This window comes from Osmerus mordax, chromosome 1, assembly GCF_038355195.1.
Source record: "Osmerus mordax isolate fOsmMor3 chromosome 1, fOsmMor3.pri, whole genome shotgun sequence".
In the NCBI taxonomy this organism is placed as follows: Eukaryota; Metazoa; Chordata; class Actinopteri; order Osmeriformes; family Osmeridae; genus Osmerus; species Osmerus mordax.
The window spans coordinates 21,913,850-22,138,849 of NC_090050.1; the positions used below are offsets into that span (position 1 = coordinate 21,913,850).

Here is a 225,000-nt window from a genome sequence, read left to right on the forward strand (position 1 = left end):
TATATATACACATAATACTGTGTGTAATATTACCTTTTATAAGGTTGTTAGATCTTTTTATTGACAATGATATTAAATGAAAAAAAGTTTCAGGGAGTAAAAAGTTTCATTCGACTCGAACACAACAGGAGGGTTAAAACGCTTGTTGCACGTTTTGAGGATGTTCTAGAAGAACAACAGATGATATGCTCCTAAATGGAGACAAGGTGCAGACAGTTTGTCTTTGGGAGTTTATACATGGCTTTGGATTAAGACTGTTGTATTACTGTAATTTTTTTCCACTAATCAGACCAAGCTATGCTCAACCTCTGTGTGTGTGTGTGTGTGTATGTTTGGGTGTAAGTGGTGCATGTGTGTGGGTGTGTCTGTGTGTGTATGTGTGAATGTATGTACATACTGAATACAGTATGTGTGTGTGTGTGTGTGTGTGTGTGTGTGTGTGTGTCTGGAGCAGTGATGTGTTCTGCTAAAGTACAGGCCAGGAGCTATGGTCATACTTCCCTAATAACAAGATTAAAACACTGATTTCAAATAAGGAAATTACTACGATCAAAACAGCCAAACGAGAAGCATGTGTGCCAGGCCCCAGCCTCGCCCCCAGCCTCCCCCCCAGCCCCAGCCTCACCCCAGCCTCCCCCAGCCCAGCTTCAGTCCAGTCTCTCTACACACGTTAATTCAAGATCATATCTCATTTTTGTGAGCTGTGAAGCAATCCAGTGTGTAGAATGCTGAGATCTCCTGTGTTTATGATGCAGATGAACTCTGCCAGTGCTGCTGTGATTGGTGGATCACCAGGGAGGGAAATACTGTAGATTAGAATGACTGGCGCAATGGGATGGTCAGAATCAATCTCTATAAAAAGTCTGTAGTGAGCTAAAGTTGCACAGTCATTCTATTTCCTATAACATCTGTACATTTATGTAGAAAAGCAGAACATTTACCTTGCCAAAAAACGGAATGACCCCGCCGAAACCTAACTTCAAGCCTAAGGCTGTGTGTGTATGTGTGTACTTGTGTGTGTGTGTGTGTGTGATGTACAGTACAAGTGTTGTGTCTTTGTGGTCAGGAGCATTATGAGGAGGTTTTTTTTTAAAGTTGTGCTTAATTCAGTTATGGAGACATGAAGATGGTTCTCTTTCATGACACATACCACAGACTTGGCCCTCAAGTTTGTTTGTGTGTGTGTGTGTGTGTGTGTGACTGTGTGTGTGTGTGTGTGTCTGTCTGTGTGTGTGTGTGACTGTGTGTGTGTGTGTGTGTGACTGTGTGTGTGTGTGTCTGTCTGTGTGTGTGTGTGTGTGTGTCTGTCTGTGTGTGTGTGTGTGTGTGTGTGACTGTGTGTGTGTGTGTGTGTGTGTCTGTCTGTGTGTGTGTGTGTGTGTGTGTGTGTCTGTCTGTGTGTGTGTGTGTGTGTGTGTGACTGTGTGTGTCTGTCTGTGTGTGTGTGTGTGTGTGTGTGTGTGACTGTGTGTGTCTGTCTGTCTGTGTGTGTGTGTGTGTGTGTGTGTGTGACTGTGTGTGTCTGTCTGTGTGTGTGTGTGTGTGTCTGTCTGTGTGTGTGTGTGTGTGACTGTGTGTGTGTGTGTGTGTGTGTGTGACTGTGTGTGTGTGTGTGTGTGTGTGTGTGTGTCTGTCTGTGTGTGTGTGTGTGACTGTGTGTGTGTGTGTGTGTGTGTGTGTGTGTGTGTGTGTGACTGTGTGTGTGTGTGTGTGTGTGTCTGTCTGTGTGTGTGTGTGTGTGTGTGTGTCTGTCTGTGTGTGTGTGTGTGTGTGTGTGACTGTGTGTGTCTGTCTGTCTGTGTGTGTGTGTGTGTGTGTGTGTGTGTGTGTGTGTGTGTGTGTGACTGTGTGTGTCTGTCTGTCTGTCTGTCTGTGTGTGTGTGTGTGTGTGTGACTGTGTGTGTCTGTCTGTGTGTGTGTGTGTGTGTGTGTGTGTGTGTGTGTGTGTGTGTGTGTGTGTGTGACTGTGTGTGTTTACTCTTATGGCATGTCCCAGGCTCTAGGCAGGAACACACCAGCTCTGTCCCTCCAGGATAATTAAATTACCTCTGATCTGTAACAGACACAGATATTGGTTTGCACTCTTCCCTAGATGTCCCTCTCTCTCTCTTTCTCTCCCACACACACACACACACACACACATTCACATGCTCACCTATACTACAATCTCATACGATATCATGAACATGTACATTAAGATTCCGATTGTGGCAAATTAAAATCATTACAGGACATGTACACTGTCATCTGGAAATGTGTCTCCAATCTGGACTTGTGTCCATACATCCTCAGAATCAGCTTTATTCGACAAGTAAGTTTACACAAACAAGGAATTTACTGTGGCAGGAAGGTTCATACGATAAACATATAAGAATCTCCGATATAAAAAGTAGAGAATGTACAACAGTCTAAATAATTCTAAACATCCACCGTCTTCTAACACAGGCCAGATGAGATGGTGGGACCCTGTCCGGACCACAATACCCAGAACACACCACACTGCCCAGCACGCTGCACACTGGCACAGACAGAACAGCCACAGCACAGGGCTGGGTTAAGAGCATGGATGAAGATTAAAAAGAGAGAGGGAGAGCGAGAGAGAACGAGAGAGAGACAGAGAGAGAGAGAGAGAGAGAGAGAGAGAGAGAGAGAGAGAGAGGGAGAGAGAGAGAGAGAGAGAGCGAGAGAGGGAGACAGAGAGAGGGAGAGAGTAAGAGAGGGAGAGAGAAGACTAGGAAGACAAACACAGCAGAGATGACTGTGTATGTCAGGGGGAGAGGGAAGAGAGAGGAGATGGAAGTATGGGAGAGAGAAAGATAAGGGTGAGCTGTCATAAGACTGAGCTCTTTTAGCACTAGGCTGTACAACTCTGTGATTATGTTGTACATCTCAATTACACTGAAAATCTACATTCTAGAAATACTTTCCAATATTCAAGCTGCGCTTGATTGAGTTACTCTACAACAAGGGTTCCAAAAGATTCGACCACAAAACGACAGACTCCGCTTAAAGGAGAAGGAGGCAGACAATCAAATAGTTTTTTTTAAAGATTTGTGAAAATAGTATGCGGTCTTCTGATTTAGTGGTCTTCAATATATATAGTGCTCATTCTAACCCTGTCTCTGTTTCCCTTGATAGAAAGAAGAAAGAAGGAGAGAGGAGGAGGGAGGAAGACAGGGAGGAAACAGATGCAGCAGCTTCTGAATGAGACTGGAACGGAGCCACCAGGGGGACCCTAATAAAAGACGCACCCATTGACATCGCGTGGCGTGACAAGAGTCGCTGAGGGGATCACGATAAGTGCGGCACACGTTAGCATAGCATGGAGACACCTGGATATGCTATTGAATGCTGAGTCATGTTCAGTGACAACTTCACATTGGAACCATACAACCGAATCCCATATTTATTCCATACATATCACAGGACCCTTGCTGTGGCAGGCTGGACCCCTCTCCTCCCCATCAAGGCACCATATTTACCATCCAACTCGAAGAGCGATCAGAGAAAGTCGTTTAAACCTTGCAAGACAGCGCACCTCCGTCGAGAGGAACAACTTGTATTCCTGCAATGGACCGTCAGCCAGTGTATTGTTGATGTCTCTGTCTTATCTTCTGTCTGTTCATAGCCAGCCCGTCGTGACACGTGATCTTCCTTCCTCACTCCTGGAGTAAATCACGGATCTGACGTGAATGGATGGGTAGCAGCTGTTCAGAAGTGAACAGGATGTTTACCTATCCAGCCATGTTAAGATCAGGGATTTCCTGGTGGAGAGAGGAAGGTGAAACCCAGACATGACCCCAGCTCAGTCCTGTCTGAGATCTGCTCAGTGCAGATGGAACCTTCTTGCCAGCTCTGTTGCCAAGGCAACACAGTAGCAGGACCTTCCTGGTGGTCCTACTGTACATGCTGTCATGCAACACAGGAAGTAAATTTAACAGAAAATGGTTCTGGACTTCTAAGATCTTACAGGAATATCTTCCAGAATGTTCTACTATGGTTACAAATATTTGTATAAACTGTTACTCAACCTTTTGTTTTTAGAGTGTTTAAAAGGTTCCTTTGGGTTCCTCTGCTTGAATGGATTGCTGACGAAAATGCAACTTAACACCCAACGCTTCACTTGGCTTGACACAAGCTCAGACATGTTTGAGGCAGAAGTTTGTTAAAAAGACGTCTTTGACTTGTAAAATAGACAGATATGGGAACTTTTTGTTCATTGTTTATAAGATGATATGGAGTCAATGTATTAATATTACTCTTCCCACCAATCTCTGCTTGCAGATAATATTGAAAAGATATTTATTAAAATTTTTGAATTTCTTTTCCAAAGAACAAACTGTTAAATGGACCTCATGTTAGTGTTGTCTTCCATTATCAGTTGTTATAATAAAGCTGGTGTTTTTTTGTTGTTGAAGTGTTGTCATTGTAAGTAATAATTGATGAGGCTTGAAGAGATGGATGAGAATCAACGTCTTCTTGAAGGCTCACACGCCACGCAGAGAATCCTCAGAAACAGGAAGACACCGTGGCTGCCATGACAGGACTCCACCACTAGAGGGTGGCGTCTTGCCTCTGAACACTGCTTCAGAAGTGAAACATTTATCAAAATGTCACATACTGGTCAACCAATCCAGTCTTTTGTCTGACGTAAGAATGTTTGACTTGCAGGCGAGGTTTACTCAGGTGTAGGGGTTAGGTCAGGGCTATGAATAACACACACGCGCACACACACACACACACACACACACAGCCCCAGGATGAATAACTAGACCCATGCACCACTCCATGGCTAACTCAAACAAACAGTCCTCCACACAGGAAGGTCTATTAATACATGAGACACATGGATGAACCAGGCCCACTGTGAAGACAACAGAGGAAGGCTTAGGGTCTGTGTCTCTTCACCCTGCGTTTCTGCATGTTTTTCTGTGATCATTCAATTCAGTGTATATTAAAAGCATATCAAAGCTGATTCCAAAACAAATATAAATTCAAGAGAAAGAACGCTGTTTCATTCTACACTTCACTCTTAGTATTTTGAAGTGTAAATGAGCAGCAACAAATGTGTGTTGTATGCTTTTTAATCTATGCAATGTTCATAAATAATAAGTATGTATACTTATTTAAAATATATTGAAATAAAAATGGTTTAAAAAAAAGTACACATGAACATTTTCCAAATATTTGGATGTTTGATATTGGTTTAAACAACAGGTTTGGAGATGATATAGTAAAAAAAAACGGGTTCAACTGCAACCGATGCAAGCACACCTCACAATTTTCCCAGAAATTGTACCCTCTCTAGTTAAAAGATTCAATTGTTCTCTCTCGCTCTCTCTCTCTCCCCCTATCTCTCTCTCCCTCTCTCTGTCTCTGTCTTTCTCTGTCTCTCTGTCCGAAAAGTTGAAGATGTAACCTTTATCCTGTACAAGAATGATACTTTGTTCAACATTCCATGTGTACTCTCCCCCTCCCCCTTTTCCCCCTCTCCCTCTCCCTTCCCCTCTCCCCCTCCCTCCCCTTCTCCCCGTCCCCCTCCCTCCCCCTCTCCCCCTCCCTCTCCCCCTCCCTCTCCCTCTCTCCCTCCCCCTCTCCCCCTCTCCCCCTCCCTCCCCCTCTCCCCCTCCCTCTCCCTCTCCCTCTCTCCCTCCCCCTCTCCCCCTCTCCCCCTCCCTCCCCCTCTCCCCCTCCCTCCCCCTCTCCCCCTCCCTCTCCCTCTCTTCCCCTCATCCATTCCTGATCCCATCTCTCAGACCAGGGTATCTCATTGCTCCATCACTCCATCAGGCCTGCTGTTTGCTAAGCAGCCTCTGGGGACCCACTCCATCCATCTCTCTCCAGTTCCCAAACCCTGACGGCTCCTGGCAGGATCTGCGGTGTTGAAGTCATAAACGTGCGTCAGGAGCTCCTACAGAAACAAAGAGCCACAGTTGTGTGTGTTAAGCAGCGTGTGTGACAGGAGATACGTTTGGCCCTCGTTAGTGTAAGAGCACCTTTGGGTCACATTGACAACATGTTGATTGCTGCCCTAATGATGCTGGCTGTGATTGGTCATCAAGTACCATCAGTGAGATAATGGAACAGGGCGGAAAGGTCATCTGAATTAAAAATCTTAGTGGTGATCTTTGTGGTGAAAGAGCAACGACCTAAGGTAATTTTTCTTGCAGAAAAGAGAGCTGCTTTTGTTTATTTGTTTTTAAAAGGAGTGATATTTAACGTAATTATCTTTTAACCAACCACCCTGAAATTATTACCATTTCATGCACGTACAGTGTGGTCAGATTTACAACCACATTTAAAAAATGTTATCAGGGAAGGGAAATTAAAGCGAATTTCATAATAAAAAAAGTGTTTTACACCTGCCTGCCTTCCGGTGATAACAGCACGGATTCTTATTAAAACTTTATAGGTTTTTGTAGAAACTTTTAGATCTGATGACGTATATTTTTGTCCATGTGCTTTCATTTTCTTTTAGTTTTGTCCTGAAAGACTCTTGTATACCTAACAATGTTGTTTAAAAAACAATAATTTGTAATTTGACATGTGAAAACACAATGTGTTGTGTTTGCTTTGAATAGAACCTTTTATCCTGACCGCAAGCGTGATTGGTTGGATTAGGATTCCAGTTGGAAGTTGTTTAGAAAATGTCTGTTTACATTACAACTTTAAAGCTGTCAGTTACCACTGGCAACCGCCTGACCTTCTGTGGCTTGTTCTGTTAAACTGTCAGGAACATGCTCAGTCACCCCTACTCCCAGCTCTCAATCTGATTGGTTGTTCTCTATTATTGGCCAGATACACGGTGGGTGGGTTTCCAACAGACCAGGGAAAGATCAGGCTGATCAAAGCTGCACTTCAGGATGCAGATCAGATACAATAGCAAGCATTCCTGAGGTGTGTTCTGGAAGATCTGCCACATCCTCCACCTATCTCCACCTGTGTGTGTGTATGTGTGTGAGTGTGTGACAATTACACAAAGATCTGCCACTCAGATAGCCAAGGTATGTGGATAGGTTGACCACCTTTAGCCCCAGAAAGTTTAGACAGCACACCAAACGGAACCTTCCAGAAGCTGCATCACCAGGCTGCTGACCAGTTCCCATGAGAATGGTCTGATTAAGGGTCGAAGGTCACTCCTCAAGACCCATCTCCTCCCCCCTCGCTGTCCGTCTCTGCACATCTTCTACCTCCCCCTCTCCTCCCCCTCTCCTCCCCCTCTCCTCCTCCCCCTCTCCTTCCCCTCTCCTCCTCCCCCTTTCCTCCCCCTCTCCTCCTCCTCCTCTCCTCCTCCTCTCCTCCCCCTCTGCTCCCCCTTCTTCCATGCCCACTTCCTTTCATTCATCCTGGCAGTAATATTAGAATCAGGACACACCACCCCATAAATAAGACAAAGAAATAAACAAATTCTTTTAGATGAGGCTGACCAGAGGACTGGATTTCAGAGGCCAGATGGTCAGTTCAGAGGTTTGGGAACTGAGCCTGTGTTTTGCCCTGTCTCCTGTCATGACGACACTCTTTCCCTGAACTGGGAAATGGTATCTAACATGTTATTAAGCACATGGATGTGTCATGTCTGTGGTCTAAGTGAAGAGGAAGAGACATGTTGCTCAAATCCACTGTTCCTGCTACGTAATTCCTATTGAAGCTGAGCATCATGGTCTTTGTAGTTCCTACTGAACTTCAATAGTCCTCATGTTCCTCTTTTACATGTCTTGCCCCTCTGTCCCTTTTTATAGCCTGCTCCCTCGACTCTCTCCCCCCCCCCCACCTACTCGCTACTTCCCCCCTCTTCACCCTCTTTTCTCCTCCCTCCTCTCTTCTTTTCCTTTTCTCGCACAGATCAAGATAACTGTTTTAATAGACCTCCCAAAGCTTGGCCTCCCCCCCCCCCCCCCCCCTCTCTCTCTCTCTCTCTCTCTCTCTCTCTCTCTCTCTCTCTCTCTCTCTCTCTCTCTCTCTCCTCCCACTCTCCCTCCTCCCTTTTCTCCCTCCTCCCTGTACCCCCCAGCCTCCCGATAAGAGCAAGCTTAGCTGTTTCACTCTGGCCACTTCTGAAACTCAACCCTTTGCAGAAGGATGGGAGAAAAAAAACAACTCTCTCTCTCGCTCTTACCCTCTACTGAAGATTGAGATATTTAGAAAAAGCTCATTCGGCCCCTATCTCTGTCAGTCTCCACAGGGTCAGTGTGTGTGTCTGTTCTCTTCTATTCCACTGGACTCCAAGGAGAACAGGCAGGAAGTTATGGACTGTGGCCGAGAGGGAAAAGAAGGAAACATCGTTAAAAATTAGAAGACCTAAACCTTGGAGCTATCAGTCAACAACAACAAGAGGAGGACAGGAACCCAAACTCCTGTCTGACTACAGGTGGAACCATGAGCATCACCACCTATGAGTGAGTGAGGGAGGAGGGGGGAAACATTACACTGCGACACCACTGTGCAGGCTCCTGTCACCTGGGCTTTGAGGTGAGAAGAAAGGAGAATATTGGAAATCAAAGGAGAGGAAACCGAGGAGCACTATGAGGTGTTTGCTGCTGGGCTGGGGCCTGGTGCTGTGGGCCGCGGTGCTGTGGGCCGCGGTGCTGATGCCAGGCACGAGGGCAGCAAGTGCTCCCGGAGGAGGTGGAGGAAGGAACCAGAGGCGAGGAGGAGGGAGAGGAGGAGAAGGAGCAGCAGGCGACAAACAGAGAAGGCTTCACCGCGTGCAGCACGGTCGCTGCAGCTACACCTTCGTGCTGCCGGAGATGGAGAGCTGCCAGGGCAGCCACGTCCAGCAGGGCGGCGCCAGCGTGCTCCAGAAGGATGGACCCCCGACCCCCGGCCAGAAGGACTGGCTGAAGGAGAGACTGCAGCACCTGGAGACGTCCATGGAGAACAACACACACTGGATCCAGAAGGTAGGAGTTGCAGCCTGAGGTGCAGACACACAGAAGGAGGGTCATTCTTCCATTCAACCTCTTTCTTTAATTCTTTATTGTGACTTCTCGGCGCGCAGCCTACAAGTCTTACGGTGAATATTCCCAGGAAGGAGGAGGAGAGAGAGGGAGTAGAGGACTAAAGTGTGTGTGTGTGTGTGTGCTGCCACCCAGGTGGTTTTTGCCAGTTGTGTTTCCAGAGCAGTAGTCAACCTCCATTCCTTAGGAGATAGGTCATGACCCCTGACCTATGCAATCTCTTGGGGGTCAGCTCAACCTACAATGGTTACGGAACATCTCCATTAGCAAAGGTATTCAACCACATCTTCTACGTGCCCAGACCTCCCCACACTGTGAGCAGCAGGAAGGGGTAATCAACAGATGCTTGTTTTGCTTGATGCTAAATTACTTCTAATGGTCTCCTCACTGCATGGACTAACCTAGCCTCAACTCTGGTCTAGACCATAACCTGTAGCGATTCGTACTGCCAGGCAGGCAGGCAGGCAGGCAGGCAGGCAGGCAGGCAGGCAGGCAGGCATACTTACACACAGAGAGAGTTCCAGTTCAACAAACACATAGTTGGACAGACATTGTGCTTAGAGAAACCACCTTAGACTCCCAGCATGCTCTCTGGTAGAGCTATCTACCAGCATTCTCTCTTGTATAGTTATTTCCCAGCATGCTCACTCATAGAGCTATCTCCCAGCATTCTCTCTTGCATAGTTATTTCCCAGCATGCTCACTCATTGAGCTATCTCCCAGAATGTTCTCTGGTAGAGTTATCTCCCAGTATTCTCTCCTGTAGAGTTCTTCCCAGCAGGGTTATCTAATCCAGGGATCTGGGGCTGATACGAGCCATTAAGAAAACCCTGATACAAATGTAACCTTGCCAACTCAAAGAAAGAAATGGAGAGAAGTAGATAGTGAAAGACAAAGCAAGAGAGCGAGAAAGGAATAAAGAAAGGTAAAGAGACAGAAGTGCCTCTTGCCAAAGCAGGGAAATCTTTTTTACGATCCTAAGGCTCCCAGTTTGATGTGCCACTTCAAACAAACACAGGAGTTTTCCCCCTGACTTGGTGGAGCCCTAAAGCTCCTACCTGAACACTAACACTCACACAGCACAACCACCGTTTATTTCTATGGGTCTCATTATAACTCATTACACTATCTATAAGTCATGCCCTCATCTATTTATTGGTCATATATTTTGAACATAGACCTCTGGCTTAGTTAAGCGGGCTCACAGCCAGCAGTTGGTATTTAACAAGGGATTGTGCTCTTTAGTAAAGCATTATATAATCTAATACTATATGTTAGTCATACACACTGAGGACTTCCAGATGGACTGTATTTATGAAGCTCAGTCGAAGCTGTGAGAAACAACAGCTGTGTTTCAACTCAGCACACTCAACGCTTGCCTAACAACTGCACAGTGTGATTTACATGGATTTAAACTCATCCACTGATCAGCGTCTCATCAGTAGACCACGAGATGCTTCTTTGTTGACATTTGGTCTCAATCATTTTCAGCAAATACATGAGTTGTCATTGAACCACCCCCACTACCATTGATGTGTAAGAGCACCAGACACCTGCCTTTCTCATCAAACACATAGGTCTCAGGGTTAGGGTTAGAGTTCTGACAGCGTAAACCACTTAAACTAGGACCGCTAACCCAGCCTCAAAACCTTCACCTTTTCACAAGACTGGCCAAGCACAGCAGCTAGCCTCCCTGCTCAGCTCTACCTGGGCTGTATAAGCGACGTTAAAGTACTCTTGTGTAAGACTGCAGAGTTAAAGTCCAGGTCTGAGATTGTGCGGTATAACAGAACAGCTCCTCGTAACGTCGCGTCCCCAAAGGCTCGATTAACCGAGTCTCAGAGAGTGAGCAGGATTCATATCCCAACAGGGAACCTTTGGGAACCGCTCTTCTGGGAGGGAGGAAGTGTTGGGAAGTGTTGGGAAGGTTCCTCCCAGCGGGCGGTGCTGTTTATGGAGAGCAGGGAGTGTGTATGCAGCGTGTTTAACGAGCCTGTGTAAACCCCCAGCCCGGAGGGATGCCTGGCCAACGGCAGATCAGATGGTGCTGATTACCGGCTTATCAACCGGGATGATCTGACCTCGGATGAAACGGCTCAAACCCGTGTCACACCTCCACCCAGCCCGGTCTGGTCTAGTCTGGCCCAGCCTGGCCCGGCCTGGCCTGGCCTGGCACAAGTCAGTTCAGCTTCAGAGCATCTTGGCTCTGCCCTGTCTTTATAGTGGTGACCGTGGTAACAATGAAGTTAAAACCCCAATGCTCTGCTCTCTTCCCTGACATATTGGACCCATTGTGGCCCAGTAGACACCTGGGCCACATAGACTGGTCCTCTCCGCTGTCTCATGACCATAACTTACTGGAACATTCTTCTGGATTTCTTCTCTCTTCTTTTTCTCAAAGTTTTGCAGTGAACCGTCTTTCAACAAATCCATGAGCCACCCTGCCAAATGTTAGTTTACTAATCATCCAGTGTGGTTCCCATCGGACTGGCAGGGTTACAGTAGTCCTTAATCACTCAGTCTTTCCCAGAGAGATCCCCCCCCCCCCCCCCCCACAGGCCTCAGCTGGCACTCGCACAAACCCACACTCTGCTGCACAGGAACAGCCACCATGTTCCCACTGTGTCCTCCAGAGGAGCCGCTGGAGGGGAGCAGCGGGGCTGGAGGGGAGCAGCGGGGCTGGAGGGGAGCAGCGGGGCTGGAGGGGAGCAGCGGGGCTGGAGGGGAGCAGCGGGGCTGGAGGGGAGCAGCGGGGCTGGAGGGGAGCAATGGGGCTGGAGGGGAGCAGCGGGGCTGGAGGGGAGCAGCGGGGCTGGAGGGGAGCAGCGGGGCTGGGCTCCCCTCCAGAGGAGCCGCTGGAGGGGAGCAGCCCCGCTTCCCAGCTCCGCTTCCCAGATCTGCTCCGCAAAACTGGGTCGGTATCAGATGGATTAGTAGCTAATCAAGCATGTAATCTGCAGAGTGTGCGTGTAGATCCCATGTTATTAACACACACCCAGCCTGAGTCTGTGCAGGACAACCATCCCAGAGCCCCTGGGGCAGCAGAGCAGATAAGAGGGCCAATCGCAGAGCTCTAGTTGCATGTGGGATCACGTCATTGCTCAGTACGAAGACCAGAGCTGAAGTTTTCTACGGTGCTGATTGCTTGGTGCTCTTTAGGAACTGGTGTTGTCTTCACAATATTCTGATACAGCAGTGGAACTACAGCCATCCTGAACTGGGCTGCTTCCAAAATAATAGAATTGGAATCCGTGTTCACTGTGGACATCACCCAAACCCTTTTCTAGTTCACCTGTTTTTGATACTTACCTCGACGCTTGATTAAGTGAGTCAGCTTGTTTGACAACTGGGCTCGGACCTAAGACACAGCGGAGGGAACGCTATCTTTCCGTGAACCTGGCTGAACAGTCTTGGTTGTGAGTGACCCGGCCTCGCTCTGACTCCCAGAGGCAGAGAAGAGGCCAGAGTTCTCCACTCAGCCCGCAGTAAAACAGCCTGCCTGCCAGATGGTATGTTTCTGGCGCCCTATCACACCCCAGCAATGAAACTGATATTTCACCCTTCATCAGTATGTAGCGAGTGCACTTGTTGTTGGAGCGAGACTTGTTTTGTCTTTCTCACAGACACCGTCTGTCCTTACACACACACACACCCCTCTGACCCAGCAGAGCCTGAGTCAGCAGTTTCATGGTGTCTTTTTCTTGTTTAATCAAAGCCCCCTCCTAGCCCTCGAACAGGATCACGTTCCCTTGTGTCCAGCTCCATCGCAAGAATCTATTTGAAAAACCCATCTCTCTGAAAACCCTGCCACCTTGGAGACCTCATCACGCTGGAAACCCTGTCACCCCGGGCACCCTGTCACCCCGGAGACCCTGTCACCCCGGGCACCCTGTCACCCCGGGCACCCTGTCACCCCGGGCACCCTGTCACCCCGGAGACCCTGTCACCCCGGGCACCCTGTCACCCCGGAGACCCTGTCACCCCGGGCACCCTGTCACCCCGGAGATCCTGTCACCCCGGGCACCCTGTCACCCCGGAGACCCTGTCACCCCGGAGACCCTGTCACCCCGGGCACCCTGTCACCCCGGGAACCTTGTCACCCTGGAGACCTCATCACCTTCATCACACTATCTTCCTCAGAGAATCTCTGGATTCGGAGGAACATCTCTGAAGCCTAGAGGGATTATTTTCCAAACGCATGTGGAAGCATCTAAATGACCATGGATGAGATTCAAATGATTATGTGTCGACTGATCTCCTCAACACCAACCCACCAGCCTCCAGCATCAAGCCAGACTGACATGTTTGAGGTCTGGAAGTGACCCAGAATGTACAAGGCTCAGGAGGACTCTGGTTCATAAGAAGATAATTGCATGGCGTTTTTAGAAATCCATTCAGTCAGACAGCACTGTGAAGTAACACTGAGAGGTGGGTGTGAATATCCCTCGATGTGGCTCTCTGGGGAGGGTGAGGAGAAGAGAGGGTACTCACAGTTTGGTCAGAGGGACATCATTTCAACATCCCTGCAGCAGCACATTCTCTCTGGAGTTCAGATAATAAACATTTTATGACTCCCTCCTCTGCGTCCAAAGAAAACGAAGAGTGTTGGTTTGACACGGAGGCAACAGAACTGCAGCATCTCCACGAGGTTCAAGCTCACATTTGTAACGATGATTTGAGTTTAACATCTGCTCTTCATGGTCAATCATCAAACTAATGAGTTTCTAACCACCTCTACTACATTGTAAAATGCTTCAATTATCCAAAATAGGGCCGTGAGCCAAATTCAACCTTATGTCTAGCTAGCTATGTATATTAGCCATGGTATGTTTGTTTACAGAGAGAAGAATCTCTGCTCTTAACTGGGTCTGGCCTCTCCTTCAGCTCAAGGGTTTGCGACTCAGCTCTGCCTCAACTACTAAATAAACACAGCCCTGCTTCCAGCTGGATGGTTGCTGGTTTGATAATGATAATTATTGCTGGAATCTGGCTCAATCAAATGCAGTCCTGAGTCTGCCCCTTCGGTGTAATTACAAGACTGTTTTTCTTTAGCTTTGTCGTCCAAGCAAACACACAGCTAGTGGCGTTCTGGTCAGTTGTGAGTCGGAGGTGGGGATGTTGACTTGGCGTGGAGTTTGTTGGTTTCTTAGTTGCTGTGGTTGTCATAAGCACATATGCTCTCAGAGCAACAAGCACTGGGTGAGGAAGTGAAATGTTGCATCTGAGTGTGTCTGAAGATGTTTGATTTTCGCTGAAGTAGTGACAGAACAGAGAGCCCTTGTGGGTGTGTAACGCCAGCGAGAGATCAAATCAACATCCTGTGTCAGCTTGATGAAAGAAATCCTATCAAATTGCTGTACAGTACATAGAGTGTGTGTACTACATACAGTGTGCGTCTACACACGTCGCGAATGTGCTTTTGCGACGTGTTTCTCCGATGTCATCCCGAGTTCAGCTTCAGTGTTCGCAGCCCGGCCCAGGGGCAGCTGATCTCCACAGCGGCATCTGCGGTCGTACGGCATGACAAAGGAGACGTCTGTCTGAGAGGGATGTCCATCAATCAGCTGGATCCGTATCACATCCTCACCAGATGTTCCAAACACCTCCAATTCCTCGGGGAGCCCACAGATGACAGGGACATCGATCACCACGGCGATGTACCCGGGATCTGTAAAGCAGCACTCCGACATTGTGTACAGTAAATAAGCAACAGAGCGTCACCAGACATCTGGAGGTTGGATTGTTCAGAGAGACTGGATCACATTCCCCAGACCGATCAGAGGAAGTCCACGGAGGCTTCCTCCTGCTTTCTCATTGGCTGGAGTGGGGATTTCAATTCGCCTGGATTAATCATGCAGGTGGCTTCCAAACCATGACAAACACATGGCGGCCATGTGGGCTGTATCAGATGCTGCATCAGATGTGCTGTCCCATCAGATCCCAGTAGGAGCCAGCGGGGCACGGAGGGAGATTTATGTTCTCCAGGAGGCCCAGCGCTGATCAGAGCAGCTGAACCCGGGACGCAGCCTGGGTCCAGCAGCTGGACATGGTGTAGTCTGAGCTTCGGCCGGCCAGGAACTCCCCCTTAGCCATGGAGATACCAGACGGCAGCAGATGGATTATGTCGCTGGCGTGGCAACGATGGGGTCAGAGTAGGAGATGGAGAGGACGGGGGGCGGGGGGGGGTGGAGGGATGTGATGTGGGGCGATCGAGGGTGGAGGACGTAGTGGAGAGGGGAAGGAGAAGGAATGGAGAGAGGGAGGGACATGGTGGAGATGGGAACAGGGGGATATTCCCAGTGAAAGTGGCTGAGCGCCAAGCTGACCACAACCTCAGTGTTCCCCTGAGACCCCCCCCTCCCCTGTTCAACCCTCCCCCACCACACCTCGACCTCCCCCCCATCCCTCCAACCCCTGGAGTCAGGCCAAGCAACACAGTCATCAAGGGCCTCCAACATTCCATTTTTTTATCACCCTCCAACCAGCCAGGCCAAACGGTTTCTTTCGCCTCTCTTGTCTCTCCTTTCTCCTCAGCAGAAGCCTTCCCTCTCCCTCTTCAATCTCCATCATCAACCTCTCCATCTCTATTTCCACCTATCCACCTTTATCTTCACTTCTCCACCTTTATCTCCACCTCTCCACCTTTATCTCCACCTCTCCATCTCTATCTCCACCTCTCCACCTTTATCTCCACCTCTCCATCTCTATCTCCACCACCCCATCTCCACCTCCAACTCCACCTCTGTCTCCCCACTACAACTCCACCTCCCTCTTTCCCCTCCACATCCCCATATCCACCACTCCCTCTCTCCCAAGTGCAGTCAAGGGTAGTGAGCAGTGTAGTAAAGTGCACATGCACACCCAGTGAGTTCACATTTTGTACGATTAACATTTCAAACCTTCTGTGAGCAAAAAAAACCCTGAATCTCCTCAGGAGCCCTCTCTTCCAGGCTAACGGCCTGGTTCAGGTTCTGCTCCACGTCCCTCAGAGAGCTGCTGATCTCCACCTGTTTGATGTCAAAGGGAACGGAGGAGCAGAGGGCCCTCAGAACCATGTCTCCCGGCAGTGACATCATCCCGCTCTCCCAGGACACGGGCGCTCTCTCTCCGACCTGCACACCGTCATGTGTGACTCAGAGACAGGATCGGGTGAAGGTATCCATGCACCCTGCCTCCGGGGGTCACGCCAGACCTTTTACTTCCCCCTCCAGGTCAAAGCCACACCTCCCGCGTCAGCAGACTGTAACGGCCGCGAGTCGTGGAAAATACTTTTTGTTCGAGCACACCGTCACCTTCTCCCACTGAGGTGAGATGGGCTAAGGATTCCATTGATCTGATTTTCTGTCTCTGCAGAGTGAGGGGAGATTGAGAAGAACAGCAAGCCTGTGTGTGTGTACGTTTGTGTGTGTGTGTGTGTGTGTGTGTACGTGTGTGTGTGTTATATACTCCCCTTGCTCAGTGACGCGGGCCGGCAGAGACAGAGACATAGTGGTCACAGGGGAGTGGGACAGAACAAATAAACCTCCCTGTTAGCGGCAGGGAGATGAAACACTGGCTTTAGCTCGGCTGCACCACGCGCTGTTGACTCAACCCATCTGGGCCTGATTTAGGGACAGGGGGAGGGAGATGTTTGCTGCAGCTCCTGGGCAGGGGGGCAAGTGAACCCCCCCGCCCTCCCCCCGCCATTCCCCGTATGTCGCACACTCCTAGACGCAGCCCCCACGTCTGGGGGGAAGAGGGGGGGGTCATTAGACCAAGGTGGCTGGGTTAAAGACACAGATGCTGGGAGAAGCCGTGGTGAGACTCTCCTGCTCTCCTATCGGATGGGTGCAGAGCTGTTTAATTTCTGTTTCAGGTTCATCTGGAGCATTTGTTTGTTAGCTGGGTTTGGACACCTGACTTCTGATGGGTCAACACCAGGATGATAAGAGCAAGAGGGAATCCTCAATGTGTGTGGAAGGCGAGAGGTTGGAAGGAGCACAGTCAATGTTCTTTGGAGGAGGAGGACAAGAACTAGATTAGCTATCTTGTGTTCCCCCAGTCTGCGTCTGCCAATCATAAGACAAAATTAACCAACTACATTAGAGCAACCGTTAGACATAACAACAACATTTATATGATCCTGTCAAGGAACGGCTCAAGGAGGCAGGTTGGGGAGAGGGCCATGTTTTGGGCGGACATGATAAACAGAGTTGGTTTATGGTGAGGCTAATCTGGGGCCAGAATAGCCCACCACCCTGACCCCTCTGACATGAGGAGGTCTGGGGTGGAGGAGTGGATCAAGTTAGAGTCACCACAGTTAGAGTCTCTAAAGTTGGCATCACTGTTCTGTTGTTATGACTGCAGGAACGTCACTGAAGGGTTCTCAAACCCACACAGAAGTCTACTGGGCTTATTGTCATGAATGTCTCTCTGTCAATCTCTCTGTCCCTCTCGCCCTCTCTCTCTCTCCCTCTTTCTCTCTCTCTCTCTCTCTCCCTCTCTCTCTCTCTCTCTCTCTCTCTCTATCTATCTCTCCCTCTCCGTCTCTCTCTCTCTCTATTTCTCCCTCCCTCCCTCTCTCTCTCTCTCTCTCTCTCTCTCTTTCTCTCTCTGGACTTCTGTCTCTTCGTTGTCTTTCCTCTGTGCCCCTCTTCTGTAACTACACAGAACTAAGAGCATTAGAAACAAGGACCACTTGTTTCTAAACCAACAGTTTTACAAGTATTGGAGGTCAGCAAACTGTGTAACATCCTGTTGGATAAGCATGCCTGCCTGCCTGCTTGCCTGTCTTAGTCCACCCAGAGTCCTACTACTTTGAAAGGCAGCCTCTGGCAGTGTCTTATCATGGTGAATCTGAGCTTTGAGGAAACTCCTTCATCCAACCATGTTGTCCTTATTAGAGAGGGAGTTAATCTGACTGACCCAGGCATTCCTCCAGGGCATAGTGTGGGTTCAGAAACAGAGCTATGATACTGTAGGGCAGCCCACGCCTGGTGGATGTGTGTGTGTGTGTGTGAGTGTGTGTGTGTGTGTGTACTGTATGTATGAAGGCTTCACACATGTTCTAGTGCAGCCAGTTGTCAGTGGTCCCACTCAGTCCTGTTTGGGCCTGTTTGGTCCTACTTGGTCCTGCTTGGTCCAGTTAATTCCCTCAGATTCTCACAGCTTTCATTATTAGATCAGAGAGAAGCAGACATCTGGTTCAGCTTAGCAGCGGAGCAGTGTATGTGTACGTGTGTGTGTGTACATGTGTGTGTGTGATTGTGTGTGTCTCACATTGTGTTTAATTTTAATCTGAAGTCCGGAAGCATGGGTCAATTAAGCAGTCAAGGCACATTGTGTCTTGGGGGAAGCAACAAGAAAACAGAGAGAACCAGCGGACCTTTTTATTTTGTGTTTATGTCCCTTTAATCCCCCTTCTAGTCCCCCATCCGACAGGGGTTTCAATGATGCAAGGAAGCAGGTGGAGGCAGGTGGAGGTCAGGCCAGGGCACGGGGGCAGCGTGGAGGCAGGTGGAGGTCAGGCCAGGGCACGGGGGCAGCGTGGAGGCAGGTGGAGGTCAGGCCAGGGCACGGGGGCAGCGTGGAGGCAGGTGGAGGCAGGCATGGGCAGGAGGCAGCATGGAGGCAGGTGTGGGCAGTTGAAGGACAGGCCAGGGCAATGGATGCAGGGAAACTGCTTATCAGAGTCTTCAAAAATTCCTTTCGCTGACCACTTCAAAGCCAAACCCTCCCACCCTTTCTCTGCCTCTCTGGTTCCTAAGCAACCACAGACCACGAAACTCCCATACTGCGGCTCCAGTCACATCAGCAGCCTGCTGCCTCCGGGGACTTCCTGTTTATTGGTGTAGGGGTATATTTATCAGCTGCCCTGGTATCACATGAGCATCCTGTGGGCAGTCTCTCCATATGAGTGTGCTGAGTAAGGGAATCCTTGGTCAGGGGTCAGGGGTCAGGGGTCAGAGCACAGTAGAGGTCACCGGGCTCTGGCTGGTGGCTGGTTTGGTTCCCAGACGAGTAGCCCTTGTTCCCTCCCTCCATGGATTCAAGGACACGTCTCATTCCAGCTATTCACCCTCCTTCACATCCCTAAAGTCTAAAGAACCCACGATGTGTTTAATACTTGCTGTCAGCGATTTCTGCAATCTTCTGTCTCTGTGTGTGTGTGGCTCTCTGTGTGTGTGTGTGTGTGTGTGTGTACAGTTGGACAGCTACCTCCAGGAGAAGAGCAGGCTTGAGAGGGCCCACATCCAGAGTCATGCTGTCCACAACCAGACAGCCAGCATGCTGGAGCTGGGTAGCAGCCTGCTCACACACACCGCAGAGCAGACACGCAACCTCAACACTGTCGAGGCCAAGGTAACAGCACCGACCGGGGACCCAACCCGGTTTCCCAGCGTAAAATGTGGGAAACGGGTGTTAAGCCAGTGTTAAATGTGTATCATGAGACCAAAATGACATAATGGGGGTTTGAAAGGGCAGCATCTAAAGTGGGAAGCACCTCTGTTACATCTAAACATCTGGTGACTGAGATAACCTTGGTGACTGCTCTCACGTCAGGACTTACTGGGTGTTGTTGTGTGTGTATGTATGTGTGTGTGGGTGTACAGGTGCTAAACCGGACGTCCAGGATAGAGATGCAGCTCCTTGAGAGCTCCCTGTCCACCAGAAAGCTGGAGAAGGACCTGATGGTGCAGACCTCTGAGCTGAGCAGACTGCTGAACAGGAACAGGTACACCACACTCAATCTGAGAGAGAGTAACAGGCTTTAGCTTAGTGAGTCAGGCTCCTTCCCTAGCCACAGTGAACCTGGAGACCTGCTAAAGTAAGAGACCCAACACCCGTATGAACACAAGCATGGTCGGTTTTGATAGCTCCGCGTTTCTGCAGATTGATGATTTCAGATTGCTGCTGAGAAAAGTACACGAAGGAAACCCAAACGCTCAGCTCAACCACTTCCTCTTCAATCAACACACTCCAACTGCAGATGATTCACCACCTCGGGGAGAGAGGAGGGGGGGGGGGGTAGCTCAGTTTTCATAGGAGACGGTGGAGACACATGTTCTCCAGTGGCTCCTGACAGAAACACAGAGGAAACTTGGACATCCCTCTGTGGAGTTAAACAATGTCTGAAGAGAAATAAACGAAGTCGCTCAAGATAATCCAAGGTTTATAAAACAAAGAATCGTAAACGTACGCAGTCCCTAAGACAAACATGACTTATGAAGAGCGTATCTCATGTAAATAGGATGCTTACGGTGAATATGAATGTAAAATAAAATGTGAAATCTAAACAGCAGTTTGCAGAGGGAAAATCCGATCTTATCTGCCCGTTAGGTCTCCTCTGTGAGATGGATTACATACAAGTGCTAGATGAAACTGATATTCGTCCTCTGTTGAGACCTGTAGCGCCCTATTACATCTCTCTCCCTCCCTCTCCCCCTTCCTTCCTACTCTCCCCCTCTTCTTTTCCTCCCCTCCACCCCCCCCCCCCCCCCCCCCCCAGTCGCCTGGAGAGCCAGGTGCAGGTGTTGGAGACTCAGCAGAGAGGCGACCTGGAGAACATGAGACAGGACAAGGGGAAGCTGCAGGTAGAGTTCACCTCAGATATGGACATGTGTGCAGACTAGGGTCAAACATGAAGGGTTTACAAGATCGATCTAAACCAGTGAAGTGATACAAATGGACCCGTCTAGTAGGAGCCAAACATACCTTCATCATGTCTGGTGTGCTGTCAACTCAGTTGAGTCAGTTGGCTGAGCGGTGAGGGAGTCGGGCTAGTAATCCGAAGGTTGCCAGTTCGATTCCCGGTCATACCAACTGACGTTGTGTCCTTGGGCAAGGCACTTCACCCTACTTGCCTCGGGGGGAATGTCCCTGTACTTACTGTAAGTCGCTCTGGATAAGAGCGTCTGCTAAATGACTAAATGTAAATGTAAAATGTAACTCATCAGGTGCTGGTTCAGACGCAGACAGCAGCCATTCAGGCCCTGCAGAAACAGCTGCGGGTTGCAAGTAGCAACAACACCGCCATGCAGAGGCAACAGCAGCAACTCATGGAGTCTGTCCACAAACTTATTGCCATGGTGACCACAGAAACAGGTATTTTACTGAAATCACATGTACACGACTTCAACTGTCCAGCATAGAAACACAGGCGTGACATAACTTTCTGGGTGTTTCATGCGTGCGTGTGTTTGGTGCGCGCTCCTGCCCGCGCGCTGGTGCAGTGCCATTTCTCAGTGGGCAGAGACACAGGGACTGTGCGGACGTCTACAGAGCAGGTTACAGCACCAGCGGTCTGTACCACGTCTACATAGGCAACATGACGGAGCCCACCAGGGTGAGTGAACTGCTCGTCAGGACGGGGAAGGTGCACCCTGACCTCCAGGACGCCACACTTCCTGACAGCCTTGTTCCCCCTCAGGTGTTCTGTGACATGGAGACCAGCGGAGGGGGCTGGACCGTGTTCCAGCGCCGGGTCAACGGCAGCTTGGACTTTCAGAGGAGCTGGGAGGAGTACAAACTGGTGGGTAACACTTTAGATCTATGTGTTTGTGATGAGCGTTTGATTCAAGGTAATAAGGTCTTGGTGAGTTAGCAAGTCTTATTGACACATGTAAACGTTGGTAAGCATGTGTGTGTGATCGTGTGTGTGTCTGTGTTTCTTTATAGGGCTTTGGGGACCCCTCTGGTGAGCACTGGCTGGGTAACGAATTAGTGTACCAGCTGACTACCCACGCCCAGTACGCCATGAGAGTTGTGCTACAGGACTGGGAGGGTCACGCCCCTTACTCTCACTACGACAAGTTCCAGCTGGGCAGCGAGAAGCAGCACTACAGGTAGAGAGGATACAGGAGGTGGCTATAGATACAGGATGGTTCAGTTCACAGGAAGTATCTATAGATGGAGGATGGTTCAGTTCACAGGAAGTAGCTACAGATGCAGGATGGTTCAGTTCACAGGAAGTAGCTACAGATTGAGGATGGTTCAGTTCACAAGAAGTACCGTAGCTACATACAGTCTAGAGGATGGTCTGGCAGGAAGTAGCTACAGGTCTGTGCTATGATGGAAACTACTCAGGAAATGGCCTGGGGTGGCATGTGCCCCCCTGGAATGTTTTTGGGCACCTCAGGTGCCCGGGGTGGTTATCGTTGAATAAACGCTGCCAATAAATCAACAGTATCCTACTCCAGTGTGACTGTCAGGACGTTCCTTCAGTCTTACTCGACCCGTCTCCTTCCCTGTGTGGCTGGACCCATGGCAGGTTGTTTCTGAGGGGCTACAGTGGCACTGCGGGGGAGCAGAGCAGCCTAGCCTCCCACGGCAGCAGCTTCAGCACCAGGGACCAGGACAACGACAACTGCCTCTGCAAGTGTGCCCTGATGCTGACCGGAGGTGAGGACCATGTAGCAGAGGTGGTTAGAGACCGAGTCCTAGTGTCGAATCTTGTAAATCCCTACTTTAAAGCGCATGAAAACGGTTCGCCGTTTTAGTGAACCTGATATTGAAACCCTCATTTGAATCGACGACTTAATAAGTGACCTGTTTGAATCACCAGTTTGAATCACCTGTTTGAATCACCTGATGTTGAATTGCATGTTCGTCCACGTCCTCCCCTCCTCCTGCAGGGTGGTGGTTTGACGCGTGCGGTCTGTCCAACCTGAACGGTATCTACTACACCATGGGCCGCAACATACGCAAGCTCAACGGCATCAAGTGGCACCATTTCAGAGGGCCCAGTTACTCCCTCCGCTTCACAGCCATGATGCTCCGCCCTGCCACGTTCTAGACCCCACCCACTTCACCTTAAACCTCTGGAGGAGGGGAGAGGGGAGGGGAGGGGGAACAGTTAATAGACGGTTAATAGGTCAAATTTGTGCTATGCATTTCAAATGAATTAGACTCGTCTGCGGTGCATATTATATTGCACATAACCGTGTAGCATTTATGCTTTAAATGTGCTGATGTTTTTCTAATATTTTTTTAATGCCATGCCGGGAGTCAGATGGCTGAGCGGTGAGGGAATCGGGCTAGTAATCCGAAGATTGCCAGTTCGATTCCCGGTCATGCAAACTGACGTTGTGTCCTTGGGCAAGGCACTTCACCCTACTTGCCTCGGGGGAATGTCCCTGTACTTACTGTAAGTCGCTCTGGATAAGAGCGTCTGCTAAATGACTAAATGTAAATGTAAATGTTTTGAGATTCAACTTCTTTTTTCACCCTCAAATGATGCACTTTAAGACGTGAGGTGAATTGGGAATGCAACATGCCTGGCTGGCAGCAGCATTCGCTGAGAAACTATTTTACCGGCTGTTCAAGGCGGGAAGGATGGTATGAACACAGAACGGGCGTGATTGTTGTACCTGGGCCGACAGCGGAGGCCGAATCCACATCCAAATGCCGTAGAAGATTGTGAACAGAAAGTATTTCCTTTCAGCTCCTCTCTGTGCTTGAGACGAGTTGTTTATTTTTATGTTTAATTTTCTATGTATGAATGTATTTTTTTTTTTGAGGTTTGGCGTAACAAAAACACTTTGATTTCACAATATAATGTTTTAGGCAGGTTTGGGAAAACACGTTGTTCAGGAGGATCCTTCCCAAAATCAGCTTCCCCATAAATAAAACCAGGACTCTGCTCACTCACTGACCTCAAATTCTTGCAAATAGCTTTCTGAGTCAGTTCATGAAAGTAATGTGACCACTGGGGACTGTACCCAGGAAGTCACATGACCACTGGGGACTGTACCCAGGAAGTCACATGACCACTGGGGACTGTACCCAGGAAGTCACATGACCACTGGGGACCGTATCCAGGAAGTCACATGACCACTGGGGACTGTACCCAGGAAGTCACATGACCACTGGGGACCGTACCCAGGAAGTCACATGACCACTGGGGACTGTACCCAGGAAGTCATGTGACCACTGGGGACTGTACCCAGGAAGTCATGTGACCACTTGAGATGGTCCATGATGACTAGTCAGGGTACATCAGCACACTGCAGCTACAAAAGAATGGCCTAATGGACACTCTGAAGGACAACGACCGTGAAGGTCATCTGTTGGCATAGTTTATGCTGGTCATGTAATTTCCCGGTGTTGTGCGCATATGAGTGTGATAAGAACTTTTTACATGTTGATGAAGTTAATAACCTCCATATGGTAGTTCAAACTCTCTCTTGGATGCTGATGCTATCACAGTCTGTCCACTGGTCCAATCCAGCTAGTGAACTTACCCGAAGACTTGTGACTAAGGACAAGGGGTTGGCCTGGATTTTGAAAGGTCGGCCTTGTTACCATTACTCTTGTTTCTTTTTCAGAGAGCTGGAGAACTCCAACTGAGACAGAGCCAAAGACTGGTTTCTTCTTTTTCCCGGAAGAAGAAACCAGTAAAAAAAAAAAACACATTAAAATCCAATCACGTTAATGTAGATTGAACAACAGCTTTTATTAACAATTGAATATGATAGCCCAACAATCATCCATTATAGAGAAGTGAACGGTACTATAATTTAATCATGTTTGCCAAACTTAGCCACAAGGAGGCAGTATTATGTTGCTTCTACTTCTTTGCCAGACAGCAGAGCCTGAGAGTCTGCTGAACAGGGTACTGATGCTGTGGTAACTGAGGCCGGAACACATTATCAGCCTGTCACAAACAGCAGGGGGAAAACGTCTTGGCTCTGGAGTGAACTCAATCTTCACTCTCATTTTATTCTTTGGCCGTTTTTTTTGTTTTTGTTTTTATTTACGTCATTCCTGACAATCACACCATGGCAACAGGTCTTTCCAGGAGCTTCGGCTTAATGTTATGTATCATGTAACCAATGTATAACAAACTATCAGGTCAAAATCACCACGAGTGTTTGTGTGTGTTCCTAGGTGTCTGTGTGTGTGTGTGTGTGTGTGTGTGTGTGTGTGTGTGTGTGTGTGTGTGTGTGTGTACCTCAGATAGAGAAACCCAGCTATGTTGGTCTCTCAACCTTTTTTCCAAGACACGTCAGAAGAGGGGGGGGGGGTTGAAATGCAGCTGGCCAGACTTGTCAACTCAAAGCACGTGCGCACACAAACACGCATACACACATACAATATTTTTACTGTAACTTAAACTTGGTGATTTTCAGTGTAATTGTGAGATGTAGACAGTGTCAGTAATCATGAAGTGGACATATATTTGGTTAAATGATTTCCTTTATAGGAAGCAGCCTTGTCGAGGATGGATATTGAACGTAGCTGAGGTTTGCAGTACAGTTGTATAGGAACACAATTCCTGCAAGATTGTGTTGCATCCCCCTGACCTTCTAGCTGGCGAGGGGATCATAAAAGAGGTTGAGATTTACATTTAGTCATTTAGCAGACGCTCTTATCCAGAGCGACTGGATTTATATGTGTAGGTCTCTGTTCCTGGGAAATATGCCTGATCTACCTCCCTGCTTATCTGTGTATACCTGTCTGCCTGTCTGTTCACCAGTCTGACTGTATATATGCCTGTCTGTCTGCTTGCCTGTCTGACAGTCTGTCTATATGCTTGGCTGTCTGTCTGTCTGCTTTCCTGTCTGTCTGCCTGTCTTTCTGCTTGGCTGTGTGCCTGCCTGTCTGTCTGCTTGGCTGTGTGCCTGCCTGTCTGTCTGCTTGGCTGTCTGTCTGCCTGTCTGCTTTCCTGTCTGTCTGCCTGTCTTTCTGCTTGGCTGTCTGCCTGCCTGTCTGTCTGCTTTGCTTTCTTCCTGCCTGTGTGTCTGCTTGGCTGTGTGCCTCCTGTCTGTCTGCTTGGCTGTGTGCCTGCCTGTCTGTCTGTGTGCCAGCTTAAAGAGTGTCTGCTCTTGTTTCACCTCCCACATCCCCCTGCTCTGGTACAAAAATACCCCCCCGTTTTCACAGTGCTTGTTCAAGGCTCTTTGAGCTGTAGCAAAACAGTATACGGTTTTAGCAGCCCAATAACAACTGTAAAACCAACTCTCATGTTTACTGTTATCCACTTGAAAATGAAGATCAGATGTTTCTTTTTCTGTTGACTGGATCTTTGATAAGGATGTTGTTTCTTTAGTTTGCCTTGACTCTCCATCTGTTACTCTTTGTCTCACTTACATTTACATTTAATCATTTAGCAGACACTTTCATCCAAAGCAACATACAAGTGTTTATAGTAAGTGCAGTAGATAATCAAAAGGAACAAGGAACAGTCTGTAATAGACTGTCCAACAATAGCATCATGTACAGTTTCTGTATGGTTAACCCAGAACTAACACTTGAGTATGCGTCCTTGAATCTTTTTCTCCTTGACAGATAAACGCACATCTTATAAACTATTTACAGTACAAAATAGGTCAGCTCTTGGGTATACCTCTTATCTGTCGCAGCTTATCTCTTTGAGGAACCAAGCCTGGGCCCAATATAGGAAAACAGATTCTGTTTCAGACTGGCTGTCTTTCACACAACTTGTCCTCTCTTAATCAACAAAGCTAATCCATGTCTTTTATATCTTTATCTCCGACTCTGCTGGGGCTTTTCCTCATTGGATTCCCTGAAGCAGGCAGATTCCTCTCCTTCCATGGCTGTTGGATAAAGTACTTTGTTGTTCCTTGTGTTGTGTTTTTTCAATCCAGAACATCCAGAAGTGTGGAATTGAGTGACTTGGACTACATCTTTCCATAATAGTTTTGAGTGATTAGGCATTACTAAAGGACCCTGTAATAAAGCTTCAGTGGAATGTTCGAGATCTAAAACTGCTTCATAACTTGTTACGTAGGTGAATGCGTTCAACAGATTATAGCGGCTTCATCGTGAATCAAACAAGCCTCCTCACTCTTCCAGACCATAAGATCCTCACACACGGCACCTTTGGAAAGGAGAGACAAGAGGAACCAGGAATGCTTCAGATGAGGAACACAGAGCTGTCTTGCATTCCTGACTGCTCTCATCTTCTCTGATATTAAACACTGGTCACCTACACACTTATCAGCTCTGTGGGTGTGTAAGAGTCAGATGTCAAGTGTTTCTAGGTGAACCAGAATAGACCATGAGGGTTGGGGATGTGGGGGGGGAGCGGAGGGGGGTTGTGTACATACCTCAACTGTATGTCAGTCTCTCTGCATTACACACAGATCAGCTCTACATCATAGGCGATTATAAGCACAAAAAAAGCTGAATGGAAATCAGACCGTATGAATGTGTTGACAACAGAGCTCAAGGCTGTCCGTTCTCCAGCGCCATGAGAGAGGGAAACTGCAGTGTGAAGATGTAGAAAAGAGCAGCACGCTAAGGAGAGATGAGGGAGCCACACACACATCATCCCTGCTAGTAACGTTGATGTCATTGTCAGGCTGGTGGTGGAGGAGTATGCTGGCATAGAGAGACCAATCTGTTCACTCACAGCATGGCTTTACCTTGGCATTAGTGTGTGAGAGAGTGTGTGTGTGTGTGTGCGTGTGTGTGTTCGTGCCTGCGCATGTGTGTGTGTGCGCAAGTGTATGTAAGCGTGTGTGTGTGTGTTTGCGTGTCTGCGTGTGTGTGTAAGTGTGTGTGTGTGTAAGCATGTGTGTGTATGTGCGTGTTACTCCTAGTTCACCCCCCCCCCCCTCTGTGGGGGGTATTTTTACAGACCCTCCGCAGTCACTCTCAGTGTGTCTGATAAAAAAAACAATAAATGCCTCTCAGTCGTGGCTTTGTGAGAGCAGCTATGGCGTCAGTGTCAGTAGAATGCTGCATTCACAACAACATCGTGTGTCACCGGCTGTGCTGAAGAACAAATAGAACTGTGAAAGATGTTCCAAAGGAAGGAGTCAGGCTTGGAATGAAAATGTACCAAACATGACGAACATTGATTGGTTCAGCCTAAAATACAGGCTAAGAAACTTGTACTGACACCCTTGTCTATGGATGGATAGAGAGAGAGAGAGAGAGAGAGAGAGAGAGAGAGAGAGAGAGAGAGAGAGAGAGAGAGAGAGAGAGAGAGAGAGATGGAAGGAAGGATGTAGGTAGTCAGTCAGACAGACAAACAGACAGAATTGTCTTTACTGACAGCTTCCTCTTGGACTGTCCTTCAAGGCTGAAACTGGAGTCCCTTGTCCCCATGGGCCCTCTGAGAAGGGAGGCATCTGAACACCTGTCAGCCTAGGGTCAGCTGTTCTAGTCCTGGTCCATGGTTCTCTCTTTCACTTTGGTTCGGTGTCTTGTGTTCATTTTTTATTTTGGTTTCAAAAGCGAGTTTATTATATGTCTGTTTTATGTCTGTTTGTTATATTGTACTTTGCTCTGTATGTGCACTCTTCTACTGGGGCTGTAAGAAAAGGGTTTCCTGGTCTTAAAAAATGAAGATAGGGTCAATGAAAGTATGAAGGCCTCTGACCTTAGGACTGTTGTTGTTCATTATGCCTGCCTGTGTGCACACACTGAAGAACTTAGGCATTTTGCACTCCCCTCCCCCCTGGTTGAGCACTGGAATCCCCCCCTCTCACACATACCCCCCCCCCCCCCCCCCCCCCGGGGAAGGAACAGGTGGTCACTCTGCTCTGTGGTGACAGGCAAGCCCTCTCCTATCTTCCAATACTCCAATGTCACACCCTGGGACCTCCCTGACTCATGTAGGGGTTTGTGACAACGCTTCCTGTGCCACCCTCTTTATTTAAGCTCCAGAGATGGTCCTGAGGGCTCACTGCTTCTACCCTCCACTCACTCATCACAGCTTCGCTCCTCTGTCACAGCACCCTCCCTCGTACCAACCCGTGGCCTCTCCTCTCCTCCCTACCCCTCTTCGCTGTCGCCTCGAGAGGACATGAGTGGCATCGCGGCTCCGCAGGATCCCAAGCCAGAAGCCCGGCCCTTCGTCAGGGCTGTCAGGAAGATCAAATGTGCAGCCATGGTCCACAGCCTGGCTCGGAGCTGGCAGGGCTGGGCGACCGAACACTCTGACCGCCAGGAGACCATACCCTCCGGCTGGATGCCCAGCTCCGTCACCGAGGGCGAGGAGGGCAGCGAGACCAATAGCAAAGTCAAATTGACGGTGAAACCGCGCATGGTGGCGACGAACGAGGATGGAGGAAGCCAAATCAGGACGAGCGCCGTGACGAAGCGGGCGGCGACCAAACCCAGCGAGGGGGGCGGCAACTTGATCAGCGCTCTGAAGGAACGCATCATGGCGCCTGAGGACCCCGGAGCCAAGGACTTCCTGGGTGGCGGTTCACCCACTCGCCGGCGGCAGGTACGGGCCCTGGCCCTGCAGAGCCAGAACCAGGACCAGGACCAGGATAGGAAGCTGGGCTCGCGTAGCAGTAGTGTGGACACAGAGGACAGCGGCCTGGGAGACGAGGCATTGTTGGCTGGCAACAGCAGTGACAGCAGGCCAGCGCTGCTGAAGAAACAGCCCAGCAGACCCAAGGTAACCATGGGGACCAGCGGGTGTGGGGACAGCCACAGGACGCTACGGTACATGGTACCCACCCTGGCGTGGGCTCCTCTCACGAACCTCTTTTTATTCAGAGGATTCTCATCTCGTACAATCTGAGAACTCATTTTTAGTTTGGCGGTACAGCATCCTTCAAGCTGTGAATGTGTTGCTAGGTTTATGTGACATGCAGTTTAAAAGTACAGCCCGTTTGGACGGCAGTGAATAACTTCAAAGAGTGAGGCCCCCACAACATCAGTGTTTGTGACTTGGTGGACAATTAGGCATCATCCACTTGGATTTAAGGTTGCTTGTGGGTTCAACAAACATGCAGTGCCTCATCAGACAGATTCAGACATGCTGTCATGACTCAGGATACTGACAGGTCTGCTTACTTCATATCTGCAGATGTTAGGGAAGGTTATGGAGTCTTTCCTGCCCTGACAACAGCGCTAGGTTGAGCAGCCTTGTTCAGACATTTAAGTCTTTTATGTTTGCTGAGAAAGTACAGTGCATCCTAAAGGTTTTATTTAGACGGAACGTGATTTGTGCTGTGCTCGCTGCTGTGTTCAGCACAAAGGCGTTCGGTGAAGTCGTAGAGGACACTGCTAAATATCAGAAACAACTTTCCGGTTATTTGTCGGCGGACGCTGGCCGTTGGAGATCCGGTGTTCCGGAGCACAGTGGTGCCGTTGTCGTGTTCTGTCTGAAAAGGCATTAACTCACTCTTCCACAGCCTGGAGGGAAAATAATCTGACCTCCTCCAAGCAATACTATATATATAAACATGGTGGAACCAGGCCAGAGTCATGCAGGGATAAATGTATAGAAGTCAGAGGTTTGTACTGTCTGTGCTATCCTTGTAGCTATGGAAACTTGCCAGTCATGTGACCCAACTTTCCATCTGATCACTAGAATATTAGGAAACTATCTGAACCATGGAATATATTGGGGAATGGAATATATCTGCGCTGTGAGCAAACAGAGTCACCCACTGCTATGCCCAACACCTGATCTTTCAGCTAATCATGGGTCATAAAAGTGACGGAGATTTATGTTTAATGGGCCTCTGGTCTTGGAAGACCCGTCTCTCCACCTACCTGTCTACTTGAAGGACTTCTTACCAGTCAGCTTTTCTGTCTGAAAACCTGTCTGTCTGACTACCTATCTGTCTGTCTGTCTGACTACCTATCTGTCTGTCTGACTACCTGTCTGTCTGTCAGTCTGTCTGTGGTCTGCATGCCAGACCACCTCCTCTGATTTCACTCCCACATCCCCCTGCTCTCCCAAGTACAAAAATACACCAAGTTCTCAGAGTCGTTGTTCATGGTTCCTTCTGCCCAAGAGAAAGGACACACCAGTTCATACACAACACATCAACGTTTGAATGGAATATCATTTGGCACACTGAATGATATTCATATTCTTAAATGTTGTTTGGAATAATATCGCTCCATCGTTTTAAAATTCTGTTTTGAAAACACACCTGATTCAAATGAATGGGTCGTTATCCAGCTCTGCAGAAGCCTGCTTATGACCATTCATGAATGGTCATAAGCAGGAATCAGGTGGGTTGGAGCAGGGAAACATCTAAAACATGCAGGACAGGGTTGCCCTGAGGACCAGGGTTGGGAACCACTGGTCTAAACTGACTTGTGTCCCCCCCCCCCAGATTAAGGTGACCAACATGAATGACATCAAGAGTCGCTGGCAGCAGTGGTCACAGCAGCACGTGGAGGGCCAGAAGCTCAACCCCTTCAGCGAGGACTTCGACTATGAGCATGCCATGTCCCAGCGCCTGCAGAAGGGCGACGCCGGCTACGGCAAGCCCAAAGAGGGCACCCGGACGGCGGAGCGCGGGGACCGGGCGCAGAAACACGTCCAACGCGAGATGGAAGAGATGTGCTTCATCATCAGGGACATGGGCCTGACAGACAAACAGGGGCGCGTCTACATCACCTTCGGACGCCTGTTTGACCGCTACGTTAAGATCTCGGACAAGGTGGTGGGAATCGCGCTGCGCTGCAGGAAACACAAGATGCTGGATTTTGAGGGGGAGATGCTGTGGAAGGGCCAGGATGATCATGTGATTATTACACTGAAGGACTGAATACACACTCACAGCCACAAACACACTATTTCTGAAGTGTGTGTGCAGTGTATGCACACACTCACAGACACATATGTACAGTAGATATTTATCGGCTCAAACACACACACTTAACACAAAGACATATTTACATTTAGAAATTCAAATACCTCCACCACTCCTCGCTCCAGAGACTTTCCGTGTTAGAAGAACTACAATATGATGGAAGCTGAAACTGAATTATCACTTATTTCCAGCGACAGATGCACTTTATGTGAACATTTCTTTCAAAGTGAAAGTGTCTAAGTCTTCTCACAGAAGGACTTTTTGTAAATGTTTACATCATCTATAAGTAGATGCCCATCAAACTCAGGAGTTGACATATATAGGCAGCTGTAAAGCTCTGGCATAAAGGGCTTTACAGATAAGATTTAATTTGATCTATGCAGAGCCACACAGACTCCTGCGAATCCCAGCTGCATAACTCTCAACACTCACAAACAGATTCCTGAAGTCAATGTGTTCCTCACACCTAAACAACATGCTGCCCTGATAGCTTTTGGACAGCCAAGTTATCCTTCAGTCTGTGAATGCCAATCTAAAGAATATTTTGACTTTACTCAACTATTATTTATTTGAAGTGAAGTTAGGGTGTGTTGCAATAGTTGTTGTTATTGTTGTAAAATTCTTGAAATGACTTTCTATTTATTCTGTTTTGGTAAATACTGTTTAAAGATTTTGGAGTGCTGCTAGCCTTGATACTGCAAAGTTGTAGTATTATAAAATGTTTCATGTTTTTGAAAAGTATGTTTATAATGCTTTTACAATGCTTCTTTGATTATTTCTTTCAAATAGTCAGTTATTGCCATTCTAGTGAGGAATTTGAATTCCTGTTTTCTGATCTAGAATATTTGTCATATGGTTGTGTTTTAACCCCCAAAAACATTATTTGATAAAATAAGGTACTGTCATCAATATATTATTTGGAATGTGTATCTCTTGTGCTGTGGGTCATTGAGACCCACCGTTGTGGTGCAAAAGGTTGGTAACAATGACCCGAAGGCAGCACAAGTGGTATTCATTGAAAATCAACAATGTCCTCAACAACTGGGCAACAATGAAGCAGTAGAAAACTGTGGAAAAAAATATCTTACAGCAGGTGAACATTTTAAATTAGAGTAAAACTGTTTTATTGACAGTTTAAATAGGTTAACAACACACCAAATTGTGCAGTACTCAACAATAACATTTTTGAAAGAACCTCAATTAGAAATGATAAGTGGGATGGCATGCCAAGTCTGGTTGTTCAACTATACCTGCCTATAACGTCCAACATTTCTCTGTCGAATGAAACAAAAAAGCAAATTCTACCCAGACTACCCAGTATCTTCAAAGCTCTAAAAATCTGTTGGATGTGGTAGAAGACTGACACACTAAGAACTGAATGGCAGCGTGGACGGGGAGTCTAAGCAGTGTTCTTATATCTTGCTCAAACTCTTAGAAAGGCTCACGCTAGGCTCGTGCAGAGCGTCCGGATGGACAGGTTGATCCACCCGTCGGTCAGAGCCTTGCAGGTCAAAAAGAACCAATTTCCCATCAGAAGCAGTTGGTTGCGGTGAGGTTGGTGTTCTCCCAGCCTTCAGTATTTATAAGGCCTCCGTTTTGTGCCACAGTTGATAGCGCTGAGCATTGCTGAGCACGACAGAGCAGAGACAGGAGAGGAGCGGGATTAAGTTCAATGGCAAAAACTCGTGCCGTATCGTATGCATCGGTTTCAAATACAATTAGACAGCGGGAATTGTTAAAAAGAAAAGAAAAAAGAAAAGTAATGAAAAATACAGTGTTGGTCTATTATCTCTATCCATAACCAACTACGATTCAAAGTTCTTGGACATTGAGACAAAATCGTCCCTTAGTGGTGGGATTAGAGAGAGGCTGGTGGTTCAGACTTGGCTTTTCAGTATTACTGTACTTCGGGGCACATGAATGCTATTAAATAAATGTGTTTATAGACTTGTTTTCTACTCGATAATCAAAAATTTAACAATTTGGCACATACACATGACAGCTATAAAGAACATTCTGGAGGTCGGTGCACGATGAGCTGGCTGATTTCATCGTCTCTACGTTCAATAATTAAAAAAAAATCATTTACAATTTAATTTTACAAAAATACAATAACATTGCACAATAACTTATTTTTTTTACTGTTTTTGAATAACCAAAAAGTAATCCCTATCTTTTGAAATGGTATGTTTCTTTTCGTACTCCCTTTTGTTGCTCACACTTTAAACAACGTTTTTCCCCCATGCTATCTGTTAGCAACATCATTACCTACTAACTCAGCACCGTTTATCCATACCTGCATTGCTCTATACTTTGTAAAACCAGTAGGGGATGAACCTGTGTGTTTTATTACCACGCCTAAGGTCAAAATGGCATTATTATCTAGGCCTCCAGTTATCAGAGGGGGTCGGAATCATCCAACCATGCTACGATGGTGTCGGCCATGTTTGATCATGTGATTGGATTGAACCCAAGGCCGTGGTCACAAATCATCCAGCAAAACTACTAAAAAGGTAGACGAAGTTTCGCATTCAAACATATATGCTGCCACATTGTAATGAGCGGTGGTCAAACGATTCAGAATTTCATTTCTATTTATTTACTACTTGAGAGCTCTGCACGAAATACAAAGTATTTCTTTAATATTTTTTACTTAAAAAGGACAGTGTGGGTAAAGTTTTTTTTGTCGTTGAGGCAGCCATTTTTATTGACTTGTGGCTTCTCTCCATTGATAACAATTGTAAAAAGGTGGATGTTAAATATTTTTTTAAATGTTAAACAGTGTGACCACAGCCTCCCCTCAGCAGTATGACGTCTGAACATGGTGCTGCTACTTATTGCTTCGTAATATCAAGTTATTCAGTTAACAGATTTAAACTAGTTAAACATTTTAAACAAGTTAACAGACTTAAACATCAACATTCCTGCAACATTGCTACTTGCTCAACTAGGATTCATCGACCGTCACACGGTATTTTACCTAAAAGTCTTAAATCCTAAATGGTGTTAAAACCAACACAATGTGAGGAACACTTACAGTACTTCAGAATGTACTACAGTGTCTCGAGAGTGGCCTGTTGGCAGTTTCCGATGATAATACTAAGTGGTCCTTAACATGCAACATGTTTTACAGTTTATTTGACAGATTATGACTCGCGTATCCATGGTGACCAGAAATGGAACACAGCAGCACACAGTCAATATCAACACTACAGTAGCAGTAATACAAATTTTCATAAAATCAAAATAAACTGCTACATTTTCTAGTCCTCAACCCATGTTGTGTTTTATACCAACACCATAAATCTTCAGCTCTTTCAACCTTTCTTAATATCTCATGCTAAATCTTATCATGGCCTATAAATCAAGAGAGTTCTCTGGCAAGCGAAGGGCCTCAACTAAAGCTACAACGAGCCACTTCTCTCCTTCCATGGCGCAGGGAATTGTTCCGACCGCAAATAAAAACACGAAGAAGTGCCCAAAACAAAGATGTGATGGTGTGTTGATCCCGGCTACATCTCTACAGTGTGTACACAGCCTTCCCCTCCCCTCTGGCTCTGTTAAATGTATCCACACCCCTCCCATCTTATCCAGCTTCGTTCTCCTCCTTCACTCCTCCTTCACTTCTCTTCCACTTCCTCCTACTCTTCCTCCCCCTCTTCCTCCCCCTCCTCCCCCTCTTCCTCCTCCTCCTCTTCCTCCCCCTCTTCCTCCTCCTCTTCCCAGATTGCGTTGTTAATCACTGGCTCTGCTGACAGTCCCGGGAGAAAGGCGGTAATTTTACAAGGACCGTGTCAATTGTGGCCCATCAACAGCCTCCCACACCCCCCGCGTTCTTCCTCATTCAACAACTCTGTTACCAGCTACACATTAAAGACACTGCTGGTAGATTGGCACAGTAGAACTCTTCAAACAATAGCCAAGCTTCTAAGACGATAGGTTTCTACAAAACAACAGTTAGAAGATCAAAACCACTCCTGTGTAGAAATATCTTACTGTTCCTTTAACCGTTTAAAAGATTTCTCCTGATTCTGTTATTATTCTGATGTCTGGGTCGTTTAATTGGCCAGGCCTACCTTTGCCCAAATGTCGTGGCAACAGTTACCATTGTTACAGATGGAACTATCAAAATAACACATAATCAAATAGAACCTTCCAGAAGTCATAATGATAGAACCCTTCAGCTTCCCATTATTCCAACCTTCAGTGCTGCCCCCTACTGTCAGACCTAAGCACTGCACCTGATGCGGCAGGAAAACAATCCCAACAGTGTGGAGTTGAAACCAGGAAGTCCTTATATGGGTCCAGGAAGTGTTGTCATCCTTGAACGCCCCTGCCCCTTCACACCTGCTGCTCTAGAAAAGGTCACAATCAGTTATGTCTCCCCCAGGCTCAAAGCAATGCATTATGGGAGAGGGGCAGGTGGGGCACAAAGAGAAGGTTAGAGAACTCCAGTTCCCAAGATCCTCAGGAGCGGTCACAGCAAGGGCCCACAGTGCTCTCCAAGGACAGCTGGGAGGAGTGGCGAATCAGAGGAGCCATCCCAGGTTCCACCATGGAGGAGGTGGGAAACAGCTTGTACCAGCCAATCACCATGCTGCTCAGTTCCAGCTCCTCCAATAGGATGCGGGCCACTCCCATGAAGCACTTGCGGTCCATGCGTCCATAGTTTCCCCAGACGATCACCTGCCAAAGACACATCAAAGAAATGGCTGCAGCGATGGTTGTCATGGAGACAACTGATCTGGAATGGTTGTTATGTTGGCAACTGCGTGTGATTGTCATCATTGAAACGTTCACGTCTACATGTTACAGCTAGCCTTCTTTCTAAGTTACATCAGGATGAAGGTGATACTGGACTGGAGAAAAGATGAAAGGACAGAGAAAGAAATGGTGAGATGAGGAGGAGGGGGTGGAGTAGGTCTCAAAAGGCTGCTGCTAGTGTGTGTGTGTGTGTGTGTGTGTGTGTGTGTGTGTAGTTACCTGCACCACCTTCCCCTGAGGGCTCTCTGAGAAGATGAGCAGTTGGTTGTAGAGCGGGTCCAGAGACTTCCTGACCGACTTTGTCTTCTTCTTGGCCACACACACCCCGTTCTCAAGGAGATACACCTTTATATAGGCAGCTAGAGAAGAGGAGAGGAGAGAGGAGAGGAGGAGAGAGGGAGAGAGGAGAGGAGTGGAGGAGAGAGGATAGGAGGAGAGGAGAGGACAGAGGAGGAGAGGAGAGGAGAGGAGAGAAGAGGAGAGGTGAGGAGGAGAGAGGAGAGGAGGAGAGGAGAGGAGGAGAGAGAAGGAGCGTAGAGGAAAAGAGAGAAGGAGGTGAAGGAGAGGTTTTATTGCTTGGGGGGCAGCCACACATCTACACATCCAACCACCTTCGCCTCATGCTCTCCCTTTACCTGGGGGTCCCTTGGAGCCAGGTTTCATGGTGAGTCCGCGGGCCTGAACGATCTCCACCTCCAGGCCGCCGTTCCTCTCCACCAGGCCCAGCTCGACGTCACCCAGCGACGTGGTCGCCAACGTCTGCCTGCCCACAAACTGGGCAGGACCCATCCCATCCAGGAAGTCACTGAACTGGGTGTCTGAAGCCAGGCACATGCCACTGTAGTTCAGACTGGGAGACGAGACAAGGTGACGTCGTTAGGACACGCTCCAGTGTAGATGTGAGCAGTAGAGAGCAAAGTGAATGAAAGACGACTAGAGGGAAGTAGAGGGAAGTAGAGAGGGTGAAAGCAGAGAAGCACCTGGCAGAGTCAGATTGGGGAGTCTGGTGCATAAACATCTCATCCTGGTGCTCTCAAGGTTTGACAAGGAATCTTTCTTTATATTTAACAGTACCGATAGAAGGGCAAACCTGGACTATTACCGCTGAAGGTCCCTGAAGTGTGCTGTTCCAATGCTTCACACATACACACACACATTTTTGTCCAGTTGGTAGGTGTTGATTGGGTGAAATGGATTTCTTCTTCTCCGTGTTCAATTCACTGAGCTAAATTGCTCCTTTCTGTGTTCTACTATATCTGTACACACATCCCCCCCTCCTCACCTGCCCCCTCCCTTCTTCTCTTCACCTCTTCCCTTGTTTTCTTCTCCTCTCCAGGTTCTGGTCTATTTTTATAGTCTTGCTGGGACGGACCGAGCAGCACCAGCTGTCACCCGTTGGCCAGCCAAAGTCTCCGGAGAGTTCTCTTTCCCTTTTCGCACTCTCTTTTTTCTCTGTCCATTCTCTCGATCTCCATCTCTCCCTGTCCTCTTCCCTTCCTGTCCTGCTCCCCTCTCTTGTGTTTTTCTGCTGAGGTGTCAAAACAGGCCTGGGAGAATTGTGTCAACGCCACACCACACACTCTACAACCCCACCACAGTCACACCACATACACGCCATGTGTGGCTCCACATGCATGCAGTTTTTGTTTATCACATGACTCAATGTCATCGGGCCAAATCATCAAGCGACTGTGATTTGACATGAGTTCTGGCAACTGTTCCTGTCAGTATTATGACATGTATCCTTCCCCAGACCTGTGAGCAGGACACAACTTTAGACGACAATGTGTCTGTAGTGTATATCAGAGTAAAGAAATATCCCCAGTTGATCTTATATAGGTGAACAGGGTAAACAGTTTGTAGTGAGAGAGTTGCAGTAAGATCCAGCTCTTCCTACAGTACGTCAGACAGAGCTACATTTTGTGATTATCGACATATTTCTGAGAAGCATCAGCGCAGCACACACACACACACATTACATTACATATACACACAAACACAGACATACACACACCAAAAACACACACTTACCGTGAACGACACATTATAGATCAGAATATACCCATATATATTTTATGTTCTACAGTCAGTCTGGAGCATTCTGCAGCCTTGTTTACGTAAAGAAGCATTATCTGTTATGTATTCATGAGTTCATAAGATGCAGTAGACCCATGGGGCATGGCGGAGTGCCATGGTGCCAGCAATGTAATCCCAGGGATGACTGGATTATAATCCACACTCAATGAGCCTGATTCCCTTCTGATGCTGTGTGTGTGTGTGTGTGTGTGTGTGTATATGTGTGTGTGGCTTTGTGTATGTGAGCATGTGTGTGTATTTGGCTAGCTCCGACACCATAAAATATGAGTTTTCATTTCATAGTAAAATGGCTCCAATGGTGCGTTTGGTTCCAGTTCATACACAGTTGTACAGGTTTAACACATGGGGTAGTATCCACGTATGCAGGGTGGTATGAAGGTACACATGGGTGGTTGAGGGCAGGCCAGTACGTACTTGCCCTCAGAGCCGTAGCTGTTCATGCTGTCCTCAATGCTCTCGTGGCTGGCCTGCCGGACAGTCCTACTGGGCATGTCCACCGCCAGCCCTGTCTCCGTGCTGCGCTGGATCCCCTTCAGTCTGCGGCCCTCCGCCTCTGCAGGGCGGCACAGGCACACAGTCACGAGGAGGACACAGGTAGATAGAGGACACAGGTAGATAGAGGACACAGGTAGATAGAAGGCACAGGTAGATAGAGGGCACAGGTAGATAGAGGACACAGGTAGATAGAGGACACAGGTAGATAGAGGGCACAGGTAGATAGAGGGCACAGGTAGATAGAGGACACAGGTAGATAGAGGGCACAGGTAGATAGAGGACACAGGTACATAGAGGACACAGGTAGATAGAGGACACAGGTAGATAGAGGACACAGGTAGATAGAGGACACAGGTAGATAGAGGACACAGGTAGATAGAGGACACAGGTACATAGAGGACACAGGTAGATAGAGGACACAGGTAGATAGAGGACACAGGTAGATAGAGGACACAGGTAGATAGAGGACACAGGTAGATAGAGGACACAGGTAGATAGAGGGCACAGGTAGATAGAGGACACAGGTAGATAGAGGGCACAGGTAGATAGAGGACACAGGTACATAGAGGACACAGGTAGATAGAGGACACAGGTAGATAGAGGACACAGGTAGATAGAGGACACAGGTAGATAGAGGACACAGGTAGATAGAGGACACAGGTACATAGAGGACACAGGTAGATAGAGGACACAGGTAGATAGAGGACACAGGTAGATAGAGGACACAGGTACATAGAGGGACACTGTCACACAGTCACACTGAGGACACAGCCACAGTTTGTGTTTTGATTGAACACTGTTTCTGATGTCCTCAATTAGTCATTAAGGACACTCACACTAATTTAGTGTCATTTCTATGCTGTAGCCTCTGGATGTGACTTCAGTGTAAGCGGGCAGATCCAGCAGAGGGCGTCAGGGTTTGGGTTTTTCAAGGTCCTCCGTAAAACATGACCCAGAATATTTCTATTTCCATCCCCTTCACTAGGGACTGAAGCACCGGTAGATCTGGGCTAGCAAAGCTCCACTACTGGACTCATCTAGCTGGTCTGCTGCTGTCTGGAGTTGATCTCTATCCCCCACACCCTCTCTCTCTTCCATGGTCTGTGAGGGAGCAACGTTTGAATAATCAAATAATAAAAAAGTGTCTTTGTTTTTGTGGGAATAACATGCACCTAACCAACCTATGTGTTCTCTCTCTTCTCTTTCCTTCTCTCTCTTTTTTTTGTCTCCACCTTTGCCTCTCTCCCTCTTCATCTTTTCTCTATTCTCTTTTCTCTCTCTCTCCCTTGTTAGTGTCTGGCTGTCGTTCTCCTGCTCAGTCTTGTTTACATTTACATTTAGTCATTTAGCAGACTCTCTTATCCAGAGCGACTTACAGTAAGTACAGGGACATTCCCCCCGAGGCAAGTAGGGTGAAGTGCCTTGCCCAAGGACACAACGTCATTTTGCACTGCCGGGGAATCGAACTGGCAACCTTCTGATTACTAGTCCGCTTCCCTCACCGCTCAGCCACCTGACTCCCCTCTCTTTCTGTTCCTATGTCTTTTTCTTTGTCTTCCCCTCTCTCCACCACTGTCTCCCTCCCTCGTTCTCTCTCTCCTTTTCTCTGTTATACAGTTGGTTATTTATGATCTGTTTGGATGTTTTATAAACCCACGTGTCACGTGATGTCACCCTGGCAGGCAAGAGGCCTCGTTGTCACCATCACAACGACAGCGACTGGAAAAGAACACTCTGTCAACAGCAACTCTGATGAGGATGCTGTTGCCATGGGAGACCAGGCCAAAGCATCCTGTGTCTCTGAGAGTGCTTGGGAGCTTTTTAACATTTCAGAGAGGGATGGTTATCTTCAAAGTGTGTGTCTGCTCTCACTCAGAGCACAGCCGACTACAGGGACTGTTGAGGCAGACACAGTACTAAATCAACTGTATATATAAAGACTCAAACAGGAAGTAGACCCCTTCACAGGAAGTAGACCCAAGCCTGGACTAATGGGGGTAATGTAGCACCTCCGTTACCAGGGGGCAGTATCGACCCCAGCTGCGGCCATCAGAGCTTGTGGTTATTTTGATTGATTGCCTGCCCTGTGTTTCCCACACACAAACCTCACCGAGGCTGCCTCACAACACGCCTCGCCCAGCACGGTGCCTGAGATCGAGCCTGTCCTCTCCCAAAACATAACATTTGGATTTGACTTTGAGCTTTGCGTCTCTCCAGCCCGCACCTTGTCCCACTCTCCTCTACCTCCTCCAGTCAGCAGCACTGACCCACACAGTTACAGCAGCTTGGCAAAGAGTCAATCGGTTAACTGTCAATAACAGTCAAATCACAGTGTATTTCTTTAAATAGTCATGTACACTATATTTACATAAAATACAACATAGGACATCTCCTAAATGCCAGAGAACGTTAGGAGAAACATGCGACTACTCAATAAGTTACATAGTGTTCTCCTTTACATCAAAACGGATTTCCCAAAATATATATCCGGATAAAGAAACAGATTGAAAAGCGAAATTAAAGAAAGAGCACATTCCTATGTGTGCTGCCCAATGCTAGAGTTGGATATTGTTGCTACGTGAAGGTGCCTTACACCTCTCTCTGACATGGCACGCCTCAATGGCTACCATGTGCTCTTATCACATCCCATAATTTCTAACAGGAGTAAAAAAAAATTGTATTGGTCCAGTGGCCCTAGCAACATACGTTCAGATGAAAGGTGATTGCTTGTGTTTGTGTGTGAGTGTGTATGCGTGCATGCATACTTGTATTTGTGTGCGGGTATGTATGCGTGCATGATGCTAGTCATTGTGTTAAGCCCTAAGTAGTCCCATTTTGCAAAGCTGATAAGAGCATGTTATGTAAATGGATGAATCTAAACAAATAATGTCCTGATACAACTCACATGGGTGTAGTAAACAGATCAAGTCTAGGGAGATGCTACACAGAAGAGAAACATGCACACACACTCACACACACTCACACACACTCACACACACACTCACACACACTCACACACACACTCACACACACGCACAAACGGACAGGCACACAGCTGTATTCTATCATAGTAGCAGTGTGTGTCTGAAAAGGTCAGAGCTGTCCATGTAGCTGTTAGACCTTACCCTGACACAACAGGTTACCCAGCGTGTTACTGTTTATGTTACAGTTAGCCTTCATGCTACATCAGTGTGCATATAAAGAATGACATCCAGAGATGTAGCAGAGATGTAGCTGAGCAGTAACGGTAGAGATGTAGGTGAGCAGTAACGGTACTGATGTAGGTGAGCAGTAACAGTACTGATGTAGGTGAGCAGTAACGGTACTGATGTAGGTGAGCAGTAACGGTAGAGATGTAGGTGAGCAGTAACGGTAGAGATGTAGGTGAGCAGTAACGGTACTGATGTAGGTGAGCAGTAACGGTAGAGATGTAGGTGAGCAGTAACGGTAGAGATGTAGGTGAGCAGTAACGGTAGAGATGTAGGTGAGCAGTAACGCTACTGATGTAGGTGAGCAGTAACGGTAGAGATGTAGGTGAGCAGTAACGGTAGAGATGTAGGTGAGCAGTAACGGTAGAGATGTAGGTGAGCAGTAACGCTACTGATGTAGGTGAGCAGTAACGGTAGAGATGTAGGTGAGCAGTAACGGTAGAGATGTAGGTGAGCAGTAACGGTAGAGATGTAGGTGAGCAGTAACGGTAGAGATGTAGGTGAGCAGTAACGGTAGAGATGTAGGTGAGCAGTAACGGTAGAGATGTAGGTGAGCAGTAACGGTACTGATGTAGGTGAGCAGTAACAGTACTGATGTAGGTGAGCAGTAACGGTACTGATGTAGGTGAGCAGTAACGGTAGAGATGTAGGTGAGCAGTAACGGTAGAGATGTAGGTGAGCAGTAACGGTAGAGATGTAGGTGAGCAGTAACGGTAGAGATGTAGGTGAGCAGTAACGGTAGAGATGTAGGTGAGCAGTAACGCTACTGATGTAGGTGAGCAGTAACGGTAGAGATGTAGGTGAGCAGTAACGCTACTGATGTAGGTGAGCAGTAACGGTAGAGATGTAGAGTAAGGAAGCAAGTGAGAAGACCGACTGCTCGGTGCGATGGATGATGTTTCCCTCCTTCTCCCCTAGGAGCAGACCTGCTTTTCTCTTCTCCTCTTTTGTGCTGACTTTTCTAGGTCATCATTCTGAAACCGTTTCTTGCCCTCCCCTTTGCATTTTTCCACATCTATCCATCGCTTCCTCCCTCCCTGCTTCTGTCCTTGCCTCCGTTCATTTCAGTCCCTCTCCTGTGTTTGCATCCTCTACTTTCCCACTCACTCCCCCCGTCTCTCACATCCCAACGCCATCCATCACTCGACCCCCCCTTCGACGTCCCTCATCCTTTCACCCTCCCTGCCACCCCTCCATCCCCACACCCACTGACCCCTCACCCCAGCAGCCAGCTACCTGACCAGTAGAAGACTAATGGTTCATTTCCTGTTAGAATGAATGGCAGGTCATTACTTCCTCATTACCTGGAGTTCCATTCATCACAAGCTGTACCAGGCCTAAAACACAGAGCACTGTGAATGTGTGTGTGTGTGCCTGTGTGTGTCTCTGTGTGTGAGAGCGTGTGCGTGGCCCGTGTGTGACCCTGGTGTTTCTATATCTGAGCCCAGCTCCATCTTGCTGGTTGAAGCTGATGAATGGCAGGGCAGGCAGAGGGTTGCCAGGGGCGTTGTTGATTAGCTCAGGGTTGTTTCTTCTGTATTTCTTTCGGGAAAATAAACTCTGAATAAGCTGGTTCTCCTTTCATCCATCCCTCATTCCCCTCCTTCATAAATCCCTCACTATCCGTGTGGAAGTGTGGGTGCTGTTTGATGTATTCCTGTCGGAGAGGAGCTGCTCACCTCAGGCTCTCAGTTCTCACAGAGAGAGGAAGAGAGAGAGAGAGAGAGAGAGAGAGAGAGAGAGAGAGAGAGAGAGAGAGAGAGAGAGAGAGAGAGAGAGAGAGAGAGCGAGAGAGAGAGAGAGAGAGAGAGAGAGAGAGGAAGAGAGAGAGAGAGAGAGAGGTAGAATGATAGAGATTTTGCGAAGAAACCAAGAATCACATTCCATATTAAATTGTTAGGTTAGGAAGGTGAAGTTGTGAGATAATTATGCTTCAAACAGCCATTTAGAGACATTCAATTTCAAGACAGTGTGACAGGTCTATTGTCTCTTTCCAGCTTTCTCCCTTGACAACTTGAAGAGGCACATTAACCATCATCATCAGGATTCTAGCAGCAGCACTAACAAAGCAACGCCCCCAAAAAACTGTACAAACAGGCTGGACTAACACAGCATGGCTGGGATAAAAGCAATGCCAAACTGCATATTACCAATGCTAGTACCCCAATATATCATCTAGAAAGATACTTTGAGGGAAACAGACAGAGAAGCACTAGTACATGCTGAGAGAGAGAGAGTCAGAGAGAGAGAGAGAGAGAGAGAGAGAGAGAGAGAGAGAGAGAGAGAGAGAGAGAGAGAGTCAGAGAGAGAGAGAGAGAGAGAGAGAGAGAGAGAGAGAGAGGAGGGGGGGTGAGAAAAGCCAGTGAAAGAGAGAAACTGTAGACATGGAGAGATCCAGACAGCACCAGACAGACAGTGTCTCAGTGCCAGCAGTGGGTCTGCGTGTGCATGTCTGCGTGTGCATGTCTGAGTGTGCACTCATGTGTACGTCTGTGGAGGACGTGGATGTGATGCGTGTGTGTGAGATGAGCTAAAGTCAGCCATCTCTCCCAGGAGACAGGACAGGAGGAGACAGACCTGTAGCTCCCTCTGCTCTGCCTCACCAGCGCCCCACCATCCCTCCCCCTCCACCTCCCTCTTCCTGTCCATGTGTATGTGTGTCTGCGTGCGTATGCTGATGCGTACGTGTGTCTGTGTGTGTGTGTGTGATTCCTGGCAGCAGCTCTGAGAGCAGCGCTGCTTAGCTCCAGCGGAGGGTAATGAGATTGGTCTGTCTGGATGAAGCTCCTCTCTGTGGGGCGGCTGCCTCTGTTTTCACCCACCCCAGAGAGCCCTGCCTGCAGGTGACACCTACCCCCCCCCCCCCCCCCCCCCAGCAGTCAACCGATCACCTCTTACACAACCACACACACTGTAGGGAGCACTACTGGATGTGAGACATCCTGGTGCTTAACAACAACCTGCAGCACACACAAACTCATTCACACGCGTACACACTAGTGGTACAGCAAAGCAGATTAAGGGAAGATGACAGAGGTGTTGTAAGCCTGTTCACCATGTTCTGGTAGCTAACAAAAGCCCCCACTATGGTACTCTGGTGATTGCTGCTGTTGTGATCAAACTAGCCAGGCAGCTAATGATTTTAGCGCATTACCTAAAAAGAGGCAACTTACCAGCCGACACACACAGATCCACGTTGGCGAGACACAACCAGTGAGGATGGTACAGGTGGTGTTTTATGAGGTCATCAGTGTGTGTGTGTGTGTGTGTGGGTGTGCATGCTTGCTTGCCAGCTCACCTCCATCATCCTCATCAAATGAGTTCATGCAGGGGAAGTAGATGGCGAGAGCCTCGAAGGATGCTGATAGGCTGACGCGGCTCTGAGAGCGCTCCATGTACAGGCCGGGCGTGGGCGCCGGCTCGGCCGGCTTGGCCAGGCGTGTCTGGGCATTCTTCACGCGGAGCACGGCACGCGGCGTCTTGGCAGAACTTCACAGCCCCCGGAGCAAACAGAAACACACACTCCACGTCTCCCTGCTCCCTCTCTCTCTCTCCACCGTCTCCTCTCCTCTTTCCTCAGTCTCTTCTCTTCCTCCTCTCCTCTCTTCCTCGTGTCTTCTTCTATCTCCCGCTCCTCTCCCCTCAGGGCTGGGAGGCTGTCTTCAATCCAGCTCCTCCAGACTGGACCAGCTTCCGCAACTTTAGTTGAGGAGAGGCAAAGCAACCAGTCAGCTAACTAGTAAACCAGCCAGCCAGCAAGTTATACAGCCAGTGAGACAGTCAGGTAGTCAGTTAGACACTCAGCCATTCAGCCAGACATCCAGCCGGAGTTGAATAAAAAATTAAAAAGGTCTCTGAATAAACAAAATTTGAAATGTAAGGAGAAAAAAAGCTTACAGTTGAACAGAGAGGGCTGTTTCTGTTGTTGTTGTCGTTGCTGTGTTGACGTGAATGTCAGCTCCAGGTTGCATGGTTGATGTAGATGCTGGTTCCCCCTCCAGCTCTCCTTCCTCTGCCCTGCTCTGCCTGTGTCGGTCTGGTCGCTGGGGTGATGGCAGACAGTGGCTGCTACTCTTTTTCTCACACTCTCTCTCTCTCTCTCGATCTGCTCTTCAGCTCAAGCCTGACTCACTTCATTCACTGGCAAACCTCTTTGTGGAGAAAGGGAGGGAGGAAGAGAGGGAGGGAGAGAGGTGAGTGACGGCAGACTGTTGCTGGGATTCTGCAGTTCCACCAATTGGAGAGGGGATGTGGGGAAACTGGGTGTGGCTTAGATCTGCCGGCAGCCTTTCGGGCTAGGCAAGTTTATTACATCCATCTCCTCTCCTCCCTCCCAATCCCTTTGTTTTTCTTTCTTCTCTTTACATCGGTCCATCTCTCTATCAAGACATCTCTCTGTCTATAATCTCTAATTATCTTGTCACACTCATTCTTTCCCACCGGTATCATCTCTCACTATCTCAGTCTCTCTCACCATCTCCACCCAATCCTTCTCGCTTTCTAATCTGCAGCCTCTTCTAAGAGATGATCTGTCTCTTCTAGGGAGCTCTCACATCGGTCTGTGTGTGAATGTGTGTGGTGTGTGATTACAGTTAAATGGATCTGTCCGCTGGGCATTAGTGCAGGCTCCTAGTGCTGCTATGTGGTGGCCCGGGGCATGTCCGGGGCATGTCCACAAGCTGACTATACCGTGTCAGAAAGTTGCCAGCTTGGTGTGTAGGCAATGTATAGCATAGGGAAAGGTGTTGATCTACACATTTCTAAAGTAAAATGCAAACATGTGACAGTGTACATGGCATGCTGGACATCAGTGTGGCTAATCTGAGTGAGAGACTTTGCAGAAAAGACACGGGAACAAGCCACCAAATCTATTACTAACCAAAAACCGCTGGTCTGGTGGGGTCATTAGACCTGATTCAGCATTGTCACGGTAACCCTGTACACTCGGTCTGGGGGCAGAGATTGGTTCCATCAAGGTCTTGAAGGGGCGGTTTTGCGTCCCGCTGACAGGTAGCAATCTCTCCAGGAGAATCTGGCTCGAGAAGCCAAGCCATGTGACCAGGATGAAGGAAAGAGCACGCTCCACAAAGAGCACGCTCCACAAGGCGTCTATAAAATGACTGACACTGAGAGGGTGAATCAAACAGCTGTTCACAGGTGCTTCTCCTGTTTAACGCAACTCGAGCTAGGACTGCTTGTAAATCAGTAGGCAAGCAATCAGTGTTGTTTGTAGCATTCCGCCACAAAAATACATGTCTACACGAACACACACAAACACACACGCAGCATGTCGCTCGTGGGGATTATGTAAGGAAATGTGTTTTACTCCTATAATCCTTGCCTGTTCTGTAGTAATAGTACAGCCTTACTAAGCCAAGTTGAGACATTCAACAGATTTCTGTCTGCTACACACACTGAAAACACACACTAAAGTTCACAAACTGGTACTGTACTGAACACCGACTCAACACATGCACGGAACTCAACACACTGAAAACTCGCATGAAACACACACTAAGCTCCGCACAGTAAACACCACAAACTCATATACTGTGATGAACTTCACTGGTATAGCACGCAAACTAAACTCCACACACTAAACACCAACTAAATGCACATACTGTACTGAACTCCAGTCTCAACACACAACTGTTCTACACACCACACATCTGGGATGGGTCTGTGCACAACACAAGATCTGGGCTCAGACTGTACATGTGTTTGCATTAGAATAACCAGTTGAATCACCCTCAGTAGAATCATATCAGTGATCAGAGGAGATTAGATTAAATGTATACAGAAGATTAGAAAGGAGATCAGACATCAATTGGGAATGTGGGGAGAATATCCTAGCCAGTCAAAACAAGCAAAGACGCTGTGTTATTTTTGAGTGTGCTGCATCTTCACCTGTGTGTGTGTGTGTGTGTGTGTGTTGGCAGCACTGTTATATAAGCCCATCAGGACATATCAGCAGGTGTCTGTGTGTCTCTATCACTGTGTGTGTGTGTGTGTGTGTGTGTGTGTGTGTGTGTGTGTGTGTGTGTGTGTGTGTGTGTGTGTGTGTGTGTGTGTGTGTGTGTGTGTGTGTGTGTGTGTGTGTGGCAACTTCTAGCTCCCCTTGGGAGAGCAGTCAGAGGAGATCTGGCTCACCTTCATCCTTTCACAGTGGTACCTCAACTCTACTCTCTCTCTCCATCTGTCATCCTCCCTCACCTCTCCCTCTTTCTTTCCTTCTTCCTCTCTCACCTTTCTTTCTCTTTCTCTCTTCCCTCTTCCCTTATCTTCCCTTGCCTCCTCACCTCTCTATTTCTTTCTATTCCTCTTGTAACTTTTACACACACACACAGCCAGCCATTACTGTAGCTAGCAGGTCAGTGGCATCACTCAGAGGGTCTGTGTATCGACAGCCTGGTGGAGTGGTGAGAGGGAGCATGCTCCATCGATCACTCCCTCCTCCATCACACACACACTCACACACTCACACACACACACACACACTCACACACACTAACAAACCACAAGCTTTTCCAAGCATCACAAACACAGCACACTCTAGCACAGCCAAAGAGGAGAAAGAAATTATGAATTCAACTGCTTGACTACAGTCAACTACAGAGACACAGTGTTTGACAACCCTGCGAGTGTTTAATAGAAATGTTCTTGTTACTAGTATATCACTGTGGCACCCTAAGTGTTTCTGCTCTAAACGGTCTGTTGGGGGTGATTCTATTCCATTGATTCTGGTCTTGGTGTTTCTTCTAATGTTTCCTCTAGGTGTTACTCCATGAGTCTACTATAGGTGGGTGTTTCTACTAAAGGCTAGATTTCTACTCTAAAACAGCAACTGCTGGCATTTCCATTGAAGAGCTTACAGTTAGCATTGCTAATGTAAATAGCCTACTATTGGTATAGTAGGAGTACTGTGGATGTTTTGCCTTGGTCTTGGTTCTCAGTGATAGTTTCCTGCTGAGGCGAGGACGTTGGCTGGTAACCGTCCCATCCATCACCACCGGCTACAGTAGCAGTGCTCATTAGCCAGCCATGCTGCAACCTCTGTGGTTGACGGTAGTCAGCCAGTACGGGGAAAGGGGTAGTGTTGCACTGCACGTGATTGGACCAGAAGCTCTCTGCCCCTGTGTTCAATGGCAGGCCTGAGGTGACATTGAGTTGTCTTTGAAAGGTGCTCTCTCCAGATTAATCCCCTCCTCTCCCATCTTTCTCTCTTTCTTTCTCTCTCTGTCTCTCTCTCTTTCTTTTTATCACGCTTCCCACTCCACCCACACATCTCTTGTTTCTTCTTCTGTACCTCTTATGTTTCCTCCTTTTCCACTACCCCAATGTCCTCCCAACACTCTCCCACTCTCTCTCCTCTTCCCTCTCTCTCTCCTCTTCCCTCTCTCTCTCCTCTTCCCTCTCTCCCTCCTCTTCCCTCTCTCTCTCCTCTTCCCTCTCTCCCTCCTCTTCCCTCTCTCTCTCCTCTTCCCTCTCTCCCTCCTCTTCCCTCTCTCTCTCCTCTTCCCTCTCTCTCTCCTCTTCCCTCTCTCCCTCCTCTTCCCTCTCTCCCTCCTCTTCCCTCTCTCTCTCCTCTTCCCTCTCTCCCTCCTCTTCCCTCTCTCCCTCCTCTTCCCTCTCTCCCTCCTCTTCCCTCTCTCTCTCCTTCATTCCAGGGAGGTAGCCGCTTGAACAGAGCGGACAAAGAATAATTAGAATCTCCTTCTCTCCACATCCCCTCTCTCATTCTATTTCCCTCCATTCTCTCTCCCTCACTCCACTCCTCTCTCTTTTCCCCACATTCCCATTCTCCTCTGCCCGCCCTCTCTCTCTCTCTCTCTCTCTCTCTCTCTCTCTCTCTCTCTCCCTACAACATACTGTGTCACCCTGACCTAGAAATGAGCAGAATGAGGACGTCTTCCTGCAATATCGCAAAACCTCATAGGCTACTCAAACATCCCTGTCTCTGCTCATGGACACATCTTACACCCAGATGTCAAGTAGTAGGTGGATCGAGCTAACATAGCTGATGAACCTAGCTAATGTTGCAGATAAAGCTAGCTAACATAGCAGGTAAACACAGTTAACATAGAAGATGAACCTAGCTAATACAGCAGGTGAACACAGCTAACATAGCAGATGAACACAGGTTCACAGGTTTGAGGAAACATAGTGACGTAACCCAGGTTAAATTACAAAATTGTGAGAAAACATCGGGTTAGAATTTGGAAATTCTGGTTGCTCAAATTCGAACAGTAAAATTCAGATCCCAAACATAAAAAAAATTAAATAAATGTGCTTCAGAAATTCTATTAGAACTAAATTCAGTCGGGCGAAAATTTGAGCTGAAAAGATTTGAGCGGAAAAGATTTGAGCGGAAAAGATTTGATCGGAAAAGATTTGACCCGAAAACATTTGAGCCAAAAACATTTGAACCAAAAACATTTGAGCCGAAAACATTTGAGCCGAAAACATTTGAGCCGAAAACATTTGAGCCGAAAACATTTGAGCCGAAGACAATTCTGATCGCACATCCGGGATACCAAGGATAGGTAAGGCAATCGTATGCAAGCAAATCAGTGATAGAATGTTTTTAATTTTGAAAGGCATTGAATACTTAATATTGAAATGTAAACAACACCAAATTTGTTGGTTTTGAATTCACCTCTTTAAAATTTAAAAAACGGATCAAAAAATTCATACAGGTTGCTCAAATTCTAAAAGTAATATTCAGATCCCCCCAACAAATAAAAAAGAATCAAGCTTCAGAAATCCAAATAGAACCAAATTCAGGCAAAATCTGAGACGTAAAAATTTGAGGTAAAAAATTGAGGCCCAAAAAGTTGAGGCGAAACAAATTGAGGCTAAAATATTGGAGACTAATAATTGGAGACGAAAAAATATGAGCCAAAAAAGATTTGACACGAAAAAAAACTATTGACATTTATTAGCCCAGTTCTAGGCTGGTAGGCTTTAGTACCGAGTGGGCTATACACAATTTTTGTGTTGGAATCTGTGTAGTCCAAGACCCAACCTTGGATGTTGTATAGGCCTAGCCTAGATTTGTGATGTTGTACAGTGTACGGACCTTGTCCCAACATAGGGCAGAGGCCAGGCTTGACTATATGAGAGTGATAGCAGGCAGGCATGCAGGGAGTGCCAACTGAATAATTCAGGAATATAATCAACACCATAAATCCAACATGTCCTCCATGTCTGCAACATTAGCCAGCTTTGACAGCAAGTTCCAACACAGGGAAAGCTCTCTCTAAGCCGGCACTACGACTGCTTAGAGAAAAGTAAAGATCCTCCTAATGCCGAGCATGCTCACTAAAGGATATTTTAGTTCTGCAACATTTTTATATCGTTTTGACCGTCAAGAAAGAAGGCTCACAAGCTGATTCAACCAGTCAGTCAGTAACACACATCAAAACCAATTCAAATATAATTTTTTTCTCTTAACTTCAGTTTCATTTTGAGTCAGAGTTCTCTTGAATAAATGTAAATAGATGGTTTAGAAGCCTGGCTTGCCACTTGAATCCTTCCCAGTCATTGAGGCAGCAGCTGTGAGATCCACCGACCACAGAGCTGTACTGTCTCACATGTTGCTGGTTCAACTCCACTCCTCATGCAGTCTGAACTCTGTGTCAAGTTGGACTAATTAAAAAACCACAATGCACGGTCCCAATCTACCTGGTTTAGGACTCTGCCAGCTGCTCTTATAACTAAAACTGCCGAACAGTGGTACTTGTCGAAGCGTAAAGTGTAGTGCATTCATTTAGCAGATGCTTTTAACCAAAGCGATACACCGGGCAGGAAATTAAACCTGGGACCTCTTGATCTACAATCAATTGCTGTACTCCTGAGCTGTGCCCATCCCCTACCCCAGACTGGGGGGGTCAGGTGCTGTGAGGGGCAGTCAACTGACGGTGGAGGTGGGTGCATGTTTTCTGCCCAGCGATCAGGAACGACAGGATACAGCTCCAGCTGCTGCCGTCCTCCCGTAGAGTCACGTGAACATTTCCACTCCAGGACACGAATGCTACCTGCTGTTCTGTTGACTCAAAAGCTGCACCCCCCCCACCCACCCACACACACACACACCCCTCGCCCCCTTCGATGTTAATTCAAACAGGGTACTGCACATCCCAGCACACTCGCCATAATGTGATTGTTGGACAAGGCGCTGCTGGTAAGCTAATCACCTCGGCCCGTTACACTGCTCTGCCCGCTCTATTCTAGAGATGTGTGGGGGATGGAGGGGCGGGCGGTTGGAGTAAATATTAGGACTGTAATGCAGTGACATGCAGGAAAACAAACTCGAGAATATTGTATTTAGCTGACGTCAGATAGATCTTTGTCCCCATATGGGGGCAGTGGAATTGAATTGGATATGAGGCTGCATGAGATATGAGCGGACACACACAGTATGTGATGGTGGGGCTCTGGGTGCTGAGATGGGGGGACAGCTGGAGTTATGTACCAGTGTCTAGTGATCAATGGCTTCTGGAAACTGATTAGCATTTTGATAAGCCCTCCAGATCTTCCAGTGCCAGAATTGCAAGCAGCGCCCTCTCTGCAGGAGACCATACTTAAAAACGGAATGCTGTTCTGGACGGAATGCATTTTTTTCACAAGGCAGTTCCATGCTTGTGTCTCACTTTAGTAAAAGTGAGGCTCCACAGATTTCCTTCACCCAGCATTCTTCTCATACCTGAGTCCAGGCCAGTTCTCTATCTGCACACTCTGCAGCTAATCACAATGTTCATTGGCCGATTCCAAACAATGATGATGCGTTTGAGGAGCCGCCTGTAATCATTTTACTGAAGCACATTTATTCGGGGGGGTAGTGCATCTTTTTTGCACTACCCCCCCGTAATGAAATGATCAAACAGGACAACACACACACAGGGACAGGAGGGTGTGTTAGGCTGTGGGATCAGGTGACAGGCAGCAAAGGTCATACCAATGTCATACATTCAGCAATCATAAACAATGTTGAGAGTCCACACTCTATGGTGGTCTATGACCACTAAACCATAATCTGTTCATCACGTTCAATTGCTCTTCTGTACACTGTGGTTGTCTCTTACATGGGCTTCTGATCCTTCCAGCCATGCGAGGGTTAACGCTGGGCGTGCCAACCCTTGCGCCACCGGTGCCCGTTTCCAGACTGGGACCTGAGATTCGTTCCTTCAGAACATGTCAACCCAGATTTACTGAAAAATAGAGCACGGCCAGTTTAGAAATAAACTGGAGCTCCAGTCTGTTATAGCCTGCTTCTCGTACACAAACCTGCTCTATCTCTTTATTCTCTCTCTCTCTATTCTATCTTTCTATTCTATCTTTTTATTATATCTTTCTATTCTCTCTATTCTCCCCCCCCTCTTTTCTCTCTGTCCCTCATCTCTCTCTTCCTATCTTTCTCTCTCTCTCTCTTATTTCCCTCTGCCCCGTCTCTTTGTTTTATTGAGGTATGATGGGGGACATACAGGGTGTCCGTCCAAGATGTGTGTGTCTGTGTGTGTGTGTGTGTGTGTGTGAGAGAGAGAGAGACAGAGAGAGAGAGAGAGAGAGAGAGAGAGTTAGAAGTAGCAAAACATCAAATAGTTGCTAAGACCCGAGTCAATACCTTAATACCCCAAAAGTCCTACAACTAGACCCACACAAATATATTTTGAGCACACACAGAGCTTCACTCCCTTGATGGTGAGACAACAGTAGCAGGTGTGTTGGTTATGTTTCAGTGGTGACCATAAGGCCCTCCTGAAACCTGCTGGGGTTTTAGTTCAGCTAGGATTCTGTCGAAGCTAAAATGACCAAAATCCTGACAATTGAATGAAGCAAGTGTGTCCACGTTAAAGAAGATAACAATTTCAATAGTCTATTTCGGAAAGTATCTGGTCAGCTGACTGTGAATTCAGTGTACCATCATAACGTCCTCGTTCACATCATATTACATGACAAAAAATGACTAAATGTAAATATTAATGACATGATTTCATTGGTATACAACTACATCTTGGTTACCGTAGTCATGGACTAAATTCGTAACCACGTTCAGATCTTTTCAGCAACAAGTTACTAAGGCATGATTCTGAAGGAGGGAGGGAAAGAGGATGGAAATGAAGAAGGGATGGAAGGAGGAGATGAAAGAGGGAGTGAAGGTATGCAGCTGCAGGACAGAGGATGTTCCAGAAGCTTCAGTCAGGTCGCTATGTAGGACTTGGCTCTGAGATGCAGCTTTCAAATCAAGCTTTGTTGTCAACAAGGCAGTGAGTTTACAACCAAAGGCACAGACATCAAAGGTTAAAAACAGAAACTCCATATCGTGTTATTATCTCAACCTTTCCGTCTGCCAAATTAGGAAACGCTGCAAATGATCAGTCTGGCTGTACAGCAAACCCGTTTAAGGTTATCATACAAATCCTCCGCATTCCAGAGAACATCCACCTTCTGTCCAATCATCTGACGTCTCAAAATAGCTTAGTCCCATTGTGCGATGACGTGTGTTTGTGTGTATATGTATGTGTGTGTGTGTGTGTGTGTAAGTGTGTGTGCTTGTGTGTGTGTGTGTGTGTGTTGACTCATGCTGAAAAGTGAACAAGAGGAGACAGGCCGGAATCACATTAAATACACTGCAGCTCAACAAACACATACAGCATAGCGTATACACACACCAGCCACGTGAACAAATCCAAACCACACCATTTCTGACCCTAACCATAATTTCATGATGATTGTGACAGAATATTAAGTAAACAAAAACTGAAAATTTTACTTTGACTAAACTGTCTTTACAAATGATGTACACATACAGTATGTTAATCATAATCAATGCATGCGTGTGTGGATGTTCTGGATGTATGCGGGCATGTGTGCACGCCGCTTACTGTAATATCAGTAAGGGCTGAGTTATAATCCCCTCGGTTATTGATCAGGCTCAGAGAGAAAGGTGGACCACCGTGAATCATAACAGTGAAGGCCTTTCAATAACATTGGCTGCAGACAGAGAGATGGATGGCTTTGTTTAGCTAGGTTGTAGGGAGTTGAACCACCAGATTCAACAGGGGAATCATCGTGGGCTATGCGTCTTCCATGTACACTTCAAAGTCACATTAATGGAACCTACAATAACTCTAAAATCATCATTCACTACTGACAGGTGTATAAATAGGAGGTAATATAGATTCCTGCATTATGCACAAGCAGCCCCCATCTCTTTAAATATCCCTGGTATAATAATACCTGGTAATGATGTCACTGGTACGGGGGGCAGGGAGGGGGGTTCTCCTTTCCCCTCTTCTTCCTTCTCAGCTCCTCTCCTTTGCTTTCTTCTCCTAGTCCCCTCTCCTTTTCCTCCCTTTCTTGGCTGTAGAGATGTCTGTCAGTTTGAGAAGTTAATGACAACATTTATAACTGCTCTCCTTCCATCTATATCCTCCTTTGGGACCAAAATAATGAGACCGAGATGTGTGTGTGTGTGTGTGTGTCCTAGATAATGCAGGACTAGAATACTTAAACTATTTGTTAAACTATTTGGTTCATGAACAAGGTAAAGTTATTCTACCATTCTAATTCATATCATACCAAAACATACAGAGAATGGTACAAGTACCAAATAACTAGTCTTAAGCTGAGGGTGCTAACTGACTTTCAGTGCTGGGTCTTTGTGACTGACTGACTGACTGACTGACTGACTGACTGACTGATTGACTGACTGATGCTGCAGTACAGCATCTGTCTGTTCAAACATCAATCCCCCTCCACTGAGGGGGCACACACCTGGAGATAACCATCCTTCTCTGAAATGTTAAACATTCTCATTCTCATGCTTTGGTCTGGTCTCCAATGGCAACAACATCCCTTTCAGAGTTTCTGTTGACATAGTTATTTTCCAGTCGTTACCTTGGTGATGGTAATAACTAAGCCTGCTGTGGTGACATCACATGTTACACTGATGTACCTTATCATTACATATAGTTTGAGGGGGTGGGAGGGGGGAGGGGTGGGGAGAGGGGGGTCAACTCCAGACAGCAGCAGACCAGCTAGATGAGTCCAGTAGTGGAGCTTTGCTAGCCCAGATCTACCGGTGCTTCAGTCCCTAGTGAAGGGGATAGAAATAGAAATATTCTGGGTCATGTTTTAACGAGGACCTTGAAAAACCCAAACCCTGACGCCCTCTGCTGGATCTGCCCGCTTACACTGAAGTCACATCCAGAGGCTACAGATAAGATGTTGTACTCAAATGCAATATATTTGAGAAAAATATATACAACAGAACAGTTTTTTATGTTAGACAAACACTAACCCAGTCATGCCCAGGATAAACCCCCTTTTCCCTTTAAAATGTTACATTTTACATCTAGCCAACATGCCGTGACTCACTTTTGTGCCTACAGTGCCATCTGCTGGTATTTTCTTAGCGTAACTCACAATCATGATCTTGTAGCAATAATAATCGGGGCACAGAGACCCTGAGTTTAGTTTAGCTTGGCACTGTGAAGATGGACGGTCTCAAGTTAAGTAGTTAAAGTTGAAAAACTGTAGATGTGTTTTTAGACAACAAGCTGAAAGAGTTTACAATGTACAAACCCCAGTGACATTAATCACATAGACAATTACACTTTGCTAACTTATTTTCATTAAATTAAAGGCCACGTAACTTATAGCTACCGAAACTAATTGTATGAGTGAACTTGACATTCCACACATTCTCACAGCTATGAGGTGGTGTTATGTGTTAATCACAGCATGCCATCACACATTGACCTGGTTTTCATAACTGACTAGAAAAACCAGAGGTGCAGGATGTGACTGCAAGGGCCCCATGCCACAATGAGCTGAGAATGTTGTGTGTGTGTGTGAGTGTGTGTGTGTCTGTGGTGGGGGTAGCTGTTTGGTAGGCTTGGTGTACACCTTAGTTAAACACACCTGGGTGTCCAGTTGTGTCAATAAGTTTGAGGTGAGACGGCAGCTCCCCGACCCTCCTTCTCTCTTTCCCTTCTATCCACCCCCACCTCCCCTCACACACACACACACACACTCACACCTCTCTCTCTTCCTCTGTCTTTCATCTCTTTCACACTGACTGCCCCCTCTCGATAAATCAAGGGTGTTTACTAAACACAGCTCAGAATGTCATCTTAAGGGACAGGTTAAGTATGGGAGTATTTGAGTTGCATGCCACAAATGTGTCACTGCTTTGTATTGTGAACTTACAGAGATCTGTCAGCACAGCAGCCTCTGGGAAACAGTAACTATGGCGGCGCTCACTTACGTCATTCTATAGTGGTTGCCATGGTCCTCCTGACGTCAAAGTCCCTGTAAAATGCTTCAGAAACCCCGGAGTACAGTTGTCATAGATACTGGCGGGGGGAGGGGTGGGGTTTAGAGGAAGCGGAAGTGTCAGACTAGGCGGAAGTGGTACTGCCCTGAATATCCCGAGCAGCGAACGGAGGACAGCTTGATACTCCCATCGTTCAAAGAAAAAAGCAGGCTTCTAAATACATTCTAAATGTGAGTTAATATGCATAAGGTCGATAATAGTGTTACCCCCTTGTCAAGACAGTTCTTTTCGGGCTAACAACAACTGAATGGTGGCCCTATTCCCTGCCTATAACGGAAGGTGCCTATTGTGGTTTGGGGCTGGGTACAAGGACTTAGGCCGAGACGTGTGATTGAATAGCGAGCTAGAGCTCACGAGCTGTTGTCTAGATAATTCTTATTAATCAGATGAGGTATATTTTATTGGTAGACTAACGCCAACCCGTTTACTGCACACAGTAGCCAGGCTATATTAGCAGTAGACAGTGGGGTACCCGTCGGTTTGGCCATTTTGACAGGTGAACAATCTCTGCTTCAGACAGTGCCTGCTTGGGTCGTCGTGAAAATCCAGATATGTTAGCCTCTACTGCTCAATCTAGCTGTACATGCTAATACTCGGTTCCTTATTCTCACCGGGTATTTCGAACTTGTCTTTGTGATTCGTCATCGATAATGTGTATCTTACTGAATTCCTATGCATGTGTTTCAATTTTGTGTAGGTTGTTTTAAACGAAACTGCACTATTTATGCGGCTAACGGAACCAGCTAGCCTGCTATCCTAACTAACGGTATCTCTCCATCTTAAAATTCCGCAAGGGAATGCGACAGAGAGGGCGTAGCTAGCCAAGTACCTATATCTTCAATGGCCTGGAATCTAGCATGCTAGCGCGCGTTAGCGACGCTGCCCGCTGATAAAGAAGCGCAGTGCTGCAGTAATTTGATCTTTAGTCAACTAGCAACCACTGGCTAGCTTCGCTGAGAGTGGTAATGTTAACCAATTAAGTAGGCGACCTAGCTAGCTGAATTAAATGTAGCGTTGAAGGATTCGATCAGGTCATATTAGCTGTCAGGCTAAATAGCCAAGTTAGCCAGCTAGCTAACGCGTTAGCGCCCGCTCTATTGACTCGAGCTCTGCCAATAATACTGCTTTACTGTCCTTTTATTTTTGACTATCTCGGCCTTAAACATGATTTGCGCGATTTAAAATGGGACCAAATGACCGATCAACCACGACATTTATTTAAATTATATCGCAGACTAACAGTATGAATGATGAAGTTAACGATGCTTCGCTAGCAAGATACCCTAACCTCAAGCGCCATACATTGCAAACATGTTTGAGCAAGCTATTATATATACAACACGTATTGCCATAAGACAGCATGGCTTCGTAAACATTAATAGTGGCCTAATATTTAGTCTAGCTTCCAACTAAATTGTATTGGGGCGTTGTCGCTCACTTTCCAGTTTAATACATTGTTTTCAGATTCGTTTTTTGCGGACCAGTTTTATGAAAACATGCTTTGACCTCACTGAATAAATGCCTAGCTGCAAATTTTTCATGAAAGTGTTGCGAATATGATTACTGTACGGTGATGTGACATCCATGGATTACTTGAGGACTGCCTTGAAGTTAAGCATCACAAGCAAGCTACCACTACTACTAGGGTTTTGAGAACCCTCAAGTGCTCCATTTCTATTGTCCTTTGATTTGGGAGGAGAACCCATAGGTTCTGCTTACCCCACCTATCTCCCTCCATTGAAGGAAGAAGTAGTGCAGGAGAGAGGGCAGAGGGGAATCGGAATCTTCTCAGTTGTAATGTTAGCTATACCCCCCAGCCTCGAGATGGATAAGAACGACCTGGTCCAGAAGGCTAAGCTGGCCGAGCAGGCGGAGCGCTATGACGACATGGCGGCGGACATGAAGGCTGTGACGGAGCAGGGCATGGAGCTGTCCAACGAGGAGCGCAACCTGCTGTCGGTGGCCTACAAGAACGTGGTGGGGGCTCGCCGCTCCTCCTGGCGAGTCATCTCCAGCATCGAGCAGAAGTCCGACGGCAACGACAAGAAGCTGCAGATGGCCCGCGAGTACCGTCAGAAGATCGAGAAGGAGCTGCAGGACATCTGCAACGACGTGCTGGTGAGTAGGGCCCGGGGCGGAGGGCTGGTGAGTAGGGCCTGGGGCGGAGGGCTGGTGAGTAGGGCCCGGGGCGGAGGGCTGGTGAGTAGGGCCCGGGGCGGAGGGCTGGTGAGTAGGGCCCGGGGCGGAGGTCTGGTGAGTAGGGCCCGGGGCGGAGGGCTGGTGAGTAGGGCCCGGGGCGGAGGGCTGGTGAGTAAGGCCTGGGGCGGAGGGCTGGTGAGTAGGGCCTGGGGCGGAGGGCTGGTGAGTAGGGCCTGGGGCGGAGGGCTGGTGAGTAGGGCCCGGGGCGGAGGGCTGGTGAGTAGGGCCCGGGGCGGAGGGCTGGTGAGTAAGGCAGTGGGGAGATCAGGTGAGAAGGAGGGGTGGGTAGAAGGGGTTGGGTGAGTTACAGGGGCAAATAGGGTGGTACGCACGGTTGCAGGTGCGGGCAGGGACATGTAAAGGGGGGGACAGTAGCAGATGGGAGCCTGGACGTTTTAGCACAGAGCTGTTCCCCTGCAGCCCCTGGTCTCCCTCTGGGCCAGGGTGTCAGCTCAGCAGCGCTGACAGTCTCCCTCTATCCCCAGCGCCTGCTTGACAACTTCCTCATCGCCAACGCGTCCCATCCAGAGAGCCGGGTGTTCTACCTCAAGATGAAGGGAGACTACTACAGATACCTGTCTGAAGTCGCCTCCGGAGAGTCCAAGCAAGGTAAGCTCGGGCTCTTTTCCCTTCTCTTCGCCCTCTCTTTCTCCCTCCCTCCCCCTTCTCTTCCTCTCTCCTACACCCTCCCCTTTTTTTCTTCTTCTCCTCTCACATCCTGTCTTTCTCCCTCCCCGCTCCTAGTTTTCCTTATAGCCTCCCCCTAGTGCTGCAGGTCATATCTGGGTCTGCTCGTCAGGGGTGGGTGAGGGTGCGATATGCGGCCAAGGGTGGAAATTGACTTTTCAGTTCACTAGCTGTAAGACAAATCATTTTCCACTAGCATTAAAATGCTCAAGGTGTCTCCTAAAATGTGTCTGTAGTTGTTCATCTAGTCACTTTACTTGTTATGAATACTTAAACATTTTGGCAAAGATGCATAGAAATGCTTTGGTCGTAGGGCTACGTGCCACTTGGCAGATACGCTTAGCAAATCAGTATTCCAAAATGAAGACTGCATCGTGCTTGTGCGCCCACTTTTAGTTAGATCAGTGAGTCGAAAGTCGAAAATTAGGAAACAGCCCAACTCAACCCCGTTTCCATGGGGCACTTGACTACCAGCCGTGCCCATGTCACAACACCCAAAAACATAGTCAGGGAGTTGATGAGGACATCCGCTGGAAGGTTCTGCTCTGTGCTGTAAGGATAGAGCTATGCATAGTATCATCATCATCACAGCAGCATCTGATGCTCACATGATGCTCCCTCACTGTTCCTACTGTAGCTGGGCTGTGAAGGCATTCAGGGCTCTCGCTGACTATCACACTACCAGCCCCCCCGATTAGCTGGGCTGGGCTTTGTCAACTGCTTCTCGTTGGTCCTTTAACCTTGTTCCCTTGCATGGAGCTCATTTATGGCTGGTGTTCATAGCTCCCTGTGTTGTGATTGGTTTGCAGCCACAGTGGAGAACTCCCAGCAGGCCTATCAGGAGGCGTTTGACATCAGTAAGAAGGACATGCAGCCCACACACCCAATCAGGCTGGGCCTGGCTCTCAACTTTTCTGTCTTCTACTACGAGATCCTCAACTCCCCCGACCAGGCCTGCACTCTCGCCAAGGCTGTACGTAAATACACACACACACACACATACTCTCCTCTCTTAATTACTCATAATTCTTCTTTCACACATAAATACAAGCACTCCCTCTCTCCTCCCCCTCATCCAGGCTTTCGACGAGGCGATTGCAGAGCTTGACACCTTGAACGAGGACTCCTACAAAGACAGCACCCTGATCATGCAGCTACTAAGGGACAACCTGACTGTGAGTCTGACCTCACAAACACACACATACACAAACAATACCCCTGCCCTCGGGCACAGTCTCTACTGCACTACACATGGCACTACTGCAGCCATACTACAGTCCAGCCCATGGTTGTACACTACCACACTGCTGCACGACATCAGCTCCTCTGCTGAGGTGTTCTCTTACATTTACATTAAGTCATTTAGCAGACACTCTTATTCAGAGCGACTTACAGTAAGTACATTCCCCCGAGGCAAGTACGGTGAAGTGCCTTGCCCAAGGACACAACGTTATTCGACAGAGCCGGGGATCGAACCAGCAACCTTCTGGTTACTAGCCCGATTCCCTCATCGCTCAGCCACCTGACTCCGCTTGATGATGACCAGCAGGATTGTATGCCTCAGGTGTGTGAAGCCTCTAATGTGTCTTCTCCCCCCCCCTCCCCGCACAGCTGTGGACATCAGAAAACCAGGGTGACGAGGCGGATGCAGGCGAAGGAGAGAACTAAAGGCGTTGCACTTCACTGTTAATCCACCCACCATCCCCCCCCTCCCCACCCCCACCCCCCCACACACACACCTTTCTTCTTCTTCTCTGGTTTCTCTCTCTCTTCCTCCTCTCGTACACATATACAGCCCATAACCCTGCTCCGCTCAGCCCCCCTGCCCTTCTGTATGACCTGCAGCAGAAATTGTACCTGTCCCAGCAGACTGACAGACCGGGAGGCTCACAGGACCAGTCACCATAGGGAGCATTTAAACCAGACAACTTGCCCTCCTCCCCCGGGTTGACTAGTTGAGACCAATCCCTCCGCCTCCCTCCTTTATCCCCCTCCACCCTTCCCTCTACACCTTTCCCTCCCCTTCCCGCCATTTCAAAAGATATATGTTCTCTCACCTAGCGAGTTTGCATTAATAGAAGCCCTCTTTTTTGCTTTCTTAGTGTACTGGCCCTGGCTGGTTTTATTCATAAAAGGTTATTAAACTGTACCTTTATTTTCAACCAACACTGTGATGCTTAGTTTTTCTCCACATTATCACGGAAAAATAAAACAATCTGGTCGTTAAAAGAAAATGGAGGACTGTTTGGTTGTAGTGGCAGTGCGGTCCTGCTGTGAGATCATACAGAATGGTAATACAAGGCTGTATTGTGACACTGACAAATGCAAACACACTGCTCTGCTGCTCCTTCCTGCGTCGTGCTGCTTTCTGCATCGAGGTTAAATGAAGAAAGGTGACCCTCAAGGTTAACCCCTTTCTTAACTGTCCAGGGTCTGAATTTAAAAAACGAAAGACTGAAATAAACTTTTAAAAGAAAAACGAAAAAAAAAAAACACATTCCACAGGAAGTTTTAATAGCAGTAAGAAGATTCTAGACCTTTACAGACCAAGCAGGTGTGTGCTCCTAGGTCCAGACCTCCTCCATCAGCATTGTGAGCCCAGCTTGGTCTTTAATGTTAACCTGCTATCCCATTTTATTGCTTTATGTAACAATGACTCACACTTTTTTTGGTTTCCAAAACTGTAAAATTGTAAACATTTTTAGAGGTAATTGTAAATCTGTCTTTAAAAACAAAAACAATCTTTAAATAGTTAATGTTGTTAACCTGCTTGCAAAGTAAAACACCTTAAAGCCGTTACGTTAAACTTCTTGTTTGTGTTTGTAGATGTTGGTTTTTCAAGCTTATCTTGAAGGCCTGACGCTGACTGTCCTGGGTGCATCTCCTCCTGGGTGCATCTCCTCCTGGGTGCATCCCCTCCTGGGTGCATGCAGTAGCCCCTCCAGGGTGCATGCAGTAGTCCCTCCCGAGGCCAGCACAGCGGGCCCCTCCTGGGTAGCTGGAGGTGACAGGAAGGGGGTCCAGCGTGAGGTGGTGGAGGAGGCAGGCTGTCAGACCAGTCAGAGGACATCATCTGCTAGTGAGGTCTGGGGCAGGGCAGGGCTGGCCACACGGTTAGCTAGCTAGCTGGAGCCACTCAGTGTCACAATACCCTGCCAGCGCCATCACATTCCTGCTAGGTGTAGAACCCATGGGTCTCAGTCCCACTCTGCTGAGGACAATGTTTCATGCACTGAAGAAAACTAAATACATCCCCTCCCTCTCTTTTAGCTGAACAAATGCCGGTTATTCTACGCTTGATTAAAAAAAAACAAATGCAGTAGTGAATGTGGAACCGAGCCTGTCTGTATATCTGGTATCTCCAATTGCTTTGTTTTTACTGACCAGTATTCTGCCTAAAGCTTGCTTCTGTGACGGTTTTCTTGCTTAGCGCGCACGTGGTTGTGAAAATTTAGACTAGCTTAAAATAAAATTATAAAATGACAAAAAAATACAACCTTCCCAGGTTATTGACGTAATATTAGATTTGTGTATGTCTTTTAAAAACAGTTCTAGTTTCACCTTACATGTTATAATCAGGAAAGTGTAAAAGACAATTTAAAGTGAAATAAAGGTTTTATCAGTTCCAAATTTTCCTGTTCTGTTTTTTTGATCCACTGGTATTAGCTTGTCTGGCAGATACACTGTTTCAAATAATAAATAATATTGATATCAATAACACGAACAATGAAGACATTTTATTGATCATAGACATGTCACATGTTCTAGAAAACGACATATCAATTCTACATCCTCTGGTTCAAGCTGAGATTCGTTACAGATTCCCAGTCCTGTGCACACTGGCAGGGGTCTCATGCAGTTGAGGGTCACACGGTGGTTGGACAAGGCCTGAGGCCGCTCTTACAATTCACCCCATCAGACCCCCCCTTCCCGCCCCAGAGAAAAAAAGTTCACGCATAATAAAATAACACGAAAAGGAAATATTTCTCGGATGGGTGTTCCCCCCCCTTGACTCATGTTAGCCAACCCCAGTCCTGGTGTGTGTAAGAAGAACCAAATACATGAATATACGGTACGTGTTTAAATAAGCAGGAGGTTGACGGTGGCCTGCTGCCTCAGTCTATGTGGAGCAGGCTGCACAGAAGGAGGACAGTCCACAGGAGACCCCCCCCCTCCCTCCATACACACACACAGGCACTTCAGGCTTAGACACCATGGGACCCACCCCAACACTCTACACCGGCTTCTTTAGGAGGACAGGAAAAACAAGAGGGAAGGAGAAGAAGCCTCTGCACAATATTGAGACAGGCCCCAAACCCCCAAGTGACGGTCACGTGATCACTTCCTCTTCTGAACTTCCTGGAGCAGGTTGAGAGCGGCTGTGTTCTGTGGTTCCACTCTCAGAAGTCTGCTCAGGTCTTCCACACACGATTGGTGTTCCTGGAGGGGCCACAGATGATCACACATCGAAACTAAAACAAGTATCTATTTTGAACTCACTCGGAACCCTAATATCACTTCAGCATTTAAGATATGGAGCCGTGCGAAAATAGAAAACACACCTATCAGAAATGGGTTGTTTTGTGTCTGCATAAACTCATTTCGATACGTATGCAGTCCTTATATAAATGATCCTGCAGTTTTCCAACAGATGCTCTACATGGACCAAGTGGTCTGAAGTCTAAGGCTTCTCAACCGACCATACACTCATCAATTACTAACCCTCCCCCTTTCTTCACCTACGTCTATGGCAGAGAAAGCACAACAAACTTGCTAATCAAACTGAACGCATGTTCATAGCGTCACAGCTCTTACCTTGAGCTCCTTGTAAGCTTGCGCCCTCCTGTACAGAGCCTTAATGTTGCTGCTGTCCAGACCAAGGGCCTCATCACAGTCCCTCACCGCCTCTTTATACTGCTTCACTGAGATGTAGCAGAGTGCCCTGAGGGGAGGAACACACACACACCAGGGAGGAGCCGTGAGGTGAGGCGTCACACAGACAACGACGCAGTGGGGAACTTGGCGGGTCTCTCCCTGTACCCCTACTCCCTCGGCTCCTACCTGTTGGTGTAGGTGGTGATCTCGGTAGGATTGTGTTTCAGGCTCTGGGTGTATTTCTCGATGGCTTTCTTGTGCTCTCCCTTCTTCACAAAGGCATTGCCCTCCTCCTTCAGAGCCAGAGCCTTCTTCACAGCCTCCTGGCTCGGGGCTGAGGGGGACAAGAGACGCATTATCACAGGGGGCTGACAGGAGAGGTATTGTCAGGCTGGAGTGGGGGGGGGGGAGCCCACCTGGTTTGCTGGTGGCTCTGGTGCCATTCTGCTGCACCGCTGCAGCTACAGGGCTGGAGGCCTGGGCCTGGGCTTGTCGTTCTCTGACTGCCAGAGGGACCGTGGGGAGGGGAGGCAGCTTCTCTCTCCATGACGGGCCATCCACCTCTGTCAGAACCTTGGTCATCCTGGACAGACACACAATCGTCAATACTACTACCATCGTCGTCCTCATGACCATCACCATCCGCCTAATCATCATAGACTTCATCTCCACCATCAGCCTCCATGGTGGCAGGGTTAGTGTGGTACCAAACCATCTCTGCTACCAGTAGGACGTGGACCCAGGTCTGGAGGTCTGTATGTCATCATACTGATGGATCATACTGTATCAGTATGATGTAACATACCTGTTAGTTCCATCAACAGCCGCAGGGATGTTGTTGTCAACCAGCAGGGCAGTCTTGTAGTCGACGTAGGCCAGCCTGTACCTCTCCAGAGCCTCGTAAGCAGCAGCTCTCCTCAGCAGTGGCTTAATGCCAAAAGGAACCAGTTCCAGGGACCTGCAACATGCACGCGTTTAGGACCTCTTAACATTTGGGCTCCTACACTGAGTAAGAATAAGCAGCCAGTCTAGGGAGGCAGGGAGACACAGGAAGGACTTAGGAGGGAGGGGGGCCTACAGAGGCAGGAAGTACTCACACTGTACAATCCTTCACACAGTCGGCACAGTTACCATCCTTCAGGTAACTGGCAGCACGATTGGAATACAGAATACTCAGGTCATCAGAATTCTTCTTCCCTAGAAGATATGGTTGGAGTTAAATTAGACACCATACTCACTTCACACTCATACCTTAACTATTGTTAGCTCATTCATGTCAAAATGATGTAAAATATGGAATATGATTAGTCATTTCTACACGCAGACACCTGCCCGACAGGTGTGGTTCTCTTACCGGATTTCTCCACCTCTTTTATGGCTTGGCTGTAGAGGGCGGCAGCCTCCCCGTACTGGCCAGTCTTAAAATATTCGTTTCCTGCCTGTTTCAGGTCAGTCCACGATTGAGAACGGCGCTTCTGAGGCATCCTCGGCTTGATTAAGGCTTTTGTTGAGTCTTTGTAGTTGCTGAGGTTGAAAAGACACACCATAATTTAGATAAATGTCGTCTGACCAAAATGCCGGGATAAGCATGACTGGACCAAGAAAATGTAGCTAGAAATCATGTTGATAAGCAAAATCATGTTCCTTTGCCAAAATTCACCACAATCTAATCATTCAGTTTACAAGAATGTTGTATAGCTAGAACTAGCTAGATAATCTAGCCAGTTACACGCATTGTGTTGGAAGTGAGCTAGCAAGTTACCTGCCCGGCTAAGTAGCTTGCTAGCTGCAGCTGTCCTTTTCGTTTCGTTTGTCAACCGGCTACAGAATTACTGCGAGCTAGCTAGGTCTAGGCTAACTAGCCTAGCACGTATACTTACCGGTTCCTGTGTCTGTGTGGACGGTGTTAACAGCCAAGTTGCAGTTACAGCTATCAGTTGTCTCTAATCAATCACAACAGGGCAGAATGTCTATGAAAATATTACTGTTAAGGTTTGTCCGTTGTTAGCTAGTAAATGTTTTTTTTCTATATAACCACCTAGGAACATCTCGGGCTTACGTTCACTGCCTGGACAAGACGCACGTTCAGAAGCGGACTCAGGCGGGCTCTAGCAAATTCTCCAAGCAGCCAGAAGGAAGTCAGAAGAGGGTGTTGTGTTTCACTTTTCAGTTTCGCTTCTTCCCGGCTGGGGCAGTGGTGTTTCCGATTTGCAGTTCGCAGCTGAATTCCGGTGCACCTTAAATCCATCGCATTTTGAAAGCTTTAAAACGAATTGTTAATAATATATTGAATAGTAGCTATCTATCTCTGTCATAGTCATGCGGTATTATTTTCTATATATGTATCCAAAAACAGCTATGACCTTTGCCTATGGTTAATACGCCTCGGAAGTGTAACTGTAAAATAGTATCAAGAACAATCATTGAATATGGAGGTTGTGTAATATGCCTTACAATATGAATAATACTCTGCCTTTCAAGTCATTATGAAGAAGTAGTTTGCAGTTACATGGTAGACATATACTGTAGGAAACACCACACACATAAATAGTGTGGATGGGCCCTTAAATGACATTATGTTACATAAACCCTACACACTTCGCTCATTTCTAGTCTTTCTTGCCTTGCCTATCCTGCGAAAAAGACGAATCTGCGAGCTCATGTTTTATTTGCGAATTGGTCTGACGCCGCCAGGATAGTGGCACCATAGATATATATAAATACTTTTTATACCCTTTATATATGTGTGAGTGGAACCACGCAGTAAATGTAACCTCGAAATCCAATTGGTTTATATTATAAACTTCCGGGAAAACTGGCTCAGACTACGCCCCTAAATTCACCAAAACACTGAGAATGGACCAATGAAATGACCGACTGAGCCGCGTTTAGCGAAACCCTGCGTGTCCTTCTCCCATCTTGTATAAGCGTTTACCAGGCGGTTACGACAGATACGATCCAGTCGATAACAAACCATGCTGTGGCATTGCACAGTCTAGCTGAAGCTCACACTTTTAAGGATTTAACTGTCTGATCCAGGCAGACTGCACTTTTAAGAAATAGATACGTTGGTACATTGGAAATCTATCCATATACATCCAGTTTTCTGGGTCTTGGGCTAACGTTAACTTTTCTCGCTGTGTGAATCCAGCGTGCGCGTCACTGCATTTGAGCAGGTTAAAGATAGCTAACCAAAATAAATCAATTGAAGATGATGAGCAACACAGTTACCTCCAAGCTCCTTGGGTCGTTCCGAGGATTTGTATGTCACCGAATGAGCTATGCTCAGAGTGCTGCCACTTCTGCTGAGAGGGGTAAGATATGTTTATGGGTAGCTAGTCTAGCAAATTTGTAATCCCATGATGGCGCAGTTAGCTCGATGTTTAGCTGGTGCTGCCTTCCTAATTATGTAGAAACTGTATGACTTATTGCTGACAGTAGGTTCACTATTACAGTTATTTTGTATCGTTTTGGAAAGTTTTGAGCATTGTTCTTTCTTTGGTAGAGATCATTAAAAGCCGTGAGTTGGAGAAGGATGAACTTCGACCACTCTACATGGACTTCCAAGCCACAACACCTATGGTAGGCTATGAGTTTCTCTCATAACTAGCGTTAGCTATCTAAATAATGACCTTGAAGCATGTATTCATCTGTCTGTTTTGTAACCCTAGCATTGCAACTAATGCGATGCAAAGATGTGTGGGTCTGTTATGTAGTTATGGTTCTGTTTCCTCTCAAAGGACCCCAGAGTTCTGGACGCCATGCTTCCCTACCAGGTCAACTACTATGGCAACCCTCACTCCCGAACACACGCTTACGGGTGGGAAAGTGAGAGTGCTATGGAGAAAGCCAGAAAGGTGAGCAGAGTCTCGAGTGGAGATCCCATCTTTGAACCCATGTTATCAGCTTTGCCCTGTTAGCATAGGTTGAGCTAAACTGTTGTGTGATGTCATCTCCCTCGTAGCAAGTAGCAGACCTGATTGCTGCAGATCCCAGAGAGATCATATTCACCAGTGGAGCCACTGAGTCAAACAACATGTCAATCAAGGTAGGTCTGCTCCTTGCCTACTCTTCCTCTCCTCCTCCCCCTTTCTATCTTCCTGTCTCCCCGTTCCAACTTTGCTCTCTCCAGGCTAAGAAGAGGTAAGAAGGATGAGGCCTTAGAGCAGAGTGGGGAGGGTAAGCTAACGCAGACACTGCCTGCCATGTGATCAGATTTGGTGACGGTGACCAGCTGATAACCTTATTGTTCTCTGCTCTGGTTTGTAAACCAGTTCCAGTTAGAAAGATCTGGAAAAGAAAAGGCTGCTGGATGGTTGTTTATTTTCTCTCCCATCATGCTTTGTTCCCAGGGCGTGGCTCGTTTCTACAAAGCCAAGAAGAAGCATGTGATCACTACTCAGACGGAACATAAGTGTGTTCTAGACTCTTGCCGTGTCCTGGAGTCGGAGGGATTCAGCATCACCTATCTCCCAGTCAAGACCAACGGACTGGTTGACCTTGAGGTGAGGTTTGACTGACTCTTGCCCCTAGCCCTGGCCTTTACAGCTTGGTTTTACACCATGAGTGGGTAGTGTAACTGTACTGTGTGTTTGTGTCTGTGTTCAAAGTATGAGTTGCTTATGTATGTGCCTGCTGTTGTGTGCTGTAGCTGCTGGAGGAGAGCATCCGTCCAGACACCAGCCTGGTTTCAGTCATGACTATCAACAATGAGATTGGAGTGATGCAGCCAGTGCGGGAGATAGGTGAGTTCTCGCCCTACAGTCGTGCAACCTTCTTCACTCTACTGTGCCTGGCCAGGGTCACATGCACCTTTTGTAAAAATTCTTTTGAAAGCACATTCTATCAAATTCTTGGATCATTTCTCACATGTGGCCACATCCTCTCCAGGTCACATCTGTCGCTCCAAGAATGTGTTCTTCCACACGGACGCCGCGCAGGCCGTTGGCAAGATCCCCATCAATGTCTCTGACTGGAAGGTGGACCTCATGTCCATCAGTGGACACAAAATCTATGGACCCAAAGGTGCAAACCGGGCTCAGCCCAAACCCAAAGCTAACCACCCATCTCCACTTGTAGCTATCTCACCCTGCTTCAACCCCAACTAGTCCACCAAGCCCTATTCATAAGGACAATTTTAACTTCTGTGCTGTTCGTTAATGACAGTTCCCACTCTCCACACTGTGTGCGAATGTTGGGCCACACCAGGTGTGGGAGCTCTGTACGTGCGGAGGCGTCCGCGTGTGAGGATGGAGCCGCTGCAGAGTGGGGGGGGTCAGGAGAGGGGGCTGCGCTCTGGAACCGTGCCCACTCCTCTGGCTGTTGGCCTGGGTGCTGCCTGTGAGATCTCCCAGCATGAGATGGAGGTAAGGACCACAACCTTCCCATAAACCACCACAACTCACCACTTTTGTCTCCGGCCTTTATTCAGATTGTCAGTTGATGAAGAAAGTGTTTTGTCCGTCTCTTCATAAACGGAGTGACTAAGTTCAGTTGAGTTCTGGATTTTAATAAGTATTATCAATCTGCAGATTGGGAGAGAAAACCAGACCTCTGACAATACATGACAACACAACACCAGGCTTAGGTCTCAATCATGTCTCTCTCCGCTCTGAAGGCCGGAGGACCATCTTTTATAGGGCACAAGAATGTAAACATAGATACTGACAGTCAGGCAGTAATGACGTTACAACAGTCTGACACATAGACACAATCTACTCTTATAAATAGCAAGCTTACATGAGAACATACTAACTAGTATCCAATGACTATTTCTATTGATTAGTGAATACTTTAAGCACACTGGAAATCCCCATTTCTTCCACAGTGTACTCGTGTGTACTCGTGACCATGTAGGCTGTCCATTGGTTATTTGTGTGGAAGACTCCATGTGTTTGGGAGTCAAGCAGGACAGGATGTTGAGTTCAAGCTCCAAATGTTTGTTTTCATATCTCCTGTTGACAGGGGGGAAAGTAAACCATATCTTGAGTTCCCAGGCAGAGTAACTCAGGGTTCCACAGCCTACATGATTTTGTTTTATCCCTCCTAGTACGACCACCGACGTGTGTCCATGCTGGCTAACCGACTAATCAAGAAAATTATGTCCGAGATCCCAGATGTGGTGATGAACGGAGACCCTGACCACAGATACCCAGGTAACGCACATACGCTAGATTGGCACACACATACAGTATATACTATATACACACACCAGGTAAAACAAAATAATAAAAAGCGATATAATATGGAGCTGCAAGTACTGGAGTCATGAGCTAACCCTGTGTGTTGGTTGTCTCTCAGGCTGTGTTAACCTGTCATTTGCCTACGTGGAGGGAGAGAGTCTTCTGATGGCCCTGAAAGACATAGCTCTGTCATCTGGGAGGTAAAACGGCATGCACACACACACACACTCAAACACACAGTCTGTGTACTAGCCCATGATGATGTGTGTGTCTGTGGTTCCTCTGCAGTGCCTGCACCTCTGCATCTCTAGAACCTTCCTATGTTCTGAGGGCCATTGGCACAGAGGAGGACCTAGCCCACTCTTCCATCCGGTAAGCTACCACCAGGGTTCGAATTACAGGGGGGCTTGGGGGGGTTGACCCCTCTAATTAAGACTTGGACCCCCCCCAAAATAAATAAAAACAACAGGTTGGGCGGGGGGGGGGGGGGGGGGGGGGGGGGGGGTTGAGGCGACATTCGTTCTTGCCTGTAATCGTAAATATTACTTTACGCCCTGGAGAAGAAGTTGACCCCCCCCGATTGTCATTGTATAATTCGCACTCTGGCTGCCACGCAACACAAACACACCAGTGTCAGTGAGACATCCATAGGAGCAGGAAGAACTGCGGTGCTCATGTGACGGTTTGTGTGCAGGTTTGGGCTTGGTCGCTTTAGCACAGAGGAGGAAGTGGACTACACAGCAGACAAATGCATCCAGCAGGTCAGAAGGCTCAGGGATATGAGGTGAGACACACAGACCGAATGACTGTCCATCCCTCCAATCTCTGTATCAGCTATCCCTTCATACCTATTCTATATGTAAATCTTCATGTTTTTTATACATTAATCTATACATAAATTGATTACAGTATAGATTTAGAGGAACTACTGTGAAACTCAGCCCAGCCTGACAAGTACAGATGAACTAATTCATTGCAAATGTGCCTCTCCCTTCTTCAGCCCTCTGTGGGAGATGGTTCAGGAGGGTATTGACATAAAGAGCATCAAGTGGACCCAGCACTAGAGCTTCTAGACAGCAGCCTACTAGAACCTCCTCATATCTAGTTGGCCAGGACCATCTCCCTTAGGAGCTCCTTAACACACACGCCCTCCTGTCAAGAAACACGCACAAGATTCCAACCCCTCAATACCTCTCCTCACCCCCCAGGTGTGAGAGCACACCAGGCTGTGGGGGGGGGGGGATTTTCATTTTCTATCAACATTGTTGTTTTTTTTGTTCCTTCACGTTCAGCAAAGTTTTATTGATACTTAAATGATGTGCTCTTAAGTAAAGTGGAGAATGGAATATATTTTTCTGGCTTGGCTATAGGGCCTGTCTTCTCAGTTGTGTGTGCGCACGTGTGTATGGAAGTGATTGAGTGAGAGTTGCCAGGTTAATCAGATACAAATCTTTTTACTGTTCATTTATAGCCTCTGTCAGCCATGATGGAATTGTCTCCGTAAATAAGACAGGTATAATATTCACACGGACGCTGCTCTGTTCAACCCAGTTGAAGACATCTTCTCACACCTGATGTATTTGTTTACCAATTATCCTATTACCTTCAGGACTTTCATTGCAAACAGGACAACATAATGTACACTTGCTTGTGTCCAGTAAATGTAAACCTGCATAGTTACATGTAACCCATTTCGTCTCCAAGCACTGTTTCTGGTTCCATTATTACCAATAAATAGCTTCATGCTTATTAATGTTTCATGTTTATTAATTTGTATGTCACTAAATTAAAGATAATGCAACTGTTATACTGAACATATGTTTAGAATTATATTGAAAACGTGCTTAGAATTATAAGGTAATATCTGTGTTCAGAGATGTTTTGAAATATTGAGGATACAATATATCTAAATCCTGGGACATTAGGAATCTGATTTTAGATGGTCCTGCCCAGAATTATATGGTTCCATCTCCCCTTCACAATGTAAAACATTTTGTAGTTTAGGTTTTGTAGACAATGACTTTTAAATATTTTTTTGGCTAACACCCAACAACAAATAATCAAGTATATAACAAAAATGTCAGATAGAACCCTAATTCTACGGTAGCGTTTGATATAAGCTTAGTGAACTCAGAGTACTGTAAATTCCACGAACTGAAACGGTCATAACTTATATCGATTGATATAATAAATAGACTAACCCGGATGTTACAACGGTTGTTACAAACAATATTTGGCCTTCTACCTATGGAAGTACAACGGTAGGCACACGTTGAATTCGCGTTTCCATTTTAGTCCAGCAGAGTGCGCTTTTACAGTGAACCAACAGCACGCACAGACTTCTGCGTCACTGGCTCCCCTGCCTCGCTCTACCGACATTTCGTGCACAAGCGAGAAGAACACGGGGTGGAGAGGACGTACGAGAGCGTCTCAGTTATTTAAATAAGATCTGTTAATTGACAGATATTTCGGTAAGGAACACAAAACAGCACAGCAGTTTACACATATGCCAAGAGAAGCAGATTTATGTAGATGTTCTATGTGCAAGTTAACTAGAGCTAGCTAGCTTGAGTTGCTGGATAGCTAGGGCAGCTTGTTTTGGTGGTTGGATGGATGGGCTATTTTGTCTTGAGCTAGCAAGTAAACGGTAGCTTATAAGGTAGTGGTATTGCTTGTAGCTGTCGACCATAATGGTAGCTATGATAATATTGCAGGAAGTAATGCAGTTGTGTCTGCTTGGTGGAGTTTTAAATTGTGGTTGGAAATATTGCTGACTATGTAGGAAGGTTCACTCAAAGCTAGCTAGCTAGTTAGCCGTCGCTCATCCTGCTGGGTAGAGCCGTTTTCATTGTGAAAGTCTCAGCGCCATTTTGTCCCTTGGATTCATGTCTACTAATAATCTATTAGGTTAGGAAACTATTGGTCCAGTTGGTGGGGTGTCCATAAACCTTCAGATTTTATTGAGAACATAAGGTGCGTGTTTTTCTCAACTCTTCCCTGCACTGCGGCTTTGTTGTGTTAAAGCTGAGAGCCTAGATGGCGTATTTCCTGCAGTTCCAAACATATTTCACTGCCTTTTCTTGTGATGTTTCCAGTGTTGTGATAAACCGAATCCGCTGCAGCTGTTTTATTGAGTTTTTATGGATAAAGTAGGCCTATAGATGATGGAAATTATTATGGCCAGCTTAGATAGTCTAAACGAAAGATCACGCATTGAAAACTGAAGTGTCCTACTATACAGACGTGTTTTTGTAAACTGACTTTCAGTTTACAAATTGCAATAGGAAACCATTCTCTATAAAGAACACTGGTTAAATTAACCGTTTGTGATGGAATCCCTTGCGGAAGGCTTCAGGTATTGTGCTGTTGTCTGCTCTGGTTAAGGTTGACTAGTGTTGCTACTTTTGGGGCTTCGCTGCTGCTGCTTAAACAGTAAAGTCTTGCTTTTGAAGGGCTTTATTTTTTTTACTGCTATTAAGGGTATGACTTGGGTCCCTGTTGTCTAAATCTTACATGGTGCTGGTTGTGTTTTTCTGGCCTTGCTGAGAAATAGGGCTATTCACATTGTGCTTTTGGAAGCTATGGTATGTTTGTGAAATTGAACTTTACTACACTTGTATGTTTCAGCTGAACAAATTTCAGTTGGAATGTGTTGAGCTGGTCGGTAGAGATCTGGTGCCTTCCCACAGCTGTGGACCAGAGCTGTGACCGTGTTGACAGCTGTGCTGAGGTGTTGAGACTTTACCTTGGAACTGGGTCTCTGGTGCTGCTTACCTGAGTAACAGAGAGGACAACATGGATGCTGTGTTCTGTGGCACTGCTGAAACCCAGTCCACAACACAAAAAGTATTTGTGCCATTCGACTGGGAAGGGAATCAGTTTGTAGCCTCAGAAGTGAGTGGGAGTGGTTGACAAAGCCCACAAACTGGGAGGAAGAGGGCCAGTTGTGCTAGTATCGCCCATATCCTGTGTGAGAGGATGGTTAAGTTTCAGCTTTTTGTTGTTCTCCTTTATCCTCAGCATTGCATTCATTGGCCAATGTTCTCGACCTCTCATCTGACAGCTTGTAAGATGGTAGGGTTAGCACAGATGTTTTCTCATCATGACATGTGCATTTGTTTTTATTGCCTTGGTTTCTATTGCCCGGATGGATAAATCTGAATGAATCTGACGGTTATTTTGTTGCCTAGGTCCGAGCATGGCTTTGCTGTCACGGGTTTGGTGAAGGAATTTGTTAGGTTTTAATGCTGGAGAGCAGGCAAAAAATTCACATTCACAGATCTTAATCCTGTAGGCTAGATCAGGTTTGACCCTGTTTAATCTCAGAATTCCAATATGCTGTGTTTAACTGAAATCCTCCGTCAAGAATGATTGGTCCAGAAAGTTTCTATTTAAGACCTCTACCTGACCTTTCACTACCTTCCTGTGTTTCTGAATGTTTGCCATGTCTTCCAACCACCACAGACAACCAACAAAATGAAAACCCTTGAACACGACAATGCGATTAAAGTTTGGGGATGGGGGGGGGGGGGGGGGGTTCCTGTTTTTCACTGCACACGGTTGTTGCCTTCAGTGGCTTGCATGATTCTTCTTCTTCTGCTGTTGTAGTAGTGATCGATTTGCTGTGATGACATGCTTTGTTTCAACACGAATACGAATGATATGTTTTTGTCTCAACACATAGCCTCTGAGATGCATGACGTGTGTGTGTGAATTGTCGGCTGTGTTTGGCTTGATGGCAAAGCAGCCACTCAAGACGTCCCCCCTCCTCCCACTCCTTTCCCCCAGCCGTTGATGCACTGGTAGACACTGTCCTGTATTTCTCCCAGCTCCGGCAAGCTACCGCAGGCTACTGCCTCAAACTGTGACACACTGGGGCTGAGGCCAGTGTTTCTGTGAGGAGCTCTCTATCTCTCTCTGCCTGCTGTCAGCTGATGTCCCTGTCTCCCATCTCCTGTTCTTTTGTTGCAGTCTTGAGTTGATGATAATAATTGCTTGGCGTCAGGATTGGCTTGGATATCCTGCTGTGTGACTGTGTATCGAAGCACGTCTTGTTACCCAAGGTAAGCGTGTTGCTATGCCCGCAGAGTGGTAGTCGGCCGCCTACCTAGTCGCACACACCTCACCGTTAGATGCCACTGGGGAGGGCCAGTACATCTCAGGTCATGCCCACTGGGCCTGATAAGGCTCCGTAACCTGCTGCTTGCTAGCTGACCTCACTCAGTTTTTCAGACCTTACTCATTTTAACAGACTTCAGGTTACTAGGGTCAAATTACATTTTACCTAAAGGCCTATTTTGAAGGGGGCTTGCTTAACCTTAAAGTTTGGATTCAGGGAAAGTTCCTTTGGTTTCATTGCAAGAAGTGGCTAACTCAAGTACTCCCAAGTATAAACATGTTTAGGCCTAACAGATTCATAGACGGTATTGATTCGGTATCCATGACAGTTCTGTGGTGTTTTTTTCTGGTCTAGCCCATAAACACCCTCCTTGTAGACAAAGCCCAGGTCTACATTTAAGCTCAACTAATGAGAACAACTCATAGTATTGGAAAAACTGATTTCAAGCACTGGATTCAAACTGATGTTATGAATTCATATTAAAAGTAGATAGTTGGTTGCTATATTCGTGTTTATGGTCTCTTGTCTGCTGTGTTTGTATCCCCCCCCCCATATCTCTCCACTGCGTCATTCTTTTCATCTTCAGCCATCTCTTTCTCCTTCCCTTTCTCTTTGAACAGTCTATCCTACCTCCCAGTAGCTCCCCCCCCCTCTCTCTCTCTCTCTCTCTTTCACTCTCTATTCCGTCCTCCATGGTCTGATGGTCCCTACCCTTTCTCTACAGGTGTGTAAAGGCCAGGGCCAGCTGACAGGTGTGTAGTGGTGATGGCGGTGGTTATCCGCCTGCAAGGCCTGCCCATCGTGGCGGGCACCATGGACATACGGCACTTCTTCTCCGGCCTCACCATACCGGATGGGGGGGTTCACATAGTGGGGGGGGAGCATGGCGAGGCCTTTATGGTGTTTGCGACGGACGAGGATGCCAGGCTAGGTATGATGCGTACAGGTGGGGCCATCAAGGGCTCCAAGGTGTCCCTCCTGCTCAGCAGCAAGACTGAGATGCACAACATGATCGAACTGAGCCGCCGCCGTTTCGAGACAGGTAGCGGCGAGACCGCCGCCGGTAACGGCAGCCGGCCGGGAGGACCCCCCGCCAGCACTGCTGGGAGTGGGAGGGGCTTTAGCAACACCACCACCGCCACCACTGCACCCTCTGGCCATGACAGCGGTGGCAACAAGAACCCATCCACTTATGCCTCCTCCTCTGCCAGCATGCCGCCAAGCTTCAGCAACAACTACAGCAGCCCCGCCATCACCACTCTGGCCTCCCACAACTCCGGCCCCCCTCCCATCCCCTCCCTGCCCCCCATGCCTACCATCCCTCCCATGCCAGTCCCTCCTCCCGTTTCCTCCCTCCCACCTGTCCCGACCGTTTCCCCCCTCACCCAGGGGCCACCTGTGCCCCCTATGTCCCATCTTGCCCACATGTCAGCCATGCCTCCCTTCAACCCCGGCGTGCCACCCCCTGGTGGCATGGCCCAAGGCCTGCCCTTGGGGACGCCAAACCATATGTTCCTTGGCCATATGAACCCCCTGGCCTCCCTCAATCTGCAAGCACACATGAAAGCTGCTGTAGGGGGTGCTGCAGGTCTTGGCGGGCCACCTGTAGGTCTTGGACCAGATGATCTGTATGCCCATCTCCAAGGACTTCCCTTCACAGCCACAGAGATGGACATTCGAGATATGTTCCAGGGCCTGGGGCTCGACTCGATCCGCCTACTGAGAGACAACATGGGCCGCAGCAGTGGTCGAGCCCTGGTCAAGTTCTTCTCCCCCCAGGACACGTTCGAGGCGGTAAAACGCGGTGGCGCCCTCATGGGCCAGCGATTTGTGGAGATCAGCCCCGCTTCTGAGCGACAGTGGGCAAGCGTTGGTGGGCCAGCCCACTCCAAACCCAACAACAACAACCAGCAGGAGTCCCAGGACCAACATCGACGTGGCAGCATGACGTCGGCGTCTCCCGGGGGCCGGGGGGAGCGTGGGCGGTCCCGCTCTCCACAAAAGCCGGAGTTCTGTGTTTACCTAAAAGGCCTGCCTTACGAAGCAGACAAGAAGCAGATATTCGACTTCTTTAAGAACCTGGAGATGGTAGAGGACAGCCTGTATATTGCCTACGGTCCTACCGGCCGTGCCACGGGGGAAGGCTTTGTTGAATTCAAGAATGAGATGGACTACAAGGCAGCCCTCGGTTCACACATGCAGTACATGGGCAGTAGGTTCATTCAGGTCCATCCCATCAGCAAGAAAGGAATGTTCGAGAAGATTGACTCCATCCGTAAACGCATGCAGGGCTCCCAGGGTGAACAGAAGAACAGCTCCGACCCGGCCAAAGGTGCCAGGAACTGCGGCCACATATCCAACATCCCCTACAATGTGTCAAAGAAGGACGTACGCCTGTTTCTGGAGGGGGTCGGGGTGTTTGAGGACAGCCTGAAGGTTCTAGTGGACGGGAACGGTAACGGATTGGGCCAGGCTGTGGTGCAGTTCCGTTCCGAAGACGACGCTCACAACGCCGAACGGCTCCACCGGCAGAAACTGAACGGCAGGGACGCCTTCGTGCACCTGGTCACCTTCGAGCAGATGAAGGAGATCGAGAGAAACCCTCCACCCCAGGTCAAGAGGGGGCAGGGTAAGGTTCAGGGTCAGGGCAGCTCCCAGGTTCAGGTTCACGCACAGGCCCATGCACAGGCCCACGTTCAGGCCCAAGCGAACCCCTTCGGCATGACAGGAGAAGAGTTCAACTTCCTCAGAAACACAGTAGGGAACCTAAACAATGGGCCATTCGTAGGCCCGTTTCCAGGCCCAGGTAATGGCCTAGCGGGGCCCCCTCCACTGCCCCCCCTGGCAGCAGGTCTGGGGGACGTGGGTCTAGGCCTTCCCCCTCCCCTGGTGGGACACATGCCAGGCCCTATTCTGGAACCTCCAGGGTTCCGGCCCGGCAATTCTAGTGGACCTCCAGGTTTTGGTCAGCCGCCATTCGACAACAATTCTAGAAAGAATGGAGGCCAGGGGCGAGGGGGTGGGAGTGGAGGGGGGGGAGGAGGAGGACAGGGTCGGGGTGGGGGAGGAGTACCGGGAGCTGACCCCCTCAGAGGACAGGGGGCCGCAGGGCCAGGAAACCCCCGCGGTGGGGGACCCACCATTGTCAAGATCCAGAACATGCCGTTCACAGTGACTGTTGATGAAATCATGGACTTCTTCTACGGATACCAGGTGCTCCCTGGGTCTGTATGCCTACAATTCAGTGAAAAGGGCCTGCCCACTGGGGAGGCGATGGTGGCTTTTGAGTCCCACGACGAGGCCATGTCCGCCGTCATGGACCTCAATGACCGCCCGATAGGCGCCCGCAAGGTCAAAATCAGTCTAGGCTAACTGACTCTCTCCCAGTGGTAAGAGCCTCTTGTTGAAATGCTGAGGTATCTCACAATCTCTCTCTCCTTTTTCCCTTTGTTGAAATTCTTTACAAAAGTACAATTATTTAGTAGCAAAATATGAAATGACAAAAAAAAAAAAAAAGTGCTGCATCACTTTGATGTATGAAGATGCTTTACTGTAGCGGTTCTGCGTGGATTCCCTGTTGGTTTTCAGCTGGCCATGACATGGTGATGATGTAGGAGCTGGAATCCAATCATGTCCAGAGGTGAAGCATGCGATATGAGTGTTTCTCTCAAACAGACTTGATGATAGACACAGGTCTGGATGCAGGAGTGTGGGTGGAGATAACTGAAGGGTGGTGCTTACTCCATCCTATTCTTGAGGCATGTTAGATGAGTTTCTCATAATGACGATGTGACTCCTAACCCTAACCTGTGTCTGCTGTAGGTTGAACTTTAGCTCTTCCTCTCAACTTTCATAAAAGGGGTTTCCTCTACACCTGCTGCCATGCAAGGTGCCACAGAGGTCACAATTTTGCTCAAAGCTGTTTTCCCACCCACTGTCAATAAATGCAAATGTCAATGTTGTTGCTCTCTTGTGTGAAAGAAACTGTAGTGCTTGTTTCTTCAATGTTAGATATGACTGAATTTTTTTAATCTTCAGAGTTATTGCAGCCTGACCCATGAAAGCTCTCTCTGCCTCCGTTTTCTTTGAACCTATAAGCTGCTGTTTCCCAGATGTAGATTGTGTAGCGTTGTAGTGTCATCTCATCAGAACAACTGTTAAGTTTCATTCATTCGACGTGGCAGCAAATTAACTCATTGGGTGTGTGTATATAGCCTCCTGTCCTACACTTTTGTCAATAAAATGGCATTCCTGATATCATTTATCTAACAGGTATTTTATGTTAATTCTCTGCTCACTGCTTGCTAAAATCATTGGGAATAATAAAGTTATGTGTTGGCAGAGTTTCACCAGGTAGTAGGTTTACACACAGCCTGTGTTGCTATGGTTACAGAAAGCAGTGCATTGCCATGGTAACTCAAAGCTTAAAGAGTTGGGGACCTACAGTGGTGTGATGCTATGGTAATGCACAGCTAAAAGTGTTGTGATGCTGACACATACCCCGGTCTCGTGCTGCTATGGTAACGCACCGCTGGGTGTATGTTTCTTTGTTACAACAGCAGAAGTTTCTGTTCCTGCCCAGGGGATGCATATTTACCTACTGATGCTGCATTCAGAGATGAAATGGATTAACCAGGACAATGTCAAACTGACGTTTGAAGGCCGCAAACCGATGAGACCAAATGAGCGTGTGTGTGTGTGAGAGTCATTGTTGTATGCATGTACACCTGCAGCGCTCGTGAGCGAATGACGATTTCTGGATAACAGGTCAGAGTTCAAAGGAGCCATAATCCATTCAATTAAACACATTAAAATCAGTGGTGCCTGACTGCAGCAGTAGAATCTGTGCAGCACATACCTAGTCATGAATGTGACAGCTGGTAAACACATTCTTTTTGTGTGTTTGGAAGAAGTTGAAGGATATACATTTATCAGTGTTTTTTCTACAAGGCTTTCTAAGCCTACAGAGTGGTCCAGATACCTCTTTAAAACTCTGTATAAATCCATACCTGGACAGATCTAGCCTTCTATAATCCAGGATGGAGATACTGTAGCTGGTCTGTTTGTGTCCTTGTGTGTGTGTCTGTTTGTCCCTCTGGTTCTGCCCTCAGCCCTGGGGAGAGGTCTGGCAAAAGCACAGCCATGAGTAAACTTAAACTAATAGAGGTTATGAATGTTCATTTCTTAGTTTGTGTAAGTAAGGCAGAGAAGAATAATACATTATTTAAACACAGTATTGTGCTAGTTGTTAGAATGTGTGTGTTTTACAGTCACAAGTAATGACTTCAGGAAAGAATGAGAGGGCTGGGAGATGTGTGTGTGTGTGCGCGTCTATGCAAAAAAACAGGTTGCTACCCTTACGATCCTGATCATGTGACCTCACTGCTTGCTTGTTTGCTGCTGGTTATAAAGCACATGTTGGATGTGGACTGTGAGGACTGAGTTCCTACCTAGATCCTAGTTCCTAGACACTAGAACCTGCTGCTACTGCCGCCGTGCTCTGCTGTGAAAGAGGTAGGTACATTCCTGGTCATACCTGTAGGGGGCGCTGGCACCATGGATTCTGGCAAAAAGGTTCTGTGTGTAATATGGATACTCGTAATTGATAAAGGCCTCTATATAGAGCTTTCACACTTCTGGAAGTAAAATTATGGATCTGTGAGGCTAGAACAATGCAGACAAGACCCGGATTTAATTCCATGAAGTATTCCAATATCCCGTTCTGTTCTTCGCCGACACTCATCCTTCCAGAGCTGTGTTAATCGGGATGCTTTGAAAATAAGGCTGTGGCAAAAAGGTTATTTTATAACGGTCAAAGTTTTACCTGTGGTTAGTGCCTCAATCTGTGGGTCAATTTTCAGAGTCCAACAAGGTGATGTGAAGCTGTGCTGATCGGAGACCTGAGGGATGAGCTAACTAGCTTGGTGGGGTGATATGTTGGTGGGAGATGTAAACATTAGAAGGGAGCTGTCGGCCCAGAGATGAGGGAGGGTGTAGGAAGGACCGCGAAAGGAGAATAGGGGCGTATGTGTTCTTTTTCACCAACTTTGTTTTATCTTGAATAAGCTTGTCTCTTGTCCTGGTGGTTTCTATAAACAAGACATTCCTAACCGGTTTATGGCAGGGATGGACTGAGCTGAGCAATGTGAACAAGAAAAAATTATAGGCTATATTTTGTTTCTATTCACTGAGGAGAGGACTATTCATATAGTCCACACAATGCGAGTGTGTAGTCGGTATTTCTCTATAGGCGAGACAGTGGAGGGAATATTGGCTCACATTGAAGTTAGTTACCCTAGATTAGCAAATTATTTTAGGCAGGAAGCAGCACGAGTGTGTTGCCTATTTAAACCACTTACTAGCAAACCCGCCCAATTTAGTTCGATAGCTGCAACCAGGCTGTGCGGGAGAGAAGCACAGCATAGCAGACATAGGTTAGCGAACGTTGCATAGTTACCCCTGATAACAATATGTAACTGATTATTAGTCTGCTCCTTTAGTGGTCTTTTCACAGTGGCCGAACACCGTTTTGTATTTACTTTGCATACCTTCATGTTTATGTTCTAAAGTGGAAACTCACGTCATAACGTGCAGCCAGTCGTATTACTGCGGCTCTATTAATAACAGACCTGATTGTGCACTTGTGTTTAGGATATGACTGGCTATAAAGCTATTTTCATGCGTGTGTAAAACTGCAAGGCCGCTATGAAATCTAAATGAACTGCAGGGATTGTGTAACATCTTTATTAAACGAGCATGGGCGCACTTCCGCAAATTCCCCCTCTACTGCCAGAAGAACATGAGTGATGTATCAGCTGGCCAATAACACCGCTTGCAGAAAGGCAGTTTATCCAATGGTAGGGCTGTTACGTAGCTGTTCATTTGCCACACCTTTTGTGAACGTCGAAAGTCAAATCATCCATTCAGTGACAGTTACTTGTACTCAGTTCGACGTGGTGGGTCAACATAGCATCGTTGTACGTTGTTGTTGGGTGAAACAAGGTAACTTGCTTTAATCGGAGTTTAATCGTTACCCTTTGATGGTGTTGCGAAACGTATAGTTGCTTTTGGTTAATCCACTTGATACAAGACTCCTTGAGAGGCCTTGACTGTATCAAAGTTGCTTCGACGAAACGGATGCATTTTTTGTTTAAATGAACTGGGTGTGGTGTGGCCAAGTCCATCGCTGTGATCGAATCGTTCTGTTATTTTCCAATTGCAATACTTGAAGACTTTTGCTGAAGTTCATGGTTGTGAAACAGAAAAGCCGTATTTTTTTACCGTGATCTTGTGGGACTTACAAGTTAACCCTATTAACCCGTCTAACTGGTCTATTTCTTTTTCAGATGGCGACTGATTGCGTGTCGAAGATCGAGCTCTCCATCTCGTGCAGCAACCTTCTAGACAAGGATGTTGGTTCGAAGTCTGATCCGCTGTGTGTGCTTTTGCAGAGCATTGGTGACGACAAGTGGGCAGAGGTAAGAATGAAGAGGGGGGGGGGGGGGGGGCGGTGCGGCCGCGTTTGGGTAGACCCATGAGAAGAGATGAGGAGTAGACGGGCGTGGGAGAAGAAATTGAACGGCTGAAGATATGATGCGTGTGTGTCTATGTGTGTTTGTATGTGTAGCTGGACCGTACAGAACGTGTGAACAACTGCCAGGACCCCTCCTTCAGCACGCGTCTGCGTGTGGACTACTACTTTGAGAAGGTCCAGAAGTTGAAGCTGGGCGTCTACGACATCGATAACAAGTCTGTGGACCTGACCGATGACGACTTCCTGGGAGGGCTTGAGTGCACTCTGGGACAGGTGGGAGTCACTCATCAGTACTTCCATCACAGCCTGGACCGATTGTATGGTCATCAAAATGATCTTACTACTAACCCAGTCAGTCAGCTGAAACAGGGTGATGCTAGTTGTGGGAATGTTTCTAAAGCAGCTTTGCCCCGACAAACGCCACAATTCTACAACAAACGCCAACAAACACCAACAGTCGGGTCAGTGTGGGCCAGCAGTTTGTTTGTGTGTGCAGAATGTTGGAGTTCGTTGGAAAACGCTCTACATTGGTCAGACCTTCTGCAACTTTACCCGATCCGACTGTTGAACATGTTGAACTCTTCCGACAGTACCCGACAATGACCAACAAACACAAACTGCTGGCGGACACTGACCCGACTGTTGGTGTTTGTTGGCGTTTGTTGTAGAATGTTGGCGTTTGTTGTAGAATGTTGGCGTTTGTTGTAGAATGTTGGCGTTTGTTGGGGAAGTGTGCAAGCTGCATATGGAACTTTCATTCTGTTGAAATCCCTAGAAAGAGTCCAGGTGATGTTGTCATAGACGTTCAGTGAATATCCCTAGACTAGAGTATCATGCTAATGTCCTTTAACCACTGTAGCTACTGGATAGATGATTCCATCAAACAGATAAAGATCCCATCCGTTATCTTCCCTTATTCACCCTAATCAGTGTTTCCCAACCCTTTTTCAGTCATGGCACCCATAGAAAAGTTTCTAGATTTTGTGGCACCCCCCCCCCCCCCCCCCCCCCCCCACGCCACCCCCAAAATCAAAAGGAATTAACTCTGCATATACTGAATTCTCCTGATTGAGGAACGTTTTTAACTCTTCCCTCAGTTCGTAGAGTCGTGCCAAAACCTTGCCGCATGATAGCCATCGAACGGCCGTATGTAAGCTCTGACGTTCCGCTCCCATTTCCTCGCATAAAATTGAACTATATCTAATGCTCTGTCCAGTACATCAGAGAGTTCCTTCAGGAGCGTCTTAGCTATCAGTGCCTCCCTGTGTAAAAAGCAGTGAGTGGCTTTCACATGTGGGTTTTGCGCTCTGACTCTGCTAATGAAGCCCTTCGTACTCCCCGTCATGGCAGCGGCCCCATCAGTACATAAACTGTAACAGTCCTTCCAATTCAACCCCCCCCCCTGTTCAAGATAGGGTCTGTTGTCACACAATATTTCTTCTCCCGTTGTTTTGTCAGGCATTGATTTACAAAATAAAAAAAAGTTTCTTTCATGCTGTCGCCATCTACGAATCAAACATTTGCCATGAGCTGAGCGTGCGTGCCTACTAATGTCAGTCGACTCATCCAGCTGCAAGGAACATTTGTTGAAGGATTTTACACGGCACCCCTGCTCTCGTCAGACGGTACCCCAGGGTGCCGCAGCACCCCGGTTGGGAAACACTGGAGTAGACAACCCACTGTAGTTCAGTCCTGTGGGGGCTGTTTTAGCTAACACCCATGTATGTATGTGTGCCCCAAGATTGTCTCCAGTAAGAAGCTCACCAGACCGTTACAGCTGAAGAAGGGCAAGCCTGCTGGCAAAGGAACCATCACTGTGAGTGAAACTTTGTGTGTGTGTGTGTGTGTGTGTGTGTGTGTGTGTGTGTGTGTGTGTGTGTGTGTCACTTGTGGCCAGCATGAACTGGCTTCCTCTGTAGATGTCTGAAGGCACCTTTAAAATTTACATTTCGGCATGCATAGTATTCTATGTAAATAACTCTAATTTGTGTCCGTTATGGAAATCTTCTGATAGTGTCTGTGTGTGTGTCGTGTGTGTGTGTGTGTGTTCCAGATCACAGCAGAGGAGATTAAAGACAACAGATCCATAGTTTTGGAGGCGGCAGCTAAAAGCCTGGATAAGAAGGTAAGCAGAGATGAAGGACAGTAGAGATTTGATCAAGCCTCTCGTCATTCCGACTCAGCACTTACAGAGGTGTGTGTGTCTCAGGATCTTTTTGGGAAATCGGACCCATTTCTGGAGTTCTTCAAGCAGGGAGACGATGGCCAGTGGCAGCTGGTGCACAGAACAGAGGTAAACAACACAACGCTACACACACACTCCAACACAATACACACACTCTACACAAAACAACGACACACACTCAACGTTTGACACACGCCAAAGGTACCTCACGTATACATTGGCAACACTGATGCGCTCCACACAAGACACACTTAGAATGCAAGACATTTTCTCGTATGTGGAACATGGAAGACCATTGTGTGTTCCTCTGTCAGGTGGTGAAGAACAACCTGAACCCATCCTGGAAGACCTTCACCGTGCCGCTGCAGACCTTCTGCAGCTGTGACTTGGAGAAGAGCATTAAGGTGAGTGCCGTCTGGAGGACAGGACCATGACACTAACTTATACACCCACAGCCACACACACACATGCATACACACACACACACACACACACACATACCATAAAGAAATGCTCACTTGCTCTGGAAAATTAGTGTCTAACATATGTGTTTGTATTCCCCCCCACACACACACCTTTTTCCCCCTCATTGTTTTGCTTTCTGGTATGAAATTCGCTATATAAAGTTTGATTTGATTTACACCCTCCACCCACGCAGGGCCTAGCATGCTCTATAGGACCCGTAGTCGTATTGTCTGAAAGGAAAAGCTGTTGGTTTGTGTTGATTCCCTGCAGGTTTGTTTCACTGTGAAGCTGTTTCCAAAGCCTGTTCTAATGGATAGACTATCAGTCCTGATCTGTGTGTGTATTACTGGCAGGTTGTGTGTTACGATAAGGACGAGGACACCAGCTCTGACATGATTGGCCAGTTCACTTGTACGGCTGCCAAGCTGTTGGAGGGCAAAGACAGAGTGGTGAGCCCCTCTCTCGCCCCTCCTTCTCCTTCTCACCTCTGCTCTCCTCCTCTCCTCTAGGTTCACTGCTCTGACTATGATAACGATGGCTCGCATGACCTCATTGGTGTTTTCCAAACTAGTGTTGCACAGCTGCAGAAAGCTGCCCATGGTTCACCGGTGAGACCATGCTTTTCCTTTCTATCTACAGTACATCAGTGTTCACTCCTTCCGTCTCTCTCTGTAGTAACATTCACTCCATCCTTCTCTCTGTCTGTAGTATTCTTCACTCCATCCTTCTCTCTGTCTGTAGTATTCTTCACTCCATCCTTCTCTCTCTGTAGTATTCTTCAACACTTTTGTCTATCCTCCTTCTCTATCATTTACTCTGTCTTTATTTAACCCCACTTTTTCCCTATAGGGCTTTTAGAAACTGTATCTATCTACAGTGGGTAGTAACTTTTCCTTCAGGTAGAAATGTTGTACTTGGTCCCTCTGACTTTTCCATCTTTATGTCAGTATGACATCCTTTAGTTTCTGAAATATATTGAAGTGTGCTTTACAGTGTAGAGGATCTGGTGATTACGATGTGATCAGGTATCATTATTTGACCACTAGTGTGCGCTGTGTCCCCAGGTGGAGTTCGACTGTATCCACCCTGAGAAACAAAAGAAGAAGAAGAGTTATAAGAACTCTGGAGTGGTCATTTTCAAGTCCTGCCAGGTAGGTCTATAATATTAGTATTTCCACAGACGTTGACTTGAGTTTACCAAGACTACAGTACCCATAACTCAACAGCAACCCTGTCCTGGTAGCATGTGGCTGTCCATCATGGGACCCTGTGAATATATGTGTCCATGGTAACAAGTGGTTGTGTCCATGTCCATGGTAACAAGTGGTTGTGTCCGTGTCCATGGTAACAAGTGGTTGTGTCCGTGCCCATGGTAACCAGTGGGTGTGTTCTCCCTGCAGCTGGCGGCTCAGTACTCGTTCCTGGACTATGTGATGGGTGGTTGCCAGATCAACTTCACGGTATGCCACTCTCCCTCCCCAGCATGGCGATGATGAGGGTGGGGATAGCTCACCTGAGTCTCTCATCGTAGCTGGACATGATAACCAGACATGACATCCACATTTCCTGGATGAATAACTCATCTTCTTACTGGGCTACACCTGATAAAGGACATGTAGGCCATATAAGGACATAACACCATAGGAAGTTATCATCCCCAGAGCACAGTTGAAGTAAAAACATGGTCTGGCCAGTATTTGCGACCATATAAAGCTCACAATCCTGTACACCCTAATATGAGCTGTAATTAAATTCCCATATCCGTATCTGAATATTCTACTGTTCTGAATATTCTACTGTCTTGAATATTCCGAACATTCTACGGTCCTGAAGATTCTAAGTGTTCTGCTGTCCAGGTGGGAATAGACTTCACTGGGTCCAACGGAGACCCTCGTTCCCCCAGCTCTCTGCATTACCTGAGCCCCGACGGGCAGAACCAGTACCTGATGGCCACCTGGTCTGTGGGTCAGGTGGTGCAGGACTACGATACGTAAGAGCCTACATTCTACATTCTACACCTTATATTCTACACCCTACATTCTACACCCCACATTCTACACCTTATATTCTACACCCTACATTCTACACCCCACATTCTACACCTTATATTCTACACCCTACATTCTATGTGCACTCCTGATTCAAATTCATAGGTCATTATCAAGTTCTTCAGAAGCCTGATAACGACCCATTCATTTGAATCAGGTGTGTTAGAGCAGGGATACATAGAAAACATGCAGGGCAGGGTCTCCCAAGGACCAGGATTTAGGAAGGCTGCTATACATTACACCCTAAACACAACACACTAAATTCTTCAAACTTAAACACTATACTTACGCCCTGATCTTCTGCCCTCCTCTCGTCTTCTCCTCAGTGATAAACTCTTCCCGGCTTTTGGCTTCGGAGCCAAGGTTCCTCCAGACTGGCAGGTCTCCCATGAGTTTGCACTGAACTTCAACCCCAGTAACCCCTACTGCCAAGGTATACACCACCTGATCCTGACCCCAGCCCCTAGAACTCCTAGTCCAGCAGTATAAACACCCTAGCCCAAGCTGATATAAGCCCTAGGGGCAAGCTGCACAGATACAGTACTGAGTCCTCAACTACACTGCTGTTTTGTTTGTGTGTGTGTGTGTAGGTGTCCAGGGCATCATAGAGGCTTACCGTTTGGCTCTACCCCAAGTAAAACTGCACGGTCCCACCAACTTCTCTCCCATCATCAACCATGTCGCCCGTCTCGCTGTTGGGGGAGCACAACAGAACAACGCATCTGTAAGCTTACACACACGCACACACACACATGCAAACACACACACACACGTACAGAAAGTTACAATACACACACAAAGGCAGACACACTGCTGTGTTAAACACGTTTAACTCGCCGTATTATCATCTGTCAGTGACTCGTGTCTTTTTCTCTCTTCCTCCTCGTTTTCCTCTTTCTTAGCAATACTTTGTACTGCTGATCCTGACTGATGGAGAGATCACAGACCTGGACCAGACCCGTGACGCCATCGTAGCCGCCTCCCGCCTCCCCATGTCAATCATCATCATCGGAGTGGGCGAGGCCGACTTCAAGGTGCGAGTGATGATCACCTACTGGAGCTAAAGACATTTACATAATTTGCCATTCACTTATAATATGTAACCTTTATATAGTATATTATTTTATGACACAAGAAACATTCCATCTAAGATGACTTTTGATTCACAAATGCATTCATTCATATAAACACTCACTTGTTGGTTGGTTGGTTCCCAGGCCATGGAAATGCTGGATGGAGACGATGGTATCCTCAAGTCCCTGAGCGGGGAGCCAGTGGCCCGAGACATCGTCCAGTTTGTCCCCTTCAGGCAGTTCAGCAATGTACGTCTCTGGAACCCTCTGGTCTCTTTCACAGACACGTACCTGTAGGATAGTACCTTAAGGATAGTACATTGATACACTTATATTGTTACACCTGAACATTCATGCCAATGAAGCATATTGAATTTAATTGAATAGTACCTGTAGGATCGTACCTTAATGACGTGGTCGCTGCAAAATAATATAGAACAGTACTGAAGCTGTTGGTAACAGCAGCATGTTGCAGTACAGTCCCTGAGTTTTCTGGTCCGTGTTGGAGACTAGCATATCCTGACCAGGACACACCAGTCTATCTTAGTAGCATGAGGTACCTACACTGTAACATATCCTCGCAACACTCTCATTGTTTTCTCTCTTTGTTTTCCCTCCCAAGGCACCTAAAGAGGCTCTGGCCCAGAGTGTTCTGGCTGAGGTACCCAATCAGCTGGTGTCTTATTTCAAGATGAGGAAGCTTGACCCTATCAGTCTTCCTGGTGCTAAAGCATAGATCTACCTCTGGAGCCACATCTCTTTGCCACTGCATCTCCTTACCACAGGGGGCACCAGAGGTCTATGCTGTCATTTTATCAGACTGTAGAACCACTTTCTGGAATCATCCATGGTTGACTATATAGAGGTTTAGACAACACTCCTTACAATGTGGAAGTTTAGCAACAGAACCTACTAGTAGCTAAATCTCTCCCCTAAAAACAAAGTTCCACAATTTGTTACATAAAGTCCTTACGTCCAGTGAAATTCTACATAATGATAACCAAGAAAGTACACGTAAATTAATTTCAGGAGCCAATGTTTAGCTTTTCTTGCCAATCTTGTTTCAGTTACCACAAACTTGTCCCATGTCTGTCCCATATCCATAATGAATGTAGTTTTACAAAAGGCTCATGGGTAATCAATTGACTTTGTCCAAACCTTGATATATTCAACCTCGGAATCATCTCCAACTGTGATCTTCTAACAGTGCCTTGAAGACCACTGTTTTACCTTGTAATCCCCCTCTTAAGTATTCCTCTCTTGTCTAGATATTCATCTATAGTGTATGTGCTGTCTGTCATGCTAGCAAGGAGGAGACTGGTCTTCTGACAAACATTATTACATTTACATTTTTACGTATTATTAATCTTTTTATGAGTTTTATCTAGAATGTTACCATAGACACACCCTATGTGTCATGTGTTCCACACTTTTCTCCCTCAGAACCTAATGTGAGCTTGGGCCTAGCACCCTCTTAGCTAGCTGTTACTATTACTAGCTAAACTGTGCTGTCTAATGCTTTAACTGCAAACCAACTTATATGCAAACTAAAACGCCTTAAATGCTGCATGATAGTTGCAGATTTTATACTATAATCACTTTGCACTTCCTGTCTGATGCTGGACACGTTGTGACTCAACAAGGCACGGCAAATGTATTTGTTGGAATACACGCTGCGATAGAATATGCATGTGCTGCAATGGGAAAAGAGTTCAATACCTTTTTCAATTCAAAACATTAGGAATTTATTAAAAACTATTCAATGAAAAGAAAATCGATAGATGGATTGAAATGCCATAGGATTTCTGATATTCTGTACCAAAGACCAAAAATATATACAGTATATGCCTTAGAGTAGTTCTGAAGTTGCCATAGAGTCATGTAACATTAGAGAATTCTTTAACAATCAGGTTGTTGGTAGTTAATAATCATGATATTCAATTATGTTTTACTTTTTTACCTAAAGGAGTTGTGGAGAAGTGTCAAATGTATGTTTGGTTTTAACCCGTATATTTTTGTAAAGTGCCAACATTGATTTGGGTCCAGAGAGTGTGTTTAGTCTACCAATGCTGTTACTTTCATGGTAGCAACTAGGTTTACAAACAAGTAGTAGTACCCAAGACTGACCCCGAGCTAGACGCTCTCCCAGCACACCTGGACAGGAGACATGGCTAGGATACAATTGCTTGGTATCTGTTTACTCTGTAAAGGGAATTTTTATTTCTTATTGAATATGGGAACTATCTTATCTCGTTATATGGAAATTCTACACTAAATTGGGTGTTTGTTATTGTATCTTTCTTGGTTGTAGTCAGTTCTATCATTGTTAAAATAATTGTAACAATTCCAAAATACAGTTTGTTCATTATTCCAGATGCTTTCATATATTTTTATTTACATTTTATTTCATATATATATATATATATATATATATATCTGAATAATGGATTGTTACTCTGGCCAGGACCATATCAGGTTTGTTATGTATCTGATGAGACTTGAGATATTATGTCACTTTAAGGAACCTGTTCAATATTATGAATCATAATATTAAAAGATTATGAAATGCCAATCACCAGACATATTTGAAGACTGATTTGTGCCTTGCTTATTTGATTCATTAAATCAAAATAAATTACATTAATGAGAAAACCATTACAGGAATTCTTCAAGTGTCTGTTTTGTGATCTGTTCACCTGAAATGAACTGTGCCGTATTCCACTCAGTCCCTGAACGTATGATAGAAGTGTGTCTAAGGTGTGCGTGTGTGTGCATAAATGCAAACATGCGTGTGAGTGTGTGTGTGCTCTGATAGTGACTGAACAGGCTGGGCCACTCAGTTAGTTCCCTCACACAGCAGGACGTCGCCTCACCACCTCCTGAACAGCACAGCCGAAGAGAAGGACAAGAGGAGAGGATAACCAGGGAAAAAGGAATGCGAGGAGAAGTGGTGGAGAAGTTCAGTGAACAAGGCGAACAAGAGAAAACAGAACAAGAAGATAGAACGTTGGGACGTTCGGAACTGTGGTGGCAGCATGTGATTCTGCCTGTCTGTCGACGGCTGTGTGAAAACAAAAGTTAAGAAAAAAATAGTTTCACAAGGTAGTAGGTTTACACACAGCCTGTGTTGCTATGGTTACAGAAAGCAGTGCACTGCCATGGTAACTCAAAGCTTAAAGAGTTGGGGACCTACAGTGGTGTGATGCTATGGTAATACACAGCTGGGTGTTGTTGTGGCAATGCACAGCTAAAAGTGTTGTGATGCTGACACATACCCCGGTCTCGTGCTGCTATGGTAACGCACCGCTGGGTGTATGTTTCTTTGCTACAACAGCAGAAGTTTCTGTTCCATATTGCATATTTGCCTACTGATGCTGCATTCAGAGATGAAATGGATTAACCAGGACAATGTCAAACTGACGTTTGAAGGCCGCAAACCGATGCGACCAAATGAGCGTGTGTGTGAGAGTCATTGTTGTATGCATGTACACCTGCAGCGCTCGTGAGCGAATGTCGATTTCTGGATAACAGGTCAGAGTTCACAGGAGCCATAATCCATTCAATTAAACACATTAAAATCAGTGGTGCCTGACTGCAGCAGTATAATCTGTGCAGCGCATGTCTAGTCATGAATGTGACAGCTGGTAAACACGTTCTTTTTGTGTGTGTGGAAGAAGTTGAAGGATATACATTTATCAGTGTTTTTTCTACAAGGCTTTTTAAGCCTACAGAGTGGTCCAGATACCTCTTTAAAACTCTGTATAAATCCATACCTGGACTAACCTTCTATAATCCAGTATGGAGATACTTTAGCTGGTCTGTTTGTGTCCTTGTGTGTGTGTCTGTTTGTCCCTCTGGTTCTGCCCTCAGCCCTGGGGAGAGGTCTGGCAAAAGCACAGCCATGAGTAAACTTAAACTAATAGAGGTTACGAATGTTCATTTCTTAGTTTGTGTAAGTAAGGCAGAGAAGAATAATACATTATTTAAACACAGTATTGTGCTAGTTGTTAAAAGGTGTGTGTGTTACAGTCACAACTAATGACTTCATGAAAGAATGAGAGGGATGGGAGGTGTGTGTGTGTGAGTGTGTGTGTGTGTGTGTGTGTGTGTGTGTGTGTGTGTGTGTGTGTGTGTGTGTGTGTGTGTGTGTGTGTGTGTGTGTGTGTGTGTGTGTGTGTGTGTGTGTGTGTGTGTGCGCAGGTTGCTACCCTTACGATCCTGATCATGTGACCTCTGCTTGCTCTTGCTGCTGGTTATAAAGCACATGTTGGATGTGGACTGTGAGGACTGAGTTCCTACCTAGAACCTAATTCCTAGACACTAGATCCTGCTGCTACTTCCGCCGTGCTCTGCTGTGAAAGAGGTACATTCCTGGCACCATGGATTCTAGCAAAAAGAGGTTCTGTGTGTAATATGGATACTCGTAATTGATAAAGGCCTCTATATAGAGCTTTCACACTTCTGGAAGTAAAATGATGGATCTGTGAGGCTAGAACAATGCAGACAGGACACGGATTTAATACCATTAAGTATTAGAATATCCCGTTCTGTTCTTCGCCGACACTCATCCTTTCAGAGCTGTGTGAATAGGGATGGTTTGAAAATAAGGCTGTGGCCAAAAAGTTTTACCTGTGGTCAGTGCCTCAATCTGTGGTTCAATTTTCAGAGTACAACCAGGTGATGTGAAGCTGTGCTGATCGGAGACCTGAGTGATGAGCTAACTAGCTTGGTGGGGTGATATGTTGGTGGGAGATGTAAACATTAGAAGGGAGCTGTCGGCCCAGAGATGAGGGAGGGTGTAGGAAGGACCACGAAAGGAGAATAGGGGCGTATGTGTACTTTTTCACCAACTTTGTTTTATCTTGAATAAGCATGTCTCTTGTCCTGGTGTAATCACATGGTTTCTTTATACATGCTTAACCTGATAACGGTTTATGGCTGGGCTGGGACGGACTGAGCTGAGCAATGTGAAGAAAAAATGCAATCGACTATATTTTGTTTCTATTCACTAAGAGGACTTTTTGAGTCCACACAATGCGTGTGTAGCCGGTATTTCCCTATATAGGTGAGACCGTGGAGGGAATATTGGCTCACATTGAAGTTAGTTACGCCCTATCCTAGATTACCAAATTATTTTAGGCAGGCAGCAGCACGAGTGTGTTGCCTATTTAAACCACTTAAGCACAGCATAGCAGACATAGGTTAGCGAACGTTGCATAGTTACCCCTGATAACGATATGTAACTGATTATTAGTCTGCTCCTTTAGTGGTGTTTTCACAGGGGCCGAACACCGCTTTGCATACCTCCATATATTTATGTTTTAAAGTGGAAACTTACATCATAACGTGCAGCCAGTCGTATAACTGCGGCTCTCTTAACAGACTTGATTGTGCACTTGTGTTTAGGATATGACTGGCTATAAAGCTATATTCATGCGTGTATAAAACTGCAAGGCCACTGTGAAATCTAAATTCTGTTGGGATTGTGTAACATCTTTAAACTAGTATGGGCGCACTTCCGCAAATTCCCCTTGCCAGAAGAGCGTGAGTGATGTATCAGATGGCCAATAACACCGCTTTCAGAAAGGCAGTTTATCCAATGGTAGGGCTGTTACGTAGGTGATCATGTGCCACACCTTTTGTGAACGTCGAAAGTCAAATAATCCATTCAGTGACAGTTACTTGTACTCAGTTCGACTTGGTGGGTCAACATAGCGTCTGTTTATATCCTGTACGTTGTTGTTGGGTGAAACAAGGTAACTTGCTTTGATCGGAGTTTATTCGTTACCCTTTGATGGTGTTGCGAAACATATAGTTGCTTTTGGTTAGTCCTGATCTGTGTGGGCTACGCCACCCCAGATTTCTGCCGCGCCCCCCTTAGCTCCTTCTGACATCCAAAAAGGTTACATGTTGAAGCTATGAAAAAGTCTGTTAGTGCTTTCAGTAATATGCATTTGTGTGGCCAAGTCCATCGCTGTGATCGAATCGTTCTGTTATTTTCCAATTGCAATACTTGAAGACTTTTGCTGAAGTTATGGTTGTGAAACATTGTAGTTCTATCTCTCAAAAAGAAACAAAAAGACACATACGTATTTTTCTACCGTGATCTTGTGGGACTTACAAGTGAACCCGTCGAACTGGTCTGTCTTTCAGATGGCGACTGATTGCGTGTCGAAGATCGAGCTCTCCATCTCGTGCAGCAACCTTCTAGACAAGGATGTTGGTTCGAAGTCTGATCCGCTGTGTGTGCTTTTGCAGAGCATTGGTGACGACAAGTGGGCAGAGGTAAGAATGAAGAGGGGGGCCGCGTTTGGGCAGACCCTTGAGAAGAGATGAGGACTAGACGGGCGTGGGAGAAGAAATTGAGCGGCTGAAGATATGATGCGTGTGTGTTTGTATGTGTAGCTGGGCCGTACAGAACGTGTGAACAACTGCCAGGACCCCTCCTTCAGCACGCGCCTGCGTGTGGACTACTACTTTGAGAAGGTCCAGAAGTTGAAGCTGGACGTCTACGACATCGATAACAAGTCTGTGGACCTGAGCGATGACGACTTCCTGGGAGGGCTTGAGTGCACTCTGGGACAGGTGGGTGTCACTCATCAGTACTTCCATCACAGCCTGGACCGATTGTATGGGATATATGGGAGTCAGGTGGCTGAGCGGTTAGGGAAGCGGGCTTGTAATCAGAAGGTTGCCAGTTCGATTCCCGGCCGTGCCAGATGACGTTGTGTCCTTGGGCAAGGCACTTCACCCTACTTGCCTCGGGGAGAATGTCCCTGTACTTACTGTAAGTCGCTCTGGATAAGAGCGTCTGCTAAATGACTAAATGTAATGTAAATGTATGGTCATCAAAATGATCTTACTACTAACCCAGTCAGGGTCAGCTAAAACCGGGTGATGCTAGTTGTGGGAATTTTTTTAAGGAACTTTCATTCTGTTGAAATCCCTATAAAGAATCCAGGTGATGTTGTCATAGACGTTCAGTGAAAATCCCTAGACTAGAGTATCATGATAATGTCCTTTAACCACTGTAGATACTGGATAGATGATTCCATCAAACAGATAAAGATCCCATCCACTATCTTCCCTTATTCACCCTAATCTATAATAATTTAATTGTGTAGACCAGTGTTTCCCAACCCTTTTTCAGTCCTGGCACCCTTAGAAACGTTTCTAAATTTTTTCGAACATTTGCCAGGAGCTGAGCGTGCGTGCCCACTCATGTCAGTCGACTCATCCAGCTGCAAGGAACATTTGTTGAAGGATTTTACACAGCACCCCTGCTCTCTTCAGACATCACTAACACCTATGTGTGTGTTTGTGTGTCCCAAGATTGTCTCCAGTAAGAAGCTCACCAGACCGTTACAGCTGAAGAAGGGCAAGCCTGCTGGCAAAGGAACCATCACTGTGAGTGAAACTGTGTGTGTGTGTGTGTGTGTGTGTGTGTGTGTGTGTGTGTGTGTGTGTGTGTGTGTGTGTGTGTGTGTGTGTGTGTGTGTGTGTGTGTGTGTGTGTGTGTGTGTGTGTGTGTGTGTGTGTGTGTGTGTGTGTGTGTGTGTGTGTGTGTGTGTGTGTGTGTGTGTGTGTGTGTGTGTGTGTGTGTGTGTGTCACTTGTGGCCAGCATGAACTGGCTTCCTCTGTAGATGTCTGAAGGCACCTTTAAAATTTACATTTCGGCATGCATAGTATTCTATGTAAATAACTCTAATTTGTGTCCGTTATGGAAATCTTCTGATAGTGTCTGTGTGTGTGTCGTGTGTGTGTGTGTGTGTTCCAGATCACAGCAGAGGAGATTAAAGACAACAGATCCATAGTTTTGGAGGCGGCAGCTAAAAGCCTGGATAAGAAGGTAAGCAGAGATGAAGGACAGTAGAGATTTGATCAAGCCTCTCGTCATTCCGACTCAGCACTTACAGAGGTGTGTGTGTGTCAGGATCTTTTTGGGAAATCGGACCCATTTCTGGAGTTCTTCAAGCAGGGAGACGATGGCCAGTGGCAGCTGGTGCACAGAACAGAGGTAAACAGCACAATGCTACACACACACTCCAACACAATACACACACTCTACACAAAACAACGACACACACTCAACGTTTGACACACGCCAAAGGTACCTCACGTACACATCGGCAACACTGATGCGCTCCACACAAGACACACTTAGAATGCAAGAAATGTTCTCGTCTGTGGAACATGGAAGACCATTGTGTGTTCCTCTGTCAGGTGGTGAAGAACAACCTGAACCCATCCTGGAAGACCTTCACCGTGCCGCTGCAGACCTTCTGCAGCTGTGACTTGGAGAAGAGCATTAAGGTGAGTGCCGTCTGGAGGACAGGACCATGACACTAACTTATACACCCACAGCCACACACACACATGCATACACACACACACACACACACACATACCATAAAGAAATGCTCACTTGCTCTGGAAAATTAGTGTCTAACATACGTGTTTGTATTCCCCCCATTTTCCCCTCATTGTGTTGCTTTCCGGTATGAAATTCGCTATTTAAAGTTTGATTTGATTTACACCCTCCACCCACGCAGGGCCTAGCATGCTCTATAGGACCCGTAGTCGTATTGTCTGAAAGGAAAAGCTATTTCTTTGTGTTGACTCCCTGCAGGTTTGTTTCACTGTGAAGCTGTGTTTCCAAAGCCTGTCCTAATGGATAGTAGGGCTGGGCGGTATGGCCTAAAATGTTTATCACGGTATAATTCGTAAGCACTGACGGTAACGGTATATATCATGATATATTAGTTATTCTTAAAATGTCATGACAATCCGCACCGCAGCAGCTAATCTACCGCACTCGAACGGATTTGGATTGGGTAACTCCGGTGTGTCGCATGAGTTGAATGTTCCAAATGTTGCAATGTTTAATTGCCATGCAGACCGACTTCTCAGTAGCCGACGTGTTCAACAGTAGCCTACGTTTATGGGATCGCAAGAAAACTCTGTAAAATATTTGTTGTGAGTTAGCTCGAGCTATAAACAATCATTACATGGCTGAAGAGGACACTTCGTCGCGTCGCCGGGTGGGGGGGGGGGGGGGGGGGGGCTGGTCATGTAATGCATGCCGCACTATCTGATCAAAATGACATTTCTCTCTACAGTCAGTGTTCGCGCAAGAAGGTGGAACGTAAGGGAGATAACCTTTCCAAAACCTGTAAGGGCGTAATAGTTTGTGAAAGACCCAGAGAAACACAAATATCTGACGAGGCAAAATCCCGGACAGTTTTGGAATTCCCTGCCGGACGCATTTTTTAGGTCTCGAAAAGAGGACATGTCCGGTTAAAAGAGGACGTCTGGTCACCCTAGCTGAATGGCTACAATAAACATTTCACGATTCTAACCAACCTGGCATTGGATTTGTCAAATGGATTCTGGTAGATTGTTCATATTCGCGCACATGCATGGCTTTGAGGTAGTGAAAAAGATAGTGTTTCCACCTTTGGCTAGCACAATTTGACGACACAAATTACAGAGCCTATAGGCTACTGTTTGTTGGTCGATGTCGGATAACCGGTGAGAACTATCACTTCACTTATATTTTATACCAAACAGAAACACTTAACTTAATACATTTATTAATATATCGTGATATCCATGATATGGCAAAATCCACATCAACGCAATACCGGTATTCGCGTTCATACCGGTATACCGCCCACCCCTAATGGATAGACTATCAGTCCTGATCTGTGTGTGTACTACTGGCAGGTTGTGTGTTATGATAAGGACGAGGACACCAGCTCTGACATGATTGGCCAGTTCACTTGTACGGCTGCCAAGCTATTGGAGGGCAAAGAGCGGTGAGCCCCTCTCTCGCCCCCCCCCCTCCTTCTCCTTCTCACCTCTGCTCTCCTCCTCTCCTCTAGGTTCACTGCTCTGACTATGATAACGATGGCTCGCATGACCTCATTGGTGTTTTCCAAACTAGTGTTGCACAGCTGCAGAAAGCTGCCCATGGTTCACCGGTGAGACCATGCTTTTCCTTTCTATCTACAGTACATCAGTGTTCACTCCTTCCGTCTCTCTCTGTAGTAACATTCACTCCATCCTTCTCTCTCTGTAGTATTCTTCAACACTTGTCTATCCTCCTTCTCTATCCTCTACTCTGTCTTTATTTAGCCCCACTTTTTCCCAATAGGGCTTATTAGAAACTGTGTATCTATCTACAGTGGGTAGTAACTTCTTTTAGGTAGAAATGTTGTTGGTCCCTCTGACTTCAATCTTTATGTCAGTATGACATGCTTTAGTTTCTGAAATATATTAGTGTGCTTTACAGTGTAGAGGATCTGGTGATTACGATGTGATCAGGTATCAATGTTTGACCACTAGTGTGCGCTGTGTCCCCAGGTGGAGTTCGACTGTATCCACCCTGAGAAACAAAAGAAGAAGAAAAAGAGCTATAAGAACTCTGGAGTGGTCATTTTCAAGTCCTGCCAGGTAGGTCTATAATATTGATATTTCCACAGACGTTGACTTGAGTTTACCAAGACTACAGTACCCATAACTTAACAGCAACCCTGTCCTGGTAGCATGTGGCTGTCCATCATGGGACCCTGTGAATATATGTGTCCATGGTAACAAGTGGATGTGTCCATGGTAACAAGTGGTTGTGTTCGTGTCCATGGTAACAAGTGGATGTGTCCGTGCCCATGGTAACCAGTGGGTGTGTTCTCCCTGCAGCTGGTGGCTCAGTACTCGTTCCTGGACTATGTGATGGGTGGTTGCCAGATCAACTTCACGGTATGCCACTCTCCCTCCCCAGCATGGCGATGATGAGGGTGGGGATAGCTCACCTGAGTCTCTCATCGTAGCTGGACATTACATTCTACTCTCTTGAATATTCCAAGACCATTCTATGGTCCTGAAGGTTCTAAGTGTTCTGCTGTCCTTGTGTCCAGGTGGGAATAGACTTCACGGGGTCCAACGGAGACCCTCGTTCCCCCAGCTCTCTGCATTACCTGAGCCCCGACGGGCAGAACCAGTACCTGCTGGCCACCTGGTCTGTGGGTCAGGTGGTGCAGGACTACGATACGTAAGAGCCTACATTCTACATTCTACACCTTATATTCTACACCCCACATTCTACACCCCACATTCTACACCTTATATTCTACACCCCACATTCTACACCCCACATTCTACACCCCACATTCTACACCCCATATTCTACACCCCACATTCTACACCCCACATTCTACACCCCACATTCTACACCCCACATTCTACACCCCATATTCTACACCCTACATTCTACACCCCACATTCTACACCTTATATTCTACACCCTACATTCTATGTGCACTCCTGATTCAAATTCATAGGTCATTATCAAGTTCTTCAGAAGCCTGATAACGACCGATTCATTTGAATCAGGTGTGTTAGAGCAGGGATACATAGAAAACATGCAGGACAGGGTCTCCCAAGGACCAGGATTTAGGAAGGCTGCTATGCATTACACCCTAAACACAACACACTAAATTCTTCAAACTTAAACACTATACTTACGCCCTGATCTTCTGCCCTCCTCTCGTCTTCTCCTCAGTGATAAACTCTTCCCGGCTTTTGGCTTCGGAGCCAAGGTTCCTCCAGACTGGCAGGTCTCCCATGAGTTTGCACTGAACTTCAACCCCAGTAACCCCTACTGCCAAGGTATACACCACCTGATCCTGACCCCAGCCCCTAGAACTCCTAGTCCAGCAGTATAAACACCCTAGCCAAAGCTGATATAAGCCCTAGGGGCAAGCTGCACAGATACAGTACTGAGTCCTCAACTACACTGCTGTTTTGTTTGTGTGTGTGTGTGTGTGTGTGTAGGTGTCCAGGGCATCATAGAGGCTTACCGTTTGGCTCTACCCCAAGTAAAACTGCATGGTCCCACCAACTTCTCTCCCATCATCAACCATGTCGCCCGTCTCGCTGTTGGGGGAGCACAACAGAACAACGCATCTGTAAGCTTACACACACGCACACACACACATGCAAACACACACACACACGTACAGAAAGTTACAATACACACACAAAGGCAGACACACTGCTGTGTTAAACACGTTTAACTAGCCGTATTATCATCTGTCAGTGACTCGTGTCTTTTTCTCTCTTCCTCCTCGTTTTCCTCTTTCTTAGCAATACTTTGTACTGCTGATCCTGACTGATGGAGAGATCACAGACCTGGACCAGACCCGTGACGCCATCGTAGCCGCCTCCCGCCTCCCCATGTCAATCATCATCATCGGAGTGGGCGAGGCCGACTTCAAGGTGCGAGTGACGATCACCTACTGGAGCTAAAGAAATATAATATATTAGTGCTGTCAAACGATAAAAATATTTAATCGCGATTTATCGCATTAATGTCTTAGTTAACTTGCGATTAATCACAATTAATCGCACGTTTTGACATTTGACGAGGGGGCGGAGAATTTGCATCAGCTGTGTGCTTGGCCATCAAGTGGTATTTCAGACTGGACGTGCTGCGATGATAGCTCAGTTCACAATGACAAAACACACAGATCACTTTGGTATTGTCAATGGAAGCATTTGGAAACTTTTTAAAAGTAAACTTTCCATTCAGAATCTTATTGGCATCCATTTGGCGTCTCGCGCTCGCCATCCACTCAAAACGTAACGTTAGCCTACTACTCTTTAGCTGGCTCGCAAGCCCAAACAAGTGTGCGCGGCGTGCCTGTTGTTTTGTTTCCGGTCTAGCTAGATCTGGTGTGATGTTGTAGTTTTTCTAACGTCAAATGATTTTGCGTTAACGCCATTAATAACGCGTTTAACTGAGCACTATAATATATATTCAATAAATATAATTTGCCATTCATCTAAGATGACTTTTGATTCACAAATGCATTAATTCATATAAACACTCACTTGTTGGTTGGTTGGTTCCCAGGCCATGGAAATGCTGGATGGAGACGATAGCGTCCTCAAGTCCCTGAGCGGGGAGCCAGTGGCCCGAGACATCGTCCAGTTTGTTCCCTTCAGGCAGTTCATCAATGTACGTCTCTGGAACCCTCTGGTCTCTTTCACAGACACGTACCTGTAGGATAGTACCTTAAGGATATTACATTGATACACTTATATTGTTACACCTGAACATTCATGCCAATGAAGCATATTGAATTGAATAGTACCTGTAGGATCGTACCTGAATGACGTGGTCGCAGCAAAATAATGTAGAACAGTACTGAAGCTGTTGGTAACAGCAGCATGTTGCAGTACAGTCCCTGAGTTTTCTGGTCCGTGTTGGAGACTAGCATATCCTGATCAGGACACACCAGTCTATCTTAGTTGCATGAGGTACCTACACTGTAACATGTCCTCGCAACACTCTCATTGTTTTCTCTCTTTGTTTTCCCTCCCAAGGCACCTAAAGAGGCTCTGGCCCAGAGTGTTCTGGCTGAGGTACCCAATCAGCTGGTGTCTTATTTCAAGATGAGGAAGCTTGACCCTATCAGCCTTCCTGGTGCTAAAGCATAGACCCGCCTCCGGGCCATAGATCTACCTCTGGAGCCACATCTCCTTGCCACTCCATCTCCTTACCACAGGGGGCGCCAGAGGTCTATGCAGTCACTTGATCAGACTGTAGAACCACTTTCTGGAATCATCCATGGTTGACTATATAGAGGTTTAGACAACACTCGTCACAATGTGGAAGTTTAGCAACAGAACCTACTAGTAGCTAAATCTCTCCCCTAAAAACAAAGTTACACAATTCGTTGCAGAAAGTGAAATTCTACATAATGATAACCAAGAAAGTACACGTAAATACTTTTAGGAGCCAATGTTTGACTTTTCTTGCCAATCTTGTTTTAGTTACCACAAACTTGTCCCATGTCTGTCCCATATCCATAATGAATCTAGTTTTACAAAAGGCTCATGGGTAATTAATTGACTTTGTCCAAACCTTGATATATTCAACCTCGGAATCATCTCCAACTGTGATCTTCTAACAGTGCCTTGAAGACCACTGTTTTACCTTGTAATCCCCCTCTTAACTATTCCTCCCTTGTCTACATATTCATCTATAGTGTATGTGCTGTCTGTCATGCTAGCAAGGAGGAGACTGGTCTTCTGACAAATATTATTACATTTACATTTTTACATATTATTAATCTTTTTATATGAGTTTTATCTAGAATGTTACCATAGACACACCCTATGTGTCATGTGTTCCACACTTTTCTCCCTCAGAACCTAATGAGCTTGGGCCTAGCACCCTCCTAGCTAGCTGTTACTATTACTAGCTAAACTGTGCTGTCTAATGCTTTAGCTGCAAACCAACTTCTATGCAAACTAAAACGCCTTAAATGCTGCAATGGGAAAAGAGTTCAATACCTTTTTCAATTCAAAACATTAGGAATTTATTAAAAACTATTCAATGAAAAGAAAATCGATAGATGGATTGAAATGCCATAGGATTTCTGATATTCTGTACCAAAGACTAAAAATATATACAGTATATGCCTTAGAGTAGTCCTGAAGTTGCCATAGAATCATGTGACAATACAGAAATCTTTAACAATCAGGTTGTTGCTAGTTAATTATCATGATATTCAATAATGGTTTACTTTTTTACATAAAGGAGAGTTTAGAAGTGTCAAATGTATGTTTGGTTTTAACCCATATATTTTTGTAAAGTGCCAACATTGATTTGGGTCTAGAGAGTGTGTTTAGTTTACCAATGCTGTGTTACTTTCATGGTAGCAACTAGGTTTACAAACATGTCAAGCTCAGAGCTAGACGCTCTCCCAGCACACCTGGACAGGAGACATGGCTAGGATACAATTGCTTGCTATCTGTTTACTCTGTAAAGGGAATTTTTATTTCTTATTGAATATGGGAACTATCTTATCTCGTTATATGTAAATTCTCCACTAAATTGGGTGTTTGCTATTGTATCTTTAAAAAAAAATGTGTGTAGATGACAAAAACATGTTGCTGTTGATAACAAATGATGTTTGTGCCACGGTCTCGGTTGTGGTCAGTACTATCATTGTTAAAATAATTGTAACAATTCCAAAATACAGTTTGTTCATTATTCCAGATGCTTTCATATATTTTTCTTTACATTTTATTTCATATATATATATATATATATATATATATATAGCTGAATAATGGATTGTTACTCTGGCCAGGACCATATCAGGGTTGTTATGTATCTGATGAGACTTGAGATATTATGTCACTTTAAGGAACATGTTAAATATTATGAATCATAATATAAAAAAATTATGAAATGCCAATCACCAGACATATTTGAAGACTGCTTTGTGCTTATTTGATTCATTAAATCAAAATAAATTACATTCATGCCAGACATATTTGAAGACTGCTTTGTGCTTATTTGATTCATTAAATCAAAATAAATTACATTCATGAGAAAACCATTACAGGAATTCTTCAAGCATCTCTTTTGTGATCTGTTCCCCTGAAATGAGCTGGGCCGTATTGTCATGTGCCAGGGCTGGACCTGCCCTTATAGTTTTCAGTTTTTATCTGTCTGTTCTTTCTGTCGGTCCCTTTTGATTTTCAATTACAGGCCGTCTGATTTATCTTAGTCAGTCTTGCGTCGTATTCTGTCAATAACTCAGTTTCTCTGTCTGTTTCTTAGACCCGGTTCATACCCCTGCCTGCTCCAGTCTCATCTCGTCAGTCCAACATTCCCCCCGGATTCTTCGCTACCGCAGCCCTGCCTTTTCTCCGACTTCTCCGATAAATCTTTAATTTACTTCCTGGGTCTGAGTCTTCCAATTGGGTCTACCTGCCAGCCAGCCATCATGACACGTATTCCACTCAGTCCCTGAACGTATGAGAGAAGTGTGTTTAAGCTGTGCGTGTAAATGCAAACATGAGTGTGTGTGTGCTCTGATAGTGACTGAACAGGCTAGGCCACTCGGTTAGTTCCCTCACACAGCAGGACGTCGCCTCACCACCTCCTGAACAGCACAGCCGAAGAGAAAGACGGAGGAGAGGATAACCAGGGGAAAAGGAACGCGAGGAGAAGTGGTGGAGAAGTTCAGTGTTCTGAGAAAACAGAACAAGAGGATATAACGTTGGGACGTTCGGAACTGTGGTGGCAGCATGTGAATCTGACGGAACTGAGACCGAGGGAACAGAGTACGATGTGAGAGCGCTGGGACTCTGTAGAACCAGGGTGTGAGAGCGCTAGTAGACTGCCAGGACTCGGACATGTCGATCACTGTCAGCCTGAAGAGGATCACCAACCTCCCAGGGAGGTACGATCGCAAGGTGGAACTCTCTTTCAGAGGTCAGTATTACCAGTCTGTCTGACTCCCTGTGTTTGTCAGTTACATGGTCAGTACAACTTCATTCTACCTGTCTGTCTATCTGCCTCTCTGATTTGTACTTGTCTGCCTACCTGTCTTTGCTTGTCACTTACATGGTCAATACTACTTGTCTTTCTGCCTGTCTATCTACCTGTCAGTTTTTTGCCTGTCTGTCTAACTGTGTTTGTCTGTATTTGGTACTACTCATTTTTCTGCCTGTCTGTCTCCCTGTTTCACTGCCTTTCTGTCTGCTGATCAGTAACATTGGCAGTGCTGGCTGATCAGTAGTTATCTTGATTCCTTAGTCACTCATCTTGTAGTGTGAGAGATTCTACTGTACAGGGTTAAGTTTTGTTTCGAGCAAGTCTGATCTCTCTCCAGGATCTGGGATTAAGAGAGGAGCATATCATTTTCATCATTATCGTCATCATCTTGTTCAAACAATCGCTGTAGACAGTCTTCTTTAGTCTCCAGCTGTTAGTATTCTCCAGACAGAACTATATTCTAGGAGTAGAGATGGGAAGTAACAAAGTACAAATACTTCATTACTGTACTTTTTTGTACAAAGTTGCACCATTGATGAGGACTCTACTATTCTCTACTGTACTCTATTGTACTCCGCTCTGCTCTGATTTACTGTGTTTTAGGCTTCTCTGTTCTCCTCTCCCATGTCTTCCTCTCTTCTCCTATGTGTATGAAAAAAAGTTTGAAAGTTAAAAAAAAAACTTGTTGAAAAAACTTGTTTGTTGTGTCGACTGGTGTGTAAAAACAAAAGTTTTGAGAGGTTGAATAATTATTTTGAAAAAAAGTGTTGAAAGGTTGAAGGAATATTTTCTCCTAAAAGTTTGAACAAATATTTTCTCAAAAAAGGTTTGAAAAAAAGGTTTTGAAAAGTGGAAAAAAAATATTTTCTCTCAAAAAGTTTAGAAAGGCTGATTATTTTTTAAGGTTAGAAAAAAAGGTTGTAAAGGTTGAAATAATATTTTCGAACTATGTTATGTTTGGGTGAAACCAAGCGTTTGTTGGACCTGTATGTGGATGATGATGTTTATGATGGGGCTTCTGATATTCATTCCACAGGGTTCACACACAAAACCAAGATCCTTCAGTGTGAAAACCTGGCCATCTTCAATGAGGTAACATCTGCTGTATGCAGGGAGGGGTGATATATAAGAAAGAGAGAAAGAGAGAGAAAGAGACAGAAAGAGACAGGAAGAGAGAGAAGGGAGGTAAGTGTGCTAGTCAGAGTAAAACTATTTTAATAGAGCTGATAAATTTCCTCCAGCCCTCTGAGCCAACACTGGCCCCTCCATTCTGGAACACCCCTGACCAATCACTGATTGATGAGGAGAACACTTCTTGGTTGAGCCCTGATAGCTGAGCTTTAGCCTCTCTAAAGCGCAGCCTGCAGATTGTTTGTGAACTTTTAGGAGCTTGGCTGTACTTGTGTTTGACTACTGTGGCTGCCAAACCACATCAAGGCTCTCTGTACTTAGTGAGTCAGACTCCTACAGACTTAAGGGGGTAACAAGCTTCTGAAACTGTAAACACATATGCTGGGTTTAGCCTTTGACAAACAGTGCTGTGGAATCTATTGAGGTGGTGAATCAGAAGCTTGATTGTTCTTTGTGATACAGTGTGTGTGTGTGTGTGTGTGTGGTAGAGTGGGGGCATGGAGGGAGGGGGGGGGGGGGGGAGGGCTAGGATACTGCTGTTAACTTTGTCTCCACAAATCCCGAAACTGTAACGGTGTGTGCGTGTGTGCCTTTGCGTCTGCCTGTGTGTGTGTGTCTGTAGCAATTCCGATGGCCTCATTATGGGAAAGGGATCGGAAACGAGGTTCTGACTATCAGTGTCTACAACTGCAGCAAAGTCTTCAGCAACAGGTGAGTCCCTGGCATATCTGCTGACGGGTACAGATATTGGTCAGGGGAAGTAGCAATAACACCATGAATTTCAGATGAGATGATTTTTTAGGGAAATTGTACACGTAAGCACTTAGTGCTAATAAATGTTAGACCAAGTGTTTCATCTTTTAAAGGCTGTGCTACTTTTCAGACTTGGAATCATCTATGACTGGGAGACATCATACATGAAACATTTTGCCCTGATCCTAAGGTGCTCTGTGTGTGTGTGTGTGTGTGTGTGTGTGTCCAGGCTGCTAGGGAAGCTGGTGGTCGGCCTGCAACACGTGGTGACGTCAGGACGAATGGTGCTGAGAGAATGTCTGACTGCAGCCAACTACAGCCTGACTGATGTACAAACACACACCTGTCATTCACACACACACCTGTCATTCACACACACACACCTGTCGTTCACACACACACCTGTCATTCACACACACACACCTGTCGTTCACACACACACCTGTCATTCACACACACACACACACACACACACACACACACACACACCTGTCGTTCACACACACACCTGTCATTCACACACACACACACCTGTCATTCACACACACACACCTGTCATTCACACACACACCTGTCATTCACACACACACACACACACACACACACACACCTGTCATTCACACACACACACTTGTCGTTCACACACACACCTGTCATTCACACACAACTGTCATTCACAAATACACGATCCAGGGCTCACATGAAGATTCTGTGAGGATTCAAAACCTTGTTTTTTTTCTGAAATGTAGTTTGCTTTGTGATTCCGTATGTGTGTGTCTCAGATGTATGTGGAGCTGGATATTCGATACCAGCCCATCCAGGGATCAGCTGGAGGCTGGGAGGGAGACGAGTTCCTGGACTTGGAGGACGGAGACGAGTGAGACACACACAAATACACACACACACACACACACATACAGTACCAGTCAAAAATTGGAAAATGTTTCCAAACTTTTGACTGGTACTGTACACACATACATACACATATAGACACACACACATACACATATAGACACACACACATACACATATAGACACACACACACATACACACACATTCACTTTGATGTAGCATGTGATTGATGACTCCGACACCTTGCTCCCCCTCCAGGTCAGGGCTGGTGATCCTGAACACAGCGTTTGCAGATGCAGGGTGAGTCTGTCTGACGAGAATCAGCTTCTGGTTCTAAGATAATGGGTTCTTGCTCCTAGATGACAGGTTCTGGTTCTAAGATGAAAGGTTTTGTCTCTAAGGTGACAGGCTTATGGTTCTAAGATGATGGGTATTGGTTCTAAGATGAAGGATACAGGTTCTAAGATGACAGGAGATGGTTCTTTGATGACAGGGTCTGGTTCGAAGAGATAATTACATGATTGTAGGTTCTGGTTCTAAGAGATGATTCTGTGATGATGGGCTGTGGTTCTCAGGCCCAGGCAGGCTCTGCGACCTGAGCATCTGGACCGGGCTGCCCGGAGGATCGGCCGGGAGCTGCTTCGCACTGGAGACGAGGATGACGAAGATGATGATGATGATGACGATGACTTTGACATGGATAGTATGGAGACTTCCAACATGACATTCACACCCATACTGAGGTAACTTCCTGTCAGTCTCCAAGGGAGGTGTACAGGAGGAACAACTTCTCTGTATCCACTTTAGATCCAAGCTGTAGATCACAGACAGAACAGTAGTGGTCTGGATATTGGGGTCAGGTGGGGTCAGGTGGCTGAGCGGTTAGGGAAGCGGGCTAGTAATCTGAAGGTTGCCAGTTCGATTCCCGGTCGTGTCAAATGACGTTGTGTCCTTGGGCAAGGCACTTTACCCTACTTGCCTCGGGGGAATGTCCCTGTACTTACTGTAAGTCGCTCTGGATAAGAGCGTCTGCTAAATGACTAAATGTAAATGTAAATATTGGTTCTAGTCTTCTCCAGGGCCATGTTCTTGGGTGTTGATGTCTAAGGTCTATAGATCTTGGTGTAGTGACATATACAAATGTCTAGACACAAAACTTATAACAGGACATATTTGATGCTTTTCATTGCATTCTCTCATTTCTCTTTGTATGTGTGTGGCTGTGTGTGTGTTTGTGTGTGTGTGTGTGTGTGTGTTTGTGTGTGTGTGTGTGTGTGTGTGTGTGCGTGTAGTCGTTGCAGGGCTCTGTCCAGACATGGCCAGACTGCCATTCCCAGAGTCCAGAGCTTCCAGGTGGGTGATGTCAAACAGAACAGAGGCTGACACTAGCTGTATCATGTCATACACAACCCCATTAGCTGCATGAATACAAACATGGCTGCTGGGTCTATACACAGTTCATGTTGATCCTGTTTGATCTATAACTGCATATTGTACCTAAATGTACTCAGTTACCTGGCACTTTCATCCAAAGCAACATACAGCTGGATTTGAACCTGCAACCTCTTGATCTGCAGTCAATTGATGTACTGTACCTTATTATTTCCAGTGAGATACATTAGCTTTATAAGTACACTCTTTGTGATACATTAGCTTACGATTATTTCCAGTGAGATACATTAGCTTTATAAGTACACACTTTGTGATACATTAGCTTACGATTATTTCCAGTGAGATACATTAGCTTTATAAGTACACACTTTGTGATACATAAGCTTACTATTATTTTGAGTGAGATACATTAGCTTTATAAGTACACACTTTGTGATACATTAGCTTTATAAGTACACACTTTGTGTGTGTTGTGTGTGTGTGTGTGTGTCCAGGTGAATGTTAGCATCCTGGAGGCTCAGAAACTGCAGGGAGTGAACATTAACCCTGCAGTGTTCCTCCGTGTGGAGAAGGAGAAGAGACACACCGCTACTCAGAAGTCCACCAACTGTCCCTTCTACAATGAGGTGACGACTGGGAGTGGGAGAAACCGAACCAAATTCAAGTCAGTTACATTGAATTGAGCTGAATTTGAACAGTTAACTTCACCCTACCATCTTGTCCTTCCCTTTCTGTCTCCCTAAGAACTTTGTGTTTGAGTTCCATGAGACTCAGGATGTCTTGTTTGATAAAGTCATCGAAATGACGGTGAGTATCTGTCTGTTATGGTGCTGGATGGATGTGTGTGTGGGGGGTCAGATGGCTGAGCGGTTAGGGAGTCGGGCTATTAATAAAAAGGTTGTTGGTTCGATTCCTCGTCCGTGCCAAATGACGTTGTGTCCTTGGGCAAGGCACTTCACCCTACTTGCCTCGGGGAGAATGTCCCTGTACTTACTGTAAGTCGCTCTGGATAAGAGCGTCTGCTAAATGACTAAATGTAATGTAAATGTAAATGTGTTTGCTGGATGGGTCACCTCTGGTAAAGGAGAACATGTGAGGTGATCATGTGACCGGTTGTCTACTACCTGTCCAGGTGGTCAACAAGAAGTTGCTGGGACTCCTGATGAAACGCATCGGAATGTTCAAGATCGACATCAGCACCGTCTACAGCCAGCCAGGTAAACAAGGATGTGTGACACCATCACAGAATACCTCCAAACAAGCACACAGAATGTGACATCATCACAGATTAGAGCCAACCAAGTGAACATAATGTGACATCATCACAGATTAGAGACAAAACAAGTAGACATAACGTGACATCATCACACTCAAACCACCCCTTCCAGACCACAGTTTCCACAAGAAGTGGGCTCCTCTGACCGACCCATCCGACACCCGCTCAGGGATCCGGGGATACGTCAAGGCCAGCATCACCGTGGTGAGGAAGGGAGACGACCTCAGCATACCGTCAACCGGCGCCAAGAACGACGAGATCGACAAGTGAGCCCCTGTGCAACATTTGATATTCCACAGGACTGTCCGAGTGTGAGTGTGTGGTGTGTGTATTTTTATTTGTGTGTATTTTTATTTGTGTGAATGTGTATGTGTGGTGTGTGTGTGTGGTGTGTGCGTGCGTGTGTGTGTATGTGTGGTGTGTGTGTATGTGTGGTGTGTGCGTGTGTGTGTGTGTATGTGTGGTGTGTGCGTGTGTGTGTATGTGTGGTGTGTGTGTACGTGTGGTGTGTGTGTGTACGTGTGGTGTGTGCGTGTATGTGTGGTGTGTGCGTGTATGTGTGGTGTGTGCGTGTATGTGTGGTGTGTGTGTATGTGTGGTGTGTGTGTGTACGTGTATGTGTGGTGTGTGCGTGTATGTGTGGTGTGTGTGTGTGTGTGTGTGTATGTGTGCGTGTGGTGTGTGTGTGTATGTGTGTGCGTGTATGTGTGGTGTGTGTGTGTGTGTGTGTATGTGTGTGTGTGTGTGTGTGTGTGTGTGTGTGCAGGAACCTGCTGCTGCCCAGGGGGATGCCAGCGGAGCGGCCCTGGGCCCAGTTCCTGGTGAGGGTGTACCGGGCCGAGGGTCTGCCCAGCATGAGTGCTGGCTTCCTGGGGAACTTCTCCAAGATGATGGACAGGAACGTCTTCATAGACCCCTACGTCCAGGTCACCTTCGCTGGGCAACAGGTACCAGCACACACAAACATAGTCACATACAAGCATGTATGCACACACACACATTCCATCTCTTTCCCCTTTGCCCTTTTCCCAGAACACAGCTACTATTTGTTCAATGGGCTGTGGTCCCTCTATTTACACTGCTATTAATGGTAACGCACACACTGACACACACAAATACACGTCTTATCAGCTCCGATCAGGTCCTTTAGCTCAGCTGGTCCCTTTCAGCAAGAAACTGGGGGAGGAGAGCATCGGAGAGGAGAAGAGAGGAAAGCGGAGTAGAGCAGCGATTCCCAACCTGTGGGCCGCGGCCCACTAGTGGTACGCTAGGGTAATACAGGTTGGCCGCAAAAATATTTGAGCTGTGCAAGTGGGGCGCAAAGTGGAAAAGGTGGGGAATGGCTGGAGTAGAGGATAGAGGAGGAAAGGAGAGGGGAGAGTGCAAAGGAGTTCCTAATTTCAGTCCTGTTTACTCCAGTCTTATCAACCTCATCTGCAGGAGCGGCGCCAGAGAATGCAGGTGCTAAGGGGGTGCTAGATCATTGACAGGGGGAGCTGCGCAATTCTATATATTATATATAAATACTATCAGGGCCGCCTGGGACGGAGTGGGACCCATTTTCAGCCCGGCAGTGTAATGGCCAAAGCCAGCCCATCCCCCGTCAGTGGCCGAGCCATACGTTGAACAATCGGGGCTTAACCCGAACCTAGAACCTAGTCAAGGTTCTGATGCGAGGTGCATTGCGCGCGAGCGCAATTTTTTGCATTAATTTCTGTGCAAAATAGTTTTTTGAGCTTTCTGTAGAGATTTTCAAACAGAGCAATTGAGCCTTCATTTTCTCAAAGGCGGAGAAGAACAGGGCTTGGTTTACACCTATCTATAAATTCTAGTCACTGCGCATTGCGCGCGAGCGCAGTTTTTTGCATTAATTTCTGTGCAAAATAGTTTTTGAGCTTTCTGTAGGCTAATATAAATATTTCGTTGGACTCAAATTGTAATATTTTCTGGAAATTACAACCCAAATTTGTACCTGAAACATTCAGGGCTTTTGAGAAAACTCCCACCCTTGCAGGAACCTAGATTTATGAAGTGACAGATCTTTCTTTTTTTACCTGTCTTTTTCAGTTCCTCCTGGCATCTTTCCCCCATCCATTTTATTATTTTTGCATCAGCTTAATCTTGCTAACTCCACAACAATAAATGATTGTTTAGGCTTGTCTCCGCTTATTTAGATTAAAACCTAGTGTAGCCTATTAGCTTACTTATCAGTCACAGTAACTTAACACATGGTTTTATTCGGTGTGTGAAAAAAACGAAGAGAAAGCAGGCGATCTGCTGGGCCAATTTATGAGCGGGCAGAGCGGCCCACCGTGAATTCTCCTGATTCTCCCGATGGCCACTCCGGGCCTGAATACTATTAATAAATTAGCAATATTTTTGGGGGTGCTATTGGGGTGCTTTGGACTTTCTTGGGGGTGCTGAAGCACCTGCTAGCCCCTCCCTAGCGCCGCCCATGCTCATCTGGTGTGTCTCTTTCAGGGAGAGACTTCCGTGGTGTCAGGCACCAACAGTCCCACGTGGAACGAGCAGATCTCCTTCATCGAGCAGTTCCCACCCCTTGCTCGACGAATCAAAATCCAGATCCTTGATGATGCTAATATTGGCGATGTCGCTGTGGCAACACACTTCCTGGACCTTCAACAGATCTCTGACCCAACCAGAAATGGTACAGTTCCTAACATATATCTCACCCTAACAGAAGTTGTCAAGTCCAACCTGACCTGACCTGAATTCACCTCACAGCACGTTTTGCAGTCAAGAAACTTTGATACTCTGATGATAATCTCTGATACTGACATTCTCCATCTTGCTGTCTATCCTTCATCCTCTTTCTCTCCATCTCTCCATCTTTCTCTCTGTCTCCCTCCCGTCCGTCCTCCAGGGTTTGACCCAACCTTCGGCCCTTCCTGGATCAACCTGTACGGTTCTCCCAGGAACTCAGCCCTGAGGGACGTCCACCAGGCCATGAACGAGGGGCTGAGCGAAGGCATCTTCTACCGCGGACGGCTCCTGTTGGGCCTCAGCGTGGAGGTCTACTCCACGCCCAACTCTGCTGCCGCGGACACCCAACCCTCCCCCGGCGTGAAGGGGGCGCTGGGCCACCTGAAGAGGAAGAGCAAGAAAACCAAGGAGAGGAAGCAGGATGGTGAGGGGCATGCTGGGAATTTCGGTTCTGCAATTGAACAGCTTGTATTGCATTGTGGGTCTGTGGGGCCCACATCCAAAACAACAACACTGATGTTGTTGTTTTTGATATTGTCAGAAACTAAATAGTTGTTGAGGCTTATGTAGATGTCGATGTTTTATGTATTTGTGTGTAGCTGGATCTGCAGTGGAGTCAGAAGAGGCAGGCATGGAGGTACCAGAGGCAGTCACTGTGGAAGTGAAGGAGGTCCACCCCATGCCTGAGGTCAGTCTGAACTACATCACCCACAATTCTTAGCACCGCTCTCCCCTGCATCCTGATTGTTCTGTAACCAGTTGTGCCCTGCAGGGTTTGGTGGGAGAGAAGGAGGAGTTTCTGCTGTTCGCCTCCTTTTTTGAAATCACCATGATGGACCCTGTCATAGGGAGCAAGTCAATCACCTTCGAACTGTCTATAGGTAAGATGTGAATGCAGCTGTTTTGTCAAGTCTGAGAAAAACACACTGACCTTTGGAAGTATCTCCAAAACCCAATTTGACAATTTTCCCTGGAGAGATTCTAATCTCTAAAGCACAATTTACCACCAAAGAAAATACAGGTCCCCGTTTGAGTATCACATTATGTTTTGTTCCATCAAACTGTTTTTTCTGTTGTCCACAGGGAACTATGGGAAGGTGGTGGAGGTGGCGAAGTCCAAAAAAAGTGGCAGCAAGGAGGAGCTTAGCAGGAGCAGAGATGATCTTTCCAGGAGCAGGGATGACCTACGCAGGAGCAGAGATGATCTTTCCAGGAGCAGGGATGACCTACGCAGGAGCAGGGAAGATCTTTCCAGGAGCAGGGATGACGTGAGCATAGGCATGGATGATCTGAGCGATGACGGCCAGCCTCTGTTGGGGTCTGAAGACGAGCTGGAGAGGGGGCAGCTCTTGGACCCTGGGCCTTTGGACAGGTCTGTATCCAAGCCGAGAAAACCACAGCCCACTGAGTTTGACAGGTAAGACGGCTACCAGCTATCCTCAAGACGTTTCCTCTCTACGTACATCCACCCTGACTGGCTTGGATCCCATCTAATCCTGGACGAACATTTGCAGGTCGTTCCGCTGTGTTCCCCTCAGGGGAGAGAAGCCCTGTCTTTACCTCTGGTGCTGCTTCGAGGACCACAGCTTCCGCTATTACAGTTCTAATTGGTTACACAAGATTGCTGACAGGCTGGTAAATCTGTCTGGACGTCCGTCGAAAACCTCGCTCTCAAATACTTTTTTTTGCCTGAACATGAAAGTGTGTGTGTGTGTAGCTGACGTAGGTGTGTACTCTTTAGGAGATAGGTTTGGAGGAGGTGGAGGGTCTTCTGAAGAGGCCGAGGAACAGGGTCAAGGACCGCCTGGGGGAGGTTCTCACAGAGTTTGTGGCCAGCTGCAAGTGAGTCACTCTTGACTGAATGTAAACATTCACTCGTCTGAATCTGCAGATGTACTTTAATGTACGTGTGATACCTAAACTGCTACGGAATGAATGTGAAAATGTGTCTGGTTGTGAATGTGAGCCTGGGAAAGTGAATAAAAAATAAGTGAATAAAAGTGAATCAAAAACAAATACGGTTGCATATTTCTGAGCCTGAAAGTGAATCAAAACGAATCATCGGAGTGTGATTCTCCAGACAGTACTGCTCCAATGCATTCAAGAAGGGAGCTTACAAACCCAACAACCTGGACAAACGCAGACGAGAGTTCCTCCGGAAGAGAATCGTGAGTCACCCCCTGACTGAGCCTCTCTGCTCACAGCCTCACCACAAACACCTTGGTCATCAGCTCCTTCATCACCACAGAAAGTCAACAAGCTATGAATCTAACTTGTGTGTGTGTGTGTGGGTTCTGTGAATGTGTGTGTGAATCCAGCTGTTGCTGGCCAAGGCAGCGCTGCGTGCCAGGAGGAGAGTGACCAGGAGAACAGCTCCAGAGAAGCTGTCAGAAGCAAACAAGATCCTCAAGAAGCTCCTACAGCTCGCCAAAGAGGTGGGATGGACCGATCACTTCTCAGTTGCCCTTTGACGGTTCCTGTCATACTTATGTCTTCCTCTCCCCTCCACCCCTCCATCCCTCCACCCCTCCATCCCTCCACCCCTCTCCCTCCACCCCTCGACGCCTCCACCCCTCTCCTTCCACCCTTCCACCCCTCCACCCCTCTCCCTCCACCCCTCTACCCCTGTCCCCTCCACCCCTCCACCGCTCTCCCCTCCACCCCTCTCCCCTCCACCCATCTCCCCTCCACCCCTCCAGCCCCAGAGCACCCTGCCAGATGTGTTTCTGTGGATGCTGAGTGCAGGGCGGAGGCTGGCCTACTGCCGGATCCCCTCACACTCCATCCTGTTCTCTCTGGTGGAGGAGCAGAGAGGCAAGGACTGTGGCAAGCTGTCCACCGTCTACATGAAGGTACCACACGGATACTGCATGGAAACACTCTCACATACAGACACACACACACACAAACTCACACTAAATATTTTCTCTACCGCAGGTACGACATATTAAATTCTATATTACTGTGTGTGTGTGTGTGTGTGTGTGTGCAGACCCCTGGTGGCCCTGTGGGAGAGATCTTCGCCAAGCTCGAGGTGTATCTGTGGCTGGGCATCACCAAGTATGCCAAAAACTGCACCATCAGCCTGCCTGGAGAGTTCCTGCCTGTCTGTGAGCCGATGCCAGCTGGGGTGCCCATGCCCACCAACATGCCCCCCATCTCCCTGACCTGCCAGGGTGAGCCGGCACTCCCTGAGCCTCCAGCTGTCTCTTCCTCCCCTGTGTTCCTCTCTACTGTTGCCCCACAGGTTTCCATTGTGTGTCTACTGTACATCTACTGTGTCTACTTTTTCTGACTGGTCTTTGCTATATCTCTACGATGTCAGTACTCAGTACTCAATACTCAGTACTGTGTTTCCTGTGTGTTTAATTTTATTTTTTCACCATGTCTCTATTGGGCGTCTATCGTGTCTCTACTGTCTTGGGTGTGTGTATCCTCAGACAGTCGTTACTTCCAGCTGCGTTGCCATATGTACCAGGCACGTGGGATCATTGCTTCAGATGACACCGGTCTGTCGGACCCCTTCACCAAGGTGCTGTTCTCCACGCAGTGCCAGGTCTCACGGGTGAGTCTCTCCCACCACTCTCTCCTCCCTGTGTGTGTGTTTATGTTATAGGGTTGCTCATATTATGTGTGTGTGTGTGTTAATGTAATGTGGGAGTCCACAGTGTGCATGTGTGTAAATTTAATGTTTGTGTGTGTGTGTTAATATACTGGGGGTGTGTGTGTTAATAAACGGTGTGTGTAGATCCTGAACCAGACCCTGTCCCCTACCTGGTGTGAGCTGCTGCTGTTTGACAGGATCTTGATTGAGGGCACCAAGGAGGACCTGAGGGATGACCCTCCAATCATCGTCATCAGCCTCTACGACTTCGATGTCATGGTAACCCCCCCCGTTATAGTAACTCAATCAAATGAAACACAGACCCTGACCCTGAGACTACATAAAACCTGTGTTTGTGTGTGTGTGTCTCTTTGTGTGTGTGTCTCTTTGTGTGTGTGTACATGCAGGGAAAAAATGACTCTCTGGGCCGGGCATTTGCAGAGCCAGAGTTGAAGTTTGTGGAGGAGCCTTACAAGAAGCCTGGACTGAAGTTCTTCAACATCACCAGGGGGCGTTCCCATGCTGGCCAGCTTCTGGCAGCGTTTGAGCTGATAGAACTGGACTACTCCTGCTTTGGAGAGGTCAGTAGCTGGACTAGTGGTTAACTTCTGGTTCTGATTGGCTGTAATTGGGAGTCAGTTGGCTGAGCGGTGAGGGAGTCGGGATAGTAATCCGAAGGTTTCCAGTTCGATTCCCGGTCATGCCAACTGACATTGTGTCCTTGGGCAAGGCACTTCACCCTACTTGCCTCGGGGGGATGTCCCTGTACTTACTGTAAGTCGCTCTGGATAAGAGCGTCTGCTAAATGACTAAATGTAAATGTAAATGTAAAAAGGGAAATGGACCACTCCTGTTATTGTCAGTTAGTAGGTCCATCTACAGAGTTCTCATGTTGAAAAGCAACCAGCACCTGCCTATACGGTAAAACAAAACTTAAACAGCACATGTACAGACCTCAACTTTTAACATGTGACCCCTGGCCCTCACAGCCGTCCCTCAATGCAGATGTGGACCCTCAGGAGCCCCAGTTCCTGGACGAGGAGAGGTGCTACGTCATACCTGAGGGTGTCCGGCCAGTCCTCAAGACCTTCAGGATAGAGGTGAGGGGTGGGTTTGGCTCTGTGAGGGTATATTATGCATGTGTCTTATCACGTGATGGCATAGTGTTCGTGTGTGTGAATATGTTCATACATGTGTGCGTGTGTAAAGGTGTGTGTATGTTTATCAATGTGTGTGCGTCTGTGACCTTGCGCGTGTGTGTGTCCAGGTGTTGTTCTGGGGCCTGAGGGACCTGTGCAGGGTGAACCTGTTCGAGGTCGAGCGGCCCCAGGTGAGGATAGAGTGTGCGGGCCACTGTCTGGAGTCGGAGGAGATGGAGAACTATAAAGTCACACCCAACTTCAAGGAGATCGTCAGACACTTCCATGTGGTGAGAACCCTCCGGACTCAACATCAAAACGGAAGATAGAGTCTGTAGAATCCACCACCAGGAGACACCAGTGTTACAGCTGTAAAAGTGTAGCCACCCAGAGGTGTTTGATGGAAGGGTAGTGTACACTATCCCTGACCAATCAAGACTCCTAACCTGTAGTTCACTCTGTGATGTAAGATGATGACTCATTTCCTGTTCCTGCCCCATATCCAATCAGGACCTTCCAGAGCAGGTATACCTGCACCCGCCCCTCACCATCTTCGTTCTGGAGCAGCGTGCGTTCGGGCGCATGGTGCTGGTCGGCACACACGTGGTCCAGAGCCTGATGGCCTTCGGGCCCCAGAACCTGGGAGACTGGGATGAGGAGGAGGAGGAGCCTAAGAGGCCAGGTAGGACCCCCAAATGGACCCTCGTCTGATAGGACTCAAACTGCTGGTGGCTGTAGCAGATAAGAGTTCTGATCATACTGCACCCCTCCTCCTCCCTCATCCAAAGTGAAGCCCTCCATCCGGAAGACCACCCCTCTGGTCACAATGAAGACCATGCAGCTGGGAAACCTGCCCATCAAAATGTCCAAGATCCCAAAAAACCTGGTCAGAATCTCCTTTTATCACCGTTTCTTTCACTTTCCTCCCATTCTTCTCTTCTGTCCACTCCTCCCTCCTCCCCTCCTCCCCTCCTCCTCTCCCCTCCTCTCCTCCTCTCCTCCTCTCCTCCTCTCCTCCCCTCCTCCCCTCCTCCCCTCCCCTCCCCTCCCCTCCCCTCCCCTCCCCTCCCCTCCCCTCCTCCTCCTCTCCCCCTCTCCCCTCCTCCCCTTCCCTTCTGTCCACTCCTCCCCTCTCCTCCTCTCCTCCTCTCCTCCTCTCTTCCTCTCCCCTCCTCCCCTTCCCTTCTGTCCACTCCTCCCCTCCTCCTCCCGTCCTCCCCTCCTACACTCCTCTCCTACACTCCTCTCCTCTGACCATCCCATCCTCACACACTTCCCTTCCATTTCCCAAGATTCCGTTTCAGAAGCAGAAGAAGAAGGAGGAGCTTGAGGAGGATGTCCCAGAGAAGGAAGAACTGGATTGGTGGTCAAAATACTATGCATCACTGGATGAGCTGGCGAAACTGCAGGTTGAGCCAATCAGACTCTCTTTTTTTATTGTCAATGGATCAGACATATCTCCATAGGCTGGTTTACACCATACCATACTATGTGTGAGCATTCTGATTGGATGTTTTGATGTTGCTGTTTCTTGTGTTCAGGCGGAGAATGAGGAAGACCTTGAAGATCAACAGGAAACAGGTAGTTCATCCTAGACAGGTTTTCCATAACACATTATACACTACTAACATTAAAGCTTCGTTAAATAACTCAACCTTACTCTGTAGATGTAGCCAATATGACATTGGAAGGTTTGGAGGAGGAGATAGAAGAGGAGGTAAAGGAGATCGAACTACCCAAACCCAAGCGCAAAAAAATATCTACTATCCAGGTTTGTGTTTGCCAGAGAGGATGACGATGGGATGAATGTAAGTTTATGAGCCAAGTTTTTAACCGGGATTGTGTATGTCTCTCTCTGTCTCTCTCTCTGTGTGTCTCTGTCTCTGTCTCTCTCTCTCTCTCTGTGTCTCTCACTGTCTCTCTCTCTCTCTGTATCTCTCTCTCTCTGTATATGTCTCTGTCTGTCTCTCTCTCTGTCTCTCTCTCTCTCTGTATCTATCTCTCTCTCTGTGTATCTCTCTCTCTCTCTGTATCTCTCTCTCTCTCTCTCTCTCTGTTGTCTCTTTCTTTCTCCAGCTGTACCACACAGAGCTAGAGAATGAGTTCAGCCAGTTTATGGACTGGCTCCACATCTTTCCCCTCCAGAGTGGAAAGGCACGTGGTGAGGATGAGGAGGAAGATGAAGATGATAGGATTGTGGGCAAATACAAGGTGAGATCTTGGGACCTGGACCTTGGAGCCAGCTGGGGCAGGCATGTCGCTCGTGTTGTGGGCTTCTCTGACAGTGTGATGTGACACTGTCTCTGGGTTCTAAATTCAAAGTAGTTTTTTCTTGGTTTTGCGAGTGTTAAGGAACAATGAATAGTTTTTCTTACCGCTGATTGAACTGTACTTTTCGGACTTTATTGTCCCCATGGTGCAAGGTACTGTATGTTACAAAACAAACATATGATCAGCATGATGTGTTTTGGTTTCCTCAGGGCTCCTTCCTCATCTACCCCATCTCTCCTGAGGACGAGGAGGCTGAGTGTCAGATCACCAATGGACTTCCACGCAACGCCCCCGTCAAGGTTCTGATCAGGGTGTACATGGTGAAGGTACGTGTGTGTGTGTGTGTGTATGGTGAAGGTACGTACGTGTGTGTGTGTGTGTGTGTGTGTGTGTGTGGTTATTTAAGTGCATGTGCGTTTATCTCAATGGATGTGTCCAAAAGTCACATTCCAGATTCTCTGTGACTGATGTCCTTCCCCGTTTCCCCCCAGGCCACCAACCTGGCCCCCATGGATCCCAACGGGAAGGCTGACCCCTACTTGGTTCTGAAGGTGGGTCAGCAGAAACAGGACACCAAGGACCGCTACCTGCCAAAACAGCTCAACCCCGTGTTTGGAGAGTACGTGGTCTTACCTCACACTACACAGCATAGCATCGCATAGCATGCTAGCATAGCATACTAGCATAGCATGCTAGCATAGCATACCAGCATATCATGCTAGCATAGCATCGCATAGCATCGCATAGCATCGCATAGCATCGCATTGGCATTGCAATGCATAGAAAATCATAGCATAACATAACACATCACAGGACACTATAGTAGATCACTAGGGACGTCTGATCCTTACTGCCCTTCTATTGTGTGTGTGTGGGTTCATGTGCGTGTATATTTATAAATGTGTGTGTGTTCCTGCAGGGTTTTTGAGATTAGCGTGTCGTTCCCCCTGGAGACAGTGCTGACAGTGTCTGTGTATGACCACAACACCCTGGGATCTGATGACATCATTGGCGAAACAAGCATTGACCTGGAGAACCGCTTCTACAGCCGCCATTACGCAGGCTGTGGCATTGCACTGTACTACGACCGGTAGGCTTCGGGCACTCACCCTCAGATACTGTACCGAGATGACGTCAGTACACTGACCGCAAGTGACCTCACTCCCTCAGCTTGTGTGTGTGTGTGTGTTTGTTTGTGTTTCCAGGGATGGTTATAACATGTGGAGGGATTCCAAGAAGCCCACTGTCATCCTGGCAGAATTCTGCCTGAAGAACGGCATTCCCTCTCCGGAATACCGCGAGTCGGAGGTCAAAGTCCTGAACAAGATCTTCAAGGTTCCACCTGAAGCCTTTCCTGAAGGTCTGATTCATCTACAGTCTCCTCTTCTCACCATGTCCTCCTGTTCTCCTCCCTTCTCCCTGTTCTCACCTCCTCCTGATCTGACCTTCTCCTGTCCTCATCACCTCTCCCTGTCCTCCTCTCCTCCTCACCTCCTGTCCTCCTCCCTTCTGCCTGTTCTCCTCTCCTCCTCACCTCCTGTTCTACTCCCATCTCCCTGTCTTCCTCTCCTCCTCGCTTCCTGTATTCCTCACCTTCTCATTGTTCTCTTCTATTTTTCTCTCCTGTCTTCTGACCACATCGGCACAGGATGTTATGGCGCATTAATGTTCACCGATAATGATGATTCTGATGACAAACTCTCTCCAGAGCTGCTGAAGAAGAACAACCGTTCCCCCGAGGAGGAGGCAGAGCTGGATGAACACAAGGCCCTGAGTGTGCTGCAGCGCTGGGGGGAGATGAGGGAGTTCTGCCTGGGCGCCTGCCCCCTGGTGCCCGAGCACGTGGAGATGCGCTCGCTGTGGAATGCGGACAAGCCAGGACTTCCCCGGGTCAGACGGAGCAAACACACCTGTGTACACACACACAACACACACATACGTGGAAAGTACACACCCACACACACAAACCTGTGTCTGAATCAAGTTTTCAGTCTTTGAGCTTCTGACACCTTCAAAAACAGGAACATGCACACACACCCGCACATTTAATGTATTAAAAGTATCTGGATAAAGTTTTCCTCAACAGAAGTCTGAATAATGTTGATGTTGTCACAGGGTTTTGCCCACATGTGGATAGACATGTTTCCTGTTGACATTCCACCACCTCCACCAATCGACATCAAGCCACGCCTACCAATACAGTAAATACCACTATAAACACATCATCGTCTTGTAAAAAAACATGCGTTTGAAAAGGCAACATGTTTGTCGCCGAGTTGAGAAGCCCTGTTAAATCAAATACAAATCCCAGCATCACAGCAGTGTCTGACTGATGTGATGATGAGGGGGGTCTTCTGTGTCAAAGCTCGGCATCTCCTTGACGACAGGTATGAGCTGCGGGTGATCATCTGGAACACGGATGACGTGGTGCTGGGTGTCAACCCCTTCACAGGCACCGCCTCCAGCGACATCTACGTCAAAGGGTCAGTCGCCGTGGGAACACACACACATAATCAGGTGATAGTTCTGCCGACTCATCAGTTTGTGTGTGTGTGTGATCTAGCTGGATCAAAGGGCTTGAGAAGGAGAAGCAGGAGACGGATGTCCACTTCCACTCTCTGACCGGCGAGGGGAACTTCAACTGGCGTTTTGTCTTTCGCTTCGACTTCCTGCCCACAGAGAAGGAGATCATCTACAAAAAGAAGGAGACCATCTTCTCCCTGGACGAGGTGGAGTTTCGCCAGCCTGCTGTTCTGATGCTGCAGGTCTGGGACTATGACCTCATCGGATCCAACGACTTCCTGGGTGAGGCTTGTGTCATCGCCTTGTTTAACCTCTGTGGATTCAGGCTTGTCAGATCAGACCCAGTTCTTGTTTTCCTAACCATGTCTGACTTACGGGAAAAAGAGTGGAGCCCAGACAACCAGAGGCAGGGGGAATACAGTACTTTGACACTCTGACCCTCACTGTCCAGAATAAAAACAGGAAGTTTCAAGAATGTGTGTGTTTGTTTGTGTGTGTGTGTGCTCCTGTGTCCCAGGCTCCATCGAGATGTGTCTGCCTGACATGGTGAGGGGAGCCAAGTCCTCAAGCCAGTGCAGCATCAAGATGGCCAAGGACCGAGCCACACCACGCTTTCTCCTCTTCCGCAGCAAGAGGATCAAGGGCTGGTGGCCACTGGTCAAGCCCAAGAGCCAGGAGGACATAGAGAGGGAGAAGAAGGAGGAGGCCGAGGACATGAAGAAAGGAGGAAAGAAGAAGAAGAAGAGCAAACGCAGCAAGATGAACGTTGAGGACCTGGAGTTCACAGAGAGCGGCGTCACCTACCTCCTCATGGTATGTGATGAACAATTGATCAGTCTTTCAGTCCATCAGTCAGTTCATCCAAGCATCCATCTGTTCATCTAGCTATCAATCCATTTAACAATGTTCACAATAAGGACTCTCAACAACTCCCTTCTGCCCTGTAGGTTGTGTAAATTATGTTAGAGATGTGTATGTATTGCTTTTAAGTGTTTCCTGTTTGAGTTGGAAGTGCTTCCTGTTTCCTGTATGTGTTTGTTGTCGCTCTGGATAAGAGTGTCTGCTAAATCACTAAATGTTTTCCGGTGCAGGGGAAGGTGGAGGCAGAGATCCAACTGGTGATTCTTGAGGAAGCAGAAAAAGCTCCTGTTGGGAAGGCCCGGAAGGAACCGGAACCTCTGGACAAACCAGAGTAAGACTCCCACCGCTCTCTTTACCAGCCCCCTCTCCAGCCCCATTACCAGCACCCCTCCAACCCCATAACCAGCCCCCCCTCCAGCCCCATTACCAGCCCCCCCTCCAGCCCCATTACCAGCACCCCCTCCAGCCCCATTACCAGCCCCCCCTCCAGCCCCTATTACCAGCCCCCCCTCCATCCCCATTACCAGCCCCACCTCCAGCCCCATTACCAGCCCCACCTCCAGCCCCATTACCAGCCCCACCTCCAGCCCCATTACTAGACTCCAACCTGCTAAATAATTTTGCTTTCTTTCTCTTTCTCATTCAATTTATCTGTCCCTATTTCTCTCTGTCTTCCCCTCTCCCCTCTCTCCATGTCCCTCTCCCTCTTCCTCTCTCTCTTCCTCTCTCTCTCTCTCTCTCTCTCTCTCCTCTTCCTCTCTCTCTCTCTCTCTCTCTCTCTCTCTCTCTCTCTCCTCTCTCCCCTCTCTCTCTCTCTCTCTCTCTCTCTCTCTCCAGTCGACCAAACATGACGTTCAGCTGGTTCATCAATCCACTGAAGACGTTTGTGTACTTCATCTGGAGGAACTATAAGAAGTACATCATCGCCCTGGTGGTCCTGGTGGTGCTGGCGCTCTTTCTCGGCCTCGTCCTCTACACCATCCCCGGACAGATCAGCCAGGCCATGTTCAACGGCTGACGTCCACAAGCGTGTCAGAGATCACAATCAAAACACTGTCTTCCAATTCCGAGGGCTTAATCTGCAGTTCACGCCAATTTTTCGTTCATTTTGTACGGCAGGAAAGGGAGCGTTGAACGACTACAACGCTCGTTCCCAAAGGTTTGTTAGTAAACAAGGCTGATTGAGAGTTTAACTTTGACGACTGAGGTTTAGAATAGAAGTTTCAGTTTATGATGTGGAGGGGGTACTCTTCAGCTGGGAGAGAAATTTGACTTTCTTCCTATCTGAAAAAATACAACACAAACTTCTTTAGATTCTGATTTCTCTTAAAGATGGAGCAATGAACTGTGATGAAACACAGAACAATGATACATACTTACTGATGATGTGTTTACTGATTTATATATATTTGAAATGTTTAATCTGTGCCATTTTTGTATTTCAATACACAAGAAAACACTGTTAAATGAACTGTATCATTTAAAAATAATATTTAAAGCGCAAGCTCCAACGGAAATTGGATTCTAAAAAGTAGGTGTTCAATAAGTGTAATGAGTTTAGTACCAGCTGGGATTCATTTGAAAAACGCAATGAGCATGGTGGCAATGTCAACGTTGATCTGAGTTTGGATGTTCAATTTAAATAAACCTCATATCCAGCACTGCTTCCACATTTAGATTGGACCTTGATTTCCACGGTGATAGCAGGCATAGCCAGGTGTTATCTAGGCCATTTGGCTGTTTGTGTACTAGGACTAGTCAGTGTGGACTGTACTTGAAGACCAAGCTACAGTGTAAGACTCATGGAATAAGAGAGAAACCAACTGATCATCACTGGAGTGTGGTGGGTGTGTGTCATGCTGAGGCAGGGGGCGGCATGGGGGAAGGAGGGGGGGCTCTCGGCCCACGGGAAGTGTGTGTTTTGTGTGTTTCTGATTGAGTGGAGTGTTAACCAGAGTTGACAGCTGGAGAGGTGACTTCCAGACTTTATTACCAAATCTGTGTCACTCTAGTCGTTTCCCCGACATGCACACACACGCACACCAACGCCTATAATACTCTAAATCCTGTTAATCATGCTGGGCCGCTTCCCTCCCTCATCTTTACCAGGGTGAAGAAGTAACCATGAATATCGGTTGTTTATGCGAGAACAAAGTAACACAGGAACCTGCGAAGTTCCCGGAGATGGTTGTGGCTACAACTACATGAGAATGTTTTTGTTTCACTTGTATTTGGCCTTGAAGATCCTGTCAGTGTCCTGTGATGAGCGCGTGCTCGATTCCAGCCACAAATGAACCGTGAAAGCGCGTGGGACATGCGCGCTTCCTTTCTATCAGCGCGAGACTGCTGACGAGGCACGCGCAACCAGCGGAGCATCAGTTCCTCCTTTTAGCGTGCTTTGTGAAATTCTGATGTTTCCCTGAAAGGAATAAACCTAGACCTAGACAACTGCTCCAGTTTTTTAAATGCATTTAACAAACCGTCATCTGCCGTTATAGAACTATATCCGTGCGTGCATTTCATCCAGTTGGAAATTATCTCGTTTTTCTATTTCCGAATGAATAGTTCTCTCTTACAATCAAAATGCCTGAGCTCATATCTGTGGACGATTTTATTGCGGAGACCTTGGAGGACTACAGCTCACCCACAACCTCGTCTTTCACCACCAAGATGTCAAGTTGTAGAAACACCGCAAACAATTTGGAAGAGGTAGGCTACACAACAAAACACGTTTACATCGTTTCATTCTGTTACAGGTGACAATGGATTTGTGTTCCGTGTGTGTAGCCTACTGTAGCTTTGCCTCGCAGTGAGTTGTGTGGAGGGTGACTTGCCATTACCAAGGCAACGTTAGGAGCCCAGTGTGGATCCAGTAGGTGTGCCAGAGCATTTGGTATCGACGCACTGTCGCTCCATCTAGCTGCGGGAACATAGGACACCTTCCTTTGTGTCCGTAGCTTGTTTTGCGTGGTTTTTCTTTGTGTTTCTTTTACTCTCCATTGTAGCTAATGGATGGAGCTCCTCTAGTAGCCAGTGTAGTCTATTGCTCTGCCGCCCCGAGGCAGCGGCAGGGAGAGGACTAATCACGGTAAACGGGTGCTAATTATCGTGAGGTTCTTTGTTTGACTGTCCATTCCTCCGGACGCTCGTGCTCTCTGTCATCTTGTCACCGAGACACGCGAGAAAATGCATGTGCTTGAATTTTATATTAAGAACCATGAATTAAACCACACTATATGTTGGATTAAAAATAGAATTTCATATTTGTGTTGCAGTTTAAAACCGCAGTCGCTATTTTAAGATGTGCGTTTTTGATGCCCATTATCAGTAGGCAGGAGCGTTATCGCTTAGTTGCTCTTGGTTATATGAGGCAGTCTGTAGGTAGGCAACATCGCTTCCATCCATAGCAAGGACGGATGTCAGGGTCCAGGAGAAATGCCCTAGAGATCTACAGCATCTTCATTTAAGACATATTTTGTTTGTTAGTTTTTGCAACAGTGTTTTCAACAGATCCACTCAGACAGGTAAAACATCGATCATCCTTATCATCCTCATGGAGTGAATCTCTCAGCGGTCACCTGTTCCAGTGGAGCTGCTATAAGTCTGGCAGTATAGGTTTATCTGATTGAAGCAACCGTTGGAGGTCATGGCAACCCCTGACACAAACTGGCAGGTTACCATGGTGACGACCCGACCGGGGAGTGGGGGGGGTGCTGGTAGGGTGGGTGGGGGTGGGGTTCCCCACCCTGACTGGCCGGGTCATTAGATTAATGATTCTAGAAAGTAACTGAAACCAATAACGAAACCCCACACAAATACTAACACACACACACCAGACAGATTTAGAGGACAGGGTGAGGAGGATTGAGATCAAGTATCATGGTGGTTAGGAACCAGGACAGAGCAACACTGTGGTTTGAGAGAAAGAGTGTTTGAGTGTTTTACAGCAGCTGTTGTTGTTCCTGTGTGTGTGTGTTTGTATGTGCGTGTGTGTGTGTGTTGTGACTGGCTTCAGAGCATCTTCTGTCAGGATGAACATATGTTCCCTGCGGGGCTGAGCATTGATGAATTTCAGAGAGGATTAGGATTAACTGGGCCAATGAGCGGGAATAAAAATCACATACCCCCAAACTCCCCCCCCCCTTAATTAATAGGAGCATAATCCTGAAAATATGAATATGGAACCACATCTAACATCAATCACAATAATTTAAAACTATCCAATATCAAATGTGTTATTATGTTAATAATAATCCATAACATAATTAACATCACGTATGCTGTTGATGGAGCAATGGCCTATCTCTATACTGGGGATGTTACTGTAATGACCATCAAATTGCTGACCAATACTGCTTCACAGAGACCATGACTAGGGAAGAGGAGAGGGGAAGAGAGAGGGCAAGAGATAGAGCGAGAGGGGAGGTGAGAAAGGTATTAGGCAGGAGAGAGAGAGAGAGAGAGCGGGGGACTGAGGGAAAGGGAGTGTGATTAAGAGGTTGTGTGACGGTGAGAGAGCAAGAGTCAAGAGAAAGAGAAAGTGGGGGAGAGAACAAGGGGGGGGGGGCGGGGTGGAGTGTGAGTGTGAGTGTGAGTGTGAGTGAGAGAGAGAGAGAGAGAGACTGGACTGCTAATGAACAACATATTGCAGATCAGTACAGAATGTTAGATACAGTGACTAGAGAGGTGTGAGGAAGAGAGAGGGAACACGGAAGAGAGAGCAGCATGGGAGGGAGGGAGGGAGGAGGAGAGGGAGGAGAGAGAGAGAGAGAGAGAGAGAGAGAGAGAGAGAGAGAGAGAGAGATGAGAGAGAGAGAGAAGAGAGAGAGAGAGAGAGAGAGAGAGAGAGAGAGAGAGAGAGAGAGAGAGAGAGAGGAGAGAGAGAGAGAGAGAGAGAGAGAGAGAGAGAGAGAGGAGAGAAGAGAGAGAGAGAGAGAGAGAGAGAGAGAGAGAGAGAGAGAGAGAGACCGTTGGGGAATTCAAAAGAGAAAGAGAAGTAGCTATGACAGGAAGTGCAAAACAACTTGAAAGCATTGGTCCTCCTTGACTCCATCTCCAAGTAAAGTTGTGTCCTCCATCTCCTGTGAGAAAGTGAGTCTGTGTGAGTGTGCCTGCGCTGCCCCAGGGGGGTTCAGTGTGCAGGGCTACACACATCTGGCCTCGTCCAGTACAGTGGTCATTCCAGGCTCAGAGATCTCTGGGCTGGTAAACAGTGAGATGTGGAGAGTCCATTGAAGTGGAAGTGATGTTGATGATTGTTCGGTTGAGTGTGTTTGGATGACTGAGCACCTCTCCTGTTTGGATACTGTTCTACACGGCCCCTTGCATCTACCGCTCTCCATACATCCCCTCCTCATCTCCTCCATCTCTCCATACATCCCCTCCTCATCTCCTCCAGCTCTCCATACATCCCCTCCTCATCTCCTCCATCTCTCCATACATCCCCTCCTCATCTCCTCCAGCTCTCCATACATCCCCTCCTCATCTCCTCCATCTCTCCATACATCCCCTCCTCATCTCCTCCATCTCTCCATACATCCCCTCCTCATCTCCTCCATCTCTCCATACATCCCCTCCTCATCTCCTCCAGCTCTCCATACATCCCCTCCTCATCTCCTCCATCTCTCCATACATCCCCTCCTCATCTCCTCCATCTCTCCATACATCCCCTCCTCATCTCCTCCATCTCTCCATACATCCCCTCCTCATCTCCTCCATCTCTCCATACATCCCCTCCTCATCTCCTCCATCTCTCCACTGCTTCTCTTGTTCCTTCTCTTCTTCTCAACTTCGCTTTCTTTTCTCTTCATCACTTCCATCTCTCCTTTCCTTTTCCCTTCTTTATCTACTGTATCCCCCTCCTCCCCACTCCTCCCCTCCTCTGCTCCCCCCTGGTGTGGGTACAGAGTGGGGCCACATCAGCAGGATAGTATCTCCTTATAGAATCACATTATTATAGGGTAGGCCTCCAATTACCAAGAGCACATTCCTCCTAATATGTGGGTGTGTGTGGGTGTTTGTTATCTGAGGTCCAGGTTTAGTCAACAAGCTCTTTCAGCTACATACCGTGGACTGACGGAAAACAAAGGCTGAAAGAATGGCAGAATTAAAGTGCGTGTGTGGGTGTTTGTGTATGGGGTGTGTGAATGTGTTTGTGTGTATGTGTTTGTGTGTATGGGTGTGTTTGTGGGTGTGTTTGTGTATGGGTGTGTGTATGTGTCTGTGTGTGTGTGTTTGTGTATGGGTGTGTTTGTGTGTATGTGTTTGTGTATGTGTCTGTGTGCTGAGTATGTAGTCCCTGCCACCCAGTCTGCATTGTCAGGGGATTTTGCAGCTCAACAGCAGAGATCAACACCCTCTAGCAGCTCTCACCATGTGCTACTTACATGAGGAGAATGCCTATTCATTCAGTACATCAAGAATAATTTTATATTAAGTTTACATAGGATACAAAAAACAATAGTTTCACTATAGATCAACCATTGAAATCTGCCATTTCAACATTCAGATCCTCTTGCCTGTTGATGTTTGCTGTGTGTGTGTGTGTGTGTGTGCCTGTGTGTGCTCGTGCACGGATATTTGAATATATATTGAGTCTTGCGGATGACCAAAATGCCGGTGTCCATTGTATATATCTTTTATAGTCTTTCTGTAAGGCAATAGTCATGGTCCCACTTTCCTAGTGAGGATTATTTAACATCCTGCCGGTTGTGAGTGTTTGTGTGTGTGCTTGCATGTGTGTGTGTGTGTGTGTGTGTGTGTTGCTTCCGCGTGACCAGTTCTATGCAGGGCCACAGAGTTTTCACAGTCCCCCAGACCTGAAGCAGATACATTATCTAACGTTGGAGTTGGAACATTTAGTTGTTAGAGATGTTAGTGTGTGTTATTGTCAGAGGTGACAGGTCCGAACACTAAAGCAGGGCCTGGGGGAACCAGTAAAAAGAGGGAGGAGGGAGTGAAAGAGGAAGGAAGAGAAATGAACTGGAAGAGATCATCAGTTTCGAAACAGGAAGACGTTTCCATGGAAACGGGCTCTTGGAGGGAAGTAGATTTTGAGGACAAAGAGATACGGGCTCTTGGAGGGAAGTAGATTTTGAGGACAAAGAGATTAATTTAGGAGTTGGTGAGATAGAGCGATGGAGGGAGAGGGGGGGAGGATCTGTTGAAGTGGAGAGGGGGAGGGACTGATGGGAGAGTGATTGAGAGGTGCGGAGTGGCTGTAGTCAGCAGGAGGGAGGGAGGGAAGGATAGAGGGGTGTAGAGCAGGGTCTTAATTACGCCATCATTACGGCTTATGGATGTTTAACACAGACGTTATCAGGCCATCGGATTGAATGGCAGGATGATGGCTGAACCCTCCTCACCATGAACAGTATCTGTGATCTGGCTGCTGGCTGCTGACTCAGAGAGCGAGACCTAGCGACATAGCCTAGCCCCTGGGGACTGGGAGGGAAACCCCATCTCAGACGATTCAAGTGAGGAAGCTGGGGACTGCTGTGTGGCGGGGGTATGCAGCGGTACGGATGATTCTAATTGGATAGTGAGATAAAAGAGGAAGTTGAGTTCCTGTGTAGTCAGCAGTTGGGGGGGGGGGGGGGGGGGGGGAGTGCAAACCAGGAACAGAAAAGGGTTTTTGAGGAGAGATCCCTGAATTGAACCACTTTTTTCTCTAGATGAACTCTCCTCTTCCTCTACTCTTCTCTGATTGTGTTACTGGTTTGTGTCACGCCTGGTTAACTCCAGGATCACATTCATGTCCTGAGCCAGTCAGCTGAACACCCTCCCTTCTTCTTTGTGTGTCTTCTCCTTCCCTGCTCACTACCCCGTCAGAGACCTCCTAGGTCACCAGCCATGTCCTACAAACCCTCGTAACCCCTGTCCATAATGTCTGTGTGTATTGCTCTGTAAGGTTTGTGCATGTTTGTGTGTGTGTGTGTGCTTGTTTCCATCTGAGAGCAGATGTTGAGGTATACGTTAGGCCATGCAGTGATGCGTAAATAGGCCAGAGAGTGTGTGTGTGATTAGGTAACATCAGCCTGGAGCCTGGGTACCACCATCTGGAACCACAGCAAGACCAAAGCCAGTCCACTACGCATGGAGGGATGAGGAGAAGGAGAGACACTGACAGAAACAGGATTGGTTTTAGCTTGATTAGTATGGCCTGACTTGTGTAGAAATGTACCTGTATTTATTGAGAGAGAGAGAGAGAGAGAGAGAGAGAGGGAGAGAGAGAGGGAGAGAGAGAGAGAGAGAGAGAGAGAGAGAGAGAGAGAGAGAGAGAGAGAGAGAGAGAGAGAGAGAGAGAGGAGAGAGGGAGAGAGAGGGAGAGAGAGGGAGAGAGAGGGAGGGAGAGAGAGAGAGAGAGGGAGAGAGAGGGAGAGAGAGGGAGAGAGAGGGAGAGGGAGGGAGAGGGAGGGAGAGGGAGAGGGAGAGGGAGAGGGAGAGGAAGACGGAGAGGAAGAGGGAGAGGGAGGGGGAGGGAGGGGGAGGGGGAGAGGGGGAGTGTAACACAGCTTCTAGAATGTGTTGTCAGTAGGCCTCAGCTGTTGGAACACTGCCATGGCCTTGTATGAGACTGTTGTTGATTAAGAGCAGGTTATGCATTGAAAGGTAGTTTACACAGGCCAAGACTCCATTCTAAAACATGCTGGCAGAGTGTGAATTATACAATGACAATCGGGGGGGTCAACTTCTTATCCAGTGCGTGTATCGACCCCCCCGACCTGTTGGTTTTACCTCTTTTGGGGGGGTCCAAGTCTTAATTAGGGGGGTCAGACCCTCCCCAAACCCCCCCGTAATTCTCACCCTGCATGCTGGAAAATGTAGTACACAATGTTAACTCATTATTATTTGTATTTTTACTGCTGCACTAGTTTTACTGTTCATGTGCTGGAGGCATGTTTATGTTAGATGCTGTGAGTTTGTGTGAATGTTAGCTTGTCCCTCACTATGTTCTGTTCAGTTGGCCATGTAGGATTGATTTGATTTGCTGTAACCCAAGATACGATTTTTTAACAACTTGTCAGTTGTACTTACTCTCTATTGCTTTCTCTTCCTCTGTGTGTGTGTGTGTGTGTGTGTGTGTACAGGCTCTGGACAGCGACAGGACAGTGTTACAGAAGATGAAGAAAGCAGCCAAGGCCAAACATTTGTCAGGACAAGGTAACACACAAACAGTCTTGATCCCTGCCCCACCCTGCTTTGCTCTTTCCTGCCTTGCCCTAATCTTACCTGCCTTACCTTAACCTGGGTTCCTGCCGTCCGTAGACCACATCTCCCACCTCGAGCACTACATCAGCTCTATGGAGAAGCTGTCGGCCAACTGCCACTCCAACGGCGAGGAGGAGGTGGCCTCGGCCTTCACGCGCTTTGCCGAGTTCTCCAGGGAGCTTCTCACCCCCATGAAGAACCTGGTGAGGAGGAGGGGGAGGGAGGGAGGGAGGGTGGGAGAGCGAGGGGCTGCCGGGGTGAATGACAGGTCAGAGGATGGAGGGGAAGGAGAGCTGGTGAGGGATGGAGGGATGAATGATGGATGAAGAGAGGGCTGGGGGAAAGGGTGATGGTCGTTAACGATGCTGTTCTCCTCCCTGCAGCTGAAGAGCATGCTCCACAACATCAACTTCTTCCTGGAGTCCCTGGTGAAGGGAGACCTGAAGGAGGTGAAGGGGGTGAGTCGACTGGCTGCCTACCACACACACACACACACACACACACACACACACACACACACACACACACACACAGTGCTTCAACGTCTGCCTCCTGCTTCACACAATCCCATATTGAATAGCTGGCCTCCATCTCTCTCCCTTTTATCTGTCCTTCTCAGGATCTGAAGAAGCCATTTGACAGAGCCTGGAGAGACTATGAGAGCAGATTGTGAGTTTTTGCGCATCTGTGTGTGTGTGTGTGTGTGTGTGTGTTTGTGTATGTGTGTTCATAAGCGTGTGACAGTCAGAACCCCCTCCCTCCCTGATGTCCAGACAGTCAGGACTCCCACACACCAAACCCTCTCCAAATTCACACAGCCATGGCACCAGCCCCTCCCCTCTACATCCAGACAGTCAGGACATTCATGTTTACCATGGTCCCTCAGGCCTTGCTCGCTCACATGAGTAACCGCTATCAGATGAGCACATCACCACCAAGGATCTGTTTGAATGCCCTCCCTTATTGTCGCCCTGCTGCCTTCCCTCCCTCCCTCCCTCCCTCCCTCCCTCCCTCCCTCCCTCCCTCCCTCCCTCCCTCCCTCCCTCCCTCCCTCCCTCCCTTCCTCCCTCCTCCCTCCCTCCCTCCCTCCCTCCCTCCCTCCCTCCCTCCCTCCCTCCCTCCCTCCCTCCCTCCCTCCTTCCTTCCTTCCTTCCTTCCTTCCTTCCCTCCCTCCCTCCCTCCCTCCTTTCCTTGTATGGTTCCATCTGAGAAATCCCAGATCAGAGGTGCGTTGCTATGACAGCTGTGTCGATGACCCCATGTTTCGTCCTATCCAGTCAAACAGGCTCGAAAGCAGTTTGAGCTAATAGGCTGGTTCTAAATGATAATAACTCTACCTCTTTTTACCTTAGTTCTCTCTTCAGCTTTCTTCTTTCAGTAACAGTCCCTCTCTCTCTCTCTCCATTTTTTTGTAATCACCCACTCTTCCTACCCCTTCATTATCCATTCTTCACCTCCCCTTCTCTTCCCTGTCTCTGCTCCTTCCCTCTTCTTCTAAATAGAGACAATTTCAGTGTCATAGCAACCAGCCCTCAGTGAATTAATTTCCTGAGGAGGGTTGTGATTGGTCAATGCGTCTGTTTCCATACAAACTGCCACAGTCGGTTGACCTTTAACCTTTAAAAAAGGAGGATTTGCTGTTGTGTTAGTCACTGACTTACTCTTATTGTTGGGATGTTTAGTCACTCAATATGTCCCTTCACAAATGTTATGAACAGTGTTATCTTGGCCTTGTACCTGGAATGAGTATTGTCCCCTGCCCCAGTGACCTCTGGGATCTGGAGTTTTTCTACAACCCAGTGCTTGTAGTCCTGAGATTATCTTTCTTGATGGTGCTAACACAAGACACCCAAAGACGAGTTACACTGCAAACCAAACATGAGAGCTCATAAACAAATAACTGAAATACATGTATAAGCTCTGAAGATCTCCTGTGTGTGTGTGTGTGTGTGTCAGTACTAAGATAGAGAAGGAGAAGCGGGAGCTGGCTAAGCAGTACGGTATGGTGAGGACGGAGGTGAGCGGAGGAGAGATCGCTGAGGATCTGGAGAAAGAGCGAAGGATGTTCCAACTGCACATGTGTGAGGTGAGGGGCAACGCGTCAAAACATGCTGCATGCTACATGCTACAACTGCTTTATTCATTAATTCTTTATTAGGTTTTTTGGAAGCTATGACTGCTAATACCACTCTGTGTGTGTGTGTGTGTGTGTGTGTGCTTTTTAGTATCTGATCAAAGTGAACGAGATCAGACCAAGAGAGGAGTAGACCTGCTCCAAAACCTCATCAAACACTACCACTCCCAGTACAAGTACGGGCATGGCTCAGTCACACACACACACACTCTCTCTCTCTCTCTCTCTCTCTCTCTCTCTCTCTCTCTCTCTCTCTCTCTCTCTCTCTCTCTCTCTCTCACTCTCACTCTCACTCTCACACACACACATACACAAAAACTTGTGTTTAATACTTTAAAAGCAACATCTTGTGTTAGTGAGGAGTCGTGTGTGTGTGTTAGTTTCCTGCAGGAGTGTGTGTCAGCTACAGAGCGTCTGAAGCAGTACATGGAGGAGCTGACAGGAGGGCTGGGCACTGTGAGTGCTGCTCTTACTGTTATACACTCTTACTGTTATACACTCTTACTGTTATACACTCTTACTGTTTTACACTCTTACTGTTATACACTCTTACTGTTATACACTCTTACTGTTATACACTCTTACTGTTATACACTCTTACTGTTTTACACTCTTACTGTTATACACTCTGTTATACACTCTTACTATTAAACATTCTTACTGTTATAGACTCTTACTGTTATACACTCTCATGACCGTCCTGTCACTAGGTTATTACTCTTATACACTCTTATTACTATCCTGTCACTGTGAGTGCTGTTCTTACTGTTATACACTCTTATTACCGTCCTGTCACCAGGGTATTCTTTTTTATGTATGTATAAGGGACCATGTACAGTAAAAAACAAATATTACCATTTGATGAACCATTCCAGATTATAGCTTTAAGATGTTTTTTCTCTTTTCTGAAACTATGAACAGACAGTGGTGTGGAATGTTTAGAGAGTGGGAGTCTTCTGTTGGATGTGTGTGTGTGTGTGCACGTGTGTGCGTGTGTGGGGAGGGGTGTTGCTGCTGACAGATTCTTAAAATTCTGAAGGAGTGTGTTGATGTTGGCGATAATGACTGTGTAACTGAGTGTGTGTGTGTGTGTGTGTCCAGATTAAACAAAGGCAGGACGAGGAGAAGAGACAACTCTGTTCTCTGAGAGACCAGCTCCGACCTTCACTACAGCCTGAGCTCAAAGAGGTGAGCTTACTCACACACACATATGTACACACACATCCAGCTTTCTGTCTATTCTTCTTACACATACATCTCTCTCTCTCTCTCTCTCTTTGCCTTTGTCTCTATCTCTTTGTCTCTGTCTGTCTCTCTCTCTCTGTCTTTCTCAGTCGCACTCTCTCACACACACACATATTTCATACTTTCAAGCTTATTGATGGTAAACTTGTCTTTGTTTGCTGCTGCTGGGGATCCAGGCTAGGAGAGTAAGTGACGATAACTGTGATGTTATGTTGATGTGGGACCAGTATGTCTACACACTGCTCCTGGCCGTCCATGCCCCTCCTGCCTCTGGTTGTCTGGGTGTTAGTGTGGCAGCCCATGGCTTGTGACCGCTGCTCTGCCTTGTCAACCCGTTCTCTGTGTTGCTCTGTGGTGTTTGTCTCAGGTCTGTGGTGTGTCTGTGGGGTGTGTCTCATGTCTGTGGGGTGTGTCTCAGATCTGTGGGGTGTGTCTCGGGTCTGTGCTGTGTGTCTGCTTTGTGTTGAGTGTTTTGTATCTGCTCTGTGTTGTGCGTTTCTAGCCCGTGTTGTGTGTTTCTGCGCTGTGATGTCATAGATGACTGGGCAGACTGCTATGCACCTATTAGCGATGCACAATGCCTCAGGTTTACGGTATCAGGCTATATTAATGTAAAATATTATTATCAGGTGATCAGCATTGTGGAGGCTAACTATGAGTAACATGTATCCCGTGTGTGTGTGTGTCTGTGTGTGTGTGTGTGTGTGCCACAGGACTCCATCAGCAGACAGGCTGCGTACAGCATGCACCAGCTGCAGGGCAATAAGCAGTACGGGAGTGAGAGGAATGGCTCTCTCTACAAGAAGAGTGATGGGTAGATATCAAACTACAGATGTTCACTTCCGGTCCATCTAACCACATTATTTCATTTCGAATGGCTTTAAATTTTCTTTCTTTTCCTCTCTATGTCAATATCAACACCTATACTAGATCTGTTTCTGTCTCTCTCTGTCTTGCTCTCTCACATTTCAATTCAAATGGTTTTAAACGTCTCTTACAATCTCTGTCTATATGTATACCTATACTGTATCCCTCTCTCTCTGTCTCTCTCTCGCAGGCTGAGGAAGATGTGGCAGAAGAGGAGATGTTCGGTGCAGAACTGCTACCTCACCATCGCCCATGGAACTGTGAGTCTGCTGGGTCTCTCTGGCCTGTCTCCCCATGTAGAAACACATGCACACGCACGTGCAAATGCACTCACACTCTTCCAACCACAGAAGTGCTGTTAGCTATGGCAGCCCACTGAAATGCAACTCTGGAAACCAGTGCTGTTAGGACATGCCCTACAGTAGGCCTGCTCCTATCCCTGACCTCTGACCTCTGACCCCTGACCTCTCTGCAGCCCAACAAATCTCCTGCCAAGCTGAACCTGCTGACCTGCCAGGTCAAACCCAGCCTGGAGGACAAGAAGTGCTTTGACCTCATCTCCCGTGAGCCAGACCACAACCACAACCACAACAAAATGAATTACAACACTGAATATCTTACTGCCAGAAACCACTTTTTACCTCATTTAGAGTCAACAGACTGCAGAGTGCATGTAAAGCTTATTCTCCAAAGCTTTTGTGTTCAGTCTTCTTTCTCTTGTGTTGCAGATAATCGCACATATCATTTCCTGGCTGAGGATGAGTCAGAGTGTGTGGCGTAAGTAAAAGCTTTTTCATGTCTGGCCCATTCTCACACACACCCTCACACACACAAATATACTTAACAAGACACCTAACAGACATACATTTACAGCCCCCCCCCCCAAGCTGGTAAAGAGGGAGAGGTAGAAGATACTGAAATGATCAGATCAGATTACACAAGACATGTAACACACATCTTGTGTGTGTGTGTGTGTACGTGCGTGTTCGTGTGTGTGTAAACGTGTGTTTGTGTGTGTGCACCAGATGGATCTCTGTGCTGAGTAACAGTAAGCAGGAGGCGCTGAGTGTGGCTCTGGATGGGGGGCGGGGCGGGGGGCGGGGCGGGGGAGAAAACAGCCTGGACGACCTGACCAGGGCCATCACTGATGACATCAGACGCATGCCCGGCAACAACGTCTGCTGCGACTGTGGAGCGCCAGGTCAGAAACACACACATGACTGCTCTAGAAACACATAGATCTATTCTGTCATGACAACAGCGATCATGGCCAGAAACACAGATTACTTTTGTAGAAACACACAGACACCTTCTAAACTCATGTAGATATATATATATGTATGTGTGTCTCCGTCTGTCTGCCTGTCTGTCTCTCTCTCTGCCTGTCTGCCTGTCTCTCTGTCTGTCTGTCCAGAGCCCAGCTGGATCTCCACTAACCTGGGCATCCTGACCTGTATCGAGTGCTCAGGGATTCACAGAGAGATGGGCGTCCACTACTCACGCATACAGTCCCTCTGTCTGGACACCCTGGGAACCTCAGAGCTTCTGGTGAGTCTGACCTTGCCTGACCTTTGACCTCCCACATTAACCCTCAGAAGGTCAATCAGAGGTTGGGTCAATAGGTTGATCTCATGATAACCTATTCATGGTTGTAATATACATACCAGTAATGGTTTTCTTTTCGTTTTTTTTCTGTTCTTCTTTTCTTTTCTCTCCTCGCTTGCTTGATCTTGTGCAGCTGGCCAGGAACGTTGGGAACTCAGGCTTCAATGAGATTGTTGAGGCCAACCTGTTAAGCCCCTCCCAAAAGCCCACTGCCATGAGTGACATGTGAGTGAGCCAATCATTGACACTTTCCTACTAGAATCATCAACTCATGCAGAATTATGTAACTGAATGTGTTACTCTATGTATTCTGTGTGTGTTTCTGGGTGTATGTTCCTATGTTTGTGTATTCTGTGTGTGTTCCTGTGTGTGTGTGTTCCTGTGTGTGTGTGCTTGTGTTCCTGTGTGTGTGTGTGTGTGTGTGTTCTGTGTCCGTGTAGGGCTATGCGTAAGGACTACATCCTGTGTAAGTATGTGAAGGGTCAGTTTGCCCAGCGAGGGAGCAGTTCTCCTGCGACGCTGCGACGCAGCCTGCAGGAGGCAGTACGGAGCCGAGACGTGTTCAGCCTCATCCAGCTGTACGCTCAGAGATCAGACCTCAGCCTGCCTCTGCACACCTACGTACAGGTACACACACACACACCGTTTTTCATAGACGCTGTTTTGTGTACACACACACCGCACACTTAAATTAAAAAACGCCTTTGTTTACACACCATTTTTTTGAAGCACTTTGGTGAGCACACCAAATTTGGATTTTATAGATGCGCTTTTGTGTAAACACGCCACATGTTTTTATAAACGCACTTGTGAACACACGCACACTAACATGTCTATCTGTCCACAGGAGAAGGGGGAAACTGCCCTCCACCTGGCCGTCCTATTGGCTGACAGGACCTCATTGCACATGGTCGACTTCTTGGTTCACAACTGGTGGGTTTAGTTTCTGGGCGTGTGTGGGCCTACAACTGTTGTTATAATTTTATCATTACACCATTTAAAAGTTAAAATGTAAGAAGTAGAAAGTACATATATTTGTGTAAAAAAATTAAGGAATGAAAGTAAAAGTTGTCAGAATTTTTTTTTGCAAAGTAAAGTGCTGATACCAGAACAATATACTTAAGTACAGTAACACAGTACTTTGACTTGGTTACTTCCCATCTCTGTTCAGCACTAACCTGGACGCCCAGACTTCCAGAGGCAGCACAGCCGTTCACTACTGCTGCCTCCACAATAACACTGAGTGCCTCAAACTGCTGCTCCGGGCTAAGGCCAACACACACCTCAGTGAGTGGGAACACATACACACTCACACTAGAGGTGCCAGGTAGATGTTTTTGGGATGTGGTTGTGATTTCCTGTGTCGGTTCTGATTGGCTGATTGGTCTGTGTTTCAGAAAATGACCTGGGAGAGACGGGGCTGGACATCAGCCGCAGGTTAAAACACAACCACTGTGAAGAACTGGTGAGTCCTAGTCGATAAAATACTGAGTAATACTCTCTCTCTGTCTCTCCCTCCCTCTTTGCACACTCTCTCCTTCAATGTCTCTCTCGCGTTCTCATTCCTACTTTCTTTCTCTCTTCCTCTTTCAAAATGTTGTTAAAGTCAGGTGACTGAGCGGTTAGGGAATCGGGCTAGTTATCTGAAGGTTGCCGGTTCGATTCCTGGCCGTGCAAAATGATGTTGTGTCTTTGGGCAAGGCACTTCACCCTACTTGCCTCGGGGAGAATGTCCCTGTACTTACTGTAAGTCGCTCTGGATAAGAGCGTCTGCTAAATGACTAAATGTAAAACCCAAAGATGTCTCTCTCTCTCTCTCTCTCTCTCTCTCTCTGTCTGTGTGTGAATGTAACGGGGCTTGATACTGTGGGGACTGATCTCCAGATCCAGCAGGCCCAGAGTAACCAGTTCAACATGCACCAGCACGTGGAGTACGAGTGGAGGCTTCGCCATGACGACCCCTATGACCCCTACGACAGCGACGAGGACCTGGAGGACAAGGTTGCAACCTCCAAACCCTCTGACATCACACACATGACATCACACCACACGATGATGCATTTCCTTGTTTGTGCACCGTTGGAGCACAGAGGGAGAGAATGTTCAGCACTGTCTGACTGTCCGTATTTGTGTCTGTCTATGCATATGTGTGCCTATGCATGTGTGTGTGTGTGTGTGTGTGCATGCTTATGTGTGTGTATGCTTGTGTGTGTGTGCATGCTTATGTGTGTGTATGCTTGTGTGTGTGTGTATGCTTGTGTGTGTGTATGCTTGTGTGTGTGTGTGTATGCTTGTGTGTGTGTTGCTCCATCAGAGCGGCCCAGTGAAGAAGGACCGTACCTCTAGGCCCTTCAGCCTGTATCGCACCACCACAACCTCTTCCACCACCCTGGACCGGGAAGGTGGGGGAGGAGGGGGAGGAGGGGGAGGGGGCAGGGGAGGGCTCTTCAGTGTGGGTCGCCGGCTAGCCATGGCTCGCGAGCACAAGCACAGCTCACACACACGCAGCCTGGACAGCCCCCCGCCACCTCCCCCGTCCTCCCCTGCACCTCCTCTACCCCCCAGGGTCAAAGGTGAGTTGACCACCCCCCACCCCTACACCCGAAATTACACTTTCACACACACATATTTACAGTCTTCAGTGTCATGCTGTATGCTAGAACTGTTGTGTGTGTGTGTCAGCCCCCACCGTGCCTCCCCCACCTCCCCCAGTGAGTCCCCCCGAGGGGGAGGTAGGCTGGGGGGAGGTGTTCTCCCCCCCCAGCAGCAGTAAGAAGCGGACCCCCCCTCTCCCCATCGTCATCAGACACAAGAGGACCTACTCTGAGCCCAGCCCCATGGCCCCCTCCAGCCCACACACCCCCCGGCTCACAGGCAACGCAGGTACACCACCCTACACACACACATAAACAAATACACATACACTCACATATTCTTATTATTAATATTCTTGGTTCATTTGTGTGTGTGTGGTGTGTATTTGTGTGTGTGTGTGTGTGTGTAGACTATGGGGTGTCCTCCAGTTCAAGGGGCTACGGGGGTCCAGACTCCTCCTTCCAGAAGTGTGTGTGAGTAAAATGATCTACAGCCTCTCCGTATGCAGCAACACACAGGTCCCCCTGCTGGGGACTGTAGGTACTACAGGAGCCCAGAGTGAACCAACACTGTGTGTTTATCCTCCAGTTCAGGGTCTCCTAAGTTCAACGTGACCAGCCTCAATGCCCTGGATGAGCTGCCAGAGAGAGGTAGGCCCTTCCAAACCCTGACCCCAGACGGCGCCTCTAAAATTAGCTTCATCTTAGCCAAACTGTCTTTGCACACATCTGTTTTACAGCTCCCTTTTGAACACCAACATTATACTGTGTAACTTATCCGCCTTATGTAGGAGATGTAACGGCTGGATCAGCATTTGACTAAAACCATGATCATTACATACAGTTTACATTGACTCCTACACCCCACCTCCTCCTCCCCTCCTCCTCTCTTCCCCTTCAGGCTTCCGGACAGACACAGAGGGAAACTCCTCCCACTTCCTGTATCAGATGTCTCCTCCCAGCAGCAGAGCTCTTACCCTTAGTTCAACCTCCAATCTCCACTCCTTCAGCCTGGATGCCAACGGAGGCCCTGCCCACCATGGGCCCGCCCCCCACCCCCTGCCTCGCAGATCTCTGGTGAGACCCCCTGCCCTCCCAGCCTCCCAGGTCTAAAGGCTACAGTACGTGTTGTTTAGTCCGAAGCGTGCCTTCGCTGGTGCGTGTGTGTGTGTGTGTGAGGCAGGTGAACAATGCGTCTCTCTGTGGAGAAGAACAGAGTCATTCAGTTTGGGATTAACTCACCTAATCCTCATCTCAATGCAAATCCTAACCCTGGTTCTGGTCCTCTGGGTACACTCAGTTAAGCAGCCACCAAGTATATGGACCACATATACAGGCCAAACTACTGTTCAACTGTGGTTTTAAGTGCTCATGTGTCCATGTATGACTTCCTGTGGTCATGTGTCACATGACTCAGGGCCAAGGGAATTGGCCTGTGTGCGATTCAGCTCTGACCTCTGACCCCTCCCCCAGCCCAGACCAAGGCTGCGTCGTGTCCAGGCCATGTACGACTGTGAGGCAGACCACCATGATGAGCTGAGCTTCACTGAGGGAGAGGTGCTGGTGGTGCTTGGAGAAGAGGACGCCGACTGGTGGGTAGGTAGCCCTGGTCTAGGGTCAGATGTTACTGATGGCCAAACTGGCAGATGGGTGGGTGGCGCTGGTCTGGAATCAGTTTGTCTCGAATGACCTTAAATAATCAGATAACTTTCAGAACTTCTGTTAGTTTAAGTGTTGAGTGGACTCTCCTTCCCTCTCTCTCTCTACACAGCATGGTTATGTGGAGGGCCAGCCAAACCACCAGGGTCTGTTCCCCTCCTCTTTCGTCCAGGACCTGGTAGAATGACCCCTGACCCCTGTCTTCCACTGTGCGCAGCATTAAAGCTCATCTCACCTGGGTTGTACATCCAGTCTTCAGATTCCAGAACTCTGGAGAACCGTCCCCCCTGGGTCATGCACGAAGGGCAGATGGAACCGTGAGGGTACATGTTCCGCTGGGCTCTCCTCAGTCCTGAACAGGCCTCGTCTCCACCCACCGTGGGTGGAAGAGACTGAGCTACATTTAGTCATTTAGCAGACGCTCTTATCCAGAGCGACTTACAGTAAGTACAGGGACATTCCCCCGAGGCAAGTAGGGTGAAGTGCCTTGCCCAAGGACACAACGTCAGTTGGCATGACCGGGAATCGAACTGGCAACCTTCGGATTACTAGTCCGACTCCCTCACCGCTCAGCCACCTGACTCCCGACAGAACTCCCTGAGCTCCATCAGTTGATCCTGTAGAACAGCCGTCCTCCACCCTGGTCCTCAGGGACACACTGTCCTGCATGTTTTAGATGTTTCCCTGCTCCAACACACCTGATTCAAATGAATGGGTCGTTATGAAGCTCAGCAGAAGCCCGACCATAGCGACCCATTCATTTGAACCAGGTGTGTTGGAGCAGGGAAACATCTAAAATATGCGGGGGCAGGAGGTCCCTGAGGACCAGGGTTGAGAAGGGCTGCTGTAGGACCATGAGGCAGATGCCTCCTCCATCTATAGCTCTTTAACTCCCCCTGGTCAAGCCTCAAGCAGTCCTCATGTCCACCCGGCCCAGCTGCCCAGCGGCCCCATCACCGGTCAGTGGGGCCGGCCACCTCTGCAGAAGCCTGATAACAACCATTCATTTGAATCAGGTATGTTAGAAACATCAAACCCATGCAGGACAGTGGGCCCTGAGGACCAAGGTTGAGGACCACTGATCTAGATGTCTCCTCCTGTGTTGTTAAGGCCTGGGGGCGTGCCAAGCAGACTAACAGGGCTAGTCTTCTCTAGTATTGATGTCAATGTGAATCACTGCTTGATTGGGGCAATTTTCATTATGGGTCTAGACTGCTTAAAAAAAAGAAATCAGTTTTAAATGTGATTTAAACCACTGAATGTGATTTGGTAATAAGATGCTGAACGATGCAAAGTGATAGAAGATAGTGCATGTGACCAGAGAGCAGTGGTTCTGGTCTTGAATGCTCCCTGCATCTCCTAATAATGTAATATTACTGCAGTAATTTAGCAGACTCTTCTTTTCAAAGTGACGTACAGAGCTGGGTTTTGAACCTACAACCCCTTGATGTGCAGTCAAAGGCTCTACAGTTGAGCTAACACTATCACCTATACTAAAAGCCCCACAATTCCTCAGGAAACTGCTGAGTCATGAACACATCTGTTGCGACGGGACAATAATAAAGGAGGGTGGTGATTGGTCAATCATCATTGAAGGCTGATTGGTCTTATGCTTTTCTATATATAAATATATAGAGAAAAGGCAGCAGTTTAATGGTCAATTATGAACAATTCAATACATTATGTATAATGTAAATTTCTACACACACACACAAATCAAAGACACATGAAGGTACATTTCCTCAGAAGACCACAGGTATTCAGTGTGATGGTAAACTAACACCACAGGAACAGGAAAGTGCATTAAACAATAAAGATGAAAACATTGGCTTCACAAAGCATCACCAGCTCTTCTAGAAGTATACACTGTATGGACAGTATATATGTATGTGTGTGTGTGAGAGACAGAGAGAGTGTGTGTGTGTGTGTGTGTGTGTGTGTGTGTGAGACAGTGTGTCAGAGGGAAGGAGGTCTTGATTTGGACACTGGCTCAGCAGTAATACTGCAGTCCTCTACCATCTCACTGTCAAGAGGCTCCAAGACACTTTGTGAAGGCTGCTATTGTCCTACTGGTTTGCATAGCAGTGGAACGAGCTGGAGCAGAGAGGGGAGGAGCTCCAGCTGTGGTTGGTGTCACGTCTGTGTGTTTCAGTGAAAGCAAAGACTCGCTTCTTTCTATTTTCTACCGGTCACCTTCGAGTACACACACTGGATAAGAGTTGTTTTTTTTTTTTCTAAAATAATGTATCCCAGGATGATGTGTTGTTTTAGGACATGGATTATATATTTATGTGAGTCTGACTTGTTGAATTTAAAGCATGATTGTACTAGAGCTACCTGGAGATATTTTAGGATTTGAGTCATCCTGGGTAACAATAAGGTTTTTATTCTTCATAGAAGGAGATTGTCACAGTCGTCAGTGGTCATGCTATTACCATGCATTAATAAAACTGCTTCACTGCTGTCATGAAGATATGGTTGTCTTTAACCACTAGAGATCTTGTGGTTTCTCTGTGTACTCAGTTATTACCCAATAACAGAAAAAAAGCAGGAAATGTGGACATTGTGGTTGAGCAGAGCATCAGGTATAGGTCTAATACATTCACATTTTCGAAAACAATCTTTAAAAACAGCCATTGGAAAGAATTAAGTTAAGTCTGTCTTACAAGGCACATACTTCCTGACCCACTTCCTACTTGTGGCTCTGTGCCGACATGTTCATCAGGACGGTAGAATGCGAGTTTTAAACCCTTTAAACAACCAGAGAGATCAGATCTACATCTGAAGTAAACAACAAAAAAGTTATTTAAAAAAGAAAATGATTTCAAAAGTACAGCATAGTGAAAATTCGGCATGATTGGCTCATATCCTCCCGAGTCCAGAAGCTGGACAGTTCCCCAGTTATTCAGCTCTCCACTACCGTAAACTTTGGCTCACAATTAGTCCACCCACAAGTAAAAATTACAAAATAGAATAAAATTGGTGTGGCTTTACCCTTTGTGAAACAGGGTGGAATGGAGGGATGGGATAAAGTGATGATGTGGTTTCTCCCTCCAGTTTTAAAAGCAGGAAAGTCAAATAAATCAGGACAAGGAGCTACTCTGCTTCCTCTTCCACCCCAGGAAAGTGCCCTCCATGTTTGTAGTTCTGAGGCATCCATGTTTAAAGTTGCGCAGTGGCCCACAGAAGTAGCTAGAGAGAGCAGATAGTTGTGAGGTCAGACACAGGTTTTCATATCCCTCCATGGCCTTGGTCCTCCTTTCCCTCCCTTTACCTTTCAATCAAGTGTGGAGGCGGATCTTCCCCTCGTCATCCAGCCTATGAATGACCTGCGTCTCGAAGTCGGCGCTGTGCACGCCCGTCTTTCGGAAAGCTCCGGCGTTGCGGTTCTCCTCCCAGTAGTGGTGCCAGTTCCCATGCTGATCTGCTCCGTACCCAAAAACACTCACCTGGAGGGGGGAGGGTCAAAGACACGCTTAGACACACACACACACACACTCACAGTACACACATTTAGTCATTTAGCAGACGCTCTTATCCAGAGCGACTTACAGTAAGTACAGGGACATTCCCCCTGAGGCAAGTAGGGTGAAGTGCCTTGCCCAAGGACACAACGTAATTTTGCACGGCCAGGAATCGAACTGGCAACCTTCAGATTACTAGCCCGATTCCCTAACCGCTCAGCCACCTGACTCCCACACACACTATCCCTCTACCCCTCCCTCCCTGGGCAGGCCTCGGACCTGGTCACAGATGTGAAGGGCGAAGATGATGGCCAGCATTCCAGTGGACGGATATCTGCCGTGGGCCTCGTTCCAGTTGTCGTGCGCATACTTGAAGAACAGCGGGTTGACCACGATCACCTGGACACACACACAGCTGGAGAGTCAGCCTAGTGGCGAAAATCTGCTATCAATTTTGGGGACGGGGGGACGGACAATTATGACATTTTCTCAAGAGCAATTCCTGAGGGGGACACCAAAATTACTGTTGTAACACATAGCCTACATTGTAATATGTTAAATGTATATTATTAATATTATTGACATTTCCTTATGTTTACACTGATTTATTGGGGGGGGGGGGGGAATCATATTTTCCCCAGGATGGGGGGGTCGTGTCCCCCCAGGGATTTCCGCCTATGAGTCAGCCCCGCTCCGCTCTGATTGGTTACAGGTCAGGCCGGCAGGAACTGTTTTTGGGGAAGGGGTTCAGCCTTACCTTGTCCTTGTCAGCACGGACACGGTCCTTAACCCTCATGTAGGTCCTGAACACACACAGAAGGAAAGCTTTTAGGGTTAGTGGTGTTGCTCAGGGATGAGTGTGGGGTTAGTGGTGTTGCTCAGGGATGAGTGTGGGGTTAGTGGTGTTGCTCAGGGATGAGTGTGGGGTTAGTGGTGTTGCTCAGGGATGAGTGTGGGGTTAGTGGTGTTGCTCAGGGATGAGTGTGGGGTTAGTGGTGTTGCTCAGGGATGAGTGTGGGGTTAGTGGTGTTGCTCAGGGATGAGTGTGGGGTTAGTGGTGTTGCTCAGGGATGAGTGTGGGGTTAGTGGTGTTGCTCAGGGATGAGTGTGGGGTTAGTGGTGTTGCTCAGGGATGAGTGTGGGGTTAGTGGTGTTGCTCAGGGATGAGTGTGGGGTTAGTGGTGTTGCTCAGGGATGAGTGTGGGGTTAGTGGTGTTGCTCAGGGATGAGTGTGGGGTTAGTGGTGTTGCTGAGGGATGAGTGTGGGGTTAGTGGTGTTGCTCAGGGATGAGTGTGGGGTTAGTGGTGTTGCTCAGGGATGAGTGTGGGGTTAGTGGTGTTGCTCAGGGATGAGTGTGGGGTTAGTGGTGTTGCTCAGGGATGAGTGTGGGGTTAGTGGTGTTGCTCAGGGATGAGTGTGGGGTTAGTGGTAGAAGTTTGGGCTTGGTTGCATTGTACGCTTGAGAGATTAGGGCTGCATACGTTTTAATTTCTCCAGTAGACAGAGCGCTGGCGACCCATTGCAAGTCCCGGAGCTTGAAGGGCACCAGGACCAGGTGTACCCCGTTAGACAAATCAACCGCACTCTCCGGATACATTAAGTGGTGTGTGGTTCTGTTCCCCACATGCTCCTCAAAGCCCACCGTGACAGCCTTGTTCATCCTGGAGGAGGGAGAGAGAGAACAAGAGGAGGACATGAAGACGGGGAGAGGAAAAAATGGAAGGAGAGAGCAAGGTAAATGAAAGGGTACGTGTACTTTTACTGAATGCCCTAAAGCAAAGTCCAACAGGAAGAACAAACAGAATCCAGATGGTTAACACTCGCTTGTTGCTGCAATTAAGTATATAGATGAGGAGGATTTCATGTTACATTTACATTTAGTCATTTTTAGCAGACGCTCTTATCCAGAGCGACTTTAGAGCGATGTTAGCATGTCACGTTAGCGTGTCATGTTAGCGTGTCATGTTAGCGTGTCATGTTAGCGTGTCACGTTAGCGTGTTGGGGCATACCGTATGACGGTGTTGTGTGTGTCGATCAGCTTTCCATAGCTAGCCCCCAGCAGGTTGCCGGAGTTTCCGACCACGGCGCAGGTGCGACACTGGTTGGGGTGGGGTGCCACATCCAGCGAGGGAGAGGAAATGACCTGGAACATCTTCTCCTTGACTTCCTGTAGGGTCTGGTCATCACCGGAGCGTTGTAGAGCCTGTGGGTGACACACAGCTGGTTACACGTCGGTCTCTCTCAGACCCTTGTCAAGTCCCTACTGTCGCATTGACTTACGCAGATAAAAGACAATGACACAACCTTTAACCAACACAGAGAGGACTTTGTGTCCTGACCTCAGTGAGGTGTGTGTGTTCTGCTCAGATGTGTGTGTCCTGAACTCAGTGAGGTGTGTGTGTTCTGCTCAGATGTGTGTGTCCTGACCTCAGTGAGATGTGTGTGCTCTGCTCAGATGTGTGCCATCTCCAGCCTCTCTGACCTCTGCTCCAATCAATACCCTGCTCTGGCATTCCTGCAGGATGTGTGTGTAGGGGGGGAGGGGGGTCATTGCACCCAGTCTAAAATATCACCCTACAATACAGATCTTGTTTTAGCCTCATTTTAACTACAGCTTTCCAACCCCAAGAGTCTGTAATTGTGTTGGATCAAAAGGTAATGAATGCTGGAGCAGGAACTGGGGCAGAGGCTGGAAATATTTCTGAGGCGTGTCTCTCTTTCTCAACTGCCCACATCTCTTTCTCTTCTGTCATTTCTATTCATTTCTCTCTCCTCCCCTCCCTCTCCCTCTGTGAGATGAGGTTTGGTCAGTAATAACCATGGCGATTAGAGAGCGTGGAATCCAGTATGGTGGGTTTAATGACATTTGGCCCTGATAGGAGAAACAGACACAGACCAAGATGTTCTCTCTCAGCTAGCTGTCTCATCCCCCTCCTCCCTTTACATCTCACCCTCCCCCACCCACTCCACCCTCCCTTCCTCTTTCCTTCTCTGTCTCTCTCTCTCTGTCTATCTGAGCTTTCCCAGATGTTCCCAGTTAGACAGAGCGGAAGAAGTTCAAATGATGTTAGCAGGGGCCTGAGGACTCACAGAAGACCTGCTAACAGGATAGCTTGTGTACTAGTATTATAGTGTATTGCATTATAGTGTAATGTAGCATAGCATAATGTAGAATTGTGTAGTCCAATTTAAGCATTGACTATGGTAGTGGTAGCATAGCATAGTGTAGCATAGCTTAGCCTAGCAGCAGTGTTCTCACCAGTCGGCAGCATAGCACAGCATAAAGTAGCGTAGCGTAGCCTAGCAGCAGTGTTCTCACCAGCCACCAGCGCAGGTCCAGGGGGTTGAGGCTGCCACCATGATCCGACAGGAAGGGCTGCTGCTTGGGGTCGTAGCGCTTGCCAAACCACTCCGACGTCCCCACGTCACCCACGCAGGACGGACAGCCACACACCCTGGCCACAGCCAGGTCCGTCTTCAGGCTGGAGGGCCCGGGGCTGGGGAGTGATGAAGGCTGGGCCTGCTTGCCTCCATCCGGTCCTCGTACAGCTGGGGTGGGACTGGAGGGCGCGGGGCCGTCGGCGAGGCCCAGGTGGCGGGGCAGGGACAGGATGTTGTTCCTCTGGATGGTGTGGGTGGCGATCATTAGGAACAGAATGCCGCAGAACACGGCCGCTACACACAACTTCCTCTTCAGCAGCATGATGGTAGGGACAGGCTGGGGGTTGGAGAGAGGCTGTGGTAGTGGCTAGGGGGTTGGAGAGAGGCTGGGGTAGTGGCTAGGGGGTTGGAGAGAGGCTGGGGTAGTGGCTAGGGGGTTGGAGAGAGGCTGGGGTAGTGGCTAGGGGGTTGGAGAGAGGCTGGGGTAGTGGCTAGGGGGTTGGAGAGAGGCTGGGGTAGTGGCTAGGGGGTTGGAGAGAGGCTGGGGTAGTGGCTGGACTAGGGGTTGTAAAGAGACAGTGTAGGGAGGGGTAATGGCTGGAAGCCTGGGGTAGTGGGGCTAGGGTAAGACTTGCTAAGAGGTGAGGCCAGAGAGAGGGCTACAGGATGGGGAGGGGGTTACCCATCAGGCCATAGTGATGGGGGGCAGTCTGGAAATGAGGTACACCGTCACAGGAAATGAAAGCCTCTCATTGGTGGATCCCCCTCATGATTCACTCCAGTGTTTGGGTTAGCATGAGGAACATTGCTCCCTGCCCCTAGAGAAGACACACACACACACCAGTCAGCTCTACTGCAGCTTGCGACAAGGAATCAGGCTGAGGTTGCTTCTGGCTGGCACTCAGAACATATCCATAATAACAGCCAGTACACAACCTAGAAACAGCCTGCAAACAGTGTTATTTTACATTTACATTTACATTTAGTCATTTAGCAGACGCTCTTATCCAGAGCGACTTACAGTAAGTACAGGGACATTCCCCCGAGGCAAGTAGGGTGAAGTGCCTTGCCCAAGGACACAACGTCAGTTGGCATGACCGGGAATCGAACTGGCAACCTTCGGATTACTAGTCCGACTCCCTCACCGCTCAGCCACCTGACTCCCTTTTTTATAATTATCTTTTGTTATAATTGTCCGGTACCATATATTTGATTATTAAAAACTGCACTGTTGTAGGTAGCTCAGCGGCACAAAGCTTTTCATTGTACTTGCATACTTGTGTATCCTGTACATATGACAATAAAGTTTAATTGAATTGGAAACCCAGCACCAGGCTGAGAGCTGGACCAGGCTCAGCAAACATTGTGGTTAGCACACTGCTGACTGACCCCTGCTCTCCCTCTACGTGCAACTTCCATCTGACTCATCATTGACTCGTTCGGGCCCTCTTTCTCCTCCGTGTTTCTTCTGTCTCTCCTCCTCTGTCTCCTCCTCTGTCTCTCCTCCTCTGTCTCCTCCTCTGTCTCCTCCTCTGTCTCTCCTCCTCTATCTCTCCTCCTCTATCTCTCCTCCTCTATCTCTCCTCCTCTATCTCTCCTCCTCTGTCCCACACACCAGAATTTAGGATTTAGGAGTGTAACCTTTCCCCTTGAGTTCAGAGAGAAGAAGGTGTAAGGATACATCTGGCACCCAGAGACCAGTTCTTTGACCGTCTGGCAATGAGGAGGGTCAGAAACAGACGTCTACGAACAGGAAGTGCAGCGGAAGTTGTGAGAAGATGTTTCTGGAACAATGGGAAAATAATAATAGAGAGTAACAGAACCAAAAATGGCCAATCATGGAGACCTGAAGCGGTTGACTCCCAAAAAAAATCCAAAATCCCTCCCAAATCTATTCTAAGCAAATTGAGTCGATCACACAACATGACTCAGCTGTGTGTGAGAGAGTAGCCATTGCGATGTCTACACTCTATGTCTGTTGTGTTAAAATGTCTGTTGGCTTGAGGTTATCAGTTGGCTGGGGAGTTATGTTATCGTAGACGGTTGTGGAAGTGTGTTTCAGAGGGGGAGGGGTTGGAGGGTACACAAGTCGAAGGCCACCCATTTCCTGTTGTGTTGAAAAAATATCACCTATTCACAGACACACAGAACACCCCCCCCCCCCCCCCCCCCCCCCATCCTAAACAGAGAGCTGGAATTTTGAACAGCTGAAATCGCTGGCCACAGTCCCTGCTGGTTAAGTTCAAATCTGTAGGCTCTACTTGACAAGATTCAGTTTTAGGCTTACGTCTCTAGCATTCATGAACTCTACAGCTGTTCTGGAGCAAAATATAAGCAGCTGGGTGGGCCATGTGGTAACTCTGCCAGTCAATGGTCACCAGCACATGTTTTGGAAGCAAGCTAGTCTCTACTCAGTCAGGTTAACAACCCCAGTAGACACTGTAGGGCAAGATAAACGTCTACAAGAGCTTCTGATTGCCTTCCACCAGCTGAGCTAGACACAGCTGCCAATCTCTCAGTATAACGAGCCAATGCATCTTTTGCATAGTCAGGAAGGGTGAGTCTTGTGCCGATTATAGAGTGGAGTGGAGTAATGCTGGTCTGACTCAACCCTTACCGAACAACATGCATGTGGAAAAGCCGAGTCGTTGCCTTGCTATGAAAGGTAACCGTATGATAACACACAACGAATCCGGATGACGTGGGTCTTTGCGTTTGTTTTCAGAGTAGTACAGCATGAACATCATGAGAGCCCCCAAGATAGTACATGATAGACATGGTTGACAATTAACGGACCGTATCGCAGACATTTTGTTCATTCGCGTTAAACCAATCACTCACCGACCAGCATGATCGCTCGAAAGCTGCATTCGAGAATTAGCTTCTAATATATTCCTTGTCGTTCTTAAATCGCTGTAATTCGTTATTTAATTCTGTATGTATTTTTTTTTTGCTTTACATTACATGTGTCCAAATGTGGCAACCGGGTGACAACGATGACGATAGACAAAAGTTTCTCAAGACAGTTCTCCCCCCTCAGTGGGTTCACAGTAACTATTGGATGAATTTCAAACGACAAACTATATATCTTAACCCTCACAATAGTGTAGCATATCCATGTAAAAGACCGAATAAGCATGGGGAAAGTAAACATGAACTGCGATTTATAAAACTGTAGCCCGTTATAAAGTTAGGCAACGGTGACTGCAAGCTGCGCTATCCCAACTGTGAGGCTGACTGCAACAACGTTGTAACTTTTCTTCGTAAGTGTCTTTGTTGCGTTCCACTTTTGATATCCAACCACACGGCGTGTTAACAAAGTCAACACTAACATTGTTTTACAGTGTTACAGAAGGTACTTACATCTTGTAGAGCGTTTCGGAACTGTGCGTATTTTTCTGTTCAGCTCTTTGTCGTGCGTGATCAGAAGAGGAATGATGTTCCTCTGTTTCGCCCTGCCTCCTGTGTGAGAGAGAGGAGTAGAGAAAGGAAGAACGATATAACGGCAGAAAGTATAGGACATGTTGCACCTTTTAGTAGGGCCTATAGCTTACGTCGTCTGATGTTTATACTGAAATGATATCCTAAAATGTATCCTTGTCTCGAAAATTATTTAACATTTTGTTTGTAATCAGCCACTGTGTGTGTGTGTGTGTGTGTGTGTGTGTGTGTGTGTGTGTGTGTGTGTGTGTGTGTGTGTGCGCGCGTGCATATGTGCGTGCGTGTGAGCCAAGGCAGAACATCCAAGCAAGAGGACATTCAGAATTCGGTTTATTCGCCATGTATGTTATGCAAACACGGCAGGGAGGTGCAAACACTAAACATATACGAATCTTAAATTAAGTAAAGGTACATTCAGTGAAACATGCAACAGAGCAGAAGATATAGAAGATAAGTTGTGTTCACCAAGTCACAACTTGGGTATATTCTACACATTCTGGAATGCGCGTGTTTGGATGCGTGTAGATTAGAGTGGGGGTGGCATGTTTGGGTACAAACATTGTGGCATTTACAACCCCCTTTCTCCACCGTCTGGTCAAATGTCACTCTGATAGTACTTTTCTTAACAGCAGGATTTGATCCACAAATCAATAAAAATGAGGTCAGACTAGATCCGCCCTACTCCCTCGACTGTAAAAGAGATATAAATTAAAGAGATTACGTCTGTGTGCATACGTGTCTCTGGAGTGGTCAGTCATCATCAATGCATCTTTACACATTTACATTTAGTCATTTATCAGATGCTTTTATCCAAAGCGACTTACAAGAAAGAGCTTTACAAAAGGTGCATAGGTCAATTATCATAAAACAACATACAATGTGGGTAGCCAAAACATGAAGCATACATTGTGAAAACGGACGAGAGACTGGATGTATTCGGGTGCAGTCCCGTTCGGAAGGTCAGTACCAGGGTCTTGAATCTGATGCGGCAAGTGATGGGTAGCCAGCTGTTTCTACTTTACTTAAAAGTAAACTTCCCTTCTTCCCTTTCAGCTCTCTGTCAGGGAGGGAGGGAGGGAGGGAGGGAGGGAGGGAGGGAGGGAGGGAGGGAGGGAGGGAGGGAGGGAGGGAGGGAGGGGAGGGAGGGAGGGAGGGAGGGTAAGTAAGTAAGATTTTATTTATATAGCACATTTCATACAAGAATTGTAGCTCAAGGTGCTTTACATAAAATCAATAAAAACAATAATACAAGTGATAAAAGTAATAATTAAAATAGCAAATCTATAAAGACAATAATATAACAAATAAAAGTAGTAAAACCCTTCTGAGATAAAATTACTTAAATGCTTCGGTAAAAAGAAAGGTAGGTTTTAAGCTGTCTTTTAAAAATGTGTAGCAGGAAGGGAGAGAGGGAGGGAGAAAAAGAAGAGACAAGCATGATCACTGCTGACCAGGAACAACAGGGGATTTTCCTGTTATGTCCTGATGGGTCATACATGCACTTATAGTAATGTAGTATTTTTCACAGACTTTGTTCCGGGGTGCTCATGCTTAAGCACTAGAATGTGTTTTGAAGGCGATTTCAAGCTATTTTTATTGGTGTATGCATTGGTTTTGGAAGACATGATGTTTGGTGGTTCTTTCCTTTGGCACTTACTTTGGTTGTTCACAATGTGTGCTTCATGTTTTGGCTACTCACAATGTTTTGTGGCTATCTCGTTGTTATGATCAGTGACCTATGCACTTTGTAAAGCTCTCTCTTGGAAGTCGCTTTGGATAAAAGCGTCTGCTAAATGAATAAATGTAAATGTAAAATGTAAATGTAATTAAGGGGAAGCATTTGTTTATTTGCCTTGTTTTTCTAAAAAAGATAGGTTTAATAATCTGGCAAAAGGAGGCATTTCATTTCGCAGTGCAAGCCAGGTGCACAGACTGTTCCAATGTTTTTGCCAATCCAGCAGTATGTCAAAAGGAGTTTGGACTCTAATAACATCGTATTTTTAGCAAAAATATTTGGACTCCAGCTAGTCTCCATTGTTGCTAGAGTTTATTAATTCATAATGTCTTGAAACAGAACATCAAGCCCTATTGTCAACAAAACATTAGTAGATGTTGTTCTTGTATGTCTTGCTTGGTGAGACTGTGAGATTTACAGGTGTGTTGTATTATCTTAAAGAGTTAAAGCAGGCTATATCCAGTTGTAGTTTGAGGTCACTGTATTTCATTATCTGATTAAAATGTCACTAGTCCCATAACCTTATCTGGGTTTTAGAGATTGAATGCTTTCCAATACCCCTGACTAAGCGTTCGGTGTTCATTAATGCAAAACCATTTCCTCAATGAACAAAATATCCTTGCAGTTAAAATCAATTTTTATTTTGTTGTAACAACGTGAGTGTCTCAACCAAAACTACAAAGTCCTCTCAAGAAATGGTGGTGGCAAACATTAGACATCTAGGGTCTTACATTTACATTTAGTCATTTAGCAGACGCTCTTATCCAGAGCGACTTACAGTAAGTACAGGGACATTCCCCCCGAGGCAAGTAGGGTGAAGTGCCTTGCCCAAGGACACAACGTCAGTTTGCATGACCGGGAATCGAACTGGCAACCTTCTGATTACTAGCCCGACTCCCTCACCGCTCAGCCAACTGACTCCCTTACAGCTGGATGCAGTTTCACTTGAAACTTGACACAAGGGTTCATCTCTGTCAGTGCCTTTCTGGTATAGTCATCATAAAGGGTCATATGGGTCAGATGGCTGAGCGGTTAGGGAATCAGGCTATTAATCAGAAGGTTGCCGGTTTGATTCTGGCTGTGCAAAATGACGTTTCCTACTTTCATGTAGGAGTGTCTCAGGTTTCCATTGAATGCTGGTGACTGTCAGAGAAATTAAGGATGTAACCATTTAAGCACAGCCTCATTTCACTCTTACTTCTCCTTACCATCTGTTCCAACTGAGTAATGAATGTCATACCACAAAACATTTATATTGCCTGTTTTTCTTATTGCACGATACCTATAATCTGAGAGAGAGAGAGAGAGAGAGAGAGTGAGATGTCTGACAGTCAACATCTCACTTCACCAGCAGCCAAGGGTATTGTACCAGAGAGAGAGAGAGAGAGAGAGAGAGAGAGAGAGAGAGAGAGAGAGAGAGAGAGAGAGAGAGAGAGAGAGAGAGAGAGAGAGAGAGAGAGAGAGAGAGAGAGAGAGAGAGAGAGAGAGAGAGAGAGAGAGAGAGAGAGAGAGAGAGAGAGAGAGAGAGAGAGAGAGAGAGAGAGAGAGGAGAGAGAGAGAGAGAGAGGAGAGAGAGAGAGAGAGAGAGAGAGAGAGAGAGAGAGAGAGAGAGAGAGAGAGAGAGAGAGAGAGAGAGAGAGAGAGAGAGAGAGAGAGAGAGAGAGAGAGAGAGAGAGAGAGAGAGAGAAGGAGAGAGAGAGAGAGAGAGAGCATTTGCCCTGTGTGTCTCCAGTGAACAAGAAGGGATGTGTTGAGACTAGTGCTGGCATCCAGTTGTGAAACCAGATCATCATGATGATGCGTAATAACCTTTAATGTGCCTGTAGAGAGACTCCAAGACCCCCCACTCCTCCGCCCCCTCCCATTCCTCACAGCACAGAGAGAACTAGACAAACATCTACCTCAAAACTCTACCTCGCCCTCCTCACCTCACCACCTCTCCTCTCCATTCCCTCTCTGATAAGATGGTACATTCCAAGTCCCTCCCCCCCCCCAAGCCCCTCCAAGTCATAAGAAACCACATGGAGGATTAACCTCAGCTGACTTACTTCCTGTTTGTCTGACTGATTGGGATAACGTAGAAAAAACATGGCAATGAAACGCAATGTGGGGACCTCCACAATCCTGGATTATTATGAATGTCACAAACATGTCATCCGTACACTCCAGGGAGCGCTATGTTGTCAGAGGGACTGAGGGGAGCATAGCTGAGGTTAGGAGGAGGGCTTCATGCCGGAGGTTTCCACAGAGGCCACATCAAGTTTCCTTTCCATTGTAGATCATCAGTGGGCTTGAATCTTCTTGTTCATGATTTCCCACTTCTGACGACGTTGTCATGATGACGTCGATACAGTACTGTACGTTGTGACCAAACGTGGAGAGCAGACTCTTTTACCAGTTTTCAGATTGTTGTTGCCTTGATGCTTTCATTCTGTGTAAACACATTCCTTTAGCAGACACTTTTAGTGAAAGCAATGCACATGTTAGTTCATCTCACCACACATTTGTATTGAACTTGTTGTATACGTCACACGTTTGGTTGATTCTTCCATCGCCATTCCGGGGTGAGATCTTGGCTCCTCGGACACACATGACTAAACAGACTGACTTTTTACTGAATAGAGCAGCCGGCAAACAATCATTCTTTCGTTTTCTCCTGAGAGAATCTTTCTTCACCACACAGTCTCTCTCTGCCTCCTTGGGCATTCCTGGAATGTTGGGAGTCCTGTGCACCAGCAAATACAGGAAGTGGAGCCTGAGGGGGAAGCCCTGTGGTTCGCTCACCATGCTGCTCTGAAACCATGCTTCATCCACATCCTCTCCAAGATACGGGAGTGTGCTGGAGCTGCTGTTCCAAATAAGCACACCAGGGGTATGAGCTCGTCGACATTATTTACGAGGCTGATTATTTATTACTTGCTATGAGAGCAGCAATAAATTGTAGTGGCCCTTCTTGTAGCACGGGAGAGAAACTGCTCTGGTGCTGTGGACAGTGGGCACACCAACACACACTTTCTAACCAACGGTCTGAGATGTCACAGTGTCCAGGCCGTGCAGGCGACGACAGGAGTGAAAGAGTGTTCGGGCGGTCAGGACAGCACATTGTAGGATGTCTTCTTGGACCGATGAACACACATCACATTCAAAAATAAGAAAACTGAATTCGACATTGGAGAACAAGCTGTATGCTTAAGTGTGGTTTTGTGCGTGCATGTGTCTGTGTGTCAGTTGTACCACCTGTGCTATGAAACAGTTCAGTGGAACAGTAGTGGTGGAGAGATTAGTGTTCGCTCTGCCAGCTTCATCAGAGAGGAAAGACATGTGCCTTGGTTGTCCACTAGAGGGCGAACCTGTCATTCAAAACCTACTTCTGTAACTCCTATCCTAGAACAGTGGTATTCAACCCTGGTCCTGATTAAAAACCCATTCATTTGAATCAGGTGTGTTGGAGCAGGGAAACATCTACAATGTAGAATGTACATACTGTATATGACAGTGGGCCCTGAGGACCAGGGTATAACCGCTGTTATAGAATGAAAAATTACTTGTAGTAAATATGTAAACAAGTAAAACATGACAGAACGTTGGATTATATGGTCAAATTTAATGAGTAAGGTCTTGTGTCCTAAATACATATACATTAACAACGGCCACTGTCCAGCACTGATTCTACAGGAATCAAGACATCTGTTATAAAAACAATACTATATAGAGCGACTGTTACAAAAACCCAATATTGGGATGAGGGGCCTTGTGAGGTGGGGGCAGAGTTAGTAAGGCAGGATACAGTAATATAAGCTAGCGAGATGACGACCATGCGGGAATCCTTCTTGACAAACTCCAAGTTATCCTTCTGTGCGCAAACCTCTGTGGTTCAGACCCATCAGCATTCTATGAGGAATTACTGGCAGCTACGGGCGTGGTTAAGTTTCAATTTCACAAGTGCCTTTCATTTCATTTTCAGACAAACAATTTTCAGGCATAACTTCCCAGATGGTTATGTGTAACAGTTGGGCGAGTCAGGTTAACAGTAATACTCCTGGAGGTAGAGAGTGGTGCAGTAAGCAGACTCAGTGAGAGTCTAAGGCAAGCCCTGCTGGCAGGGGTGGAGCAAACATAGGTTCAGCTGAGGTGTAACAGAATAAAACACTCATCATGGCCTGGATACAAATGTAACATGCACACATGGACCTAGCACACACTGACAGATGTCTGCCCACACACAAACAAAAGCTTGGATGTTGGAGTGGATGAAGGATGATATCCGGAGTAGGGCTTGTAGAGGATGATGCCTGTATTGGAGGACGATGCCTGTACTGGAGGATGAGGTCTGGAGTAGATGATGATGCCTGTACTGGAGGATGAGGTCTGGAGTAGAGGACGATGCCTGTACTGGAGGATGAGGTCTGGAGTAGAGGATGAGGTCTACATGATGGTGCAGCAGCAGGTGGCAGGGTAGTCACAGCTGACCTCCATCTCGTTGCCATACACTACGTAGTGGTGGGAGTTGCTCTTCCACTTATAGTTCACTTTGGTGATGGGGATCAGCTCAATGGTCTGTTGCTGTAGAGAGATGAAGGAAAAAGTAAAGAGAACAAGAGAGAGAGAAAAAAGAGATGTATGTGCTTGACTAGTCAACAGAAGGGATTTGTCCAGGTTTTATGTTAAAAGATAGGAATTAGGACCAGGTAAGGACTAGTGTCCTGTTAGAGGATGGGATATAGAACCAGGTAAGGACTAGTGTCCTGTTAGAGGATGGGATATAGAACCAGGTAAGGACTAGTGTCCTGTTAGAGGATGGGATATAGGACCAGGTAAGGACTAGTGTCCTGTTAGAGGATGGGAAGTAGTACCTGCTGCAGGATGCGGGAGTCCTGAGAGTACTTGGCCTGGTGTTCTCTGACTATACGCTCAGAGGCCTGAGAGATGGCAGGATCTGGGAACCCCTGCGCTGGATACACCTGGGACACACACACACACACACAAAGTAAACTACTGTGGTGTATGGTGGGCTGCAACCCTAGCCCCAATTGGGACTTCCTGTCCATTGACCCACCATGTACTGTGCGTTCTTGAACAGCTCCTTCCCGTGAACGTTGGCCAGGTCCACCTGCAGACCCCCGGACAGCTGCTGTGCAAAGTCTTCCACGTTGGTTTTCCTGTCCAATGACATCGTCACACAGAGAGGACGGTATTGAAGTAGACAGGGGTACAAAATAGAACAAGTACTACACAAAAGGCTATACTAGACTTAAGCCTAAACGAGAGATTAAAGCAGAGGGTACAACAAAGACTCGATCATCTTGTCGACTAGACTATGATTTAAACTGGACTACAGACTAAAGAGAGAGACTAGCCTGCAGATTAGATAAAAGACTTGAAAGATATGTGAGAGGACACTAAAAGTAGCGAGGAGAATAGAAACTGATAGGGACAACAGTTTAGAGTTTGTTTAGTGGAGACTCACCATTCAACCTTGAGGTTAATGTAGGTCAACAGTTGGCGCTTTCCCTCACAGGTAACACACTTGATGGTTCCCTGGCCCGAACAATCACTACAGCTGGCGCAGAAAACACACATACACAAACCTCTGTTAGCCTCTTCCTTCCCAAACTTTTGTAAACATTTTTTAAATATAAATCATACCAAATAAATGTCAGAAATTATGTTGGCGTTACAAATCCTGAGTAACAGGGCAAAAACAAAATCAGATACATTTTGTTACGCATCGCCAACATTTCATAATTAGAAATGCAAATGGTATTGTTCTATCAAAACTGCTTGGGGTACAATGCATACGACAAAGAAACACCCAACCCCCTCATCTGTTTCAGGGATATACAACTTGAAGGAGATCAACATTTTTGCTCTGTAAGCGGGACCATTTTGTAGGAAGAGGTTTAGAAACCTCAAGGCTGGTGAATGTGGAAGGGACTAAGAGTGCGTGACTGAGCGCAGCTGAGAAAGCCTACTTCTCTGTTCCTCTGCCGCTGCATTGGGAACAGGATTCCTCCAAACGCTGTCCAGAACCTTTACACACCCAGCACTGCTTCTGCAAAAGCAAAACGAGATAGAGTTGCCAAAGGAAAAATGTGCGATAACAACAGTTTCATATGTCTAACTGCGAAAAAAGTGTTCTTCATTCATGAGCAAAAGAAAGTTTGTAATTATCGGTTATTACAAGTTTTAAATGTAATTTATCTAATAATACCTCAACTGTAGACACCTCCTTCCCCCATCACACACACATCATAATGTTGTTGTTTTTAGAAACAAGAATAGTTCTCAGAAAGATTCCGAAAGGTGTCCACACTGGTCCTACCGTGCCGTCGCCATGACAATCCTCACACCGCTCTGTCCCACTTGCATGGCAGGTGTGGCAATCCTGTAAACACACACACACAGTCAAAGCAACACACAAACACACACAGACAAAATGACATATGAACACAAAAAACAAAGATTGTGTACCTTAATGGAAGAGGTGAAGGGAACCCTGACATTCTCTATTTTATTGGTGAACATAGCAGGGGGTGTGACCTGGACCTCCCACGGGCGGGGGGCGGTCTGGGTGTAGAAGTCTGCTGGCTCTCCTGTCACACACACAAATTAAAGTAAATTCCGTATTTCTGTAAACCTACATGGCGAATAAAACCAAATTCTGATTCTGATAGCCTAACACAGGAATAAAGTAAAGCTCCTCCTCTGAGCTAATAAAGCCTGAATGTGCTGATGAAGTCTTCATGGTGGCATAGCTGGCAAAAACTGTTTTAAGAAGTGATCAGTTGTGGTCCGAGTCATGGGACCACCCAGATCGTTAAATAGATGGACAGGTGAATGGATCAATAGTTAGATCAATGGATGGAAGCAATGACACCAATGTAATGACACCTGTGACAAAGCAGACCACAGTGACAGTTTATAGTTACCTTCGTGGGCTTTGTGGGCCCACTCAGTTGACCTGGACTCTGTGTAAGTCTCCAAGCGGTACTAGGGACAAACAACAACATGAGTCTACCCTTCAACAACGACAAGTAAACGTAAATAACAATGGATTTGAAAACAAAAACACAAGGATGTTTGTCAGTTTGTCCAGACTGGAAATGCATGCATAGACACATGAATAGCCACAATGCAGCCTCAACAGCTTAAAACAGAAAAATACAGGTTTCATTTAGAAGGAAGACAAAGAGAGTAAAGTAAAGTAGTTTATTTTTTTAGGAACAGAAATTGTGTTGAGGGCAGACAGTGAAAACAGAGAAGTGAAGGCAGAGACGAAGTGTGTGAGTGTGTGTGTGTGTGTGTGTGTGTGTGTGTTACCCGGTAGGTGTTTAAGGACTCCATGTTGGTAATGACCCCGTCATTAGCAGGACCACCGCTGTAGCAGCAGTGAGCAGAGGCAAAGGTCTTGAAGGCCTGTCGTGCTTGGTCCTCAGTCATGGCGGGGATGCTGTATACACACAGCACTGTCCTCATCACTCCATACACACTACACTGATATACTCTATACACACAGCACTGTCATCACTCCATACACACTACACTGATATACTCTATACACACAGCACTGTCCTCATCACTCCATACACACTACACTGATATACTCTATACACACCACACTGATATACTCTATACACACAGCACTGTCATCATCACTCCATACACACTACACTGATATACTCTATACACACAGCACTGTCATCACTCCATACACACTACACTGATATACTCTATACACACAGCACTGTCATCATCACTCCATACACACTACACTGATATACTCTATACACACAGCACTGTCATCACTCCATACACACTACACTGGGATGCTGTATTAAGTGAGCAAGTTACTGTGGTAAAAGTTTGTTGGGGAAGAACAAGTTGTCCACAATCAAGATGTTTACATTTCCTATAAACGGGATGACTGGGTTGTTTGCGGTGCCATAACTTGTCATGGAAGGGAATTTCAAATCATGCCTAGCATCAGTGGTGATGTGTCCTGGCTTAGGTTACTGAAATGAATTGGTGCAACAGGCAAGGAATCCACCTGAACAATATACTTCATTAAAGCTAACTCGGTTGTGGATCTGACACTACCATGCGTAGGCCAATAGGCTACTGGCCCTCGACCATACACTGGGTTCAGGAATGACAGTTGGATGATGTAAACCTTTTTTTACACACTGCTCTTGTGCAACGAGAATTGCAGCTACATGACTACACTTCTCCACACGTTTTAAAGATATATTTTAGGGCATGCCTGCTTTATTTCTGACAGATCTGTGAATAAAGACAGGAAATTGAGAGAGTGAGGGTGAGTGAGTGGGTGAGAGAGAGAGAGAACATGCAGGAAAGGTTACAGGAAGGCTTCAAGACCAAACCCTTGCTGTAAGGCCTCAGCCTACACGATACAAGCACTTGACTGGTGAGCAACTGGGAATCCCCCAAACTCACAACTTGAGAAAACAGTGTTAGATAGGTAGTCTCTATGGCAACACCTACTTCCAGTCCCCAACTGGTGTTGGTTGGGGTGGAGGGGTGGGGTCCACTGGCATGGGTGGGGGCAGGTATCCACCTGGAGGTGTGTGTGGGGGGGGCAAACACAGATCAGCACATGTAGATATGTGGTGTGTGTGTGTGTGTGTGTGTGTGTATCTGAGGACCATACCTCCTCCTCCAGCTAGTGTGCCCTCGTAACCTGGCACTGTGCCGAACATGCTGGCAGGGGGGGCCGTGGGGCCCGTGGCAGCGACTGGGGGGGCGTAAAGGGCTGGGGACAGAAAAACAACACAGGAAAGTGAGTAGGGAAGCAACAAGTGACATAAACCCACCTCAGCTGTCCCTACACCCCTGCCTCTGGGCCCGGACTCAATTTACTGACCGAAACGAAGCTGATTTACTGGCTAACCCTGTGTTTAGGTACACCAACTCCCTTCGGATGGACTTAGTTTTAGAGGAACGTGCATTAGACAAAACGAGTGAGCAAAATCAGTCAACCGTAATTCGATTCCGTTGAGAAAGCCACGGCATCTTTGGAATGGAAGTGTGCACGCTTTTAGCTGCGATCGCAGATATTCTGAATCCGTGCTTGCTCCTTGTGTTTCTGAACATGCATTTAAAACATACGCTAGCGCAGTAACATAATGTCAATGTTACAAGCTCCTGTGTGTATGTAAAGCCTATGAAACGTTCCTAGCCCATAGATTACGTATACTTACCCATAGATACGCAAAACTCGGATCGCGTCGCGCTTTGGGTAATTAAATTCCTTCCTAAATGGTGTTAGGCTTGCCGAGGTTAGCATATCGCACACAATACATTTTAGATCGCTCCTCCTACAACTTCATAAAACAATGTTAGGAAGTAGACCTGCTGCATGAAAAAATCTGACACATTGGAAAAGCATTGACGACTTTATTGTTTAATCTGACAGATATAACATTAAAGTAGGTTACCTACCTTGTCCCTCCGGAGGATTTAACATCTTGATCTTTTCGATGATTACCTATTAAGGTTTACAAGAAGCCCGATTCTCTAGATTCTCTAAAAGAGCCCCTAGCCTCTCTTTTGAGAATATGGAATGCACGCGAAACAAGCACTGAGTCACTAGCAGGACCAGCAGTACAGCAGACCCAGCACACTCACTGGTATGAGATTTATATGTAAATGATGAGGGGAAGGGGCAGGGATGGGGGGGTTCCCTTCAAAGGGCAGCGCTACACCTACACGAGTCGAGACAGTTCAGAACTTGACTTAACAGGTTAACATTTCCTAAGAATTTGGATGCTCGCCTGTGGAAAGGTCATGCTTTCCAACTACATAATCCCCTTTTTGTTCTTTCCTCTTTCGTGGAGTAGAGCACATGTTTCTACACATTATATTGTAGAATCAAGAACAAATGTGAGCATCCAAATGGATTGTGGTCCCCCTAACTGAGAGAAATCTTCTTACTTCAAATGTAAATATGGGATCAACAGCACTACTTTAGACTACTATCATACATCATCAGCCTATTTGCATGTTCAGAAAGGACTCATCGCACCATTTCATACAAGTCACTACCTGATGGCATTCTGGGAATTGGGTAATTTGATTCATCAGAGCTCATATTAAATGATGACCCAGTAAACCTGTTTTCAGGAAGCTGTAGGTTAGACAGGGATGTTATTTCCAGGCTCAGACAAGAACGTGTTTGGACTGAGGAATGTCCTGGTAGGTGTGGTTGGGATGTGTTGGGCCCAGAGGAGTCGCTCCTGCATTGTAGAGGATTCAGGAAGTAGGCAACATGATACTGTTGTATTGTTCTTGTATTGGTGCAATTTTGTTCTTGAAAAGTGAATAACGACCCCCACCCCCTCTCTCACTTTTCTTGCTTGACTGCATTGTACATCTGTGTGTATGTCATACTCACACAAACATGCAGGTATATGGTTGGAAAAAACTTGTGGATTGCCCCCCCCCCCCCGCCTCCCCTGCCCTACACACACACACAAAACTGATAATCTATCGTTTGCATTTCACCTTATATGGAATTAGGGGAACTAGAAGAGGTAAGTACTTTCTCTGACTGATTTTCTTCATCACTTTGATTCATCCTATACTGGTTTCTGGGGTCAAAATAATTGAATTTAAAGGTGACATGACATGAAAACTTCACTTTAGGAGGTTATTTAACATTGAGTTCCCCTAGCCTGCCTTTGGTCCCCCAGTGGCTAGAATTTTCGATCGGTGTAAACCAAGCCCTGGGTGTTCTTCTCCGCCTTTTAGAAAATGAAAGCTCAATTGCTCTGTTTGAAAATCTCCTCTTTGTTACGTCACAAGGAGGAAGGTTACCTCCCCTCTCTCTGCTTTGCCTGCCCAGAGAATCTGGCCGCCCATGAGAAACTGAGCTACGACCGTGCAAGTGTTTTTATCCTCGAGAGACATCATGGCTTGCAAACGAACGAAGCATTACATTTGCTCAGTTTGGATGTACAAAGGAAAACAAAAATCTTTTTACAGTTCCTTCATCCGAGCCTCTGAAGACCCAGTATCATAATTTTATTTTCTCTGGAAATGCGCCTACACAACTTCTGTTGTAGGCGCATTTGTTTTATATGTCTGCGCCAAACACTTCAGCCACGACTGTTTCCTCAACTTGAGCTAATACAAAACTGGCCTTGCTGAAATTAAATTCTGGATCAGTACTAACTCTCTTTCGTCCAGCTACTAACCTCGGACAAGTAAGTTAACTAACGCTATATCATTTTGTAGCTTTACTGTATATGGTTACCTAGCTTGCTACCCTTAGAATGTGGCTGTAACATTAGCTCTGCAGCTAACAGCTGAGTTACTGTCGCTAATGGAAAGGTAGATAGCATCAAGTATGTGTGTGAATACACATGCTGTAACGTGAGCTCCTTGTGGGACTGCTAGTAGTGGCTGTAATTCTGCACCAAGGCTGAATTTCGGGAAAGAGACTTCTGATACAGTATTAGGGGACCACAAAGGCCTATATAAAAGCATCCAAAAGCAGCATGTCATGTCTCCTTTAAAGGTGAAAAAAACCATACTGCACCTTTAAGTTGAGCGAGGCTAATGTGTGGGAGGTGACGTATAGCACTTGGTGTTGTAGTTTCATTTAATCTTTATGCCTGCTGTTTGTTCCCGACAGTGTCTACATAATTTTCATACCTACTAAAAGAGCGACCTTATTGAATTAAATGTATCATATCCTTTAAGATTTTTTTAAGGGACTTCCCTTTAGGAACCGGAAGTCCGAAAAAGACTCTTTTTTGATTTTTAAGACGCTCTTCTATGTGAATTTGGACTACAATATGACGACAGATTTCAGCTTTTCATATTTTTTTGCTAGAGCGGTATTTCATAGCGTGTCTCTAGAAAATAGACACGCAGGAACACAAAATCGCGTGAACTGCACGTCAGAACAAAAATGAAAGAAGAATAAGGCTCTTTTTTTCAAGTGTAGTGCAGATTTCTACGTGGATGTTTTGACAATGCCACTAGATGTCAGTATTGCCCTCTGTATTAACACGAGAGACTTCGGCTCTTACGTTGTTGGTGGTCTGCACCGAACCGTTACTGAATGAGTGTGAACACTTAACACATGCGCAGGTTTATCTCCCTCCGTCTTGCTTTCTCACACTCTTTCTTTGGCCTTGAGGAGTATGGCAGGCTGATCTTAACACAATGCCTTAGCTTTTTTCTCCCATTCTCAATGTGCTGTGTCACTTACGTAAGACAAGGGCAGCTTATCTAAGATGCTTGTGGGAGGTTGTTGTGACAGTTGCAATGAATACACAAAAACACAGCTATTTATAGATATCTGTATCGAGCCCACTCTGTTGTCAGGAACCCCATCTTCAACTCATGCCTGTTAACTTCTATATCTGCATATCTGTCTGTTGTGTGTGTGTGACTAATATCAGAACCCTTCGCAGCTTGCCAGGTCTCATCTGGGGGGCCTCTGCCTGGTGACCCAAGCTCACTTGGACTGTGAATAAGCTATACTCTGTCCCAAGGTCTGCCAGGACCAGACAACAGCACACACACACACACACTCGTATACCCTCCATGCACACACACACACACACAGGAAACTTGTACCCTGAATTCTCTAAAAAAGCAGAGACTGTTTGTGGCAAGGCACAAACACAGCGAACAGTGTTGAAGGCAGTTATCCGAGCATCACAGAAGTCCACAGACAGAGAGTACAGACTGCTACCCAGAGCATTCTGTAGCAATCATTGTTATATCATTTAAAAAGTGCCAGTAGAACACATTAGCTTCTTCAACCATGGTCCACCACCCAGTTCATCAGAGCAGGTTGTTAGAACAGACAGCAGGACCCATAGTCCGCCTGGCTACAGTGGCCGTCTCTAATGACCATCTGGAAATGCAGCAGGTAGCCCTCTTGGATCACCATGGTTACCTCATGTACTAAGAAACTGCAATCCTCCTCAGTGCTCAGACTAGTGCGTTCATGGTCATTGAAAAAGATTTAATTTCCATGCAGCTGTTTTATTCTGGATGAAGTTATGAACCACAGGTGCTTCTATTTGACCTAGTTGCATTCTAAATGTTGCATGAATAACAGTAATGACTAGAGCAACATTTGTATTTATTTACATTTGATGTGTAAGTGTCGACACACACTCAAGCATACAGACACACACAGATAAAGAGAGAGAGAGAGTGGGGGGGGGGGAGGGGCAGAGAAAGAGAGAGACCATCGTTTAGGCTCTGATATGAGATGCGTCCCTCAATGTCCCATTCGTGTCCCATCCGAGAATGAAGTATGTAGCTATTTTCGTGCGTCATGTGACGGGGCTGTTGGGTTGCCTAGATGGCGCAGCGACTGTCTAAGTATCCCTTTTACACAAACACACATATACACACTGTTCTTCATCGTAAACAACTCGGGATGAAGGCTGTGTTTTTACGCAGTGTTATGGTTAACACTGTTTAAATCTTGAAATGAACGAATAGCCTAGTCACTTCGTAACGACGAAAGGGAACGTTAAAGACTGCTCTGTCATTCGAGTTGACGGGATTAGTACAAACCAAGACTGCTGCCGCACAGACAAAATAAATAAATAACGGTCACGGTCAGTCTCCATCCTGTCAGCGGTATGATGCTGCATTGATAGAGTTGGGGAAAGGAATTCTCACAGACGAGCAGAGGCAGGGCTTACTACGGACAACAGCAGATTGCGATGGACTGAGCGCTGAATGATAAAATGTATTGCAGGTTGGACAAGAAATGCATCGATTGACGAGCGAAAAATGAGACAGCACCACCACTTTATTTTTTATCTTAAATGAGGACATGAACACTTTGTAATTTTTTTACGAACCTGAACGATTAATGCAACTTTTCCTTTGAGACTTTCCATGAAAACGGTTGAATTGCTTTCTATTTCTTGGGAATATCACAAGGATCATGTGGACCCCGACCGAGGAAGAAAAAATCGGAGTTGGTAAGTTAATCAACCTTGTAGGTTCGTGCATGTATTGATAATGACTTAGCGGCGCATAAAAAAAAAAATCATGTTTATTCTAAACATGTTCCGATCGCTCTCACGAGCTGAGTTGTGACACTGGGACAAGTGTCCTGCGTCCCTGACATGATTCTTAATTTTTTACAAGTATTTTGTAGCAGGCTGATCTGCATCTCTATCTAACGACTGGTACCTTGGATGCGTTTTACTCCGTTATATCGACCGAAAACACGTCATGTTGTCAGATAAATGATTGGGGGTTAATAGGTTTTAAAAGCCATCATTAAACGTCATTATCGTCTCGTGTGGTTCCAAATAGCCCGGGCCATACAGGTTGCTGTGAGTCACGTGGGTCCAAGCTACAACGAAGAATGTTAATGCCAATGGCATGGTGTCTTCCATAGATTTAAGGCGTCGTTAATGTTGTTAATAATTACACGTCTAGTTAGTACACTCAAGCTCAACAGGAAGCAACAAACCTATTATACGTTAGGTGAGGGGTGGACTCCTTGATTGGCCTGGGCTAAACTGGTCAGCTCTTTCCGATGTTTCAGAGCACTCTGACAGGACCCTAGTGGTACACCCACACACCATACACATGTATAGTCAGGCACAGCGAGCAGGGTTAAAGGGTTGGTGGTGTTTTCAGAACAGATCAGCAGTCCCCTGGCCTGGCTTTGATGGACAGACAGGCCTCCTGTCCCCAGAGTGACAGGCCAGGGACGTGAAAACCCAGAGAAGGCAGAGCGGATGATTTGTTTCTGCTGACACCTGTCTGTCCCAGCAGGTAACCACCAACAGTTGCTTTCTGACCATTAGGAGGTAGCAAAGAAGGAAGCTTTGCAGTGTTTCTTCCCTGGACAACATAATTAGAAGAACTGGATAGATGAAAACCCCACAAAATAAAAACAGAGAGATCATTTCCCGTCTTTCATGGGGAGGGAGTTTGCATACCAAGCCGGAGGACAGTGGTAACTCATGGAGCCCCTCCAAAAAGGCCCCAGTTTTGTGGCTAGCCTTAGAAAACAGCTATTCACCCTGCCAACACATGAATGGGTCTTTGTGGTGAGGGATGGAGCACGCTGAATGCATCCCCAGCCTACAGGCCCTCTAGTGCACAGTTCTCACCAGAGAGGGAGAGAGAGAGAGAGAGGGAGAGAGAGAGAGAGAGAGGGAGAGAGAGAGGGAGAGGGAGAGAGAGAGGGAGAGAGAGAGGGAGAGAGAGAGAATATGTGTTTGTTTGTGTGGGTGTGTGTGTGTGTGTGTGCTTTGAGTGACTGACAGAGAGAGGCTGTGTGCGTTTGTGTTTTGGATTCCAGTAACTGTCCAAACTGTTTTCCAGTGCTTGTTGGATAAAGATTTGCCCTGACTAGCTGTACAGACACACTATTGTTCAGAAGAATACATTTGTAATGCATATTCTGCTGTGCATGTCGACTTCTATCAGTGTGTTGGATCCTCAAAGTACTTGTGCCTACAAAGACTAAGCCTCTGTAATTACTGTGGTCTATGAATCCATTTCTCGGGAAGATACCCTGGGTGAAAACAAGAGATATTCTGTCTCTATGCCCCCCCCATAAAACGTATTGATTCAGCGCTGTAATCACATCTCAAAGCCAGTAGTTACCAAGCTGATAGCAGCTCTACTTTGTCTGTTCCTATCGCTTTTATTGGATGGAGAGACTGGGGCATGAGGGAGGAGGAAGAGGAGGAGGAGTGCTGTTCTACAGACTTTACATTTAGTCATTTAACAGACGCTCTTATACAGAGCGACTCACAGTAAGTACAGGGACATTCCCCCCAAGGCAAGTAGGGTGAAGTGCCTTTCCCAAGGACACAACGTCATTCCACACGGCCTGGAATCGAACCGGCAACCTTCTGATTAATAACCCGCTTCTCTAATCGCTCAGCCATCTGACCCCCTTAGACTTGCCTCCTCACGCAGTCTGAGGCCTCTGTCTCTCTGAATGCCTGGATGCGTTGAGGTGCGTGTTAACAACAGTGTTGGGTGCAGTTGAGACCGGGGATGAAGCCTGGAGGGAGATCTGCTCTAGCTGTACCGTGACACTACAGTACTCCAGACACTCACACTACTGATACAGCAGACTACTGTTACTGTAGCCCACCTTAACTAGACCACTGTAACTGTACACAACTGTTACTGTAGACCACTGTAACTATAGACACTATAACTGTAATACGTGAAATGTAGGTATAGCAGACCTTCCACGTGTATTCTACAGGTTTAATGGTAAACAGATGGAGTGATGCAAATAATCCATATGAATTTTTGTCATTTTTTGAACTGTGTCTCATTGGTCATGATATTTGTCCATGTCTTATGTATAAATCAGTAAACATGAGGACATAGCAGTACCATTAAACTGAAAGGCAGCTTGTTTGAGAGAGGAGTACTGAGTTTCGGAAGTGAATCATTCTGCAAGGTTAGCCCCAGCCAGCTGAGTTCTACACATATCCCTCTAGTAAATAGAAAAGGAAGTCATCTACTCCTCCTTCACCCAGAGTTGACTGCTAGTCATGAGCACACACACACACACACACACACATACTCATCTGAACACCATTCCACTCCTTTTGCAATTTCGTTTATGGACTGCGTTTAAAGCAGTTTTAACTATACATTGTTATATCTTTTTGCATAGCCTGTTATTTATGGCTTTATCCACATATCACTGTGCACTGGCCTTTACTGTGATTATCGTCTTGTAGCCATTTTTGTTTACAAACGTGTGTAGAGGTGTAGAGAGAGAGGGTGGGGACAGGCAGAGAGAGAGAGAGAGAAAGGGGAGGGTGTGGGGGAAAGAGAGAGAGAGAGAAAGGGGAGGGTGTGGGGGAAAGAGAGAGAGAGAGAAAGGGGAGGGTGTGGGGGAAAGAGAGAGAGAGAAAGGGGATGGTGTGGGGGAAAGAGAGAGAGAGAGAAAGGGGAGGGTGTGGGGGAAAGAGAGAGAGAGAGAAAGGGGAGGGTGTGGGGGAAAGAGAGAGAGAGAAAGGGGAGGGTGTGGGGGAAAGAGAGAGAGATAGGAAGACATGTGTGTGAAGACATCTGGAGGGACAGGAACTCATCCATGGCCTCCTCAGGTCAGACTGGTAAACGCATTGCACAGAACACCAACCTTCCCTGTTGTTTAGACCCAAGCACGCCAGTCAGGGCCTCTACTGAACTCCACATCTCTCTCAAACATGCAGACATGGACATGTACAGTCCTGTACCTCCTAAATGATTCAGAGTTCCATGTCTCAGAGCTTGGGGGGCGTCCTTGAGCTTTTGCATGTAAGCACAGTCTAATCATAACAAGGGCAGATGTGTTGGCTCTCAGGGCATAACCCTCTCTTCACCTACTTCCAGAAAGGCCCCATCTTTCTGCTTAATTAAGACCTCTGTTTGTCTTTTGGCTAACCATGCGTGAACAGGCCAGCTCAACTTCATCATCATCATTAGCTACTCCACGTTGGGCCAATCACCATGCGGCTCTACCCCCCGGAACCTTCCGTCCCCGAAGGGGTCCAGGAAGTGAAGCCAGGAGTGCTTGGCTGGGTGTCATAGGCTTGTCCCTGTTAGTTTCGACTCCAATCCACACTTAACTCTCTCTGTCGTGTAATGTGCTGTGAAAGCTTGGTTTTCCCCTTGCCCAGGGCCATGTTTTTTCCTGTCAATACACATGTTAGTCATGTTACATTGAATCAGTCCCATAGTTCAGCGCAGCTGCGTGCCTGTCATGTAGCAACACTGTAGGGTGTTGAGATGCTTGACTGCCTATTGAGGCCAGGAGGCCATGTCTAGCCTGTGTCTGGGGTGTTTACAGAGTTGGCTGGATGAACTCAGCCCCCTGTGGTGCTCCCAGGGTAACCCCTGGTCATATCCGGGTGTGCGCCATAGGCTCTCTCAACCCTGGTCCTCAGGACCCCCTGTCCTGCATGTTTTAGATGTTTCCCTCTTGGAACACATCTGGCTCAAATGAATGATTGAGAAGGAATCATTTAGGAGGTACAGGACTGTACATGTCCATGTCTGCATGTTTGAGAGAGATGTGGAGTTCAGTAGAGGCCCTGACTGGCGTGCTTGGGTCTAAACAACAGGGAAGGTTGGTGTTCTGTGCGATGTGTTTACCAGTCTGACCTGAGGAGGCCATGGATGAGCTGTTGTAGAGTATTAAGTTTAAGAGTAGTATAGGTTGTATTGTACATGTTCCAGTCATTTTTTGTGAGAACCAGGAGAAGGGCGGCATGGTGCTGTCCATGGTGCTGAACATCTTTAGGGTCGGACGTCCAGGGTCTCCTCACGCAACCTCGAGTCCTTACTTCCTGCTCCCTTGAGTCGACACTTCCTGTAGTACGTTTACTGGTCCTCTTGTCTTGTTGCATCGCAATCTCTCTCCTTGTTCTATTGGTCCTTGTTCCCTTGTGTTGTCCCGGTCTTCTTGGTCTGTGTCAGAGGAGAGGAACCAGAGCTTGAATCTTCTTCTCCTTCGTTTGGTGAGAGGCAGGTTGTTAAGTCAAGCTCAGCTGCCTTAGTTCAGAGCACATTCTCCCTAGCCGTCCTCGCCGCATTCACTCATCTTCCTTTTCTTTTGATTTGTTGCCGTGGCTACAGTGTGATGCCCGGAGCAGAGACTCTAAAACTGTCCTTCGTCGGAACACCGTCACTGGAAGTTTAACCCAGGCTTTGATCTCTGGAATCTTTGGGGAATCTGGAAACGAAAGTTTGCCTTTATGCCCTGGGATTCCTTTTGATATTTAGCCTACATTCTTTCTGTGCACGGTGTGAGAAAATGTTCTCTGTGCATGTGTGTCTGTGTGTGAGTGTGTGAAACTGTGTTTGTAGGTGTGTGTGTGTTTGAAACTGTGTTTGTAGGTGTGTGTGTGTGTGTGTGTGTGTGTGTGAAACTGTGTTTGTAGGTGTGTGTGTCTGTGTGTGAGCGTGTGTGTGTGTGTGTGTGAGTACGTATGCATGTGAATCTTAAAATGCCCACCAGTCAGTTATGTGTCAGGGTGTCCTGGTTTGTCTTGTCTTTGTAGCTAAACTAGGGCAAGCTCAGAGCACTGACCAACAGTAGGGCAGACAGTCCTGTTTTGTGATGTTAAGATTCCCAGGTCTGATGTCGCTGTGTGGGAAAGTCCCTGCACAAGATTCCTGCAATTTGTTGCAGCGTTGTGTGTGTGTGTTTCTAGAGCATTCCTAGCATACAGAGTGCTAGTGGTGTGGAGTGGGTGCGGGGAGGTTATCTTATAAAGGCCCTTCTGAAGGGTTCTAGAACATGGATGCATTCTGATTGAGAGTTCCGTCGTTGTTATGGCGACACTTGTGGAATAGAGCGGGGTGATGAGGTGCCTGCGGAACCCTGGCAAGACGGACTCCACCATCGCCATAACAACCAGAGAGCATGGAGGGAAAACTTCTCTGCAGTGTTGTGCAGCAAGAAAACATGTTGTCCTGTTTTGCAGTTTTTACAACAAAAGCACTGGCTAACAGTCATTATTTTACACATTATATTAAGCAATCTCAGCCCCAGCCCTAGCCCCAGCCCTAGCCTCAGCCATAGCCCCAGCCTCAGCCCATTTGTACTGATGGGCATAGGAACTCAGTTGGCAGAGTTGGCAGAACTCTCTGATATCCCATAGGGACAAAGTCATTTCAGATACATGACCCAACAATCAAGTATAACATATTTAGACCAAAGCCCCATCCAGGAAGCAGTTTTAATTTGGTGGCAGCCCTATGGTGCTTAAATTCATTAGTGTTCCTACTAAAGGAAGACGACATCCGGTTAGTTAACTTAGGAACAAATGTTGGTTTAAGCTGCCACACTGCTTAAACAGCGTAAACACTGGGATTGAGAAATGTTGGACCAATTCTTGTCTTGTAGTATTTTCTGATGGTCTGTGTTTTGTTTGGCCGTGAGCCCCTCATCCATTTGAGTGCAGATAAAGATGTCAGTGTTGGCCAGAGGCTAAGCGGATGCGTCCCAATTTTCTATGTGAATGTGTTCTCTCTTTCTTTCTTTCTTTCTTTCTTTCTTTATCTCTCTCTTTTCCTCTCTCTCTCTCTCTCTCTCTCTCTCTCTCTCTCTCTCTCTCTCTCTCTCTCTCTCTCTCCCTCTTTCCTTTTTCAGTTTTTCTCTCTCTTTTTTCTCTTATTCTCTTTTAATTCTCAGTCTCTCCCACTTTATTTCTCTGTCTGTCTGTCTGTCTCTCTCTCTCTCTGGTACAATACCCTTGGCTGCTGGTGAAGTGAGATGTTGACTGTCAGATATAAGCCCTCCCCTAAGTGTCTGTCTTGACATATCACTGGATTCTCCTCCGATTCAGATCTGTCACTAACAGATCCGCCTGGATTCCCTCTCATCATGTCGGAGAGACGTGTCTGTTGTGAGCGCCGTTTCCATGTTGCTGCTAACCACCGCCCAACCCCCCCTCCCGCCCCCGGATCCTGCCGCCTGGCTCTCTGGGACGTCTGTGTCCCAGAACCCGCAAGGCAGCATTCATACTCTCTCAAAATCCGTTTGAACCATTGCTGCTATGTTTTCCCCATTGGCGCTTGTTCAATCACCCCCATAAAGCGACGTGTGGTGAGCACACATGGCTGACCTCTGGCTAGCTGTGTGTGGCGTGGATGACTCCTCGGGAAGGTCCCCCTGACCAGGGGCCCGGCCCGTGGGCGTGGGAGCTTTAATGGGACTGTGGAGCAACTCGGGGGTGGAATGTAGCATGACCCATTAGAAGCAAGGAGAACAATTATCTATTCAGTTTGCTTTTCTCTGAAGGGTAGACTGTGCATGTGGTGGCTGGGGGGGGAAGTGGTGGGGGTCGCTGTGTAACATGACGACAGTGTCTTGTGTGTTGTTTATTCCTGGCTCTGTGTGCGAGGTGTTCACACATGTTGAGGTGTGTTGTTACCTCTGAATTTGTAGAGCTTTGTTTACCGTCTGTGTGTGTGTGTGTGTGGTTTTGAGACTTTGTGTGTGTGCATGGATTTATGCCTTTACTGTGTTTGTATGTGTTAGTTCTGCTATGTGCACCCCCCCCACACACACACACAGAAACACACACAAACACCTGCACACACCAAACAGTGTACAGAGAGTAAGAGAGATGGGAGTGTGTGTGGGGGTGGTTGGGGCAGAAGGCATAGAGACTAGTAGGAGTGAAGATCAGGGCATAACCAACATGAATTAACATGCATTATGAAGAATGTGCTGGAATTTTTAATTTGCATCATTCTTTGTGCACAACCATTTTCCCTATCCCTCCCTCTCTCTATATATATATCTTGCTATTCTCTCTCTATATATAATTGTCTCTCCCTCTCTCTCATTTCCACTGATGGACAATTACATCGACCTGATTCCCTCCTCTGTACTAATGGAAATGCGCCGTGACATTAAAAGGTATAAATATTTAAGCGTGATCTGAAATGCGCTATGGTAATGCAGTGTTATCAGAAGGTTTGCTGGAGATTAGGTGACGGCCCATTTGCCCCGCGTTGCTGTTACCTCGTGAGGGCTTGACTGAGGGTGGAGCTCCACTCACAGCATCTGTGGCCTGGGCCTGGGAGCCCCACTCCAAGCCATGTTCAGCTGCAGGAAGCCTGGTCCAGTCCCAGCCCAGAGATGCCCTCCACACGCTGAATGCTACAGTGGTGGAATTAGAAATAACGTTCAAATGGAACATGGTGGTGGTTTGGAATGCTCTCAGAGATGGTCTTCAAGGTCCTCGGGAAGATTGAAACACTCATGTAATATAGGGTCAGGGCTGGGGTTTGTATTGTGAAATAATCTCCTTTGAATCTGGCATTTTGGGAAAGATTGCGTGAGATTGGACTGTAACAGAGATAATAATCTGTTTAAAAAAATTCCTCAAATTCCCCAGATTAGATATTGCTATTTCTTCAGTTTTAAATTAATATTATGTTATTTCCCTGTGAGTATAGCTGCTGATTAAACCCTGTGTTCTGTCTTAGTGGGAAGCAGGGGTCATACACAGTTCAGAGTTAATGTGAGTTTAACAGTGACTGCTTCCAATTTACATGGCTGCTGAAACAACAAACGAAGCAAGGTGTCTCCTAGGATATGTAGTTGTGGAACCATATGTTTGCCTGCCTGAAAGAACTTTGTGCAGCTTTGATCAACCAGGCAGCCTGCGTCATGATAGGTTAGTTTGCATTTTTTGTTCCCACTGAGAGGGGATGGAAAACTCACGAACAATAAATGATCAACTTGCCATGATGACCTTGACCCCTAGTCCCATATGAGAGAGATATTAACAGCTGATGGTGTACAGATTACTCTGTTTATAAAGTACAGAGGATTTTCATACTCTTTATGGGACTTTATATAGGATTTTAATATTTTGCTATATCTCTTATATCTCATTCACTTTAGGCTCCATGAAAAGGAGGAATGTTTTGCTTCAGATGTGTTGGTCAGTGGTGGCTGTGTAACCCCTAATCACCCAGTGTTTGTACCCCCCCCAGGCCTGAAGACCCACCCCCAGGCCTGAAGACCCACCCCCAGGCCTGAACCCCCCACCCCCAGGCCTGAACCCCCCCACCCCCAGGCCTGAAGACCCACCCCCAGGCCTGAACCCCCCACCCCCAGGCCTGAAGACCCACCCCCAGGCCTGAACCCCCCACCCCCAGGCCTGAACCCCCCACCCCCAGGCCTGAAGACCCACCCCCAGGCCTGAAGACCCACCCCCAGGCCTGAACCCCCCACCCCCAGGCCTGAACCCCCCCACCCCCAGGCCTGAAGACCCACCCCCAGGCCTGAACCCCCCACCCCCAGGCCTGAACCCCCCCACCCCCAGGCCTGAACCCCCCACCCCTAGGCCTGAAGACCCACCCCCAGGCCTGAACCCCCCACCCCCAGGCCTGAACCCCCCACCCCCAGGCCTGAAGCCCCCCCCCCCTCCAGACCTCAACTGCCACCACCTCCCCCAGGCCTGAACCCCCCCAGGCCTGAACCACCCCCCCTAAGGCCTGAACCCCCCCCACCCCATGCCGAGGCCCCTGGCTCCAGGTGAAAGAGCCCGAGCCGGATGGTGATGGAGCATCCTAGCGGATCCCACCGCACCATCCAACACATCATCTCAACTCTCTCTGGTCTCGTTAACAAGCGTTACCGTAACAAACTCGTTAGCGACATCAAAGGGGGGTTCTAATGCGGCCTGTTTGTTTGTAAACGACTCGCTACGTGGCGTGTTTGAACCCCGCTGCGTAGACAACGCAGCACATGGAGAGGAGTTTGCATGCAGCCTGGTTCGAGAGGACTGTACTAACCCTGTGAGCTAAAGCTGTTGACCGTCAATGGTCTTTAGGTGCGGGAAGCTAAGAGATATTTCACATTTATAACTTGGAGTGGCCGAGTTGTGTTGCTTGGTGACGTTCATGAATGATTCCACGGCTCCAGTGGTGTCTGTGCTGTCAGAGAACATGTTCCTCACCAGAGAACATGTTCCTCACCAGAGAACACGTTTCCTCACCAGAGAACACGTTCCTCACCAGAGAACATGTTCCTCACCAGAGAACACGTTTCCTCACCAGAGAACACGTTCCTCACCAGAGAACATGTTCCTCACCAGAGAACATGTTCCTCACCAGAGAACACGTTTCCTCACCAGAGAACATGTTCCTCACCAGAGAACATGTTCCTCACCAGAGAACACGTTTCCTCACCAGAGAACATGGCTCCTCACCAGAGAACACGTTTCCTCACCAGAGAACACATTTCCTCACCAGAGAACACGTTCCTCACCAGAGAACACGTTTCCTCACCAGAGAACACGGCTCCTCACCAGAGAACATGTTCCTCACCAGAGAACACGTTTCCTCACCAGAGAACATGTTCCTCACCAGAGAACATGTTCCTCACCAGAGAACACGTTTCCTCACCAGAGAACATGTTCCTCACCAGAGAACATGTTCCTCACCAGAGAACATGTTCCTCACCAGAGAACACGTTTCCTCACCAGAGAACATGTTCCTCACCAGAGAACACGTTTCCTCACCAGAGAACACGTTTCCTCACCAGAGAACATGTTCCTCACCAGAGAACACGTTTCCTCACCAGAGAACATGTTCCTCACCAGAGAACACGTTTCCTCACCAGAGAACATGTTCCTCACCAGAGAACATGTTCCTCACCAGAGAACACGTTTCCTCACCAGAGAACATGGCTCCTCTCTTGTTTTTCTAAGAGAGAGATGGAGCTGCCCTGCTGCGTTTGTCAGTCTGCCTCGGGAAGGTGTGTGTGTGTGTGTGTGTGTGTGTGTGTGGTCGAATCTGTGGGAACCTTCTGTGGGAGTGAGGGAGATGGTTAAGGAGTAGACATAACCCCCCCCCACCCCCACATCACATTACGGAGCTGTCTCTCTCTGCCGTGGACCATCATGGTGTTCAGAGTGTCAGACAGACAGGAAGACAGAAACACACACACATGCACCTGCAGATCCTCACACATACACATACAAACTCGCTCAAAGGTTTTCCTGCAAAGAAATCTGCAGGTGTCACCTTCCAGTTGAATAGCATGATTTGTCTTGGGTCAGGTCCACAGTGTGCGGTGTAATGTGTCTGTGTACCGGGAGGACTAGGCTGCCTGGTCTCTCTCTTCTAATCTGCTTTCTAAGTGGTTGTAGCCATCTGGCTCAGATTTGTTCAATCTCCTCTCTCTCTCTCTCTCTCTCTCTCTCTCTCTCTCTCTCTCTCTCTCTCTCTCTCTCTCTCTCTCTCTCTCTCTCTCTCTCTCTCTCTCTCTCTCTCCTCTCTCTCTCTCTCTCTCTCTCTCTCTCTCTCTCTCTCTCTCTCATGTTCTCTTTCCTACTCTCCCTCTATTTTTATTCTCTTTCATGTACGAACAACATTTCTCTTTCTTTCATACTCTCCCTTTTTCTCTTCATTCCCCTCTTCCTGTGACAGACACAGGTACACGCACTATTTCAATCAGACCGCAAGGAGATGATCGTTTATCAAAGAATAAACTATTTATATTGAATGTTTCCGTTAGCTGCCATTTTGGTCTCTGGTTGCAAACAATTGAAGATTATGAGGAAATAGTAAGCTGCTTTGTCTTGTAGCTGGAGCAGCCAAGAAGCTTCTCTGTTGATACATGTTGATGTCGATGGAAAGCTGATAATTATGTCTTTCTGACATCGACTTGATCAAATAACTCAATGTTGTTTTATTGTGAGGTTGATCCGTGTGAGATGTTACAGAAACATTGTTTCCTTTCTCTTTCGGAGGTGGTGGTGGTAATGGGGGGTGTTGGTAGTGGCGTGTGTGGGGGGGGGAGGGGTGCCAACAGACAACAATCCAAGATGTCTGCCACCATCGGGCTACCCTGATTCCTAGTGGGTGTTGGGCCGTTGCCGAGGCGCCATGTCAGCATGTTAGTCGCGTGTCACGCCAGTTGCCTCGGGAGATCCTGGCGGTCATGGAAACCGGTGCCAGGGTGTCGTGGCAGACGTTGTGCTTGTCCAAGTCTGACAGCGAGGGACTTCTTGTCGGGAGGGGTGGGGGGGGGGGGCAGAGATGGAGGCTGGCACTAGCCCCTCGCCACACTTACAGTAGAGGTTTCCTTCGAAACATTCAGATTCATGTTTGTCAGATCGCCTGTGCCTTTCCTCTCTATGAATCTGCTAGCCGCCTGTGATCAACACAGATTTTTGGCGTCAAGTTAGCTTGGAGCATGGAGATTAGGTTGACCTAACCCTATATAATGGTAGCTTAGCCTACTGCTCCAGATTTTGATAGGACAGGCCATCTGGACACTGTGGTGCAGCTCTGTACACTGCACAGGACCTCTGACTGGCTAACCGCAACTCCCCCCTCCCCCTCCCCACAAGCACACTCTTACATGTACCCACACACACACATACACACACACATACTCTCACACCAGCACACTCTTACATGTACACACACACACACACGTACACACACACACATACACACATACTCTCACACCAGCACACTCTTACATGTACACACACACATACACACACAAATACACACACACTCTCACACCAGCACACACACACACACACACACACATACACACACACACATACACACATACTCTCACACCAGCACACTCTTACATTGTACACTCACACACACAAATAGCAGACCAATCTGGTTCCACACCACCAACATCTGTCAGAGAGGGAGAGAGAGAGAGAGAGAGAGAGAGAGAGGGGGGGGGGGGGGATGCACAGAGAAACAGATGGGGAAGAGAGAACAGAGCGAGGGCAGAGCGAGGGCAGAGAGAGGCAGGGGAACGAGAGAGATGAGGGAGAGAAAATGAACAGACAATCTTAGAGAAGGTCTTTTGAACACCTTAACACTGAAGAAGCATGTATGCTAGTGCTGTGTGTGTGTGTGTGTGTGTATACGAGTGTATTTGTGTGTGTTGTGTTTGAGTGGATGTATCACAGTGTGTTTGATGTGTGTGGTGTGTGTGTAAGTGCTAATGTCTGTGAAAGCATATGTGTGTGTGAGGTGTATGTGTGTGTGCCTAATCCAAAGTGTTATGTCCATGTGAAGGCAATGTGTCAGAGGCTAAGGGTGGGGGGAGGAGGAGGAGAGACAGGGAGGGAGGGGAGAGAGCCCAGAGAGGGGGAGACCTGGGGAGAGTTGCCCCCCTCCCCCCCTGCAGCCTCAGCAGATAAGTGCCTGTGACCTCATTAAGAAAGAGAGAGAGAGAGAAATAGACTGATGAGAGAGAGAGTGAGAGAGAGGAGCAAGAGACAGAGAGAGTGATGAGGGAAGAGATGAATAAAGAGTATGCCAGAAAATATTTAAAAAGTTAAAGTCAACCTACATATTTTCAGAATATCCTCTGGGGAATATGGCATATTTTTTCTGTTTCATTTTTTCCCAAGTTTTTCTGTTGATTAGCCTGGTGAAGCATCCCCACCTGTTACCATGACACTGTGTGGTTCCCTATGTGAATACAACGTCTGTTGACCTCAATACAAGCACGTAGCTAGAGGCTAGCACTAGTGGCTAACGCTAGGCAGCTAGCAACCAGGGGATTAGTTTCTGCCAGAAACGACTTAGGAGGATATCTTCTCATCATGACATTTGAGTTCAAAACTGGCTGGCTAACTGTCCCTTCTCTGAGGTCCCTCTCCCCTCCTCTCTCCTCTTCTCTCCTCTCCTCCCTTCTTCCCTCCTCTCCACCCCTCTCTTTCCTCCCCTCTTCTCTTCTCTCCTCTCCAACCCCTCTCTCTCCTCTCCTCTTCCTAGGAGTTGTTGGGTTTCCCTTTGAGTGCTATTTTCAGATTACACTCTGTGTTCAGCCTCCAGTCATTGACAGCTTGGAGCGAACATAATTTCCTCTCCTCCCCTCCCTTCCCCTGTCCTCTCACTCCCCTCTCCTTCCTCTCCTCCCTCCCTCCCCTGTCTTTTCCTTTCCTTCTCTTCTCTTCTTTACTCTCCTCACCTCAGCAGTACACAGCACCAGGGTGTCAAGGGACAGGCTTGTACAGGTTCTTCACTGCAGCTCATATTAGAGCCGGCCCCAGAGTACTCCACTTTACTCCCGCATTAAACATCCTGTGTGTGTGTGAGCGTTTGTGTGTGTTAGAGTGTGTGTGTGTTTAACCTCTTCTAAACATCTCTACTCGGTTTTGATCTATCTCAACTGAAACACAGTTTCAGTTGAGATAGATCACCCAAGTCTCCCGGAAGGTCCGGGAGTCTCCCGCATTTCAATAGCGGCTCCCTGACGCCCGCAAATGCTGTGCAATCTCCTGGAAATCGGGGATTTTGTATTTCGAGCGAGCGAGAGACTGTCTAATGGTCATTTCTGGTACAGATAGGTGCATATTGCGCGTCCTGATTGCGTCTGGGAGGGGGGGGGGGGGTTATGGGGGGGGATGCAGGTTGGGATGTCTGGAAACATGAAAATAATGTTTCATCTCTAGGCGCTTTGATTGTGAGCTACTGATACAATGGTGAAATGTACACAGTAACCCCTGGTAATTTGAGGGCATCTATTTGTATGTTATGACCTTGTCCTTTAGCTGAACTGGGACAGTATTAACCTCTTGTGTTCTCTCTCATCCACCCCTACTCACACACAAACTCATAAGCCCATATATAAACACGTTAACGTTTTTACCCAGAGAGATTAACCATCTGGTCTCTGTCCTAAGAATATTGGGAGCTGGGACGCAGAGACAAAATAATGAGAGGGATAGAGAGGGATAGAGAGGGAGAGAGGGAGAGGGAGAGAGAGGAAGAGGGAGAGGGAGAGAGAGAGATAGAGAGAGAGAGAGAGGGGGAAGGGGAGGGGAGACAGAAAGAAAGAGGTTGCTAGTAGGTGTGAAGACTCAGAAAGAGAGAGAGAAAGACAGAGGGTGATATAGGGACAAAAAGAGACGTAAAAGGATGGATGAATGAATAAAGAGATTGACTTGTAATGGACTTAGCCGGAGGGTTCACTTTCCCCCCTGCCCCCCCACCCCATCACCCGTGTGCTCGCGGGATGGTTCTGGACACTGATTGGCTCTCTGTGACGGAGCCTTGGCTGCATGCGTGCCAAGGTCTGCTGCAGTGACACATGATCCTCCGCGCTGCTGGGCCTGTCTCTGTCTCTGTCCCCACGCGCACACACACACATACATACGCAAGCAAATGCCTACAAACACACATACATCCTCCATACGTTAAAAAAAGAAAAAAGATTAGAAATGATCCTAAAAGCCACTAGATAGTAAGCAGCATGGAAGAGTGTAAACACACAGCTGCTAACTCAGAACTTCAGAACAGCGTGTTTGGTGTGTGTCTGGCTGAAAGCCCTCATGGATTATTGAGGAGGGGGGGGGGGGTGACGAGACTGCCTGCTGCTGACTGGCCTCCTTGTCCCGGAGAACAATGTGAGACTCCACTGCTACACAGAGATACAATGACCTGCCAGAGAGACATACAGGAATGCCAGCTCTGCACATTCCCCATCAGCATACACACACAGACACACACACACATACACACACAAACACGGACATAAACACAAACACACACAAACACACACACAGACACACACGGACATGAGAACAAACACACGTCGACACACACACACAAACAAACACACAGAAAAACACAGACAGACACACAGACACATATATACACAATCATGCACACACTCACACAGACAGAAACACATACACACACACACACACACGTACGCACAGAGGGAGACATGAGTGTACATTTTGTCAGCATGTCGGAGCAGAACAGGAGTTCAGGACATGTTGCTCTGGCCTTGGCTCAGCTCTAGAGCTGTAGTTTCAGTTACATCTTCAATTAGGCCAGACTGTCCAACCAGTGCCAGGGACCACCCGTCAGGTACACTACCTCCTGTGTTCCTGTTTGTAACTGCCACTGAAACACTGGTGTGTAACCCTTGTTCATGAAGAAACACGACATGAAGAAACCTCTGTAAATGCTGTCTGCATGTGTTGCAGCTTCAGCCTCGCCTCCCTAGACTCCCCAGCCTCAGTTCAGCCTCTGAAGCTTCAGCCCAGCCTCCCTCTCCTCCCTGTCCTCTGCGGCCTCTCGAGCACAGCTCCAGATCCCTGGCCCTCTCTCTTTCTGTTTACTCCTGTGCATATTTCATAAAGCCAGCTTCTTCATAGTGGAATTCACCAAAGCCCTGATGGTCTCCATCCTGTTTATTGTGTAATACTAAGCAATACTAGCAGCTATTGGCTCTCAGCTCTACCCATATACTACTCCTTTCCTACCACCACCTCCTCCCTCTCCCTCTCTCCTCTCTCCTCTCCCCTCTCCTCGTTCTAGGAGTTGCTGGGTTTCCCATTGAGTGCTATTTACAGACGACACTCTGCGTTTGCGTGTTTGGCCTCTAGTCATCGACAGTTTGGATCGAACATCATTTAAAGTGCTGCATCTCCGGCTGATGAGCCAATTACAGAGTGTTTGTGCTACTGAGAAGTGTTGCTGCCGCCGTCTCCTCCGACTCTGTGCTGCCTGCTGCTTTGAAGAACACTCCACCTCTCTTGTAGGAGACCCAGAACTAGACTACATTTGTACTTGCAAAACGTGGAGGTTCAGTGAGAAGTCTCATCTCACATAGGAAAAAGAACATTCCAAGAGTGTCTAATACTGAATGATTAGACGCTTATACGATTAGAAAACACAAAAAGAACATAACAAAACAACAACTTGGTATTGGATACAAAATGGCACAGATGTAGAACACAACAGCCATTATACAAAGCTGTGATTAAAGTGATATAAAACTTATCTGAGAAATAAACGTGCTGAATGGGGATGGTGTCTTTAGGACCCAGGGGGAGGATGAGACCCTGACAGCAGCCTCCTCCCTCTGCCCCCCAGGACAGATAGCAAGGATGTTTTGGTGAGGGGAGAGAATTCCATCTGTTCTTTAAAATGCACTAACATAAGCCACTCTTTCCCCTTCTCTCTCCTTTGCTTTCTTTCACTCTCTCCCACCTTCCCTCTCCCTCTCCCTCTGATGTGCTCAGACCATAAAGCTCCATCACTGGGAAGTACTTTCTGCCTCTGTCTGTCTGCCTGTCTGTCTGTATGTTCTGTATGTCTGCCGGCCGGCCTGTCTATCCATCTTCCATCCATCTGCTTCATCTGCATTCATCTTTGTCCAATCCTTCCTATGTGTGTTTCTCTATCATTAACTAGCATACTGTAAACTGTCCACCGCACACACACACACACACACACACACACACACACACACACACACACACACACACACAAACACACACAACGGTTTATACCATCGCTCAGCTGTGTTCATGAGTGCTAAGTGTCTTATGTAGTCAAGAATGTATCCAGGTCAGCTGGTAGATCTGATGGACTGACTTTTGCAGAGGCCTGGGGGAAGCTCTCTGTCTGTCTGCCTGCCTGTCTGACTACCTGTCTGTCTGTCTGCTTGCCTGTCTGTCTGCTCATCTGCCTGTCTGTCTGTCTGCTTGTCTGCCTGTCTGACTACCTGTCTGTCTGCCTACCTGTCTGTCTGTCTGCGCGCCTGTCTGTCAGCCTACCTGTCTGTCTGTCTCTCTGTCTGCCTGTCTGTCTGTCAGCCTACCTGTCTGTCTCTCTGTCTGTCTGTCTGTCTGTCTGCTCGTCTGTCTGCCTTGCCTGTCTGCCTTGCCTGTCTGCCTTTCCTGTCTGTCTGCATATCTGTCTGTCTCTTTCTCTCTCTCTCTCTGTCTTTTTCTGTCATCACATTCGACACACTTTCATCATTCTATTTGATAATCACCTCCCTCATCATCCTCAACTCATTATCATCATCATCAGTGCCTGTCTTTGGCGTGTTGGGATGTGAAGCTGGTTGCCGTTGTGAGGAAGGTGCCCCGTGTGTGAGAGGCCCTGTCTGGTTAGCTCTCCCAGGGAGCTGTCAGGGGGCTCCTCCACAAAACACCACGCTGTTCATCAGTCATCTCAGATCATGACACACCACAGGCTCACATGCTCCCGCAACCCCTCAGAAATAACCTCTGACTCAGAAAACGTACATCCAGTCTTTCCCTCATGCTATGTTCTCCAGGATAGCCTCATTTCAGTTTAGGATTTCTGACATAGTGCTGGACTTTTTAAAGTGACAGTGTTCGGACGCAGACCCCAGATAGGGGCTTTAAAGGGATAATTCATCCGAAATCAGCTTATCAACTGCTTACCTTGAAAGTGGCCGGCTGTTGGCTCGACCAGGCTGGACTGTCATGCCCTCCGCTCTGTGTTTCAACCAGCTAAAGCAGGTCTAATCACTGCTGTGACCTGAGGGTAATGAGGTCATTTCCCTGCAGGGTGTGAAGGGTATCACTGGTGGATGAGAAGCTGTGTCTTTACTAATCAACTGCATTAATTATACGTCGCTGATTGGCTGTGGGAGGTATTGATCATGGCTGTGGAGCTGACCGTGTCCATGTTGCAGTGACATCATCTTATCCAATGCGGATCACTTGGCAGCAGAATAGTGCTGACAGATCTAAGATCATTGGTTCAAATCCCTCAGAGACTACTGGCACAATGAAGGAAATGGGTAATGTTCTAGTTCTACTTTAGGGGCAGGCCTTTACTGGTAGTCTGGCGGGCCGGCGCACTTGGGGCCGATATGATATTTAATATATAAATCTTTATATATATATATATATATATATTTTTTTTTTTTTATTGGCCAATGACCGGCCCATAAAGCAGGGACAGAGGACCATTGGTTCATTTTCCATACTGACAGTGGGCTGGCCCAATCACATCTCTTTACAGGCTCCACCCCTCTCCCTCTGTTTCTTATGTCAGATGCAGTGGCTCAGAGCCAAAAATCTGTGGATTAGGGTGGAGAAACAAAAGCACAAGAGCAAGGGTGGTGCGGAGAAGTTGCGGACCTAGATCTAGAGGTTGATGCCTCAACATGTGCAAAAATAACCGACATGTTTAGTGCTGTAGCTTCAGTTTCTAAGCCTACAGTAGCTGACATTTTGCAAAAACAGGTGAACATAGAACATGGAGGAAAGGTGACTGGCCATGGAACCTGTGTCCGACCGATTGTGGTGGGCCGGTCTGAGCAAAAATGTCAGGGCCATTTTTTTGTTCCAGTCCAGCCCTGTTTAGGGGGGTGATCCGAGTTTAGGCTACACACACACGCACACATTTAGAGTGCCTGCCAGTCTGTTCACTCAACTATCTGGAACCCTTGTGTACCTGGAGAGGACAGAGGATGACTGCACATCCCAGCCTGCTGGTGGGTTTTTGGGAGCTGTCCATCAGAATTTCCCCCCAGCTAATCCCCCAATAATCCTACGTAATACCCCTTTTGTCTGTCCCCAAATGCACTGCCACAAGACATCTCTTTTGATTTACATCTAGTCATTTAGCAGACGCTCTTATCCAGAGCGACTTACAGTAAGTACAGGGACATTCTCCCCGAGGCAAGTAGGGTGAAGTGGACCCAACGACACAACGTCATTTTTGCACGGCCGGGAATCGAACCAACAACCTTCTGATAAATAGCCCAACTCCCTAACCACTCAGCCATCTGACCCCCCTCTATTTCCATCTCCTTCTCTCTCTGTCTCTCCATCGACCTCCCTTTCTCTTTTCCCCTCTTTATATTGACCTCTCTCTTCCTCTTTTTTTCTCTCGCTTTCTCTCTCCACTCAGCTGTCTCATAGATCTGACACTGTCACACAGTCACACTCCCTCATCCCCCTCTCTCCAATTAAACTTGAGAGAAATAAATATCAGCTAAATCAAACAAATGACGCAGTTTACAGAAAAGAAACACGCAATTTGGGTTATTTATGAAATACCAAATGGGAGGGAGGGGGAGTTCTACAGTAAGCAAAGTAATTAATTTACATAATTAAATAAATCATGTTTTGTGTTTTGATATGTTCCCTTTCCTCTGCATAGAACATTGTGTTTGAAGCTGCTGTGTTTTTATGCTTAGCCCATATGTGATGTTGCAAAAGCATTTGATGTGTAATCATGCATTATTTCAATAGTCAATTAGTGGAGCTTTTCAGCCCTTGAAGCAAGATTGTATGAGGCGGAATTCTGGCAGTGAATACTCTGACATCTGTCTGTGTGTGTGTGTGTGTGTGTGTGTGTGTATGTGTGTGGTATAGAGAGTGTGTGTGTTTGTGTTGAAGACTTACGTAAATCTCTGTGCATTGCAGCCGTCCACCATTTGTTAATAACACAAAATGAAATGCCAGAGTTGGTCCTTGTCATTGGGTAATCTGTCTGTGTGGATGCTTGCCATTGGTTAGTCTGTGTTGGGGCTTGTCATTGGTTAGTCTGGTTGTGTGTCTGGGGTCCAATCTTGAGTGTTATCTAGGATGATTACCCTGTTTTATTTCCAGGTCAGGCAGGTCTAGTAGATGAGGTTTTTCAGAAAAAGTTTAAATTATTATTACAGAGTAGTGTTAAAGTTGCATTGGTAAAATAGACACACACATACACACACACGGGGCATCCAAAGAGCTTTAGCTGGCACACAGAGCCCCAGAGACTCCTGTCTGTCTCAAACACGCACACACACACACACAGTCTTTCTTTTTAAATGTGTCTCTAATGGCCTCTGCTTCCTTGTAGCAATCGGTACAAGGCCACCCCTGCTGTGGCTCAGCCAGGCAAACTCATACACTCACACACGCACACACTCACACACACGCACACGCACACACACACGTACACACACACACGCACACGCACACACGCACACACACACGCACACACGAAGACCAAGGAACCCCCTAGTGTTCCTCTTTCCCTACAGCTGCTACTATCTATCATGGTGTTGCTCAAACCTGACCTAAATGAAGAGGACTGAGTCTGGAGGCTCTTGGCATTACACTGCCAGCACATTCAGACGGTCGTTAATTATTGAAACCACACAAAGACTTCACAGATTTCCTTTTAATGGGAGATATATTTTTTGTGCTGTAGTAATGCATATTATTATCATGTGAAGTCATTGAGGTTTTGTAGGTATTAGGTTCAGTCTTGGTATTAAACATGCATGATGCCCTGCTTCAACATGATGTGCTCCGTTTCTATCATGTGGGTCGGTTATGAGGTTGGGTCGTGTGTTGGATAACCCTGTTTTATTCAGGTGGGAGTCAGGTGGCTGAGCGGTGAGGGAATCGGGCTAGTAATCCGAAGGTTGCCAGTTCGATTCCCGGTCATGCCAACTGACGTTGTGTCCTTGGGCAAGGCACTTCACCCTACTTGCCTCGGGGGGAATGTCCCTGTACTTACTGTAAGTCGCTCTGGATAAGAGCGTCTGCTAAATGACTAAATGTAAATGTAAATGTAAATGTGTTGGAACAGCTTTGAGCATCTACCAAGGTCTTTGTGATATCTCTTGTATAAAAGGACTGGAAGTATTTATTCCATTTAGTTTAGCCACACACAGTACACCGCCATATGCAGAGTACCTACAACTCAGCTGTTCCATCACAACCGCATTCCGGTGTTCATCCATTAAGGTAACCAACAAAGCCATGGCCTACATATATCCACTGCTTGATTTTCATTGGCGGGACCAACAGTCGTGTTCTAATCCATGGAAATGTTCATGATTACAATGCGCAGCCATCGCCATGCTGTGCTATGAAGCAGGAAGTGGAGTGGCACTGGGTGTAACCGGGTTCTAGAATGCTCCCTCAGACCTCGTGTGTCATTATGCTGACTGCCGACTCAGCGCGCTGCCAGTCAGACGCTCCGGTCAATAGGAGGGAGCCAGCCTGCTACTGACCCAGTACTGCTGGATCGGTACTGTAGGATATTTTATTTCAGAAGGATTTGGATCAAAAGTAGGGTCGGAAACGAAATATCTTTCAAAGTCAAGATGGCTTGAGAGGTTTATTCAGCAATGCTCAGTTGGTACAGGAAGACACAAAAAGCTAATGATTTATAAGATGCAACACTTTATATATTCTCAATGAGGAAAATCCCCCGCCCTACATTATATTATTTCCCAATTGTTTACCCAAACTATCCTCCAAGGTTAATCATCCTTCAATGAGACAGACATGTGTACTCACTCAATATCTGTCTACGGTCAGCTCTGTCTGCTCTCTTGTTCCCTATTTCACTCCCATGTTGGACATAGTTTCCCAGAACAGACAAGAACCCAAACACTGGGCCTTCAATCCTAAGGGTTCCCAGCTGTTAACCCTTGGCAACCCCCCTAATCTCTGTTCCCAAAGATGCTGTTGACTCCTGAATTCATAACAGCTCCTGTTGAGATGTGAACACATACAACAGCCTTAAAGATAATGATGCGTCACCCTAGGCTCCCCCTTACACACTTGAGAAGTGATGAGAACTTTCCCCTGTCCTTCTACTCTGTCCTAACCATGAACGTTTGGCTACGACAGTACAGAGACAGACAGACAGACAGCATGCAGAGAGACAGCTGGTAGGCTAAGAGCCAGGGTGTTGGGGTAGTGTGGCAGAGAGACAGGCTGGTGGTGAGTCAGGCAGGCAGACAGAAACACAGAATGTCATGGAGGCGGGCTAGGCAAAGAAACAGACAGCCGAACAGACAGGCAGAAAAACAGGCAGCCAGGCAGGCTGGGAGAGAAGCAGTGGACCATGGTGCTGCTGTGAGCTAAGGAAACATCTGAACTGCTGTATGCATGCCTGCAAGCCCTGATGAGGAGACACTCATGGTTTTTCAGCCGACTGAAGAAACTCTGTCTTTAGAGGATGCATGCTCCATATCACACTCTGTCCTGTTCACTCTCTTCCTTCCTCTCCCCCCCTCTCTCTTCTCCCTCTGACAGCCTCTCTAGTTTCCTCTCTGTCCTCTCCTTCAATACCCCCCTTCTCGTTTCCCCCGCCCCTCATCCCTCCTCCCCTCATACTCCAGTCCAGACCACCTCCAGACCCTACCCAGAAGATGAACCATAAGGTGAAAGCTTTATCCCCATGCTGGACTATAGGCGAACTATGACATCATGCTGGACTAATAGGCGAACTATGACATCATGCTAGACTAATAGGCGAACTATGACATCATGCTGGAGAGACCCATCCCATAATTACACCACCTTCTGTCAGTGTGTGTGTGTGTGTGTGTGTGTGTGTGTGTGTGTGTGTTTGTGTCATGACTATGACAATGCCAGATGGAATACATCCTTCTGTCGGCTCAGACCATGACAGATTCACTGTGTGTGTGTGTGTGTGTGTGTGTTATAGCCTACAGCGTGACACCTGAAGCGTGTGCATGTAAAGGTGATAGTATTATGTAAGACGGTTTTGATGGTTTCAATCAATAGTGTGATAAATCCAATCAAATTAAACTCATTTAATTGATTAAAATTGTGATTTGTGTTCTTGATTGTCTTCCTATTCGGCTGCTGAAATGTTATAATTGTATTAATTTCAAATCAACTTTTTTGACAGTGATGAAGAGCTGCCTCCCCCTCACTGTGTTTTCCCTGCTACCATGGTGATATTATACCGTTTTAATGTTTATATTTTCATATTCAGACCTTAAATCCCTTGCTTTCTAATAGATGATGACAATGTCACGCACACACACACGCACACACACTAATCCCCTCCTGACCCCCTATCGTGATGAGAGGACAACAGCCAGAACCCAAACAGACTGCGGTGACAGGATATTTCAGGATAGTTATGCTTTGATAACAACATCGGAACAGGCGGTGGGGGGCTGACTATGGCAGTATAATGTGATCACGACCTAGTTGGGCATTCAGCCAATCCTCTCTGGTCAGGTGGGGAGTTGAATAATAACAGGGGGAAGCTTTTTTTTTTATATAGCAGGGGGAAGCCTTCCGACATTTACTTGCAAGGACACGTTGACACAGCCTGGGTAGGCCCAGCTAGACGCTGCTAATGGAACAAAATGCCAGTGAATTGCTATCGCAGAATGCTTCCAACCATACTTACCTTTCTCCAGGTTTGATTTGGGGTCTGTCATGGCCATTGGCCATCAACACCACTAGACCTAGTTAGCTACTAAACCAACTTTGTTGGTGTAGATGTATACTGAGGAGTACGTTTACTCACTAATTCAACTTGGTTACATGACCAACTTGGTTACATGACCAACTTCCAGATAGTGACGCTACCAATTTATCCAGTCCAGCTAGTCCACACACAGTGATGCTAGCGAACCAGCTAACCTACATAAATGAAAGCTAGCAGCTTAGCTAACTGTCTTCTGCCTAGCCTACAAGTAAGGCCTTGGTGTCTATTAGTAACACCACAGGGATTAATGCAGTGTGCATCTAACGGCTTACGTTAACCCCCTCTGCCTCTGGTTTGACCTTCTGTTCACTGACACACTTTCTACTGTTAGAGAGAAAGAGGGAGTATGCAATTAAGTTTGAGTCAGTTGGTAAAGTATGCAACTTGCAGTTGCAATACATGGCAACAATTACAAGTTCTTGGTTTGATTCCAACAGGGACGGGAGCCTCTTTCATTTGTATGGCTTTGTGTGAAGGCAGATTGTCTTGTTATTGGCATAAAAAAACAAGCATTGTGTGTGTGTGTGCGCGTGTTGTGATGATGCCTTGCTATAGAAAACTGCCAAGCAGTTGTTTTGTTTTGCTGGAGAGGAGAGGGAGAAAAGAATGAAGGCTTAAACACAGGGGGGCTGTCTGTAGTTCACACAATATCCTCCTTTTAGAAAAAGCTTATTAACCATTCTGCTGAAGAATGGGATCGCTAAAGGTCTCCTCTTTCTCTCCCTCTCTATCTACCTCCACCACCTCCCTCCTCTCCATTCTGAAGCTGTTCAGACACAACTGGAGAAGGGTAGAGCATCTTCTACGTGTACAGTGTATCGATGAGAGCTTTCACCCTGAGCAAGGCTTGGCATTTTGGCCAGACTGTTAAGGGCGTTGTTGGTGTTTTTGTTCAGTGGATTAGCGATGTGCCACTTCCAAAAGAGCAGGCGTACAACACACCAAGATACACACAAATATACACACACACACACACTCCCTAACAGCAGGGGGTGCTACTGTGGTTGTCCAGATGTCATTGTATTTCGTTGATAGCTTAGGGGGAAAAGCCCTGAGAGGGACTCAACACACACACACACACACACACACACACACACAGGGCTAGGTCAGTCCGCTGCCTTCTACTCTGCTCAGACGCTGTATTCTCTTACCAGCTTTCCTCCATGCTGCTGTGACATCAGCTGTAATCGTATCATCTATCCAGCCCACTGAAACCAACCCTGGATTTAGTTGGCCTGACCAAAGTGTGTGCTGCATTCACATCTAACCACCCCAGGAGAAAAGAAAGCAGTATCCTCATTCTCTCTATTCCTCTCTTTTGAGAATGACTCATAGAGAAAGCCTCAGATGACTGTCCTGCATGGTAGAGGAAGACAGCAGAGGAGGGGAAGAGATGTACAGGGCAGAGGAGACAAGGTATAGGAGCGGAGGGGAGGATATAGCGGAGGAGGGGAGGGGAAGAGAGGAGAGATGGACAGGGTAGAGCAGAGCGAGAGGGAAGGGGTGGATTGAAGAGAGATGGGGAAGGGAAGAGAGGAGAGATGGGGTGGTGAAGGTGGAGCAGAGGAGAGACCGGCAGAAGAAGAGAGAAGAGATGGGGAGGAGAGTGCAAAGAGAAGGAGGGGAGAAACGAGGAGGACAGAGCGGAGTCATGGTACGCAGTGTGCACAGCCCCTTCTCCCTTCCTTTCTTCCACCCTTTCTCCTCCATATCCTCCAGCTTAGTCCGTCCTCTTTTCCCCCTTCCCCATCTCTCCTTCGCTCTTTCCCTCTCCGCAATCTCTCCACCCCCCTCTCTCTTTCCTCCCTCCTCCTCTTCCTGTCATCATCCCTCTCTTCGTGACAAATGCAGCAGGGTTCAGTTTTACTCTCAGCCCGTCCAGTCTGTTTAGGGTGGCACACAGTTGGCACGGCGCCCAGACAGCCATGACGGGAGCCGGAGAGTGTTTAGGTGAGGCTGACTTCAGACACGGCAGGTTCAGGGGCACTAAACCCATCGCTCTCCAGCTGTTCACTTTTCTCTCCCTTCCATCGGCCTGAGCTATCGCCACAAACAGAGAGCGAGAAATCCCATCTGGCGGATTGGTTTGCTGCTTTTATTAAATGAGCTGAAAACAAGGTGGGATGTCGAGGAGATGGGAGACGTTTGGGGCTGTTTGTCTCGGGTCCAGTATCAATGGCTGATAGAGTTGAGCAGATTTCTACAGCGTGTTTATAGAGTAAATTACAGCAGTGGAGCGCTTTATTGATATCCGGGGGGAGAAGTTTCGCAAAGAATCACAAAGAAACCTGTCATCTGTCATCTTAACAACCTAAGCCGACAACAGAACTTATTCATAGTGGACGATTACTGTCAGCTACTACTAACGTTGTCTAAACACTTAGTCATTTAGCAGACGCTCTTATCCAGAGCGACTTACAGTAAATACAGGGACATTCTCCCCGAGGCAAGTAGGGTGAAGTGCCTTGCTCAAGGACACAAACTCATTTTGCACGGCCGGGAATCGAACCAACAACCTTCTGATGAATAGCCCGACTCCCTAACCACTCAGCCATCTGACCCCCTGAGCCATATAAACACTCTTAACCAGTGGTTACACATCTCTACACAGTCTTTCTTGGCTCCACCAACTTTCTTCTTTTGAACCCAAGTATAGTGAACGAAATCAATGGACCAATAATGGCTCCACACAACCTAAGCTCGCAGTAGGGCATAAGTCTGTGTGTGTGCACACCATACCCACACATCCAGCCCTGGTCCAGCCAGTGAACGCAGCCAAGGCACTTCACCCTACTTGCCTCAGGGGAATGTTCCTGTACTTACTATAAGGCGCTCTGGATAAGAGCGTCTGCTAAAATGACTAAATGTAATGTAAATGTTTGGGTTCTGAGCCCATCGCTGTTTAGTGGAGCTTAGCGCTCTGCTCCGTGTATATCAAAGTACCCAGTCAGAACACATCTGCTTCGAGTGGTTATTTATCAACGGCTCCTGTATAAAACGGCTCCCAGACGAGAGCTGCTTGGAGACGAGTGGAGCTTCCTCTGGTCCATCCCCTTGCAACATACGTGCCTGACAGAGAACTTAATAAAGGATTGATGAAGATCTTTAACAGGTCATGTTGTCTCTTGGTCTCCAGTCAAATACATATAAGATGTACAGGACTCAGAGCAGTCCCTGATCATTCATATGTTGTCTGAGCCGAGTTAAAATGCTTCCTGGCGTCTATCGGGCCTACTGCCATCTAGTGGTTACTCGGTGAACTAGACGCGGATGGGGAAACAGCGCTGAGAAAGAGAGGGCTGAAGACTAGCGTTGTGGATGTGACAGTGGTTATTATCGTTATTGTTAGCATCAGCTGAGGGGAGTGTATGAAAATAGCTTTGATAATTTGTGTGCCTGTGACATGCTGAGTCAGTTTGGTGTTGTTTTCGTCTGTTCGGTCCGGAGGATTAACATTAGATTATTTATAGAGGAACCTAAGAGAGATAAAGTATTTTGTGTCATTGAGCTGAAGAGAGATCAGAGAGAGGAAAACAGAAACATAGAGAGAGATAGAAATAGGAGGTTAGACACAGACAGGCAGAATAAATAGAGACAACCTGCCAGAGACCGACAGACATAGAATGTGGTTCCAAACTGGTGCAGCCCTGACTGTTATTATGGGATGGCCCTAAATTGTTGCTTGTGGGTCAGTGTCGCTACGCTGCCCTACTTCTGTCTGTCTGCTCACATTATCTCCCTGCATGAGCCATGGTCCTCTTCTGCGCTCTGTGACTCTTTACTTCATCATTTGTTCCTTTCTTTCCTCTGGCTTAGCACTTTATTTCTCTCCCCACCACCTCTCTTTCTTTCTCATTCCGTCTCTGTCTCACTCCTTCTCTCGCTCTTTCTCACTCACCCATACTCTTTCTCTCTCTCCTTTTGCTGCCAACACCTTTGAACTTATGCTGGTGGGCATCTCTTAACGCTGCAAATGTCGCTTTAAATCATTTAAAAAATTCAAACGTGGGAAATAGCGCCCCCAGTTTTGTCTGAACTTCCGTGATTGATCTCTGTAATATTCATGGTTACTTTAGTACAATGTACTTTGTAGTACATTGTTTAATTTAGTTTCGCTATAGACTACAGCAGGGGTCACTAATTGGCGGACCGCGGTCCGGGTCCGGACCCAGGCGGTTTCCTATCCGGACCCGGACCTATAACCGATATATTATTATGGAATTAATTCATTTTGACGGAACGTTTCCATTTTAACCGGCATATCTTTTTGTTCCAACTAAATGTGGTTTCTATCTTACTTGTCCAATACAAAGGTCCAATCAGGAGCTTTAATAACTGTAATCACCATGACAACTCACTCACTGAAAGTTGGTTGCAACCTCTGTGGGTCAGGTTGTGTGTGTCATTTGCAACAACGCAGGCTAATCGATTTGCTAACAGTACCTGTTCCTTCCTTAGCGAAAAACATGGCGTGCTCTAAACCCGGCGAAAATCCAAATCCAAAAATACCTAATTTCAGACAAGTATGCATTTGTGCTGCCGGTGGGGCGCACAAAACCGATGTGTTTAACGAGAAGGTTTCCCTTGTCAATATTGGTAGCTAATGTGAAACGTCACTATCATGGCCGTGGGAACTAGGAGTGCTGTAGCCCCCTGACAGCACGAGAATTTTCAATGATATGACTTGAAAATTCACCACCGCGGCCCAGCCCCGCAGTAGCGGACTGGCCATCGGGAGCACCGGGAGAAGAATAACAATGGAAAACCAGGCTAAGAAACGTAAGGATGGGGCTGAAACATTGAGACAAAAAGACATCACCTTCACTAGACAAGATTTTACCAATTGAAAAAAGCCTATGTTCATTTTACATAAAGCTCAAAAACTATTTTGTGCTCAAATAAAGGCAAAAATGGTCTTGCATGCTACGCGCGCTCGCATTAAGTATCCCAGCGTTCTCACGAACTAGCATCACATCAAACAGAATGTGCATGACCTATTTTTACTCCCAGTCCATCCCTACCGCCCCGCAACATTAAGAACCCCCCCCCCCCCCCCCCAAATGGAACCAAATGGAAATTTGGTTAGTGGACCTTTTGGGTTTCTGGACTACAGTGTGTAACCTCTTCATTGTTTTTGGTAGCACTACGCACGCGGTAGTTTTGCTAGCTAGCATGGGGACGGGACCCTATGATAAAGATAGATATTAGCTTATGGTTAACATATGTAACGGTAATTTATATTTAACATAGCTAACATAAGTTTAGTACAAATAAATACAAGTTAATTCAAGTTATAAACATTTAAACGTTAAAACTCCAGCTGTGTCATTGTTTTGCTCATCTTTTAAAACGGCCTACACGACTTGTCTACTCGACTGTTATGCAGACGCTATTTTTGTAGTGAAGTGCATACACAAATATTTTAAAAATGTCATTAAATATTAACCAGAAGCTTCTAAAGCACAAAAGCAAATCACATTGTGTAGCGAGTTTAGATGAATCAGAATGCTAAGTGGGTCTTCCCGGCTGCAGCCATTTGTCTGCCTATCGACCAACTGTGCAGAATAAACCCAACGCCAATACAAAGCTGATAGAGCTGTAATCCTGTGGCCTTCATTGGATCTCCTGCTGTGGCTAACAGCGTGTGATGGAATCACGGTCAGGGTCAATTCCCTTTAATATCCCCCAATACAGAAATGTGGGATTGGCAGTATATTAATGACGAGTGTTTATTTAATATTTAAGGTGTATTTTTTCCTCCTCTCGTGAGGATTACGGTGTTTGCTGTCCAGTTTTGCTCCATCAGATTCTGGGCGCTTTGGCCTCGCCTCCTTCCCAATTACTCTGATGTGCTAGGAGAGCAGTGACGTCTGCGCTTTTCCCACAGAGCCAAACGCCTGCGTGTGTGTTTGCTCTATAACTGACCAACAATGAAGACTCATGGTCGAGACATCAAAAACAGGCTGTGTGCGTGACTGGAATCCTGTGTGGTGAGCAGCAGTTGGTTGTTGCTTTAAAACACATTCCAACTATGATGTGTAGGCAAGTGCTTTTTAAGTGCAATACCTCTGTGCATGCTTATGACAGAATAGTCAGCCAGACTTATCAGATGTTATGTTGTTGTGCGTTCTGCTGAGCCGTGTCATGTGCTCATCTCTCTGTGATGACATGTGATCCGAGACGTTCTGGATTCCGCTGCCATTAACTGGTTGCCTGGTAACAGCTTCTAACATTCTGCCTCCAGAAGGCCTGCTTTGGAAGAAAGGCCATCTGATGGAAATTCATGATGTAACAAAGGCCATCCCAGCCCAGTCCAGTTCTACTAGGTCCAGTCCAGTTCTACTAGGTCCACTCCAGCCCTGTTAACTTCCTGTTCTGCTCTGTCAAGTCCCATACAGTCCTGTCAGGTCTAGCCTAGCACAAACTAACATATCATAGTTTAGCCCAGCCCATGAAAGTAAAGCACAGCAAATTCATTCATGAAAAACCTAAACAACCGTACATTTAGAGTTCCTAATCTACTGACACAGACAGAGAAGTGGCGTTAATCCAGAATCCTAGTTCCCCATCCCAGCGAAAGCTATTCATCCCAGGGTGCCACTGTAATCCTCTCTACCTAGGAGCTACCCTGAATAGAAGGGAATCCATGCTTTTCCAGTACCCACACAAAGGACTTGTTATACCCACAGAAGGCAGCAACAAAACTGGCTTGTAACCTCGATGTGGTGATTCACAGTTTATGGTGCTGTGCTATGGCGATAACATGTTCTTGAAGTAGTCGTTTACTAAACAAAACAAAACCCAGGCCCCAGGTCAGTCCTACCTACTGTACTGCCTGCAGGATCAGTTCCATGTACACAATGTGGCTTCTCTCTCCTCGCCCCTCCCCTGTTATCAACCTCTAACGATGGCTTCTGATTCAGTTTGTAGAATGGGTTTTATTCTCCATGAAAGTTTGCACAGACAAGGAATTTGCTTTGGCAGGAAGGTGCAAACATTAAACATATAGGAATCTATACTAAGGGTACATAACTAGCAAACTAAGGGTACATAACTAGCAATGGAATTAAATTAAAATAAACTATACTGTGCTACTGTAGAGCAACCTCCTCCAGCTGGTTAAAGGCCTTTATATGCTACTCCGACTCCGTTTACGGATGGGCGGGCGGATACGGACGGATACGGACGGTATCCGCCCGCCCATCCGTAAACGGAGTCGGAGTAGCATATAAGCGGATACGGACGGATACAATAGACTCTTTTTCGTGTATGGTTCTCCGTAGGCTGTGGGTGCTGAAAACAATTCACCGCTACAATTCACTCGTTAGCAGACCAATCACAGCCAAGGGGGGTATCCGTAACTTTCCGAAATCCCACGGATACTTAGGAAATTCAGGAGGTGCACGTCGGGCACCCCGGAGAGGGCGTTCCACGTAGACGAAGGCGTTCCCATGTGTCTGTTTTTTGGAAAACGGAGTACCCTAAATCAGCCTTAAGCCCTCACAGGAAGCCCCTCTCTCCATCGACTGCGTGCCTCACGGTGTCATGTTGTTGTTGTTGCAGATGTTGGAGCACCAGTGAGTGAGATGAGTCAACCTCTTCAGGTTTGTAACAATCCGTTGAGGGTGAGAGTAGGTCCGTCTGCTGGCGCGAGGTTCAGGGAGATGACAGTGCACTTGGTCAACCTGATGACAGGTCGCTAGAGGAGGAGTTGATATAGTGTGTTCTACTGATTGAACTCAGACAAAACGAAAACATTTGTGTGGATGTGCAGCATCTCCCCTCCACGACCCGGCACATGACTCAAGTTCACAGACAAAATAAAAACAATTTCAGACAAAATAAAGCATTGAAAGCATTGTTTACTAATGGGGAATGCAGTCAGAGGCTGTAAAGGTGGCTCAGTGATTTATGTGGGATGAGACTCAAACCTTCTATGAAACCTTCTATCCCATTCATCTAGCCTACCACTAGAACACAGTGGTGTTCACATTGTAATCTGTTGATATTTGTTCTTTCGAACATCATTCCTTTGCACTCATCAGTCTCCACCTTTGGGTGTTTATTAACCCCTTGGTTTGTCTCTCTTCCTCTCCAGTGATTTGCAACTTCCGAGGCTCGGTGACCCAAGGCCTCCCGCTGGAGGTCGGGGAGATGGTTCAGATCCTGGAGAAATGTGACGGTGAGTCTGTCGCTCCGGCCGACACCACACCTGCACTCACAAGGTCTTCTAGAAAGCTCCACTTCCTCTAGACCAGCGATCTTCAACCCTGGTTCTGTGTGTTTTAGATGTTTCCCTGCCCCAACACTGCAAATTGTTCTGCTTGCCAATATTTAAAATCTTAGTTCTCGAAATATAATATTTATTATCTTGTTTCAAAAATGATTTACTAGTTTCTATATTTTAATTTGTGGTATATTCTTAAGCCTACTTATTTCTAGACTGGAACCAACTTATTTTAAGATATGTTGTTGAGTAAAATGATCTGTCCATGCCGCAAGATCATTTCACTAGTATTAAGTCATTTTCTCTTCAAATTTAGTGTTAATTTCTTGTAGTTTAGCAGACATTTTTGCAGTGAACATTCCTAAATCAAATGAATGGGTCGTTATGAAGCGCTGGTGAAGCCTGATAACGACCCATTCACTTGAATAAGGTGTTTTGGAAGAGGGAAACATTTAAAACATGCATAAGACAGTGGGCCCTGAGGACCAGGGTTGAAGACCACTGCTCTATACAGTCGCTGAGGACAACAGCATCAGCTACGTGAATAAAATGTCCTCACCCCATCTCTCTTCACACCAGTTTGAGCGATCAATGTCAGTGTGTTTTTCCCGTTGTGCTACTCATCACTGAGTGAAGTGTGTAAACACAGAAACACAGCATAGCTAATCGTGTTTACAGAGTCTCTGTGTACTCCAGTCTCCTTGCTGCTAGTTGAGCTTTCCTCGGTTGGGATTAGTTCCTGCCACGTCTTCCCTGTCTGCTTGAGGCCACGCTTGTTCCTGAACCCACACCTGCTGTGACAAGACCTCTGATGGCACACTTGACTCTTAACAAGCCTCTACCAGGCACCTGTGGCCATCCATCACTCCGGCCGCATGTTGCTGTTTGTCGTCTTGTGTGTCTTGTCAGGGCTGGTTAGGGAGATGGAGCATTGAAACACAGCACTCGTCCATGTGCTCGAAACCTTGGTGAGACACTTATCTGTGCAGGTGACCAGCCCTGTCTGGTAGTGGGAGATGCCAGTTCACTGCACTCATCGATCGATTCTCTGCCAGCTCCCTTGACTCCCCACCGGCCCCCCTCTCCCCCCCTCTCCCCACCCCGTCCCCCCTCTCCCCACCCCACCCCATCCCCCCTCTCCCCACCCCGTCCCCCCTCTCCCCACCCCATCCCCCCTCTCCCCACCTCGTCCCCCCTCTCCCCATCCCGGCCCCCTTCTCCCCACCCCATCCCCCCTCTCCCCACCCCGTCCCTCCTCTCCCCATCCCGGCCCCCCTCTCCCCACCCCAGCCCCCCTTCTCCCACCCCAGCCCTAACAGCCCTTCTAGATGTAATGGATCCAACCAGAAATCAATGCCTTCCTGCCCTCCATGTGACAGCTGGGACATTCCACACAAACACACATGCACGAAACGCACACACACACACACAAAGCCAGACATAAGCACACAATCAGCAACTCTGTCAGGGTCTTTGATAGGAGAGGTGAAAAAAACCCAGGCTAAAGCCTGTGTTCTCGCTGCACATTGTTGTGGAAGGAGAGGATAATCTAATAAATTCTTTAGTTTAATTGGTGACGATTTTCTATAATAGGATTTACAACTGTAGAGAACCTCCAACACTCTAGATTAGCCACATCTGCCGTAGACTGCCACTTATCTCCATCTAGATGAGGAGCTGGGGAATCCAAACCTCCGCGGAGTAGAACATCGCTATGCAGGGTCCTCGTATTTCTCTGGTTTAATTCCAGTTGCTGCTTCGAGGTCTCTAGACCATCTCAGACCCTGTCTCCTCCAAGCATTAACCAAAACACCCACCCCTCTGTTTTCTTCCAGGATGGTACAGAGGATTCTCCACCAGGAAACCCTCCATCAAGGTAAACCGGTGGGGGAGTTGGGGGTGGGTTGAAGGGGTGGGGGTGATGGGTTGGATGGGAATGCATGCAGTGAAGTAGTCTCTACATTTTGCCACGAAAAAGAGGGTGTCATTATAAAGGGAGGCCTGATGTGTTTTCCCTTTCTACAAGGAGGACTAACTGGTGAAGTTGGAGAAACACTGTTGTGGACACATCTGCTGCAGTGTTGCACATTTACATATAGATGAGGAACAGGGGAATACAAATTTGAGGCTCAATGTGCATCATCATCATCATTTATCATTAATGAACCGCTGATTAAGTATTTTTCCCTCAATATTGTTTTCGATTGATTTTCTGTTAAGCTTAAATCTGGGCCCGGACTATTATGTCTGCCTTAGGCCTCTCTGAGAGAGTAGACGAGGAAAGAAACTGTGTGGGTCTGGGATTTAGAAAAGTAGAAGTGTCTTTTTCTCTCTCTCTCTCTCTCTCTCTCTCTCTCTCTCTCTCTCTCTCTCTCTCTCTCTCTCTCTCTCTCTCTCTCTCTCTCTCTCTCTCTCTCTCTCTCTCTCTCTCTCTCTCTCTCTCTCTCTCTCTCTCTCTCTCTCTCTCTCTCTCTCTCCTCTCTCTCTCTCTCTCTCTCTCTCTCTCTCTCTCTTCTCTCTCTCTCTCTCTCTCTCTCTCTTAACTGTGTTGATATTCTATCTTATTAGATCACATTAGCAAGGTGAATAACATGCTCCAAGTCCTCTGATCACTTTGAGGATTCCGACTCCCCCAATGACATTTTCCAAACAATTCCTCTTTTATTTTTCGTAAAGTTCAGTCGAGTGAGGATGGCTGGATAGTTGTAGCCCTACCCATGACCTTTAAACATTAAGCCAGGTACCAGAGTCTCCAGGAGACCGGGGGGAGACAGAGGACATGCAGCTGGAGGCTAGCTTCCCCTAGTAAAGATGCTTAAAACCCCCCGATGGTGACATTTACAGATTCCCTGGTCTGTTGTGGATGAACGACCGGCCAATCCGAGGCCTCTTTCCTTCTAGTGGGTGTTATTTGTGTCTGTGTTTGCCTTCTGTGCGACAGCCCCGACGCTGCCCTCTGACCTTGAGGATGCTCCTCTTGGCCTGATGGTAGATGTTTGGGTGTGGTCCATTGTTCGGCTACATCTCAGACGTCATACGCAGTATCAGACCTTACTGAGTAACTCAGGATCGGACCTGAGAGGAGGCAGGCGGATTCTGTCATCCGACCCACCAGCTGGTTTCATCCTTGCTGCTGGCGAGGGTGAGCTTAGGGTTGAGCGATGACGACCCCTTGGATTACTGCCTGGGGTGTGGAGGGGGAGTGGTGGGGGTCACCTGATCACATGCAGGTAACTGAAAGTTGCTGTTCCACAGTGTCCTGTGACTGCACTGCCCGCCACCTTCGCATTCTGCCACCTTGCCAACCTTCCCACGGCACAAACTGCCCTCCAGCCTGCCTGTCCTCTCCCTGCCCTGCAGCCTGCCTCTGTACCCACCTTCTCACCCTGCCCTGCAGCCTGCCTCTGTACCCACCTTCTCACCCTGCCCTGCAGCCTGCCTCTGTACCCACCTTCTCACCCTGCCCTGCAGCCTGCCTCTGTACCCCACCTTCTCACCCTGCCCTGCAGCCTGCCTCTGTACCCACCTTCTCACCCTGCCCTGCAGCCTGCCTCTGTACCCACCTTCTCACCCTGCCCTGCAGCCTGCCTCTGTACCCACCTTCTCACCCTGCCCTGCAGCCTGCCTCTGTACCCACCTTCTCACCCTGCCCCCGCAGCCTGCCTCTGTACCCACCTTCTCACCCTGCCCTGCAGCCTGCCTCTGTACCCACCTTCTCACCCTGCCCTGCAGCCTGCCTCTGTACCCACCTTCTCACCCTGCCATGCAGCCTGCCTCTGTACCCACCTTCTCACCCTGCCATGCAGCTGCCTCTGTACCCACCTTCTCACCCTGCCATGCAGCCTGCCTCTGTACCCACCTTCTCACCCTGCCCTGCAGCCCTGCCTGCCTCTGTACCCACCTTCTCACCCTGCCATGCTGCCAGCCTGCCCAGCCTTACACCCCACACACCTTGCACAGCCATGCTAGGTCATGCCCACCTTGCTTGCCAGCCAGCCTGTTCTTCTATGCCCACCTTGCCAGTCTGCGTGCCGCTCTCTGCCAACCTTGCCAGCCTGCTCCTGCATGCCCAGTCTGAACCAATCTGCATTGGAAGGCGATTGTGCTGGCAGAGTCGTCAACAGATTTAGGCCCACACACACATGCACACATGCGTGAAGGACACACACACACACACGAAAACAAGCTCTATAAATACATACACACAATCTAGACAGATGCCGCCCACACACCACACACACACACAGAAACACCACCCCTACACAACACACACACACAAAAACACCACACACACACCTACACGCACACAGTGACAGCAGCAGGCATATCATTGGAGCCCAGGGAGGAGCTAGCTGGGAATTAGCCACGGTCACAGAGTCGTTTAGTCATCCTGCTCCACGCTGGTCACATCTCTAACCCTCAACACAGTCCCACTCCCACGGTCTCCTCGCTGGCTCCTACAGCCCGGCCACGAGGCTGCCACACTGTCTCCTGTCCTCTGGCTATCAGGCTGGCTGGAGAGAGGGGTCAACGATGCCTGCAGTTTTCCATCTTTATGACGTGGTTCAGGCACTCTCCATGTGGGAGACCTTGTCTTGTCTCCTGGGTAAAGGCTAGGAGCAATACTGCTGCACTCATGCAAAGAACTATTGATTTTTCCAGGAACTGTAAACATTTTTATGAGAGGCTTATGGACAGGCTGTTAACACAGCAACGAGTCAAATCTTATCTTGCATTGGTGCAGATCTGATCCTAAACCCTCTTCTGGAAGGCCCCTATGAAAGAGAGAAAGAGAGAAAGAGAGATGGAGAGACAGAGAGATCGTTGTCCTCCCTCCCACCTCCCTGGTTTCAGTCGTGTTCATGCCTGCACGCCTGGAGCCCAGAAAGAAGGGAGGGGAGCTGGATGGAGGGAGAGAGAGAGAGAGGAGGAGAAGGAAGGATAGAGAGAGGGAGGGAGAAATGGAGGTAGTGAGTGATTCTGCACGTGTCTCACCCAGACAGCGCATGTGGTCTTGCGCTTCATCTTGAAGGTGCGCCGATTCATTCTTATTCCCCACCCCCCACCCCCCTCCTGCTTTCTTTCATCTCCTTTCTTCCTCCTCTCTCTTTGTGTCTTTGTACCCTTGCACGGCCGGGGTGACTGCCTCTTCATCAGCAGCTCCTTTGTGTCCACGTGTCTCAACCTCCTTTCAGCAGGGATCCGGTGGAGGGGTGGGAGGCAGCCGCGGCCCTCCTGGGAGCCACACGGAGGAACTCAACCCTGGGTCTCCACTGCAGGGAGGCAGGGAACAATACAGGCCCTCGCTATGGTTATGTTATCATGTAGCATTCAGACCAATATTGAACCGTTTACCTAGTGTTACATGTGGAAAGGTTAATGGGGCTTGGCTGTTTAAGGCCACACTGTAAATGTGTGGTTTATGGTTATGGTTATGGTCAGGGGTAGGGTTATGGTTACGGTTTCTGGTTAGGGTTATGGCCATGGTTAGGTACATGGCTAGGGTTAGGCTACGGTCACGGTTGTGGTTTATGGTTAGGGTTATGGTATGTGATGTATGGTCAGTATTTATGGTTGGAACATTTATAGAACAGTACTTCAAGAAAAACACCTCGAGGATACCGTTTTGGTCTAACGTTACCTTGGTTAATACCTTGGTTTGGCATGCTGAAGACAATGGTTCGATCCCTACTGCTTGCAAAAGATTTGATTGACGAGTGAGTGATGGGCGCATTCTCTCGTCCATACAAAAGCAAACGAGCCTGGCCTTTCAACTGACAAAGTCTGACAGACAGAACTGCTGCAGCGCCACAGCAACATAATCACCAGTCCTCTCCTGGAAACTGTACCATGAACAAAACCCTTTTCCCTAAATTATAGGCTTCACATTTGTTCGTTCTCGAATGTTGCAATTAGGCTTTCCTGTCTTCCTCCGGTGGGAGCAGAAGACTGCATGAGAAGGAAACATCCCTCAGAGTTCTTGGTCCTCGTCCAGGGTTGTAGCGTGAGGGAGTCAGGTGGCTGAGCGGTGAGGGAATCGGGCTAGTAATCCGAAGGTTGCCAGTTCGATTCCCGGTCATGCCAACTGACGTTGTGTCCTTGGGCAAGGCACTTCACCCTACTTGCCTCGGGGAGAATGTCCCTGTACTTACTGTAAGTCGCTCTGGATAAGAGCGTCTGCTAAATGACTAAATGTAAATGTGTTACATGCCAAGGTTTACATTTACTCACATGAGGGTCGGTGGTCTTAGGGGTTCAAACACAGATTTGTGTACCGCAAGTCAACTTAAACCTGCCTACAGTATATTGGCGGCTTTAGCTCGGCAAGATAACGCAGCCGTTCGTGTCTCTGATTCATCACTCTGCAGTTCCCCTGGCGTCACGCTCAGTTCCTCAGATAACCTCCTATCTAAACAGTACATAACCAGCTTGGTACAAATACAGTCACATCATCGCTAGACTGAACATTCTCGGTTTCTAAGTATCTCCGGTAACTCTTCCAGAAATCCTGTATTGATTCTAGAACTTAATCCTCCTGGGTGATTTTCATCATTGTTCAAATCCTCCTCTTCCTCTCCTCAGCGGGGTTCCTTAAAGTGGAAGCTGATGTGAGTTTGCTGAGTCATGTAATGGGCTGTCCTGTGTCCTAGTTTCGAAGGCTCAGCTGAATGCTGTGAGGACTCACAGATCATGTAAATGTCATGTATTACTGGGCAGAGATTAGACTTTCTGAAGGTGAGTTCCATACATCTAAAACCAATATTTCAGTCTGCTGACTGAATGTATAGATTGGTGTACTTAGTTAACCCGGTAGGTAGGGAGAAGTCCAGGGGCATCACTGATCTTCTTTCATCACTTTTGGGAGGGGGTTAGCACAGTGGTAGAGCATTTGACAATAGATCAAGAGGTGGCAGGGTTCGAAGTCACCCCTTTATGTTGCTTTGAATGAAATGACCGCTGTATGAATATCGTTTCAAAATTGTGGTGTTGATTTTTTTTAGCTTAACTCCTGAACTCCATGGTGAAGGATCATTGAAGTTTTGGGTCGACCTGCACATGTGAAACCACAGTGACGAGAGAGGAAGAGAGAAAATAAAATAAAACCTAGATAATAAAGTGGTGTTTCTCAACCTGGCAGCAGTTGGAGCAGGAAGATCCCTCAAGGCTTTACCTGTCAGACCGCTCACAGCTTATGAGGTAGATGTATACATGAACTCCCAGTACCAGACCCTTCAAGTAGCACTGTGTACATCAGTTTGAAACAGAGACACAGGCAAACGCAAGCTAGGGATCCAAGTGTTTTCCAGGCCCATCAAAATTATAACTGTTTGAAACGGGAAAAGGGCAAATGGATTTACTGTCCTTGGACTTCCACCCGTTTCTCTCTCTCTCTCTCTTCAGTTTCTCTCTCTCTCTCTCTCTCTCTCTCTCTCTCTCTCTCTCTCTCTCTCTCTCTCTCTCTCTCTCTCTCTCTCTCTCTCTCTCTTCAGTCTCTCTCTCTCTCTCTCTCTTCAGTGTCTCTCTCTATTCAGTGTCTCTCCCTCTCTCTCTCTCTCTCTCTCTCTCTCTCTCTCTTCAGTGTCTCTCTCTCTTCAGTGTCTCTCTCTCTTTCTCCCTCTCTCTCTCTTCAGTGTCTTTCTGTCTCTATCTTTGTCGGTCTCTATTTCTGTTCTCTCTATTTCTCACTGACCTTTTCAGATGAGCAAGTGCTGGACTGCTTGCAGCAAAATTAACAAGAAATCTTGTCCCTGCTGCACTCTCAAACACAAACACACTATCAGACACACACACACCACAAGCACACACGTCAGTGCAGCTTTAGACTAGGGAGATTCACCTGCCTGCCCAGAGCTAGCCCTGGGTGACACAACCACAGCACTGATGTAACTGCGGTTGGAGCATGAAGACTTTGACATTCTGCTTAAATGCACACACACACACACACACGCCAAACAGATACACACACACGCATGCTAAACCCAGACACACACACACACACATACAATCTGTGCTCGATCTACATATATTTAAAAAAATGTCCTCTATAGTGCAGGCGGATTCCTCCTGCTCTCTTAAGACGGTGGCTTTATCTTTTACATTTAGTTATTTAGCAGACGCTCTTATCCAGAGCGACTTACAGTAAGTACAGGGACATTCCCCCGAGGCAAGTAGGGTGAAGTGCCTTTCCAAGGACACAACGTCATTTGGCACGGCCGGTAATCGAACTGGCAACCTTCAGATTACTAGCCCAATTCCATAACCGCTCAGTCACCTGACTCCCCACAACCCCTACCTTGTTACACCTTCCTACCAGGCTGCTGGGAGTTTAGCAGGAGATGGCCCTCCTCCAACGCTAGGAAGAAATGAGGAGGATGGAGGATCAGAGTCAGAGGATGCTAACAGCTGTCAGCAAGCTCAGCTAGCTAACGCTGGCGTTGGCGCAAACTCACCTGTTTCTGATCAATCCCCGATCCAGTATTGGAATCGTAGATCAGTTAGATCAGTTCCCGATCAACCCCATATCCGGTATAGCGGTCAGAAGATGCTAAAAGCCAATACCGAGTCAGTTATTGTTAGCGATTGCGGCTAAATTCTACATCCAGTTTGACCTATTTTGTACAATGAAGATTGCCAAGTCTACACGCTCCATTCCTCAGTGATGGTGAATTATTGACCAGTGCACTTGTGACATGTAGCCTCTTCCATACATCTTCAGTTGAACCTGATGTGTTTGTGCACTCTACAGGATAAGTGTGCTTTGGTTTTGAGATGGTGTGTATTCATGTAAAAAATAAATAGCCTTTGTGTGTGTTTGTGTATCCATGCATACACACACGCACATTCGTGTACGTCCACACACACAACATACACGTGTATGTAGGCCTGCTTGCGTAGAGTTTCTATAGTACATAATCTTGCCACCAAATCCAGAGCATGCAAATGAATCTACTCTGACATTCTAGCATAGTCACCATTAGCATAGACATATGGAGGCTTTTCATTATTCAGCTTAATGTACCTTTCACCAGGGAAAGAGTCTACTCAACCTTGAGGTGGTTTGGTAATGAGAATAGACACACACATATTGTTCATACATCTCACTTAGTGGTCTCAGGTTTAACAGTCTACTGAAGACTTAGAGACTAGCATGGAGAGAGAGAGACAGTGTGTGGAAGGGAGTGTTTGTGTGTATGACTCGTGCTCAAATGTTAAATGTACAAACATACTATGAAAAAAAAAACAGAAGAAATTTCTGTTCTACATGAACAACTACACTTTTCCTGCTTTGGTCCAGGGTTTGAACCCAGACAGCTGGAGTGAATGTCAACCCTACCAGTTAAACCCTGACAGCTATAGTGAAAGTTAACCCTACCACTTAAACCTAGTCACTGACAGCTGTATTGAACGATCTCATTCCTGTTTCCACAGGGGATCTTCCCGGTCAGCTATGTGCACCTGAGGAAGGCTGTTGTCACCAACCGAGGGTGAGTGTCCGTCTCTCTGTTTGTCTTTCTGACTGTCTCTCTGTTTGTCTTTCTGTCTGTCTCACTGTTTGTTTGTCTCTCTGTCTGTCTGCCTTTCTGTATGTCTGTCTGTCTGTCTGCCTCTCTGTCTGTCTCTTTGTCTGTCTCTGTCTGTCTCTCTGTCTGTCTCTCTGTCTGTCTCTCTGTCTGCCTCTCTGTCTGTCTGTCTCTCTGTCTGTCTCTCCGTCTGTATCTGTCTGTCTCTGTCTGTCTCTCTGTCTGTCTCTCTGTCTGTCTCTCTGTCTGTCTCTCTGTCTGTCTGTCTCTCCGTCTGTCTCTCTGTCTGTCTCTCTGTCTGTCTCTGTCTATCTGTCTGTCTCTCTGTCTGCCTCTCTGTCTGTCTCTCTGTCTGTCTCTCTGTCTGCCTCTCTGTCTGTCTCTCCGTCTGTCTCTCCGTCTGTATCCGTCTGTCTCTGTCTGTCTCTCTGTCTGTCTCTCTGTCTGTCTCTCTGTCTGTCTGTCTCTCCGTCTGTCTCTCTGTCTGTCTCTCTGTCTGTCTCTGTCTATCTGTCTGTCTCTCTGTCTGCCTCTCTGTCTGTCTCTCTGTCTGTCTCTCTGTCTGCCTCTCTGTCTGTCTCTCCGTCTGTCTCTCCGTCTGTATCCGTCTGTCTCTGTCTGTCTCTCTGTCTGTCTCTCTGTCTGCCTCTCTGTCTGTCTGTCTCTCTGTCTGTCTGTCTGTCTGTCTGTCTGTCTGTCTGTCTGTCTGTCTGCCTCTCTGTCTGTCTGTCTCTCTGTCTGTCTCTCTGTCTGTCTCTCTGTCTGTCTCTGTCTGTCTGTCTGTCTCTCCGTCTGTCTCCGTCTGTCTCCGTCTGTCTTTTTGTCTGTCTCCCTGTCTGTCTCCCTGTCTGCTTCTCTGTCTGCCTCTCTGTCTGCCTCTCTGTCTGTCTCTCTGTCTGCCTCAGTCTGCCTCTCTGCAATCTCATTCTTTCTCTCACTTAGTGTTTCTCCCTCTCAGAATTTTATTGAGATCAGCAACAGAATCGTTTGTAAATGTAATTCCTGAATAAAATATTTATGCTTCCGTGATCTGATAGGATTCCAGGTTCAATAATTTAAAGCATTTGCATGATGTTGTTGAAACCTTCATTTTAGCTCTGATTAATCAAAGTTCCGGGTGTTCTCATTTGCATTACCCGTTTAATTAAATGCACGGAGAAGGAAATTAATTGGAATTACAATCCTTTACTGTTTTCTGTATGCCTGGAAGGCATGGAGGGGAGACAGAGTGTCTTTAGTTGGAATAATTATTTCTGGAGTACTGGTGCCTGTTCTCCTAGGATGGAATTACTACAGAACGGATGTGTGGGTCAGCAAAGATTCATACCGAGGGGATTTCATACTGGTGTGTGGGTGTGTGTGTGTGTGTGTGTATAAATTAATGTGCGCTTGTCTGTGTGTGTATTATTCTCAGAATAGCAGTAACTTAAGAAGATAGCTCGTCCCTCCATCCTCCATTAGGCGTTTGTCAAAGAAGCGAAAGTAAAAGGCAGCTGGGTCGCTCTCTTCAACGTGTGGAGGAGGGTGAGGAGGCAGGGAGGCAGGGATGGAAGCAGATAGAAGAAGGAATAGTTTAAGGTTGAGTGTCACAGGATGAGGAGGGAGGAAGACAGACCAGCCAGTGACTCAGCTGAAGCTGCTGGTTGAGTGAACATTGTCCCTGCAGTCTTCTCCTTCACATCTCCCCTGAGTCCATCCACGCCAGAAAAATCATCGTCACCTGAGCAAAACTCAAACTCAGTCCCAGACCTAATTATGTATCGTATTTATAAATTTACTTTTGTAAAACCCGTTCGTGTTAGCATTTCTCCAGCCATGCATCCATGCAGTTAATGAGGGGATCTCAGATTGTTTTTCGTTCACCGTACACTTTCACAGAGGTGTTGGGTCAGGACTCCCAGGCAGCGTCATACTGTCGTTCTTGTAGTTATAATCATCCCCACTGACTCATTTGCCCAGCAGAATGTTCTGTTACCAATTGGAGTGTTTGTCCAAATCTTTTTTAAGCATTTGTACTAGCAAGGTTCTCTAGCAAGATCTGCTTTGACATCCAGTGACTTTTCAGTTTGTGATTAGTTTTGAGCCTCTCATAACTTTTTTAATCTTGTTTGAGATTTTACATTTATGCATTTAGCAGAGATTATAGTTTTCTCTTGTTGTACAGAGTTAAATGCCAATCAGAAAACATCACCAGTACCCCTCCCCCGCCCCTCCTTACGTCACTACGTGAATTCTTCTGACAACCTTTTACTTTCACTTTTACTTTTATTTCACACAAATGTCAGTACTTTCTACTTATTATATTTCAAGCCAGGCTTGTTCCTTTAGTTTGAATCTCTATTTGGTGGCGCCTTTTTTAATTTCCTGCCTGTCACGCACAACAAATGATAGTCTATGAAGCTACCATGGAGCAAGGCAGGAGGCAACAAAAATAATAATACATTTAAAAAGTAAAAAAAAATCTCCTTTCTGTGTGTGAAAAAAGTTTAGAAAAAAGTTTTTAAAGTTTTTTTTTAAATTGCACAAAACTTGCACAAAAACTGTTTACTTAAGTAAGTATATGTCAGAGCCCACACTTCTTTACTGTAACTTGAGTGAAAAAGTGTAGTCAGTACTCCAACTTTTACCAGAGTCTTTTTAAACATGAGTATGTGCTTCTACTAATCTCCCTTGAGACATCCAACCGACCAACCAAGACCCATAGATAGAACACTAGGCTACAGATTAATTACATTTATAACAGATGATGGATTTATTGCAGATTATGTCTCCATCTTCCTGAAGAGGCTAGTCTCCAGTGGCTTGGGACCTACATATCTCTGGCCATCGTCGCTGCGATCACTTCCATATCAATTACTCTGGTCTGTTTAGAATTTCAATACCAATTCGGTAATTGAAGTGAGGCAAATCACACCTTTTAGTAATCAATGAGATTGATATGGCCTTTTTCATTTGAGGAATAATAACATATTATCTGGGGCCCAGGTTAAGGCAGTTTTCCGGTAGTGTTTCCTAGCGCCCTCGGAGATAGGTGACTTTCTGATGTATAATACACCTGCATTAATATGACCTCAAAACACCAAGACCTCCTGTGTTCGACCTCCTGTGTTCAACCTCCATACTTTATGACCTCTGGTTTTGCTGGAGGCCTGTCAACTGAGATAGACAGTGATGTGCTGTGATTGTGTGTGTGTGTGTGTGTCTGAATACCTGTTGTATTGTAGAAGAATCATGTCCTGCAGGCTTCTCTCTATATATATACTTTTACAGTCACTGATATTTAGTGTCAGTCAGTCTGACACACGCACACACACTGACAGTCTTTGTATATCGTTTCTACACTTCTATATGAGAAATGAACACACCGAAGTATTGCCATATACTGAACATTACATTTTAAAAGGGAGTTAGGTGGCTGAGTCGGGCTAGTAATCTGAAGGTTACCGGGTCGATTCCCGGCTGTGCCAAATGACGCTGTGTCCTTGGGCAAGGCACTTCACCCTACTTGCCTCGGGGGGAATGTCCCGGTACTTACTGTAAGTCACTCTGGATAAGAGCGTCTGCTAAATGTAAAAGCATCATGAAAAAAAACAATTTTTAAAAGTTTACCACAGGAAAAGTAATTAGAATTGTATTTAATGAAAACCTTGCTACTGTTTACTATGGAACAACCTTGAAAGCTTCCTCACAAGCTTGTGTTTAACAAAGCCTTGTGGAGCCCAACCAGGAATGCCTGATAAGATCAATCTACATAGAAGATTAGAGAAGGACAACAGGAAGTGTTTGCAGGAGGAGAATCAGGGGAGATGGGGAGGACTCAGAAAGAGTCTATAAGACCGTGGGGAGATGAGGGGGGGGGGGCAATTATAATGCTGAGGTGGAAAGAGACAAGAGAGAGAGAAGGGAGAGAGGAAGAGAGAGAGAGAACCAAGTAGAACTAATGTGTGTGGAATCAGAGGGCTCTGGGCACAGGCCTTGGCTGAAACGAGGGGGTAATCTCATTGTGTGGGGAGATGTTAGGGGCTGGGTTTAAATGATTAGTTATAGTAGTAAAGAAAAGAGAAAGAGAGAGATAGAGAGGGGATGGGGAGAGAGAGAGAGAGATAGAGAGAGAGAAAGATGTCTCATAAACTAGAAGACTGAAAACACATAGTGAACATCCTCCCTGCTGATAACCACAGGATGCAGTTACCACTGTGAGAGCACTGGGTCTGGGACTAGAGCCAGGGCTGGAGCTAGGGTATGGGCAAGGGAGGCCTGGGGCTGATACTGGGGCTGTTACTGGGGCTGGGACTAGAACTAGTGTTTGGGAGGGAGGGGCTGGAACTTGGTTGTGGAGGCCTGCAGGGAGTAGAGATGGTTTTGGGGCTGGGGGGCTGGGGGGCTGCAGGGAGTAGAGATGAGTGTTGGGGCTGGGGGGCTGGGGGCTGCAGGGAGTAGAGATGAGGGATGGGGCTGGGGGGCTGCAGGGAGTAGAGATGAGTGTTGGGGCTGGGGGGCTGAAGGGAGTAGAGATGAGTGTTGGGGCTGGGGGGCTGCAGGGAGTAGAGATGAGTGTTGGGGCTGGGGGCTGCAGGGAGTAGAGATGAGTGTTGGGGCTGGGGGCTGCAGGGAGTAGAGATGAGTGTTGGGGCTGGGGGCTGCAGGGAGTAGAGATGAGTGTTGGGGCTGGGGGGCTGCAGGGAGTAGAGATGAGTGTTGGGGCTGGGAGGCTGCAGGGAGTAGAGATGAGTGTTGGGGCTGGGGGCTGCAGGGAGTAGAGATGAGTGTTGGGGCTGGGGGCTGCAGGGAGTAGAGATGAGTGTTGGGGCTGGGGGCTGCAGGGAGTAGAGATGAGTGTTGGGGCTGGGGGCTGCAGGGAGTAGAGATGAGTGTTGGGGCTGGGGGCTGCAGGGAGTAGAGATGAGTGTTGGGACTGGGGGGCTGCAGGGAGTAGAGATGAGTGTTGGGGCTGGGGGGCTGCAGGGAGTAGAGATGAGTGATGGGGCTGGGGGGCTGCAGGGAGTAGAGATGAGTGTTGGGGCTGGGGGGCTGCAGGGAGTAGAGATGAGTGTTGGGGCTGGGGGCTGCAGGGAGTAGAGATGAGGGATGGGGCTGGGGGGCTGCAGGGAGTAGAGATGAGTGATGGGGCTGGGGGGCTGCAGGGAGTAGAGATGAGTGATGGGGCTGGGGGGCTGCAGGGAGTAGAGATGAGGGGCTGCTGCAGATTGTGAGCCTGCAAAGCCCATCTCTGTGGAAAACAGTTTTTGAACCATCTGGCTGCTGAATGATTTAGAGAATTCGTCATCAGGAAAAAGTCAGTTGGGTTTTGACTGGAACGTTTAGAGAATGTCAAGCGTAATGTTTGTAACTTAACACGTTAGCGCACACACTCACTAATTCACACACATACTTAGCCTTAAAGCAGTATGACTCAGAACAATGTGTCCCTCAAGTTTTGTTGTCGCTGTTTGTTAATGGTGTGAATGTGAGACAGTACGTGTGTGCTTTGTCAGGTTTTTTTACATTCAATGGTGAGAACCATTGAATGTGAGTGTTTGTGTGTGTGTGTGTGTGTGTGCAGGCAGTATAAAACAGTAACCGTGTGTGTGTGTGTGTGTGCAGGCAGTATGAAACAGTAACCGTGTGTGTGTGTGTGTGTGTGTGTGCAGGCAGTATGAAACAGTAACCGTGTGTGTGTGTGTGTGTGTGTGTGTGTGTGCAGGCAGTATGAAACAGTGGTGCCGCTGGAAGACACCATTGTGACGGAGGTCACGTCGACGCTGCAGGAGTGGGCTCTGCTCTGGAAGCAACTCTACGTGGTGAGTACCTGCCGTCCCACACCTCAGTGTGTGTGTGTGTGTGTGTTTCAGTATCGTCCCACACCTCAGTGTGTGTGTGTGTGTTTCAGTATCGTCCCACACCTCAGTGTGTGTGTGTGTGTGTGTGTGTGTGTGTGTGTGTGTGTGTGTGTGGGTGTGTGTGTGTGTGTGTTTCAGTATCGTCCCACACCTCAGTGTGTGTGTGTGTGTGTGTGTTTCAGTATCGTCCCACACCTCAGTGTGTGTGTGTGTGTGTTTCAGTATCCTTCTACTGGAATCATCTTGACCATATTCTCTTCCTGCACTAGAGAGACCTGTGAACTTTGACACATTCTCCCAACGTTTGCATTTGTGTTTGTCTCTCAGCCCTCACTATCCAGACTCATCTGGCCCTTTCACCGTGGAACCCTCTGAATCCTCTGTGTTACCTTCTGTGTTATCGCCAAATCGCTTACCTCCTAGGTGACCACTGTGTTTATGGGATTTTGGGATTGACCAAGGCTGGATTGGAACGTGGCTAGATCTAGAATGTATTATACATGACAACATCATCTCTCACACACACAGCATGCCCGCTCGATCCTAGATAGGTGGATGGAGGGCACACAGGCCTGTCATCCATCTCTCCCTCTCTCTGTCCCCATCACTGTCATCCATCTCTCCCTCTCTCTGTCCCAATCACTGTCATCCATCTCTCTCCCTCTCTCTGTCCCCATCACTGTCATCCATCTCTCTCCCTCTCTTTGTCCCAATCACTGTCATCCATCTCTCCCTCTCTCTGTCCCAATCACTGTCATCCATCTCTCCCTCTCTCTGTCCCAATCACTGTCATCCATCTCTCTCCCTCTCTCTGTCCCAATCACTGTCATCCATCTCTCTCCCTCTCTCTGTCCCAATCACTGTCATCCATCTCTCCCTCTCTCTGTCCCAATCACTGTCATCCATCTCTCTCCCTCTCTTTGTCCCAATCACTGTCATCCATCTCTCTCCCTCTCTCTGTCCCAATCACTGTCATCCATCTCTCCCTCTCTCTGTCCCAATCACTGTCATCCATCTCTCTCCCTCTCTTTGTCCCAATCACTGTCATCCATCTCTCTCCCTCTCTCTGTCCCAATCACTGTCATCCATCCTTCTCCCTCTCTCTGTCCCAATCACTGTCATCCATCTCTCCCTCTCTCTGTCCCAATCACTGTCATCCATCTCTCTCCCTCTCTCTGTCCCAATCACTGTCATCCATCTCTCCCTCTCTGTCCCAATCACTGTCATCCATCTCTCCCTCTCTCTGTCCCAATCACTGTCATCCATCTCTCCCTCTCTCTGTCCCAATCACTGTCATCCATCTCTCCCTCTCTCTGTCCCAATCACTATCATCCATCTCTCCCTCTCTCTGTCCCAATCACTGTCATCCATCTCTCCCTCTCTCTGTCCCAATCACTGTCATCCATCTCTCTCCCTCTCTCTGTCCCAATCACTGTCATCCATCTCTCCCTCTCTCTGTCCCAATCACTGTCATCCATCTCTCCCTCTCTCTGTCCCAATCACTGTCATCCATCTCTCCCTCTCTCTGTCCCAATCACTGTCATCCATCTCTCTCCCTCTCTCTGTCCCAATCACTGTCATCCATCTCTCTCCCTCTCTCTGTCCCAATCACTGTCATCCATCTCTCCCTCTCTCTGTCCCAATCACTGTCATCCATCTCTCCCTCTCTCTGTCCCAATCACTGTCATCCATCTCTCCCTCTCTCTGTCCCAATCACTATCATCCATCTCTCCCTCTCTCTGTCCCAATCACTGTCATCCATCTCTCCCTCTCTCTGTCCCCATCAATGTCATCCATCTCTCCCTCTCTCTGTCCCCATCACTGTCATCCATCTCTCCCTCTCTCTGTCCCAATCACTGTCATCCATCTCTCCCTCTCTCTGTCCCAATCACTGTCATCCATCTCTCCCTCTCTCTGTCCCAATCACTGTCATCCATCTCTCCCAGAAAGATGGATTTAATGGCTAATGACAGCTGTGGTTTAGTCTTCTGTTTAAATGTTGATGGGGACAGATGCTGGAGGATGAGAGCAACACACTGTGTGATGTGTACAGCACGATGTGCTCTGTATGAATCTGTGTGACTTTATATAAAGACTAGAGGCATGTCTACCTTGGACATACCATGTGTGTGTGTGAGGACGGTAGTGGAGGTCTCAGATCCCAGATAGCACATCCTCACTGCCAGTAGCGATGTTTTAGCCTCGGTCACAGAGCGGTCACACACGCTCTCACACACACGCTCTCACACACACGCACTCACACACACGCTCTCACACACACGCTCTCACACACACGCTCTCACACACACGCTCTCACACACACGCACTCACACACACACTCTCACACACACGCTCTCACACACACGCACTCACACACACGCTCACGCAAACCTACATACTTACACACACAGAGACACTATTACATGCTCACGCACACTTAAACGCTCAAACACACACACCATTACACGCTCACACACACACACATACTTAAACGTTCAAACACACACACACACATTGGTTTTCCACACCTCACTGGCCTCATTCAGTTATTATTTACGCTGACCTCAGGGAGTTGCTGCTGGCCTGTGACTAATGAACAGAACCAGTGCACCGTGTCAGAGGGCTCGGTCTGGCCTGGCCGCTCTCTGGGAATCACAACTGGGTCACAGCGCCTCGCACGCCCACGCTGCGGACGTGCGCTTGATTTGACCAGGTGTGCCACTGGCAGTGGCATGATCGGATGATCCTGATTATGGTGGCGACGATGAAGATGAGGATAATGGGGATGATGATGATGATGGGGGGGAGACAGATATTATGGTGGTTCTAGGGCGGGGGGGGGGGGGGGGGGGGGGGGGTTCGGTTTGGTGATGTGCAGTCAGCAGGATAGTTTCCTAAGACACTCCAACAGTCTGTAGACTGTCGGAGTGGAAATGGATGTTACTGACGCACGTGTGGATGGCTTGTCAACTCCTCCACTCTCACCTTCCCCGCTGCATGCTTACTGTACACACACACACACACACGTACAGGCACCGTACAAGCATACACTCTGACAGTGTGCCGCGGGACCAAGCACACTCTCAAGTGTGAGGTTTTATTTGCACTGATGGTTTTTTAACACAAACCTGCATGGACACACACACACACACACGTGTGAAAACATTAGTGTGTTCCGTCCCGGCTGTGTCAGACCATGTTGGTTCTCCACAACACCTGAGCCAGACTCACGGGGGTTTTGGTGAGGTGGTTTTTGTGGAGGGTTTGTGGTTTAGGGTGCTGGTCTCATAGAGCTTTTCAGATGTCTGTGTTTTTGGACGGGAACATGTTGGTCAAATCTAGACTGAGTTGACGCTGTTTGAGACGGGGGGGGGAGTCTGTGTGTCGTCTCTCCCTCCCTCTGTCTGTCCTCTGTTCCTCTCTCTGGGAGAATATGACTACTCTACGATGCTGTTTGAGTGCAGGAGAACAGCATCATATTTTGTGTATCAAAAAAAGATTCAGAGAAAACCTCCTGACATTCAAATATTGATGACCGTGTGATGTCAAAGCTGTGTGTGATGTGTGGCAGCAGCTGGTGCAGACAGAGTGAGAGTGTGTCGTGTCTTCCTGCTAGCTGTCTCAGTACAGCAGACACCTCCAGAGGTTATCAAAGATACTGCCAAGAGAGATATACTCTGATAACTGGGACATTTCTACAGTGTATATATGTGTGTTTATACATGGGCGTGGCTATGGTGTTTGTGAGTGTGGATTGTGTGTGTGTGTGTATGCGTCTGTGTGTGTATTCTACTCGTGCTGCCCCATGTTAGGAGCCTGTGACAGGTGATTGCCTGGAGAGAGAAGGTGAGAAAGGGTAGAGGGGGAGAAGGGGGGGGGAGGAGGAAGAAAGAAAAGCGGAAAGTCCGCTGTCATCTGGGGGACAACAGGTGTTAAAACGATCCCTCTGTGACTAACACTGACATGGTCACCTTTAGATGCCCTCAACACCTTGAGGAAACGTTAGAGGGGGGGGGGGGGGATAGGAGGGGATTGAGTCGAATACTGTTTGGCATTTGTCACCTTTAGCTGCCCTCCGCCCCATGAAGAAGATGGGAGAGGGGGAAGAGAGGGGGAGGGTCGAAGAGAGGGGGAGGGGGAGGGGGAAGAGAGGGAGAGGGGGGTAGGGTCGAAGAGAGGGGGAGGGGGAAGAGAGGGAGAGGGGGGGGGAGGGTATTCTCAGTTTCTTGTCAGGAGTTATTTTCTTCAAGAAACCTCTCTCCCAGAGTGGCTGCTCCCAACACTGACCACAGCTTAGGATGAAGGAGGAGGAGGGAGGATGGGGGAGGATGGGGGAGGATGAGGTAGGATGGGGGAGGATGAGGTAGGATGGGGGAGGATGGGGGAGGATGAGGTAGGATGGGGGAGGATGAGGTAGGATGGGGGAGGATGAGGTAGGATGGGGGAGGATGGGGGAGGATGAGGTAGGATGAGGGAGGATGGGGGAGGATGAAGGAGGATGGGGGAGGATGAGGGAGGATGGGGAGGATGAGGTAGGATGAGGGAGGATGAGGTAGGATGAGGGAGGATGAAGGAGGATGGGGGAGGATGAGGGAGGATGAGGGAGGATGGGGGAGGATGAGGTAGGATGGGGGAGGATGAGGTAGGATGGGGGAGGATGAGGTAGGATGAGGTAGGATGGGGGAGGATGAGGTAGGATGAGGGAGGATGGGGGAGGATGAGGTAGGTTGGGGGAGGATCAGGTAGGATGAGGGAGGATGGGGGAGGATGAGGGAGGATGAGGGAGGATGAGGTAGGATGGGGAGGATGAGGGAGGATGAGGTACGATGAGGGAGGATGGGGGAGGATGAGGGAGGATGAGGTAGGATGGGGGAGGATGAGGTAGGATGAGGGTGGATGAGGTAGGATGAGGGAGGATGAGGTAGGATGAGGGAGGAGGGAGGAGGAGGGAGGAGGAGAAGCAGGGAGAGGTTGAGATGGGAGGAGGAGAGAGGAGATCTCTGATGTATGATATGAGATATATCTCTCTCAATTCAATTCAGTATGCTTTCTCGGCATGAGAGTTCAGGTAATTCTTTGCTGAAGCAGTCCACAGTAAATGGACAACACAGAGGTGAAACAGAGAGGAGAGTTGATCCGTAGAGGAGACACATATCTGTCTCCTTGTCTCTCTGCATCTTCTTAAGCTTGTCCACTGCTGAGGAGTCTGTCTCAGTGACAGCTGTGTGTGTGGGGACAGCAGCTAGTTCCAGACCTGTCACTGTGTGGCACTCACACCCATCCTCACACACACACACACGACCACACACACATAGAAACACACACTCTCAGACACACACACCAAACAACCAGCCGAACCCTAACCCTACCCTCAGCACTCTGACAAGAGGACAAGTGACAATGACTCCCGTGTGTCTTGTCTGCGTGTGTCATACACAGTCTGCTGCAACTGCCATGGCGTTCCCATGGAAACACAGCTCTCCTGTGTGTGTGTGTGTGTGTGATTTTGTCTCAAAATTGGAGAGCTACAGTACCATCCCAGTGTGACCAGACAGGTGATGCTGCCAGCCCTGGCCTGGCCTGGCCTGGCCTCAACACAACTTCTGTGTGCACAAGTGTGTGTTTGTAAGGCAATAGAGTTTGCGGTCAAGATTACAGACAGAAGTATTTGAGCAGCAATGAGCCGGCTCTGTGAGATAACATTGGATAGCTACAGTATGTGTGCCAGCACTGACATGTCTGCGTGAGCTAGCATTGAGCTAGCTATGTGAGAAGCACTAAGTTTACTCATCGTGCAACACTGAGATAGCTATGTTGAGCGAAACGCCGCTCTCTAATTTAGGAGGCAGCTCCAACCCTGCACTCATCTGGTGGGTGGCTGGCTGGTTGGTTTGGAGAAAGAAGGAGAGGGAGAGCGAGAAAGGCAGAGAGACTTGAGAAAGCAAACCAGAGAGAGAGAGAGCATCCCGTAGGAAGAGCTGTGAGCTGTGTGACAGCCTGTGGTTTCTCCTAGCCGTGTGTGTGTGCATGTGTGTGCGTGTGTGTGTGTGTGTGTGTGTGTGCAGCTTCATGTCTAGAGAGGCTGGTTTTCAGCGCTCTCAGCACAGCAGAAGGACCAGCCGCCTCACCACCTCTCCACCGTAAGTAGCCGCCGCCGCTATGTAGACTGACCAATCACCATCCAGGAGGATCTATTTTTATCTTGTTGTTGGTCATTGATGTGGTGTGTGGTATCTGGTGTGGGGTATCGGGTGTGTGGTATCTGGTGTGTGGTATAGGGTGTGTGGTATCAGGTGTGTGGTATCAGGTGTGTGGTATAAGGTGTGTGGTATCAGGTGTGTGGTATCTGGTGTGTGGTATCAGGTGTGTGGTATCAGGTGTGTGGTATCTGGTGTGTGGTACAGTATTAGGTGTGTGGTACAGTAATAGGTGTGTGGTATCTGGTGTGGTATCAGGTGTGTGTTATCTGGTGTGTGGTATCAGGTGTGTGGTATCTGGTGTGTGGTACAGTATTAGGTGTGTGGTACAGTAATAGGTGTGTGGTATCTGGTGTGGTATCAGGTGTGTGTTATCTGGTGTGTGGTATCAGGTGTGTGGTATCTGGTGTGTGGTACAGTATTAGGTGTGTGGTATCTGGTGTGTGGTATCAGGTGTGCGGTATCAGGTGTGTGGTACAGTATTAGGTGTGTGAGGTTAGTCCCTGCAGGTGCAGCTTGATGCTGACGTGTCTAGGCAGGTGACTCGGGTCATCATGGGTGCTGAGATGCGCGGCGTAGCCACACGGCGGTGAGGCTGCGTCTGATTGGTCAGGTCCTGTGCTGGGTGTGGCCGTCTGCACTCTCCTCTCCCTGAGCTACTGAAGTGTGGCTGCCTGTCTGCAATGGAGATCTCTGACCAACCTGCTTACGTGCCAGTGTGTGTGTGCGGGCGTGCGTTTGTGCACGTGCGAGTGAGCGTGTGTGTGTGTGGGGGGTAGTACGTGTGTGTGTGCTTGCATGTGCGTTTGTGCATGTGCAAGTGAGCGTGTGTGTGTGTGGGGGGAGTACGTGTGTGTGTGCTTGCATGTGCGTTTGTGCACGTGCAAGTGAGCGTGTGTGTGTGTGCTGAGGGTCAGACTGGGTCAGGAGAGGATTACGGATGAGATGCCTGCCTGTGGTGGTCCATGCCAGCTCCCCGCCTGCGCTCAGCCAAGCCCTCGCCACTCCACACTGGGCTTGGCACGCTGGCATATGGCTCTGCTGGGTCACGCAATCAGGAGCAGACCTTCACTCTACGCACGCGCGCACACACATATGGACACAAACACACACACACACACACATAGACACAAACACACACACGGACACAAACACACAGAACCTAACACACACACACTCAGAGGGAGAAAGTGTGGGAGAGAGATAGACAGAGAGGCAGAAAGTGAGCGAGAGAGATGGACAGAGAGAGAGAAGAGCAAACAGAATCAAAAGAATGTATTAAGTAACCATCAAACAGGAGCAGCAAGGACAGAACTGCACACAGTAAGACCGACCAAAACAGCAAAACAATCAGACAAGGACCACCACAGGGAACACAAACACACACACAGGAGATGTGAGGACAGTTGAGGACAGCTCGGTGATGAATGAATGAGCTAGGAAGCAGGGGAGAGGAGGAGAGAGACAGACACAACCCACAGCACAGACACAGCCAGGGAGACCGACAGGGAACACCAGGGTGACTATGGTCGTGCGAGAGAGAGAGAGACAGAGAGAGAGAGAGACAGAGAGAGAGAGAGACAGAGAGAGAGAGAGATGGCAGAAAGTAAAGAGTTGATGTGAGAATATCCTTCAGAAAAGAATAACATGGAGGAACATCCGTGGCATTAACCTAATGTGTGTGTGTGTGTGTGTGGCGTGCGTGTGTTTT

At 47.3% G+C, this 225,000-nt stretch overlaps 15 protein-coding genes across 24 annotated transcripts in view; 11 read left to right on the forward strand and 4 right to left on the reverse strand.

The window, feature by feature from the left end:
- Positions 1–3,239, forward strand: part of rspo4 (R-spondin 4) — a 9,597-nt gene extending 6,358 nt beyond the window's left edge. The window contains exon 5 of the mRNA XM_067233966.1: positions 3,139–3,239. Within this exon, the coding sequence (XP_067090067.1) occupies positions 3,139–3,239 (101 nt within the window). The remainder of the gene's footprint in view (positions 1–3,138) is intronic.
- Positions 3,240–8,495: 5,256 nt separating this feature from the next.
- Positions 8,496–22,930, forward strand: angpt4 (angiopoietin 4). The gene is made up of 10 exons (XM_067238876.1): positions 8,496–8,900; positions 19,143–19,298; positions 19,550–19,671; positions 20,446–20,530; positions 20,894–21,041; positions 21,170–21,282; positions 21,367–21,468; positions 21,615–21,781; positions 22,207–22,337; positions 22,571–22,930. The coding sequence occupies exons 1-10, from the start codon at positions 8,523–8,525 to the stop codon at positions 22,729–22,731; spliced, it is 1,563 nt and encodes a 520-aa protein (XP_067094977.1). The 5' UTR covers positions 8,496–8,522; the 3' UTR covers positions 22,732–22,930.
- A 5,668-nt stretch (positions 22,931–28,598) lies between these two features.
- Positions 28,599–31,559, forward strand: abraa (actin binding Rho activating protein a). The gene is made up of 2 exons (XM_067238888.1): positions 28,599–29,316; positions 30,995–31,559. The coding sequence occupies exons 1-2, from the start codon at positions 28,714–28,716 to the stop codon at positions 31,430–31,432; spliced, it is 1,041 nt and encodes a 346-aa protein (XP_067094989.1). The 5' UTR covers positions 28,599–28,713; the 3' UTR covers positions 31,433–31,559.
- A 4,385-nt stretch (positions 31,560–35,944) lies between these two features.
- Positions 35,945–45,437, reverse strand: rims4 (regulating synaptic membrane exocytosis 4). 3 transcript variants are annotated; one of them, XM_067242549.1, is made up of 6 exons: positions 45,341–45,437; positions 41,221–41,225; positions 38,753–38,883; positions 36,877–37,091; positions 36,461–36,600; positions 35,945–36,163 (listed from the first exon to the last, which is right to left on the reverse strand). In XM_067242549.1, the coding sequence occupies exons 1-6, from the start codon at positions 45,435–45,437 to the stop codon at positions 35,945–35,947; spliced, it is 807 nt and encodes a 268-aa protein (XP_067098650.1). The 3 variants fall into 3 exon arrangements, with proteins under 3 accessions (XP_067098650.1, XP_067098632.1, XP_067098641.1); XM_067242531.1 differs by lacking the exon at positions 41,221–41,225 and adding an exon at positions 43,248–43,250 and having other exon boundaries at positions 38,753–38,891; XM_067242540.1 differs by lacking the exon at positions 41,221–41,225 and having other exon boundaries at positions 38,753–38,891.
- A 12,002-nt stretch (positions 45,438–57,439) lies between these two features.
- On the forward strand, positions 57,440–63,898 carry ywhaba (tyrosine 3-monooxygenase/tryptophan 5-monooxygenase activation protein, beta polypeptide a). The gene is made up of 6 exons (XM_067229413.1): positions 57,440–57,552; positions 59,200–59,500; positions 60,067–60,190; positions 61,078–61,241; positions 61,348–61,443; positions 61,880–63,898. Exons 2-6 carry the CDS (start codon positions 59,207–59,209, stop codon positions 61,934–61,936), a joined length of 735 nt encoding a protein of 244 aa, XP_067085514.1. The 5' UTR covers positions 57,440–57,552; positions 59,200–59,206; the 3' UTR covers positions 61,937–63,898.
- Positions 63,899–63,990: 92 nt separating this feature from the next.
- On the reverse strand, positions 63,991–67,844 carry tomm34 (translocase of outer mitochondrial membrane 34). Its single transcript, XM_067233469.1, has 9 exons — positions 67,203–67,844; positions 67,024–67,086; positions 66,498–66,667; positions 66,241–66,340; positions 65,949–66,101; positions 65,560–65,726; positions 65,330–65,477; positions 65,084–65,210; positions 63,991–64,708 (listed from the first exon to the last, which is right to left on the reverse strand). Exons 3-9 carry the CDS (start codon positions 66,625–66,627, stop codon positions 64,607–64,609), a joined length of 927 nt encoding a protein of 308 aa, XP_067089570.1. The 5' UTR covers positions 66,628–66,667; positions 67,024–67,086; positions 67,203–67,844; the 3' UTR covers positions 63,991–64,606.
- A 230-nt stretch (positions 67,845–68,074) lies between these two features.
- nfs1 (NFS1 cysteine desulfurase) lies at positions 68,075–73,074 on the forward strand. The gene is made up of 13 exons (XM_067245234.1): positions 68,075–68,457; positions 68,649–68,725; positions 68,884–69,000; positions 69,108–69,191; positions 69,496–69,648; positions 69,795–69,888; positions 70,034–70,168; positions 70,352–70,509; positions 71,193–71,298; positions 71,444–71,525; positions 71,614–71,697; positions 72,020–72,109; positions 72,326–73,074. Exons 1-13 carry the CDS (start codon positions 68,355–68,357, stop codon positions 72,387–72,389), a joined length of 1,347 nt encoding a protein of 448 aa, XP_067101335.1. The 5' UTR covers positions 68,075–68,354; the 3' UTR covers positions 72,390–73,074.
- Positions 73,075–73,712: 638 nt separating this feature from the next.
- On the forward strand, positions 73,713–92,407 carry LOC136951464 (copine-3-like). 4 transcript variants are annotated; one of them, XM_067245884.1, is made up of 17 exons: positions 73,763–73,796; positions 76,297–76,388; positions 83,791–83,922; positions 84,072–84,251; positions 85,720–85,794; positions 86,032–86,103; positions 86,188–86,271; positions 86,478–86,567; positions 87,138–87,236; positions 87,693–87,779; positions 88,029–88,088; positions 88,485–88,618; positions 89,003–89,109; positions 89,267–89,400; positions 89,579–89,710; positions 89,894–89,998; positions 90,372–92,407. In XM_067245884.1, the coding sequence occupies exons 3-17, from the start codon at positions 83,791–83,793 to the stop codon at positions 90,483–90,485; spliced, it is 1,605 nt and encodes a 534-aa protein (XP_067101985.1). In that variant the 5' UTR covers positions 73,763–73,796; positions 76,297–76,388; the 3' UTR covers positions 90,486–92,407. The 4 variants fall into 4 exon arrangements, with proteins under 4 accessions (XP_067101995.1, XP_067101966.1, XP_067101985.1 ...); XM_067245894.1 differs by lacking the exons at positions 76,297–76,388; positions 87,138–87,236 and adding an exon at positions 86,982–87,077 and having other exon boundaries at positions 73,713–73,796; XM_067245865.1 differs by lacking the exon at positions 76,297–76,388 and having other exon boundaries at positions 73,713–73,796.
- rbm12 (RNA binding motif protein 12) lies at positions 73,723–80,708 on the forward strand. Of its 2 annotated transcripts, XM_067245846.1 has the most exons (3): positions 73,768–73,796; positions 76,297–76,388; positions 77,169–80,708. In XM_067245846.1, exon 3 carries the CDS (start codon positions 77,210–77,212, stop codon positions 79,814–79,816), a length of 2,607 nt encoding a protein of 868 aa, XP_067101947.1. In that variant the 5' UTR covers positions 73,768–73,796; positions 76,297–76,388; positions 77,169–77,209; the 3' UTR covers positions 79,817–80,708. The 2 variants fall into 2 exon arrangements, with proteins under 2 accessions (XP_067101954.1, XP_067101947.1); XM_067245853.1 differs by lacking the exon at positions 76,297–76,388 and having other exon boundaries at positions 73,723–73,796.
- Positions 92,408–95,392: 2,985 nt separating the features above from the next.
- LOC136959437 (copine-3-like) lies at positions 95,393–104,816 on the forward strand. Its single transcript, XM_067253804.1, has 16 exons — positions 95,393–95,505; positions 95,903–96,034; positions 96,155–96,334; positions 97,082–97,156; positions 97,528–97,599; positions 97,684–97,767; positions 97,974–98,063; positions 99,635–99,733; positions 100,116–100,205; positions 100,449–100,508; positions 100,667–100,800; positions 101,311–101,417; positions 101,583–101,716; positions 101,895–102,026; positions 102,664–102,768; positions 103,137–104,816. Exons 2-16 carry the CDS (start codon positions 95,903–95,905, stop codon positions 103,248–103,250), a joined length of 1,608 nt encoding a protein of 535 aa, XP_067109905.1. The 5' UTR covers positions 95,393–95,505; the 3' UTR covers positions 103,251–104,816.
- A 964-nt stretch (positions 104,817–105,780) lies between these two features.
- fer1l4 (fer-1 like family member 4) lies at positions 105,781–126,295 on the forward strand. The gene is made up of 47 exons (XM_067241835.1): positions 105,781–106,044; positions 107,144–107,199; positions 107,861–107,949; positions 108,221–108,320; positions 108,774–108,868; positions 109,103–109,144; positions 109,420–109,587; positions 110,137–110,197; positions 110,731–110,862; positions 110,981–111,043; positions 111,369–111,453; positions 111,625–111,778; positions 112,279–112,459; positions 113,994–114,180; positions 114,397–114,660; positions 114,836–114,924; positions 115,009–115,117; positions 115,320–115,409; positions 115,515–115,653; positions 115,751–115,871; positions 115,978–116,078; positions 116,317–116,404; positions 116,555–116,671; positions 116,936–117,088; positions 117,229–117,412; positions 117,677–117,801; positions 117,985–118,119; positions 118,248–118,421; positions 118,830–118,940; positions 119,108–119,269; positions 119,490–119,661; positions 119,768–119,865; positions 120,272–120,388; positions 120,521–120,560; positions 120,647–120,750; positions 121,056–121,190; positions 121,460–121,576; positions 121,742–121,869; positions 122,170–122,340; positions 122,456–122,610; positions 122,959–123,140; positions 123,366–123,451; positions 123,638–123,733; positions 123,814–124,055; positions 124,291–124,586; positions 124,865–124,965; positions 125,472–126,295. The coding sequence occupies exons 1-47, from the start codon at positions 105,966–105,968 to the stop codon at positions 125,650–125,652; spliced, it is 6,075 nt and encodes a 2,024-aa protein (XP_067097936.1). The 5' UTR covers positions 105,781–105,965; the 3' UTR covers positions 125,653–126,295.
- Positions 126,296–127,061: 766 nt separating this feature from the next.
- Positions 127,062–144,335, forward strand: unm_sa1614 (un-named sa1614). The gene is given in 29 exon segments (XM_067230161.1): positions 127,062–127,343; positions 133,724–133,796; positions 133,902–134,047; positions 134,228–134,302; positions 134,464–134,513; positions 135,801–135,930; positions 136,070–136,091; positions 136,094–136,154; positions 136,359–136,434; positions 137,080–137,166; positions 137,937–138,037; positions 138,281–138,350; positions 138,566–138,653; positions 138,819–138,867; positions 139,116–139,291; positions 139,505–139,638; positions 139,829–139,920; positions 140,136–140,322; positions 140,543–140,628; positions 140,867–140,982; positions 141,093–141,160; positions 141,580–141,696; positions 142,010–142,268; positions 142,378–142,578; positions 142,700–142,763; positions 142,879–142,940; positions 143,191–143,366; positions 143,763–143,885; positions 144,061–144,335. Coding segments are annotated over 29 exon segments (3,090 nt in total). The 5' UTR covers positions 127,062–127,217; the 3' UTR covers positions 144,136–144,335.
- A 1,222-nt stretch (positions 144,336–145,557) lies between these two features.
- Positions 145,558–154,251, reverse strand: st3gal8 (ST3 beta-galactoside alpha-2,3-sialyltransferase 8). Of its 3 annotated transcripts, none has more exons than XM_067240944.1 (8): positions 154,159–154,251; positions 150,734–151,613; positions 149,424–149,617; positions 148,895–149,074; positions 148,170–148,215; positions 147,692–147,811; positions 147,223–147,397; positions 145,558–147,140 (listed from the first exon to the last, which is right to left on the reverse strand). In XM_067240944.1, the coding sequence occupies exons 2-7, from the start codon at positions 151,115–151,117 to the stop codon at positions 147,230–147,232; spliced, it is 1,092 nt and encodes a 363-aa protein (XP_067097045.1). In that variant the 5' UTR covers positions 151,118–151,613; positions 154,159–154,251; the 3' UTR covers positions 145,558–147,140; positions 147,223–147,229. The 3 variants fall into 3 exon arrangements, with proteins under 3 accessions (XP_067097045.1, XP_067097046.1, XP_067097047.1); XM_067240945.1 differs by lacking the exon at positions 154,159–154,251 and adding an exon at positions 153,637–153,662; XM_067240946.1 differs by lacking the exon at positions 145,558–147,140 and having other exon boundaries at positions 147,265–147,397; positions 147,692–147,827.
- Positions 154,252–159,563: 5,312 nt separating this feature from the next.
- On the reverse strand, positions 159,564–165,597 carry LOC136945097 (protein SSUH2 homolog). 2 transcript variants are annotated; one of them, XM_067238971.1, is made up of 12 exons: positions 165,431–165,597; positions 164,640–164,741; positions 164,474–164,546; positions 163,292–163,421; positions 162,901–162,961; positions 162,443–162,564; positions 162,294–162,356; positions 161,944–162,023; positions 161,439–161,531; positions 161,028–161,130; positions 160,825–160,932; positions 159,564–160,534 (listed from the first exon to the last, which is right to left on the reverse strand). In XM_067238971.1, exons 1-12 carry the CDS (start codon positions 165,453–165,455, stop codon positions 160,397–160,399), a joined length of 1,098 nt encoding a protein of 365 aa, XP_067095072.1. In that variant the 5' UTR covers positions 165,456–165,597; the 3' UTR covers positions 159,564–160,396. The 2 variants fall into 2 exon arrangements, with proteins under 2 accessions (XP_067095072.1, XP_067095073.1); XM_067238972.1 differs by lacking the exon at positions 165,431–165,597 and adding an exon at positions 165,190–165,293.
- A 36,061-nt stretch (positions 165,598–201,658) lies between these two features.
- dock3 (dedicator of cytokinesis 3) overlaps positions 201,659–225,000 on the forward strand; it is a 63,922-nt gene continuing 40,580 nt past the window's right edge. The window contains 4 exon segments of the mRNA XM_067234088.1: positions 201,659–201,686; positions 203,567–203,607; positions 211,161–211,216; positions 216,957–217,053. Of these exon segments, the coding sequence (XP_067090189.1) occupies positions 201,659–201,686; positions 203,567–203,607; positions 211,161–211,216; positions 216,957–217,053 (222 nt within the window).

Excerpts from the sequence above, each read along its gene's own strand:
- fer1l4 (XM_067241835.1), top strand. The coding sequence starts at position 105,966 with ATGTCGATCACTGTCAGCCTGAAGAGGATCACCAACCTCCCAGGGAGG. Across the intron at positions 120,751-121,055 it reads AAAAAATATCTACTATCCAG|CTGTACCACACAGAGCTAGA; the intron begins GTTTGTGTTTGC and ends TTCTTTCTCCAG. Across the intron at positions 121,577-121,741 it reads TCAGGGTGTACATGGTGAAG|GCCACCAACCTGGCCCCCAT; the intron begins GTACGTGTGTGT and ends GTTTCCCCCCAG.
- LOC136959437 (XM_067253804.1), top strand. The coding sequence starts at position 95,903 with ATGGCGACTGATTGCGTGTCGAAGATCGAGCTCTCCATCTCGTGCAGC. Across the intron at positions 99,734-100,115 it reads AAGCTGCCCATGGTTCACCG|GTGGAGTTCGACTGTATCCA; the intron begins GTGAGACCATGC and ends CTGTGTCCCCAG. Across the intron at positions 102,769-103,136 it reads CCTTCAGGCAGTTCATCAAT|GCACCTAAAGAGGCTCTGGC; the intron begins GTACGTCTCTGG and ends TTCCCTCCCAAG.
- LOC136945097 (XM_067238971.1), bottom strand. The coding sequence starts at position 165,455 with ATGTTAAATCCTCCGGAGGGACAAG. Across the intron at positions 164,547-164,639 it reads CACACTAGCTGGAGGAGGAG|GTGGATACCTGCCCCCACCC; the intron begins GTATGGTCCTCA and ends ACACACCTCCAG. Across the intron at positions 160,535-160,824 it reads ACTCCCGCATCCTGCAGCAG|CAACAGACCATTGAGCTGAT; the intron begins GTACTACTTCCC and ends ATCTCTCTACAG.
- rbm12 (XM_067245853.1), top strand. The coding sequence starts at position 77,210 with ATGGCGGTGGTTATCCGCCTGCAAGGCCTGCCCATCGTGGCGGGCACC.
- ywhaba (XM_067229413.1), top strand. The coding sequence starts at position 59,207 with ATGGATAAGAACGACCTGGTCCAGAAGGCTAAGCTGGCCGAGCAGGCG. Across the intron at positions 59,501-60,066 it reads ACATCTGCAACGACGTGCTG|CGCCTGCTTGACAACTTCCT; the intron begins GTGAGTAGGGCC and ends CTCTATCCCCAG. Across the intron at positions 61,444-61,879 it reads TACTAAGGGACAACCTGACT|CTGTGGACATCAGAAAACCA; the intron begins GTGAGTCTGACC and ends CTCCCCGCACAG.
- nfs1 (XM_067245234.1), top strand. The coding sequence starts at position 68,355 with ATGATGAGCAACACAGTTACCTCCAAGCTCCTTGGGTCGTTCCGAGGA. Across the intron at positions 71,299-71,443 it reads CCCTGACCACAGATACCCAG|GCTGTGTTAACCTGTCATTT; the intron begins GTAACGCACATA and ends GTTGTCTCTCAG. Across the intron at positions 71,698-72,019 it reads CTAGCCCACTCTTCCATCCG|GTTTGGGCTTGGTCGCTTTA; the intron begins GTAAGCTACCAC and ends GTTTGTGTGCAG.
- angpt4 (XM_067238876.1), top strand. The coding sequence starts at position 8,523 with ATGAGGTGTTTGCTGCTGGGCTGGGGCCTGGTGCTGTGGGCCGCGGTG. Across the intron at positions 21,469-21,614 it reads GCTGGGAGGAGTACAAACTG|GGCTTTGGGGACCCCTCTGG; the intron begins GTGGGTAACACT and ends GTTTCTTTATAG. Across the intron at positions 21,782-22,206 it reads AGCGAGAAGCAGCACTACAG|GTTGTTTCTGAGGGGCTACA; the intron begins GTAGAGAGGATA and ends GACCCATGGCAG.
- st3gal8 (XM_067240944.1), bottom strand. The coding sequence starts at position 151,117 with ATGCTGCTGAAGAGGAAGTTGTGTGTAGCGGCCGTGTTCTGCGGCATT. Across the intron at positions 147,812-148,169 it reads TCCGTGCTGACAAGGACAAG|GTGATCGTGGTCAACCCGCT; the intron begins GTAAGGCTGAAC and ends GTGTGTGTCCAG. Across the intron at positions 147,398-147,691 it reads CCCTTCACATCTGTGACCAG|GTGAGTGTTTTTGGGTACGG; the intron begins GTCCGAGGCCTG and ends TCCCCCCTCCAG.
- rims4 (XM_067242531.1), bottom strand. The coding sequence starts at position 45,437 with ATGGAGCGCTCTCAGAGCCGCGTCAGCCTATCAGCATCCTTCGAGGCT. Across the intron at positions 37,092-38,752 it reads AGCTACGGCTCTGAGGGCAA|TCTGAACTACAGTGGCATGT; the intron begins GTACGTACTGGC and ends CTCGTCTCCCAG. Across the intron at positions 36,601-36,876 it reads TGGCTCCAAGGGACCCCCAG|CTGCCTATATAAAGGTGTAT; the intron begins GTAAAGGGAGAG and ends CCTCTTCTCTAG.
- abraa (XM_067238888.1), top strand. The coding sequence starts at position 28,714 with ATGAGTGGCATCGCGGCTCCGCAGGATCCCAAGCCAGAAGCCCGGCCC. Across the intron at positions 29,317-30,994 it reads AACAGCCCAGCAGACCCAAG|ATTAAGGTGACCAACATGAA; the intron begins GTAACCATGGGG and ends CCCCCCCCCCAG.
- tomm34 (XM_067233469.1), bottom strand. The coding sequence starts at position 66,627 with ATGCCTCAGAAGCGCCGTTCTCAATCGTGGACTGACCTGAAACAGGCA. Across the intron at positions 66,102-66,240 it reads TGTGTGAAGGATTGTACAGT|GTCCCTGGAACTGGTTCCTT; the intron begins GTGAGTACTTCC and ends TGCATGTTGCAG. Across the intron at positions 65,478-65,559 it reads CAGAGCCACCAGCAAACCAG|CCCCGAGCCAGGAGGCTGTG; the intron begins GTGGGCTCCCCC and ends TGTCCCCCTCAG.
- LOC136951464 (XM_067245865.1), top strand. The coding sequence starts at position 83,791 with ATGGCGACTGATTGCGTGTCGAAGATCGAGCTCTCCATCTCGTGCAGC. Across the intron at positions 84,252-85,719 it reads TTGAGTGCACTCTGGGACAG|ATTGTCTCCAGTAAGAAGCT; the intron begins GTGGGAGTCACT and ends GTGTGCCCCAAG. Across the intron at positions 88,619-89,002 it reads GTGGTGCAGGACTACGATAC|TGATAAACTCTTCCCGGCTT; the intron begins GTAAGAGCCTAC and ends TCTTCTCCTCAG.